The following is a 288,358-nucleotide window of genomic DNA, read 5'->3' on the forward strand; positions in this document are numbered from 1 at the left end:
TTCTACGCTTTTTGTAGCCCTATGCCGCATAACAGGTCATGTGACTTGTTTATAAAACTTTTCATTGGTTCATTTTACTTTTGGTTTCCTTAAGATGGAAGGCTTGGTCATATGACCTAAAAATAACACTTTTCATTGGTTTAGAACATTTTTTTTCCCCAAACGATGAAAGCCTCACCTTGTTTCTGGATCATTCAGACTGAAGCTGGCGTCAGCATGAGAGCACCACCATCTCGTGGCTCCGTCGTGGTCATTCCGCGAGCAATCAGGGCAGCCGCTCCCCACCGGAAGCCTGCGGGAGTCGGGGGCCCCCAAGACTTTTGTAGAATCTTCACGGCTGAGGGGACGCTTTTCGAGAATGGAGCCCAAGCCCTAGCAGGCAAGCGTCCGAGTTCCAAGGTGTCCCAGGGCCATTTCAGTGGACCAGGCCCAAAACCGAGGAGCCATCCGCCATTTTAAGAGCCATGTGGCAGCCGCCTATCGCTGCACTGCAAGAGTGGGAGCAACTCAACAACATGGTGAGCGAGACGCTGTAGCCGCAAGAGCGGGCGCAACTCAGCTAGATGGCCGCCACCTGGGGAGGCCCGTTCATGCCGCCTCCCCCACGCCCCCCCCCCCCCCCGGGGCGCCGCACGCCAATTTTCGGAGCAGCATTGTAGGATACCAAAACCAGTGCGGCAGTTTACTGGACATCACCTGGGTGCCTGTCGTACATGTTGTGTCAGCCATGGGACACTGGACACAGTCCCATCAACATCTCAACGCGTTCTGCTGCCTTGGGACTATTCGCACAACAGACCGCTACTGACGAGGCCTCCCCCCGCACCACCCGGGACGCCCCACGCTGTTTTTCTGTGCTGCATTGTAGGATTCCAAAACCAGTGCGGCACCCAGGCGACATCACCTGGGTGCCGTCCAGAACTCTGCACGTTGTGCTGCCTTGGGACTATTCGCACAAAAGACAGCTTCTAACCATTGTTGCTTTTTGAGTTGAAAAATGTTTAAATGTTTTTAGTTTTTGTTCCGTTCATTATAGTTAAAAGTTAATAAAGTTTTATAATCTTACTTTGTTGGAGTGTTATCTATTTTTTTTAAAAACGGGTGAATAGGGCCTTGAATCGGGTTATTGTCATGTGTGGGCTTTGGAAGTGTGCTGCTGCAGGATCGGACATTTCAAACTCAAATGCACGTTCTTTTTCTTACCTTTCCGAAGCATGGAGCGCAATAGCAGGCAGAGAAAGGGTGATGCACGTGTTGAACACTACCTGACCTGGCAAGTTGCTGGCAGTGCCCCCCCGCCCGCTCCTGAAAGAGGGCACACACACACCGCCGCCCCGAGTACTTCACAAATCTTTAAAAGACCATGCGCTTGTTCATGAGGCTTAAATGGTTTATCACCTCTTCTAGAACCCCTGCATCGACCCTCTGACGTTTCCTGGAAAAATTACCATGTAACACAATACCAAGCCCTGTCAGCTGAAACCCCCAAGGAATCGTGGGGCATATTATCAAGGGGGTTTATCTCCGGTTTTTTGGCTTTAAAAGCCATGAAAGCGGAGATAAAATTATCTCCCTATTACCAAGCTGTCGCTAACACCAGTTAGTGACAGCTAAAAGGAGATAGCGACCATCTTGGGCCCCGCTTTGCATGTCAGTGATACTTATCACTAATAACATGCAAAGTGGCGTGCCAAGATGTTAGCGACTGGAAACAGTCCCTAACTTCGCTTTCTCCTATTACCAACTTTTGGAGATATTCGCGCTAAGCGCGAATATCTCCAAAATCTAACACCTGCCCTGAGCAGTTCTTAGCCATGTTATCCAATGGGAGGTGGATAACATGGCTAAGAGCATTTGCTCGATAATACATGAATATCGCTGACTTTTCTGCGATAATAGCAAGGTTTATCTGCGATAAAAATCGCCGATGTGCGGCGATAATTTTTGTCTCTAAACAAGTTAGAGACAAAAATTATCGCTAGTTGTTCGTAATATGCCCCCGGGTTTTTGCTTGCAGAAATCGGGAGGCGGGAGACTAGCACTGAAATCAGTAGTCACACGCCTGAATCGGGAGGGTTGGCATGTCTGAATTCTCTACAGCTGGGGCCATAAACTACATCCGCAGGGGTAGGTGATAGCCTGGGACCAGCCTGGCATCTAAAATGGCTGCCGTGCACGACAAAATTGTGGCATTGGAAAAAAGGCAAGATGGCGCAGCCGCTGGAAGAGATGTATCAACATATATCAGCCTCCTCAGCCACCCTCAGGAAACATAGGGGATTAGGATACGTCTCCCGCACCCCCTTATACCTAGTAATTTAATTAACGAAGCACAAAATGGCGAATTCCCGTTTCGCTACCAGTTTGCGGCCCAGTTCGCGGACCGTGAAGCGCTTCTACCGTGAAAAATCTTTTTTTTTTTCTTTTCCCCACGGGACCCTTTAATAACCCCAACGACATTCCTAGGGGGTCAAGAGGGGGATACCTTGCCCCCTTTCATTAAATTCCCCCTTCGTTTTTCACCTCTTCTTCTCTCTCGATCCTTCTGAGAGACAAGATGGCGGCCGCTCCGGACTGTTTAGAATGTTGACAAACACCGGAGAGCCAATCAGCTTTCTGCGCGCAAAGTTCCGAAACGCGAAAAGTAAGCGGACCGGATCGCTGCCCGGAGCGCTGTTACAGATATATATCTTGATTTAAACGTTAATTTCTCAAAATCCACTGAAGCACATATATTGAGACCTAGCAAAGGCACATCGGGCTAACAGTCCCTACAATTTTGCCAAGTTTCGTGCAAATCCATTCAGCCGTTCGAGCTAAAAGTGAGTCCAACCGCCCTATGGAAAAATGAATGGGAAAAACGCGTTTTGGGACCCCCCTTTTTTCTCGGCCCCCCCTTGACGAAACCCCACTAAATTTTCGGGGGCTGCTCAGAAACAAAATGTGCCACTTTCCTGGAAATTTCAGCCGATTCCGTCCACAAACGCCAAAGTTATTAGACATAGAATTTTCAAAAATCCCATAGGGAATTAATCCTAACTATATATACCTACTGGCGATAGCCAGTAGGTAATATATATATATATATATATATATGTGTGTGTGTATATATATATATATATATATATATGATACACTCCTCCGTTTTTGGCGAAAGAAATGGGCGCACACTCACTGCCTTCCACAATTGATTTATTCACAGCTTTTGCACAGCTTGGAAACAACAAAGATCAACGCGTTTCAGTGCTCCTGGCACCTTGCTCACGATCCTAATTCCTAGTTTTCTCCATAATATCCTGCCCACCCCAATTTTTATAGAATGCAAGTCAATTGTTATAATAGCAACTAGGGGATAAGGATGTTGAAGAGGCGGATGAGAAAGGAACAAGCGTTAGGAATATTATTGAACACTTGTAAAGGTATGGTGCAACATGCGGAATGCTTTAATTTAATTAAGCTTTATTTGGCTATGAAATTTTGAGTGACAATGCACTTGGTGTAAATAAGCTGGTATGTGAAAGCATAGACTTGCCAATACATGGCTTGATGGACAGATGGAAATCTTGAAAGCGGGGGCTGTAAGGCTTTACGCCCCCTTTGTAGCTCTCCGCAATGTGGTAATGCGGGGAGCTATGCCGATACACGGCGATATACAGAAAATCAAGGTTACATTAGAGTCCAATAGAGCGTGTAAGGAGATGAAAATGTACTTACATGTTCCAAGATGGCGCGACCTAAAATAACAACTGAGTTCGTCAACTATGTCTATGAATGTCTGCATTAATACCCAAGCTAACTCGCACAATGTAACTGACACTGATGAAGGCTTGATGCTGAAACGCGTCTGTTAAACTTTGTGATTAAAAACCTTATGGTGTGAGCACTCACAACTTTGGTTCCACGAGTGCGGTTCTTTGGAAAAACAAGTTCTAAAGCTGGGCGTTGTGTTATTGCGGTCGCCCATTACCGCATACCGCACCCACCCTCGAGTGCCTCGATTCCCAGTGGGACAGGGAGCGTTCATTTACAGACGGGCACCGCTGCAGAACCGGAACGCGCAACAAAAAGAAGATAACGTGAAGTGGAAGAAGCGGACGAGACGCTGGAGATCGGAAGACCGGCCAAGGCAACGCGACCTTCACGGTGAGAGCGCGAGCCCGGACATACACGGGCAGCGGCGCATTAGCAGCAGGGAACAGTGGTTAACCAAACTAGTGCTCACACCAGTTTTCACAAAGCAACGAGTGTAAATCCATGATAGGATATGTACTGCGAGAACACGCGCAGGGATGCAGCGAAAGGAATGTTTAAAAGGCAAGAGACTGTAACAGCAAGTGCAAGTGCAGCGCCACCACAGCCAAAAACGAAACTTAACGAACTTTTGGTAAAACTTGAGAGATTATACGAACGCGAGGTGCGTAAATGGTGGGAGGCCACCAGCCTCCAAAGTTACATAGACGATAAGAGGGTACCAAGAGGTCTACGTGTATACACCATTCCCTCCTACGAGAACCCGGATCCGCAACTCCTAACGGAGTGGGCTGAACATACGGCACAATACTGTGAAGGTACACTGGTGATACTGGTTAAGTACGCCTGGAGCGACTGCGAAAAAACTCTAGCAGAAATACAGACAGTGGAGGAGGAACTGTCGAAGGAGGAAAAACCTGAGAAATTGGCAATTTTGAAAGATCAATTGAAGACCCGCCTGGCAAAATACGAAGAGAAAATCAAAACACGTACGCAGGAAAAATATACACGGGATGAAAACGATTATCTCTGTGGCAGAATACTAACATTTGCCAAGAAATACGACGCACCCAGAAGAGAGGTGGATCGAAGAAGAGCCCAGGGTACGGTATCGCCAGTCAATACATCAGAATCAGAAGTCACCGACAGTGAGGCTGTGAAAGAATAAAGAAAAAGAACGACAGCCGGAAAGCAAAAAGGAGGACAAACTTCTATTCCTCCTCCTTTTCACAACGAGTGTACAGTAATCCGCCAGGCATGGTTGCGAGGCGGCAAGAACAAACCCCCGGAGAATGAAGCAGGAGGAGAACAAGGAGGGCAGGTGGGGGCAGGAAAAGGAAGAGCTCAGACATGGAGGAACAGAAGAAAAACCAACAAATAATGATCGCTGGGCAAACAGTTGACCTTACGGTGGTCAACCTATCCAATAGAACATTGACGGAAGCAGAAGAAAACCTACTTAGTCGAGGCCTCAGCTTCTGCCCTAACAATAAGAGTGAATATACGCAGACGAGGATTGACTTGTACACGTTCGTAAGAAAACTCAAATTACATAAATACCACCAACTCAGAACATCATCCAAAGGACCGAAACCTGCCAACAAAAGACTGACTGCTACCGATATTCTATCCTGTGAAGATCTGAGAGGGATCGAAAACCTAGAAAATCCAAGGATGGAAAGGAACACGCAAAGCTCACAAGGCAACACCATGATCGACAGAGCAACGATCAATGACATCACACAGGAGAGAGAGGAAAGCGGACTTAAATCCATGTCGACATTTTGTCCCGTAATGCCATGGGATGCGATAGACGCCTTCTCTGAGACTGTTCTGAAAGATCTGGTGACCCTAAGAGGCAAATGAACAACGATAAGGGGAAATGATAACATCGATCCTCAAGAAAGAGAAGCTCGGATAAGCCTCCAGAGAGATGAAAATACTATAATCAAGCCCTCAGATAAGGGGGGTAATGTGGTGTTACTCACTCGGGAATACTACCACAAAGAAGCACTAAGACAGCTCTCGGATAAACAATATTATCAACAAACAGACGAGAGAAAATATAAGGATGGCATAAGGAGAAATGATGAACTGGTCAACAAGTGGTACAAGAAACTAACGTTGGGAAGTGATGAAAACATGTATTTACGCAGTAACAACCCCACAATTCCCACCTTTTATCATCTTCCAAAACTACATAAAAATGCAATAGAACCACCTGGACGACCAATAGTTTCATCTATCAACGGATTAACAGAAAATATGTCAAAGTTTATAGATAGCTTCTTGTTTCCCCTTGTGACCCAACTAAAATCCCACATAAAAGACACTAAGGATTTTCTGATGAAAATTGCAGATATAGTATGGGATCCGTCTTATCTCTTATTGGTACTAGACATAACAAGTCTTTATACCAATATTAAGCATGAACTGGGTCTAGTTGCAGTGGAGCATTTCTTAAACAAAAGACCTGCAAGGTTTGCACTACATAACCAGATGTTGCTGGAATTCATAGAATTCTGTCTAACGAGCAACATTTTCCTGTTCGATGACCAATTATACACACAGATATCTGGGACTGCGATGGGCACCTGCTTTGCCCCCAGCTAGGCGAACTTGTTCGTTGGCTGGTGGGAGGAGCGGGTGCCCATGGCACTTCGGATTGAGGGACAGGAAACTGGAAAGGTGGTGAGGTGGTTCAGATATATTGATGACCTCTTCATCGTGTGGCAAGGGATGATGGAGGGGGCGTATCAGTATATAGAAGTTCTAAATGACAACAACTGCAACCTGCACTTTTCGGGAACGGTTAGTTCAACTACAGCTGACTACCTGGACCTGAGGGTGAGTGTGGACAAAGGCGGGTTGCACACCTCACTATACCGGAAACCCACGGCAGGCAACCCCATCCTAAGAGCTGATAGCAATCATCCCCTGAGACTAATACAAAGTATCCCGTATGGTGAACAGCTCAGGATGAAAAGGAACAGCAGCAGGGAGCAGGACTTTGAGTTGGCCGCAGAGAGTTGCATAGAGAGATTTTGTAGAAGAGGATATGATCCTGTCTCCCTATCCAAAACTCTGAAAAAAGTCAGAAAAATCAAAAGAGAGGATGTCTTTAAGCCAAAACCAAAAAACGAACAATCTAGCAACAAAGGTACATTTCGTTTGATTACACCATATACCAGCGAATCTATGAACTTGAGAAGAATATTGCAGCGAAATTGGCATATTCTGAAAACTGATCCCATCCTAAAGGATGATATCCCAGCAAAATCTTTAGTCACCTACCGGAAGGCAAGGTCCTTGAAAGACTCACTGGTGAAAAGCCATTTTGAAAAAGTCACCACCAAGACAGCAAAATTGCAGAGATGGGGGGTTTTTACCCCTGCGGGAAATGTAAAGCCTGCATAGGAAGCAGAAGGGTGCGGAAATATGAAATTCCTGGCGTGGACATGTCCAAAACCATCAACAAGTTTTTGACATGCAGTACTAACTATGCAGTTTACTGTCTGGTCTGCCCGTGCGGCCTAAAATATATTGGGAGGACGATCCATCAACTCAAGATCAGGGTCCTGGAACATCTAAGGGCAATTGACAAGGCAGACCCGGCATATCCCGTCGCAAGACATTTCGATCAAATGCATCAGAGAGATAGAAGTAAGATGCAGTATTTTGGCCTTGATTTTGTGCCCGAATGTGTAAGAGGAGGGGATAGACTGAAGAAACTGAGATGCCTGGAATCCAGGTATATTATTGTCTTCATGACTAAGGCACCACTTGGATTGAACAGCGGAGAAGAACTGGCTGTTCATTTGGGAAAATAATTCAATAGATGAGCTGAGCAAGTAATTGATCCTAGATGACTGGTTTTGCCTATCTCAAGTTTTCAAAATAGGAGAACTTTCTAAATTTGACAATTATGAACTGATGTGATGAGATAATCTGAGTGAAAATAAAGAAAATGACATTTAAGTTTGTTGGTATTATATGTTGCCCTTTAGTAATTCCTAGTTTTCTTCATAATATCCTGCCCACCCCAATTTTATAGAATGCAAGTCAATTGTTATAATAGCAACTAGGGGATAAGGATGTTGAAGAGGCGGATGAGAACGGAACAAGCGTTAGGAATATTATTGAACACTTGTAAAGGTATGGTGCAACATGCGGAATGCTTTAATTTAATTAAGCTTTATTTGGCTATGAAATTTTGAGTGACAATGCACTTGGTGTAAATAAGCTGGTATGTGAAAGCATAGACTTGCCAATACATGGCTTGATGGACAGATGGAAATCTTGAAAGCGGGGGCTGTAAGGCTTTACGCCCCCTTTGTATCTCTCCGCAATGTGGTAATGCGGGGAGCTATGCCGATACACGGTGATATACATAAAATCAAGGTTACATTTAGAGTCCAATAGAGCGCGTAAGGAGATGAAAATGTACTTACATGTTCCAAGATGGCGCGACCTAAAATAACAACTGAGTCCGTCAACTATGTCTATGAATGTCTGCATTAATACCCAAGCTACCTCGCTCAATGTAACTGACACTGATGAAGGCTTGATGCTGAAACGGGTCTGTTAAACTTTGTGATTAAAAACCTTATGGTGTGAGCACTGACAACTTTGGTTCCACAAGTGCGGTTCTTTGGAAAAACAAGGTCTAAAGCTGAGCGTTATGCATTTATATATATGTATGTGTACATATATATATATACATACATATATAAACATATATAATCTGCATATCTATATAAATACAAATATAAATGCATGCATACATATACATATATGCATACATATGCATGTTATTTACATGAAAGTTTGAAAAACACTAATAAAAGCAAAGCTAAAAAGCCACCTCATTACAAACAGAATTGCTTTAACTTAAACGATGGCGAGATCTATTGCATTTTCAATGCTTGTTTACTTTGGTTCCATCAAGAAGGCATTCAGATGTGTCACACATTTGCCATAAATTCTGAATGTTAGCACTCTAGTTGCTCATTAGATCACTGTAGTAAAGCTACTGCTCACCAGGGAAGTCTGCTGCTGGTATTCAAAATGCATGTTTCAGTCTGCATGTCAGAATTGTTTTAATGAAATAGAAGAGGATTTGAGAAGTCACTCAAAATGTGCCCTAATTTTTTTTTCTGAAGCACTAATCATACTTTCTATGGGAAAATGAACCCCCTCATGTTGTTCCTTTTTAATTTAAATGTTTTCAGACTTACCACTTCATTACAATCAAGATGGCTTCTGGTGTGCCATACTTTAGTCATACTTAAGACTGTTAGCGCTCTAGTTGTTCTTTAGAACACTCTGGGACATTCTGTTATTGGGATATACTTGGGCTAAATCTGGGTGATATTTGGGCTACATTTGGGCTCTTTTGTCTCTGGTGCCATCTTGGGACACTGCATGTCAGAATTTTTTAATGAAATAGAAGAGGATTTAAGAAGTCACTCAAAATGTGCCCTAATTTTTCTTTCTGCAGCACTAATCATACTTTCTATGGCAAAATGAAACCCCTTCTTTTGTTCCTTTTCAAATTAAATGTTTTCAGGCTTACCACTTCATTCCAATCAAGATGGCTTCTGGTGTGCCATACTTTTGTCATAAGTAAGACTGTTAGCACTCTAGTTGTTCTTTAGAACACTCTGGGACATTCTGTCATTGGGCTATACTTGGGCTATATCTGGGTGATATTTGGGCTACATTTGAGCTCTTTTGTCTCTGGTGGCCATCTTGGGAGACTGCATGTCAGAATTTGTTAAAGAAATAGAAGAGGATTTGAGAAGTCACTCAAAATGTGCCCTAAGTTTTCTTTCTGTAGTACTAATCATACTTTCTATGGCAAAATATACATCCTCATTTTGTTCCTTTTTAAATTAAATGTTTTAAAAATTACCACTTTACTCCAATCAAGATGGCTTCAGGTGTGCCATACCTGTGTAATAAGTAGGACTGTTAGCGCTCTAGTTGTTCTTTAAAACACTCTAGGAGGCTGCAGTAGAACACAAAGGAATCTACTGACAGTCTCTGTCCTTGTTGGATGTACATGTTTTACTGAGAATGTCAGACTTCATTCTCACATGACTGAGAAAGATAATGTGAATTTACAGAAAATATGTTTTCAGTTTAGCTTATAGATCCCCTTCCAAACCACTGTGGGAAAAGCATGAGATAATAGTTTTCTTTCAAACATGATTCATGATATCCCAGCAGAAGGATTTTCACATGGTAAAATCACCTTGGAACACACCACAATTCCTAAAATGAGTATGGTACCATCAACAAATGATTTATAATGTAACTAAAGGCCTAAAACCTTCTATTAACTGCACTGCTTTTTAATGAGGTGCTATCATGTATATTGGTCCCAAGATGGCTGCCAACACTTCTTGGATGAAGTGCTGACAGCCAATCAGATCTCACGATGAGATGTGTGGTTAGGCTCCGCCCAGATATATGTATTTTTTCTCTTTTGATTTTCTCAGGAACTACTGGAGGGATTTTCACCAAATATTGAAAAGGCACTTCTGCATACCAGTCCCTACCAAGTTTGGTGTAATTCCGTTCAGCCGATCGGGCTGTAGCCGTGTCTAATCGTCCTATGGAAATTAACATGGGGAAAACACGTTTTGGGACCCCCCTTTTTTCTCGGCCCCCGCTTGATGAATCCCCCCAAAACTTTCAGGAAAGGAGCAGAACTGAGCTGGCCAAACTTTTGGATAATTGCACGCAATTTCCTCAATCGACGCCAAAGTTATTCCCAATAGAATGTTGCGGATTTCCTATGGTAACTAGGTCCTAACTAGATATACCTACTGGCTCTTCTTCCATTTGGACACGTTGAGGTAACTTGTGTTACATGAGTGTATTTGTATTTTGCTGTTGTTCTGTATCTTCTGTCATGAATCTTAGAGCACAACCCGAGAGCTGGCACAATTCCCTTTTTATCATTAAATCAATGGGGTATTACCCATAGAATCAAAGGACCTGGGTGTCAAATGGTATGAAGAAAAACAATGGTCCTTGACTATAGATCAAACGTAAATACTTTTCAGTGATTGGTATATAATTAGGGATGCGATTAAATCTGCATACTTTGACTCAAGCAAGTGGGAGACATATATTTAATTTCAAACTGGGTTTTTACGCAAGACAAAAAAGTAGTACCCAAGATTGGAAAAGAAGGGATATTACCACACTTCAATTATAGGTTCTTAACCAAATTTACATATTTATTTACAGTTTGATGAAAAACAATTATAGTTATAAACGGCGCAAGTACAGTGAGGAAAGGAAAGGGTGCTCAAGTGTTTAAAGAGGAAAAGGAAAGCGTATTTGACTGTACAATTTCAATATTTACAACAAACAAAAGCGGGGGACCTTCCGCTTTCAAGATGGCCTGTCCATACAGTTTTAATGGGAAGGAAAAGGGACAATATAGATACAGGCACACAAATTAAAAAACGTCGACGTTTCGACCCTGGTGCTCTAGGGATGTTTGAGGCCTCGGCTGCGGGTCTTCTTCAGGACAGGGGGCATAAAGGGGGTAGAGGGACCTTGGCCGTTATCAGGCACGTATTCTTGCTGGGAACACCTGAAGTTAAAAATGAAGTGGGTATTAGAGTTTGTCTGATACTTAATGTTAACAAGAGTGTGGTTCAAGGGGTACTGGGTACATTACCAATGAAGCTGTTCAGGGATATGGGTTTGTGCCGGCTTCCAAGTGTTAAATCACCTGTAATGTACAAAAAACGGATCAGTGCCCATCTCCCATGGGCATCTGATTACAGCAAATATACTCATAAGTATAGATTTGGGCTCACCTAATGAGTTGCAGGTGGTCTAGAGTGAAATTCACTGGATTAGTCAGTTGGTTTTTTGGAGAACGGTGTCCTGTGGGGAATAGACAATTGGTCAAACCCCAACCTAATTAATGAGCTCATTTCTCTATAGGTAAAGGACAGCTTTACACTTACCACTAGTTAAGATGGAGAGGCAAAGTCCTACCGGCGCCCCCACGGGCGGTCCGGTGGTGATTTGGAAGGAAGTAGTCAATTACCTCTCTTGGGATATATCAGGTTAATGTTTTAAATTCCGGTACCTCCATCACCTAGCATGGGATTAAGAAGTGAAAAGGCCGGTAAGTGACCAATATTATCCCCCATAGGGTGATTTGCTTAAGGACTATGTGAACCTCGTGGTTCATGGGGTATGACTCTCAGCCGGGTAGTCCGTTTTTGAGCTTCATGACGGACTGATAAACAATGAGGCCTCCTTCTATGTCTATCGTCCCCCGATTGGCCGCCAGGAGTACATGTGACCCCGATCGCGGACGCGGAAGTAATTGCCGCTTTTGAAGACTGTCCGCCGTTTGGAATAGATCACGCTGGAATCGGCTGAGGCTTCCAGACGTTTGAATTCAGGTGAGAGTCATACCCCATGAACCACGAGGTTCACATAGTCCTTAAGCAAATGACCCTATGGGGGATAATATCGGTCACTTACCGGCCTTTTCACTTCTTAATCCCATGCTAGGTGACGGAGGTACCGGAATTTAAAACATTAACCTGATATATCCCAAGAGAGGTAATTGACTACTTCCTTCCAAATCACCACCGGACTGCCCGTGGGGGCGCCGGTAGGACTTTGCCTCTCCATCTTAACTAGTGGTAAGTGCAAAGCTGTCCTTTACCTATAGAGAAATGAACTCAATAATTTGGTTGGGGTTTGACCAATTGTCTATTCCCCACAGGACACCGTTCCCCAAAAAAACAACTGACTAATCCAGTGAATTTCACTCTAGACCACCTGCAACTCATTAGGTGAGCCCAAATCTATACTTATGAGTATATTTGCTGTAATCAGATGCCCATGGGAGATGGGCACTGATCCGTTTTTTGTACATTACAGGTGATTTAACCCTTGGAAGCCGGGACGAACCCATATCCCTGAACAGCTTCATTGGTAATGTACCCAGTACCCCTTGAACCACACTCTTGTTAACATTAAGTATCAGACAAACTCTAATACCCACTTCATTTTTAACTTCAGGTGTTCCCAGCAAGAATACGTGCCTGATAACGGCCAAGGTCCCTCTACCCCCTTTATGCCCCCTGTCCTGAAGAAGACCCGCAGCAGAGGCCTCAAACATCCCTAGAGCACCAGGGTCGAAACGTCGACGCCTTTTAATTTGTGTGCCTGTATCTATATTGTCCCTTTTCCTTCCCATTAAAACTGTATGGACAGGCCATCTTGAAAGCGGAAGGTCCCCCGCTTTTGTTTGTTGTAAATATTGAAATTGTACAGTCAAATACGCTTTCCTTTTCCTCTTTAAACACTTGAGCACCCTTTCCTTTCCTCACTGTACTTGCGCCGTTTATAACTATAATTGTTTTTCATCAAACTGTAAATAAATATGTAAATTTGGTTAAGAACCTATAATTGAAGTGTGGTAATATCCCTTCTTTTCCAATCTTGGGTACTACCTTTTTGTCTTGCGTAAAAACCCAGTTTGAAATTAAATATATGTCTCCCACTTGCTTGAGTCAAAGTATGCAGATTTAATCGCATCCCTAATTATATACTAATCACTGAAAAGTATTTACGTTTGATCTATAGTCAAGGACCATTGTTTTTCTTCATACAATTCCCTTTTTAGACAGAAGAGAATTGCATCCCTACACTATCTAATGTTCAAGACACGGAACATTGGTCATACGCGGAACTGCCTCTGGGTGTTTAGCCTTTCACAGATGCATATCACGTGCAGCAATGATTACTCCGATTTAGCACATAATCTACATTGTTTAACAGTGTCTCCATTCCGGCGTCCATACCAGCAGTTTCTTAGTGGTATCAAACCACAACACAGTCTTGTAAGAGTCTAGTTTGTCTGATTTGGAAGCAACAAACTCAAATAATCGGCAGAGTGCCCGGAATGTAGAGATCTGTTGCCCACCTGCATGTGAGCTTCATACTTTAGGTCCTGTAGGTCTTGATCCGCTGATAGTATTTTTGCGCTCTTCATTAACAGTTTTGTTATTACTTTATTTGGTAGATTTGCACTGTTAAGGTCTTCCACCTTCAAACATTTTGATGAAGTAAATTAAAAGCAAACCACATTCAGAGTTTGGCTCCTGTATTTTCTTCCACACGAGTAGGCCTGGGCAAAGCCCTATGCTACCCACGTGTACTTCGCACTACGCGAATTGCACGTAGCACAGTGCAAACAAACGTGGCGTAGCGTAGCGTAGTGCAGCGGTGTCTTTGTTTGCTTGCTCGCGGTCCTCAACGTCAAGTTGGCGACCTCGAGCAAGCAAAATGACATCCCGGCGAGACTTTTTCCTTGTTTGAGATCAGCAACATCAAGTTGCCAATCGCAAGCGTGGAAAATAAACCTCCTGGTGAGATTCTCAACATGGGGAGGTCAGGTTTCTCTTTGCGAGTGGTCGCGAATGCTGGGGGCCGCTCGTGATGAGAAAATACCAGTCTGCTTTGAGAAAGCTACAGCTCGAGTAAAAATCTACTCGAGCCGCAGAAAACTACAGCTGCAAGATTCTGTTTTCAATGATTGCACAGTGCCGGATGCCTGTCCGCACTGTGCAATCATTGAAAACGGCATCTTGCACAGTGCGAACAGGCTACTACACAGATCCCGTAGTGCTACGCGTAGCTCGCATAGTGCGATGTGCACTTTGGGTAGCTACGCGTAGCGCTACTTTACAGGGTTACACATGAGTTGTTTCATTATACTAGCTTTTTCGTGGATCCTACTTTTTGGCAATATGATATGTATTTGGCGCTGAGCACCAGATCCTGTTTAGGGAGATTACATTCTAGCCTAGTTTGTGCTTGGCTGGTGCAGTCCCGGAGAGCAAACATGTGACCATGCTGTGCACATTGCTGTTTGTTCAGCAATTTGAATAATTGGTCTTTAAACATAATAGCTCCATATGAAAAAAGGGCATCACTTTGCACCCCACGACCGTTAATAGTGCTCTAAGTTTTGGACAACTAAATCCTTTTTTCAGCTCCCCATTGTGCACATTATATGCTTTGCTGATGCCTTTAAGGATTCTTCTTGTGTCCCTTTGCTGCCCCTTTTATCCAGGTGTACACCCAGGTTTTTTAAAGCTTTTCACTCTCTCTAGGTAAGATTCTTTAATATGCCAGACCCCTTTATAATCAATTTGCTTCCAAATATATTTGTTTTATCTTTCATTAGGTTGATCATGATAGCATTCTTTGTGCAATAGCGGGCAAGTGCATAGAATGATTTCCAAAGGCCTAATTAGATGCAATCTAAAATAACTATGTAATCTACATTCAAGCATATTTACATTTTTCGCTTTGGTGTTACTTTGGTTGCCCAAAAGCAGCATTTTTGGGCATTGTTGCAAATTGATAGTGATCTTACATGACAATGCTGCGTGGTCACTCGAGAGTTTCAGGGTAATCTTGAAATCCTCATGGTGATGGAAGTGTTCTATAGAGGACCACATAATCTAATGTATGTATGTTTTTATATATAGCGCTCGACTTACCCTAGGGCATCTCGGCGCTTGCCTTGGGAACCCGTCCTGGCTTTTCCCTGTGAGATAACCCGTACTGGGCATCCCCAAGGTGAAAGCCAGGCATCCCGCCGCGGGGGGCCGTTGTGGAGATTAAGCAAGCTAATGCCCAGAGTTGCAGAGTGTGAACCCATGATTAGAGTGGGCACCGAAGCTAGAATTATCGAGTCCGTGGACAATTGGGCTCAAGACCCTGCCGCGTCGGGAATTGAACCCTGGTCCCGGGTCTGACCTCTGCTTCAGGGTATGCCTCCTCTAACCAGTGAGCCACACTCCTCCACTAATGTAGACAGTCTAAAGGGGGAGATGTGTATGAAAGTCACCAGAGTTTCGCTCCTGAACCTGCTGTTCAGTAATCAAATCCCCAGTAATTCCAGTTTGTTTGCCTTATGTTCACAGAATAATTCTTTCTTCTGTGGTTGCGGCAACACCAGGTAATATTCCAATAGATGTTTTCAGTAACTTTCCAGTCCTCGGAAAGGCTAGACCACAATTAAATTCGTATTGAAATATCCTACAATTAATAACAATGCATTAGGGTACTTTAACTTTATGGCCTCCAGTTTCTTCAGCAATTTCCTAATTGATTCAAGCTTCCAGATTGCTGTTGGATATGGATACATATTTTCGATAATTTAAGTTTGGTGCATTTCCCTGCGGTGTCTACGTTTGGGGAAATTTTGTCAAAAATAGTGTCACCATTGCCTGCCTAAAACTTTGCGGCATTAACCGCCCACTCAGATTTTGTTTGTATCGACATCCCACCACTTGGGAAATCTCCAAAAAAGAAGGCAAGACAGGGGTAGCGCATTACAGGACACCAACATTTTGAATTTTACTTGGGGGAGCAGGGCGAGCCCCAGGCCCCCTACAGCCTCAGCCAGCTTCCCTAGCAAAAGCTGGGCTTCTTCTAAACATTTTGGTGGTTGTCCACCCTGGGCACCCACAACTCTGGCTCTGTTGAAGGCTGTGAGGCAATTTTTGTATTTTTGGTGGGTGTCCCGATGAAAACCCGGGTCACCCACATTTTAAATTTGGGGACCCCGGCGGAGCCTCAAGGCCCCCAAGGAACCTCCTGGCTCCCCGACAAGCACAATACTTGGTACTGGTAAGAGCCACTACCTTTCCTTTGCTACCATCTGGGCGGGACCAGCTTTTTTCTCTGCTTCTGCCCGGGTGGGAGTGAAGTTCTGTACGATGCCTGGGCGAGTGCAGGCAGGTTATGTCCGCACTCATCCAGGTAGAGCACTACAGTGGCCAGGTTGGGGGGCTGCCCCAGGAAACTGTTAAGTATTAGGCCCCGGGAGATTGGATTATCGGGGCAAATATCAGCTCAGGGAAGGGGGTGCACTGCCCCATCCCCCTTTTACACAAATTTGGCGCCAGTGATGGTACATCCATGTTGCCATAGGAAAATAATGTTTTTGGTTTGCTTAGAACTTTTGTACTGTTAGAGGATTTTCCTCAAAACCTTCCTAAAAAAAGTCTTCCTGGAATGTTTTGGGGTGATCGGTCAAGTGGAGGCCATGAAAAAGAGTGATCCCAAAACACGTTTCCTATTTCAGGCTTAGATTGCTGCATAAATTAAGCAAAAAACAAGCTGAGAACTCTAGCTTTAGTTATTTTTTAGCTCGGTGTAGATGGCAACGCGCAAATCCTATGCTTAAAGACTGTGTTGTAGAAATGGCAAAAGACTTTGTCCCTTTCTAGCTTGGCGTGGATGACACTGTACTAATCCTTTGCTTAAAACACTGCATTAAAAACAAACATTTGAAATGAGCAGATTCAGAGTGTTGCTAGTGTGGTAGGGTTTTCCATGTAAAGGAGCTGCTCTCCGTCTAAACTTGAGAACTACCCAGAGTTCTTTGCTTCCTGTTCTGCATTATTTACTCAGCACTCTAAGCCCGAGAGGGTCTGGTCTTGACTTATACTGGGTGTTCCCTTGTCTCTGGACAATGGTGCACCTCTCTGATGAACTCTAACTAGAGTAAAATACATGTATCAGGGGTTGCTTTTATTCATTCAAGGTTGGATTGGATGGTATTTTACCAATCAGAAGCTGTAATACTATGCGTATAGTGGTAAAAGGATTTTGTCATTTTCCAGCTCGGCATGGATGGCACTGTGCTAATCCTATGCTTAAAATTTTGCTGTAAAAATATGCTTAAAAACTTTGCTAGAAAAACAGACATTTGAGGTGAGCAGATTCAAAGTCTCGCTGTTGTTGTAAGGTGCTCTATATTGGAGCTGCTCTCCACATAAACTTGGAAACTACCCAGAGATTTCTACATATATATATATATATATATATATATATATATATATATATATATATATATATATTCAATGAAAAAACCATTGGTTATAGAACATATATAGTTAGGGATTTGCATTTACAAAACCTTATTTTACTCGCATAAAACCATTGAAATTCCATATATAGTTAGATGCGCTAACTATATATCGCGCACCCGCAATCCACTGCTGATGATGTCACATATTACATCATTCATGACATGGTCAGTGACATCACTGATGACATCACTGGTGACAACATCCAGTGACTATGTTTCTGTAAAGTTTAAATATGTTTTACATATTGAAGAATGAGTGGATGTATAAGTGTCTGGATGAAGAATTTAGTAGGTGCATGACTGACTGTATGAAAGAGTGATTAAATGTGTCTCACTGAGTGCATGGGTTAGTGACTAAACTGTCTTAATTTGTGCATCAGTATGTCTGTTGTTGTGTAAGCTGCTGCATGTGTTGATCAGTAGCTATAAGAGTGGCTATATAGGTTATTGATTGGTTGCCCAAGTATATGAATGGGAGGCTGAGTGTGTGTGTGGGTGGCTGGGAGGTGTGTGACTCTGTGCATAGATGTGTAAGCAGTTGATTCACTAGGTGTATGAGTTCAAGAGTGCATGTGGAAACAGCTATATGGGCGGTTGACTGTGCATGGGTGTGTTGGTGAGTGAATGGATATCTCAGTGCTACATGTGCAAGTAAATACGTATGTAAAACACAATACATGTGAGAGTTGACAAATATAAATAACTGTGGATAAGAGCCAGTGAATGTGTGAGTGGCTGTATGGATCACTGTGAGCTTGTATCAGGGATTGTATAAGAGAGTAAATATGTGTTAGAATATGTTTGAATAAGTAAGGTGTGTATAACTGTATAGTTGAGGAAATGGAGGTGTGATTGATTCTTTGCATGACTGACTAGGTGTGTGAGTAACTCCATGGATGAGTGACAGTCTGTGAGTGTCTGTTTATACTGAGTGTATGTAAGGTTATATTAGAGTCTGAAGAGGTTCATTGTATTATCACATGAGTGATGTCATCAGTGATGTGATCAGTGATGTCAAATGAGATGTCATCAGTGATGTCATTTCAGTTGTCATCAGTGATGTCATCAGTGATGTCACTGACCATGTCATGAATGATGTAATACGTGACATCATCAGCAGTGGATTGCGGGTGCGCGATATATAGTTAGCGCATCTAACTATATATGGAATTTCAATGGTTTTATGCGAGTAAAATAAGGTTTTGTAAATGCAAATCCCTAACTATATATGTTCGATAACCAATGGTTTTTTCATTGAATTTTCAAGGTTTTGTAAATGCAAATTCCTAACTATATATGGACTATAACCTATGGTTTTTTCTGTGAATTTCATTGGTTTTTTAAAAGCTAACATCTGTAGCTGTAAAATGTATTCTACTTTAAAACCCAAAATATATTTTAGATGTTTATTGATAATTTTAATTGAAATATTTTTTTCTTCGCTTTCGGTAAGCGAACCGGGAAGCTTTCCGTTAGCTCATCTTGATGCCGCGATCTAGTACGCGAACCGGTAAACGTTACGTTAGCGGAACTGTGACGCGTCGCGGAAGCGCGACGTATCATTGTCGCAAATGCGTCTTATGACGCGCCGCTTTAGCGCTCCCGAAAGTGCTCGGGACCGCGAACCGGAAACGATGCGGGACGCGGCGCGCACCGCGTAACGTGAGCGGAACAAGTCATGTGACTTGTTTATCAAAGTTTTCATTGGTTCATTTCACTTTTGGTTTCCAAATGATGTATGACTAGGTCATGTGACCTAAAAATAACACTTTTCATTGGTTCCGAACTTTTGCTTTTCCAAAATCACGTAAACCCCTTCTTCTTTCCTCACTCTGACTTTCATCTTGGTGAGAGAAAGACCATTTTCCATTTTGATTGCAATGGCTTCTATCTTTGCTTCAGCTGGTGGACCCCCACCACCACCTCAACCTCCTCATGACAAGAGAGGACCACCATCTCAATTCATCTCAAACAGAGAGGAGGAAGAAGACGACTTAGAAGAAGAGGACACTGATGAACATGAATGTATTCAGGAGTTGCCCCGTGTTTCCGGAAGGAAAACAAGTTTCATTTGGCAATTTTTCTCAATTCCTCGAGGGGAGAAGAAGGTTAATGCCAAATATGCCACCTGCCTAATTTGCAAAAAAAGATTATCTCGAGGCACAGAGAAAAAGTATAGTATGGGCAACTATACTATGCATCGCCATATGGTCAGGTGGCATCCATTAAATTACAGCCGGGCAGAGTTAAGGGATCTGCAAGATAATCCCCCGACAACTCCTGTGGCCAAATCAACTTCTAATATAAATTTGACTGTAAGAGAGGCACAGGAAACTGTGCCAAACATACAGCCAAACTTCAAGCACATGAAGTTAACGTGCATACATTGTGGTGCTATGCTCTCATGTGGCAACATGAGCGTAAACTTAATAAACTTGGTGTATGAAAACCATAACTGCCCTAACCCACCCAAGCAGTAATTTTTTCTTTGCTCCTGTTGAGCCCTTTTCGATGCCTGTTTTTTTGTTGTTTCCCCTCCATGAAAAACACAAAAAAAACATAAAACTGTTCTAAAAATACAAAAAAAACAAAAAATGTTCAGAAAAAAAAATAAATAAATAAAACAACAAAAACATAAAAAAAAGTTCTTTTCAGAACTACCTCCCCTTTCAAATAAAATTGCTAGAATGTTTAACACTCTAGCAAGCTCTATTTCTTTTGGTTCGCTTCAAGTTCGCTGCCCGGTTCGCGAACTTGAAGCGAACCAAAAAAATATTTTTTAAAAAAAAAGAAGAGTTAGTATAAGGGAAGTAAACAGAGAGTAATGTAAAAAGAAAGACAGCTATAGAGAGTAAATCAGAGATAGTGTTTAATAGATCTATTTATTAATTCAGGATGACGATAAGGTGTGATGTCTCGTGAGGTTTGTTTAAGGTGAGACCTACTCAGGGTTACAGATCAATTTTACACTTGTTGAAGAATACAGAGCAGATAAAGCATGTGAAGGCCTACCGATGAAGTAAATCATGTCCTCTTATTACATCATTCATGACATGGTCAGTGACATCATCAGCAGTGCATTGCGGGTAAAAAGAGTAGAAAACATTTACCTTATAATTCTTGTTACCTTTTTTAAATATTTTTTCATACTTTCAATCTGTAAAAGAGAAAACAAACATTTCCAAAAATATTACTACATGTATTTAAAAATTACAAAAGAAAAGGGAAAAGGTTCAAGAAGAAACACTTTTTCAACAATTTTGACATTTACAGAAGCTGCTTCTCTACGTCCCCTACACAATCCTAAAGATATATATTTTAAATAAACAGTATCTTCATGCTGATGAACTGAGACCTATTTTGGAACATGGTACTTCTTTTGCACTGCTGATGTCTCACAATAGTGATGCAATAGCAGCGCAAAAAAGATGTAAAGCCATCATAATATTGTCTCTAATATTTTAAATGATAGTTTCAGGATGCAAATAAGATGTGTGCTTTGAAGAGCTTTCTTTGAGGTGAGACCTATTCCTTTTTTTAAAAAAAACAGTACCCGGAAATACAGCACTATAAGCATTAAAATTGACACTTACAGAAGACTCAGTTTTTCCATATCTACCTCACATTTCTAAATGTATATCATAAGTACAAACAGAAGAACATTAATTATACATGTTATATGGTTTATTTTTGCTGTTCTCAGAATGTATCAAATTTCACTTAAATCAGTGACTTGAACGTATTCATCATGTAACAGCGGGGAAAAAAAACACAATCAAAATGACTGTGTTTAAAAAACCCATACAACCTAAGAAATCTGATTTCAAAACTTCTTAAAATTAACTTACTTTCAATGACGTCGAAGGATCTCCTATGAACAGCATTCACTCTGTTGTGCTATAAATATTTTCAGCCCGCCACTTTCTGAAAGAAAACCTCCATCGATACGAAAAATATGTTACATAGAAGAAAAGACTTCTCTCATTCTATCACATGTTTCCACTAGGCCAAATCATGTTGCCGCGATTCGCTACTCTTGTAATTCTTCCAATCAAATCCCGACATTTTCTATTTTCGCAACTTTCAAAAAGAATACATTTAAGATTATTTTCACAATCCTGGACTACTAATATCTTACCCTTCTTTGTCACTCATGTTCTCCTTTTCCTATGACACTGATACTGCTTACTATGAAGCAGACTTACTTGCATCAGGTTTATATAGTTGGATTTTTAAATTGACATTATAATTAAAAGTTTTGGACCAATAATCTAGACAGCATTGCAGACTTACATTCCCTCTACTTCATGAACCTTTTGCAATTCTTCACAGGAAATCCCGAGATTCTTTCATTAAAATTTTGGTTTTAAAAACACCAGGTAAGAATTTTTAAGGTCAAACGGCAATTTTTTTTTTAAAGTTACAACGGAATCATTGCAGAATGACCAGCCGTTTCGAGACTTTAAATAAGCTGTATAATGTCCTGATGTTGTTGAAGGACCATCGTGAAAGATAATTGCTACAGTTACAAAAGTCCTTCCTGATATTGAAAGCTGAGAAGCCACAAAATTTTTTATTAAAGTTGACAATTTTGATCCATCAGGCCTACATCGTTGAATCATTAAAATGACATACTGTCCATATCTACGTATAAATAATGTTGACATCATTTCAGATTTACATTGGCTACACTCCATGTTGTGATCCGCTGCATTTACTAGCTTATTAAAGGAGACTGATTTACTGTCTGGCAAAGTTAAATATATAAATCTTTCTGAGTCTACACTAGTAGTACTTGATACCCTACAATTCTCGCAGTCATGCTGCCATTGATGAGAAAGCCCAAACAGGTGATCTACATCTACACCGTCATCTTGCAATACATCAAGCATATACATTAAAAACTCCTGACAATCTTGCTGATTATTTTCAGAGAAGTCTGTTTGCCCTGAACATTCATCTAACAGATAACGAACTTCAGACACACTTTCTACTTTTGTTCGATCACTGCTACATTTCTCGAAAACAGAATTCAATAAACAGCATAAAATTTGTTCTGAATTCAACAGAATCTGTTCTTTTAAACTCTCTAGTGAAAAGAGAACATTAACCACTACATTTGCATAGCAGTTGACACCAGAACTGTTTTCAAATTGAAAACCGACAACATCTTCAACAGAATCCACTTTCTTTCTGCTAACAATTTTTGGTTCATTGACTTTTAGTCTTTTTGCAACAACCTCCCTACTATTACTGATATTTCTACGTTTGCGGCCTACCACACGTTTCTCAAACAAAGGATATTGAGGCAAATGTGGCGCATACTCTCTTCTTAACCTATTGTATTCCTTAACACAATCTAGATCCGCACAAATGTTTGTGACATCACAGTCAATCAAGTACAATCCTGATAAAGTTCTTACTCGTGACAATGCCACATATGCCATACCCTCCTTGAACACAGAACTGCCAATATTCACCAATGCACTGTCTACACTTAAACCTTGCGATTTATGAATTGTTACCGCATATGCCAAGCAAACAGGAAACTGTTTACGGCGAACATATAAGCCTTTAACAAGCAAAAACCTAGCAGAACAACGACCAATTAGCTGTACTTCCTCAATGCCATCAAATTTAATTTTTAAAAATTCTATTCCATCTCTATTTCTGTACTTCTCAAAATCAACAACATTACCCATTGATCCATTTACCAGACCTCTTTCAACATGTAAATTTCTTCTCAAAATGATTCGGCAATTTAAACACACATTCAAAGTCTTTTCAAAACCCGCTGTTTTAGATATAGTCTTCTCTAATGAATCCAATTTTGATTTCAAATTCTCTGACAAAATAATTGTTGATCCCATGTGCTCTATTTTGTCAATAGCTTCAAGTTTCACAATCTCTTGCTTTTCTAAATTCAACATTTTGTTGTTGAAGATGACACATTCTGCAAGAGTTGGCATCAAACATATTCCGGATTTCTTCTCAGTAATTTTCTGAAAAATATTCTCAGCCACAATCTCTTGTTCGGGATATAAATTTGAAAGTAATCGTGCATTCAAAGCTTCTTTTCCATGCTCGGTCACTTTTCCAATTCTAATATCTTGTAGAATATTCTTGTAATCTTCATCTTTTGCCTGACGCATATTTTCATGCAGTTCAGCATAATTGAAGTTTAACCATATATTGACGTTGCCAATGCTCCCTAGGCACTTCCTGGTATCTTCATGCGTGAGTATTTTGAACACAGGTTCTCCTTTTACTGGTGTCAGCTGCAGAAGATCTCCGAAAACAATGATGTGTTTGCCACCAAATAACACATCATATTCAGTTTTAAGTACTTCTTGCATTCTCAAATGCACAAAGGCAAGCATGACATTGGAAACCATGCTTACTTCGTCAATGATAAGTAGTTTCATTTTCCTCAAGACTCTTGAAACTTCACAGCAAGCATCCCCAGATAACTTGTGATATTGTAATTTGTTGTCATGCTCCTCCGGCAGCATCAGTAGACGATGCAAAGTAATACCTTTAATGTTATGTGCTGCAAGTCCAGTAGGAGCGGTGACAACACAAGACAGCGATGACTCAGTCCTTTCCTGCAGATAGCATGAAATTGCTTTAATGAGGAAACTTTTTCCAGTTCCCGCTTCTCCACTCACATACAGTAGGACAGGTTTCAACAATGTACATGAGCACTCTTTCTTCTCATGACTTAATCCATGCTCAATTTGCTTCGTAACTTCATCATATATTTTCCTCTGCTCAACGTTAAGTTGTTTTTCCAAGTCTTCTAAGTTAACTGAATCCTCCTGAGCATGTGCCATGGCTCTTTCCACTTTATTCATAGCAGTGGCAGCTTCATTTTCGATAATAGGTCCTCCAAGTGGATCTTGACTCAATGAAACAGAACTCTGACTGTCCTGAGAACTGTCTCTGGCAATCTCGGCTGCAATCGTTGCTTCCTGCTCAATTTCCAAAGTTAGCATTTCTTGATATTTGGGAAAAGCAGGACATTCTATGGTCTCCTTAGCAGCAGTGAAAGAGTCTTCGTAACAGAGGAAATCTCCAAGCAGTTCCTCTTCTGCACGCCAAGGTTTGAAAAGTTGCAAAAGTGCTAAATAGAAAAACTCCTTTTTTTCTGGAGATTCGCCACTCAATTTTCGATGGTTTACTAATTGGCATTTTCTTTGCTTGACCAGGCATCCCTCACTTCCAATTACAGCATACACTCCTTTCTCAATATCTTCTTTGATGTTCCTCTTGAATATATAATTTTGTAGAACCTCATATAGACAAACATTCTCAAGGTGACTGCTTCGATTTGGATAATATGTATCCAACATGTTGGTCTTCAAAATGTCGGTACTGTTTGGTTCCTTTTCTGCCAAATAGTCAATTTCTCGGACAGGTTTTAGAACCCGATTTCGCGTTGCAGCAAGACCAAGACTCGCCCAAACAATACTCCTGGATTTGGCATAGAGACTTGCTGAAGACAATCGATCTGAACATTCGTAAGCTCCGATTTCTCGATGCGACAACATCTTCAGACTGAAACTGTACAACTTCTTGCTGAGGCTCTTTTCATGGGAAATGTCCTCCCACATATCCTTCAGTTCTGTCTTTTCTTTTTTGGTGATGTAAGATGTCACATACCGAGCCACAGCCATACAGTTGTCACCCACAAACTGTATATCCATGTTAGCATTCCACATGGACAAAATCACTGGGTTGTAGTCGTTGATGTACTTGGACTCTTCGTTCCTTTTCAAATTGTATGTATTTTTGGGTGATTTCCTCGTCACATTATGTCGCAGTGAAGACATCAAACTGTTCACTTTTCCTTTAGAAATCACCGGTCGTGGAAAGTTGAAACGACATTTGGTGTAGAACTTGTCCTTGTTTCTGAATTTACGACGACAGTACTTTCCACAACGATGGCTTTGGAAACGTAGAACTTGTTCTCTTAGGCTTTTCTTCTCCGTTGCGTTTGGAACAGCACACGTAGAATACTGTTCTATGAAATTCATCACTAAGTCATCCGGATCTGTTCCAAATTTAGGTGCATCCTTGATCCACAACAACATATGTATATGAGGAGCACCTCTTGCTTGGTACTCCTTTCTCCAGAAGAAATCCAACACCTCTCCAAGAGGTGGATTCTTCTTATTTGTGATGAAAGACATCATAGCTTCAAATCTATGATTGAAGTACCTGCATACATTCACAGGATCCAAAGAACACAGTTCTCCAGGTGTCTTGAATTCAATGTTTTCAATACTTCCATTTGCCTCTCGTAGAAATTCAAGTAAGTCTTCCCAGCCATACTCGGCACAGCTCAGAGTGAGGAACCATGTCGGAGTTCCTAAGTTCCTCAGCATACATTTTAAATCACCATGACGACGGTACCAGTACTCATTAGTACCACGCTGACACGCCATGAGATTAATTAAGTGAGAATCCAAAATACTGTCTTGGACATTGACTTTATGCATAAAGTCCCTTGCCGAGATATTTCGCATCTGTATACCACTTTTTAAGATGTGGTTCACTGCATATTACAGTCCAGACAGATCGCTTTCAAACAGGAGATGAAACAAATAGGGAATGCATTGACGAAACCTAGGATCGTCTGCATACAATCGTAAAGTCCGGTATTCAGACGCAGGAATTTGATGAGGTCGCTCATCATATCTTCCTCCTCGACCTGTGGGAAATAGCTGTGGGAAACACCGAGCTTCCAAACTTTCCTCCCAAACACTAATGGGACTCCCTTTAGCTTGTTTCATTTGAAACAACTCAATAGCATTCCCCATGACTTCCTTGGAATGCAAAGGATGAACACTATAATGTTCATATATTTCTTCACTTTTAGAGGCTTCTACTTTCTCAATTTGGCCAGCACACAAATCGCTATCCTCTTCATCACTTACTTCCTCTTCTGCAACATATACATTCTTATAGTACTTATTATTTGTCTTCAAATACACTGTTGCCTTTTTGACTTTCCTAACATCCACTAAATCTTGCCATATTTTCTTATTCTTTGTCGGAACCCCATTAACTAAGATAACCAGAGGTTCCTCTTCCACTTTTTCTATTCCAATTGTGTTAATGTTTTTGTTCAAATCTAGAGGCAAATAAACAACTCTTCCCTTTAATCCTCTCTGTAAATCTGCTGGAGGCAACTTCCCTGTCTTTGGCTCCATTCTTACAATAGCCTGAAAGGGATGGATACTTTGAATCAAAATAGATTCATAAGTATTTAAATCCTTCAATTCAGAAGGAATCTCAACCAATTCCAGATTATTATGAACTGCCCTAGCAGGCATCTGGTTTTGGTTTAATTTATTACAACAATAAGTACACACACGTTGATCCGATCCTAAATCAAAATAATTTTCTACCATCAAGTATGTGGCAAAATCCTTCCATTCACTATTATTTTCCCTTTCACTTTTTGCATATACATCCACTACTTTAGTCTGATTCTTATAATAAGTGCGTCGACAACATACACAAGTGAAATTAGGTCTCTCACTTGATTTCATCTGAAAAGTGGCAATTTCCTTCTGAAAATTATCTGTACTGGAAACCTGTACATTATCTTCAACATTACCCTCTACTTCAGGGTCAATTTGAACATTCTCATCTTTACTACTAAAGTAACAAAACTCAATTTCTTCACAAATATTCTTCACATCTATTTCAGAACCATGCAAAAGAGCAGCACATAATTGTTTAAGCATAATGGCTGGACTCTTAGCATAATACAACATTCTCACTAATTTTCCCACTTTATTATGATGCACTGCTAGCATCCTGAAATTATGAAAAACACTCTGGCATACTCTCCTGGAAAGACAAGCCAGTGAATGACCACGCAAACCTGTCATTTGTCTCACTCTGCAAGGATCTAAATTTTGCAACAACTTCATTTTCTGCTTCAAACTTTTCTTATTAAATGTCCGTATAAAATCACAAAGCAAATTGATGGAAACCTGTCGCACACTGCAAATAGAACTACACTTCCAAATGTACACAGAAACCTTAGGACGTCTTCCTAAAACCTCATCACTTAGCACCTCTTCTGTCTCTGTTGTCACAAGTTTTTCCTTTTCAACTGGACAACCATCCTTCACTTCATAAGCTCGACCACTGGTGTCAACTGCAAACATCAAATCATTATCCTGAAAATAACTCTCCACATTAAAAAATGCCTCAGAACTTGAACTATGCATCCATTCTCCGGAAAAAACTTCACAAAAGTTACTACGATTTACTACTCTCTTCCATCTACTGTTTGTTTTGAAATCAGAAATTACCTTGCTTAGTTTCCTAATTCTATTGATTACCAAAATAAACAACTTTCGCTTAATTTCAAAAGCATGATCAATAATTTTCTCTACATTTTTCTTCTTCTTATAAAATGCCGCTTTCTGTTGGCCTTTTTTAATATTTCTTAATAAATTAACTATTATCCTGTTACGGAACATTCGTTTTCGAATGTCCCTAAACTGTTGTTTCCTTCTACTATCATGCACAGAGTTATCTCTTCCTCTACCAATAACATTTTTGATGGGTCTTTCCTTTCCATTTAAATTACTCTTCTTTTTCGAAACTGAAACATTTTGGCGAAAAATACTTTTTTTACTAAAAATATTTTTTAAGAATGATTTTGTGCTCTTACCCGGAGCTTTCTTGGTGTTTTGATAAGTATTTGGGGAAGAGGACTGCTGCAATAAAACATCATCCTGCTGTCTTTGACGTTTTCTAGCCTTTCTAATTCTATTTTTCGTAGGCATTTTTCAAATTTAAAAAAGATCTGCAGTTGAATCTGTGGAAAAATATAGTAAAAAATGTTATTAACCACTATTACCAAACAGTAAATGAATAACAGTCACCAAAAACTTAACGCCCTACTTATTATTTAACATAGAAAATCTTTTGCACCAGCACTGCATCACAAGGACATTTTCAGTCATTTCCTCTTGAATGCAGGTATACAATTGATTTATGTGCTGTGTTTATAAACGATTTTTTTAAATCAATTACATTTCTGGATATGTACTGCTAGAGCTTTATAGGTTGCTTTGGGTCATATTTATAAGGCATATGAGTGTCTATAATGTTATTTTTCCTTTTTAAATGGAAAGCGTTCTTCATGGTGCAAGTTTCTTATAAATACGCTCCCACCTGAGAAACGGAACTTTGCGATGCGAAGCTGATTGCCTCCCCGGTGTCTGTCAACATTCTAAACAGACCGGAGCGGCCGCCATCTTATCTCTCGGTAGGATCGAGAGAGAAGAAGAGGTGAAAAACGAAGGGGGAATTTAATGAAAGGGGGCAAGGTATACCCCTCTTGACCCCCTAGGAATGTTGTTGGGGTTTTTAAAGGGTCCCGAGGGGAAAAAAAATATATATATTTTTCACGGTAGAAGCGCTTTCCGAACACCGAACTGGGCCGCAAACTGCTGGCGAAACGGGAATAGGTATAAGGGGGTGCGGGAGACCATTTTGTGCTTCGTTTTAATTAAATTACTAAGTATAAGGGGGTGCGGGAGACGTATCCTAATCCCTTATATTTTCTGAGGGTGGCTGAGAAGGCTCATATATGTTGATACATGTGTTCCAGCGGCTCTGCGTGAGCTTTTTTTTTTTCTTTGCTGCGGCACGTCTGTTAACGTTCGATTCGAAGGAAATCAGGAAGTGTTGACAACCAATTTGTCAGTGCGATAAAATATTTCGTTATAAATGAATCCTTATTGATAAACATTGTCTGCGCCATCTTGCCTTTTTTACAATGCCACAATTTTGTCGTGCACGGTAGCCATTTTAGATGCCAGGCCGGTCCCAGGCTATCACCTAGCCCCAGCTGTAGAGAATCCACACATACCAACCCTCCCGATTCAGGCGTCAGACTACTGATTTCAGTGCTACTCTCCCGCCTCCCGATTCCTGCAACCAAAAACGCGGGGGTATATTACCAACCACTAGCGATAACTTCTTTAGAGACAAAAATTATCGCCGCACATCGGCGATTTTTATCGCAGATAAACCTTGCTATTAGCAAGGTTTATCGCAAATGCGATAAAAAACGGCCGCAATGCATGAATATCGCTGAAAAGTCAGCGATATTCATGCATTATCCAGCAAATGCTCTTAGCCATGTTATCCACCTCTCATTGGATAACATGGCTAAGAACTGCTCGCAAATGCGATATGAAGCGGCCGCAATGCATCAATATTGCTGAAAAGTCAGCGATATTCATGCATTATCCAGCATATGCTTTTAGACCATGTTATCCACCTCCCATTGGATAACATGGCTAAGAACTGCTCATGGCCCCATGAGGAACGCTTTCCATTTAAAAAGGAAAAAATAACATTATAGAAAAGAATCGTTTTTAAACACAACATATAAATCAATTGTATACCTGCATTCAAGAGGAAATGACTGAAAATATCCTTGAGATACATGAAAGCGTTTTCTGGAATGCCCTAGCACCATTTTTTGGACATTATTAACATGGCTAGGTAACTCCCATAATCAAAATCTAAATTTCCCAAGCGCAGGTGGCAACGTATTTACAAGACACTTGCCCCATGAGGAATGCTTTCCATTTAAAAAGGAAAAAAATAACATCAATTACACTCAAATGCCTTATAAATATGACCCAAAACAACCTATGAAGCTCTAGCAGTACATATCCAGAAATGTAATTGATTTCAAAAATGGTTTTTAAAAACAACATATCTGTTTCAGCTTACATAAGAGACCATAGAATGGGCTTCATATACAACAATAACTTGTGTTACTGCATGCCAGAATGCTACACCGAATATGCAATTACAATTTCTCAAAGTAACAAAATCTATTTCTATATCACTACAGACAAAGCCACAGTTTAAAAACACAGCTTTCTTCATCATTTTCTCCTTAGCAAGGTTTATCGCAAATGCGAAAAAAAACGGCCGCAATGAAAAGTGAACGATATTCATGCATTATCCAGCAAATGCTCTTAGCCATGTTATCCACCTCCCATTGGATAACATGGCGAAGAACTGCTCGCAAATGCAAAAAAAAACGGCCGCAATGCATGAATATCGCTGAAAAGTCAGCGATATTCATGCATTATCCAGCAAATGCTCTTAGCCATGTTATCCACTTCCCATTAAATAACATGGCTAAGAACTGCTCAGGGCCCCATGAGGAACGCTTTCCATTTAAAAAGGAAAAAATAACATCATAGAAAAGAATCGTTTTTAAACACAGCATATAAATCAATTGTATACCTGCATTCAAGAGGAAATGACTGAAAATGTCCTTGAGACACATGAAAGCGTTTTCTGGAATGCCCTAGCACCATTTTTTCGACATTATTAACATGGCTATGTAACTCCCATAATCAAAATCTAAATTTGCCAAGCGCAGGTGGGAGCGTATTTACAAGACACTTGCCCCATGAGGAATGCTTTCCATTTAAAAAGGAAAAATAACATCAAAGACACTCAAATGCCTTATAAATATGACCCAAAACAACCTATGAAGCTCTAGCAGTACATATGCAGAAATGTAATTGATTTCAAAAATTATTTTTATAAACAACATATCTGTTTCAGCTTACATAAGAGACCATGGACTGGGCTTCATATACAACAATAACTTTTATAACTGCATTCCAGAATGCTACACCGAATATGCAATTACAATTTCTCAAAGTAACAAAATCTATTTCTATATCACTACAGACAAAGCCACAGTTTAAAAACACAGCTTTCTTCATCATTTTCTCCTTAATTCATACTATTCTCTATCTAAAATAAATAAATCTTTTCTCACCTTAGCAAATACTTTTTGAGTTTTGAAAACAGTCTCAGAAATACACCAAATTGTCTTCAGCAGAAGAAAAAGGATGCACTCCAGAGTCTGCAGCTATTGAAAGCACAGAAATACAGATATTCCTTTCACATATCTCTCATATTAGCCAATCATAACTCTTCCCTCACTTTTTTCAAATCAAAACCCTTCCCCCCTCTGCCCTCTCTGCCTTTTTTCCATAGCAACGACCTCCTGGAAGACCTCTCATGTTTGCAAATTCACACAACAATGTTTCAATTGAACTCTGAACTCTCAGTGCACCTGCGTATCCAGTGCAATCTTTCATTAAAAGTTTCTTCCTTGACCATTCAAATTACATCTTTCAAAGAACACATCCATGCACCCTAACTTTCTGTTTTCAGAAATGGAAATCCACCAATCACTGCTAATGAATCATTAGCATTGGAAATCCACATTTATTTTTCTTTACAAACTCCTACTGTTTCAACTGCCCTTTCATTACCACACTTCATCTGACTGCAGCACAACCTTCTCCCACCATGTTTAACGTCTGGATTGTTGGACATAGTTACATCCACTGGGCTCAAAGGTATGCTGAGAGCAGAAATTTACACAACCTCAATTTACAAGATGTGGAAATTAAGTGGTTGGGCCAAAGAGGATTAAAATGTCACCAATTGATACCATTGGTGAAAACCTTTATGCATTTGCCAAAACCTCACCTGTTAATTGTGCACTGTGGAGGTAATGATTTGGGCACTTTGACAGGGGTAGGTCTGGAAATGCTTTTAAAGGACACCTTTGAGCAATTAATGGCACTTTTTCCTCAAACTGCCTTGGTATATTCCAATATATGCCAAAGACAGAAATGGAGGTGGTCCAACCAATTTTGTCCACAAATTGAAAAGTCGAGGAAGCATGTAAACAAATCTGTTTCAGCTTTCATGAGAGACCATGGAATGGGCTCCCTGTACAACAATAACTTGCGTTACTACATGCAAGATATCTACAGAGGAGATGGAGTTCACTTCTCAGATGAGGGCAACAGAATTTTCATTCTGAATTTAAGAATGTGCATTGGTACCTACTTATAAGTACATAAATGTACAATAAACCAAAAAGCTCTTCTCAGAGCTACCCTTCATCTAATCACTCACAATTATTATTTTTTTCTAACTTTTTTCACTAATTTTCCACAAAATACGCTCCCCGGTTCGCTAACCGAAAGCTAACCTCGCGGAATTCTTTTAAAAAATGTTTTTTTTCCGCACATTTTAGCCTCCTCAGCCACCCTCAGAAAACCTAGGGGGTCAAGATAAGTCTACCGTGCCCCCTTCTACACATTCTGAACATTATTTGCCCTCCATCTTGTATCTTAATGCGACCGAAACACAAAATGGTGGACTCCCGTGACGCTTAAGGTTCGCTAACCGGGCCGCTTTCCAGAAAGCGGTCCTAAAAAAAGGTGGGAAAGTAATTAGCAGACTAGAGACACTCTCACCAAATTTAGATTAGCTCATACTACATAACAATCCCTTTCATTCTCACAAATTTGATTGAAATTTCATTTAGCCATTTAGCCTGTAGACCTATCTAAATACCCTGAGGTAAATTACTTCACAAAACACATCTAAAATATTGGAATTGACAACCAATGAAAACTTTACTTTCATTTACAATTTTTATTACCTGACATTTGATTGGTTATATACCTGAATATATATAAAGGAAGAGAAGGAAACACAGCCATTTTCACTGCTACTTCCTGAACTACATTTCAAGAGCCTTTTCACCTCCCTGTAAAGTTATTTGATAATTTGTAAGTGGCACTTTAAATTAATTTGTAAAAACGTTTATTGATAATTATTTACTGTCCCCCTGCTATAGTTATAGATACAGATAACCTCCTCTGTTACATTTATTGATTGACTTACACTTCTCTGCTATAATTATGAATTTACTTACTTTAACTTCACTGTTAAAAAAACAGAACTACATGTCTGAACTTAAACCCAACAGTGCCCTAACTCTTCTAATATAATTATTTTTTTTATGCAATTTACAGCAAAAAAATGGAAGGGGAGCAAGAAAAAACTAATTTTTCCTTCGAGATTACATCCGAAGACATTGTAACTGAAGAAAATGTGGATGAAGATTTTATGGATCAATCTTTTGACGAACAATTTATTTAAACCTTACAAGAGACAGAAACATCCATGTTTGACGAGATACCAGATGATATAATGCTGGAAGTTTTAATGAACTATGAAAATAATAAATAATTTTTTTTTAAATCAAAATAAATAAATAAATTAAAAAAAACGAACAAAAACAACAAATAATTAACATACAGTATTAGAAAAGTCTATCATTCTTTTATCCTTAAAGTACGCTGCCCAGAACGCTTTCCGGTTCGCGAACTTGGCGCTTACCCCGCAAAAAAAAAAAATATATATTTTTTTTTTTGGACCCTCCTAGGCCCTTTTAAAAACTCCACATAAAACTAAGGGGGTCAACGAGGATCTACTATGCCCCCTTATGGTAATTTCCCCCTTTGTTTTGGCCTCCTCTTGTCTCTCGATCCTACCGAGAGACAAGATGGCGGCCGCTCCGGACTGTTTAGAATGTTGACAGACACCGAAGAGCCAATCAGCTTAGCTTCGCAAAGTTCCGATACGCGAAAAGTTCGCTAACCGGATCGCTGCCCGGAGCGCTGTTACAGATATATATCTTGATTTAAACGTTAATTTCTCAAAATCCACTGAAGCAGATATATTGAGACCTAGCAAAGGCACATCGGGCTAACAGTCCCTACAATTTTGCCAAGTTTCGTGAAAATCCATTCAGCCGTTCGGGCTAAAAGTGAGTCCAACCGCCCTATGGAAATTAACATGGGAAAAACGCGTTTTGGGACCCCCCTTTTTTCTCGACCCCCCCTTGACGACCCCCCCCCAAATTTCCAGGAGCTGCTCAGAAACAAAATGTGCCATTTTCCTGAAAATTTCAGCCAATTCCGTCCACAAACGCCAAAGTTATTAGACATAGAATTTTCAAAAATGCCATAGGGAAAAAATCCTAACTATATATACCTACTATATATATATATAATCCACCAAATGCCCTGAAGCAATTCGAAAGGGCACACCACGATTCTCTGCCGTCCGGCCTGTCAGCCCTTGCACAGCTCCTCACCCCCTCTCCAAGTGTAAACCTGATCCGACGCGTTTCTGGGCCATCCGCCCATTAATCATGGATTCGTCACACACGAGGCGTCACAGCTCACCTTTGTGTAATCAATGTCTTTTATTGATTTACTCCGCCCTAAGTGGGTGTGGCTAATTGTCCGTCATACAGCATGCTGGTTGACGTAGTCCAAAATACAAATTCTTTGCATGACTGACTAGTGTGAGTAACACCATGGATGAGTGACAGTCTGTGAGTGTCTATTTACTCTGAGTGTATCTAAGATTATATTAAAGTCTGAAGAGGTTCACCGTATTATCACATTAATGATGTCATCAGTGATGTGATCAGTAATGTCAAATGAGATGCCATCAGTGATGTCATCAGTGATGTCATTTGAGATGTCATCAGTGATGTCACTGATCATGTCATGAATGATGTAATATGTGACATGATCAGCAGTGGATTGCGGGTGCGCGAATATATAGTTAGTGCAACTAACTATATATGAAATTTCAATGGTTTTGTGTGAGTAAAATAAGGTTTTGTAAATGCTAATTCCTAACTATATATGGTCTATAACCCATGGTTTTTTCAGTGAATTTTCAAGGTTTTGTAAATGCTAATTCCAAACTATATATGGTCTGTAACCTATGGTTTTTTCAGTGAATTTCAATGGTTTTTTAATAGCAAATATCAAAAGCTGTAAAATGTCAAGTACGTGGTAGGTAAAAACATTTTCGTGTTTATGCACGCTGATGTGCTTTGAACGCTGCCCCCCCCCCTCTTTTCTTTTAGGAGTATTCTCTCTTTGTAGATAGTGAAGGGTAGGTAACACAGGCCTTTGCCCCCGTTGTAATCCGTCGTGCCTGCTTCCCTCTCCATTTGATTGATTGTTATCCTAGCATTTATTGTTTTGGAATTGGTTCTCTTTGGTTCATTCTCTATTTACAAACAAGCACAAAGTCGCAATACTCTGTTTAGTCTTTGCAGATAGTGAAAAATCGTTAAAAAAACAAAAGGAATCAAGCAAAATCAATAGGCCACTAATGGGATCTCTTTTTGACCTCGCTAAAATAGAAACATTATGAACAACCCCTCATGAGAAATACGAAACTAGTGACTCAAAATCAACAAGTAACAGGGTAAAACGTTTTATTAAATATCTATTTACATGGCAGCCTGCTGCAACATCGATCCAAACAAGTCTTTGTATTTGGAGCTCAAAATCAACCATCAATAGTAAGATTTTCATAGGTGAGTGTAGGTTCATGGTTTTCCATGCACAGACTAAAAGCCTGGAGTGGGAGTGAAAGAACAATAACTAGGTAAGAAGGAAGGCAAAGGTTGTGGTAAGGACTCTGGATATAGTATGTTGCTTGGTCCCTGAGATGCTTCGATGTCACAGCCTTGCACAAATGGCATAAGTCCTGGATGTTGGGTGCCATAGTTGAGGGTTCCGAGCAGCGCTTGAAACACTGTCTGAAGCTTATTTGCACCTGCTGCAGCTTCACTATTCTCAAAGTAAGTGGGGGCTGTTTGTGGACCTGACTGCATTGGAAAACAATGTGATGCGGTGCCTCCCTGAACCGCTTGACGGAGGCCCCCGAGATAATTGTGCCTGCTCCACACCTTGTCCCACAATCCGTTTGACCTGAAGACACGTCCTGCGGTGCCCTGGTTCAACCATCACATATACCTGCACCAGGAGACGGCGTGGGGTGCACTAGAAGGGAGAGGCGGCGCGAACGAGCCTCCCCCACCTCCCCAGGTGGAGGTTTCTCAGCTACACCCCAGCGCTTCAATCGACCAGCTGACTTGCGCCCCCTCTTGTGACACAGTGCCTCGCTCGGCCAGCTGAATTGCGCCTGCTCTTGCTATTACAACGTCTCACCCGCCATCCAACGGAATTGCACCCAATCTTGCGGTACAGCGACAGGCGGTTGCTACGGAGCTCACGAAATGGCGGTCGGCTCCACAGACTTGGGCCTGACCTGCAAAGATGGCTCTGGGCAACCGTGGAACTCGGACGCTTGACTGCTAGGGCATGGGCCCCATTCCCAAAAGAGTCCCCTCAGCCTTGAAGATTCTACAACAGTCACCGGGACCCCCGACTCCCGTAGACTTCCGGTGGGGAGCGACTGCCATGATTGCTCGCGCAATGGCCACGACGTAGCCACGAGATGGTGGTGCTCTCATGCTGACGCCAGCGTCAGTCTGAAACATCCAGAAACACTGTAGACTACCAATTCGATCACTTCCGGTGGAGCCCCAACGTGACCCGGTAGAGAAGAAATTGCCCTCCCCTCTTTGACTGATGGTTCTTGTTGCCGGTCCCTTCTGTTGTCATTTAACAGAACTTTTTTGACTACTGAAAGGGGTTGTGTTCCAACCGCTGGTTGGTGGAGACATTTTGACTATATTCTGGACCTGCGTTGTCGCGTAATGCGTCATATGACGCGCCGCGTTAGCGCACCCGGAAGTGCTCCGGTGCGCGAGGCGCAGCTTCCCGGAAGCGATCCAGAGCGCGGCGCGCAGCGCGTAACGTAAGCATAACAGGTCATGTGACTTGTTAATAAAACTTTTCATTGGTTCATTTTACTTTTGTTGTTCTAATGATGGAAGGCTTGGTCATATGACCTAAAAATAACACTTTTCATTGCTTTAAAAAAAAAAATGTTTCCCAAATGATGAAAGCCCCACCTTTTTGTTTTCTCACTCTGACTTGTAAAGCAAAGGATCCAGATGCATTTACAGTTTATCACTAACAATGTTCCAGGCTAATGTATTTTCCCGGGAATTTTACAACTGTCCTGCAAGTAAAATATTCCTATTTCGAGAAAAAGGGCATTTCTTCGTCCCATGAGGGAGCCGTTGAACAAAAGATACTCGGCCTGCTGTCTTAGTCGCTGATAGGCATGAATATCGGATTCTTATCGATCACTTTATGTTGCAGGAGTAGAAAACACAACAGCCCTTGACCATTTATCTTTACTGCGTTCCTGCGTATTATACCTTTTAACCGTCATGTAATCGGGCTGCTTTATTTCACTTGCCTTTTACTGATTCGAAAACAGTGGCTATTATTCAAAACTTTACCAATCTAGGTACTAATACCATGTTTTGTTTTAAAAACCTTTATTGTGAAAATGTCAGTATACAAATACGGGCCTATAACCACGTGGGCCGGCCACGGAGCAAACTGGAATCGTATATGATGAGGGAACATTTACACTGTAGAAGAACGTAACGGGCGGGCCATTAGGTTGCAAGAACTAAGGTGTCTAACAGTTGAGGAATCGGTGGACGTACATTTTATAATTAAAGTACGACAGGGCCAGTTACAATAAAATTATCTAGATATACATTTGCGGGCAAGTACCATAGGTGACGTTAATTTGAACTTTCAATAGTACAGTAATCAATAACACATCAGAACTTAATATCAATAGGGATGTCCAAATGTTCAATCAGTACTCGTCCCCGCCCGCCATGTGCTTCAAAACTGCATACGTATCTCGTGATATCAAGGTTGGGCAACCAGTACACAACTAGGAGTTACGAGTCCCATTTATACCGGCGCCATTTTGGGCGAGGCCGGGCAGGTCCAGGATATAGTCAAAATGTCTCCACCAACCAGCGGTCGGACCAGAACCCCTTTCGGCAGTCCAAAAAGGTTCCGTTAAATGACAACAGAAGAGATAGGCAACAAGAACCATAAGTCAAAAGAGGGGATGCTTTCGTGAATGGGGCCCATGCCCTAGCAGGCAAGCGTCCGAGTTCCAAGGTGTCCCAGGGCCATTTTAGTGGACCAGGCCCAAATCCAAACAGCCGGCCGCCATTTTGAGAGTCCTGTTGCAGCCGCCTATCGCTGCACAGCAAGAGTGGCCGCAATTCAGCTGGATGGTGGGTGATACGCTGTAGCCGCAAGAGCGGGCGCAACTCAGCTGGATGGCGGGTGAGGCACTGTACCGCAAGAGCGGGCAGAACTAAGCTGGATGGGGGGTGAGGCACTGTGCCGCAAGAGCGGGCGGAACTCAGCTGGAAGGCGAGTGAAACGCTAAGAGGCGCCCCACTGCAGATGAGGTGCCTCCACCTGGGGAGGAGGGAGAGGCCCGTTTGCGTCGCCTCCCGCCCCCCCCCCCCGGGCACCCCACACCGTCTTTCAGCGCAGCAATGTAGGATGGCCACACCAGTGAAACTTGCTGGACACCACCTCGGTGCCATCCGGATCTCGGCGCTTTGTGCTGCCTTCGGCGTACTTGTAAAGTGCCATGTCACATTTGAATAAATACACTTACATGTACACTACAGTACTCTAGCAGCAAGTGCGGGCGCAACTCAGCTGGATGGCGAGTGAAACGCTAAGGGGCGCCCCATTGCAGATGAGGTGCCTCCACCTGGGGAGGCGGGAGAGGCCCGTTTGCGCCGCCTCCCCCCTCCCCCCCCCGGGCACCCCACGCCGTCTTTCAGCGCAGCATTGTAGGATGGCCACACCAGTGAAACTTGATGGACACCACCTCGGTGCCATCCGGATCTCGGCACGTTGTGCTACCTTCGGCCTACTGTAGCACGAATTGCGGGCGCAACTCTGCTGGACGGCGAGTGAAACGGTAAGAGGCGCCGCACTGCAGAAGAGGTGCCTCCACCTGGGGAGGCGGGAGAGGCCAGTTCGCACTGCCTCCCCCCCCCCCCCCCGGGCACCCCACGCCGTCTTTCGGCGCAGCATTGTAGGATGGCCACACCAGTGCGGCAACTTGCTGGACACCACCTCGGTGCCATCCGGATCTCGGCGCGTTGTGCTGCCTTCGGCCTATTCGCACATCGGTCCTCTACTGACGCCGCCTCACAGGCCAATGGATTTTGTAGGCTTTTTATAGCCCAAAGCCGCATAACAGGTCATGTTACTTGTTTATAAAACTTTTCATTGGTTCATTTTACTTTTGGTTTCCTAATGATGAAATGCTTGATCATATGACCTAAAAATAACACTTTTCATTGGATTGAAACATTTTTTTTTCCCAAATGATGAAAGCCCCACCTTTTTTTTTCTCACTCAGCAATCCAAAAAGGTTCCGTTAGATGACAACAGAGGGGACAGGCAACAAGAACCATCAGTCAAAAGAGGGGAGGGCAAGTTCTACCCTACCGGGTCACGTTGGAGCTCCACCGGAAGTCATCGAATTGATAGTCTACAGTGTTTCTGGATGTTTCAGACTGAAGCTGGCGTCAGCATGAGAGCACCACCATCTCGTAGCTCCGTCGTGGCCATTCCGCAAGCAATCATGGCAGCCGCTCCCCACCGGAAGCCTGCGGGAGTCGGGGGCCCAATGACTTTTGTAGAATCTTCAAGGCTGACGGGACGCTTTTGAGAATGGGGCCCAAGCCCTAGCAGGCAGATGTCCGAGTTCAAATGTGTCCCAGGGCCATTTTAGTGGACCAGGCCCAAATCCGAAGAGCCGGCCGCCATTTTAAGAGTCCTGAGGCAGCCGCCTATCGCTGCACCGCAAGAGTGGGCGCAATTCAACTGGATGGTGGGCGAGACGCTGTAGCCGCAAGAATGGGCGCAATTCAACTGGATGGCGGGCGAGACGCTGTAGCCGCAAGAGAAGAGCGGGCGCAACTCAGGTGAATTGCGGATGAGGCACAGTGCAGCAAAAGCGGGCGGTAAACAGCTGAATGGCAACTGAAACGGTAAAGGGGCGCCCCACTGCAGCAGAGGAGCCTCCACCTGGGGAGGCGGGGGAGGCCCGTTCGCGCCCCCCCCCCCGGGCGCCCCATGCCGTTTTTCGGCGTAGCATTGTAGGATGCCAAGACCAATGCGGCAACTTACTGGACATCACCTGGGTGCCGTGCGGATCTCGGCGCGTTGTGCTTCCTTCGGCCTATTCGCACAACGGACCGCTACTGACGCCACCTCACAGGCAGACGGATTTTGCCGACTAAAAGACAGACCAATGCAGCCCATTGTTGCTTTGTTTAAATTTTTTGTTTTTAACGTGTTTATTTTGTTGGAGCGTTGTATATATTGATAAGTTATAATCCTGCTACTTTGTTGGAGTGCTATATATTTTTAATGTGACACATAATTGTGAAGACTTTGATGTACAAAAAGGCATCCCTGGAATCTTTCGCTTCAGGCTCGGTCCCACACACCCTCACAGTGAGAATCCCCTCCCCAATCACAATACAGGATCGTTATTAGATAGTAGGAACGCGTGTAGTGTGACGGATCTCATGGGGTGGGGGCCTTGATCTACTGTAACTCCTTTGAAGAGGGGTGATTCTTTACAGTTGGGGCCATAAACTACATCCACAGGGCTAGGTGATAGCCTGGGACCGGCCTGGACAATCAGACACAGAGGAAGAGGAGTGTCAGAGGGTGCGGTAGTGAATAGGGTGAAAGGGATGTGTCGGGCGGGCACAGGGTGTGATTCTCAGGGAAGAGCAGCGCAGATGGGGGGAGGTTTATGGCCCATGCATGAGAGAGAGAGCGGGGGTGACCAGTGCATGGGGGAGATGCTTGCGAGGGTGGGGAGCCATGCTGAGGATCGGCGGCGTGCAGAGAGTGGGTCTGGTCAAGGCATCTAAAATGGCTGCCATGCACGACAAAAGTGTGGCATTGGAAAAAAGGCAAGATGGCGCAGACAATGTTTATCAATACGGATTAATTCATAACAATTATTTTTAACAATATATTTACTCGCAGTGTCAAAATGGCGGTCAACACTTCCTGATTTCCTTCGAATCGAACGTTAACAGACGTCACGCAGCAGCCGCTGGAAGACATGTATCAACATATATGAGCATCCTCAGCCACCCTCAGAAAACATAGGGGGTCAGGATACGTCTCCCGTACCCCCTTATACCCATTTCTCACATTGTTTTTCCTCCATCTTGTAATTTAATTAAAACGAAACACAAAATGGCAAATTCCCGTTTTGCGACCCGGTTCGCGAACCAGAAAGTGCATCTACCGCGAAAAATCTATTTTTTTTCATTTGCCCCACGGGACTCTTTAATAACCCCAACATCATTCCTAGGGGGTCAAGAAGGGTCTACCTTGCCCCCTTTCATTAAATTCCCCCTTCGTTTTTCTCCTCCTCTTGTCTCTCGATCCTACCGAGAGACAAGATGGCGGCTGTTCCGGACTGTTTAGAATGTTGACAGACACCGGAGAGCCAATCAGCTTCGTTTCGCAAAGTTCCGTAACGCGAAAAGTACGCGAACCGGAGCGCTAACCGGGACGCTGTCACAGATATATCTGTTTTTTAAAACGTTAATTTCTCAAAATTCACTGGAGCACATATATTGAGACCTAGCAAAGGCACATCGGGCTAACAGTCCCTACAATTTTGCCAAGTTTCGTGCAAATCCATTCAGCCGTTCGAGCTAAAAGTGAGGCCAAACGCCCTATGGAAAAATGAATGGGAAAAACGCGTTTTGGGACCCCCCTTTTTTCTCAGCCCCCCCTTTACGAAACCCCCCAAAATTTTCAGGGGCTGCTCAGAAACAAAATGTGCCATTTTCCTGAAAATTTCAGCCGATTCCGTCCCCAAACGCCAGTTATTAGACATAGAATTTTCAAAAGTCCCATAGAGAAAAAATCCTAACTATATATACCTACTGGCGACCGCCAGTAGGGAATATATATATATATATATATATATATATATATATATATATATATATATATATATATATATATATATATTCACTGAATAAACCATCGGTTTCAGCCACTTTAAAATTAGGAATTAGCATTCAAAAAACCTTAGAAATTCACTGAAAAAACATAGGTTTCAGCCACGTTATATTTAGGAATTAGCATTTTATAAACCTTAGAAATTTACTGAAAAACACATAGGTTTCACACATGTTATAGTTAGCTGGCCATTTCACTCATACAAAACCATTGAAATTCCCCCGTTATAGTTAGTTCAGCTAACTATAACTCATGCGCCCGCAATGCACTGCTGATGACGTCACATATTACATCACTCATGACATGGTCAGTGACATCACTCATGATATCACTTAAATGAACGTTTATTTCAAGCTTAATAGAGAACACCATCCTCAATGCCCAGGGTACGTTAGTGGCCATCAGCTGTAAACTACACAGGAGCCCCATCAACCTAGTTTCGCTCTATTTGCCTCCTTCCATGTTGGCGGCGACTTTAGCTAAATCTGCAGATCTCCTGACATCCCTACCACTGGGCCCCATTTATCTCAGGGGGACTTTAATGCGGTCTCCTCGCCTGACCTTGACACAACCGGTCCCGATTCCCACAGTAGAATTGCACAGGCAAAGCAAATGCTGACCTGGGCTGAGTCCCTGGGCCTATGTGATGCTTGGCGTACATGGCACCCACATTCTAAGCACTTTACACATACTTCGGCAGCACACCACATGCAATTTTCGTCCCGTCAACATATTGCCTCGCGGTCCAGGATGTTGCCAACCTCCCATGCGGTATCTCAGACCACTCCCCGGTGGTGATCCAAATGGGCCCTCCCCCGCCTTCATGAGGCAGACATGGGGACTTTTTAAAATTTATTTATTTATTTTTTATATTTAGAATTTTTGATACGAGTTACAACCAGTACAGCAAGTCTTCAAGCCCCCCCTGCCAACTCCCCCCCACTGGACAGAAGTACTGCGCAATGTCGAACACTTATCCACAGTATTTGCATGAAGTTACACAGCCATTTAGCCAACAACCCTGTAAGTAGGGCAGGCTGCGTTATAAGAGCACTAAAGTATTTACATGTTCAAAACCGAGAATGCAGGGTGGCAACTTACACCTGTCCCACCTCCCAAACTCCAGAAACTAAAGCGAAGCTCAATCGTCCTTGCACGACGTGCCCTACGCACTTTCCCCTTGGGACTCTTGTAGCCCCGGCTCCAGGTCCGTGTCTGCGCAAGCTGTTAAATATGTTTGGTAAGGCCCCCAGAAATTCTTTGGTCTGCTGGTAGGGGGTAGAAGTTCGCTGTACATTTCAGATTGCGTACAAGAATATAGCATATCATGTGCCCACCTTTTAGTAGTCGGCTTCGGACCCCTCACCCAGCAGCATGCCACAGCGCGCAAGTAGGAGCCATGTCAGCTAATCTACGAATTGCTTTTGGCAATTTCTTGGTGTACCCTATTAAGGCCATCGCAGGGTCCGGGGGTATATTTAACTTTGTGATTGTGCTAAGTTCTGCAAAAATTTTTACCCAAAAGTAGTTTATACTCGGGCAGGTCCATGCTAGGTGGAAAAAATCCGCGTCCGGGACGCGACACCTTTCGCACTCCGCAGTGGTTCTGAGCCCATACCTGTGGAGCCTGGACGGGGTGTAGTATATCCTGTTTAGAAATTTGAAGTGGACCAGTCTGTGTCGTCCGTTCAAAGAGATGCTCCTAGTGTTGGTGCAACTGTATTTCCAAGTGTCATCGTCCAGCGCTATTTGTAAATCTGCTTGCCAGGCTAATCGCGCTTTAGTGTACGTGTTTTCCCTGTGTGAAAGCGACAAGGTGTAGAGGTGAGTAATTAGCTTTTGTGGGGTTGTGGCCTTCGTGATATATGTGAGTTCCTTCACTTCTGGCGGCTCTGCCATGTCTCCCCCCAGGAGTTCCGAGCAAGCATGACGCACTCTAAAGAAGTGGAATCTCGTCAGCAGGGATGAGTCATTCTGGTCCATCTGTGCTTGTTCCCAGGTTTTTACCACCCCATCACTAAATAAATCACCTGCAGTCTCGATCCCTAGTTTCCGCATAGCTTCCAATACCCCCTTTTTGTGCAGTGGGGGCAGCCATCGCACCCAATCAATAGGCATGCTAGGGGTGTATAGCAGCGCACTGTTCTGCCTCTGCAGGAGATTATTCCACACATGCGTCGTAGCCGCAAGTGAGTCAAGGATTCCCGTGAGGCGATCAGCAGGTTCGAATATCATGTGTGGGAGGGAGAGCGGGAATGTCTTTGTGCCCGTGTACCCAGGTGTGAAGGTGCGCCGCTTGCGCCACTCTATAGTATAATTCTGGGTCCGGAGCTCCCAGTCCCCCCATGCCGTATGGCAATGTGAGGAGCGACCACTTCGCTCGTGGTTGTCCGCCCGCCCAAGCCAGCCTAGTCAGCTCCTGATGTAGTCTTTGAAAGAACGTTTTGGGAAGCACTATTGGGATGTTTGTGAATAAGAAGAGGAATCTGGGGAGCACAACCATTTTCATAATAGCTATCCTCCCAATTAGGGAGAGAGGGAGTTTACACCATGCAGTCATGTCATCCTCCAGTCTACTAAAGGCCGTACCATAGTTTGCTCTAAAGAGGGTCTCGAAAACTGTGCGAAGGTGGATCCCAAGATATCTGATCGCGTCAGTAGTCCAGGTGAGCGGGTATTCCATGGTCGTGGGTAAATGTTCAAAGCCAAAAACCTTCTTCAGGATTAAAATAATAGTATCCCACAACTACACAATATCTTATAGATCAGCGAATGGATATTTTCAGCGGTACTGCTAGGGCCAGCTACCTTCAACAAGTACCTCAAAATCCGTATCCAGTGTGCGTATAAAAATATTTGGACAGCGGAGTGAACAGGACACAGAAACCCACGTCGCGGCTAGAAGTCCACACGAGCAGGCTGCGGGCGGTCTGGCTCAGAGGAGAACAGAAGAATTTCTTCTGTCTATAACAACGAAAGACACGACCTAGCCGTCATTGAAGATAAAGTGCAGTATATTTTTATACGCACACTGGATACGGATTTTGAGGTACTTGTTGAAGGTAGCTGACCCTAGCAGTACCGCTGAAATATCCATTCGCCGATCTATAAGATATTGTGTATTTTTGGGACACTATTATTTCAATCCTGAAGAAGGATTTTGGCTTTGAACATTTACATGCCTTAACCGAAACGCATCGATGCAATTGTTTGGGTGGAGAAACACTAAGCCATTGAGAAAAGATACTCCTAAAACTGTGAAATTGAATGTATAATCTGGAGTAGGAATCATCAATCAATTCATACTAGTGATTTCTTACCCCTTTTTAATCGGAATTATTTTCCTAGTGTGTTGTCCCATGTTTTGTATAATGAACTTTTGATGTGTCACAATGTTCTGTTTTTAATTTTTGCTTTTAAATTTACCAAAATAAAATGTACATTTTTGTATGACTGTTTCATGTTGATCATTAGCTGCTCCTAGTCTATATGAGTGTATGTACTTTATGTATGATTAGTGTAAAACTGTGGTTTACTTATAAGTTCACCCAAAGGGGAAAACTTTATTGACAGTTTGTCTTCTGGTACCCTACCCCTTTGGGTTGGTTTGGGTCCCTCTCTTTTGTTAGAGAGAGAACTACAGAAGTGGCAGGCATTGCCCTTGAACTCTTTGGGGAGGGTTGCCCTGTATAAAATTGTGGCGCTCCCCCGTTTCCTCTATGTATTGCAAAATACCCCAATCGGCTAGCAAGTTTATATGGGGGAAAGGCAGGGCCCAATTGGCACTCAACGTATGTAGGATCCCCTCATTCAATGGGGGACTGGGGATGACCAATCTCTACTTGTATTGTTTGACCACATGGTTCTCCCCATACATGATTGGTTCAATTGGGGTTGGCATACAGGCTCAAGGTCGAAGAGCTGGGCTTCACCAAGATCCAGGCAATGCTCTAAGGGGGGGCCTATTTCCTCCCACTTGCCAGAACAGACGTGCTCGGTGTTTCTGGCTTGGCGAGCAGCACTGTGCCATACCAAATGGACACACACGTTGACCCAATGCACACCCTTGTGGCACGGAACCTGGCTCAAAGACATCAACGCACTACAAGGGCTTAGAGCCTGGGACCTGATAGGCATTTCACAGCTTGGTGATGTATCGGTGGGGATCACATGAGGACCTTCGAGGACCCCCAGAGCATGTATTCATTGCACTGGTCACAATTCAATAGGTACTTACAGTTACGCCACGCTCTTCACATCCACCTTGCGACTGGTCCGCGACTTCCTCACCACAGTCCGCCTGAGGCCCAGATAATGTTCTGTGACCTGGGGAGGGGTGGAATCTCCCGCATCTACTGTACATTGATCAACAATGCCCCCACATCCTTGGACCGACTAAGGGCTCAGTCGGGGGCTTGGGTAGGTACCTTGGACGAGGAGAACTGGCATGACGCCTTTATGGCCCCTAGGACGGTCACGGACTCTGCTACACTGTACTATACTATTTACATACTGCATATCTCACCCTGATGCTTCTTCACAAGGCAGGAACTAGTCCAGCCTCTGCTTGTGCCAGGTGTGGTCACGACCCCGCTGATTTCTTCCATATGGTATGGGTATGTCCCCGCTTGGAGCAGTTCTGGGGGGAGATTGAGGAGGAGCTCACCAAGGTTTTGGGGTGAGAGGAGAGAGGTCCCCCATGACCCCAAAAATGTGCTCCTGGGTATCACTGATGGGCTGGATGGATCACAGAACGAAAAACAGTTTTACACTACGGCAATGGTGGTTGCGAAAAGAGACATTGCGTCCTCTTGGAAGCGCTCGGAACCTCCGTGCGCTGGACGCTGGAGGACTGGGGTGGATTGGTGTGCCACGCAGGAGTAGGTTATGTACGAAGCTTGTGGGTGTCCTAGGAAAATACCGTAGGGTTTGGGGAAAATGGTTGTGGGAGGTGGATCAGTAATCAGTAATAACGGGATCGCCCAACTTTACACTTCTATGTGTTTCTCCCTTTTCTTGCTGATGTTTGTAAATCTTATGGTATTGCTTTTCTTTTTTTCTGTCCTGGAATGTTGTGGTGATGGACTGTAAGACTGGTGTATGCTCTTTATTTTGCTACTCAATAAACAAAAATGTGTTTATCAACAAAAAAAATTGAGAACACCATTTGAATGCATCCTTCCTTCTTGAAGTACGATCTACCAACTGTTAGTGGTAATCGTGGTTCCAAGAGTAGTTGGAGAGCACGAGAATACACATGGTTAAATAATAAAATGTTATGCCAACGTTTACATACAAAGGAAAAGCACGCATGTTAGAAGCATAATGTGTGCGTGTTAGAAGTATAATGTGCACGTGTAATGCAGTGGCGCAAGCCTGTGTGCATGTACTCTTAGTAATTAGCTCACTACAGTGTTCCAAAAGCCAAAGCCAAGTGTCTGTAGGTCAGCCATGTCCGCTGTCTCAGGCCTGCAGTGCAGTCCAAAAGGTCCTTAAAATGAGACAAAGAAGTGACTGAATGAGGTCAGAGATCACATTATTACGGACTGCAACATCGCTTGTCTGCACCTGCGCACTCCAACCCTCCGCAGCACCGCGCTCAATTGCAGCTCCTGTGCACCCAGGACCCACTGCTCACTTGCTGTCATTGTTGTGTGTCCAAACACGACGGGCAGCAGTGTTCACAATTCATATGCAGTGTTGATTGCCAGGATGGTGTACACCCCATGGATCCCTTTCCAAACACGACGGCCAGTAGGGTTCACAATTCATATCCAGTATTGATTGCCAGGATGGTGTATACTTGATGGATCCCATTTTTTTATTGTGCATTGTGATATGCGAGGTGGATGCGGCCATATCACCTGAGGCAGTGTGGAAGAACTGGGACATGTGGTGTCTATTTATATGTTCAAAGTGGGCTGGGCTTGCGTACGCCAGGCCAGCGTAGGGGTGTGACTAATTATTAAGCATGCCAAATTGCAAAAAAAATCCACGAATTAGCGAATTTTAACGCGAAATCGCAGACTTTTTTGCGATTTGCCCTGGAGTACTTTCTACTGGCTAATCCAGTAAATGCTCCCTCATTGGGTAAATATATAGTGCTTTTACTACACTGCAGCAGCTACAGTGTAGTAAAAGCACTATGGGGGAGATTTACAAGCCGCTTGCTCCTCTTTTGCGCCGCAGTTGCGTCACTTTTGTGACGCAGCGGCAGCCCAAAAGATGTGCCATGGTGCTGGGTATTAAAACTTGATGCATCTGAGAGATGCGTCACGTTGTAAAGCCCTGTGCCATCAGGTGGCGTTCCGGCGCAGGGGAGGGCGTTCCTGCGCAGGAACGCCTCCTTAAAGTGGCTGAGTGAAATCTACAAGATTTCCCTCAGTCACTTTTAGGCCAATGCTGCGTCAAAACCCTGCGCCTGCTTGAAGCAGGCGCAAGGCTTGACGCAGCATTTTGGAGATAGGGCCCCCAGAGCATTGCTGGAGCTGCGTCGCGCTTGCGACGCAGCTCCAGCAATGCGCTGCTTTTACGGCACAGATGCGTGACGCATCTGTGCCGTTTTTGCCACATGGTGCACCGCATTGTAAATGCGGCGGACCATGGGTGGCGGAGCTGCGGCGTACAATAACTGGCGCATCCCTGGGCATGCGCCAGTTATTGTAAATCTGCCCCTATACATTTAGCCAACGAGGGAGCACTTACTGATTAGACAGTAGAAAGTACTCCAGTTGAGCAGAGGTATTGCACAAAACGATGGCATCTTCGTGGACAAACACGCAGGGCGGGATTCATTCTGCCCCCTGTTAGACTCGTTTTTTGTGCCCTTCTGCCCTCTGTTAGACTCGTTTTTCCCTTGTTTTTCTGCCCTTCTACCCTCTGTTAAACTCGTTTTTCCCTTGTTTTTCTGCCCTTCTGCCCCCTGTTATACTTGTTTTTTGTGCCTTTCTGCCCTCTGTTAGACTCATTTTTCCCTTGTTTTTCTGCCCTTCTGCCCTCTGTTAGACTCGTTTTTGTGCCCTTCTGCCCTCTGTTATTCCCTTGTTTTTCTGCCCTTCTGCCCTCTGTTAGACTCATTTTCGGTGCCCTTCTGCCCTCTGTTAGACTCGTTTTTGTGCCTTTCTGCCCCCTCTTAGACTCGTTTTTTGTGCCCTTCTGCCCTCTGTTAGACTCGCTTTTCCCTTGTTTTTCTGCCCTTCTGTCCTCTGTTAGACTGGGTTTTTGTGCCCTTCTGCCCTCTGTTAGACTCGTTCTTCCCTTGTTGTTCTTCCCTTCTGCCCTTTGTTAGACTGCTTTTTGTGCCTTTCTGCCCTCTACATCACCACACCATCACTCAGCGCTACCCCAGCATCACTCAGCACCACCACATTATCACTCAGCACCACCACATTATCACTCAGCACCACCACAGCACCACTCAGCACCACCACAGCATCACTCAGCACCACCACATTATCACTCAGCACCACCACAGCACCACTCAGCACCGCCACAGCATCACTCAGTACCACCACAGCATCACTCAGCACCACCACAGCACCACTCAGCACCCCCACAGCATCACTCAGCACCACCACAGCACCACCCAGCACCACCACAGCACCACTCAGCGCCACCACAGCATCACTCAGCGCCACCACATTATCACTCAGCACAACCACAGCACCACTCAGCACCACCACAGCATCACTCAGCATCACCACAGCACCGCTCAGCACCACTACAGCACCGCTCAGCGCCACCCCAGCATCAATCTGCGCAACCATTCAACAACAACTGGTTCAAATATGTTCTCTCAATGTTTCAAACTTTATTACAAATGTCACAAAAAGATGTTACTATTTGACTTCTGTTCTTGGATTTTCGTCACAATAAAATACACTGAACATAATCTTCACAAAAGTTATTTACAAAAGTTTAAGCTATTGCCATTATAAATTAAAATCACTTTTATTTAAGTATTAATTATTTTAAAAAATTTAAAGCCATTGTAATTTGTAATATCAATACATCTAAGTCACGTATATACAAAACATGTTGCATTACAAATGCTATAGGTGTCACATTTGCGAAAGTTATAACTATTGGCATTGTAAATGACAAAGCTATTAATTTAGCTATTTTCACATAAATAAAAAATGTTGTCATTTACAAGACCAATAGCTCAAACTTTCCTAATGCGAGACCTATTGCATTGCAAAAGCTTGTTTTTATATCTGTCACTGCTTCCTCTTGAGGTTTAATTTTCGTGACAGGTGCCTCATTGTCTACTTGTAACTATTCTCTTACCCTGCTTCAAGGGTCAGAGCAGGGTCAGAGAATAGTTGCAAGTAGGCAACGAGGTGCCAGCAAGCACTTACAGGCTTACAGCAGCAGGTGCCCAAGATGAAGTTAAATTCTTTGTAACCCTTTTGTACAAGGTTACAAAAAATTAGCTTCAACTTTTGCACCTGCTGCTGTAACCCTGTAAGTGCTTGGCTGAAAATTCGTCCCACTGATTGGCAGATTTTACCACGATTTCGCGAGATTCGCGGATCGCGAAATCGCTGAAAATCCGCAAATTCCGCGGGCGGAACGAATTTTCAGCCCATGCCTACTAATTATTCCGGGGACCTGGGTGTTGTTCAGTTCCTGCCTGGCCAGGAAGTGTACTATTGTGTATTTTTGTTGCAGTTTTGATGTAGCAGAATGTGCAATTTACATTAATGTAGCATGTACCGGGAGGGCGGCAACTATCGCTAATGAGATGCTGTTCGAAAACATTGAATTGCCAACATCACATGTCGCTGTCAAGCTTGTGGATATGCACAGACACGCATGTCAATGATGTGCCATACTATTGAAAGTGTTGCTATCGCGAAGCGCACACATGTGAATGTGCTCGTATGGAGGGAGGATCAGAAGTGAGGCTACGTCATACATAGCGATAACGCTCATTACAGTCAAGCAATGCATGTCAAAAGTGAATCTGAAAGTCTCACATATGGCACACTACTATACTGGTAAAGCCTGAAAACAGAGCATACTGCAACATAAATCTAGACATTACTCTTTACTGTTTGTCACATGTGATCTAGGATGTGCACTCTGCCCGTGGCTGATGATACCCCTTTGATCCACCAATACCCAGGCCGAAAGGCAGCACAATAATGCGCCCCACACACACCAGGGGCATCGTGTAACCCACATTTGTTTTTTGATGTGACGTTTCAGATGCATTGCCATCACACGTGGAAGGCTAATGTAGACCATGATCAAGATGATCATTGCATGCTGTGTGTAGTATAAGATGTCTGTACACAGCAAAAAACTTTTCAAAAAAGCTCTCTAAGCAGAAGGAGTGTGATTCATCAAACGCTGTAGAGAGAATGACTAAAATGGGTGGGGTCCTCCAACTGTTATACTGGGTAATGTTATGAACTAATCAAATGCTTTTTTAAGGTCATATGGCAATCGCGCATCGAGCGCGCAAGGAGGCTGCACCGACGCGATTTTGAGAAAATATATTTATCATAATATAAGTTTATTACAGTTAGAAATATATAAATGTTTAAAATATTTTAGATTATCGATTGCTCTCATATACACTTTAAACTTATTTAGATATAGTTTTGAGACATAAAAGAAAAATTAAGGAATGGCGTATCCAGCATGACACCATATGTCTATGACGTAACACAGGGCCTGGCAGCGTGCACTCGTCGCATCGTTCAAAAACATGGGCAACCAATCAATAACCCATATAGCCACTCATATAGCTACTGATCAACACATGCAGCAGCTTACACAACAACAGACATACTGATGCACACATTCAGACAGTTTAGTCACTAACCCATGCATTTAGTAAGACACATTTAATCACTCATTCACACAGTCAGTCACGCACCTACTAAATCCTTCATCCAGACACTAATACATCCACTCATTCTTCAATATGTAAAACATATTTAAACTTTACAGAAACACACAGTCACTGGATGATGTCATCAGTGATGTGATCAGTGATGTCAAATGAGATGTCATCAGTGATGTCATCAGTGATGTCATTTGAGATGTCATCAGTGATGTCATCAATGATGTCACTGACCATGTCATGAATGATGTAATATGTGACATCACCAGCAGTGGATTGCGGGTGCGCGAAATATAGTTAGTACAACTAACTATATAGGAGCAATTTCAATGGTTTTTTAAATGCTAATTCCTAACTATATAAGGCTTGAAACCTATGGTTTTTTAAGTGAATTTGGAAGGTTTTTTAAATGCTAGTTCCTAACTATAATACTATATAAGGCCTGAAACCTATGGTTTTTTAAGTGAATTTGCAAGGTTTTTTAAATGCGAATTCCTAACTATATAAGGCCTGAAACCTATGGTTTTTTCAGTAAATTTGCAAGGTTTTTAAAATGCTAATTCCTAACTATATCAGGCGTGAAACCTACATTTTTTTTCAATAAATTTCAAAGGTTTTGTAAATGCTAATTCTATTATTGGATAACGTTTATATATGTTATTATACTTCTGGGACCACCTGAGCAGCCATCTTGTTTCTCAGGAGGAGTGAGGCACAAGAGAGCGCAAAACAAGAGTAGAAAACGCAAAAAGGGGGCAGGGTAGAGACCCCTGACCCCTTAGCCCTTCTCAGGGGGTCCCAGAAGGACCACCAGGTGCAAAAAAAAAAATTATTATTTTTTTAAATCGCGGGGTAAGCGAACGGTACGCATTCCGTACGCGTACGGTGTGCGTACCCCTCGATTTTTTCGAATTTTATTTTTATTTTTTTTACTTGGGGGTCCTTCTGGGACCCCCTGAGAAGGGCTAGAGGGTTGGGGGATCTCGACCATGCCCCCTTTTCGTATTTTCCACTCTTGTTTTGGGCTCTCTTGTGCCTCAGTTCTCCTGAAAAACAAGATGGTGGCCAACACTTTCTGGTTTGGACGGTTTGGAATGTTGTCAGTCGACTGCCAGCCAATCAGAAACTCGCTCGCGCACGTAAGGGTACGCACACGTACGTGTACGGTACGCATACGGTGAGCGCATATAGATATATCATTTGCTCAAATTCAATTTTCTCAACAACTACTGGAGGGATTTTCACCAAATATAGAAAAGGGACTACTGCATACCTGTCCCTACCATTTTGCCAAGTTTGGTGTAATTCTGTTCAGCCGTTCGGGCTGTAGCCGTGACCAAAAGGTCCCATAGAAAATGCCATTTGAAAAATTCCAAATTCAATTTTCTCAAGAACTACTGGAGGCATTTTCACCAAACATAGCAAAGGCACATGTGCATACCATGCCCTACCATTTTGCCAAGTGTGGTATAATTCCATTCAGCCATTCAGGCTGTAGCCGTGTCTAATGGTAAGATGGGGAAAACACGTTTTGGGACCCCCCTTTTGGCCCCCGCTTGACGAATCCCCCCGAAACTGTCAGGGAAGGAGCGGAGCGGAGATGGTTACAATTCTGGAAAACTTCTTCAATCGGCGCCAAAGTTATTCCCAATAGAATGTTGAGCGCATATAGATATATAATTTGCTCAAATTCAATTTTCTCAACAACTACTGGAGTGATTTTCACCAAAAAAAGAAAGGGCACTACGGCATACCTGTCCCTACCATTTTGCCAAGTTTGGTGTAATTCCGTTCAGCCGTTCGGGCTGTAGCCGTGTCTAAAGGTCCCATAGAAAATTCTCTTTGAAAAATTTCAAATTCAATTTTCTCAAGAACTACTGGAGGGATTTTCACCAAACATACAAAAGGCACTGCTGCATACCAGTCCCTACCATTTTGACAAATCTGGTATAATTCCGTTCAACCGTTCGAGCTGTAGCCTTGTCAGAATGTCACTATGGAAATTAACATGGGTAAAACACGTTTTGGGACCCCCCTTTTTTCTCGGCCCTCGCTTGACGAATCCCCTCAAAACTTTCAGGGAAGGAGCGGAGCACAGCGAGGCAAATTTGAGGAAAATTACAGGCAAATCTCTCAATCGGCGCCAAAGTTATTCCCAAGAGAATGTTCGGAATTTCCTATGGTAACTAGGTCCTAACTATATATACCTACTGGCGACTGCCAGTAGGTAATATATATATATATATATATATATATATATATATATATATATATATATATATATATATATATATATATATATATATATATATATATATATATATACCTACTGGCGATAGCCAGTAGGTATATATAGTTAGGATTATTTGTCTATGGGACTTTTGAAAATTCTATGTCTAATAACTTTGGCGTTTGTGGACGGAATCGGCTGAAATTTTCAGGAAAATTGCACATTTTGTTTCTGAGCAGCCCCTGAAAATTTGGTGGGGTTTCGTCAAGGGGGGGCTGAGAAAAAAGGGGGGTCCCAAAACGCGTTTTTTACATTGAGTTTTCCATAGGGCGGTTGGACTCACTTTTAGCTCGAACGGCTGAATGGATTTGCACGAAACTTGGCAAAATTGTAGGGACTGTTAGCCCGATGTGCCTTTGCTAGGTCTCAATATATGTGCTTCAGTGGATTTTTAGAAATTAACGTTTAAATCAAGATATATATCTGTAACAGCGCTCCGGGCAGCGATCCGGTCCGCTTACTTTTCGCGTTTCGGAACTTTGCGCGCAGAAAGCTGATTGGCTCTCTGGTGTCTGTCAACATTCTAAACAGTCCGGAGCGGCCGCCATCTTGTCTCTCGGTAGGATCGAGAGAGAAGAAGAGGTGAAAAACGAAGGGGGAATTTAATGAAAGGGGGCAAGGTATCCCCCTCTTGACCCCCTAGGAATGTTGTTGGGGTTATTAAAGGGTCCCGTGGGGAAAAGAAAAAAAAATGATTTTTCACGGTAGAAGCGCTTCACGGGCCGCGAACTGGGCCGCAAACTGGTAGCGAAACGGGAATTCGCCATTTTGTGCTTCGTTAATTAAATTACTAGGTATAAGGGTGTGCGGGAGACGTATCCTAATCCCCTATGTTTCCTGAGGGTGGCTGAGGAGGCTGATATATGTTGATACATCTCTTCCAGCGGCTGTGCGTGAGCTTTTTTTTTTTTTGCTGCGTGACAGTCCGGAGCGGCCGCCATCTTGTCTCTCGGTAGGATCGAGAGAGAAGAAGAGGTGAAAAACGAAGGGGGAATTTAATGAAAGGGGGCCAGGTATCCCCCTCTTGACCCCCTAGGAATGTTGTTGGGGTTATTAAAGGGTCCCGTGGGGAAAATAAAAAAAAAAATGATTTTTCACGGTAGAAGCGCTTCACGGGCCGCGAACTGGGCCGCAAACTGGTAGCGAAACGGGAATTCGCCATTTTGTGGTTCGTTAATTAAATTACTAGGTATAAGGGGGTGCGGGAGACGTATCCTAATCCCCTATGTTTCCTGAGGGTGGCTGAGGAGGCTGATATATGTTGATACATCTCTTCCAGCGGCTGCGCCATCTTGCCTTTTTTCCAATGCCACAATTTTGTCGTGCACGGCAGCCATTTTAGATGCCAGGCTGGTCCCAGGCTATCACCTACCCCTGCGGATGTAGTTTATGGCCCCAGCTGTAGAGAATTCAGACATGCCAACCCTCCCGATTCAGGCGTGTGAGTACTGATTTCAGTGCTAGTCTCCCGCCTCCCGATTTCTGCAAGCAAAAACCCAGGGGCATATTACGAACAACTAGCGATAATTTTTGTCTCTAACTTGTTTAGAGACAAAAATTATCGCCGCACATCGGCGATTTTTATCGCAGATAAACCTTGCTATTATCGCAGAAAAGTCAGCGATATTCATGTATTATCGAGCAAATGCTCTTAGCCATGTTATCCACCTCCCATTGGATAACATGGCTAAGAACTGCTCAGGGCAGGTGTTAGATTTTGGAGATATTCGCGCTTAGCGCAAATATCTCCAAAAGTTGGTAATAGGAGATAGCGATGTTAGGGACTGTTTCCAGTCGCTAACATCTTGGCACGCCACTTTGCATGTCATTAGTGATAAGTATCACTGACATGCAAAGCGGGGCCCAAGATGGTCGCTATCTCCTTTTAGCTGTCACTAACTGGTGTTAGCGACAGCTTGGTAATAGGGAGATAATTTTATCTCCGCTTTCATGGCTTTTAGAGCCAAAAAAGCGGAGATAAACCCCCTTGATAATATGCCCCACGATTCCTTGGGGGTTTCAGCTGACAGGGCTTGGTATTGTGTTACATGGCAATTTTTCCAGGAAACGTCAGAGGGTCGATGCAGGGGTTCTAGAAGAGGTGATAAAACATTTAAGCCTTATGAACAAGCGCATGGTCTTTTAAAGATTTGTGAAGTACTCGGGGCGGCGGTGTGTGTGTGCCCTCTTTCAGGAGCGGGCGGGGGGGCACTGCCAGCAACTTGCCAGGTCAGGTAGTGTTCAACACGTGCATCACCCTTTCTCTGCCTGCTATTGCGCTCCATGCTTCGGAAAGGTAAGAAAAAGAACGTGCATTTGAGTTTGAAATGTCCGATCCTGCAGCAGCACACTTCCAAAGCCCACACATGACAATAACACGATTCAAGGCCCCATTCACCCGTTTTTAAAAATATATAGCACTCCAACAAAGTAGTAGGATTATAAAACTTTATTAACTTATAAATATATAGAACGCAACATAAACTAAAAACATTTAAATATTTTTCAACTCAAAAAGCAACAATGGTTAGAAGCTGTCTTTTGTGCGAATAGTCCCAAGGCAGCACAACGTGCAGAGTTCTGGACGGCACCCAGGTGATGTCGCCTGGGTGCCGCACTGGTTTTGGGATCCTACAATGCAGCACAGAAAAACAGCGTGGGGCGTCCCGGGTGGTGCGGGGGGAGGCCTCGTCAGTAGCGGTCTGTTGTGCGAATAGTCCCAAGGCAGCAGAACGCGTTGAGATGTTGATGGGACTGTGTCCAGTGTCCCATGGCTGACACAACATGTACGACAGGCACCCAGGTGATGTCCAGTAAACTGCCGCACTGGTTTTGGTATCCTACAATGCTGCTCCGAAAATTGGCGTGCGGCGGCCCGGGGGTGGGGGAGGCGGCGTGAACGGGCCTCCCCAGGTGGCGGCCATCTAGCTGAGTTGCGCCCGCTCTTGCGGCTACAGCATCTCGCTCACCATGTTGTTGAGTTGCTCCCACTCTTGCAGTGCAGCGATAGGCGGCTGCCACATGGCTCTTAAAATGGCGGACGGCTCCTCGGTTTTGGGCCTGGTCCACTGAAATGGCCCTGGGACACCTTGGAACTCGGACGCTTGCCTGCTAGGGCTTGGGCTCCATTCTCGAAAAGCGTCCCCTCAGCCGTGAAGATTCTACAAAAGTCTTGGGGGCCCCCGACTCCCGCAGGCTTCCGGTGGGGAGCGGCTGCCATGATTGCTCGCGGAATGACCACGACGGAGCCACGAGATGGTGGTGCTCTCATGCTGACGCCAGCTTCAGTCTGAATGATCCAGAAACAAGGTGGGGCTTTCATCGTTTGGGAAAAAAAAATGTTCTAAACCAATGAAAAGTGTTATTTTTAGGTCATATGACCAAGCCTTCCATCTTTAGGAAACCAAAAGTAAAATGAACCAATGAAAATTTTTATAAACAAGTCACATGACCTGTTATGCGGCATAGGGCTACAAAAAGCGTAGAAAATCCGTTGGCACGTGAGGCGGCGTCAGTAGCGGACCGATGTGCGAATAGGCCGAAGGCAGCACAACGCGCCGAGATCCGGATGGCACCGAGGTGGTGTCCAGCAAATTGCCGCACTGGTGTGGCCATCCTACAATGCTGCGCCGAAAGACAGCGTGTCCATCTGAGTTGCGGTCACTGTTGCGGTACAGTGACTCGAACGCGCCGAGATCCGGATGGCACCGAGGTGGTGTCCAGCAAATTGCCGCACTGGTGTGGCCATCCTACAATGCTGCGCCGAAAGACGGCGTGTCCAGCTGAGTTGCGGTCACTGTTGCGGTACAGTGACTCGAACGCGCCGAGATCCGTATGGCACCGAGGTGGTGTCCAGCAAATTGCCGCACTGGTGTGGCCATCCTACAATGCTGCGCCGAAAGACGGCGTGTCCAGCTGAGTTGCGGTCACTGTTGCGGTACAGTGACTCGAACGCGCCGAGATCCGGATGGCACCGAGGTGGTGTCCAGCAAATTGCCGCACTGGTGTGGCCATCCTACAATGCTGCGCCGAAAGACGGCGTGTCCAGCTGAGTTGCGGTCACTGTTGCGGTACAGTGACTCGAACGCGCCGAGATCCGGATGGCACCGAGGTGGTGTCCAGCAAATTGCCGCACTGGTGTGGCCATCCTACAATGCTGCGCCGAAAGACGGCGTGTCCAGCTGAGTTGCGGTCATTCTTGCGGTACAGTGAGTCGAACGTGCCGAGATCTGAATGGCCCCGATGTTGTGTCCAGCAAGTTGCCGCACTTGTGTGGCCATCCTACAATGCTGCGCCGAAAGTCGGCGTGGGGTGCCCCGTTGGCTTATGAGGTGATGTCAGTAGTGGACCGATGTGTGAATAGGTCGGAACCAGCATAAGGCGCCAAGATCTGAATGGCAAGTCCTGGATGTTGAGTGCCTCAGTTGAGAGTTCTGAGCAGTGCTTGTAAGACTGTCTGAAGCTTATTTGCACCTGCTGCAGCTTCACTAGGTCCGGCGGAACTTTTTTCCTTTTCCTTTCTGCTTCTATTCCTACAATGCGTTTCATCTGAAGACACGACCAGGTCCCTGAATGTGTGCAGGGGGACGCTATTGATTGAATGAAAATGGCGGCTTGACACAAAGCTGACTCAAGCGTTACTGTTGATGCTATACAGACAAAAATTGGTTTTCAGTTTGTACATTCTTCAGGTTTTTTTTTTCCATCCAAGTCTGATTGAGAGTTTGTAGAAAAATGGCTTCAGATTTTCCACATACTACTCTTCAACATTCTTCCTAAATGTAACAATGTGAAACTCACTAGGAGAACGGCTGTTTCTGTTTCCTTTCAAAATGCTGCCAACAATATTTTCTGAATGGAAGACACCATCTTGTAGCATAAAGGGCCGAAAGGGGTTCTGGTCTGGCCGATGGTTGGTGGAGACATTTTGACTATATCTTGGACCTGCCCGGCTTCGCCCAAAATGGCGCCGGTATAAATGGGACTCGTAACTCCTTGCCCGCAAATGTATATCTAGAAAATGTTATTGTAAGTGGCCCTGTCGTATTTTAATTACAAAATGTACGTCCACCGATTCCGCAACTGTTAGACACCTTTGTTCTTGCAACCTAATGGCCCGCTCGTTACGTTCTTCTACAGTGTAAATGTCTCCTCATCATATACGATTTCAGTTTGCTCCGTGGCCGGCCCACGTGGTTATAGGCCGGTATTTGTATACTGACATTTTCACAATAAAGGTTTTTAAAACAAAACACGGTAGTAGTATTTACATTGGTAAAGTTTTTACTTTTAGTCACTGTTTTCGAATCAGTAAAGGCAAGTGAAATAAAGCAGTCCAATTACATGACGGATAAAAGGTATAATATGTAGGAACGCAGTAAAGATAAATGCTTAAGGGCAGTTGTGTTTTTCATATCTGCAATATAAAGTGATCGATAAGAATCTGATAATCAGGCGTATCGGCGACTAAGACAGCAGGCCGAATCTCTTTTACTCAACGGCTCCGTCATGGAAGGAAGAAACGCCCTTTTCTCGAAAAAGGAATATATTTTACTTACAAGACAGTTGTAAATTTTCCGGGAAAGTACATTAGCCTGGAATATTATAACATATGTTTGAAAAAAAAATATTGTTCGAAAACAATAAAAAGCGTAATTTTTAGGTCATATGACCAAGCTTTTCATCATTAAATTAACAAAAGTAAAATGAACCAATGAAAAGTTTTATTAACAAGTCACATGACCTGTTATGCTTACGTTACGCGCTGCGCGCCGCCCCTCGGATCACTTCCGGGTGCGGTAACGCGGCGTGTCATATAACGCATTACGCGACAACGTAGGTCAAGAATATAGTCAAAATGTCTCCACCAACCAGCGTTCGGAACACAACCCCTTTCAGCAGTCCAAAAAGTTCTGTTAAATGACAACAGAGGGGACAGGCAACAAGAACCATCAGTCAAAGAGGGGAGGGCAAGTTCTTCTCTTCCGGGTCATGTTGGGGCGCTACCGGAACTGATCGAATTGGTAGTCTACAGTGTTTCTGGATGTTTCAGACTAAAGCTGGCGTCAGCATGAGACCACTACCATCTCGTAGCTCCGTCATGGCCATTCCACGAGCAATCATGGCAGCCGCTCCCCACCAGAAGCCTGCGGGAGTCGGAGGCCCCCAAGACTTTTGTAGAATCTTCACGGCTGAGGGGACGCTTTTCGAGAATGGGACCCAAGCCCTATCAGGGAAGCGTCCGAGTTCAAAGGTGTCCCAGGGCCATTTTAGTGGACCAGGCCCAAAACCGAAGAGCCGGCCACCATTTTGAGAGTCCTGTGGCAGCCGCCTATCGCTGCACCGCAAGATTGGGCGCAATTCAGCTGGATGGTGGGCAAGACGCTGTAGCCGCAAGAGTGGGCGCAACTCAGCTGGATGGGACAAGGTTCAGAATTGAAGAGTCATCAAAAGGCAAAAAGTTCCGCCGGACCCCGGGAGCCGGCCGCCTATGTCGGGGGCGATCTCAGGCTACACCAGTGCTATAAGACTTGGGGAGGGTGTCGGAGCCAAGCGTCTTCTCCGAGTCCATGGCCATCACACCGCCCCTCAGGGGCCTCCGTCAAGCTGTTTAGGAAGGTAACATATCACATTGTTTTCTAATGCAGTCAGGTCCACAAACGACACTCACTTACTTTGAGACTAGTGAAGCTGCAGTAGGTGGAAATAAGCTTCAGACAGTGTTACAAGCGCTGCTCAGAACTCTTAACTATGGCACCCAACATCCAGAACTTATGCCATTTGAGAATGGCAGTGACATCGAAGCAACTCAGGGACCAAAACCATTAACGTACTTTCACGTATGAAAATCTTACTTGGGGAGGGGGCAGGAGCGAAGCGCCCCCTCCCAGTCAGCGCCACCACACTGTATGTTGAAAATTTGAAGCCATCGTTCTACAAAGTCAACCAAACTTGGATTGAAAAATCTAGAAAAATGTACAAACTGAAAACCAGTTTTGGTCTGCATAGCATCAGTAGCAACGCTTGAGTCAGCTTTGTGTCAAGCCGCCATTTTGATTCAACCAAGCACAGGCATTGAAAAAGGCTCAAAGTCAGAACTCTGAACTATGGCACCCAACATCCAGGAGCTTGCCATCCGGATCTTGGAGCCTTGTGCTGCTTTGGACCTATTCACACATCGGTCCACTACTGACATCATCTTATAAACCAACGTTATGTAAATAGTTTTTTAATAAAATGTTTTACCCTGTTTCTTTGCTGGTGTGTTGTCTATATTTTTAATATTTGCATAGGGTTTGTCGTTATTTTGTGCGGGATGGGTGATGGAGCCGAGCTGTCTTGCAGCCCTCATGGTGTGGAGCTCCGTTCATCTCACTATTTTCGTATTTCTCATGAAGGGTTGTTCCTAATATTTCTATTTTAGCGAGGTCAAAAAGAGATCCAATTAGTGGCCTACTGATTTTGCTCGATTACTTTTATTTTTTTACACGATTTTTCACTATCTGCAAAGACTAAACAGAGTATTGCGACTTTGTGCTTGTTTGTAAATAGAGAATGATCCAAAGAGAACCAATTCTAAAACAGTAAATGCTTGGACAACAATCAATCAAATGGAGAGACAAGCAGGCACGACGGATTACAACGGGGGTAAAGGCCTGCGTTAACTACCCTTCAGTATCTGCAAAGAGAGAGTACTACTAAGACAAAAGAGGGGAGGGGGGGGGGTGCAGCGTTCAAAGCACATCAGCGTGCATAAATACGAAAATGTTTTTATCTATCACGTACTTGACACTTTAAAGCTTTTCATATTTGCTATTAAAAAACCAATGAAATTCATAGAAAAAACCATAGGTTATAGTGGATATATAGTTAGGAATTTGCATTTACAAAACCTTGAAAATTCAATGAAAAAACCATTGGTTTTAGGCCATATATAGTTAGGGATTTGCATTTACAAAACCTTATTTTACTCGCATAAAACCATTGAAATTCCATATATAGTTATAAGCGCTAACTATATATCGCGCACCCGCAATCCACTGCTGATGATATCACATATTACATCATTCATGACATGGTTAGTGACATCACTGATGACATCACTGATGACATCTCAAATGACATCACTGATGACATCACTGAAAACATCTCATTTGACATGACTGATAACATCACTGATGATATCATTCATGTGATAATACGATGAACCTCTTCAGACTCTAATATAACCTTAGATACAATCAGTGTAAACAGACACTCACAGACTGTCACTCATCCATGGAGTTACTCACACACCTAGTCAGTCATGCAAAGAATCAATCACACCTCCATTTCCTCAAATATACAGTTATACAAACTTTACTCATTCAAACATATACTAACACATATTTACTCTCTTATACAATCCCTGATACAAGTTCACAATGATCCATACAGCCACTCACACATTCACTGGCTCTTATGCACAGTTATTTATATATGTCAACTCTCACATGTACTGTGTTTTACATATGTACTTACTTTGACATGTAGCACTGAGATATCCATTCACTCACCAATACACTCATGCACACAGTCAACCGCCCATACAGCTGTTTCCACATGCACTTTTGAAACCATACATCTAGTGAATCAACTGCTCACACATCTATGCACAGAGTCACACACCTCCCAGCCACCCACACACACACTCAGTATCCCATACAAATACTTGGGCAACCAATCAATAACCCATATAGTTACATCAACACATGCAACAGTTTACAGAACAACAGACATAATGATGCACAAATTAAGACTGTTTAGTCACTAACCCATGCACTCAGTGAGACACATTTAATCACTCACCCATACAGTCAGTCATGCACCTACTAAATCCTTCATCCAGACACTTATATATCCACTCATTCTTCAATATGTAAGAGATATTTTAACTTTACAGAAACATACAGTCACTGGGTGTTGTCATCAGTGATGGTTTTTTCATTGAATATATATATATATATATTCAATGAAAAAACCATTGGTTTTAGGCCATATATAGTTAGGGATTTGCATTTACAAAACCTTATTTTACTCGCATAAAACCATTGAAATTCCATATATAGTTATAAGCGCTAACTATATATCGCGCACCCGCAATCCACTGCTGATGATGTCACATATTACATCATTCATGACATGGTTAGTGACATCACTGATGACATCACTGATGACATCTCAAATGACATCACTGATGACATCACTGATGACAACACCCAGTGACTGTATGTTTCTGTAAAGTTAAAATATGTCTTACATATTGAAGAATGAGTGGATGTATAAGTGTCTGGATGAAGGATTTAGTAGGTGCATGACTGACTGTATGAGTGAGTGATTAAATGTGTCTCACTGAGTGCATGGGTTAGTGACTAAACTGTCTTAATTTGTGCATCAGTATGTCTGTTGTTGTGTAAGCTGCTGCATGTGTTGATCAGTAGCTATAAGAGTGGCTATATGGATTATTGATTGGTTGCCCAAGTATTTGAATGGGAGGCTGAGTGTGTGTGTGGGTGGCTGGGAGGTGTGTGACTCTGTGCATAGATGTGTAAGCAGTTGATTCACTAGGTGTATGAGTTCAAGAGTGCATATGGAAACAGCTATATGGGCGGTTGACTGTGCATGGGTGTGTTGGTGAGTGAATGGATATCTCAGTGCTACATGTGCAAGTAAGTCCGTATGTAAAACACAATACATGTGAGAGTTGACATATATAAATAACTGTGGATAAGAGCCAGTGAATGTGTGAGTGGCTGAATGGATCATTGTGAACATGTATCAGAGATTGTATAAGAGAGTAAATATGTGTTACTATATGTTTGAATAAGTAAAGTGTGTATAACTATATAGTTGAGGAAATGGAGTTGTGATTGATTCTTTGCATGACTGACTAGGTGTGTGAGTAACTCCATGGATGAGTGACAGTGTGTGAGTGTCTGTTTACACTGATTGTATCTAAGGTTATATTAGAGTCTGAAGAGGTTCATCGTATTATCACATGAATGATATCATCAGTGATGTTATCAGTCATGTCAAATGAGATGTTTTCAGTGATGTCATCAGTGATGTCATTTGAGATGTCATCAGTGATGTCATCAGTGATGTCACTAACCATGTCATGAATGATGTAATATGTGACATCATCAGCAGTGGATTGCGGGTGCGCGATATATAGTTAGCGCTTAAAACTATATATGGAATTTCAATGGTTTTATGCGAGTAAAATAAGGTTTTGTAAATGCAAATCCCTAACTATATATGGCCTAAAACCAATGGTTTTTTCATTGAATTTTCAAGGTTTTGTAAATGCAAATTCCTAACTATATATCCACTATAACCTATGGTTTTTTCTGTGAATTTCATTGATTTTTTAATAGCAAATATGAAAAGCTTTAAAATGTCAAGTACGTGATAGATAAAAACATTTTCGTATTTATGCACGCTGATGTGCTTTGAACGCTGCACCCCCCCCTCCCCTCTTTTGTCTTAGTAGTACTCTCTCCTTGCAGATAGTGAACGGTAGTTAACGCAAGCCTTTGCCCCCGTTGTAATCCGTCGTGCCTGCTTGTCTCTCCATTTGATTGATTGTTGTCCAAGCATTTACTGTTTTAGAATTGGTTCTCTTTGGATCATTCTCTATTTACAAACAAGCACAAAGTCGCAATACTCTGTTTAGTCTTTGCAGATAGTGAAAAATCGTGTAAAAAAATAAAAGTAATCGAGCAAAATCAGTAGGCCACTAATTGGATCTCTTTTTGACCTCGCTAAAATAGAAATATTAGGAACAACCCTTCATGAGAAATACGAAAATAGTGAGATGAACTGAGCTCCACACCATGAGGGCTGCAAGACAGCTCGGCTCCATCACCCATCCCGCACAAAATAACGACAAACCCTATGCAAATATTAAAAATATAGACAACACACCAGCAAAGAAACAGGGTAAAACATTTTATTAAAAAACTATTTACATAACGTTGGTTTATAAGATGATGTCAGTAGTGGACCGATGTGTGAATAGGTCGAAAGCAGCACAAGGCTCCAAGATCCGGATGGCAAGCTCCTGGATGTTGGGTGCCATAGTTCAGAGTTCTGAGTTTGAGCCTTTTTCAATGCCTGTGCTTTGTTGAATCAAAATGGCGGCTTGACACAAAGCTGACTCAAGCGTTGCTACTGATGCTATGCAGACCAAAACTGGTTTTCAGTTTGTACATTTTTCTAGATTTTTCAATCCAAGTTTGGTTGACTTTGTAGAACGATGGCTTCAAATTTTCAACATACGGTGTGGTGGCGCTGACTGGGAGGGGGCGCTTCGCTCCTGCCCCCTCCCCAAGTAAGATTTTCATACGTGAAAGTACGTTAATGGTTTTGGTCCCTGAGTTGCTTCGATGTCACTGCCATTCTCAAATGGCATAAGTTCTGGATGTTGGGTGCCATAGTTAAGAGTTCTGAACAGTGCTTGTAACACTGTCTGAAGCTTATTTCCACCTACTGCAGCTTCACTATTCTCAAAGTAAGTGAGTGTCGTTTGTGTACCTGACTGCATTAGAAAACAATGTGATATGTTACCTTCCTAAACAGCTTGACGGAGGCCCCTGAGGGGCGGTGTGATGGCCATGGACTCGGAGAAGACGCTTGGCTCCGACACCCTCCCCAAGTCTTATAGCACTGGTGTAGCCTGAGATCGCCCCCGACATAAGCGGCCGGCTCCCGGGGTCCGGCGGAACTTTTTGCCTTTTGATGACTCTTCAATTCTGAACCTTGTCCCACAATCCGTTTGACCTGAAGACACGCTGTAGTGGGGCGCCCCTTTACCGTTTCAGTTGCCATTCCGCCCGCTTTTGCTACACTGTGCCTCTTCCGCCATTCAGCTGTTTACCGCCCGCTCTTGCGACTACAGCGTCTCGCTCATCATGTAGTTGAGTTGCTCCCGCTCTTGCGGTGCAGCGATAGGCGGCTGCCACAGGACTCTCAAAATGGCGGCCGGCTCTTCGGTTTTGGGCCTGGTCTACTAAAATGGCCCTGGGACACCTTTGAACTCGGACGCTTCCCTGATAGTGCTTGGGTCCCATTCTCGAAAAGCGTCCCCTCAGCCGTGAAGATTCTACCAAAGTCTTGGGGGTCTCCGACTCCCGCAGGCTTCTGGTGGGGAGCGGCTGCCATGATTGCTCGTGGAATGGCCACGACGGAGCTACGAGATGGTAGTGGTCTCATGCTGACGCCAGCTTTAGTCTGAAACATCCAGAAACACTGTAGACTACCAATTCGATCAGTTCCGGTAGCGCCCCAATATTACCCGGAAGAGAAGAACTTGCCCTCCCCTCTTTGACTGATGGTTCTTGTTGCCTGTCCCCTCTATTGTCATTTAACAGAACTTTTTGGACTGCTGAAAGGGGTTGTGTTCCGAACGCTGGTTGGTGGAGACATTTTGACTATATTCTTGACCTACGTTGTCGCGTAATGCGTTATATGACACGCTGCGTTAGCGCACCCGGAAGTGATCCGAGGCGCGGCGCGCAGCGCGTAACGTAAGCATAACAGGTCATGTGACTTGTTAATAAAACTTTTCATTGGTTCATTTTACTTTTGTTAATTTAATGATGAAAAGCTTGGTCATATGACCTAAAAATTATGCTTTTTATTGTTTTCGAACAATATTTTTTTTTCAAACATATGTTATAATATTCCAGGCTAATGTACTTTCCCGGAAAATTTACAACTGTCTTGCAAGTAAAATATATTCCTTTTTCGAGAAAAAGGGCGTTTCTTCCTTCCATGACGGAGCCGTTGAGTAAAAGAGATTCCGCCTGCTGTCTTAGTCGCCGATACGCCTGATTATCAGATTCTTATCGATCACTTTATGTTGCAGACATGAAAAACACAACTGCCCTTGACCATTTGTCTTTACTGCGTTCCTACATATTATACCTTTTATCCGTCATGTAATTGGACTGCTTTATTTCACTTGCCTTTTACTGATTCGAAAACAGTGACTAAAAGTAAAAACTTTACCAATATAAATACTACTACCGTGTTTTGTTTTAAAAACCTTTATTGTGAAAATGTCAGTATACAAATACGGGCCTATAACCACGTGGGCCGGCCACGGAGCAAACTGAAATCGTATATGATGAGGAGACATTTACACTGTAGAAGAACGTAACGAGCGGGCCATTAGGTTGCAAGAACAAAGGTGTCTAACAGTTGCGGAATCGGTGGACGTACATTTTGTAATTAAAATAAGACAGGGCCACTTACAATAACATTTTCTAGATATACATTTGCGGGCAAGGAGTTACGAGTCCCATTTATACCGGCGCCATTTTGGGCGAGGCCGGGCAGGTCCAAGATATAGTCAAAATGTCTCCACCAACCATCGGCCAGACCAGAACCCCTTTCGGCCCTTTATGCTACAAGATGGTGTCTTCCATTCAGAAAATATTGTTGGCAGCATTTTGAAAGGAAACAGAAACAGCCGTTCTCCTAGTGAGTTTCACATTGTTACATTTAGGAAGAATGTTGAAGAGTAGTATGTGGAAAATCTGAAGCCATTTTTCTACAAACTCTCAATCAGACTTGGATGGAAAAAAAAAACCTGAATAATGTACAAACTGAAAACCAATTTTTGTCTGTATAGCATTAACAGTAACGCTTGAGTCAGCTTTGTGTCAAGCCGCCAATTTCATTCAATCAATAGCGTCCCCCTGCACACATTCAGGGACCTGGTCGTGTCTTCAGATGAAACGGATTGTAGGAAAAGAAGCAGAAAGGAAAAGGAAAAAAGTTCCGCCGGACCTCGGGAGCCGACCGCCTATGTCATGTGCGACCTTTGGCCACACCAGGGTAATAGTGAAGCTGCAGCAGGTGCAAATAAGCTTCAGACAGTCTTACAAGCACTGCTCAGAACTCTCAACTGAGGCACTCAACATCCAGGACTTGCCATTCGGATCTTGGCGCCTTGTGCTGGTTCCGACCTATTCACACATCGGTCCACTACTGACATCACCTCATAAGCCAACGGGGCACCCCACGCCGACTTTCGGCGCAGCATTGTAGGATGGCCACACCAGTGCGGCAACTTGCTGGACACAACATCGGGGCCATCCAGATCTCGGCGCGTTCGACTCACTGTACCGCAAGAGTGACCGCAACTCAGCTGGACACGCCGTCTTTCGGCGCAGCATTGTAGGATGGCCACACCAGTGCGGCAATTTGCTGGACACCACCTCGGTGCCATCCGGATCTCGGCGCGTTCGAGTCACTGTACCGCAACAGTGACCGCAACTCGGCTGGACACGCCGTCTTTCGGCGCAGCATTGTAGGATGGCCACACCAGTGCGGCAATTTGCTGGACACCACCTCGGTGCCATCCGGATCTCGGCGCGTTCGAGTCACTGTACCGCAACAGTGACCGCAACTCAGCTGGACACGCCGTCTTTCGGCGCAGCATTGTAGGATGGCCACACCAGTGCGGCAATTTGCTGGACACCACCTCGGTGCCATCCGGATCTCGGCGCGTTGTGCTGCCTTCGGCCTATTCGCACATCGGTCCGCTACTGACGCCGCCTCACGTGCCAACGGATTTTCTACGCTTTTTGTAGCCCTATGCCGCATAACAGGTCATGTGACTTGTTTATAAAACTTTTCATTGGTTCATTTTACTTTTGGTTTCCTAAAGATGGAAGGCTTGGTCATATGACCTAAAAATAACACTTTTCATTGGTTTAGAACATTTTTTTTCCCAAACGATGAAAGCCCCACCTTGTTTCTAGATCATTCAGACTGAAGCTGGCGTCAGCATGAGAGCACCACCATCTCGTGGCTCCGTCGTGGTCATTCCGCGAGCAATCATGGCAGCCACTCCCCACCGGAAGCCTGCGGGAGTCGGGGGCCCCCAAGACTTTTGTAGAATCTTCACGGCTGAGGGGACGCTTTTCGAGAATGGAGCCCAAGCCCTAGCAGGCAGCGTCCGAGTTCCAAGGTGTCCCAGGGCCATTTCAGTGGACCAGGCCCAAAACCGAGGAGCCGTCCGCCATTTTAAGAGTCATGTGGCAGCCGCCTATCGCTGCACTGCAAGAGTGTGAGCAACTCAACAACATGGTGAGCGAGACGCTGTAGCCGCAAGAGCGGGCGCAACTCAGCTGGATGGCCGCCACCTGGGGAGGCCCGTTCACGCCGCCTCCCCCACGCCCCCGGCCCCGGGCCGCCGCACGCCAATTTTCGGAGCAGCATTGTAGGATACCAAAACCAGTGCGGCAGTTTACTGGACATCACGTGGGTGCCTGTCGTACATGTTGTGTCAGCCATGGGACACTGGACACAGTGCCATCAACATCTCAACGCGTTCTGCTGCCTTGGGACTATTCGCACAACAGACCGCTACTGACGAGGCCTCCCCCCGCACCACCCGGGACGCCCCACGCTGTTTTTCTGTGCTGCATTGTAGGATCCCAAAACCAGTGCGGCACCCAGGCGACATCACCTGGGTGCCGTCCAGAACTCTGCACGTTGTGCTGCCTTGGGACTATTCGCACAAAAGACAGCTTCTAACCATTGTTGCTTTTTGGGTTGAAAAATGTTTAAATGTTTTTAGTTTTTGTTCCTTTCATTATAGTTAAAAGTTAACAAAGTTTTATAATCTTACTTTGTTGGAGTGTTATCTATTTTTTTTAAAACGGGTGAATGGGGTCTTGAATCGGGTTATTGTCATGTGTGGGCTTTGGAAGTGTGCTGCTGCAGGATCGGAGATTTCAAACTCAAATGCACGTTCTTTTTCTTACCTTTCCGAAGCATGGAGCGCAATAGCAGGCAGAGAAAGGGTGATGCACGTGTTGAACACTACCTGACCTGGCAAGTTGCTGGCAGTGCCCCCCCGCCCGCTCCTGAAAGAGGGCACACACACACCGCCGCCCCGAGTACTTCACAAATCTTTAAAAGACCATGCGCTTGTTCATGAGGCTTAAATGGTTTATCACCTCTTCTAGAACCCCTGCATCGACCCTCTGACGTTTCCTGGAAAAATTACCATGTAACACAATACCAAGCCCTGTCAGCTGAAACCCCCAAGGAATCGTGGGGCATATTATCAAGGGGGTTTATCTCCGCTTTTTTGGCTTTAAAAGCCATGAAAGCAGAGATAAAATTATCTCCCTATTACCAAGCTGTCGCTAACACCAGTTAGTGACAGCTAAAAGGAGATAGCGACCATCTTGGGCCCCGCTTTGCATGTCAGTGATACTTATCACTAATGACATGCAAAGTGGCGTGCCAAGATGTTAGCGACTGGAAACAGTCCCTAACATCGCTATCTCCTATTACCAACTTTTGGAGATATTCGCGCTAAGCGCGAATATCTCCAAAATCTAACACCTGCCCTGAGCAGTTCTTAGCCATGTTATCCAATGGGAGGTGGATAACATGGCTAAGAGCATTTGCTCGATAATACATGAATATCGCTGACTTTTCTGCGATAATAGCAAGGTTTATCTGCGATAAAAATCGCCGATGTGCGGCGATAATTTTTGTCTCTAAACAAGTTAGAGACAAAAATTATCGCTAGTTGTTCGTAATATGCCCCCGGGTTTTTGCTTGCAGAAATCGGGAGGCGGGAGACTAGCACTGAAATCAGTAGTCTCACGCCTGAATCGGGAGGGTTGGCATGTCTGAATTCTCTATAGCTGGGGCCATAAACTACATCCGCAGGGGTAGGTGATAGCCTGGGACCAGCCTGGCATCTAAAATGGCTGCCGTGCACGACAAAATTGTGGCATTGGAAAAAAGGCAAGATGGCGCAGCCGCTGGAAGAGATGTATCAACATATATCAGCCTCCTCAGCCACCCTCAGGAAACATAGGGGATTAGGATACGTCTCCCGCACCCCCTTATACCTAGTAATTTAATTAACGAAGCACAAAATGGCGAATTCCCGTTTCGCTACCAGTTTGCGGCCCAGTTCGCGGCCCGTGAAGCGCTTCTACCGTGAAAAATAATTTTTTTTTCTTTTCCCCACGGGACCCTTTAATAACCCCAACAACATTCCTAGGGGGTCAAGAGGGGGATACCTTGCCCCCTTTCATTAAATTCCCCCTTCGTTTTTCACCTCTTCTTCTCTCTCGATCCTACCGAGAGACAAGATGGCGGCCGCTCCGGACTGTCACGCAGCAAAAAAAAAAAAAGCTCACGCACAGCCGCTGGAAGAGATGTATCAACATATATCAGCCTCCTCAGCCACCCTCAGGAAACATAGGGGATTAGGATACGTCTCCCGCACCCCCTTATACCTAGTAATTTAATTAACGAAGCACAAAATGGCGAATTCCCGTTTCGCTACCAGTTTGCGGCCCAGTTTGCGGCCCGTGAAGCGCTTCTACCGTGAAAAATCATTTTTTTTTTCTTTTCCCCACGGGACCCTTTAATAACCCCAACAACATTCCTAGGGGGTCAAGAGGGGGATACCTTGCCCCCTTTCATTAAATTCCCCCTTCGTTTTTCACCTCTTCTTCTCTCTCGATCCTACCGAGAGACAAGATGGCGGCCGCTCCGGACTGTTTAGAATGTTGACAGACACCGGAGAGCCAATCAGCTTTCTGCGCGCAAAGTTCTGAAACGCGAAAAGTAAGCGGACCGGATCGCTGCCCGGAGCGCTGTTACAGATATATATCTTGATTTAAACGTTAATTTCTCAAAATCCACTGAAGCACATATATTGAGACCTAGCAAAGGCACATCGGGCTAACAGTCCCTACAATTTTGCCAAGTTTCGTGCAAATCCATTCAGCCGTTCGAGCTAAAAGTGAGTCCAACCGCCCTATGGAAAACTCAATGTTAAAAACGCGTTTTGGGACCCCCCTTTTTTCTCAGCCCCCCCTTGACGAAACCCCACCAAATTTTCAGGGGCTGCTCCGAAACAAAATGTGCCATTTTCCTGAAAATTTCAGCCGATTCCGTCCACAAACGCCAAAGTTATTAGACATAGAATTTTCAAAAATCCCATAGGGAATTAATCCTAACTATATATACCTACTGGCGATAGCCAGTAGGTAATATATATATATATATATATATATATATATATATATATATATATATATATATATATATATATATATATTACCTACTGGCGATAGCCAGTAGGTATATATAGTTAGGATTATTTCTCTATGGAACTTTTGAAAATTCTATGTCTAATAACTTTGGCGTTTGTGGACGGAATAGGCTGAAATTTTCAGGAAAATGGCACATTTTGTTTCTGAGCAGACCCTGAATCTGGGGGGGGTTCGTCAAGGGGGGGGCGAGAAAAAAGGGGGGTCCCAAAACGCGTTTTTCCCATGTTAATTTCCATAGGGCGTTTGGCCTCACTTTTAGCTCGAACGGCTGAATGGATTTGCACGAAACTTGGCAAAATTGTAGGGGCTGTTAGCCCGATGTGCCTTTGCTGGGTCTCAATATATGTGCTCCAGTGGATTTTGAGAAATTAACGTTTTAAAAAATGTATATATCTGTGACAGCGTCCCAGATAGCGCTCCAGATCGCGTACTTTTCGCGTCACGGAGCTTTGCGAAGCGATGCTGATTGGCTCTCCGGTGTCTGTCAACATTCTAAACAGTCCGGAGCGGCCGCCATCTTGTCTCTCGGTGGGATCGAGAGACAAGAAGAGGTGAAAAACGAAGGGGGAATTTAATGAAAGGGGGCAAGGCAGACCCCTCTTGACCCCCTAGGAATGATGTTGGGGTTATTAAAGGGTCCCGTGGGGAAAATTAAAAAAATGTGATTTTTCACGGTAGAAGCGCTTCTCGTTCGCAAATTAACGGCTGAATGGATTTGCACGAAACTTGGCAAAATTATAGGGACTGTTAGCCCGATGTGCCTTTGCTGGGTCTCAATATATGTGCTCCAGTGGATTTTGAGAAATTAACGTTTAAAAAACAGGTATAGCTGTGACAGCGTCCCAGATCGCGTACTTTTCGCGTAACGGAGCTTTGCGTAGCGAAGCTGATTGGCTCTCCGGTGTCTGTCAACATTCTAAACAGTCCGGTGCGGCCGCCATCTTGTCTGTCGGTAGGATCGAGAGACAAGAGGAGGAGAAAAACGAAGGGGGAATTTAATGAAAGGGGGCTAGGTAGACCTCTCTTGACCCCCTAGGAATGATGTTGGGGTTATTAAAGGGTTCCGTGGGGCAAATAATAAAAATTTGATTTTTCGAGGTAGAAGCGCTTCTCGGTTCACAAACTGGTAGCGAAAGGTGAATTCGCCATTTTGTGTTTCGATTTCATTAAATTACTAGGTATAAGGGGGTACGGGAGACGTATCCTGACCCCTTTTGTTTTCTGAGGGTGGCTGAGGAGGCTCATATATGTTGATACATGTCTTCCAGCGGCTGTGCGTGAGCGTTTTTTTTTTTGTTGCGTGACGTCTGTTAACGTTCGATTCGATGGAAATCAGGAAGTGTTGACCGCCATTTTGTCACTGCGAGTAAATATTTTGTTTTAAATAATTGTTATAAATTAATACTTATTGATAAACATTGTCTGCGCCATCTTGTCTTTTTTGCAATGCCACACTTTTGTTGAGCACGGCAGCCATTTTAGATGCCTTGACCAGACCCACTCTCTGCACGCCGCCGATCCTCAGCATGGCTCCTCACCCTCGCAAGCATCTCCCCCACGCACTGGTCACCCTCGCTCTCTCTCTCTCATGCATGGGCCAGAAACCTCCTCCCATGTGCGCTGCTCTTCCCTGAGAATCACACCCTGTGCCCGCCCGACACCACCCTTTCACCCTATTCACTACCGCACCCTCTGACACTCTTCTTCCTCTGTGTCCGATTGTTCAGGCCAGTCCCAGGCTATCACCTAGCCCTGCAGATGTAGTTTATGGCCCCAGCTGTAGAGAATCACCCCTCTTCAAAGGAGTTACAGTAGATCTGTCACACCACACGCGTTCCTACTATCTGATAACCATCCTGTATTGTGCTTGGGGAGGGGATTCTCACTGTGAGGGTGTGTGGGACCGAGCCTGAAGCGGAAGATTCCAGGGATGCCTCTTTGTACATCAAAGTTTTTACAATTATGTGTCACATTATAAATATATAGTACTCCAACAAAGTCGGATTATAACACTTTAATAACTTTTAAATATATAGAACGCAACAAAAACAGTAAATACATTTAAAAAAAAATTTGAAAAAAGAAGCAACAATGGTCAGTAGCTGTGTTTTGTGCGAATAGTCCCAAGGCAGCACAACGTGCTGAGTTCTGGAGGGCACCCAGGTGATGTTACCTGGGTGCCGCACTGGTTTTTGGTATCCTACAATGCAGCTCCGAAAAACGGCATGGGGCGTCCCGGGGGGTGCGCGGGAGGCCTCGTCAGTAGCGGTCTGTTGTGCGAATAGTCCCAAGGCAGCAGAACGCGCTGAGATGTGGATGGCACCCAGGTGAAGTCCAGTAAGTTGTCGCACTGGTTTTGGCATCCTACAATGCTGCTCCGAAAAACAGCGTGGGGCGCCCCGGGGGGGGGGGGAGGCGGCGTGAACGGGTCTCCCCAGGTGGAGGCTCGTCGGCTGTACTGGGGCGCCCCTTTACCGTTTCAGTTGCCATTCCGCCCGCTTTTGCTACACTGTGCCTCATCCGCCATTCAGCTGTTTATCGCCCGCTCTTGCGGCTACAGCGTCTCGCTCACCATGTAGTTGAGTTGCGCCCACTCTTGCGGTGCAGCGATAGGCGGCTGCCACAGGACTCTTAAAATGGCGGACGGCTCTTCGGATTTGGGCCTGGTCCACTAACATGGCCCTGGGACACCTTGGAACTCGGACGTCCCCTGAGCCTTGAAGATTTTACAAAAGTCTTGGGGGCTCCCGACTCCTGCAGGCTTCCGGTGGGGAGCGGCTGCCATGATTGCTCGCGGAATGACCACGACGGAGCCACGAGATGGTGGTGCTCTCAGGCTGACGCCAGCTTTAGTCTGAAACATCTAGAAACAAGGTGGGGCTTTCATCGTTTGGGAAAAAAAAATGTTTTAATCCAATGAAAAGTGATATTTTTAGGTCATATGATCAAGCCTTCCATCATTAGGAAACCAAAAGTAAAATGAACCAATGAAAAGTTTTATAAAGAAGTCACATGACCTGTTATGCTTACGTTACGCGCTGCTATAAAAAGCGTAGAAAATCCGTTGGCACGTGAGGCGGCGTCAGTAGCGGACCGATGTGCGAATAGGCAGAAGGCAGCACAACGCGCCGAGATCCGGATGGCACCGAGGTGGTGTCCAGCAAGTTGCACTGGTGTGGCCATCCTACAATGCTGCGCCGAAAGTCGGCGTGGGGTGCCTGGGGGGGGGGAGGTGGCGCAAACTGGCCTCTCTCGCCTCCCCAGGTGGAGGCACCTGATGTGCAGTGCGGCGCCCCTTATCTTTTCACTCGCCGTCCAGCAGAGTTGCGCCCGCACTTGCTGCTACAGTAGGCCGAAGGCAGCACAACGCGCCAAGATCCGGATGGCACCGAGGTGGTGTCCAGCAAATTGCCACACTGGTGTGGCCATCCTACAATGCTGCGCCGAAATTCGGCGTGGGGCGCCCCGTTGGCCTGTGAGGTCGCTTGTCAGTGGGGGCTGTTTGAGAAAGCAATGTGATGCTGTGCGTCGCCCCCAAGATGGAGGCTCCTCGGCAGCAGTGGGGCGCCCCTTGGTGTTTCACTCGCTATCCAGCTGAGTTGCGTCCGCACTTGCGGCTACAGTAGGCCGAAGGAAGCACAACGCGCCAAGATCTGGATGGCACCGAGGTGGTGTCTAGCAAGTTGCCGCACTGGTGTGGCCATCCTACAATGCTGCGCCGAAAGTTCCATGGTCCGGCGGAACTTTTTTCCTTTTCCTTTCTGCATCTTGTCCCACAATCCGTTTAGCCTTTAGACACGACCAGGTCCCTGAATGTGTGCAGGGGAACGCTATTGATTGAATCAAAATGGCGGCTTCACACAAAGCTGACTCAAGCGTTGCTGGTGATGCTATACAGACAAAAAATGGTTTTCAGTTTGTACATTCTTCAGGATTTTTCCATCCAAGTCTGCTTGAGAGTTTGTAGAACAATGTCTTTAGATCTTGCCCTCCCCTCTTTTGACTGTTGGTCTTGTTGCCTATGTCTTCTGTTGTCATTTAACTGAACCTTTTTTGACTGCCGAAAGGGGTTCTGGTCCGACCGCTGGTTGGTGGAGATATTTTGACTATATCCTGGACCTGCCCGGCCTCGCCCAAAATGGCGCCGGTATAAATGTGACTCTTACCTCCTTGTTGTGTACTGGTTGCACAACCTTGATATCACGAGATACGTATGCAGTTTTGAAGCACATGGCGGGCGGGAATGAGAATTGATTGAATATTTTGACATCCCTATTGATATTAAGTTCTGATGTGTTATTGATTACTGTACTATTGAAAGTTTGAATTAACTTCACCCATGGTACTTGCCCGCAAATGTATATCTAGTTAATTTTATTGTAAGTGGCCCTGTCGTATTTTAATTACAAAATGTACGTCCACGGATTCCGCAACTGTTAGACACCTTAGTTCTTGCAACCTAATGGCCCGCTCGTTGCGTTCCTCTACAGTGTAAATGTCTCCTCATCATATACGATTCCAGTTTGCTCCGTGGCCGGCCCACATGGTTATAGGCCCGTATTTGTATACTGACATTTTCACAATAAAGGTTTTCAAAACAAAACATGGTAGTAGTATTTACATTGGTAAAGTTTTTAATTTTAGTTTCTGTTTTCGAATCGGTAAAAGGCAAGTGAAATAAAGCAGTCCAATTACATGACGGATAAAAGGTATAATACGCAGGAACGCAGTAAAGATAAATGGTCAAGGGCTGTGGTGTTTTTTACTCCTGCAACATAAAGTGATCGATAAGAATCTGATATTCGGGCGTTTCGGCGACTAAGACAGCAGGCCGAGCATCTTTTGCTCAACGGCTCCGTCATGGGACGAAGAAACTCCCTTTTGCTAGAAAAAGGAATATACTTTACTTGCAGGACAGTTGTAAATTTTCCGGGAAAATACATTAGCCTGGAACATTATAACATATATGTTTAAGAAAAAATAATGTTCGAAAGCAATAAAAAGCGTAATTTTTAGGTCATATGACCAAGCCTTTCATCATTAGTATAACAAAAGTAAAATGAACCAATGAAAAGTTTTATTAACAAGTCACATGACCTGTTATGCTTACGTTACGCGCTGCGCGCCGCGCCCCGGATCCCTTCCGGGAAGCTGCGCTTCGCGCACTGGAGTACTTCCGGGTGCGCTAACGCGGCGTGTCATATAACGCATTACGCGACAACGTAGGTCCAGAATATAGTCAAAATGTCTCCACCAACCAGCGGTCGGAACACAACCCCTTTCAGCAGTCTAAAAAGTTCTGTTAAATGACAACAGAAGGGACAGGCAACAAGAACCATCAGTCAAAGAGGGGAGGGCAAGTTCTTCCCTACCGGGTCACGTTGGGGCGCTACCGGAACTGATCGAATTGGTAGTCTACAGTGTTTCTGGATGTTTCAGACTGAAGCTGGCGTTAGCATGAGAGCACCACCATCTCGTATCTCAGTCGTGGCCATTCCACGAGCAATCATGGCAGCCGCTCCCCACCAGAAGCCTGCGGGAGTCGGGGGCCCCCAAGACTTTTGTAGAATCTTCAAGGCTCAGTGGACGCTTTCGAGAATGGGGCCCAAGCCCTAGCAGACAAGCGTCCGAGTTCCAAGGTGTCCCATGGCCATTTTAGTGTACCACGCCCAAATCTGAAGAGGCGCCCGCCATTTTGAGAGTCCTGTGGCAGCCGCCTATAGTTGCATCGCAAGAGCGGGAGCAACTCAACTACATGGTGAGCGAGACGCTGTAGTCGCAAGAGCGGGCAGTAAACAGCTGAATGGCGGAAGAGGCACAGTGTAGCAAAAGCGGGTGGAATGGCAACTGAAACGGTAAAGGGGCGCCCCACTACAGCGTGTCTTCAGGTCAAACGGATTGTGGGATAAGGTCCAGAATGGAAGAGTCATCAAAAGGCAAAAAGTTCCGCCAGACCCCGGGAGCCGGCCGCCTATGTCGGGGGCGATCTTAGGCCATGCCAGGGCAACACGACTTGGGGAGGGGGCAGAAGTCAAGCGCACTATCCCAGTCCGCGCCACCACACCGTATGTTGAAAATCTGAAGCCATCGTTCTACAAACTCTCAACCAGCCTTGGATGAAAAATCTTGAAGAATGTACAAACTGAAAATCAGTTTTTGTTTGCATAGCATCAGCAGCAATGCTTGCTATCAGAATGCATGAGTTTCATGCTCGATCGATTGAGCTAGCCGGATCAGGCAACAAAAAGTATAAAATAGTTATGTAAATAGTTATTTAATAAAATGTTTTACCCTGTTACTTTGCTGGTGTGTTGTATATATTTATAATATTTGCATAGAGTTTATCGTTATTTTGGGCGGGGTGGGTGGCGGAGCCGAGCTGTCTTGCAGCCATCATGGTGTGGAGCTCAGTTCATCTCACTAGTTTCGTATTTCTCATGAAGGGTTGTTCCTAATGTTTCTATTTTAGCGAGGTCAAAAAGAGATCCCATTAGTGGCCTACTGATTTTGCTCGATTATTTTTTTTTTTAACACGATTTTTCACTATCTGCAAAGACTAAACACAGTATTGCGGCTTTGTGCTTGTTAGTAAATAGAGAATGAACCAAAGAGAATAAATTCTAAAATAGTAAATGCTTGGATAACAATCAATCAAATGGAGAGACAAGCAGGCACGACGGATTACAACGGGGGCAAAGGCCTGCGTTAACTACCCTTCACTATCTGCAAAGAGAGAGTACTTCTAGGAGAAAAGAGGGGGGGGGGGCAGCGTTTAAAGCACATCAGCGTGCATAAACACGAAAATGTTTTTACCTATCACGTACTTGACATTTGACAGCTTTTGATATTTGTTATTAAAAAACCATTGAAATTCAATGAAAAAACCATAGGTTTTAGCTCATATATAGTTAGGGATTAGCATTTTCAAAACCTTATTTTACTCGCATAAAACCATTGAAATTCGCATATATAGTTAGATGCGCTAACTATATATCGCGCACCCGCAATCCACTGCTGATGATGTCACATATTACATCATTCATGACATGCTCAGTGACATCACTGATGACATCACTGATGACATCTCAAATGACATCACTGATGACATCACTGATGACAACATCCAGTGACTGTATGTTTCTGTAAAGTTAAAATATGTCTTACATATTGAAGAATGAGTGGATGTATAAGTGTCTGGATGAAGGATTTTGTAGGTGCATGACTGACTGTATGAGTGAGTGATTAAATGTGTCTCACTGAGTGAATGGGTTAGTGACTAAACTGTCTTAATTTGTGCATCATTATGTCTGTTGTTCTGTAAACTGCTGCATGTGTTGATCAGTAGCTATATGAGTAACTATATGGGTTATTGATTGGTTGCCCAAGTATTTGTATGGGAGACTGAGTGTGTGTGGGTGGCTGGGAGGTGTATGACTTTGTGCATAGATGTGTGAGCAGTTGATTCACTAGATGTATGGGTTAAAAGTGCATGTGGAAACAGCTGTATGGGCGGTTGACTGTGTGCATGAGTGTATTGGTGAGTGAATGGATATCTCAGTGCTACATGTCAAAGTAAGTACATATGTAAAACACAGTACATGTGAGAGTTGACATTTATAAATAACTGTGCATAAGAGCCAGTGAATGTGTGAGCGGCTGTATGGATCTTTGTGAACTTGTATCAGGGATTGTATAAGAGAGTAAATATGTGTTAGTATATGTTTGAATAAGTAAGGTGTGTATAACTGTATAGTAGAGGAAATGGAGGTGTGATTGATTCTTTGCATGACTGACTAGGTGTGTGAGTAACTCCATGGATGAGTGACAGTCTGTGAGTTTTTGTTTACACTGAGTGTATCTAAGGTTATATTAGAGTCTGAAGAGGTTCATCGTATTATCACATGAATGATGTCATTAGTGATGTGCTCAGTAATGTCAAATGAGATGTCAAATGAGATGTCATCAGTGATGTCATTTGAGATGTCTTCAGTGATGTCATCAGTGATGTCATCAGTGATGTCATCAGTGATGTCATCAGTGATGTCATTTGGGATGTCATCAGTGATGTCATCAGTGATGTCATTTGAGATGTCATCAGTGATGTCATCAGTGATGTCACTGAGCATGTCATGAATGATGTAATATGTGACATCATCAGTAGTGGATTGCGGGTGCGCGATATATAGTTAGCGCATCTAACTATATATGCGAATTTCAATGGTTTTATGCGAGTAAAATAAGGTTTTGAAAATGCTAATCCCTAACTATATATGGGCTAAAACCTATGGTTTTTTCATTGAATATATATATATATATATATATTCACTGAAAAAACCATAGGTTTCACACCAGTTATAGTTAGCTGCAAATTTTACTGATATAAAACCATTGAAATTCCCACGTTATAGTTAGTCGGACTCACTATAACTTGCGCGTGCAATGCACTGCTGATGACATCACATATTACATCACTCATGACATGGTCAGTGACATCACTCATGACATCACTGATGACACCATCCTTGTGACACAGTCACAGACCTCCTCTCAGTGTAAAGTAACCCTTGAGACACATATTCAAAAATAGAAACTGAAATTTTTAAAAAATGGACATACCTATATCAGTTACAACAAGCAAGTCTGTACTTCCACTATCTATATACAAATCCACTCATTCACCAACAGTTCTATATAGTCACTCATACATATACTCACTCATCATATGAAGAGATACACCTATACATCCTGTTACACACCGACATTCATCCAAAAGTTACTCACACACATATTCACACGTGCAAATAAACTATTGAACAACCATTTATTTGAATATAGAGTTATACACACACTTCCACCTTACTTCTACTGAAAATTACACATATTTATTCTCTTAAACAATCACTTATAGAAACACATACTTATTTAAACAGGAAATCTTACAATCTCTTACTCTCACATATACTCACTTATATACATCAATATTCATATATACTAGATTAAAACATATGTAGTTACTGATAAAGACACTAGTGGGACAGTCATTCACTCACTAACAAACACATATAGACACTCATCCACCCATACAGTCCTGTACATATGCTGTCTTCAAAACACATACAAACAAAGAGTCAGTCACTCATGCATCTATGTGCTAAGTAATACCTCCACCAAACCACATAGACACTCATACTGATACTACTAAAAATATCAAATAACCCATATACATACGCATGTAGCTACTTATCAACACATGTAGCCACTTATACACAAAGTGAAACACTAATATATGTATTTAAATATTTAAACATAACTCACTAATATTTATTTTTCAGAAAGACACATATTCACTGGATGGTGTCATCAGTGATGTCATGAGTGATGTCACTGACCATGTCATGAGTGATGTAATATGTGATGTCATCAGCAGTGCATTGCACGCGCAAGTTATAGTGAGTCCGACTAACTATAACGTGGGAATTTCAATGGTTTTATATCAGTAAAATTTGCAGCTAACTATAACTGGTGTGAAACCTATGGTTTTTTCAGTGAATTTAATAGGTTTTTTAAATGCTAATTCGTAACTATAACTGGTGTGAAACCTATGGTTTTTTTCAGTGAATTTCAAAGGTTTTTTTAATGCTAATTCCTTACTATAAGTTTCACTTTATAAATAAGACTGTTAGCACTCTAGTTGTTCTTTTTAACACTCTGGTACATTCTGTCATTGGGCTACAGTTGGGCTACATCTAGTTGAATTTTGGGCTACATTTACAATTTTTGATCTCTGGTGGCCATCTTTGGGCTTCATTGGGCTACTTTGGGCTACATTTGGGCTACATTTTGGCTCTAACATATATTAAGCCCAATGTAGCACAATACATATTTTTATAAAGTTAATTTTTTTACAAACCACTTCAGAATAGGGCTACCTGTCTCTACAATTATCTCATTTTTTTTTTTTTAATTTTTGGGGGGAGCGCTCCCAGAGCGCGCCCCGGAGTGCGCCCCGAAAAGCGTATTTCTGAAAAGCGCCCCCGGGCGCGCTCCGGGGAGCGTCTCGTGAGCGCCAATATCGCAAACGAAACCATGATCGTGACGTATCGCGTAGCCGCGACCGCGTGATACGCACGGCGTAAGCGCACCCGGAAGTACTCGAACGAATACGATCGCAAAACTTAAACTTCCGACGCGCTTACGCTGCGCGCCCCCGTGCGCGTAGCGTAAGCGCGTCGGGTCATGTGAGCAGAAAATAACACTTTTCATTGGTTCATAACAGTTTTAGTTTCATAATGATGAAGCCCCTGGTCTTGTGACCTGAAAATAACACTTCTCATTGGTTCAGGACAGTTTTTTTTTCTAAATGATGAAAGACCCCACCTTTTTTCCTTATTCTGACTTTGTCCTTTGACTGAGGAAGACCTGTTAGTTGCTCTCTCTACTTTTTTGCTCCAATGGCTTCAGTAGTAGCATCAGCTGGTGCTTCTGCCCCCCCACCACCACCACCACCACCAAGAGGACCAGCTCCAAATTATATTGGTGGTCAAGAACAGGAGGAGGAGGAAGAGGAAGAGGAGAAGGGGAGAAGAAGATGGCTGCCAGAAGAAAATACACCTTACAAACCCAAACCACACATTGTTTGGCAGTTTTTTTCAATCCCAGAGGGGCAAAAAAAGGTGAATGCTCCCAAGGTGACTTGCCTCATCTGCAATGATGAACTTTCACGGGGCAACCCAAACAAGAAATATTATTTTGGTAACTATACCATGATTCGGCACATGACAAGAAAACATCCAAACAACTACTCTCGTGCAGAGTTCCGGGAACTGGCCAGTAACCTCCCCCAGTCATCAAGGACCCCCTCCCAAAGAAACCAACCCACTTCCTCGCAACCAGAAACATCTGAGGTGATGCCTTGCATTCAGCCGAGATTTGCTGATTTTAAAATTACTTGTACTGCTTGTGGCAAGCTTATCTCCTATGGGGAACAAAGTATTAAGCTCATCGTCCTTGCAGGTGATAATCACAAGTGCCCCAAAAAGAAATAATTTTTTGGGTTTTTTGTTTTTTTGCTCCAGTTGAGCCAGTTTCAATTCCCTTTTTTTGTTTCTCCCCCTAAAAAATACAAAAAAATATATAAAACTGTTTTGAAAAGCCAAAAAAAGTTCAAAAAGTTCCAAAAACACAAAAAAAATATAAAACAACAAAAAGAAGAAAAAAAAAAGTTCTTTTAAGAACTACCTCCAATTTCTAAATAAAAACTTCATTTTTTTAAAACTCTGTCATCTTTTTCCCTCATTTTACGCTCCCCGGTGCGCTACCTGGTGCGCGCATCGAGCGCTTCCCCCGCGCAAAACGAAAAAAAAAAAATATTTTAAATGCCCCGCGGGGCCCTTTTATAGCCCCCACATCAAACCTAGGGGGTCAAAGGGGTCTATCCCTGACGCCTTATGGTCAGTTCCCACTTTGTTTTAGCCACCTCTTATGTCTCGATTTTACCGAGACACAAGATGGCGACCGCTCTGGACTGTTTGGAATGTTTACAGACACCCGAGAGCCAATCAGCTTTCCATGCGCACCTCGCGTGTCGCGCCTGGAGCGCACTCCGGTGCGCGCACCTGTGCGCTGCTATAGATATATATATTTTTTGGGACCTAAATTACTCAAAATCCACTGGAGCACATATCTTGAGACATAGCAAAGGCACATCGGGCTACCAGTCCCTACAATTTTGCCAAGTTTGGTGTAAATCCATTCAGCCGTTCGGGCTAAAAGTGAAATCGACCGCCCTATGGAAATTAACATGGGGAAAACGCGTTTTGGGACCCCCCTTTTATCTCGGCCCCCGCTTATTGTATCCCCCCCAAACTTTCAGGGAAGGACCGGAGCTCCACGAGGCCATTTTCATGAAATTTTCAGGCAGATTCGTCAACCGGTGCCAAAGTTATTCCAAATAGAATTTTGAGATTTAACATTGAAAAAAATCCTAACTATAACTACCTACTGGCGACCGCCAGTAGGTAATATATATATATATATATATATATATATATATATATATTCAATGAAAAAACCATTGGTTTTAGGCCATATATAGTTAGGGATTTGCATTTACAAAACCTTATTTTACTCGCATAAAACCATTGAAATTCCATATATAGTTATAAGCGCTAACTATATATCGCGCACCCGCAATCCACTGCTGATGATGTCACATATTACATCATTCATGACATGGTTAGTGACATCACTGATGACATCACTGATGACATCTCAAATGACATCACTGATGACATCACTGATTACAACATCCAGTGACTGTATGTTTCTGTAAAGTTAAAATATGTTTTACATATTGAAGAATGAGTGGATATATAAGTGTCTGGATGAAGGATTTACTAGGTGCATGACTGACTGATTGAGTGAGTGATTAAATGTGTCTCACTGAGTGCATGGGTTAGTGACTAAACTGTTTTAATTTGTGCATCATTATATCTGTTGTTCTACAAACTGCTGCATATGTTGATCAGTAGCTATATGAGTAACTGTATGGGTTATTAATTGGTTGTCCAAGTATTTGTATGGGAAACTGAGTGTGTGTGTGTATGGGTGGCTGGGAGGTTTGTGACTCTGTACATAGATGTGTGAGTAGTTGATTCACTACATGTATAGATTCAAAAGTGCATGTGCAAACAGCTGTATGGGCGGTTGACTGTGCATGAGTGTATTAGTGAGTGAATGGATATCTCAGTGCTACATGTCAAATTAAGTACATATGTAAAACACAGTACATGTGAGAGTTGACATCTATAAATAACTGTGCATAAGAGCCAGTGAATGTGTGAGTGGCTGTATGGATCATTGTGAACATGTATCAGAGATTGTATAAGAGAGTAAAGTAAATATGTGTTAGTATATGTTTGAATAAGTAAGGTGTGTATAACTGTATAGTTGAGAAAATGGAGGTGTGATTGATTTTTGGCATAACTGACTAGGTGTGTGAGTAACTCCATGGATGAGTGACAGTCTGTGACTGTCTGTTTACACTGATTGTATCTAAGGTTATATTAGAGTCTGAAGAGGTTCATGGTATTATCACATGAATGATATCATCAGTGATGTTATCAGTCATGTCAAATGAGATGTTTTCAGTGATGTCATCAGTGATGTCATTTGAGATGTCATCAGTGATGTCATCAGTGATGTCACTAACCATGTCATGAATGATGTAATATGTGACATCATCAGCAGTGGATTGCGGGTGCGCGATATATAGTTAGCGCTTATAACTATATATGGAATTTCAATGGTTTTATGCGAGTAAAATAAGGTTTTGTAAATGCAAATCCCTAACTATATATGGCCTAAAACCAATGGTTTTTTCATTGAATTTTCAAGGTTTTGTAAATGCAAATTCCTAACTATATATCCACTATAACCTATGGTTTTTTCTGTGAATTTCATTGGTTTTTTAATAGCAAATATGAAAAGCTTTAAAATGTCAAGTACGTGATAGATAAAAACATTTTCGTATTTATGCACGCTGATGTGCTTTGAACGCTGCCCCCCCCCCTCCCCTCTTTTCTCTTAGTAGTACTCTCTCTTTGCAGATAGTGAACGGTAGTTAACGCAGGCCTTTGCCCCCGTTGTAATCCGTCGTGCCTGCTTGTCTCTCCATTTGATTGATTGTTATCCAAGCATTTACTGTTTTAGAATTGGTTCTCTTTGGATCATTCTCTATTTACAAACAAGCACAAAGTCGCAATACTCTGTTTAGTCTTTGCAGATAGTGAAAAATCGTGCAAAAAAATAAAAGTAATCGAGCAAAATCAGTAGGCTACTAATTGGATCTCTTTTTGACCTCGCTAAAATAGAAATATTAGGAACAACCCTTCATGAGAAATACGAAAATAGTGAGATGAACTGAGCTCCACACCATGAGGGCTGCAAGACAGCTCGACTCCGTCACTCACCCCGCCCAAAATAACGACAAACCCTATGCAAATATTAAAAATATAGACAACACACCAGCAAAGAAACAGGGTAAAACATTTTATTAAATAACTATTTACATAACTATTTTATACTTTTTATTGCCCGATCCGGCTAGCTCAATCGATCGAGCATGAAACTCATGCACTCTGATAGCAAGCGTTGCTACTGATGCTATGCAGACCAAAACTGGTTTTCAGTTTGTACATTTTTCTAGATTTTTCAATCCAAGGTTGGTTCACTTTGTAGAACGATGGCTTCAGATTTTCAACATACGGTGTGGTGGCGCGGACTGGGAGGGGGCGCTTCGCTCCTGCCCCCTCCCCAAGTAAGATTTTCATACGTGAAAGTACGTTAATGGTTTTGGTCCCTGAGTTGCTTCAATGTCACTGCCATTCTCAAATGGCATAAGTTCTGGATGTTGGGTGCCATAGTTAAGAGTTCTGAGCAGTGCTTGTAACACTGTCTGAAGCTTATTTCCACCTACTGCAGCTTCACTATTCTCAAAGTAAGTGAGTGTCGTTTGTGGACCTGACTGCATTAGAAAACAATGTGATATGTTACCTTCCTAAACAGCTTGACGGAGGCCCCTGAGGGGCGGTGTGATGGCCATGGACTCGGAGAAGACGCTTGGCTCCGACACCCTCCCCAAGTCGTATAGCACTGGTGTAGCCTGAGATCGCCCCCGACATAGGCGGCCGGCTCCCGGGGTCCGGCGGAACTTTTTGCCTTTTGATGACTCTTCAATTCTGGACCTTGTCCCACAATCCGTTTGACCTGAAGACACGCTGTAGTGGGGCGCCCCTTTACCGTTTCAGTTGCCATTCCGCCCGCTTTTGCTACACTGTGCCTCTTCCGCCATTCAGCTGTTTACCGCCCGCTCTTGCGACTACAGCGTCTCGCTCATCATGTAGTTGAGTTGCTCCCGCTCTTGCGGTGCATTGATAGGCGGCTGCCACAGGACTCTCAAAATGGCGGCCGGCTCTTCGGTTTTGGGCCTGGTCCACTAAAATGGCCCTGGGACACCTTTGAACTCGGACGCTTCCCTGATAGGGCTTGGGTCTCATTCTCGAAAGCGTCTCCTCAGCCGTGAAGATTCTACAAAAGTCTTGGGGGCCTCCGACTCCCGCAGGCTTCTGGTGGGGAGCGGCTGCCATGATTGCTCGTGGAATGGCCACGACGGAGCTACGAGATGGTAGTGCTCTCATGCTGACGCCAGCTTTAGTCTGAAACATCCAGAAACACTGTAGACTACCAATTCGATCAGTTCCGGTAGCGCCCCAACATGACCCGGAAGAGAAGAACTTGCCCTCCCCTCTTTGACTGATGGTTCTTGTTGCCTGTCCCCTCTGTTGTCATTTAACAGAACTTTTTGGACTGCTGAAAGGGGTTGTGTTCCGAACGCTGGTGGGTGGAGACATTTTGACTATATTCTTGACCTACGTTGTCGCGTAATGCGTTATATGACACGCCGCGTTAGCGCACCCGGAAGTGATCCGAGGCGCGGCGCGCAGCGCGTAACGTAAGCATAACAGGTCATGTGACTTGTTAATAAAACTTTTCATTGGTTCATTTTACTTTTGTTATTTTAATGATGAAAAGCTTGGTCATATGACCTAAAAATTACGCTTTTTATTGTTTTCGAACATTATTTTTTTTTAAACATATGTTATAATATTCCAGGCTAATGTACTTTCCCGGAAAATTTACAACTGTCCTGCAAGTAAAATATATTCCTTTTTCGAGAAAAAGGGCGTTTCTTCCTTCCATGACGGAGCCGTTGAGTAAAAGAGATTCGGCCTGCTGTCTTAGTCGCCGATACGCCTGATTATCAGATTCTTATCGATCACTTTATGTTGCAGAAATGAAAAACACAACTGCCCTTGACCATTTATCTTTACTGCGTTCCTACATATTATACCTTTTATCCGTCATGTAATTGGACTGCTTTATTTCACTTGCCTTTTACTGATTCGAAAACAGTGACTAAAAGTAAAAACTTTACCAATGTAAATACTACTACCATGTTTTGTTTTAAAAACCTTTATTGTGAAAATGTCAGTATACAAATACGGGCCTATAACCACGTGGGCCGGCCACGGAGCAAACTGAAATCGTATATGATGAGGAGACATTTACACTGTAGAGGAACGTAACGAGCGGGCCATTAGGTTGCAAGAACAAAGGTGTCTAACAGTTGCGGAATCGGTGGACGTACATTTTGTAATTAAAATACGACAGGGCCACTTACAATAACATTTTCTAGATATACATTTGCGGGCAAGGAGTTACGAGTCCCATTTATACCGGCGCCATTTTGGGCGAGGCCGGGCAGGTCCAAGATATAGTAAAAATGTCTCCACCAACCATCGGCCAGACCAGAACCCCTTTCGGCCCTTTATGCTACAAGATGGTGTCTTCCATTCAGAAAATATTGTTGGCAGCATTTAGAAAGGAAACAGAAACAGCCGTTCTCCTAGTGAGTTTCACATTGTTACATTTAGGAAGAATGTTGAAGAGTAGTATGTGGAAAATCTGAAGCCATTTTTCTACAAACTCTCAATCAGACTTGGATAGAAAAAAAAATCCTGAAGAATGTACAAACTGAAAACCAATTTTTGTCTGTATAGCATCAACAGCAACGCTTAAGTCAGCTTTGTGTCAAGCCGCCATTTTCATTCAATCAATAGCGTCCCCCTGCACACATTCAGGGACCTGGTCGTGTCTTCAGATGAAACGGATTGTAGGAAAAGAAGCAGAAAGGAAAAGGAAAAAAGTTCCGCCGGACCTCGGGAGCCGGCCGCCTATGTCATGTGCGACCTTTGGCCACACCAGGGCAATAGTGAAGCTGCAGCAGGTGCAAATAAGCTTCAGACAGTCTTACAAGCACTGCTCAGAACTCTCAACTGAGGCACTCAACATCCAGGACTTGCCATTCGGATCTTGGCGCCTTGTGCTGGTTCCGACCTATTCACACATCGGTCCACTACTGACATCACCTCATAAGCCAACGGGGCACCCCACGCCGACTTTCGGCGCAGCATTGTAGGATGGCCACACCAGTGCGGCAACTTGCTGGACACAACCTCGGTGCCATCCGGATCTCGGCGCGTTCGACTCACTGTACCGCAAGAGTGACCGCAACTCAGCTGGACACGCCGTCTTTCGGCGCAGCATTGTAGGATGGCCACACCAGTGCGGCAATTTGCTGGACACCACCTCGGTGCCATCCGGATCTCGGCGCGTTCGAGTCACTGTACCGCAAGAGTGACCGCAACTCAGCTGGACACTCCGTCTTTCGGCGCAGCATTGTAGGATGGCCACACCAGTGCGGCAATTTGCTGGACACCACCTCGGTGCCATCCGGATCTCGGCGTGTTCGAGTCACTGTACCGCAAGAGTGACCGCAACTCAGCTGGACACGCCGTCTTTCGGCGCAGCATTGTAGGATAGCCACACCAGTGCAGCAACTTGCTGGACACTAACTCGGTGCCATCCGGATCTCGGCGCGTTGTGCTGCCTTCGGCCTATTCGCACATCGGTCCGCTACTGACGCCGCCTCACGTGCCAACGGATTTTCTACGCTTTTTGTAGCCCTATGCCGCATAACAGGTCATGTGACTTGTTTATAAAACTTTTCATTGGATCATTTTACTTTTGGTTTCCAAAAGATGGAAGGCTTGGTCATATGACCTAAAAATAACACTTTTCATTGGTTTAGAACATTTTTTTTTCCCAAACGATGAAAGCCCCACCTTGTTTCTGGATCATTCAGACTGAAGCTGGCGTCAGCATGAGAGCACCACCATCTCGTGGCTCCGTCGTGGTCATTCCGCGAGCAATCATGGCAGCCGCTCCCCACCGGAAGCCTGCGGGAGTCGGGGGCCCCCAAGACTTTTGTAGAATCTTCACGGCTGAGGGGACGCTTTTCGAGAATGGTGCCCAAGCCCTAGCAGGCAAGCGTCCGAGTTCCAAGGTGTCCCAGGGCCATTTCAGTGGACCAGGCCCAAAACCGAAGAGCCGTCCGCCATTTTAAGAGTCATGTGGCAGGCGCCTATCGCTGCACTGCAAGAGTGGGAGCAACTCAACAACATGGTGAGCGAGACGCTGTAGCCGCAAGAGCGGGCGCAACTCAGCTGGATGGCCGCCACCTGGGGAGGCCCGTTCACGCCGCCTCCCCCACGCCCCCCCCCCCCCCCCCGGGCCGCCGCACGCAAATTTTTGGAGCAGCATTGTAGGATACCAAAACCAGTGCGGCAGTTTACTGGACATCACCTGGGTGCCATCAACATCTCAGCGCGTTCTGCTGCCTTGGGACTATTCGCACAACAGACCGCTACTGACGAGGCCTCCCCCCGCCCCACCCGGGACGCCCCACGCCAATTTTCGGAGCAGCATTGTAGGATCCCAAAACCAGTGCGGCACCCAGCCGACATCACCTGGGTGCCGTCCAGAACTCTGCACGTTGTGCTGCCTTGGGACTATTCGCACAAAAGACAGCTTCTGACCATTGTTGCTTTTTTGGGTGAAAAATGTTTAAATGTTTTTACAGTTTTTGTTCCGTTCATTATAGTTAAATGTTAATAAAGTTTTAAAATCTAACTTTGTTGGAGTGCTATATATGTTTAAAAAATCGGGTGAATGGGGCCTTGAATCGGGTTATGTGTGGGCTTTGCAAGTGTACTGCTACAAGATCGGACATTTCAAACTCAAATGCACGTTCTTTTTCTTACCTTTCCGAAGCATGGAGCGCAATAGCAGGCAGAGAAAGGGTGATGCACGTGTTGAGCACTGCCTGGCCTGGCAAGTTGCTGGCAGTGCCCCCCCCGCCCGCTCCTGAAAGAGGGCACACACACACCGCCGCCCCGAGTACTTCACAAATCTTTAAAAGACCATGCGCTTGTTCATGAGGCTTAAATGGTTTATCACCCCTTCTAGAACCCCTGCATCGACCCTCTGACGTTTCCTGGAAGAATTAGCACGTAACACAATACCAAGCCCTGTCAGCTGAAACCCCCGAGAAATCATGGGGCATATTATCAAGGGGGTTTATTTCCGCTTTTTGGGCTTTAAAAGCCCAAAAAAAAAGAGATAAAATTATCTCCCTATTACCAAGCTGTCGCTAACACCAGTTAGTGACAGCTAAAAGGAGATAGCGACCATCTTGGGCCCCGCTTTGCATATCAGTGATATTTATCACTAATGACATGCAAAGTGGGCGTGCCAAGATTTTAGCGACTGGAAACAGTCCCTAACCATCGCTATCTCCTATTACCAACTTTTGGAGATATTCGCGCTAAGCGCGAATATCTCCAAAACCTAACACCTGCCCTGAGCAGTTTTAGCCATGTTATCCAATGGGAAGTGGATAACATGGCTAAGAGCATTTGCTGGATAATGCATGAATATCGCTGACTTTTCAACGATATTCATGCATTGCGGCCGTTTTTTATCGCATTTGCGATAAACCTTGCTAATAGCAAGGTTTATGTGCGATAAAATTCGCCGATGTGCGGCGATAATTTTTGTCTCTAAACAAGTTAGAGACAAAAATGATCGCTAGTTGTTGGTAATATGCCCCCGGGTTTTTGCTTGCAGGAATCGGGAGGCGGGAGACTAGCACTGAAATCAGTAGTCTCACGCCTGAATCGGGAGGGTTGGCATGTCTGGATACTCTACAGCTGGGGCCATAAACTACATCCGCAGGGCTAGGTGATAGCCTAGGTCCGGCCTGGACAATGGGACACAGAGGAAGAGGAGTGTCAGAGGGTGCGGTAGTGAATAGGGTGAAAGGGAGGTGTCGGGCGGGCACAGGGTGTGATTCTCAGAGAAGAGCAGCGCAGATGGGGGGAAGTATATGGCCCATGCATGAGAGAAAGAGCGGGGGTGACAAGTGCGTGGGGGAGATGCTTGCGAGGGTGGGGAGCCATGCTGAGGATCGGCGGCGTGCAGAGAGTGGCCCTGGTCAAGGCAGACAATGTTTATCAATAAGGATTCATTTATAACAAAATATTTACTCGCAGTGACAAAATGGTGGTCAACACTTCCTGATTTCCATCGAATCGAACGTTAACAAACGTCACGCAGCAAAAAAAAAAAAAAAAAAAGCTCACGCACAGAACAGTTTTTAGCCATGTTATCCAATGGAAGGTGGATAACATGGCTAAGAGCATTTGCTGGATAATGCATGAATATCGCTGACTTTTCAGCGATATTCATGCATTGTGGCCGATGTGCGGCGATAATTTTTGTCTCTAAACAATTAAAACGAAGCACAAAATGGCGAATTCCCGTTTCGCTACCAGTTTGCGGCCCAGTTCGCGGCCCGTGAAGCGCTTCTACCGTGAAAAATCATTTTTTTTTTATTTTCCCCACGGGACCCTTTAATAACCCCAACAACGTTCCTAGGGGGTCAAGAGGGGTATACCTTGCCCCCTTTCAATAAATTCCCCCTTCGTTTTGCACCTCTTCTTCTCTCTCGATCCTACCGAGAGATAAGATGGCGGCCGCTCCGGACTGTTTAGAATGTTGACAGACACCGGAGAGCCAATCAGCTTTCTGCGCGCAAAGTTCCGTTTCGCGAAAAGTAAGCGGACCGGATCGCTGCCCGGAGCGCTGTTACAGATATATATCTTGTTTTGAACGTTAATTTCTCAAAAACTACTGGAGCACATATATTGAGACCTAGCAAAGGCACATCGGGCTAACAGTCCCTACAATTTTGCCAAGTTTCGTGCAAATCCATTCAGCCGTTCGAGCTAAAAGTGAGTCCAACCGCCCTATGGAAAAATGAATGGGAAAAACGCATTTTAGGACCCCCCTTTTTTCTCGGCCCCCCCTTGACGAAACCCCCCCAAATTTCCAGGGGCTGCTCAGAAACAAAATGTGCCATTTTCCTGAAAATTTCAGCCGATTCCGTCCACAAACGCCAAAGTTATTAGACATAGAATTTTCAAAAATCCCATAGGGAAAAAATCCTAACTATATATACCTACTGGCGATAGCCAGTAGGTAATATATATATATGTGTGCCGCTCCCTTTGTGACATAAACTCTAATTTGGGTCAGGTTCCGACCCATGAGCCGAGCACACGCTGTTGAGCGCATCGACTGTCTGCAGGATCACTTTGTGGCAAAAAAAAATATATATATATATATATATATATTTTCAAAGAAAAAACCATAGGTTTCACACCAGTTATAGTTAGCTGGAAAATTTACTGACATAAAACCATAGAAATTCCAACGTTATAGTTAGTGGACTCACTATAACAAGCGCGCCTGCAATGCACTGCTGATGACGTCACATATTACATCACTCATGACATCGTCAGTGACATCACTCATCACATCACTGATGACACCAGCCAGTGAATGTGTGTCTTTCTTTAAAATTAATATGTTTAATATTTGTATTTGTAAAGGTTGATGGAAGAATAAATGGTTAAATAAATGTGTAAATGGATGTTTTTAAAAAAAAAAATGATTGGTTAACTGCTTTATTTAGTGTATTTTATTGAATATATATATTAGCGAGTAACTTTTAAATATTGAAATATATGTATCAGTATTTGACTTTGTGTATAAGTAGCTGCATGGGTTGGTGACGGACCCACTGTTTGTATGTGTTTTGAAGACAGCATATGCGCAGGACTGTATGGGTGGATGAGTGTGTATATGTGTGTGTTATTGAGTGAACGACTGTCTCACTATTGTGTTTTTTAGTAACGACATATATTTTATTCTAGTGTATGTGAGTTTTGATGTATATAAGTGAGTATATGTGAGAGTAAGAGATTATAAGAGTTCCTGTTTAAATAAGTATATGTTTATATAAATGATTGTTTAAGAGAGTAAGTATGTGTAAGTTTCCTTAGAAGTAAAGAGGTAGTGTGTGTATAGTTTTATATGCAAATAAATGGATGTTCAATAATTTATTTGCATGAGTGAGTATGTGTGTGAGTAACTTTTGGATGACTGTTGGTATATAACAGGATGTATAGATGTATCACTACATATGATGAGTGAGTATATGTATGAGTGACTATATAGAACTGTTGCTAAATGAGTGGATGTGTATATAGATGGTGGAATTACTGAATTGGTTGTTGTAATTGGTATGGGTATCTCCATCTTTTCGAAAATTTTAGTTTCTACTTTTGAATATCTATTTCAAGGATAACATTACACTAAAAGGAGGTCTGTCACTCTGTCACAAGGATGGTGTCATCAGTGATGTCATGAGTGATGTCATTGACGATGTCATGAGTGATGTAATATGTGACGTCATCAGCAGTGCATTGCAGGCGCGCTTGTTATAGTGAGTCCAACTAACTATAACGTTGGAATTTCTATGGTTTTATGTCAGCAAAATTTCCAGCTAACTATAACTGGTGTGAAACCTATGGTTTTTTCATTGAATTTAATAGGTTTTGTAAATGCTAATTCCTAACTATAACTGGTGTGAAACCTATGGTTTTTTCAGTGAATTTATATATAGGGCCTCAAACCTATGAAATGTAATATTTTTTATAATGATTCCTATATTGTATATTTATATAATACTATTTTTTTTGTCCTGGTGCGCTCCCGGTGCGCCCCGGTGTGCGCACTGGAAAGAGCATTTTTTCGGAGCGCCCCGGGTCGCCCACCGGTGAGCGTCCCGTTAGCACTATTGCCCGAACAAAAACATCATGACGTATCGCACCCGGAAATACTCGAGCGAATACGATCGCGCAACCTAATCATCTGACGCGACGCGACGCGCCCCATGGCGCGCCCCGTTGCGCGCCCGGGGGCGCGTCGCGTAAGCGCGTCGGGTCATGTGACCGAAAAATAACACTTTTTAATGGTGCAGAACAGTTTTGGTTTCTAAATGATGAAAGCCCAGGTCATGTGACCTGAAAATAACACTTTTCATTGGTTCAGAACAGTTTTTGTTTCCAAATGATGAAAGAGCCCACCTTTTTTCCTTATTCTGACTTTGTCCTCAGACTGAGGAAGACCTGTTTGGAGATCTAACAGAAATATTTTGTACTTTAAAATGGCTACAGTAGCAGCAGCAGCTGGAGCATCTGCACCACCACCACCAAGAGGACCACCACAACATTACATTGTTGGTCAAGAAGAGGAGGAGGAGGAGGAGGAGGAGGAGGGGAGGAGGTGGCTGACAGAAGACAATACCCCATACAAGCCAAGGCAGCACATTGTATGGGAGTTTTTTTCGATCCCAGAGGGCAAGAAGAAAGTCATTGCGCCCAAGGTGACTTGCCAAATCTGTGGCATGGAACTTTCAAGGGGGAGCCCTAACAAAAAATATTCATTTGGTAATAATACCATGATTAGGCACATGCAGCGCAAGTATCCGAACAACTATGCTGCTGCAGAGGTGAGAGAACTGGCCAGTAACCCTCCCCAATCTTCAACCACCACCTCCAAAAGAAAGCAACCCACTCCATCGGGACCAGAGACAAGGGAGACGATCCCTTGCATACAACCACGGTTTGGGGAATTCAGGATCACATGTATTTTTTGTGGTAGGACCATCTCCTATGGTGAGCAGAGCATAAAGCTCATCCTCCTTTTCGCACGCGGAAAGCTGATTGGCTCTCGGGTGTCTGTCAACATTCCAAACAGTCCGGAGCGGCCGCTATCTTGTATCTCGATAGGATCGAGACCCAAGAGGTGGCAAAAACAAAGGGGGAAATGACCAAAAGGGGGCAGGGTAGACCCCCCTGAACCCCTAGGTTTGATGTGGGGGCCATAAAAGGGCAACAGTTTAATACTTTGCTCTCCATAGCAAATTGTCCTTCCACAACATTTACAAACTATTTTGAAATCTCCAAACTGGGTTTGGATGTTTGGGACCATCTCCCTTGTCTCTGGACCCGATGGAGTGGGTTGTTTACTTTGGGAGGTGCTGGGAGAAGATTGGGGAGGGTTTCTGGTCAGTTCTCTGACCTCTGCCGCAGCATAGTTGTTTGGGTGCCGGCGTTGCATGTGGCGAATCATAGTGTTGTTGCCAAAAGAATACTTTTTGGCAGGGTTCCCCCTGGAAAGTACAGTGCCACAGATCAGACAAGTAACCTTTGGCGCATTAACTTTCTTGAGGCCCCTTGGGATTTTAAAAAACTCCCAGACAATGTGCTCCTTTGGCTTATAGGGGGTAGTATCTTCAGGCAGGAACCGCCTCTCCTCCTCCTCCTCTTCTTCTTCTTCACTACTGTGGTGTTGCGGTGGTCCTTGTGGTGACGGTGGTGGTGGTGGTGGTTGAGATGATCCTGCTGCTGCTGCTACTGTAGCCATTTCTTAGTACAAATAGGTACAAATAGGTCTACATACAGGTCTTCCTCACTCAAAGTACAAGGTGAGAATGAGGAAAAAAGGTGGGGGCTTTCATCATTTGGAAAACAAAACTGTCCTGAACCAATGAAAAGTGTTATTTTCAGGTCACATGACCCGTGCTTTCATCATTTGGAAAACAAAACTGTCCTGAACCAATGAAAAGTGTTATTTTCAGGTCACATGACCCTACGCGCTTACGCTGCGCGCCCGGGGCGCTTACGTAGCGCGATCGTATGCGCTCGGGTGGTTCCGGGTGCGCTCACGCCGTGCGTATCACGCGGACGCAGCTACGCGATACGCCACGATGATGTTTTCGTTTGCGGCAATAGCGCAAACGGGCCGCTCACCAGTACGCGCACCGGGGCGCGCTGCAAGACTGCGCTTTCCGGTGCGCTCACCGGTACACTTAAATATACAATATAGGATTAATTATAAAAAATATTATATTTGATAGCAATAGAAATTTGCTATTAAAAAACCTTTGAAATTCACTGAAAAAACATAGGTTTGAGGCCCTTTATATAGTTAGGAATTAGCATTTAAAAAACCTATAAAATTCACTGAAAAAACCATAGGTTTCACACCAGTTATAGTTAGGAAGTAGCATTTAAAAAACCTATTAAATTCACTGAAAAAACCATAGGTTTCACACCAGTTATAGTTAGCTGGAAATTTTACTGACATAAAACCATTGAAATTCCCACATTATAGTTAGTTGGACTCACTATAACTTGCGCGCCTGCAATGCACTGCTGATGATGTCACATATTACATCACTCATGACATGGTCAGTGACATCACTCATGACATCACTGATGACACCATCCTTGTGACAGAGTGAAAGACTTCCTTTAAGCCTAATGTAACCCTTGAAATACATATTCAAAAATAGAAACTAACATTTAAAAAAAAATGGAGATACCCATTCCAGTTACAACAACCAATTCAGTAATTCCACCATCTATATACACATCCACTCATTCACCAACAGTTCTATGTATTCACTCATACATATACTCACTCATCATATGTAGTGATACACCTATACATCCTGTTACACACCGACAGTCATCCAAATGTTACTCACACACATACTCACACATGGAAATAAACTATTGAACATCCATTTATTTGCATATACAGCTATACACACACTACCACCTTACTTCTAAGGAAACTTACACATACTTACTCTCTTAAACAATCACTTATAGAAACACATACTTATTTAAACAGGAACTCTTACAATTTCTCACTCTCACATATACTCACTTATATACATCAATACTCACATATACTAGATTAAAACATATGTAGTTACTGATAAAGACACTAGTGAGACAGTCATTCACTCACTAACACACACATATACACACTCATCCACCCATACAGTCATGCACATATGCTGTCTTCAAAACACATACAAACAGTGAGTCAGTCATTGATGCATCTATGTGCTAAGTAATACCCCCACCAAACCATACAGACACTCATACTGATACTAAAAAAACATCTAATAACTCATATACACACATGTAGCTACTCACCAACCCATGCAGCCACTTATACACAAAGTGATACATATATTTAAATATTTAAACATTACTCGCTAATATATGTATTCACTAAGATACACTTAATAAGCCAGTTAACCAATCAATTTTTTTTTAAAAACATCCATTTAGACATTTATTTAAATATTTATTCTTCCATCGACCTTTACATATACATATATAAAACATATTTATTTTTCAGAAAGACACACATTCACTGGATGGTGTCATCAGTGATGTCATGAGTGATGTCACTGACCATGTCATGAGTGATGTAATATGTGACATCATCAGCAGTGCATTGCAGGCGAGCAAGTTATAGTGAGTCCAACTAACTATAACGTGGGAATTTCAATGGTTTTATGTCAGTAAAATTTCCAGCTAAGTATAGCTGGTGTCAAACCTATGGTTTTTTCAGGGAATATATATATATATATATATATATATATATATTCACAGAAAAAACCATAGGTTATAGTCGATATATAGTTAGGAATTTGCATTTACAAAACCTTGAAAATTCAATGAAAAAACCATTGGTTTTAGGCCATATATAGTTAGGGATTTGCATTTACAAAACCTTATTTTACTCGCATAAAACCATTGAAATTCCATATATAGTTAGATGCGCTAACTATATATCGCGCACCCGCAATCCACTGCTGATGATGTCACATATTACATCATTCATGACATGGTTAGTGACATCACTGATGACATCACTGATGACAACATCCAGTGACTGTATGTTTCTGTAAAGTTAAAATATGTTTTACATATTGAAGAATGAGTGGATATATAAGTGTCTGGATGAAGGATTTACTAGGTGCATGACTGACTGATTGAGTGAGTGATTAAATGTGTCTCACTGAGTGCATGGGTTAGTGACTAAACTGTTTTAATTTGTGCATCATTATATCTGTTGTTCTACAAACTGCTGCATATGTTGATCAGTAGCTATATGAGTAACTGTATGGGTTATTGATTGGTTGTCCAAGTATTTGTATGGGAAACTGAGTGTGTGTGTATGGGTGGCTGGGAGGTGTGTGACTCTGTACATAGATGTGTGAGTAGTTGATTCACTATATGTATGGATTCAAAAGTGCATGTGGAAACAGCTGTATGGGCGGTTGACTGTGCATGAGTGTATTAGTGAGTGAATGGATATCTCAGTGCTACATGTCAAAGTAAGTACATATGTAAAACACAGTACATGTGAGAGTTGACATCTATAAATAACTGTGCATAAGAGCCAGTGAATGTGTGAGTGGCTGTATGGATCATTGTGAACATGTATCAGAGATTGTATAAGAGAGTAAAGTAAATATGTGTTAGTATATGTTTGAATAAGTAAGGTGTGTATAACTGTATTGTTGAGAAAATGGAGGTGTGATTGATTTTTGGCATAACTGACTAGGTGTGTGAGTAACTCCATGGATGAGTGACAGTCTGTGACTGTCTGTTTACACTGATTGTATCTAAGGTTATATTAGAGTCTGAAGAGGTTCATGGTATTATCACATGAATGATATCATCAGTGATGTGATCAGTCATGTCAAATGAGATGTTATCAGTGATTTTATCAGTGATGTCATTTGAGATGTCATCAGTGATGTCATCAGTGATGTCACTAACCATGTCATGAATGATGTAATATGTGACATCATCAGCAGTGGATTGCGGGTGCGCGATATATAGTTAGCGCATCTAACTATATATGGAATTTCAATGGTTTTATGCGAGTAAAATAAGGTTTTGTAAATGCAAATCCCTAACTATATATGGCCTAAAACCAATGGTTTTTTCATTGAATTTTCAAGGTTTTGTAAATGCAAATTCCTAACTATATATCGACTATAACCTATGGTTTTATCTGTGAAATTCAATGGTTTTTTAATAGCAAATAGCAAAAGCTGTCAAATGTCAAGTACGTGATAGGTAAAAACGTTTTCGTGTTTATGCACGCTGATGTGCTTTGAACGCTGCCCCCCCCCCCACTCCCCTCTTTTCTGTTAGTAGTACTCTCTCTTTGCAGATAGTGAAGGGTAGTTAACGCAGACCTTTACCCCCGTTGTAATCCGTCGTACCTGCTTGTCTCTCCATTTGATTGATTGTTATCCAAGCATTTACTGTTTTAGAATTGGTTCTCTTTGGATCATTCTCTATTTACAAACAAGCACAAAGTCGCAATATTCTGTTTAGTCTTTGCAGATAGTGAAAAATCGTGTAAAAAAATAAAAGTAATCGAGCAAAATCAGTAGACCACTAATTCGATCTCTTTTTGACCTCGGTAAAATACAAACATTAGGAATAACCCTTCATGAGAAATACGAAAATAGTGAAATGAACTGAGCTCCACACCATAAGGGCTGCAAGACAGCTCGACTCCGCCCCCCACCCCGCCCAAAATAACGACAAACCCTATGCAAATATTATAAATATAGACAACACACCAGCAAAGAAACAGGGTAAAACATTTTATTAAATAACTATTTACATAACTATTTTATACTTTTTATTGCCCGATCCGGCTAGCTCAATCGATCGAGCATGAAACTCATGCACTGATAGCAAGCGTTGAGAGTTTGTAGAACGATGGCTTCAGATTTTCCACATACGGTGTAGTGGCGCAAACTGGGAGGGGGCGTTTGGATTCTACCCCTTCCCCAAATAAGATTTTCATACGTGAATGTTCGTTCATGCTTTCTGTCCCTGAGTTGCTTCGATGTCACTGCCTTACACAAATGGCATAAGTCCTGGATGTTGAGTGCCATACTTCAGAGTTCTAAGCAGCGCTTGTAACAATGTTTAAACCTTATTTGCACCTGCTGCAGCTTCACTATTCAAAGTAAGTGGGGTCCGTTTGTGGACCTGACTGCATTGGAAAACAATGTGATACGGTGCCTCCCTAAACCGCTTGACGGAGGCCCCTGAGGGGCGGTGAGATGGCGCGGACTGAGAGGGGGCGCTTGGCTCCTGCCCCCTCCCCAAGTCGTGTTGCCCTGGTGTGGCCTGAGATCGCCCCCGGCATAGGCGGCCGGCTCCCGGGGTCTGGCGGATTTTTTTCCCTTTTGATGACTCTTCCATTCTGGACCTTGTCCCACAATCCGTTTGACCTGAAGACACGCTGTCGTGGGGCGCCCCTTTACCGTTTTAGTTGCCATTCCGCCCGCTTTTGGTACTCTATGCCTCTTCCGCCATTCAACTGTTTACCGCCCGCTATTGCGACTACAGCGTCTCGCTCACCATGTAGTTGAGTTGCTCCCGCTCTTAAGATTTAACCGAACTTTTTGGACTGCTGAAAGCGGTTGTATTCCGACCGCTGGTTGGTGGAGACATTTTGACTATATTCTGGACCTGCATTGTCGCGTAATGCGTCATATGATGCGACGCGTTAGCGCACCCGGAAGTGCTCCGGTGCGCAAGGCGCAGCTTCCCGGAAACGATCCAGAGCGCGCCGCGCAGCGCGTAACGTAAGCATAACAGGTCATGTGACTTGTTAATAAAACTTTTCATTGGTTCATTTTACTTTTGTTTTCCTAATGATGTAAGACTAGGTCATGTGACCTAAAAATAACACTTTTCATTGGATTAAAACATTTTTTTTTCCCAAACGATAAAAGCCCCACCTTGTTTCTGGATGTTTCAGACTGAAGCTGGCGTCACCATGAGAGCACCACCATCTCGTAGCTCCGTCGTGGCCATTCCGCAAGCAATCATGGCAGCCGCTCCCCACCGGAAGCCTGCGGGAGTCGACGGCCCCCAAGACTTTTGTACAATCTTCAAGGCTGAGGGGACGCTTTAGAGAATGGAACCCAAGCCCTGGCAGACAAGCGTCCGAGTTCCAAGGTGTCCCAGGGCCATTTTACTGGACCAGGCCCAAATCCGAAGAGCCGGCCGCCATTTTAAGAGTCCTGTGGCAGCCGCCTATCGCTGCACCGCAAGAGTGGGAGCAACTCAACTACATGGTGAGCGAGACGCTGTAGCCGTAAGAGCGGGCGGTAAACAGCTGAATGGCGGAAAATGCACAGTGTAGCAAAAGCGGGCGGAATGGCGACTGAAACGATAAAGGGGCGCCCCACTACAGCAGACGAGCCTCCGCCATGTGCTTCAAAACTGCATATGTATCTCGTGATATCAAGGTTGGGCAACCAGTACACAACAAGCAGTTACGAGTCCCATTTACACCGGCGCCATTTTGGGCGCGGCCGAGCAGGTCCAGTATCTAGTCAAACATAACAAATGAGGCTGACGTCTCTGAAGCAGTTGACGAACAGCAGGACATAGCAAATAAACATGAAGTCTCTAAAGCTGTTAACTCACTGCAGGACAAAACAAGTAAACCTGAAACCTCTGGAATAATTGTCGCTCAAAAGAACAACACACAAAACTCTGTAGAGCCTGAAGAAAGAAAAACAGAAGGGCACTGTAGTTTCAGACACACTTAACACTAATGACTAAACAAAGATATCGTCTGTTTATGAAGCAGTTATCATGTTCACAGAATTGACAAAGAAGTGTGCAGACACCAATGCTATTAAGAAACACAAGGAAATCCCTAACGCATCAGCATTCTCGGAAGAGGTTGACACAGATAACATCTTAAGGAACAAAGAAAGACAAAATAAGGATGAGGAAGTGATCACTTTAGTTTTTTCATCAGCTAGCGACAGCAAGAAACATATTCTAATGGAGATTAGAGAGGCTACGGATGGATTATCAAAATTATCAAAAGAAATGGCTACTCCCCCCTTTAGCAGATTAGCTAAATGTTTGCGTAATTTAGGCATAAAAGTTATATTATTGTTGTTGTTGTTATCGTTATAGTTCTGGTTAATTTCAAAAATTTTTTAAATATATTTACAGTTTTTGTTGCGTTCGTTATATTTAAAAGTTAATAAAGTTATATTATTGTTGTTGTTATCGTTATAGTAATAGTTTTCTTTGTAGATGTTTTTCCATCACCCGCCCAGGATATCACCACTGTTCCCCATGTCATAAAACCTTAGGATGTTCAATAACTGAAACAGCTAATATGGGTTTACTTACAGGGGACATCTTTTGTTCTATTTTGTAAAGTAAAACTATTGTGAACGCAAGTATTATACATAGTAAGTCTTTAATATAGCATTTGTCAGTCATTGGTTAAGCAGCTAGGACCTGTTCACTCTTGACACCCCAGGTGCTGTGTATGTTGCACTATAGTGCTGCATCGAGAAAACGGACAACCCTATTGATGTTGATTTTTCATTATTGATTATTGTAAAGAAATGGCGACTCCCCCCTTTAGCAGATTAGCTAAATGTTTGCGTAATTTAGGCATAAAAGTTATATTATTGTTGTTGTTGTTGTTATCGTTATAGTTCTGGTTAATTTCAAAAAATGTTTAAATATATTTACAGTTTTTGTTGCGTTCGTTATATTTAAAAGTTAATAAAGTTTTAAAATCTAACTTTGTTGGAGTGCAATATATTTTTAAAAAATCGGGTGAATGGGGCCTTGAATCGGGTTATTGTCATGTGTGGGCTTTGCAAGTGTACTGCTACAGGATCGGACATTTCAAACTCAAATGCACGTTCTTTTTCTTACCTTTCCGAAGCATGGAGCGCAATAGCAGGCAGAGAAAGGGTGATGCACGTGTTGAACACTGCCTGGCCTGGCAAGTTGCTGGCAGTGCCCCCCCGCCCGCTCCTGAAAGAGGGCACACACACACCGCCGTCCCGAGTACTTCACAAATCTTTAAAAGACCATGCGCTTGTTCATGAGGCTTAAATGGTTTATCACCCCTTCTAGAACCCCTGCATCGACCCTCTGACGTTTCCTGGAAGAATTAGCACGTAACACAATACCAAGCCCTGTCAGCTGAAACCCCCGAGAAATCATGGGGCATATTATCAAGGGGGTTTATTTCCGCTTTTTTGGCTTTAAAAGCCAAAAAAAAAGAGATAAAATTATCTCCCTATTACCAAGCTGTCGCTAACACCAGTTAGTGACAGCTAAAAGGAGATAGCGACCATCTTGGGCCCCGCTTTGCATATCAGTGATATTTATCACTAATGACATGCAAAGTGGGCGTGCCAAGATTTTAGCGACTGGAAACAGTCCCTAACCATCGCTATCTCCTATTACCAACTTTTGGAGATATTCGCGCTAAGCGCGAATATCTCCAAAACCTAACACCTGCCCTGAGCAGTTTTTAGCCATGTTATCCAATGGGAAGTGGATAACATGGCTAAGAGCATTTGCTGGATAATGCATGAATATCGCTGACTTTTCAACGATATTCATGCATTGCGGCCGTTTTTTATCGCATTTGCGATAAACCTTGCTAATAGCAAGGTTTATGTGCGATATAATTCGCCAATGTGCGGTGATAATTTTTGTCTCTAAACAAGTTAGAGACAAACATTATCGCTAGTTGTTGGTAATATGCCCCCGGATTTTTCCTTGCAGGAATCGGGAGGCGAAAGACTAGCACTGAAATCAGTAGTCTCACGCCTGAATCGGGAGGGTTGGCATGTCTGGATACTCTACAGCTGGGGCCATAAACTACATCCGCAGGGCTAGGTGATAGCCTAGGTCCGGCCTGGACAATCGGACACAGAGGAAGAGGAGTGTCAGAGGGTGCGTTAATGAATAGGGTGAAAGGGAGGTGTCGGGCGGGCACAGGGTGTGATTCTCAGAGAAGAGCAGCGCAGATGGGGGGAAGTATATGGCCCATGCATGAGAGAGAGAGCGGGGGTGACCAGTGCATGGGGGAGATGCTTGCGAGGGTGGGGAGCCATGCTGAGGATCGGCGGCGTGCAGAGAGTGGGCCTGGTCAAGGCATCTAAAATGGCTGCCGTGCACGACAAAATTGTGGCATTGGACAAAAAGGCAAGATGGCGCAGACAATGTTTATCAATAAGGATTCATTTATAACAAAATATTTACTCGCAGTGACAAAATGGTGGTCAACACTTCCTGATTTCCATTGAATCGAACGTTAACAAACGTCACGCAGCAAAAAAAAAAAAAAAAGCTCACGCACAGAGCAGTTTTTAGCCATGTTATCCAATGGAAGGTGGATAACATGGCTAAGAGCATTTGCTGGATAATGCATGAATATCGCTGACTTTTCAGCGATATTCATGCATTGCGGCCGTCTTTTATCGCATTTGCGATAAACCTTGCTAATAGCAAGGTTTATGTGCGATAAAATTCGCCGATGTGCGGCGATAATTTTTGTCTCTAAACAAGTTAGAGACAAACATTATCGCTAGTTGTTGGTAATATGCCCCCGGATTTTTCCTTGCAGGAATCGGGAGGCGAAAGACTAGCACTGAAATCAGTAGTCTCACGCCTGAATCGGGAGGGTTGGCATGTCTGGATACTCTACAGCTGGGGCCATAAACTACATCCGCAGGGCTAGGTGATAGCCTGGGTCCGGCCTGGACAATCGGACACAGAGGAAGAGGAGTGTCAGAGAGTGCGGTAGTGAATAGGGTGAAAGGGAGGTGTCGGGCGGGCACAGGGTGTGATTCTCAGGGAAGAGCAGCGGAGATTGGGGGAAGTATATGGCCGATGCACGAGAGAGAGAGCGGGGGTGACCAGTGCGTGGGGGAGATGCTTGCGAGGGTGGGGAGCCGTGCTGAGAATCGACGGCGTGCAGAGAGTGGGCCTGGTCAAGGCATCTAAAATGGCTGCCGTGCACGACAAAATTGTGGCATTGTAAAAAAGGCAAGATGGCGCAGACAATGTTTATCAATAAGGATTCATTTATAACAAAATATTTTATCGCAGTGACAAATTGGCGGTCAACACTTCCTGATTTCCATCGAATCGAACATTAACAGACGTCACGCAGCAAAAAAAAAAAAAAAGCTCACGCACAGCCGCTGGAAGAGATGTATCAACATATATGAGCCTCCTCAGCCACCCTCAGGAAACATAGGGGATTAGGATACGTCTCCCGCACCCCCTTATACCTAGTAATTTAATTAAAACGAAGCACAAAATGGCGAATTCCCGTTTCGCTACCAGTTTGCGGCCCAGTTCGCGGCCCGTGAAGCGCTTCTACCGTGAAAAATCATTTTTTTTTTATTTTCCCCACGGGACCCTTTAATAACCCCAACAACATTCCTAGGGGGTCAAGAGGGGTATACCTTGCCCCCTTTCAATAAATTCCCCCTTCGTTTTTCACCTCTTCTTCTCTCTCGATCCTACCGAGAGATAAGATGGCGGCCGCTCCGGACTGTTTAGAATGTTGACAGACACCGGAGAGCCAATCAGCTTTCTGCGCGCAAAGTTCCGTTTCGCGAAAAGTAAGCGAACCGGACCGCAGCCCGGAGCGCTGTTACAGATATATATCTTGTTTTGAACGTTAATTTCTCAAAAACTACTGGAGCACATATCTTGAGACCTAGCAAAGGCACATCGGGCTAACAGTCCCTACAATTTTGCCAAGTTTCGTGCAAATCCATTCAGCCGTTCGAGCTAAAAGTGAGTCCAACCGCCCTATGGAAATTAACATGGGAAAAACGCGTTTTGGGACCCCCCTTTTCTCTCGGCCCCCCCTCGACAAAACCCCCCCAAATTTTCAAGGGCTGCTCAGAAACAAAATGTGCCATTTTCCTGAAAATTTCAGCCAATTCCGTCCACAAACGCCAAAGTTATTAGACATAGAATTTTCAAAAATCCCATAGGGAATAAATCCTAACTATATATACCTACTGGCGAGACGCCAGTAGGTAATATATATATATATATATATATATATATATATATATATATATATATATATATATATATATATATATATATATATATATATATATACATATATATATATATACATATATATACATATATATATATATATATATATATATATATATATATATATATATATATATATATATATATATATATATATATATATATATATATATATATACATATATATATATATATATATATATATATATATATATATATATATATATATATATATATATATATATACCAAGGTGTATTGAGGAATGAGTGGATGTACAAGTGCCTGAATGGATTATTTAGTAGGTGCGTGACTGACTGTATAAGTGAGTAATTGAACATGTTTTACTGAATTCATGGGTTGGTGACTAAACTATGTGAATGTCTGTATTAGTCTCTCAGTTGGTGTGTAAGCAGCTGCATGGGTTAGTGAGGAGCTACATGAGTGTCTATATGGGTTATTGATTTGTTGTCTGTGTATATGTATGGGTGCCTGAATGTCTGTGTGAGTGGGTGGGGGGTGCGACTCTGGGAATAGATGTCTGAGTGGGTGATTCACTGGTTGTATGGATTCAAAAGTGCATCTGAGAAGGGCTGTATGGGTGAGTTAGTGTGTGTATGGTGTGTTGGTGAGTGAATGAATGTGTCAGTGGTATATGTGTGAGTATCTACATATGTTTAAAGGCAGTATATGCGAGTGTTGGAGTATATAAATGAATATACGTGAGAGTAAGTTATTTGAAGAGTGGGTGTATACATGAGTGTCTGCTTGTATCAGGGATTGTATAAGGCAGTAAGTATTTGTTAGTATCTGCATAAATAAGTGATGTGGTGTGTGTATAAATATCTGAGTTAGTGTGTATAACTGTATACATGAGTAAATGGGTATGTGATTCATTCTGTGCATGACTGACTAGGTGTGTGAGTAACTCTATGGATGAGTGGTGGAGTGTGACTGTATGTATAGGTGTATGAGTGCATATTATATTACTCTATTGATGGGTAACTGTTTGTATAAGTGACTGGATGTGTGTAGAGACCTAGGAAATAGTCGGTGGTATGTAGTATCTGGCATTCTTGTATGTATGGTTTTAAAAATAGAAGTCTGTATTTTAGAATGGGTGTATCAAAGTTTATATTTGAGCATCAGTATGTGCATCAGATTATCACGTGGATGATGTCATCAGTGATGTCATCAGTGATGTCATTTGAGATGTCATCAGTGATGCCATCAGTGATGTCACTGACCATGTCATGAGTGATGTAATATGTGACGTCATCAGCGTTGCATTGCGGGCGCAGAAGTTATAGTTAGCTCAACTAACTATAACAGGCAAATTTCTCTGGTTTTATATGAGTCAAATGTTCAACTAACTATAACATCACTGAAACCTATGGTTTTTTAGTGAATTGCAAAGGTTTTTTAAAGGTTAATTCCTAACTATAACGTCTGTAAAACCTATGGTTTTTTCAGTGGATATATATATATATATGTAAACACAACTTCGATTCTCCGCACTTCCATTCAGCGAACAGAGACATGAACCCAGCAATATGAGGCAGGTCTTAATTTATCACAATCCTCAAGACTGACGCGTTTCGAACACACATATAGACATATTTCAGGGATTTCTTTACCAGAGCAGCCCTTCACTCCCAGGGCTCTGAGGAAAACAGCACAGCCAGGTCCTTGCAGGATCAAAGTATGTCCTTTTATTTATTTATAACATGCCACCGACAGTGAAAATAAAGACCTACGCGTTTGGCCTGAGCCTTTCACAAGGTCATAGAGTGTATAGGTATAGACAAGCCATTTAAAAGAAAATTCCCTCCAAAAATTCCTCCACAATTTAAAGAGATACATGCACAATGGTTCATATATATTCACATTCTTTTTTTTGTTGTTATTTTTCACATGTGTTGCACTACATACAGGAGGTCATGAGTTTTATACTTTTATAAAATGTACCCACATGTCCTTCTTTAAATTTTCCATTTTTACACTACAATGGTATTTTATCCTGACACATCATTTGTTATATTGAGAATGGTTCTCCAATTATGGTTCAAGTCCCCATGGCATGTTATTTGTGTCAGCTTAGGTTGTGGTTGCTGTTCAGTTACGATAAAGTACCCATATGTCCACAGTTTAACTAATCACCTAGTCCAGTGGGTCATGTAACATTTAACAACTAACCTCCTGAAAAAATGTCTCTTAAAATCTTTCCCCAAAAAGAACCAGGGGAAGGATTGGTGAGAGGAGAATAAACATTTAGAAATCCATACTTTGTAAAAGAGGAAAATATGTTCTTTTATTCTTTTATGTAGGTCAAGGTTGGAGATGAGATGATGTGCATTTATGAGTGCAAAAAGACATAAAAGGAAAGAGGTGTCTATGTGTAAAAGTAAAATATCCAGACGAATAAAAAAGTGTATAAAAAAGTAATAGTTCAGGAGAGTGTCGATAGAAACAGATTATGTGTAGGGACCAGTAAAAGTTTGTAAAAATTTGTTGTTATCTATTTAGGTTTGTTTCCACATTTCAGAGGGTAAAATCATTCCATCTGTCCATCTCCATATCAGTTGCTTTCAATATATGATAAATGGATAAAACAGATAAAAGCAAGTAAAATTCAATCAAATACATCCAAGTTAATTTCATGGTTCATTCCGTAAAGTGCTATTATATTTATATACAGTCCCTATGATGTTTGAAAGTGCCATTGCTTATTGTAACAGTACCTTGATTTTAAAGTGCCATCATGCTGTAAACAGATAGTAGTACCATCTTATCTTGCTTAAAATCACTCTCCTCTACATTTCTGGATGAAGCAAGTCACATTTTTGTGTTGGGTCCTACATAATCTAGTTGCCCTTAGAGACATCCCAATGTCTTCCCTAAAGTACATGGTGCTGTAAACATCACAACTTGCAACCTGCAACCTTATAAAGTGCTAGGTGCTATACATCTCAAGAATGGTAACAATAATCTGTAATCCAATTGAAAGTAACAACATGCCTTCAAAAAAATTGAAAAGTGCTGCGTGCAAGATAACAGTCTCTTCAGAAAAAGGTCCCTATTTTTATTATGTTCCTTCACTCTTTTGTAATCCTCCACATAATAAAACATATCCACTCTTCCATATCAATTGATAATATCCTAAGACCAATTGGTAAGAAGTTTGTAAGTCATGACCCCATTTAACTAATCTCTCACATAGTTCCAGCTAAGTCTTCATCACATTTCTGGATTTAAAATCCAGAGGACAGTTTGTTGTTGATGTTCATTATCACATTAATACGAGATTCCAAATTGTCTTGCTGTGGGAATTGTCCATCGAGTAAGTCCTTTTCTGTCGGCTGATGATGATGCTGTTGTTTCCCAAAGTTTCTACCTAGATGTGGATGTATAAGTCAGCATCGACATTTAGCCCATTGGGAGCCTCTGTGCCCAGTAGGAGGATCGTCCTTAACTCCTTGCGTCGTAGTTTCAGTTCAGTGTTTTCTCCTCTTGGTTTTAATCTGTATATGTTTGATGCCATAGTATGTCATGTTCTCAGGCTTGCCATCACGTTTTTCCCATATATGCTTTGCCATGGCATATTGGTAATCATTATTTGTGACTGCTCTTGGATGTTGCAATATACGTAGTTTAAGTGTTACTGCCTACGTATTGGATTCCACATTGACATTCCAAAACATATACTACCGATTGTGTTTCACAAGTGATTTTCTCCTTAATTTTGCTGTTTGAGCCATAAATGGTTTTATATTCACCTTTGTTCTTTCCATTCCTGCAGGCTTTGCATTTTGTGCATTTAAGAAAACCCTGTGCGTAGTCGGTATCCATGTTGTTCTATTAACTAGGGCATCCACTGGTCTCATATGGGAATTGGTTAAAATATCCCCCAATGAGGGTGACTTACTGTACGTGATGTTTGGTTTCTGTAACAGTACTTCTTTTAGATCTTCATCCATGAGTAGGATCTTCCAGTTATTCTTGAGTATATTTCTACCTTTGATGTATTGAAGTTAGTTATAAATCTAACTTCTTGGTCACTTTTCAGTCTGGTTTGATTGCACTCTATATTTTGTGTTAACAGAGTTTCTCTGTTCTTTCCCCCAGCTCTCCTCAGGGCATCATTCAGAATTGCATCTGGGTATCCTCTACTTCTGAATCTTGTGTACATTTCCCTTGCTTGATGTTTAAAATCTCCCTCTTCCAAGCAACATCGTCTGACTCTTAGAAACTCCCCATACGGGACACTCCACTTTAGAGGTAGAGGGTGGCATGAAAAATACTGTTTGTGCTGGTAGGCTTTCTGTACATTTTACTGCAGAGTTTATTGGATGTGTTGATATATACCGTGGTGTCCAGATATCTAATCTCCTGATATTGTATATCATAAGTGAATTGAAGATTGAATGCATTCTGATTTAGTGATTTCAAGAATTTTTCCAAATAAGCTCTTTCCCCTTTCCATATTAGGAAGAGGTCATCAATAAATCGGACCCACAGTACTATCTGTTTCATCTTCTCCTTGTTAGATTTTTTCCACACTTCCTCCGCTTCCCAGAGGCCCATGAATAAATTTGCGTACGTTGGGGCAAATGAGGTCCCCATGGCGTTCCTTGGGTTTGGACGTGAAAACATTGTGGTGTAGACAGAATTCTATCATCTGTTTTAACATATACGTGTGTTCCAACAAGGAGACTGAGCGTGTCTTTAAGAAATATCTGCAGACTTCCATACCATCTTGGTGTTGGATTGAGGAGTACAAGGACACTACATCCGCAGTAGCCATTAGATAGTTTGATTTTCAGGGGAGGTCGTTGATTCTGTTGAGGAAGTCTTGTGAATCGCGTAGATAAGATGGTAGGTTTTTCACATAAGGAAAAAGAAAGATATCTATGAACCTAGATGTATTTTCTAATAGTGCTCCAATCAAGCTTACTATTGGTCTGCTTAGTGGGTTGGTGAGGTCCTTGTACACCATTGGCAGATAGTAGATGGTAGGGGTTATGCGGTAAAAGGTGTTCAAATACTTATATTATTCTATAATCAGAAGCCCTCTTTCATGCCAATCCTTTAACTTTGAGGCAAACTGGGCCATGTGTACTTGGATGGGTTTATCTGGGAGTATTCTGTGGTGTCTTTTGTTTTTCAATTGTTGGTTCACTTCTGGTAGATATTGTTGTAGACTCATAATTACAATATTACCCCCTTTATCACTTGGTTTTATAATGATATTTTTGTCATTCTGTAAATGTTTCAAAGCTTCCCACTCCTTTTTCGTTACACTCTGTTTGGTCTATTTTTCCTTTTTTCTGACCTCGTCGTCTCTACTGATACCAAGTTTTTTAATTCACCAGTTACTATTTCATAGATAGGTCAATTTTATTACCCACTGGTAGTTGGAGGACAAAATTTGGATTTTGGTTTACAACCACTACTAGATGTCATCTCTGTAGGGATTCCATGGTATTCACAGAGACCCGTCTCTGATAGCCCCTCAATAGAGGTGCTTTGTAATCCTGATGCTTCTCTCTCCAGGCATGTTAACGACTGTAGTGTATTCAAGTCACTGATTGTAATAATGGACGGTGTTGTGCAAAATTGGGCTGTCTTCACATGCCATTCTTGGTTCTTCTGTAGGAAATGTTTCTTTAATTGCACCTTCCTCATGAATTTCTAAAAGATTATTCTTGTATTTACAAAATCAAAGCCCATGTTGGGAAAAAATTTCAATCCCTTGTTTAGTAAAATCCTGTGGTTGTCATCGATTATTTTTTCAGAAATGTTGATGACTAGGTTATTGTCTTGTGCTTTCAGTTTCATTAGAGCCTCTTGTTTTGTATTCCTCTTCCTCTTTTTGTACCTTCCTTTTGATCTTTGGGTTTTGCGGGGTTTTCCAGGGTCACGTTTGCTCTTTCTCTTCCCCTCTGTGTTGTTATCATCTGGAAGAGTCTCATTTCCCCTGAAAAATCCAACCTGGGGGAGGGCATTGTGGGCTCGTCATCCCCCGAGCTTGCTTTAGAACTCTCCACGCTTGACGTGGTTGGTATATTGTCAATGATGTTTATCCCAGCAGTTTGTTTAGCATACATATAATCACATTTTCGTGCAAACGTATATATTCGTCCTACAGCATAGTCTCTTTTGTCCCTATTAAACTTCTTTGCTTTTTTCTGTTCCACCTCTCCTCATGTTTTTCTAGCTTTTTTTCCTTTTTCCCTAGTGCGATTTTCACATCTCTGTCCTGTAGAGTTTCCAGGACCTCCTTGAGTTCTTTTAATTTAGCTACTGCTGTTGCTAATTTTCTGTCTGCATGTATAATCAATTTCCGCATTAGTTTATTGGAGCACTCCGTGGTGACTTCCTGCCATTGTTTTGATAAGTCACTTAGAGTTGGTAATACAAAGATTCTTTGCCCTCTCGGGATCCTCTTGCACTCTAAGTAATTCCCTAATGTGGTCATTTCCCACCATTTATTTATCTCTGTGATCCATGTTTGTTCTAATATCCTAACCAGTTTCAAGGGAGATGTGTCCATTTTCTGTTGATCTTCACCACTTGCTGTCTGATCTTTATGAAACAACTCTTTGGCCTTTAGTTCCCTCTTAGAACGTTGATCCGTCATAATTTAGACACAGTCTGTGATCTCTTTGACAATAATTCACTGGTTATCAGGGTTTTGCTCTCCTAATTCCTTGGTTCCTCAATTATTGTAGTTCAAACTTATTCCACACTTGATTTGTGATGTTCCTTTATACTATTTCTGTGATGCCACTATTTATTCTCAAGGTTAAATTGTATTCCCAGGCTGTTCGTTCCCGTTTAATGTTCACAAATGCTACTTGATTCTTATTGTTATTTATGCTTTTTTTTTGTAATGCCACTGTTTTTGTTCGTGATTCAAACATGTTTCCAGAATGTTTGTTCCAGTTTCAAAATTCACAGATGCCTCTTTTTTGCAATCAATATTCCTCCTCTCTCAGTAAAAGATGTTCTTCCGGTTCTCCCCTCTGTGCAATATGTGTCTTTTTAACTATTCAATTTGCATTTGTCAAAATGTGGCAGTTGTTTGTTAATAAAGAATTTTTCGGACAAGAAACCATTAGCTTTCATTCAAAACCTGGCCTGGATTATGCTTCTGTGTGTGTGCCCACTGGAGTCGGTATAACACTTGCCGAAAGAAACAGTGTATCGGCATAACTAAAGGGGGGACCCAGAGGGAGCTGTGCGCGAGCCGGTCTCCTCCTGGGTTGTTTGTGCAAGGGAGCGGCCACCAGGTGCGGTGGGGATAAGCTCTTTGATGGGCGCGCGGGGGGGAAGTTATTTATAGGGGCTAGAAGGGTGGGAAGGACACTGTGCCCGTGGGAGGCAGAGGCCGTGTTTTTTTTTCAGAGGTCAGCTTTCCTGCGCACCATACCTTATTTATTGGGCTGTCCTGATGGAGGCGTCTAATGAAGTGCGGGAGGCCATCTGGGTGCTTTGTACTGCCGGTAAAGAAGACCTACTGCAGCCTGGTGTCACGGGAGAGGCGTGGGTGGGGTTTGCACGCTCTACCCGGAAGGCGGCCAGTGGCGTGGCAAAGGTGGTGGCGGCCTGTTTGTTAAGCATAGCCGAATTTTGCAAATTTGCGATTCGCGAATTTGCAGATTTGCGAATTCGCGATCCGCAAAATTCGCGAATTTGTGCGAATTTGCAGATTTTTTTATTTATGCGTGTTCGCGGGGCGCTTTGTGTGTTCGCAGGGCGTTTTGGCATGTTCGCGGGGCGGTTTGCGTGTTAGCAGGTTTTTTTTTGTGGTGAGACCGTGATGCGCCCTCTGGTTCATCACTGCCACCCTCTCGTTTTTTATGCCCTTCTGCCCTCTGTACCACTCGTTTTTGTGCCTTTCTGCCCTCTGCCCCACTCATGTTTGTGCTCTTTTGCCCTCTGCCCCACTCGTTTTTGTGCTCTTCTGCCCTCTGCCCAACTCATTTTGTGGTCTTCTGCCCTCTGCCCCACTCGCTTCTGCCCTCTGCCCCACTCATTTCTGTGCCCTTCTGCCCTCTCCCCCACTCGTGTTTGTCCCCTTCTGCCCTCTGTCCCACTTTGTGCCCTTCTGCCCTCAGCCCCTCTTAGAATGGCGCCGGCAAGCTGCCAGCGCCATTCTAAAATAGCTACAAAGTCAGCTTCAACAGGAACCACTAATAGATAAAGTAAAGCAGGTGCTCGAGTTGAAGGTCAAATTAAGTTACACAATCATTAATCACCCCAAGTTTGGGGTGATTAATGATTGTGTAACTGAATTTGAGCTTCAACTCGAGCACCTGCTTTACTTTATCTATTAGTGCTTCCTGTTGAAACTGACTTTTGTAACTATTTTAGAATGGCTCTGGCAGCTTGCTGGCAGCTTGCCGGCGCCAATCTAAAATAGTAACAAAAGTCAGCTTCAACTTTTGACCTAATCCGTTCCGCTCGCGGATTTTGCGGGAAATTGGCAAATCTCGCGGATTGCAAATTTTCCGAAAATCCGAGAGCGAAACGGATTTTCCGCCCATGCTTACTGTTTGTCCCCGTTTCTGGAGGAAGAGGATGACTGCTCCGCCGCCATGCCGGTGGGCGCTGAGCAAGGAGAGGCGGCACAAGCAACTGAGCTTGAGGACCTCCCACTGTGGTCTCTGGTGCCGCAAAGGTACGTGGGGCCCCGCCTTTGGTGGCAGGTAGGAGTGTGTCAGTGGGTGGGAGACGGGCCGGTCCTGGGGGTGGGCTGCGAAGTTGCGGGGTGGAGCTATGGGCCGGGCTGCTTTCCGCGGGTCGCTTGGAATGCGAGGGAGGCAGGGGAAGAGCGCTGAGGGGCTGGTCGGTGATAGCATCAGGCTGCATGAGCTAGTTAATACACCGTGTGCCCCACAGACAAGATTTAAGTGGCCTGGGGGTGTCCAATATTTGTCAGTGGATGTGCAGCATTATTTATTGAGCCCTGCTTCTCTTCTGCCTACTTCTCCTAATGCGACTGTGCCCCTGAAGGCCCCTGTGGTTGGGACAGTGGGCCATTTGACACATGTGGGTGGGACTTTGCCCTCAGTTGGGGTCACGCCCGGGCAGGCTCACAGCAGTGGACAGGTGGTTTGGCAGGCTGGCGTGGGAGTACTAGGGGAAGCTTTGCAGCTGCCAGTATGGCCCCAGACCGCGAATGAGTCAGGGCCCACGGGTCCCATTGGCGGTGCAGCATGCCTGATGCCTATGCAGTCAGACAGTCCAGTCTTGTTGTCTAGTCCTCCGGGTGGGAGTCTTGGTGTTCCTCCACAGAAGGTTGTCCAGGAGCCCTGCGGCGGTCAGTGGGTGTGGATAGGCTCAGGTGGAGAGTCGGCGGTGATTGCTCAGGGCACAGTGGGGGTCTTTGAGGGGATTTCAGGAGTGGAGCAGTCGGGTCGGAGCAGCCTGAAAGGCGAGGTTTCCACTTTGACATCGAGAAAGGCGGCTGGCAAATTGAAATTGCGGGTTGAGCACGCTGCGGCTCAGTCTGGGGGTTTTTTCAAAGGAGGGAGATCTGGAGCGGATTTCCTTTCCACTACAGGCAACACGTTGGGGCAAACAGATATACATTGGCACTGTTATGATGGTGGGGTTGGTGATGGGGAAATGCCTGGTGATAGTGGGGAATATGTTGACTGTGGGGAATCATTGGGTTTTGTTGTTGGCAGCGATGACTTGGAAGAGGGTGAATTAAGAGATAGGGACTGTGGGGGTAATGGTACAAATGTTATGGATCAAAATTCAAAGGAGAAGAGGGGTGTTTCGGAGACAACCAGTGTTTTTAGTCTTTTGCAGACGTCACTAGCGGACCGAGCAAATGTACGGGAATCCTCAGCTAGCAATACTCAACAGGATGACTCTATGGCCTTTCAGCGGAGAGACTCACAACTGCCAAAAGGTAAGGCAGGATGGTGGTCTGTTTGGCAACAGGGGGATATGGCTAAAAAGTCTACCAGCTCTATTGGTATTGGGGAGGAGATGGTTTTGGATACAGTTGGGGATGCATCACTGCCTACTGGGTTCCAAAGGAAGGGACAAAGACGGGTGGGGACACAGGAAACAGTTGGTCAGGGTCACAAGGAGGGGGAACCAGACAAAAAGGAGGCAGCAGAGGAGGATAAAAACATACATAAAAATTGCCTTACCTGGGGATTGGTATACCAAGAGCAGGATTTGGCGCCATGAATTTGTGGAGGTTTTTAAACTGTTACATTGTGACAATCAGGCCAAGGAAGTGTCGAAGGAGGAGGAGTGGGAGTTAGCTCGGCGTCCTCGGGTCCCCAAAACGATAGAAAACTGGACGTCTGCCTTTCTGATATACCCTAGTGTTTATTGTGAGCAACACCAGGATAGAGCGGTAGCCATGTTTAAGTATATGGATATTATCCGAAAAGCTCAGAGTTACTTTGGGGGTTATGTGTGGCTCTCATATGATGAGATGGGGGTTATGGCTGCAATGAATGGCGTCTTCTCACCCGCCTGCTACTGGCACACTGCGAGTGGGTTACCAGTATCTTACCGGCCCTTTCAATATCGGCCTGCACAGTCTGGGGCGGGGGTTGGTGGCAGGGGTCAAACTGCAGTTTTTGGGGCATGTTGGAATTACAACAGGGGCTTTTGCAGTAGACAGTTTGGTAGATACAAGCATGAGTGCTCCCAATGTGGCGGCAGACATCCCCTCACTCAATGTTTCCCGGGACAGAGATTTGGAGATCAGGGACAGGGGCAGAGGGGAAGAGGCCAGATGTTTCAGTTTGTCCCAAAGGGCTTTTAAACCTATTAGGGTGGAGGTTTTGGAGCGTCGGTTGGCAGACTATCCAGACACTGAGGCGGCAAATACATTGTTTTGGGGTTTCAAGCTGGGATTTAGGATCTGTTATCACGGTCCCAGCCAGAGCCAGTGGTCGGACAACTTGAAGTCTGCTAAAGAATTGTCTCAGGTTGTGCAGCTGACGTTGTGGGCCGAAGTTGATGCAGGCAGAGTTGCTGGTCCGTTTGTTCATTGTCCAATGCCTGACTTGGTTGTTTCTCCCCTGGGGCTGGTGCCTAAAATGACAGCTGGGGAGTTCCGTTTGATACATCCCCTGTCCTGACCCGAGGGTGCATCTATTAATGACTTTATATCGCCTGAAGATTTTAGTGTGGCTTACGCCTCGGTGGACGATGCATTGTGGTTGGCGAGATCAGGGGGAAGGGCGGCACAGTTGGCAAAAAGTGATGTCCAGTCGGCATTCAGGCTTTTACCCATTATTCCTTCTGACTTTGGTCTGCTGGGAATGCAATTCCAGGGACATTTCTATGTGGATAAAGTTCTGCCCATTGGGTGTTCGGTATCCTGTGCGCTATTTGAAACCTTCAGTACTTTTTTACAGTGGCAGTTTACTTACCTCAGTGGCCATGAGTTTGTCACTATTTGGATGATTTTTTTGTTCATTGATGTTTAGAATACAGGGCAGTGTCAAAGGGCGTTACAAATTTTTTACGACATGACTCAGGAACTTGGTGTACCGTTGGCGCATGACAAAACTGAAGGGCCTAGTACAACACTGACATTTTTGGGAATAGAAATAGAAACTTTGGACATGGTAGCGAGATTGCCAGCAGTGAAAGTGCAGGAGATTTCAACCTTTTTGTCATCAGTGGCGGAGGAGTGTAAGCTGGAGCACAGAAAGGTACAGAAATTGTTGGGTTAGGAGGCTGGGGATGTCTTTGTCCGAGGCCTATCTCCCACACCATAGAGTGTGCATTTCAGCAACCATCAGAGCGGATCTGTATATATGGCTAACATTTGTCAAGGATTTCAATGGAGTATCTTTGTTTTTTGCAGACGAAGATATGATTTGGCAAGTGCAGGTGTACACCGATGCTTCCAGTGCTAAAGGATTTGGCATATTCTGGGCGGGGAGGTGGTGTCCTCGATTTTTTGGAATTGTTTCCGCTCCTGGTTTCATTATACGTCTGCGGCGAGGAATTTCCGAACTGTTTTGTTCAATTGCTGATAACTTAACGGGGGTTGAGTTGATTAACAAGCAAAAGGCCAGGGACTTGAGGGTTTTGAGGTTGCTACGTGCATTCATGCTCAGGTGTTTGCAGCTGAATAATATTTTCAAAGTGAGACATATTCCAGGAGTCAACAATTGTATAGCAGACGCACTGTCTTGATTTCAGTGGGAGGAATTCCGCAGACTGGCTCCTAGGGCAGAGATCAACAATACTCAGATCCCACAGTGCGTCTGGGCATGAGGGGACTGAGAAATGTCTAGTTGGTAGAGAAATCAGTGGCGGACTCTACAAGAAGAAGTTACCTACGAGCCTGGAACAAGTTCTTGGATTATGGGAACAGGTTTCCTACACATGAATGGATGTTTGAGGAACAGTTTTTGTTGAGTTTTGTTATGCACCTGATAGATAAAGGTCTTCTCACACCACCATTTTGGGCAAATTGGCTGGCATTTCCTTTTATGGGCAGTTAAGGTGGGGAAGGGATCCAGTGGGGGGGGGGGGGTTCGTGAAAAAGGTTCTTAAAGGGTTAGGTAGGGAAGGTAGGGAACAGGCTGGTTGTAAACAGCTGTGGCAGTCGGTGACTTTTGGTTTGCTGTAAAGGATGTTACTTCAGTTGTCCTCTTCTGCTATGATGAGTTTGAGTTTGGGAAGTTTAGGTTATATTTTTTGTAGGGGTGGGCGTAGTTCGCGAAGTAGCGCTACGCGAAGCTACCCGAAGTGCACTTCGCACTACGCGAACTTCACGTAGCACTAAGCGAGCTGCGTAGTAGCATGTTCGCACTGTGCAAGATGCGTTTTCAATGATTGCACAGTGCGGACAAGCATCCGGCACTGTGCAATCATTGAAAACGGCATCTTGCACGGTGCGAGCTGTAGTTTTCTGCTGCTCGAGTAGATTATTACTCGAGCTGCAGCTTTCTCAACGCGAACTGGTAGTTTCTCATTGATAGCGGTCGCGAGCATGCGCAACCACTCACAATGAGAAACCTTACCTCCCCGCGTTGAGAATCTCGCCGGGATGCCATTTTGCTTGCTCGCGGTCGCGAACATGACGTTCAGGACTGCGAACAAGCAAAAAATGAGCGCTGCACTACGCTACGCTGCACTATGCGCGTTCGCACTGTGCTACGTGCAGCTCGCGTAGTGCGAAGTTGCGCAAACTTTGCAAACTCCGCGAGCGCAGCGTAGTGCTTCGCCCAGGGTTAGTTTTTTGTGGCAGTTTATTGGGCATTCAGGGCTTCTGAGTTACTAGGGTTAGGAAACAGGGCTGGCATACACAGTAATGAGCTTTTTGTTGAAGGCAACAGGCTTCGACTTTGGTTGAGGGCTTCTATGACCGACCAAATGGGTAGGGGAAAGTCGGTTTTCTTTGGTAGGGTGGATTGGATTTTTGTTGTCCGGTTAGGGAATGGGAAGTTTTCCAGGCCTCTTTTTTTTTGTCACCTGGGGTCATATTTTGTCAAGCACAAGGGAGTCCGATTTCAATTGCTCAGCTGGTGGCTGTTTTGAGGAAGGTGTTGCTTAGTTTGGGGGAAAATCCACTGCGTTTTGGAACGCACTATTTCTGAATTGGAGCAGCAACGGAAGCCGCAAGATTGGGGTGGTCTTGGTCAGACATGCGCAGGATTGGGAGATGGAAGTCCAAATGCTGCACAAAGTATGTTAGGAAGTCATTTCACTGCTTTATTTTTTCCTTGTTAATATCTGTTTCTCTATCTAGGTCCGTTTCAAAGCCTTGTACAAGGTAAAAGGACAACTTGGATAGTAGGACACTCCTTCGTTAAATGGGCTGCCGTTTATGCGGAGCAACAAATTTGTGGGAGATCGCTTGGACTCACAAGTGTTAAACATGAGGTGATATGGAATGGAAAAGAGGGAATGCATTGGGGGGTTTGTTTCCCTTGTTGTCTGTGTTGTGTTCACTGGGGGCCTCCGAATTTGCAGATCATTCACCTTGGTTAGAACGATTTTGTAGACTTATCAGACCTGACGCTGATTGAATTAATGAAATGGGACCTGTCTGTCATCAAAGAAGTGTGGGTGAGCACCACGGAGGTTTGGACAGAATTCATACCGCGGCTGCATTGGAGAGGATCAAGAAAGCATGCAGCCCTGGAAAAGGCGAGAAGAAAACTTAATAGAGCAATACAGATTTTCTGTGGGGGCATGGGGGTCAGGGTTTTATCTCACCATAATATACAAAGTACTGAGGGGCACCTTTTCAGAGCGGATGGGGTCCACCTGTCGCAGATGGGGCAAGCATTTTATTTACTGGAAAAATCTTATTAGAAATATATCAGGCTAAGTGCATTAGCATAGCTATATATGGAGCAGGCCTCTGGGGGGTTCATGATGTATCGCCCATTAAAACGGTAGAGAATGCTTTTTTAAGATTCATTTTAGCCACTCCTCAAAGTGCATCTGTTTTTAATTGTCACAGCGAATTAGGGATTCGCTATATTAGTGATATTATCAATATGCAACCCTTGTTGTTGTGGCACAGAGCTTGGACCTCACCAGATTTAGGTGTAAATCGAGAAATAATTAAAGACTCTATGGGTCTAGACCAGGTTATAAAGATTCCATGGTTGAACTCTGTTCGGTTTTCCTGGTTGGCGGATTTTTCTGGGGGTGGGCAGCCTGGAGCAGGTTTTTGCATCCTCAAAGTGGGGAGGTGAGGTACTCAGTAAAAGGAAATGAGGGGTTATCAACAGGAGTGAGTTCCTTTCTTGCTAATAAAGAAGTTGTGGGCAGTGAGTTATTGCGCGAGGTGGGACCCAGGGGGAGCTGTGCACGAGTCGGTCTCCCCCTGGGTTGTTCATTCAAGGGAGTGGCCACCAGGTGCGGGGGAGATTAGTTGATTGATGGACGCGCGGGGGAAAGTTATTTATAGGGGTTAGAAGGGCGGGAAGGACACTGTGCCCGTGGGAGGTGGGAGGCGGAGGTCGTGTTTTTGTCCCACCAACCCTTCCCTCTCTTTTTTCTAAGGCCCTGTTTAGGTATGGTTTTGTCTGCTTTGGTTATTGCCAGAGCTGTCTTTCATTATTCACCACTCTAAGACAGGTCTAGCTTCAATGTTTTTGTGTATGTGGATATCTATCTACTGGAATTACGTGATTTGATTGCCCAGATATGGAGGGAAAATGTGTGCCAGATGGGCCTAAAGTTTCTACTTATAGGGGGGGGCAGAAAAACTCTGTTCGGTTTTCCTGGTAGGTGGATTTTTCTGGGGGGTGAGCAGCCTGGAGCAGGTTTGTCCATCCTCAAAGGGAGGAGGGAGAGGTACTCAGTAAAAGGAAATGAGGGAGTATCAACAGGAGTCAGTTCCTTCTGGGTTTGGTTGGGTTAACCTTGTTGGGGTTCATCTTTCATAGGGATGCTAAGCTAAGTTGGGGATTGGGTTTATTAAAATGAATGACAAGATGTTTTTGGATAAAAATTTTAGTTTGCACCTGTCTTAATAAAGTGGCCTTTCTTGCTAATAAAAAAGTTGTTGGCAGGGAGTTATTGCGCGATGTTTCCTTTACTTTCCACTGAAACACTCTCCATTAGGCTATCAGGCTCCCTTGCTGCCACTTTAACACCTTGGCTGCTAGGGGTTTCCCCTCCTGTGCTGAAAATCCTTGATCATTATAGTTTCATGACGAGCTCAGCTCGTCATCAGCACAGCTCAACTGTGCCTCATGATGAGCTGAGCTCGTCATGAGCATCAAAAGGGTTAATCATTTAAGCACAGTGTCAGAGAGGTTTCGGAGAGGTTTCCCATGGCCCGAGGAGAGGCTTTGATTCCTCATTACGCCACCTCCGAAGCGCACACCATGCAATCTCCACCCTGCTCCCGAGACACAGTGAATCTCCCCCTCCTCTCCACTACCCCAATATGTCTTTTCTCCTCAGCCATTTTCAGCTTGATGTGGCAGAGACAGGTCTCACAATAAAAACTCCTTCAAGTCCATTCGTAGCTGGTCAGCAGGTCCCGTCTCATGCAGCAAGTGCTTGTTTGTGTGTGTTTCGGCAACACACCATAAGTTCAGGGATTTCTTCACCAGAGCAGCCCCCCACTCTCAGGGCTCGGAAGAAAACAGCAAAGCCAGGTCCTTGCAGGATCAAAGTATATCCTTTTATTTATTTATTATATGCCACCGGCAGTGCAAATAAAGACCTACGCATTTCGGCCAGAGCCTTTGACAGGGTCATAGAGTGTATAGGTATAGACAAGCCATTTAAAGGGAAAATTCCCTTAAAAACTTCTCCACAGTTTAAAGAGATACATGCACAATTTGTCATATATTTTCACATCCTTTTTCATTTTTTTGTTATTTTTCACATTTGTTGCACTACATACATCAGGTAATGATTTTTATACTTTTATAAAATGTACCCACATGTCCTTGTTCAAATTTTCCATTTTTACACTACAGTGGTATTTTATCCTGACATATCATTTGTTACACTAACAATGGTTCTCCAATTATGGTTCAAGTACCTTTGACATGTCATTTGTGTCAGCTTAGGTTGTGGTTGCTGTTCAGTTATGGTAAAGTACCCGCATGCCCATAGTTTAGCTAATCACCTAGTCCAGTGAGTCATGTAACATTTTAGTTGTGACTACAGCCCGAACTGCTGGACAGAATTACACCAAATTGGACAAAAAGGTAGCTCTTGGTCCAGAAAGAACCCTTTTTGTTATCTGGTGTAAATCCATCCAGTAGTTTTTAAGATATTAAAAAAACAAATTTGTATATGACAGTGGTGTCACTGACCGTGCCATGAGTGATGTAATATGTGAGGTCATAAGCAGTGCATTGCAGGGTCATAAGTTATAGTTAGTTCAGCTAACAATAACTGCTGAATTGCACTGGTTTTGTATGACTGAAATCTGAGCCTAACTATAACGTCTCTGTAACCTTAGTTTTGTCAGTGAATATATATACGTATATATATAACTGTGCTTCTGAATTTAAGGTTGGTATCTCACTCAATCCTTAGGAAATACTGTTTTGGTACCCTCAATAATGTTAGCCCCCACGCAAATCTGTGCCAATCCTTGAGAAAAATGTTTTAGGAAAGGATAGGCACGATTCTAAGATATTGTTAAATTTGATATAGATCAAAGAAATAGTTCATACATTAAAAAAAGGGGTCCCAAAATCACCTTTCACTTGTCAATATCATGGAATTTCCTTTGGATGGGGTTTGGCATAACTTAAAAAACTGATGAACATATAGGCACCAACGTTTTAAGGCACATTTTGTCATTCAAAACATTTTCATGTTTTTCTAAAAATCAGCACCGTTGTTTTCACAATATGAGGCAAACTGTGGACTTCCCAAATCTATATCAAAGCATATATATTTATACAACTGATTACAAAAACTGAACCACACTCAAACAGAATATTGTGCCTGGGGAACACATAAGTCTATACGTTCAAAAACTCAAGTAACATTTAATTTGTACTTGTGCAATTTAAGAGACAGCAGCATATATATGTGAACCTTAAATGAAAAGCAAAAAAATAAATGAACTTAATTGGGGTTTGAATTTGTGATCTGTGGGCTCTGCAGTTGGTGTGTGGGAAAGCAATATATTGGCAGATTGTAATGTACGTCAGACAAGGAACATAGTACTTTGCATTATTTTTACTCTTCGTGAACAGTAGTGAAAGTACACCCAAAGGAAAGATAGCACCCTTACCTTGGTTGGTGTGGCCAAATGCCACACCATGGCATATTATGAATAGACACAATGGCAAAGTTGAACAAATGCAGTTTCAGTTCCCAACAAAGTACTTTTCATAATTAGTTTTGTTAATGAGCACTTCACTAAACAGCAACACACACAGACACATATATACACACAAACTAGGGGTAACGGACTCCATAGCATGGTGTGGCTGAAGGCTATTGCATGTCAGATTATCAATACTGTACTGTAATGCATTGTGAATTTGTATAGTGCTTACTACTCCTGACAAGGCAGTGAAATACTTGGCAGATCAATAGCACAGTACTTCTGGGAGCCCAAAGTTAGAATCTAGTGTTAGGTTCAAGTGTTTCGGTTAGTCATATAATAAGCCAAAATATTAGATAATTGTTGCATGCTGCATACGGTCCATAGGAAGTTAGTTCTTTATTGTTGTTATTGATGCAGATGTTTAAGAAACGGTGGAAAATATGGAATTTCAATTTCCAAAAAAGAATTTCAGTGTTTCCAATCACATAAGTAAACAGACACACACATATACTGTACACCAACAATTGTGTACCTTTTCATTTGTTCACAAACAATGAATACACAGCCTAGACACAACAGACACAAAATACAAGCCCTTAGTTTCACTAGCTCAAAAACAAGCAGATGTTTACGAACACTAACAGACATCCAAAATATATCACTGAAAAATAAATAACTCATCTACTCTTAAACTAATTATATGGTTCACAAGGACGTTGGTGTGCTAGAGGATCAGGAAGACACCATACTGTAAAGAGAGGATTTGAAAATGTCTTCTTCACTCACTGTCACGAAACAAGGGTTGAAGATATTTTCCCACTCATCATCTTCTTTATCACTCAAAACATAGTGTAACTGTCATATCTATTTGGAGCAGAAGAATACCTTCCTATGAGGTCTATCATCTGTGCAGATGCACCAATGGTAACTGTAACATACGTTTAAGGGCCACCAAAATCTTCGTCCTTAACAGTTTGATTTGGCTGAACAAAACCAAACTGACCACCACCACAACTATGCATTCTTCCTTAGACAAGTGTGCAAATGCTGATGCACACTGTTTGGAAAATGCTCCCAAATCTATGAGTGTATGTGTTGCAGGAAGTTGTCTTACCTAAATGCTATTGAGATACCTGACTGTGCTTTAAGAAACCATTTCTCACTCTGCTAGCAAGGTGTTCTACCAGCCATCATTCAAATGTTTTGCATGGCACAAAATGTAACCATATCCAGTAAACACGAGGTACTGTTTTTCCAGCTAGGTTGATACCAAAATAAGCTGCTGCAGGTCTCATACCTTTGTCTGCAGACCCAGAAGTGATGCCCCTATCTTTGCCGCCACTCCTATTTCCAGCAGTCGCTTGTTATTCAAGGTCCTTCATTGTGCAAGTCACACAGAAAGCAATGTAAAGGTCCCACAGTGCACTGAAAGCTATGTATTGCTATGACAAGCCAATGTTGAGTCCAACAGTGAAAGATCAGAATTCCTTCTACTCTAGGTAGCATGATGTTAAAGTGACAACACTTTTACTTCTCCATAAGTGAATATATAATGCATCTATAAGGTATTGTTACTTTCATTTGCAGCTTTCAAAGTGTAAACCAAAAATGTTATAAACAATTTAAATCACGTTAATGTATTTTATTGTCTATTGTTTGCAAACATTATTGAAAACAAAAAAATAATGTCTTTAAATTACTTAGAATACAAACATGTACATTAATAATTACCTAAGCATATTCAACAAACAAAAAACTCTAAAAATAAACTATTGCAATTTATGTTTATTTCCAAAGCACTGTGTCACTCTTTAAAAAAGTGACATGCATAGTACATTTCTCCCAGATCAGCTCTTTGTAGAATGTCCCTTATAAAGTGAGATTTAAAGGGTATGCACAATTTGTTCAATTTTGTCCACGTTGTCTTTAACTAGGTTTGAAACCCATTCCATTGCTTATAATTTTGCCACCCTTGGATCTCTTAGAAGAATGTTCCACCTCATTCCGGTGGACTTCTGAAAAATAGTTGTCCACGCTGTGTTTACGGCAAAACTGTACTATGCCAATAGGCTTTACTTAGGCCTATCGACCTTTGTTATTCAATGGTTCATATACATCCAGAATTCTGCCGCCCACCTCATCTTGAAGATCCCATCTCGTTCATCCATCTATCCTCACTTGTGGCATCTCCATTGGTTTCCTGTTATTAAGAGAATCCAATTTAAGGCACTTACTTTCGTTTTTAGTGCCTACACCCACAAGGGCCATCTATATCTTAGGAAGAGACTTAGGCCTTACTCGCAGTCCAGAGCCTTAACGTCCAACAACCTTAAGCTTCTGTATGTTCTCCGCATACATAAAGCTAGACGGGGCGGACGCTCCTTTACACACCTGTCCACCATGCACAAAGGTGGCTTCCATGTATGGGCTATAGTGAGACATGCAGCCTCAAGTGAGTATGACAATAGCCTACCTAACAGCGTTGAAAGAGGTCAACAGTGATCACCTGAATCACCAAGAAGGATAGCAGTGGGTTTCCATCAGGAGATCCATGCTGGTGATTAGTCTAAGTACTCTTGATTTTGAGTGCATGAATACCACATGTGTATGTATGACCCCTCATCCCTACAACACTTCCAGCACAGCCCTGAGCACCCACACGTCTCCTTCAATCTCACTGGGGTGAAGTATCATCTTTCAATAACTTTTAAGGCAGTCCCCTTGTGCCTGGAGCAAAGCAAAATTTTAGCTGCCCTCGATCCACTTCTCTTCCAGTGTCAGCCACCAAGCCCCTCTCCAAATATTTCAGATAAGAGTGTTTCTTAGCAAGACATAAATTAGAGATTAATGTATATAGCAACTAAATTCCCCATTTTGTACCGATTTGTGGGAATGTTTCCAGCTGCATTCTATCTCTTGTGGCATGTCCCTCTTATCCACCAAATGCTAAAGCTGGATGAGTCGATTATCTGTCATTCTGAGACAGCACCAACACTTTCATACAGCCCTGAATACTTAATTTCTCTCCACCATAGAATAGTTCTCCAGCCTGGGTGTATCACTGAGCCTGGATCACATTTAGGCAGCAAAGCCCAGATTTTGGATTATTGATGGCATGGGGAGAGAAATAATGTGGTTACCTTTTTTTCTCATAAGTACTTCCCTGCATTCAGATAGTATAGACATGGACGATATCAGCCTACTGCGATTAAATAATTTTTTACTAGGTCATCCCAATGTATCCTTTTACAACTTTATTCATAGATTTCTGGGGTCGATTTCAACCCAATCCACTTCATGTCATTGATTTGCAGTGTTAATATAATATTCTCTATTAGGGAATCCTAGGCCACTTTCAAAGTACCTAGAAACCCTTAAGGGTTACGCCCCTATAAAAAATCCAGTAATTTTTCTTTGTGGTTTATATCATGGCTTTGAGAAATCTAAGTAGCAGTGTTTGGACCACACAGAGGAAAATGGAATGAAATTCATCTTTATACTTATGATATTGCCAAGTGACAACATTTTAATCCTACCCAATTTATACAAAGAACAGCCTTATATAAGGTGTCCAGGAAGGTTGAACTATTGCAACAATACAAATCTTTGATCCAGGCAGTAAGGTTGATCCCTAAATATTTTATAGCAACACAAGACCAGCTAAAGCCATTGTTAATTAAAAGTGTTTTATAGCAACCTTGGGGGTCTCCAATGACCAGGTCTTGTGATCTGGAATAATTCACTTTAATGCTGATACTGGTGCGCAGGTTTGCAGTTTGCCAGTCAGTGCCAGGAGTGAACATTCCGGGTCAGTCAGAAGACATAGGACTTGGTCTGTGAGTAATATTACTTTGTTATGATCGCTTATCGCCTGAACTCCAACATGTCAATCCGTTCTAGGTGCTGGTTTGTGGTGGCCAACTGAACTGGGTGCTGCCCAAGCTCCCACTTTGATGGCCAGAAACCTTCGGGTAAAATTTGATTTACATCTTAACTTTGAACCTCAAATTAGATCCCTCTCTGCCTCTTGTTTTGCCACCCTCAGATCTCTCAGAAGAATGTTCCACCTCATTCCGGTGGACTCCCGAAAAACGATTGTCCACATTCTGGTTACGGCAAATCTGGACTATGAAAATAGTCTTTACTTAGGTCTTCCAATCTTCCTTATTTAATGACTCCAATACATCCAAAATTCTGCCGCCGGCCTCATCTATCTCGCCTCACTTGCAGCATCTCCACTGGCTTTCCGCTATTAATAGAATCCAATTTCAGGCACTTACTTTAGTTTTTAGTGCCTACACCCACAAGGGCCCTCTATATCTTTGAAGGAGACTTAGGCCTTACTCCCATTTAAGAGCCTTGAGGTCCAACAACCTTAAGCTTCTGTATGTTCCCCACATACATAAAGCTAGGTGGAGCAGACACTCCTTTACACACCTGGCTTCCGAATTGTGGAATCACCTGCTGCTCAGTCTATGCTGCAGTCCTTCGAGACCAGTTTTAAGACTCAATCTTAAAACTTTCTTGTTCAATACCTCTATTATGGCTGTGTAATTGTCTTTTTCACCCTTCTCACTTATGTGCTTTCTGTTAGCACCAGCACACCTTGTTTCACGTAGGTAGCTGCGCGCTTTACAAATGCAATTAATTTAATTCAATGTCAGCATTTGTAGTGATTTATTTTATTTTATTTATTTTAAAAGTTTTATATAGCGCTGGGTAGACCCGGAGGTATCAGAGTGCTTTACATGAGCATCAGATCATAGTTACAGGTTACATCGTTACAAAGATTACACAGTTCTTAGAGCATGGTAACATAGTTAGTTGTACGGTCGAGATAAACAATAAGCACAAATACGTAAGGGGAAAAGAAGGCAAGGTGAGAGATTCAGGGGGGGTTGGAGTAGGGGAAGTAGACAGATAATGAAGGTGGGAAAGAGGAGGGGAGGGGAGGGAGGGAGGGAGAAAGAAGACAGTCCTGCCTCATAGCTGTAGTCAGGGGTAATCTGTTCTGAAAGCTCAGTTTACTTTTGTCCTGCCAAGGGGGATTTATATTTACCCTAGATATATGTCATATCATATTTGGGATAAGGTCAGTTTTGTTTAGGACCATGAATAAAAGTCTGCTCGACCCTATTGAACGCCTTCTCTGTGTCCAGCAATAGAAGGGTTATCAGAGGTTTTTCTGTTCATTGATGTTTAGAATACAGGGCAGTGTCAAAGGGCGTTACAAATTTTTTACGACATGACTCAGGAACTTGGTGTACTGTTGGGGCATGACAAAACTGAAGGGCCTAGTACAACACTGACATTTTTGGGAATAGAAATAGAAACTTTGGACATGGTAGCGAGATTGCCAGCAGTGAAAGTGCAGGAGATTTCAACCTTTTTGTCATCAGTGGCGGAGGAGTGTAAGCTGGAGCACAGAAAGGTACAGAAATTGTTGGGTTAGGAGGCTGGGGATGTCTTTGTCCGAGGCCTATCTCCCACAACATAGAGTGTGCATTTCAGCAACCATCAGAGCGGATCTGTATATATGGCTAACATTTGTCAAGGATTTCAATGGAGTATCTTTGTTTTTTGCAGACGAAGATATGATTTGGCAAGTGCAGGTGTACACCGATGCTTCCAGTGCTAAAGGATTTGGCATATTCTGGGCGGGGAGGTGGTGTCCTCGATTTTTTGGAATTGTTTCCGCTCCTGGTTTCATTATACGTCTGCGGCGAGGAATTTCCGAACTGTTTTGTTCAATTGCTGATAACTTAACGGGGGTTGAGTTGATTAACAAGCAAAAGGCCAGGGACTTGAGGGTTTTGAGGTTGCTACGTGCATTCATGCTCAGGTGTTTGCAGCTGAATAATATTTTCAAAGTGAGACATATTCCAGGAGTCAACAATTGTATAGGCGACGCACTGTCTTGATTTCAGTGGGAGGAATTCCGCAGACTGGCTCCTAGGGCAGAGATCAACAATACTCAGATCCCACAGTGCGTCTGGGCATGAGGGGACTGAGAAATGTCTAGTTGGTAGAGAAATCAGTGGCGGACTCTACAAGAAGAAGTTACCTACGAGCCTGGAACAAGTTCTTGGATTATGGGAACAGGTTTCCTACACATGGGTGGATGTTTGAGGAACAGTTTTTGTTGAGTTTTGTTATGCACCTGATAGATAAAGGTCTTCTCACACCACCATTTTGGGCAAATTGGCTGGCATTTCCTTTTATGGGCAGTTAAGGTGGGGAAGGGATCCAGTGGGGGGGGGGGGTTTCGTGAAAAAGGTTCTTAAAGGGTTAGGTAGGGAAGGTAGGGAACAGGCTGGTTGTAAACAGCTGTGGCAGTCGGTGACTTTTGGTTTGCTGTAAAGGATGTTACTTCAGTTGTCCTCTTCTGCTATGATGAGTTTGAGTTTGGGAAGTTTAGGTTATATTTTTTGTAGGGGTGGGCGTAGTTCGCGAAGTAGCGCTACGCGAAGCTACCCGAAGTGCACTTCGCACTACGCGAACTTCACGTAGCACTAAGCGAGCTGCGTAGTAGCATGTTCGCACTGTGCAAGATGCGTTTTCAATGATTGCACAGTGCGGACAAGCATCCGGCACTGTGCAATCATTGAAAGTTATTTATTTTTCACTTGTCAATATCATGGAATTTCCTTTGGATGGGGTTTGGCATAACTTAAAAAACTGATGAACATATAGGCACCAACGTTTTAAGGCACATTTTGTCATTCAAAACATTTTCATATTTTTCTAAAAATCAGCACCGTTGTTTTCACAATATGAGGCAAACTGTGGACTTCCCAAATCTATATCAAAGCATATATATTTATACAACTGATTACAAAAACTGAACCACACTCAAACAGAATATTGTGCCTGGGGAACACATAAGTCTATACGTTCAAAAACTCAAGTAACATTTAATTTGTACTTGTGCAATTTAAGAGACAGCAGCATATATATGTGAACCTTAAATGAAAAGCAAAAAAATAAATGAACTTAATTGGGGTTTGATTTGTGATCTGTGGGCTCTGCAGTTGGTGTGTGGGAAAGCAATATATTGGCAGATTGTAATGTACGTCAGACAAGGAACATAGTACTTTGCATTATTTTTACTCTTCGTGAACAGTAGTGAAAGTACACCCAAAGGAAAGATAGCACCCTTACCTTGGTTGGTGTGGCCAAATGCCACACCATGGCATATTATGAATAGACACAATGGCAAAGTTGAACAAATGCAGTTTCAGTTCCCAACAAAGTACTTTTCATAATTAGTTTTGTTAATGAGCACTTCACTAAACAGCAACACACACAGACACATATATACACACAAACTAGGGGTAACGGACTCCATAGCATGGTGTGGCTGAAGGCTATTGCATGTCAGATTATCAATACTGTACTGTAATGCATTGTGAATTTGTATAGTGCTTACTACTCCTGACAAGGCAGTGAAATACTTGGCAGATCAATAGCACAGTACTTCTGGGAGCCCAAAGTTAGAATCTAGTGTTAGGTTCAAGTGTTTCGGTTAGTCATATAATAAGCCAAAATATTAGATAATTGTTGCATGCTGCATACGGTCCATAGGAAGTTAGTTCTTAATTGTTGTTATTGATGCAGATGTTTAAGAAACGGTGGAAAATATGGAATTTCAATTTCCAAAAAAGAATTTCAGTGTTTCCAATCACATAAGTAAACAGACACACACATATACTGTACACCAACAATTGTGTACCTTTTCATTTGTTCACAAACAATGAATACACAGCCTAGACACAACAGACACAAAATACAAGCCCTTAGTTTCACTAGCTCAAAAACAAGCAGATGTTTACGAACACTAACAGACATCCAAAATATATCACTGAAAAATAAATAACTCATCTACTCTTAAACTAATTATATGGTTCACAAGGACGTTGGTGTGCTAGAGGATCAGGAAGACACCATACTGTAAAGAGAGGATTTGAAAATGTCTTCTTCACTCACTGTCACGAAACAAGGGTTGAAGATATTTTCCCACTCATCATCTTCTTTATCACTCAAAACATAGTGTAACTGTCATATCTATTTGGAGCAGAAGAATACCTTCCTATGAGGTCTATCATCTGTGCAGATGCACCAATGGTAACTGTAACATACGTTTAAGGGCCACCAAAATCTTCGTCCTTAACAGTTTGATTTGGCTGAACAAAACCAAACTGACCACCACCACAACTATGCATTCTTCCTTAGACAAGTGTGCAAATGCTGATGCACACTGTTTGGAAAATGCTCCCAAATCTATGAGTGTATGTGTTGCAGGAAGTTGTCTTACCTAAATGCTATTGAGATACCTGACTGTGCTTTAAGAAACCATTTCTCACTCTGCTAGCAAGGTGTTCTACCAGCCATCATTCAAATGTTTTGCATGGCACAAAATGTAACCATATCCAGTAAACACGAGGTACTGTTTTTCCAGCTAGGTTGATACCAAAATAAGCTGCTGCAGGTCTCATACCTTTGTCTGCAGACCCAGAAGTGATGCCCCTATCTTTGCCGGCACTCCTATTTCCAGCAGTCGCTTGTTATTCAAGGTCCTTCATTGTGCAAGTCACACAGAAAGCAATGTAAAGGTCCCACAGTGCACTGAAAGCTATGTATTGCTATGACAAGCCAATGTTGAGTCCAACAGTGAAAGATCAGAATTCCTTCTACTCTAGGTAGCATGATGTTAAAGTGACAACACTTTTACTTCTCCATAAGTGAATATATAATGCATCTATAAGGTATTGTTACTTTCATTTGCAGCTTTCAAAGTGTAAACCAAAAATGTTATAAACAATTTAAATCACGTTAATGTATTTTATTGTCTATTGTTTGCAAACATTATTGAAAACAAAAAAATAATGTCTTTAAATTACTTAGAATACAAACATGTACATTAATAATTACCTAAGCATATTCAACAAACAAAAAACTCTAAAAATAAACTATTGCAATTTATGTTTATTTCCAAAGCACTGTGTCACTCTTTAAAAAAGTGACATGCATAGTACATTTCTCCCAGATCAGCTCTTTGTAGAATGTCCCTTATAAAGTGAGATTTAAAGGGTATGCACAATTTTTTCAATTTTGTCCACGTTGTCTTTAACTAGGTTTGAAACCCATTCCATTGCTTATAATTTTGCCACCCTTGGATCTCTTAGAAGAATGTTCCACCTCATTCCGGTGGACTTCTGAAAAATAGTTGTCCACGCTGTGTTTACGGCAAAACTGTACTATGCCAATAGTCTTTACTTAGGCCTATCGACCTTTGTTATTCAATGGTTCATATACATCCAGAATTCTGCCGCCCACCTCATCTTGAAGATCCCATCTCGTTCATCCATCTATCCTCACTTGTGGCATCTCCATTGGTTTCCTGTTATTAAGAGAATCCAATTTAAGGCACTTACTTTCGTTTTTAGTGCCTACACCCACAAGGGCCATCTATATCTTAGGAAGAGACTTAGGCCTTACTCGCAGTCCAGAGCCTTAACGTCCAACAACCTTAAGCTTCTGTATGTTCTCCGCATACATAAAGCTAGACGGGGCGGACGCTCCTTTACACACCTGTCCACCATGCACAAAGGTGGCTTCCATGTATGGGCTATAGTGAGACATGCAGCCTCAAGTGAGTATGACAATAGCCTACCTAACAGCGTTGAAAGAGGTCAACAGTGATCACCTGAATCACCAAGAAGGATAGCAGTGGGTTTCCATCAGGAGATCCATGCTGGTGATTAGTCTAAGTACTCTTGATTTTGAGTGCATGAATACCACATGTGTATGTATGACCCCTCATCTCTACAACACTTCCAGCACAGCCCTGAGCACCCACACGTCTCCTTCAATCTCACTGGGGTGAAGTATCATCTTTCAATAACTTTTAAGGCAGTCCCCTTGTGCCTGGAGCAAAGCAAAATTTTAGCTGCCCTCGATCCACTTCTCTTCCAGTGTCAGCCACCAAGCCCCTCTCCAAATATTTCAGATAAGAGTGTTTCTTAGCAAGACATAAATTAGAGATTAATGTATATAGCAACTAAATTCCCCATTTTGTACCGATTTGTGGGAATGTTTCCAGCTGCATTCTATCTCTTGTGGCATGTCCCTCTTATCCACCAAATGCTAAAGCTGGATGAGTCGATTATCTGTCATTCTGAGACAGCACCAACACTTTCATACAGCCCTGAATACTTAATTTCTCTCCACCATAGAATAGTTCTCCAGCCTGGGTGTATCACTGAGCCTGGATCACATTTAGGCAGCAAAGCCCAGATTTTGGATTATTGATGGCATGGGGAGAGAAATAATGTGGTTACCTTTTTTTCTCATAAGTACTTCCCTGCATTCAGATAGTATAGACATGGACGATATCAGCCTACTGCGATTAAATCATTTTTTACTAGGTCATCCCAATGTATCCTTTTACAACTTTATTCATAGATTTCTGGGGTCGATTTCAACCCAATCCACTTCATGTCATTGATTTGCAGTGTTAATATAATATTCTCTATTAGGGAATCCTAGGCCACTTTCAAAGTACCTAGAAACCCTTAAGGGTTACGCCCCTATAAAAAATCCAGTAATTTTTCTTTGTGGTTTATATCATGGCTTTGAGAAATCTAAGTAGCAGTGTTTGGACCACACAGAGGAAAATGGAATGAAATTCATCTTTATACTTATGATATTGCCAAGTGACAACATTTTAATCCTACCCAATTTATACAAAGAACAGCCTTATATAAGGTGTCCAGGAAGGTTGAACTATTGCAACAATACAAATCTTTGATCCAGGCAGTAAGGTTGATCCCTAAATATTTTATAGCAACACAAGACCAGCTAAAGCCATTGTTAATTAAAAGTGTTTTATAGCAACCTTGGGGGTCTCCAATGACCAGGTCTTGTGATCTGGAATAATTCACTTTAATGCTGATACTGGTGCGCAGGTTTGCAGTTTGCCAGTCAGTGCCAGGAGTGAACATTCCGGGTCAGTCAGAAGACATAGGACTTGGTCTGTGAGTAATATTACTTTGTTATGATCGCTTATCGCCTGAACTCCAACATGTCAATCCGTTCTAGGTGCTGGTTTGTGGTGGCCAACTGAACTGGGTGCTGCCCAAGCTCCCACTTTGATGGCCAGAAACCTTCGGGTAAAATTTGATTTACATCTTAACTTTGAACCTCAAATTAGATCCCTCTCTGCCTCTTGTTTTGCCACCCTCAGATCTCTCAGAAGAATGTTCCACCTCATTCCGGTGGACTCCCGAAAAACGATTGTCCACATTCTGGTTACGGCAAATCTGGACTATGAAAATAGTCTTTACTTAGGTCTTCCAATCTTCCTTATTTAATGACTCCAATACATCCAAAATTCTGCCGCCGGCCTCATCTATCTCGCCTCACTTGCAGCATCTCCACTGGCTTTCCGCTATTAATAGAATCCAATTTCAGGCACTTACTTTAGTTTTTAGTGCCTACACCCACAAGGGCCCTCTATATCTTTGAAGGAGACTTAGGCCTTACTCCCATTTAAGAGCCTTGAGGTCCAACAACCTTAAGCTTCTGTATGTTCCCCACATACATAAAGCTAGGTGGAGCAGACACTCCTTTACACACCTGGCTTCCGAATTGTGGAATCACCTGCTGCTCAGTCTATGCTGCAGTCCTTCGAGACCAGTTTTAAGACTCAATCTTAAAACTTTCTTGTTCAATACCTCTATTATGGCTGTGTAATTGTCTTTTTCACCCTTCTCACTTATGTGCTTTCTGTTAGCACCAGCACACCTTGTTTCACGTAGGTAGCTGCGCGCTTTACAAATGCAATTAATTTAATTCAATGTCAGCATTTGTAGTGATTTATTTTATTTTATTTATTTTAAAAGTTTTATATAGCGCTGGGTAGACCCGGAGGTATCAGAGTGCTTTACATGAGCATCAGATCATAGTTACAGGTTACATCGTTACAAAGATTACACAGTTCTTAGAGCATGGTAACATAGTTAGTTGTACGGTCGAGATAAACAATAAGCACAAATACGTAAGGGGAAAAGAAGGCAAGGTGAGAGATTCAGGGGGGGTTGGAGTAGGGGAAGTAGACAGATAATGAAGGTGGGAAAGAGGAGGGGAGGGGAGGGAGGGAGGGAGAAAGAAGACAGTCCTGCCTCATAGCTGTAGTCAGGGGTAATCTGTTCTGAAAGCTCAGTTTACTTTTGTCCTGCCAAGGGGGATTTATATTTACCCTAGATATATGTCATATCATATTTGGGATAAGGTCAGTTTTGTTTAGGACCATGAATAAAAGTCTGCTCGACCCTATTGAACGCCTTCTCTGTGTCCAGCAATAGAAGGGTTATCAGAGGTTTTTCTGTTCATTGATGTTTAGAATACAGGGCAGTGTCAAAGGGCGTTACAAATTTTTTACGACATGACTCAGGAACTTGGTGTACTGTTGGGGCATGACAAAACTGAAGGGCCTAGTACAACACTGACATTTTTGGGAATAGAAATAGAAACTTTGGACATGGTAGCGAGATTGCCAGCAGTGAAAGTGCAGGAGATTTCAACCTTTTTGTCATCAGTGGCGGAGGAGTGTAAGCTGGAGCACAGAAAGGTACAGAAATTGTTGGGTTAGGAGGCTGGGGATGTCTTTGTCCGAGGCCTATCTCCCACACCATAGAGTGTGCATTTCAGCAACCATCAGAGCGGATCTGTATATATGGCTAACATTTGTCAAGGATTTCAATGGAGTATCTTTGTTTTTTGCAGACGAAGATATGATTTGGCAAGTGCAGGTGTACACCGATGCTTCCAGTGCTAAAGGATTTGGCATATTCTGGGCGGGGAGGTGGTGTCCTCGATTTTTTGGAATTGTTTCCGCTCCTGGTTTCATTATACGTCTGCGGCGAGGAATTTCCGAACTGTTTTGTTCAATTGCTGATAACTTAACGGGGGTTGAGTTGATTAACAAGCAAAAGGCCAGGGACTTGAGGGTTTTGAGGTTGCTACGTGCATTCATGCTCAGGTGTTTGCAGCTGAATAATATTTTCAAAGTGAGACATATTCCAGGAGTCAACAATTGTATAGCAGACGCACTGTCTTGATTTCAGTGGGAGGAATTCCGCAGACTGGCTCCTAGGGCAGAGATCAACAATACTCAGATCCCACAGTGCGTCTGGGCATGAGGGGACTGAGAAATGTCTAGTTGGTAGAGAAATCAGTGGCGGACTCTACAAGAAGAAGTTACCTACGAGCCTGGAACAAGTTCTTGGATTATGGGAACAGGTTTCCTACACATGGGTGGATGTTTGAGGAACAGTTTTTGTTGAGTTTTGTTATGCACCTGATAGATAAAGGTCTTCTCACACCACCATTTTGGGCAAATTGGCTGGCATTTCCTTTTATGGGCAGTTAAGGTGGGGAAGGGATCCAGTGGGGGGGGGGTTTCGTGAAAAAGGTTCTTAAAGGGTTAGGTAGGGAAGGTAGGGAACAGGCTGGTTGTAAACAGCTGTGGCAGTCGGTGACTTTTGGTTTGCTGTAAAGGATGTTACTTCAGTTGTCCTCTTCTGCTATGATGAGTTTGAGTTTGGGAAGTTTAGGTTATATTTTTTGTAGGGGTGGGCGTAGTTCGCGAAGTAGCGCTACGCGAAGCTACCCGAAGTGCACTTCGCACTACGCGAACTTCACGTAGCACTAAGCGAGCTGCGTAGTAGCATGTTCGCACTGTGCAAGATGCGTTTTCAATGATTGCACAGTGCGGACAAGCATCCGGCACTGTGCAATCATTGAAAGTTATTTATTTTTCACTTGTCAATATCATGGAATTTCCTTTGGATGGGGTTTGGCATAACTTAAAAAACTGATGAACATATAGGCACCAACGTTTTAAGGCACATTTTGTCATTCAAAACATTTTCATGTTTTTCTAAAAATCAGCACCGTTGTTTTCACAATATGAGGCAAACTGTGGACTTCCCAAATCTATATCAAAGCATATATATTTATACAACTGATTACAAAAACTGAACCACACTCAAACAGAATATTGTGCCTGGGGAACACATAAGTCTATACGTTCAAAAACTCAAGTAACATTTAATTTGTACTTGTGCAATTTAAGAGACAGCAGCATATATATGTGAACCTTAAATGAAAAGCAAAAAAATAAATGAACTTAATTGGGGTTTGAATTTGTGATCTGTGGGCTCTGCAGTTGGTGTGTGGGAAAGCAATATATTGGCAGATTGTAATGTACGTCAGACAAGGAACATAGTACTTTGCATTATTTTTACTCTTCGTGAACAGTAGTGAAAGTACACCCAAAGGAAAGATAGCACCCTTACCTTGGTTGGTGTGGCCAAATGCCACACCATGGCATATTATGAATAGACACAATGGCAAAGTTGAACGAATGCAGTTTCAGTTCCCAACAAAGTACTTTTCATAATTAGTTTTGTTAATGAGCACTTCACTAAACAGCAACACACACAGACACATATATACACACAAACTAGGGGTAACGGACTCCATAGCATGGTGTGGCTGAAGGCTATTGCATGTCAGATTATCAATACTGTACTGTAATGCATTGTGAATTTGTATAGTGCTTACTACTCCTGACAAGGCAGTGAAATACTTGGCAGATCAATAGCACAGTACTTCTGGGAGCCCAAAGTTAGAATCTAGTGTTAGGTTCAAGTGTTTCGGTTAGTCATATAATAAGCCAAAATATTAGATAATTGTTGCATGCTGCATACGGTCCATAGGAAGTTAGTTCTTAATTGTTGTTATTGATGCAGATGTTTAAGAAACGGTGGAAAATATGGAATTTCAATTTCCAAAAAAGAATTTCAGTGTTTCCAATCACATAAGTAAACAGACACACACATATACTGTACACCAACAATTGTGTACCTTTTCATTTGTTCACAAACAATGAATACACAGCCTAGACACAACAGACACAAAATACAAGCCCTTAGTTTCACTAGCTCAAAAACAAGCAGATGTTTACGAACACTAACAGACATCCAAAATATATCACTGAAAAATAAATAACTCATCTACTCTTAAACTAATTATATGGTTCACAAGGACGTTGGTGTGCTAGAGGATCAGGAAGACACCATACTGTAAAGAGAGGATTTGAAAATGTCTTCTTCACTCACTGTCACGAAACAAGGGTTGAAGATATTTTCCCACTCATCATCTTCTTTATCACTCAAAACATAGTGTAACTGTCATATCTATTTGGAGCAGAAGAATACCTTCCTATGAGGTCTATCATCTGTGCAGATGCACCAATGGTAACTGTAACATACGTTTAAGGGCCACCAAAATCTTCGTCCTTAACAGTTTGATTTGGCTGAACAAAACCAAACTGACCACCACCACAACTATGCATTCTTCCTTAGACAAGTGTGCAAATGCTGATGCACACTGTTTGGAAAATGCTCCCAAATCTATGAGTGTATGTGTTGCAGGAAGTTGTCTTACCTAAATGCTATTGAGATACCTGACTGTGCTTTAAGAAACCATTTCTCACTCTGCTAGCAAGGTGTTCTACCAGCCATCATTCAAATGTTTTGCATGGCACAAAATGTAACCATATCCAGTAAACACGAGGTACTGTTTTTCCAGCTAGGTTGATACCAAAATAAGCTGCTGCAGGTCTCATACCTTTGTCTGCAGACCCAGAAGTGATGCCCCTATCTTTGCCGCCACTCCTATTTCCAGCAGTCGCTTGTTATTCAAGGTCCTTCATTGTGCAAGTCACACAGAAAGCAATGTAAAGGTCCCACAGTGCACTGAAAGCTATGTATTGCTATGACAAGCCAATGTTGAGTCCAACAGTGAAAGATCAGAATTCCTTCTACTCTAGGTAGCATGATGTTAAAGTGACAACACTTTTACTTCTCCATAAGTGAATATATAATGCATCTATAAGGTATTGTTACTTTCATTTGCAGCTTTCAAAGTGTAAACCAAAAATGTTATAAACAATTTAAATCACGTTAATGTATTTTATTGTCTATTGTTTGCAAACATTATTGAAAACAAAAAAATAATGTCTTTAAATTACTTAGAATACAAACATGTACATTAATAATTACCTAAGCATATTCAACAAACAAAAAACTCTAAAAATAAACTATTGCAATTTATGTTTATTTCCAAAGCACTGTGTCACTCTTTAAAAAAGTGACATGCATAGTACATTTCTCCCAGATCAGCTCTTTGTAGAATGTCCCTTATAAAGTGAGATTTAAAGGGTATGCACAATTTTTTCAATTTTGTCCACGTTGTCTTTAACTAGGTTTGAAACCCATTCCATTGCTTATAATTTTGCCACCCTTGGATCTCTTAGAAGAATGTTCCACCTCATTCCGGTGGACTTCTGAAAAATAGTTGTCCACGCTGTGTTTACGGCAAAACTGTACTATGCCAATAGTCTTTACTTAGGCCTATCGACCTTTGTTATTCAATGGTTCATATACATCCAGAATTCTGCCGCCCACCTCATCTTGAAGATCCCATCTCGTTCATCCATCTATCCTCACTTGTGGCATCTCCATTGGTTTCCTGTTATTAAGAGAATCCAATTTAAGGCACTTACTTTCGTTTTTAGTGCCTACACCCACAAGGGCCATCTATATCTTAGGAAGAGACTTAGGCCTTACTCGCAGTCCAGAGCCTTAACGTCCAACAACCTTAAGCTTCTGTATGTTCTCCGCATACATAAAGCTAGACGGGGCGGACGCTCCTTTACACACCTGTCCACCATGCACAAAGGTGGCTTCCATGTATGGGCTATAGTGAGACATGCAGCCTCAAGTGAGTATGACAATAGCCTACCTAACAGCGTTGAAAGAGGTCAACAGTGATCACCTGAATCACCAAGAAGGATAGCAGTGGGTTTCCATCAGGAGATCCATGCTGGTGATTAGTCTAAGTACTCTTGATTTTGAGTGCATGAATACCACATGTGTATGTATGACCCCTCATCCCTACAACACTTCCAGCACAGCCCTGAGCACCCACACGTCTCCTTCAATCTCACTGGGGTGAAGTATCATCTTTCAATAACTTTTAAGGCAGTCCCCTTGTGCCTGGAGCAAAGCAAAATTTTAGCTGCCCTCGATCCACTTCTCTTCCAGTGTCAGCCACCAAGCCCCTCTCCAAATATTTCAGATAAGAGTGTTTCTTAGCAAGACATAAATTAGAGATTAATGTATATAGCAACTAAATTCCCCATTTTGTACCGATTTGTGGGAATGTTTCCAGCTGCATTCTATCTCTTGTGGCATGTCCCTCTTATCCACCAAATGCTAAAGCTGGATGAGTCGATTATCTGTCATTCTGAGACAGCACCAACACTTTCATACAGCCCTGAATACTTAATTTCTCTCCACCATAGAATAGTTCTCCAGCCTGGGTGTATCACTGAGCCTGGATCACATTTAGGCAGCAAAGCCCAGATTTTGGATTATTGATGGCATGGGGAGAGAAATAATGTGGTTACCTTTTTTTCTCATAAGTACTTCCCTGCATTCAGATAGTATAGACATGGACGATATCAGCCTACTGCGATTAAATCATTTTTTACTAGGTCATCCCAATGTATCCTTTTACAACTTTATTCATAGATTTCTGGGGTCCATTTCAACCCAATCCACTTCATGTCATTGATTTGCAGTGTTAATATAATATTCTCTATTAGGGAATCCTAGGCCACTTTCAAAGTACCTAGAAACCCTTAAGGGTTACGCCCCTATAAAAAATCCAGTAATTTTTCTTTGTGGTTTATATCATGGCTTTGAGAAATCTAAGTAGCAGTGTTTGGACCACACAGAGGAAAATGGAATGAAATTCATCTTTATACTTATGATATTGCCAAGTGACAACATTTTAATCCTACCCAATTTATACAAAGAACAGCCTTATATAAGGTGTCCAGGAAGGTTGAACTATTGCAACAATACAAATCTTTGATCCAGGCAGTAAGGTTGATCCCTAAATATTTTATAGCAACACAAGACCAGCTAAAGCCATTGTTAATTAAAAGTGTTTTATAGCAACCTTGGGGGTCTCCAATGACCAGGTCTTGTGATCTGGAATAATTCACTTTAATGCTGATACTGGTGCGCAGGTTTGCAGTTTGCCAGTCAGTGCCAGGAGTGAACATTCCGGGTCAGTCAGAAGACATAGGACTTGGTCTGTGAGTAATATTACTTTGTTATGATCGCTTATCGCCTGAACTCCAACATGTCAATCCGTTCTAGGTGCTGGTTTGTGGTGGCCAACTGAACTGGGTGCTGCCCAAGCTCCCACTTTGATGGCCAGAAACCTTCGGGTAAAATTTGATTTACATCTTAACTTTGAACCTCAAATTAGATCCCTCTCTGCCTCTTGTTTTGCCACCCTCAGATCTCTCAGAAGAATGTTCCACCTCATTCCGGTGGACTCCCGAAAAACGATTGTCCACATTCTGGTTACGGCAAATCTGGACTATGAAAATAGTCTTTACTTAGGTCTTCCAATCTTCCTTATTTAATGACTCCAATACATCCAAAATTCTGCCGCCGGCCTCATCTATCTCGCCTCACTTGCAGCATCTCCACTGGCTTTCCGCTATTAATAGAATCCAATTTCAGGCACTTACTTTAGTTTTTAGTGCCTACACCCACAAGGGCCCTCTATATCTTTGAAGGAGACTTAGGCCTTACTCCCATTTAAGAGCCTTGAGGTCCAACAACCTTAAGCTTCTGTATGTTCCCCACATACATAAAGCTAGGTGGAGCAGACACTCCTTTACACACCTGGCTTCCGAATTGTGGAATCACCTGCTGCTCAGTCTATGCTGCAGTCCTTCGAGACCAGTTTTAAGACTCAATCTTAAAACTTTCTTGTTCAATACCTCTATTATGGCTGTGTAATTGTCTTTTTCACCCTTCTCACTTATGTGCTTTCTGTTAGCACCAGCACACCTTGTTTCACGTAGGTAGCTGCGCGCTTTACAAATGCAATTAATTTAATTCAATGTCAGCATTTGTAGTGATTTATTTTATTTTATTTATTTTAAAAGTTTTATATAGCGCTGGGTAGACCCGGAGGTATCAGAGTGCTTTACATGAGCATCAGATCATAGTTACAGGTTACATCGTTACAAAGATTACACAGTTCTTAGAGCATGGTAACATAGTTAGTTGTACGGTCGAGATAAACAATAAGCACAAATACGTAAGGGGAAAAGAAGGCAAGGTGAGAGATTCAGGGGGGGTTGGAGTAGGGGAAGTAGACAGATAATGAAGGTGGGAAAGAGGAGGGGAGGGGAGGGAGGGAGGGAGAAAGAAGACAGTCCTGCCTCATAGCTGTAGTCAGTGGTAATCTGTTCTGAAAGCTCAGTTTACTTTTGTCCTGCCAAGGGGGATTTATATTTACCCTAGATATATGTCATATCATATTTGGGATAAGGTCAGTTTTGTTTAGGACCATGAATAAAAGTCTGCTCGACCCTATTGAACGCCTTCTCTGTGTCCAGCAATAGAAGGGTTATCAGAGGTTTTTCTGTGTTCAACAATTTGGATGAGGTCTACAGAAACTTGTATTATCATCTATCTGGCAGTTTACCTGAAAGCCTGATTGGTAGATGGAGAACAGTTAGGGACAAATCTTGTAATGGTGAACTACTAGTATAGAGGTGAATATTGTAACATCGAAATTTAGCAGAGCTATCAATTTATAGGAACCACAGTTCATGAAATCATTATCAGGCTTTAGCATTTATGTTGTTATAGAGTTCATCACTGAGTTTGGACCAGACTGTGAAGATTGAATGTGGTTGTAGACTTTAGAAAGTTGTCCTACCAGCAATTCTTAGTAGGATTTATAAAGTGATACTGGGAACAAGTTCAAACCAGGAAGGGTCTTAATTTTATTATTTATTTATTTATAAAGATTTATATAGCGCGAACATGATCCCGAAGGATATCAGAGCGCTTTACAATTTGAGGGAGAGGAAGGTAAAAGTTGCAATACAATCATCAAAGGGAGAACAACCCAAACAAATCAAATATGCACATTTATTTTCCCGGATGTACTGCTACCAGCTCACTGGGGTGTATGTGGAATCTTATTAGTTGAAGTTAATTCTGTTAGAGTTGTGAAACTGAGCGTTTCTGGACAAGAAACAGCAAAGTCTGCCTGCTATATCTAACTCAGTAGCTAAGTTTTGGGACCGATATAGAGAAGAGTTTTAAAAAGGGTGTGTGGACAAAATATCAAAAACACAAATATCGTGGGACAGAATATTGTGTCAAAAATATCGAGGACAAGAATATTGTGAAGGTCATTTCTTATGGGTAAGTAAAGTTTTACAATATATAACTCCACATACATGTACTTTGATGATATATATATATTCAAGGTACGTAGATCTGGTGTAAAGAATAGTAAATTTATACCTGTCTATTTGCACTTAACTACTCGATATTCTTGTCCTCGATATTTTTGACACGATATTCTTTCCACGTGATATTTGTTTGTTCAATATTCTATCAGTGAACCTTAAAAAGAAAATGCTTTGAGTAAGTCAAAAGTTGCTGTACAAGTCTTGCCTATCTCTGTAGTAATAACCCTGGGCGTAGTTCGCAAAGTAGCACTACGCGTAGCTACGCGAAGTGCACTTTGCGAGCTACGCGTAGCACCACGTGAACTGCGTAGTAGCCTGTTCGCAAGATGCCGTTTTCAATGATAACACAGTGCAGACAAGCATCTGGCACTGTGCAATCATTGAAAACGGCATTTTGCACAGTGCGAGCTGTAGTTTTCTGCAGTTCGAGTAGATTTTTACTCGAGTGGCAGCTTTCTCAACGCAGACCATATGCGACCACTCGCAATGAGAAACCTGACCTCCCCCCGTTGAGAATCTCACCGGGAGGTTCATTTTCCACACTTGCGATCTGCAATTTGATGTTGCTGATCGCGAACGAGGAAAAAGTATTGCCGGGATGTGATTATGCTTGTTCGCGGGCACCAACTTGACGTTGAGTAACGCGAGCAAGCAAAAAATGACCGCTGCACTATGCTACGCTATGCGTTTGCACTGTGCTATGTGCAATTCGCGAAGTGGCCAAATTTCACAAACTACGCGAGCATAGCGTAGTGCTTCGCCCAGGCCTAGTAGTAATGCTGGCATTGTGGGTTGTTCTCTAGCGCATTTCCAATTTGAAAGCCAGGCGGCAGACTCTGCCTTATAGCCTTTTTCATTGTACTTCTAGATTACATAGAGCAGTTTTCGAGCTGAGTATATCATGAAAAGCTGCTCTAATTCCCCCTGCTTTACTCAATTTTCTATATGTTCTCTTAGATCTGTCACATTTGTGTTACACGTCCCAGTGTGCCAACTGAACTTCCAAATGTTCCTCTTTGGCTAATCTCGAGAAAATGGCAGTGTAAGCTATTAAAACCCTCTCTCATCAAATCTTCTGCAGCTTGCCATCACACCGTAGTACTCTACTCCATTATCATTTTCAACAAAAAAGAATTCTAAGGCTTGAGACAGCAGCAATGTTTAGTCAGAGCAATCATGAGATGCTCATGCTGTTTTGCTTGATAAACTTGATGTGTAAAAAGTGTCTTGGATGTAGTTCCAGCTTGATTTCAAAGGCTTAGGTTTAGACTTAGGTTGATGGTGTGAAAACCTAAATCCTGCTTGTATAATGCACAAATACCCCATGCATTACAGTATTAAAACTTACCTATGTGATTAAGTTTAAATCAATGTTTTAGGATCACCTAGGGTTTGGAACTTCCAGTGCCTTTGAAACTGCTCATTTTTTTCCATGGGTCAAGTAAGCCTGATAGCTATGTAAATTGTGGTTATTACTTTTCCCATTTCCCAGAAGCACAGCTTCACTTTCGATCCTTGCAAGTGGAAGCAGGATTTTATGAGACTAATGAGCCTAGTGAACTTGTGAATGATATCTTCTCATCAAGGACATTCTGCGTTTCCTCAGGAGAATTTCCTGTAACCTGATCATTAGATATGTTTTTTCAAGTCAACCTTATTGTTGCAGCTTACAGGTGTAAGTCATACAATATACAACACAAACACGGATCCTATGAAAACATATAAATAAAAAGACATATATAGAATTAACATCATACCAAAACACACATTGAGAAAAAAGAGAATCATCTTGAGCTTAGAGCTCAGTGCCACCATTATAGTGCAATGCCGTGAAACACATTTTTTCCAGTTTTATTTACAAAGCCAGCAATACAATTCCCAAATATATGTAACTATTCTCTTGCATTATTGTGCAAAATGAACATAGTAATAATGGTTCCCTATTATAAGTAACTATTCCCTTGCATCATTGTTTGAAATGAACATAGTAATAAGGTGCAATTACTTCCCATTGCTCACAACAGTACAAATAATCTGATAAAATGCTTACAGCATGAACTGCTAAGTAAAAGGACACTAGCCTTTGCCTAAAAATAATTAAATATGTATTTTCTTGAAAGTAGCACATTTCTGTCATGTGGTTTAACCCCATTGATTTGTATTGAGAAAAAGTTTATATACACTAGTCTGCTTTTCTGCTCCAACTGACCTTTTGTAGTAAGAGCCCTGGTCAGTTTAAATGACAAGTGCTGATAAATCTTTTGCTGTGCTGCCTGCTATTTTGCATTAAATGCTAGTTGAGTTTAAGCTTCCATATGCGCTGTGCTCCATTTTTAATAATGGGTCAAAGTTTTCACTCATCTCAGTCGTCCTATGGAATCAATTAGTCCTTATGTTCTTCACCTACCTCACAGGCAACTGCTTGGATCTTGGAAAATCAATTCTCTGTTTCTCCATGTCTCCGCTGAAGTAAACAATTGCTAATTACATGTATGTAGTATTTCTATAGGCATACCTATCCAAAGGGCAGCAGAGAGCAGTACCAGGTCAAAGACGAGCAGAAAGTCAATGAGTGATAGGTAAATAACTGGTTTGTTAATGATTACTGCATTATGATGTTCCGTTCTTTAAAGAGGTGAGGCTTCAACTTTTCTAAATGGGAATAGCATTGGGGCAGTTCTTGTGTATATGGGTATGTTGTTCCAAATACTGGGTAAATAGATGCGAAACTCCTGGTTCTTTTTTTCCCTTTTTTACACTTTGAAGTCTGCCATCTAGAATCATGGTTGCAGGTGTGCCAGGAACCACCAGAGATGGTGAGCTTGTCTGCAGATTAAGCAGGGGGTGATGTTTCTTATGAATTTCAAAATGACGCTTCTGGTTTTAAAGCTGGTTTGGCCCAGCAAGGGGAGCCAATGAAGGTCTGTCAAGATGGCTTTGGTGAGATTGTATTTCTTCAAGCCTTGGATGCCCTTGGAAGATGCCCTTATGTGGTGGAAGTGTGGAGTCTGGGAGGCCATAGACCAAGGCAATACCACCATCCAGATGTGAGAGCATGAGGGCTTGAACAACAATTCTGAAGTCATTTTCTGGAAGAAGTTAGAAGAGAGAGCTCGTACCAGGCTGTCTTTGTTTTTTGGGCAATGTGTTTCGAGTAAATCCAAGTGACTTGGCATAGGGTGATGGATGTGATTCAAAGATGTCAACAATCATGTCCTTGTGCAAGGTTTGTATTGTTTCTTATTTGTTATTCTTGGCATATAGTAAGAATACTGTCTTGGTGGGGTTGAGCTTCAGATGGGCGCTAAACATCCAGGTCTGGATAATGTGCAGTAAGTGTTTCAGGTATTGGATGTCTAAAGCAGAGGAGACTTCCATGAAGAGTTGTGTATCATCACCATATGTAAAGCTTGATGCTGTAATAACCAGTTTGAAATGTTTTTATTAAATATGTGGTCTTCCATTTTCTTTCTTTGTTCGTCTCTGTCACTCTGCTCTCTTTTCAAATGAAATACATCCCAAGGAGTCTTTTAAAACATATACAAACCCATCAGCTTGTCTGTATAATTTATTTACTGAAATAAAAATAATGATGTAACACAATCATGGTAGTTTGCTGCACTAACAGTCTTGTTTGCAATAGCCAGTCTGTGTTCCATTATTATACATATAATTTCACCTTTTTGTGAATTTATTTAAATCAATATAATACATATTAGTATTATTACACAGTTAATGGAATAAAAGAAAGTCATTATTGCTTTGAAATTGATACTGCGAACAAAATTCAATAATGTCTCTAAAGAAGTGTTCCTGGAAAGGAAAAGTAACTTCAGTGTAACCTTCAGGTCATGCTGATGTTTATCCTTTCTCTTAAGTGACCTCCAACGATTTTCCCACATAATGACATTACATGCTAGGATTGAGGTAAAAGAGTGTTAATTACTAAAAGTTGCAGAAAAAACTAAGAGACCTAGTTAACCTAACTGGTGAAACCTTTCCATCCAGGTCCAGCCCTCATTTAGACTTTTGTGGAAGGAGACAAAGGCTGCACTTCATTAAAGTGGTAGGTCTTCTAGTGTTGGTCATTCAACAGTGAAACTCCTTGTGGAAATACTGCCACAGGCAGGATTGCAGGGCAGCCTTGACAGTACAGATATTAAATATCTGCCACCAGGGATTTGAATCCAGCTTCTCACCATAGGCACGTGAACAACATGGTGGGGAGTGAATCTTGAGCTGTAGGGAAGAGTTTTAAATGGTCTGTCAACAGACTCACAGTATTTGCAGCAGAAGGGGGACTACAGCCTTTATTGAGGGGTAAGAAAGGTAGTCACCCTATCACTAAGTGCCTCACCATCCTTTGTAATAGATTTGACTGCCCCTAAAGTGTTTGGTGGGCTTGAACGACTCTGAGATGGAGAGCAGATTTACTGAAGCTTCAAAGATTATTTTTTCGAATTAGAAGAACAGAATCAAGTTTAGTGGCCCTATTATATGACTATGTTTTGGAGAAGTGTGGCTCAAGTGGTTGGAGCGGCAGACCCTGATGCAGAGGTCTGGCCCGGACCAGGGTTCAATTCCCCGCCTCGGCGGGTCTTGGGCTCAAATTTCCCCGGACCTGACAATTCTCGCCTCGGTGCCTATTACAATCATGGAGTCCCACTCTGTAACTCTGGGCAATAGCTTGCTTAATCTCCACAACGGCCCCTCGCAGCGGGATGCCTGGCTTTCACCTTGGGGATGCCCAGTAATGGGTTATCCCGCAGGGGAATACCAGGACGGGTTCCCTAAGCAAGCGCTGGGACGCTTACGGGCAGCCATGCGCTCTACAAATCAAATTTCATTTCATTTAATTTCATTTCATTTTGCCATGCAACCGTATACCATTTTTTTGCATTAAATGGTTACTGAGTTCTACAAAGTGTTGATGCTTTCCTGTTGCTAGAATCATGTGAACATCTTCCCATGATGTTCACATGGATCTGTTCATACAAAGTCACTTTATTCATGCACTGTTGGCAAATGTATTTATGAAACTATTGTTCATTCTTCCTATCATGCTCACAAGCAGTCCTTTGTTCATATGAAATCACTTTATTTATGTACCATTGTCAGATTAATTTATCAAAATATTGTTACTTTTAATGCTAATTCTGCTACCAGCTGAAACGCCTTCACCCTGCTACCAGCTGAAATGCCTTTACCAAGATAACTATGTACAAATAAGATATGGCAAAAATTGTGAACTTTCTGCCCCCTTCACTGCGGAGAAAGGGGTGTGACAGGGATACATTCTGGCCTGGCACACTTTTCCCTTTTTATAAATGGTCTTATTGAATCACTGTTGGAGAGGAAAGATATTGACGCACCCAGGCTAGCAAACCGAAAAATTCCAGCTCTTATGTTTGTGGATGATACGCTTTTACTCTCCAAATCTCCCATGGGGATGCAGAGGGTGCTCGATGCATTGAACACTTACTGCAATAATCAGGGATTGGAGATTAATCTTCATAAAATCTAGTATCTAATCTTTAATGCCAACACTACGAACTGCCCAAATCCCCGATTAGATGGAAGGGCCCTAGAGAGGGTGTCCATTTTTGACCATTTAGGAATCACTCTAACTGTAAAAATGGAATGCAGATACAAACAAAGAAAGCAAGCCTAAAACTATCCCAATCCGCAGAAGGCATTAAAAAAGTCTACAAGAGCTGCACACACAAAGTAATAGGTCCCATAGCAGAAATTTGTAAGACACAGGCTAGGAGTGCGGCACTGTATGGGGCTGAACTATGGGGCATCATCCAGTTGCCTCCCTTTCAATTTCAGAGAACCAATTTTTTAGACAATTGCTGGGTATTCCTATTAGCTCTCCATTAACACCGCTTAGGATGGACCTAGGGATTAGCACTATTGCAGATGTAGTCTCTTCTAGACCCCTCCTATATTGGCGACACCTCTGGAGCACACCCAAATTAGTTGACTATAAAGAGGAGTTGAAGGACGTAATGACGCTCCAGGGTGCAGGAAAACTCCCCTGGTTAGCTTATATATGAAACACCTGCCAGGCTATAGGGAGGGAAAACATGTGGACATCCCCAGAAGAGATCTGTTCTATGACCTCTAGCAAGGCACTGCTCGAGTCCTATAGAGAATTCAAACTGGCCCAACTATGGCGGGGGACCAAGCCAGGCTGTCTAACTTCTAGGTTCCTGGAGATAGAGCAGCAATACAGGCTCGAACCATCCTAGATGACATACAACCGCTTTTAGCAAAGAACTTCTTTCTTCAATTGAGAAATGGGGCACTCTCGCTTCGATCATTTACTAACAAGTGACAGGGCTCCCACACATTGGAGTGTCCAGGATGTGACCAAGCTAAGGAAACCGAAATACACGTACTTTTCTTCTGCCCTGCATATGGAAAGTCTAGGTCGTGGTGGTTACTACAACTGTGAAGGAACTTGGGGAGTAGACATCGAACAGAGGCGTTTAGGTTCCTTAAATATGAAACCGACACATCTATTGTGTTCTCCATCGCGCGGTTTTTATTCTTCATGTGGTGTACTCTTAGAGCCACCATTTTAAAGAAAACCCTCACAGGAAATTCTTAGTTTAGCAGTAACTCCTATTTACGCTAAATTATGCACCAACCAGAACAATGTGGTATGCACCTATTGCAATGCATGTTTATCCTCACCATACTCAACTAATCATCGAGGAGCTTTTAACCCTACATTTTTTGTTGTTTTTATCTAGTTCTTTTAACACTCCTTTTTAGATTTATTAGATAAAGATAAAGCTTTTAGGGCCAGATGTAGGTCAGCAAATACCGGTTGGTAACAGCCAATTTCGGCCGTTACTGACCGGTATTTGCTAATGGAGATGTAGGGGCCTTAAAATATACAGAATCGGTATATTTACCGATTCAGTAAATTTACAGATTCTGTAAAATACCGAATCGGTAAATTTACCAAATCGGTAAATACAGATGTAGGTGGCACTGGAAACAGTGCCACAGGCCATTACCGATTCGTTATTTACCATGTAATACTATTACATGGTAAATAACGAATTCCAGTGTACATGCACATTTGTGCAGTAACACCTGTGCCATGTGGCACACAGACATGCCCTAAGGGCATGTGAAATGAAAATGAAATGAAAATTAGATTTGTAGAGCGCTGCAGTTGCCCTGAGGCGTCCAGGCGCTGGAGATAAACATAAACTACCCTCTGAAGGTTACTATTTGTTGAACAGGAGGGTTTTAAGCTGTTTCCTGAATCTGGTGAGGTTGACATTGTTTCGCATGTGCAGAGGGAGGGTGTTCCAAAGTTTGGATACATTGTATGAAAACGAACGTCCTCCTGCTCTGGTTCTGAATATTCTAGTGATTTTGGCTAGTGTAGCAGTTGAGGAACGAAGAGTCTTATTGGGCAGTTATGGATAAATCAAGGAGCAGTTGATTTCTGGGCCCGTTTTCCAGAAAGTCTGGTGGGCGATGCAGAGAGCCTTGAACTTCACTCTGTCCCTAACAGGCAGCCAGTGTAAAGTTTTTAGGCCAGTGTTTATTGAGGTCCTCCGAGGGACTCCCAGAAGCGCCCGGGCAGCACAGTTTTGAGTGCGCTGAAGCTTTTGTAGGGTGTAGCCCGGGGCTCCAAGATAAAGGGCATTATTAAAATCCTGACGTGATTGGATCAGGCCCTGAATGACAATTTGTCTGGCCTCGAACGGGAGGAGGGGAAGGATTTTTTTGATCACCCTGAGGAGGCCGAAACAGGTGGCTGACACCTTTTTGGCCTGTGTGTTAAGGCTCAGCGATTTATCGAGCCATACTCCCAGGCTTTTGATGTTGTCCCTGGGGAGTGGGGGCGTACCCATGCTTGAGGGCCATATCAGCTCCAGTGTGGAGGGGGCCGCCGGGCCGAGGAGCATGAGCTCAGTTTTGTCATCGTTGAGCTTCAAACATGAGCTCATCATCCAGCTCTTTACATTCTCCAGGCAAGCCGCTAGGTCTGGTGGAGACTGGAGACCGCTCTTCTGTGCAAGGGAGACCTTGCACATGTATGTGTGTCACATGGCACACAAGCCAGTAACAGGGGTGCAACAGGGTGTCAAAGTTACACCCTGCCCCCCTTGTAAAATCGGTAATTTTACTGATTCGGTAATTACCGAATCGGTATTTGCTATTGAATCCAATGGGCTTCAAGGCCCATAGGAATCAATGGCAAATACCGATTTGGTAATTACCGAATCGGTAATTACCGAATCTTACTGATTCGGTATATTTACCGAATTTTTTACCTAAATAGCAATTACCGAATAGTAAATACCGAATCAGTAAAATTCCGTATTTACCATTCGGTAATTTGCTATTACCTACATCTAGGCCTTAGTACCTAATAGGTGTTTTAAACTTTAAATGTAATAGTTATTTGCTACAATATGTGCCACTTGCGCCCCCTTATCTTATCTCACCCAATTCAGAAGTTATATATTTTCTCATTGTACACTGCATTTTATCCTGCCATAATATCCCTCAGCATCTAATCTTGAAATGACATATTTTATTCTGCATTGCACTATATCCTGGTAAAGAACCACGAGCAGGCATGGGGAGCTAATTCGAGAATGCAGTCAAAGCTCGTTCCCTTGATATGTTGCAATTATAAAATACAGAAACAATGTATATAGTTTTTATGATGATATACTGCATTATATTTTGCTAAAATGCTTTGTACTTTTTTTATGCTTTTATGGCCTACGGCTGAAATAAAACTTTCTTTGACTGATTGACTGGCTAATTCTAGTGCTGCATGATGTATCACATTGGTCTATGGATTAGTCTTTCCTCTATTTTTATCCAATAGCCTAATTTTTCTAACCCTTTCTTCTTCTTTCTTTTTTGAAAACCAGCACATTTATTTATCCATCGTTACATTTGTGACTCAGTGATTGGGTTATATTTTTGACTGCTTACATTGTAATGAAATGTGCTAGCATGGACATCTCTCAAAAAGTGCTCCAAAGGTGTCACTTTAAAACTTAATTAGTGAGGCTAAAGGTTCCAAACATTTTTTATTACAACTTTTCGGTGAACCTTTGCCACCGTTTTCGAATGGAGCTTTACATATCAAAATACATTTAATAATCACATTTGATGTTAAGTTAATAAAGATAGAGTTGGTGAAGTTTCAAAAGTTTATTCTCTCATTTTGTTGTTTAGTCGTTATTTTAGTTTTTTTATTCAAATGAGTGGCAAATAGATTACAGATATAATAAGAAATAGATTAGTTAGAACAAGCATAGAGAAATAGAAACAGCTTGTTTTCCATTCAGAGTATTGACCTTATTCTAAACTAAAGAACCTCCTAACAAGAACTCATAAAGAGTTCTTCCTGGAAAAGAGCAAGTAGATTTTGAGTAAATTCAGGTAACCAAGTGGAAGAACGAACTCCCTCATAAAAGGTTGTTCTGGAGACTCAGCTAAGTTCTCCTGACAATTACAATAGCAACCGTTTATAAAGAGACAGAAGGGCGGAATCACAGCAGTAGCTATGATCAACATAAAATAAGAAATCTCCTGACAAAGTGTAAGGAAAAACAATGAAATCACTGTAAGAAGTAGCTGCTGGCAAGTTGGACTAGCACAGCAAAGTGCCAATGGGCATGGCAGGGGCGTAGGGATTTATGGAAAGAGTCCTGAGTCTCTCTAGCTAGGAACACTACACAGAAAGCAACTACATATGTTGCAAAAACCGGTAAATGTCATCATTATCATCCAATGGTGAGAGGTCTTCCGATGGTCTGTCGCCGATTCCCACAGTAAATGTCCACACCTGCATGAAGTCAGTTAGAAATGGCTACAACGTATTACAAAAAGATACATCTACGAAGGTTCTCATGAGAACCTTTTGCAAGCCTACTCTGTTAACTGTCTGGTTTCTCACCGTATAACAAGTTGTTTGTTATAATGAAGGATGGATAGTCGTAGGTTATAAAAGATGTAGGTTTATTAGCTTTAGTTCAGGTTACAGGTAGGCCTCACCAGGAGCAGCATCCTTTCTGCTCAGCCCATTCCTTCAACTAATGCTCCTTCAACTCTAAACACTTTCAACATTCTGATGACCTCCCATACAGTCTGAGCAGCAGGGAACATAGGGACAATGGGAAGAATGCTAGACCACAACAATGCTGTATGAAATGAAACATTCAAATTCTGGTATGTCCTAGTTAGATCAAGCATTTATTTTTCATTAATACACTTTTTCATTATGCATTTGTGGCAAAGAGGACAATCTAAGTTCAGTGGAGTCATATGGTGTGAGGAGTGAAGAAAAACATTTTCCAAGACACAGCACATTTCACAAAAATTCACGTCCTAGAGTTCAATTTTAAAGTGAATTCACAATTTTATGAAAAGTATTTACTTTTTTAAAGAGATAGAGCGCAATAAATGAATAGTGTGAATAGGATCTATACATCCTCGCATCGCCCGATCCCCCAACATCCTTTTCAGACGTTGCTGCTTTCTGTGCGGCTTTCTCAGGCCATTGATGATAGCACTGGCTACCAGACTTATGGATTAGCACATCACACACTTGACAGTGACAACACAATGATTTGTTGATTTAGATATGAGTGAGCGCTTTTGTAATTCCTGCACTATAGTGATTGATTGCCTCAGATGAGTCCCTCTTTTCAAATCTTTTTCCATACATTTTGTTACACTTCGCCCAGTTAATTCAGTCCTCATTCTTAATTGTTTTTTGAGCAAATTAAAATACAGTTTTCCACTTTCCTCCGAATATGACACTCATTCTTCATTATTTCTGTTTTTAGGGATGCAACCTTGTTGATGTCCTTGAATCCATCATAATGATGACCCCTGGCTTAAGCATAATTTGGCGGTCGAAATCATAATAACTATTACACTTTTTGGCTGTCTTCTCACTCTTTTAACTGAAGTATTTAGGAGAAAACGTTTGAAAGTTACCCTGTTCCCCATCCTCTTGCTTAGCGTAAGACCCACCTAAATCTTCATGTATTATATTTTATCACCATCATCACACGATTTATTCACCTGCCCACTGCTTGTCACCTTGATCACTTATATAGTACCCTTTTGTTAATATTCTTGTTATGAAAAATAATTTATGGACATGATGCTTGTCGGTTTTTATTTCTACAATGCATGTGTTTACATAAATGGACTTGATTAAGTCTGCAGGCACCACTAAGTTAGCCTCATTAGTATATTCATCATAAATAAAGCACCCCGTTTTTTGCTTTGCTGATTTGTATAGATCAAGCTAGCCATCTGTTTCTCTGACTGTATTTAAAAATATGGAAAATAGACCTTCTTTTGCGTGATCTTTGATGGTGTCAATCATGACTGCTAGGTCAATAGCTGTGTAGTCTGACATGCATGCAAAAAAAGAGACGTTTTCCAAATGAAGCTTTTAATATCTGAAGATGTGCATCGTGTTAAAATGTCAAAGTCATATGACCCTATTGGATATGTTGATGTATTTTACATAGTTTTTATATCACTAAACTCCATTAGGAATTCAATTGCAAGTGATCAAATAAAGACAATTGAAAACATGCCATTTACAGGTTCATCGTGTGAAAAAACACTCAATAAATACTGGTAAAATATAGATTAAAAGAGCAAAACATAAATATGGATAATTGCTGACATAAATGTCTGCAAAATAAGTACCATAAAACCGGGAGCCCCAATCATAAATGACCCCAAAGGTACTACTTTTCCTCTCCTTATGTGCAGTATACCCAAGTTCCTAGCGAATTTGGGGCATATTACAGAGACAAAAATTTACTAGCTGACCTGCGGCGATTTTTATCGCAGATAAACCTTGGTATTACCAAGGTTTATCGCAAATGCGACAAAAATCGTTCGCAATGCATGAATATCGCTGAAAAGTCAGCGATATTCATGCATTACCGAGCTAATGCTCTTAGCCATGTTATCCACCTCCCATTGAATAACATGGCTAAGAACTGCTCAGGGCAGGTGTTAGCTTTTGGAGATATTCGCGCTTAGCGCGAATATCTCCAAAAGTTGGTAATAGGAGATAGCGATGTTAGCGACTGTTTCCAGTCGCTAACATCTTGGCACACGCACTTTGCTTGTCATTAGTGATAGTTTTCTCTGACATGCAAAGTGGGGGCCCAAGATGGTCGCTATCTCCTACTAGCTGTCGCTAACTGTTGTTAGCGACAGATAGGTAATAGGGAGAAAATTATTATATCTTTGCTTTCTTGTCTTTTAAAGCCACAAAAGCGGAGATAAACCCCCTTGATAATATGCCCCTTAGGTTTCCAAATATTCTTGACCTCAGACAGTGCTGTTCCCTCACCTCAAAATGATATGATGTGCGTCTGGCTGCGGTATTCACCACCCCCTCTAGCAACCTCAAAATAATGGCTTTTAGGTGTGTCAAAAAGGACATGTGCTATCCGTCCAAATAATTATTCAATTAATCTGCCAAATGCTGCGAGTGATATTTATTTCAGTAAAAGTACTAAATAATAATAATTTTAAAAAACAATTAACAAAAGGGATTAAAGACTATCTCAATGATGTGTGCGCATCTGCCCACCGTTAACAAAATCGCTAAATCCTGTCTAAATTGTGTTAAATGCGCCTTTCTGAAATAAACTGATTGTCGTATCTCTAGCCTCTTTAAAGAAACTCCAATTTTAACTAATTATTTTCTGAGTAGTAAAAAAATATATATATTTTTGAATGAGGACGACTATCTAAAATTGCGATTAATTTAGACTATATAGGAATTATAGGCCACACTTCTAAAGATTTGCTAATGTAGATTTACGTCGACATAAATGGGTCTGGTTTCATTAGTGTCCAGTAAAAATCCAATGCAAGACAATTCCCAACGCACAGTCTTCAAATAACCTATTAACTAACCATAGGCATTTGAGAGTATTCCGAGGTTTTAAACAGTATGGCTATGTTGAGATGTCTGGCAGCCAATGACGTCCATTGGTGCGCCCATTTGGAGGAAGAAATGTAAAGAAAACTTGTTTCATTCATTTAGACTGGGAAATACATATCCTCCAAAAATATTTGCTCTGTGATGTAACTCTGGTTTCCATAATTACCAGCGACCAGGTATTTCTGTTTGAAAGGGTGATTGACTTGCTCCAGCGTTGCAGTGCAAAGCACGAATTAGTATTTGATCAAAAAATATCCTTTTTTTAAAGCTATTTATCTGCTTTATTTCATTGAACTCGATATGTTGTGGAAAACGGCATGGGAGCACTGGAATGGTGCACTGAAATAAATACACCGATTTCTAGTGAAATAAAATGAGCTGTAGAATTAATGCAACCTGGTTTAGTACACAGAGAGCCCAAGGCCAGTTATAAAACATTGACTGCCTGTTATGAATGTAGGTGTTTTAGTTTGCCCAGACATAATTACACTTCTTTCCAAGTCTGAGCAAATTTGGCGAGCAATTATTGAAATACGTAGAATGTTTAATTCTTTCTTTTTTAACCCAGACATGGACCTCAGTTTCGAAACTACAGAGGCCAACACCAGGAGAGCTTTACTGAATGTGATGCCCTGGTTCTTCTTGGCTGACGGAGGTACATCTACTAGCAATGTGTTCTTGCATAGTGTAGTGGGCTTGAACTTCTTAAGTACGCTTTTTCTTACTTTCTCTTGACACATAAGTTTCTTAAGTACGTTTTTTCTTCCTTTTGCTTGAGTCTTGAGTGTAGATTTTCATCATAGGTAGGCGCTTTAAGTCCGACGTCGCCAAAATGTAGTGGGCTTGTCCCACAGGTCCAGGTGTAAGTAGAGAGACACAGCAGACCAGACCAGGTACATTTAGTTGGTAGTTTATTAGCAGATAGAGATGGTACAAGTTACAGGATGAGAGCCCCACCAGGAGCAGACCTAATCGCCGCTCAGCCCATCCTCAACTGTGAGTATCAAGCATCCAACATTCCAGATACCAAGATTCTAGAAGGAACTCACACACAGGGCTGATCAGCTAGATGCAGGTACATAGAAATAACATAAGGATACTACACATAGCCATAGTATTTCCTTTTGTATAGTGAAAAGGTTTTTGCAAGCTTCACTAACACGCACAGGACAGGTACAACATAGGTAACACTGGTGCAAGCTTCACTCACACACACAGACCAGGCACAGCATAGGAAGCAGTGGTGCTAACTTCCTACCATAGGGAGCCGAATGGCACAAGGAACAATACAACCTTTTCTGACACAAAGAGAGCAAGTACTGTATATTTAGTAGCGGAACACGTTTTCTTCAAATACACAGAGTGGAAAAGCGTAGGAACTGTCATGCTCACACACACAGAGATTATGGGTCATGCTGAAAACATCAGTACATGCTTTTCTCACTAACAATATTTACAACTTGGACAGTTATATGTTCAGGGGCCACATTAGATCCAATTTAGATGCACCTAACATCAAGCTACTGATGGCAGCCTCATAAATGACTCCCATTGTCCCTAGTTTCGTGGATCTCTGCAGATTCTGGTTGTTTCAGTCACAGAATTACAAGGAAGAGGCATGATTTGGGGGCAAAGAATGAGGTTTGCAGATCTTTGTGGGTAAGAAATCACCATGGGTTCCATGCGAGGCGCACTACCCTGGACTCCCCCATTTGTCTAGTTTACATAAATGTCCAGGTTTGGCAGGTTTACCTTGGTTGCAACTGATCCTGGGCCTGAATATTGCAGCCATTCAACCCGGCAGGTGGAATGCTATTGGGAGTTAGCCTGACTCTGCTGCCCAATTTGTAAAAACAGTGCTGTGAAGAATCCAAGTTTCCTCTTGCATGTCATAGGGATGTGATATTGCAGTCCCCAGGGGAGTAGAAAGACTGTTGAAGCTTTAGGAGTGGGGCCGGGCCAGATAACAGGATGGACCCAGAACCAATAATTTTATTAACAATATTTCTGCCATCCAGCTGGCTCTCTGCTGCCCTGTTGGGCATATCAGAAACCCCCTCGCTGGGACAAAGAGACGTGCTGCTTTTGGGGTGAGGGCATGGTCCAATGCCAGGGTGGGAAACCCACACCCTTTTGTTTCCCCCAAATTAAAATCACTGGTGTCTAGTGGGCTTCTGACTCCCCCCCCCCCCCCGCCCCATGGTTGCTGGGATGGGGGAAGAAAGCTATAATGCCCAGTTTTGAAGTGGAGGAATGACTCAATGCCAGGTGGGCTGCCCGCACCCATTTGTTTTTTAGGGGGAATTCCCCTGGTATCAAGTGGGCTTTCTGCCTCCTCCTACATGGGGCAGATTGGAGGCAAACCCCTAATCTGCCTTGGGGAGGCAGAAAAACTGTATTGCCCTTTTTTGAGGTGGGTGCATCGCCCTATACCAAGATGACCAGCCCCCACCACGTTGCTTATTTTTCACTGAGTACTATGCCTGTTGTCTTATAAGCGTTCTACCCCTGTGATGGGTAAGATTGGAAATTGGTCAGATTTTGGATGAGGAAGATGCAGTTATGAGAGGTGTTGAACATCCATTAATTCCATCAGGAGCCTACACGATGGTTTAATTGAAAGTGACTATTGGCCTTTGATAATGTTTTTTAAGTGCAAGTTAAACAAATCAATTCTTTGATTGTAAGCCACATATGAAAATATCCATACCAGATACTTCAAAGCCCTTTACAATGTAGTTGAGGATTGAATAATGTTAAAATGTAAAGAAATACATTGCGTAATGCTTTTCATGATGTTTATAACACTCAAGAACTGGACATAAAGCGGGTGCCTCGACGAGATGGTATTCGAATATCTGGGTATATCAAGTCTCTGAAGATTTCCATATCCTTATAAGGGGAGGCGGCTAAAGGCTAAGTTTTATAATAATTTTACAGACCACTTAAGATACTGTCCATTATCCTTTATATATATGATAGAAGGTAGTATACCCCTGATAATGCCAGGCTATGGTATAAACCATCACACAATTTTCATTTAAATACCCTGTGTCTTGCTCCTTGTGATGAAAAGAATATTCTCACTGAAGATATGTAGACTCCATTATACAGAAATAAACACATCAATAGGAAATATCTAATTGGACTTAATTGCATATTTTAAGTTTAATAACATCAATGAGTTGATTTTATGGTTTAGAATGTGAAGGAACATGAACATAGATTACTACTCTGCTACATAAAGCTACATAAATATCCTACCAAAACTTCACTATGATAAACTGTTATATTATGAGAGTGATGTGATTACAAGCGAATCCATACTAATATAATAAAGAGAGAGCCCAAACCTTTAAGGCGGGTAATCTCAGGAACCACAGCACCAATCACAACACCCAATACAGCGTTGGAAAGGGCAGTTGCAGCAGAAGGACATAGGCTATGCAGACGCCCACCATATACATTTAAAAGGTAAAAGAACCGTGCCAGCAAAGTAGTCCCTTGTGGGTGTGTCTGCGTTGTGCTGTGGGCGTGTGCTGTGGGCGTGACAAACTCTGGGGGCGTGTGGTACGTTCCGCCCTTAATGCCATGTCTCATATTGTGTGCTAATCCCACCCTGCTCCCTTTAAATACCCCAGCACCCCATAATCATAACCCACCCTTACTCCTTAAAATACCCCAACACCCATAAACACTAACCCATCTTAACCCTATAAATATACCCTGTACCCCAAAACCCAAACCTATCCTTAAACCCTACCAAACTGTTTGTCCTGCCGGGAAAAGAGCTGAATAGCGGATTGTGTCTTGACTGACGATTGTGGCCAACATCTCGCCGCACCCGCTCTGCGGGTGCCGCTTCGTCGCCTGGTGTTTGCGGGGACTCACCTTATCCAGGATTCAGGAGAGCGGACATGTGGGGAACTTTGAACCATCGAGCGGGCTCTGGTAGGCGCAAGCAGGGACTCACTCTCCCAGGAGTCCCTGCCAGACCGAGTACACCTGGTCATGCCTCCCTTGTCAGCCTCTCCCATAGGACGCCGTATGACCTACATTTAGCATCCGGGTCACCGCTGCGCAGGAGCGTCCCGGGAGAAGCCCGGGACAAGGGCGGGACCGTCCAAGGCCGTCATAAGCCGGATAAGGCTGGGCTGGGCCACCCCCCTTATTTCTTGTCCTTTTTGGATTCCTGCTTCGTTTTGCAAACCCAGCCTCATTCACCTAGCTTCCTGCTACTGTGGGGGGACGTTTATTCAACTCAGGTGTTTCATTGCCCATGCCCATGACTACTAGATCGGGAAAGGGTAGAAAGGCGGGCGGGGTGGGAGCATAAATGGGACTTTGGACAATTTTATAACTTGTGCTTTCTCAGTGCTAGAAAAGGAAATTGCAGCCACTGAACGTAAATTGTCTCTTGAACCTCTCTCTCATAAGCGCTCCTCTCTAGGGGCCATAGCACAAATAACATCTCCTGCTAATAATAACATGCGTGATGTTGAAGTGCTGCAGGCCCCTGAACGCGATAGCATAGGCGCTATCAGGGCTAGCCTGGATAGGCTGAATGGGGTAGTTGTTTCAAGGTTAGAGTCTCCTGCTTCCTCTGAGCCCCCAGAGTCCACTCTGCCATTGACTCCGCCTTTAGTCCCCATGGCCGACAAAATTAATCCCCCTGTGTCCAGTGTTGCTTGCACCCCTCTCTGAAAAGTGAACTCTGTGGGTGGCAGGGGCCGTAGATTTTGTGCCCTCAAGAGGAAAAGATTTGCCACCAATCCAAGGGGTGGGCTGTCTAAACTCTCCAAAAAGTTTAAAGCCAAACATTCTAGTGGTGGTGAGTGATTTGCGACGCCGAGGAGGGTACACCCTTTGTTTCCATCTGTAGTAGTTAGTATGACCCCTGTGCAGCCCAACCTAGCCCCTCATCCGGAGAGTTTAGCCGAGCGCTCTCCTACATCCGATCTGCCCCTTCCCTCTTCCCCTACAGAGCAGATCGAGAAGCTAGTAAGGTCCATGATTCTCCCCGTACTACAAAGGGTTAAGGATATCGCAGACCGTTTAGACAGATTTGAGCAGTCATCTCTAGATAATTTTTTCTCTCTCAAATCCTTGATAAAATTGCAGGCTAAAACAACCTGAGTGAGAGAGACCAGGTTAGATCGCATGGAGATCTTTTAGCTCCCGAGGTCGCATCGCCTCAATTCACCCAAAAAACGGCCTGTCCTCAGGGGTCTGCGCACCAGGGTGCTGTACAGGATGTACCAGTTTCTACTCCACCTACCATATTCCCTTCCTATACTAGTGCCCCGACGGTTCAGGGTCAACATTTTGTCAGGTCTGTTCCCTCAGTCACAAACCTGAAAGGACCCACTACAACGAAGGCGAAAGCACTGCACTCAAGTAAAGACCCCAAAGCCCCCCCAGAACAACCTAGCACAAATAGCCTTAAGTCCGCACCTGCCTCTCAGCAGCCTGCCCAGTCTTTCACTGAGGCTGCTAGATCCCTCCCTGTAAACCTCCCACCTGACTGTCAGCCCTATGTTGCTGTCCTTACTAATGTTCCACCACTGAAGGCTGACCAGCATGAATCTTACCAGGCGCTTAAAAATAAAGCCATGCACTGGTTAAGAGCAAACTGACCATTGCCTAACGAGCTGGATGGCCAGATTCTAAAAGTTAGAAGGGTAGGGTGGGTAGGATACGGACACAAGCATCTCCAGGGGGATTGCGTGGTGGTGAATTTCAAGGATGCCAGGTTTGCCCCATTCATCTGCAACCAGCAGCAAGGCTATGGAGGAGAGTGTATTGGTTTAGTAGATTTGAGCTATTTTTATGCTAGGCCGCCAAGCTTTTCGAATGTCAGTTATCAAGGGTGGGGTGGGGGGCATGGTTCTATCCCCCCTGAGTACCACCATTACTCTCTTCCTTACCTACCTCACCCTTGGTCAACGAACCACTCGAGGGCTTTTGGGTACTGAAATTATACTTGCTCCCGGGACACACCTTTTCGTCTGAGTACGTTCTATGTCCCGGAATCATCTACTGACAATCTCCAGTCACATCCTGCTCCAGGCAGTCCCTCTGACTCTATTCCCCCACGCCTTAGACGGCCTTTAGCCTTTAGACTCGTCACCTGGTCTTGCTACTACCTACATTGCGAGGCCCATGAGAGAGGGCTTACCACCAACTATTTTGGGGCGGGCGGCCATACTTGGGTCTGAGTCCCGCACGGAGCCGGCTGTGGCAGATCCATTTCTCAGGATTCTCAGCTGGAACGTTGCAGGCATCTACAGGAAGCTGGACCTTCCCGACTGGAATACCCTCGTCGAGGCCCATTCAATTTGTATCTTCCAAGAAACATTGAGCAGTGGACCCTGTCATAAGGTGGGGTACTCATCGTTCTTCATACCCGCTGTTCCCTCCCCCACAGGGAAGGGTCGCCCCTCAGGCGGCCTTCTCATATGGGTTGACGTTTCATTGGGATGCAAAGTTATGCAGCATGCATCCAAATCCCCTGATCTACTCAGAATTTCACTCAATGGGCTACAGAGAGGGCTTATCCTGCACATTATTAACATCTATGCCAGGGGGCCGAAAGGAGGCTTACAGTCACCCACTGTTACAGGCCTGGAGGACGTTCTTAGACAGTGCCCGGCTAGATCTCATGTCCTGGTTGCGGGGGACTTTAACTGCACTTTTGAGCCCCTTGCTACAGAGGACATTTTGGGCCTTACCAAAGAAGATGCTAAGAGAGGAATTCCCACTCTAACTATTCCACCTATCAGGAGGTGGTCCCCAAGGGCCATACAACTTAATTCCTTGACCCTGGAATATGGCCTGAGGGCCGTGAGCGGGAGGACGCTCTCGGATCCTCTGGGAGCCCACACCTACAACAGGGCGCATAACACAACGAGGATAGATTATATTCTCCTCGACGTTAACTTGTGGAGTTTTGTGCGGGATATGGTGGTCTCACCCACAGCCGATAGTGACCACAACCCCCTCTCCTTGACTCTTCGCCCTTTGTGGCCTGGGGAACTTAGCGTGCACACGCCCTCTAAACCAGCCTTCACCTCAGCAGTACGACCCACTAATTGTGGGAGGCGCCTGAAGTGGTGCAATGTCGCTATGGACGAGGGCAACCTGCTAGCTATAGAGGTGCTCCTACAGTCCAAATTGGACTTGTGCACAGAGATACCCAGTAAAGTGACAGCTCTTTTCTGTAATTTAATCAACGCTATGGGTAATTTCTTCCGTCTCCCAGTTAGAGATCCTCCAGCCGGGAATAACAAGAGACCTAAGAACCAACCAGGCTGGTTTACTAAAAAATGTAGGGAGGATAAATCCGCCTTATTCACTGCTGTTAAAACTAAATCCCCGGCAAAGATCAGGTTTGCTAGGAAAAAGTATACCCAGAGTACGAAAGCAGCAAAGAAAGAGTGGGAGGATAGGTACTGGTCTGATCTCATGGAAGCGAGTGCTGGCAGAGATTCTAGAGGGTTCTGGAATTTAATCAGACTCAGGAACAGACCAGATAGCACCCTTATCACATGCAACATGCCAGCACTAACTTGGTACAACCACTTTCTCTCCCTTTACACCTCTAATGAGACGAACCCTCAGCTAATCAATAATAGTAGTCTCTATACAGATGAACCTCAGGGGGACACAATAGGAGATTCATTCACCCCTAAAGAAGTGGAGAGTGTAATAAAATCTCTGGTGCCCCTCAAAGCCCCTGGAACTGATGGGCTACCAGGCGATCTGTTGCGCGCCAACTACAAAGAGTGGGGGAAGGTGGTTTCTTCCTTGCTTAACGCTATCAATAATGGCGCTCCTGTCCCAGAATCGTGGAAAGGGGCGGAGGTCGTCCCGATATTCAAAAAGGGGTGTTGGGACAACCCCGCAAACTATAGGCCTATAAGCCTTATTGATTCAACCCAAAAGGTGGCGGGCAAAGTGATTTTGGGGAGGGTGCCTTAGTGGGTAGACGACAATAACATTCTGTCGGACTACCAAGCTGGCTTTTGCTCCGGAACAGGGACCATAGAACAAGCTTTTAGATTGGTTCTTCTCTACTGGAAGGTAGTGGTGCTGGGCAAGGGCAGTCTTTACTTGGCCTTTATAGACCTGAAGACTGCCTTTGACCTAGTACCAAGGGAGAGGTTATGGAGGGTTTTGTCGGAGATGGGGCTGCCACCGTATATCCTGTCTTTATTGGTGAGGCTCCACGCTGACAATTTTGCTCAGGTGCGGTGGGGCACGCACGGTGAAAAAACAGACAGGATCCCTGTGGGGAGAGGTGTCCGTCAGGGATGTGTGCTCGCTCCCACTCTGTTCTCTCTTTATGTGAGCGGAGTGGTCGAGTATCTGCTTAGGACTCCTGCAGATGCACCGTCTCTGGCGGGCAAGTGTATCCCCACACTACTCTTTGCTGACGACACCCTCCTTATCTCAAAGACTCCTATGGGCCTGCAGAGCCTCCTTAACAGCTTCCAGGAGTTCTGCTCACTTAGGGGCTTGATTATCAACACCAATAAAACTAAATATTTGGTTTTGAACCCCCCCCCCCAAAAAAAATCGGTCGCCCCCCGGTGCTGAATTCCATGCCTTTGGAGAGGGTGGCCGAATTCGACTACCTACGAATCCGCTTAACTGAATCAATGCACTGGAATTCGCACATCCAAAAAATGATACTTGGCCATAAAAGGGTGGGTGGTGCACTCCTAAAGGAGCAACGCTCCTCCTCAACCAAGCCGATCACCCCAGTAGTGGAGATCTACAAAGCAAGAGGGGTTAGCGCTGCTTTGTATGGGGCAGAGCTGTGGGGTGCGTGCAACCTTGAAGCCCTAGCTAGATCAGAGTGCAAATTTTTTAAGGAACTGATGGCCCTTCCCCAGAGCACCCCTTCTGTACCCGTTTTTATGGATCTGGGTTGTAGATCGATTAAGGACCAAGCCCAACTATGTCCCTTGCTACTCTGGGCTCGCCTGTGGCGTGTGCCCGAGTTGGCCTCATATGCAGAAGCTCTGTTAGAGGTGATGCAAATGGAGGGCTGGTCCAAGATCAAGTGGCTGAGGGACGTGAAACGCTTACTTGGGGTCATCGGTCTCGGCAAGGCATGGGGGTCAAGGACTGCCCCCCCCCCCCCCAAGCCGTCCTAAAGAAACTGGACTGGACTTGGATCTCTTGTAAAAACTCTACAGACTCTAATCATTGCAAATCGACTTTAGATGTTATGAATATTAAGGTTGTGGTGGTTTATGAACTGTATCTAGATATTCTATCCAACCCCCTAGATCGAGCCCTGTATTTTAAATTCAGAATAGGGATGCTTCCTGTAAACGAATTGTTAGCACGGTGGAAAACTCCCTACCAGCGATCTCCTTTTTGTGCGTCATGTCCAACGCGTGTCGAGTCCGTTGCCCATCTTTTTTTTTAATGTCCGGCCTAATGTCAGGCGGTGGCTCAAACCACTATGTAGCCATTTGGGCACTCGGCAACACAAAGTGGCCCTACGTATTTTAATGTCCGACACACGCACTTTGTTTGTTTGCAGTGTATCCAAGTTCCTGAAATGGTCTTGGATAATTCTCTCAAAAAGGCTTGCCCTGTCAATTTAATACTTGTCTTAACTGCTTATACAATGTTTTTATTGTGTAAATTGAATGTGCATGTAAATATTGATTTTAACCCATTGTATTATGCTTGTATGATATTCTTTTATATCGAAATAAAGCCTTTAATCAATGATTAAACCCAAAAAATACCCCTGTACCCCAAAACCCAAACCTAGCCCTGAACCCTATAAATACCCCTGTACCCCAAAACCCAAATCTAGCCCTGAACCCTAAAAATAACCCTGTACCCCAAAACCCAAACCTACCCCTGAACCCTAAAATACCCCTGTACCCCAAAACCCAAACCTAGCCCTGAACCCTAAAAATACCCCTGTACCCCAAAACCCAAACCTAGCCCTGAACCCTTAAAATACCCCTGTACCCCAAAACCCAAACCTAGCCCTGAACCCTAAAAATACCCCTGTACCCCAAAACCCATACCTATCCCTCAACCCTAAAACTACCCCTGTACTCCATAACCCAAAACTATATCTGAACCCTTAAAATACCCAAACACCCCAAAACATGTACCTCAGTACCCCAAAACATATACCCCTATACCCATATTTACCTTATCCAAGCATAAAAAAACATGCTTTTACCATTCATGCATTTACAACGAATTTCGTTGTAAATGTATGCGTGGTAAAAGCATATAAAATGTAATGCCATGCGTTATAATGGCATTGCGGAGTCATGGTACTTTCGTAATAAAAGTAAGCGGAGTGATGGTATGCGGAAAAAAAGTTGCGGAATAATGGGTGTTTACCCTCTCCCGGTAAGTACATTGGTGGCACGGCGGCCCACATCTCCAGCAACATACTCATATTTTTTCACCACCCATTTGAAAAATGCACAGGTCTCTCTCATTGATGGCCAGCACCGACATACACTTTTAGACACACCTCCCGCCACAAGTTCTAGAATTGCGGACTTTAGAGCTGGGGAGCTACGTTCGATTCTCGGCATCAGCTCAACATCCTGTGATTCCGGGCAAATCGCTTTGTCTCCCAGTGCCTACCACAAATGAATGTGTTCTTCTGTAATGTAAATTGTGCTCATGCCATGTTGTCGAGTTCGCGCTATATAATATTGCAAGGAAAAATAAAGTAGGGAAACTCGAGTTCACACACTACTGAACGTACACTCTTAAGTGCATCAGCAGTGCACTGTGAATCGGAGCGTTTCACAGGCCTGTCACAGATAAGAAATGCTATCAAAAGGAATTCCTCCAAAACAATATACTACTGGCCGGCAGCAATTCATACCCGGACAACGTCGGGACGGGCTGCTAGTAGTAATATAATGTAATTATAAGTATAGACTATTGTATTGTAATTGCATTTATATAGCGCTTACTACCCCTGATAAGGCGTCAAAGTGCTTTTTCGGCGAGTAGCAAGCTTCTCCGGGACCCATAGAGGATTGGTGTTGAATTAGTATAGTGAAAAATGCAACTAAATTTTAAGTGGTGGATAGGTTAGTCAGATATTTGGATTCGGAAGGATAGAAGAGGAGATTAAGGACCAAGCCCAACTACGTCCCTTGCTACTCTGGGCTCGCCTGTGGCGTGTGCCCGAGTTGGCCTCATATGCAGAAGCTCTGTTAGAGGTGATGCAAATGGAGGGCTGGTCCAAGATCAAGTGGCTGAGGGAAGTGAAACGCTTACTTGGGGTCATCGGTCTCGGCAAGGCATGGGGGTCGAGGACTGCCCCCCCCCAAAGGCGTCCTAAAGAAACTGGACTGGACTTGGATCTCTTGTAAAAACTCTACAGACTCTAATCATTGCAAATCGACTTTAGATGTTATGAATATTAAGGTTGTGGTGGTTTATGAACTGTATCTAGATATTCTATCCAACCCCCTAGATCGAGCCCTGTATTTTAAATTCAGAATAGGGACGCTTCCTGTAAACGAATTGTTAGCACGGTGGAAAACTCCCTACCAGCGATCTCCTTTTTGTGCGTCATGTCCAACGCGTGTCGAGTCCGTTGCCCATCTTTTTTTTTAATGTCCGGCCTATCTAGCCTCCTAGGCGGCGGTGGCTCAAACCACTATGTAGCCATTTGGGCACTCGGCAACACAAAGTGGCCCTACGTATTTTAATGTCCGACACACGCACTTTGTTTGTTTGCAGTGTATCCAAGTTCCTGAAATGGTCTTGGATAATTCTCTCAAAAAGGCTTGCCCTGTCAATTTAATACTTGTCTTAACTGCTTATACAATGTTTTTATTGTGTAAATTGAATGTGCATGTAAATATTGATTTTAACCCATTGTATTATGCTTTTATGATATTCTTTTATATCAAAATAAAGCCTTCAATCAATCATTAAACTTAAAAATACCCCTGTACCCCAAAACCCAAACCTAGCCCTGAACCCTATAAATACCCCTGTACCCCAAAACCCAAATCTAGCCCTGAACCCTAAAAATAACCCTGTACCCCAAAACCCAAACCTACCCCTGAACCCTAAAATACCCCTGTACCCCAAAACCCAAACCTAGCCCTGAACCCTAAAAATACCCCTGTACCCCAAAACCCAAACCTAGCCCTGAACCCTTAAAATACCCCTGTACCCCAAAACCCAAACCTAGCCCTCAACCCTAAAAATACCCCTGTACCCCAAAACCCATACCTATCCCTCAACCCTAAAACTACCCCTGTACTCCATAACCCAAAACTATATCTGAACCCTTAAAATACCCAAACACCCCAAAACATATACCTCAGTACCCCAAAACATATACCCCTATACCCATATTTACCTTATCCAAGCATACAAAAAAAACATGCTTTTACCATTCATGCATTTACAACGAATTTCGTTGTAAATGTATGCGTGGTAAAAGCATATAAAATGTAATGCCATGCGTTATAATGGCATTGCGGAGTCATGGTACTTTCGTAATAAAAGTATGCGGAGTGATGGTATGCGGAAAAAAAGTTGCGGAATAATGGGTGTTTACCCTCTCCCGGTAAGTACATTGGTGGCACGGCGGCCCACATCTCCAGCAACATACTCATATTTTTTCACCACCCATTTGAAAAATGCACAGGTCTCTCTCATTGATGGCCAGCACCGACATACACTTTTAGACACACCTCCCGCCACAAGTTCTAGAATTGCGGACTTTAGAGCTGGGGAGCTACGTTCGATTCTCGGCATCAGCTCAACATCCTGTGATTCCGGGCAAATCGCTTTGTCTCCCCGTGCCTACCACAAATGAATGTGTTCTTCTGTAATGTAAATTGTGCTCATGCCATGTTGTCGAGTTCGCGCTATATAATATTGCAAGGAAAAATAAAGTAGGGAAACTCGAGTTCACACACTACTGAACGTACACTCTTAAGTGCATCAGCAGTGCACTGTGAATCGGAGCGTTTCACAGGCCTGTCACAGATAAGAAATGCTATCAAAAGGAATTCCTCCAAAACAATATACTACTGGCCAGCAGCAATTCATACCCGGACAACGTCGGGACGGGCTGCTAGTAGTAATATAATGTAATTATAATTATAGACTATTGTATTGTAATTGCATTTATATAGCGCTTACTACCCCTGATAAGGCGTCAAAGTGCTTTTTCGGCGAGTAGCAAGCTTCTCCGGGACCCATAGAGGATTGGTGTTGAATTAGTATAGTGAAAAATGCAACTAAATTTTAAGTGGTGGATAGGTTAGTCAGATATTTGGATTCGGAAGGATAGAAGAGGAGAAAAAAGGTTTGGATTTATATAGCGCTTGTTACCCCTGAATGGGTGTTGAAGCACTCTACTCCGGAAACCCATAAAGGATTAGTGCTGAATTAGTATGGTGAACAATGAAGGTAGTTTGAGTGGTGGAAATTAGTCAGTTATTTGGAGTGAGAAGGATAGCAGAGGGATACAAGGGAAGAAAGGTTTGCCCTCATGTAGCACCTGTTACCCCTGATGGGTGTTGAAACGCTTTTCTGGCGAGTAGGAGGCTACTCCGGAACCCATAAAGGATTAGTGTTGAAAATTAGTATAGTGAAGTATGAAGTAATTTGACTGGTGGATATGTTATTCAGGTATTTGGATAGAGAAAGGTAGGTTGTAGGATAGAAGAGGGAACAAGGTTTATATTTATATAGTGCTTGCTACCGCTTAATGGGGTTTTGAAGCCCTTTATTGTGGAGTAGCACGCTACTCTGAAACCCATAAGGATTACTGTTGAATTAGTATCGCGAAACATGAAAGTAATTTGAGTGGTGGATATGTTAGTTAACTATTTGGATTGAGAAGGTGTGGAAAAAGGGTAGGGCTATGACCTTTTTCAAGATTGCCCGGCGCTAACCGCCTTTGTACCATTCAAATTACCAAGCAATGAGGCAGGCGCCGGAGACCAGAAGGCAGGAAACAGAAGTTTTATTCCGACGGAGCAGAACACATCAGATCAGACAACAAGGTATCGTCTCGAGGTGCTCTAACAGCCTCTCGGAGGCCTGGCCTCTTATACACTGGTTTATGGCATGTGACCTTTCTTTATTACAAACAGAACATTGTGGAGTAAGGAAAAAAAGACATCCCCGTAATCCTCGTGTCAATCCCACCCCCATGTACCTCCACAATAGAGGTCCTCAACCTGCTGATAAGAGGAGGGGGTCATCACGCAGCTGAGTATTCCGTCGAGTCTTAGGATGTGTGCGCCTGATCATGTCCTAGGGGGTGGGGAGGTCTTGATCAATAGAGGGTCCTTTGAAGAAGGTCGACTTCGTACAATAAGGGGCAGTAAATGGTATCTCCCGGCTTAGGCGATGGCCTCGGACCTGTGTGGACAGCTGGACACGGGGGAAGGGGTCATCAAAGGAGTGGTATTCATGTCGCATGGACAATCGGGCGCGGAGGGAAGGTTTACCAACAGAGGGGCATTCATGGGAGGAGAGGAGATGCTGGTCAGGCGCAGGCGTGACTCCCAAGGACAGGGTCATGCAGAAGGGTCATGCTCATGAGGGGGAGGGAGGGGGAGCCAGGGTGCGCGGAGGATGCTTGCTGGGTGAGAGGGGCACGCTGGCGACTGATTGTGGACAGGGAGACCATGATACCTAAAATGGCGATCGTGCATGTTGTACGTGGGTGACAAGCTGGCGCAGATGATGTTCAGTTCGTAAACTAAAATTCCACAGTCCTCCCTTTTAACATGTCTCGCCAACTTGTCAGTTCGGATTTATCCCCATAAGGCCACGTATTTCTACTTCATAGAGGGGACTCATGTGCTCATTTCGGAAGTCCAAAGTCTTTGGGCACATACAGTTAGAAACGAGGCCACACAAAGATGGCAGACATTGGATACCTAAACAACACCCACATAATATCACAACAGGTAATAGCACGAAGGAAAACAACCTCCAACCCCAGTTCCTCAAAGTGTCCCAAAACCAGCTCCCAAGCGACCATCCTTCCTGCTCTTGGTGAACCTCCGAGGAAAGTCTGTGGAGGTGTTCAATGGCTTTGTAGACTGAAGGCGAGTTATCTGGCACGTATGTGCAGCAGCTGGATCCGATGATGCGGCATGCTCCTCCTCGGTCGGCTAGGACCACGTCTAAGACAAGGCGGTTTTGAAGAGTCACAAGGCGGACCGCCTGAAGCTCCGCCGTGTTGTTGGCGAGGATGCCAGCCGTGATGTTGATCGTTGTTTCTACTGCCTGGGTCAGGTGTCGGATAGCGCGGCTGTTTGCCATTGGGCCCCACAGGGGAACAAGTCCCTTTGCTGCATCTAGGAACTGTGCTCCGGTGGAGTCGGCTTGTCCAATGTCATCTGCACGGCTCTGCCGGTGATGGTTGGCAGGGGCTACATATGTGGGTGGAAGAACGAAGGCAATGTAACAGGCGCCCTTCCAACTTCTCGGGAGCCAGGTGTAAGCTTTGGTGCCACACACAAAGTACATATTCGGAGAAGCAACAAAGGAAGGGGGGTCAACTGAGTCCAATGTTCTGGTGATTCGGCAGGCGCTGTGACCCACCGGCTGCGTTCCATGGCCTTCGAGACACACAAGACCTGTGACATTGATAACAGACAGGGCCACAGTCAGAGTAGCGGTAGTTTGTTTTTGCAGATGAGAGAAGGTGGTCCTGGCTGGATTGTGGAGCACCTGTACTTCGACTCGTTCTTTGGCTGGAATGTCTTTAAGGAAGGTGGCGCCCGTGAGCGCAGGACACAGGGCAGCAGAGGTCTTTTCGGTTTTGTTCAGCCAGAACCCAGAGTAGAAGTGCAACACTGTCTGGCTGGAGGTGGCGTTGTCCCTGTGGCTCTCCTGCATGAGGATCAACCAGGCGAGGCAAGAGCCGTGAACTGAGAAGGGAGAAGGGATGAAGGGGATGGAGTGTCCAGTGGCATGCGGGAGCAACCCGCAGATCCAACAGTTCGTAGCATTTGCAGCGAGGTTGTGTTGGTGCAACAGTTGCACGAAGGAATTGTTCCAAAATTCCCTGCGCCTTTCTCGGAGCTGAGGCGACAGAGAGATTAGGTGATGCTCTTTCAGGGGTGTCGGTTGTGCAGTAGGTAGCAGTGCCTCATGGGCCGGTGTGCTTTCCTCCAGAATCCAGAAGGAGGTCATGAGGAGGAGGCAGAAGAGGAAGACAATGAAGAGTGCGATTGTCTTTAATTTGTGCAAGTTGTTAGTCTTTGGATTTCTATAGTGGGTATTTCCTGTTGCTTCCATCAATTTCTTATCTGGCGCTTCCATCATCTTCTTATCTGGCGCTTCCATCACCTTCAAGGGGCTCGGTAGCGGGCAGAACCACAGACTTCGTTTAGCTTCTCTCCCGGCAACCCTTTGTTGTGCTTAGGTCACCGTTCTGAGATTCAACTTAGTCCGTGGCCTACTTAGCCGAAGCTCCCTCCTTTCGACGCAGGAAATACCCTTCTCTGGATGGCACAGTGGGATCAGAGAATTTTGCAAGTTCGAGTGCCTCAGTATCGGGATAACAGTCCAATATCGGTCGGTCTTTGCTCAGGAGCTCTTCTTGGGTGCTGACGTTTTCTGTCGTGGCCAGGTTCGCAGAGACCTTCCGGCAATGATGTGCGTGCAGCCAGTGCTTCTTCCCCTCCACTCGAAGCGCCGTTCGTGTAGTAATCAGCACTTGCCAGGGGCCCGTCCACCGAGGTTCCAGACTCTTGGTCCGCTGGAAATTTCGTATTAGGACGAAATCTCCCGGTTGGATGTCATGGCCGGGGCCCCTGGAAGCATCGGGGATGGCCTGCTGCACCTGTTGATGAATGACAGACAACGTTTTAGTTAACTTGCACAAATAATCAGATAGTAGGACGTCCGGGACGTCATGAATGGAGGTCGGTTTGGGAGCAGTCCAGAGATTCATCGGTCGCCCGAATACGACCTCGTAGGGGGTCAAATGGTGCTTGGTGGGAGTGGAGCGCATCGATAGCAGGGCCAGTGGGAGGGCATCCGGCCAGTTAAGTCCAGTGGTGGCCACTATTTTTGACAATTTTAACTTCAGTGTGGCATTATGGCGTTCCACCAGACCGGCGGATTGGGGGTGGAAGACTGCGTGGAATCTCTGTTTCACCCCCAATCCCTTTAGGATTAGTTGGATAACCTCAGCTATGAAGTGGGGGCCATTGTCGCTCCATAAAATTCGACAAAGGCCATAGCGAGGGAAGAATTCTTTCAGTAGTACTTTGGCAGTTGTCATGGCAGTGTTGTCACGGGTTGGATAGGCCTCTACCCATTTGCTGAAGGCACATACGATGACTAGTACATACTTCAAGCTTTGGCATCTCTCTAGTTGGATGTAGTCCATCTGAAGGACCTCAAAGGGGTGATTGGGGGTCCCAAACCCTCCCCGGGGTACCACAGTTCCTTTCCCGGGGTTGTGTTGCAAACAGATAAGGCACTGTTGGACTAGACGTCTGGCTGAGTCGGGGATTTTGTCGTTGTGCCAGACTTTGGAAATGAGTTCGATCATGGGTGCAGATCCTATGTGTGCGGGGGAGTGTGCCATCGTCAGTATGGGGATCAGATATGAGTCGGGCAGCAACCACTTGTTTGCATCCTTCGTTCGCCAGCAGCCCTCTTCGTCCTTCAAACCCACCCTTGCCCACTTAGTCAGTTCGTGAGGGGTGCTGGCCGACTGAATATCTCTGATCATTACCCTTGTGTCACTCCATTTCTCTGCTTGTGACCTGGTCACATACATGGGTGTCACCGTCCTATTCTCAGCTGTGGTTCGTGCAGTGATGTCGGCCAGTGCATTCCCTTGTCCAACTAAGTCTGTCACCCTTTTGTGTGCCTGACGTTTGATCACCGCTAATCGTTTGGGGAGGAGAACTGCTTCAATCAGGGCGGAGACTAGATCTCCGTGGAGGATTGGGGTGCCGTGGGACGTCAGGAATCCCCTCTCCCTCCACAGGAGTCCAAAATGGTGGACCACCCCGAAGGCATACTGGCTGTCTGTGTATATGTTCGCGGTGGTCCCCGTGGCTATGATGCAGGCTCGTGTGAGGGCTATCAGCTCTGCTGCCTGGGCAGATCGTTGTGTGATGCGGCTGTCTCAACTACTGTTCGGGCTGTCGTTACTGCATAGGCAGCTGAAGTGGTGCCATCTGGGAGTTTGATGCATGAGCCGTCTACCCATAGCTCTCCATCGGGGTCAGTGAAAGCAGTGTCTCGGAGGTCAACTCTACTCCTAGTTTGTTCGTCCGTGAGGGTCACACAGTCGTGTATGGGAGGAACGTCGGGGTCATTTTCAGGCAGGGGCAACAATGTGGCAGGATTCAAAGTCGTGCATCTCTTTAGTGTGATGTGGGGTGCAAGTAGCGTCAGTTCGTACCCTGTCAGTCGTGCGCTAGTCAGGTGTTGAGTCTTGGTTTGGTTCAGGAGGGTGTCGACAGCATGGGGTACTAGCACAGTGAGGGAGTTGGAAAGTACGATTCCCTCGCTCTGACGGATAGAGACAGCAGCGGCAGCTACTGCTCGAAGGCAGGCAGGTAAAGCTCTGGCTACAGGATCAAGAGTGGCGGAGAAGTAGGCACAAGGGCGCTGCTTAGGACCAATTGATTGAGTTAGGACAGACAATGCACACCCCTCCCTTTCGTGGGTGAAGAGGGAGAAGGGTTTGGAGTAATCCGGGGTTCCTAGGACAGGCGCTGAACAGAGGGCATCTCGCAATTCCTTAAAGGATGCTTGACACTCAGGGGTCCAAGGGAGCGGGAAGGAGGCATCTTTGGTTAATAGGGCAAGCAGAGGTTTTACAATGAGGCTGAAGTTAGGTAACCACTGTCTGCAGAAAGAGGTTAGGCCAACCAAAGAGCGGACTTGCTTTTGTGTTTTTGGGATGGGGGTGTCTAGGATGGCTTGGATTCGGTCGGGTGTAAGTTTCCTCCCTTCTTTGGACAGGAGATGGCCTAGGTAAGTCACTTGTGGCTGGCAGAATTGTAACTTCTTTTTGGAGACTTTATGGCCATTTTCTGCAAGAAAGTGTAGGAGTTGGACGGTGGCTGTCGTTGCAAGCGGGGTGGTGTCGGCCGCCAAAAGGATATCATCGACATATTGGATCAACACTACTCCATCTGGTAGCTGGAAGGCATCCAGCTGCCTTTTGAGGGCCTGGCTGTAAATGCTGGGACTTTCAGTGTACCCCTGGGGAGCTCTACAAAATCGGTACGAGCGGGATTTTAAAGTGAAGCCGAAGAGATAACGGCTGTCTGGATGGATGGGGATAGAGAAAAACGCATTCTTAAGGTCGATAACAGTGAAGGTGGTGGCAGTGGACGGGACGAGGGTCAGAATGGTGGTGATATCGGAGACTACAGGGTATTGGGGTACAACCACTTTGTTAATTTCTTGCAGGTCGATGATGAAGCGGTATGCTTTCTCATCTCCTTCACCTTGTTTCTTAACAATAGGTAGGATTGGGCTGTTGCAGACGTTGCTGACCACTTCTTCAACCACTCCTGCATCTACCAGAGACTGAATGATCGCTACCAGTGCCTTCTCACCCTCTGGGGATATCCGATATTGTGGGAGTTTAGGGAGCATAGCGTCCTGTCTTACAGTTATGTGAATAGGATCAATCATCATTCGCCCCACATCAGAGTCATTTTTGGCCCACAGGTACGGAGGCAGGGTGTCAAGCAAGGACAGGTCAGCGTCAGTTATGGAGCACATGCGTCGTGGGGGGCAGGATCTGGGCATGTCTGGGTTGTCGTACAGGATGACTCGTATTCCATCCGGGGAACACCTAATGGTAGCTCGAAAATGTTTCAGTAAGTCAATGCCCATAATGGCGTCAGGGGAGTTGGAGGAGAGCAGAAATGTCGCGTCAATGGTGTTGTTTTCTAGGTCAAAGGTAATAGGTACGGACAGGGGGTTAGTGGAGGGCGTTCCATCGAAACCAATCGACGTTATGTGTGAGCCAGACAAGGGTGCCCTTGGAATCAGTCGTTTTGATAACACACTACGTGTCGCCCCAGTGTCTACCAAGAATGGAGACTCTGTACCCAGGACCTTAGCGGTGACATAAGGACCTTGCTGGTCAACACAGAGCTCGACTGGATCCCTCCCTTGCCCCTGGCAGTCCTATGCAAAGTCGGGGGCATTTTCACCTTCGGACAGCTGATATTGGTTCTGTCGGGGACGGTCAAATGTGTTCAGTCTCCCTGATCTGTCATTGTTGGTGTCGTTGGTGTGCCCTCGTCCTTGTACTCTATTTCTCGGACCACCTGCCACATCCCTGGAGTCCCTATTTCTATTCATCTCTAGCAGAACCGGACACTGGGATTTCCAATGGCCGAACCCTTTGCAGAAGGCGCATTGGTCATTGCTAATGTCTCTACGTCCAGTGTGGGGTGTTGGAGTGTGATCTTTAGGAGGTAGATCTCTGGAGGTGGTTGATTGGTAGTTCCCCCTTTGGTGTTCCCGTCCTACCGTTATACCTTGTATCTGGGCTATCATTACCCTTTCTTTTAAATCTTTCTTCTTTTTCTCGGACGCCCTATCATTCTCATTCTTTTGGTGCTCGTAATACTGAGCCATCTGGAGGATAGCTGCGGGTTTGGAGGCCCCCCAACTACTCTCACTCGTCTGCAGCTTTTGGGAGACCTCTTGTGTTAGGCCTTTTACGTAATTTTGTACAAACAGGTGCTGTCCGGTTGCGGTGGTCATGTCTTGGCCACTGTAGTCGGAGAACACTGTCTCGAATCGGGAGAAGTATTCTGACACATCTTCCTGCGGTTTCTGTCGACAGGCCGTGACTATCGACCAATCTACCTTTCTTTCTGGGATCAGTGTCTTTAATTTCTGGACTAGTTTGTCTGGGAGTTCCAGTATGTCCTTTACTGGTTTCCTTCCTGGCTCTCGCTGTCTATCTAGTTTACCGAGTTGGTCCCAGGTATGTCCAAACAGATCCGTGTGGTCAGCCTTCCGGATTTGCTTCCACACGTCAGCTGGCAGGCATAACCCAAAGAACAAGTCAATGTCCGCTAAAGTCATTATTGTCGAACCCAAGGCTGTGCCTAATTCGGTATAAAATGCTGTCAGGTTCTTTCTTAAATCGGGCAGAGTTTGCTTAAAGGTTAGGATATCTTGTCGGTCCCATGGTTGGTAAACCCAATTGTACACAACCCTCCCTTTTGCATCTGCATGATTAATATCATCGCTTGTTCCCTGGCCACGTGGCGGGATCCAGTAAGGAGCCGCCTCTCTGATGGGCATCATAGTATTGGCTACTTCTACTGAGGTCGTTTCAGGGACTGTAACCTTGGCTTCTGGTTTTTGTTCCGTGAGGTGGCGGAGGACCTCAAGCATCTGCATGAAGAGCTCCGTCGCCTCACATTCAGTCCCATCTCCAACATCAATCTTCCTATACAGTGTTGTTAGTTTAGCGGGGCCCTTACTTCGATACCTATCTTCATATGCGTTCAGGGTGTGGTAGCTGAATCGCAAAATGAAATGCCGTCTGTGGCTGTCGGCATGTGAATTATATATGTTCATTGTGTATTCTTCGCTCTCCCGTCGTTCTACTAATGTCTTTGCTATTTTGTCGATCCCATCCCGCTCATCTTTGCTCAACCTATTTGGTCTGGCTGGTGGTTGTTTGCTAGCCTCGGGGTCGTCTGACGAGGTTGTTAATGTGGCTGGTGCGGAGGCCGTGAGGGCCGGTGCACTAGCGTTAAGGTCGCTCTCGTTTGCACTTAGGGCCTGCGGGTGTTGTTGGCAGGGGGCATACGGAGGGGGCATGTAGATGATTGGGGGACCTAGTAGTAACTCATCGTTCGCCCGCTGTTTGGAGGGCAATTCAGGGTAGAGCGCAGAGGGGGTCCTAACAGGACATTGGCCTGTCGACCCTGATTCTTGGTTTTGCGTAGTTTCCTTTCTTTCTTTTATTTCTTCTTCTAGTTGCTTTGCGGCTAGGTGGGCTGCCTTTCGTAATTCTTTCCCTATTTTTGCCTCTTCTCTTTTCTTTCGTTGTTCCGTTTCTTTGCGCCACATGCCGATACTGTCGAGCATAGTGGGCGTAGTCTTATTTTTCTGGAGCGCTATTTCTAATGCTTTTATTTTATGATCGTCAAAGGAACCTATCAGTGGCCACTGACTTTCAGGGTTCTTCTTTGTATATTTATGCCATAACTTAGTATAAGCTATAGCGACTAGTCCATGCTTAGTGAACATGTCCTTATTAGGGGTGCCCTCCAGTGGAGCTGGATGATTCATCTCTAATAAGCGGTCCGGGCTGTACAGGCTACCAACCAGTGGGGAGAAGATAGGCATGACGGGTTACAACGGGGACAAAGGTCTGCACTACCTATCTTATCACGGCGGACAAAGACTAGACAGAATATTTCTATTCTACGTTGTTTGGAGGCCGTGAATACCTCAAAAGAACCAATACCGAACACTTAATGTACGGTCAACCAAACAATCAGTGGGGAGAATAAGTGGGTACGAAAAAGTTTGCGTTACCCACTCTTTCTCTACCTGCAAAGAGAGACCTTGTCCTTCCCTGTTTGCAGACAAAGAATCTCCAGACAATAATCCACGAACGATAGTTCGGGAAACAGTGGGGGAGGAAGATAGGCACGACGGATTACAATGGGGACAAAAGTCTGCATTACCTATCCTTCACTGCTTGCAAAGAGAGAGCCTGTTGTTTTCTCCGTTTGCAGACGGTGAATCTCCAGAGGGTTCAACAAAGCGTAATACTAGTATTATCCAAACCAAACAATTATTTTCTCAGTTTGTCGTGTCTACACGACCTTACCCGGACCGCATGGACGGTTTCCTGTCTTCTGAATCCAGCGCCCGATCGTCCTCTCTTCTTCGTGATGTTCGTGGCACTCCTGATGGTTCCCAGTCAGGACCGTAGATCACTCGAGAGAGGTCTGTTCGGAACTAGTGAAGGTCGGATGATCGGCTGTCAGACGAGGGTCTATCGGACACGAGCTCTCCCGATCGTTGCAGTCGTTCACTCTGTCGTCGGGACCTCTCCCACTGGATCCACGTGTCGCTGATGGGCCCCACGCTTTGGGACGCCAATTGTGGAACAAGGGTAGGGCTATGACCTTTTTCAAGATTGCCCGGCGCTAACCGCCTTTGTACCATTCAAATTACCAAGCAATGAGGCAGGCGCCGGAGACCAGAAGGCAGGAAACAGAAGTTTTATTCCGACGGAGCAGAACACATCAGATCAGACAACAAGGTATCGTCTCGAGGTGCTCTAACAGCCTCTCGGAGGCCTGGCCTCTTATACACTGGTTTATGGCATGTGACCTTTCTTTATTACAAACAGAACATTGTGGAGTAAGGAAAAAAAGACATCCCCGTAATCCTCGTGTCAATCCCACCCCCATGTACCTCCACAATAGAGGTCCTCAACCTGCTGATAAGAGGAGGGGGTCATCACGCAGCTGAGTATTCCGTCGAGTCTTAGGATGTGTGCGCCTGATCATGTCCTAGGGGGTGGGGAGGTCTTGATCAATAGAGGGTCCTTTGAAGAAGGTCAACTTCGTACAATAAGGGGCAGTAAATGGTATCTCCCAGCTTAGGCGATGGCCTCGGACCTGTGTGGACAGCTGGACACGGGGGAAGGGGTCATCAAAGGAGTGGTATTCATGTCGCATGGACAATCGGGCGCGGAGGGAAGGTTTACCAACAGAGGGGCATTCATGGGAGGAGAGGAGATGCTGGTCAGGCGCAGGCGTGACTCCCAAGGACAGGGTCATGCAGAAGGGTCATGCTCATGAGGGGGAGGGAGGGGGAGCCAGGGTGCGCGGAGGATGCTTGCTGGGTGAGAGGGGCGCGCTGGCGACTGATTGTGGACAGGGAGACCATGATACCTAAAATGGCGATCGTGCATGTTGTACGTGGGTGACAAGCTGGCGCAGATGATGTTCAGTTCGTAAACTAAAATTCCACAAAGGTTTGGGGAGGGGTAGAAAAGGGAAAACGGTTTGCATTTATATAGCGCTGGTAACCCTGATGGGGTGTTGAAATGCTTTATCGGCGAGCAGCACGCTACTCTGGAACTCAAAAAGGATTAGTGGTGAATTAGTATAGTGGAATATGGAATTTGAGAAATGAACATGCTAGTCTGTTATTTTGATTTAAAAGGATAGTGGAGGGACAGAAGAGTGAGATTTTCAATTTTTTTTGTTTTTGAGGTCTTAGCAGTAGGAGGAGGAGGCTTTTGGATGAGTAAGAAACGTTTTTTGATGGGTAACGTCAGAGGGAAGAGTTTAGAAAGGTTTGTTTTGGTCAGAATACCAAAAGAGTAGGAGAGAGTCTGGAAGGGGTTATTTTGGGGATCGTAGTAGTGGTATGCGGTTTGGGATAAATGAGAGAGTGTATGTAGAGGATATATTGATAGATGTATAGGGTGAGAGATAGGGTAGTGCATTGAAAAGAGTATTCAAAAAAAGTTTGAGATGAGTCCGAAGGTTTGTCTAGAGGATATATTGAGAGAAGTATAGGCTGAGAATAGGGTAGTGCATTTGAAATACTAAATTAGAAGAAAGTGATAAATATATAGATCCATAAGTACATTGAAAGTATATAGATGCATAAAGGAGGTAAGTATATATAGATTAAAGATATTGATAGAGGTACAGGATGAGAAATAGGGTAGTGCATTGGATATGCTTTTTCTGGAGAAAAGTAACAGAAACACAGATCCAAGTACATGGAAGGGACATAGATGCACAATGGAAGTAAGTACATGTAGACCGAAGATGATTTTTATTTATTTATTTATTTTCAACAGTATAATTATTCTACATGTTTATACAAAGCAATACACAAAGTTAACTACATATCTATAGTAAAAAATAAATGCTTATATACAGAGGAATATGCTGTAAATTTCGGTTTACGTATGGTGCTTATGTGGGGAAGGGCCAATTCATGAGTAGTTTTCGCAAGATAAGGTGGTTGTCGTGGATCCTATGTTGGGGGTAAAGAGTTCCATAGTTTGGCTGCTTGAACAGAGAAGGATGTGCCATCCATGTTTTTTTTCTTGTATCTCGGGATTTTGAGGCGAGATGCCCCTTTATAGCGTAGGTTCCTTTGTTGAATATGTTTGGTGATTTTATTCCTGGAGAAGAGCAGTCCCATTCCATGTATTACTTTGTGGGTGATGCAAATTAACTTGAACATAGACCTTCTAGCAACCGATAATCAATGCAGGGCTTTCAAGGCAAGTGAGATGTGGTCTCATGGGTTGATATGCAAGAGTAGTCTGGAAGCCGAGTTCTGAATCCATTGTAGTTTTTTTCATGGTCGTTAAAGGTGATCCGTGGTAGAGGCTATTGGCGTAACCGAGTTTGTACAGAACATGGGAGATGGTATCTTGGACCTTGTGTGGAAATCCCAAATGAGGGAAAATTGGTTGCAGCGTTTTTATAGTGACAAAGCTTGATCTTGCTAGTTTGTCCACTTGGGCATTCATCAACAGCTTGTAGTCCATGGTCATTCCGAGGTTTTCTACGTCCTTCGATACTTATGTGGTGATCCCAGATCATCAGCCAGGCAGAAAGCGGGTCGTAATGTTTCCATTCGCCACGCATGAGTATTCTGTTTTTGAAGCATTTAATTTGAGATGGCTCTAAGTCATCCACTGATCCACGGCTCTCAGACAACTGAAAATTTGTTTTTTTTCATTGTCTTTGGGGCATTCCAGTTGAAGGAGTATTTGCGTGTCATCTGCATAGTTATAGCACGTGAGGGGAAATTGATTGATCAGTACCGGTAATGACTTCATGTAGGTGTTGAAAAGCATAGGTGAGATGATAGAAACTTGAGGGACCCCTGCTTTTGTGGAGTATGGTTTGAACGAGAAAGGTTGGGTATGAATGACATTAGTTCTGTTTCGAATGTAGGACGCGATCCAGTGTAGAGCAGTTCCCTCTATGCCGACTTCATAGAGTGTCATGGTTAACCATGTCAAAGGGAGTCGAGAGGTCCAAGAGGAGTAGCGCAGCAACCCCGCTGCGGTCAACTGTATTCTTCAGGTCATCCCAGATGGCAAGGAGGGCAGATTCAGTGCCTCATCCTGGACGGAATCCTGTTTCGAAGTCTGAGAGTATGTCATTCTCTTCAATGAATTGTGACATCTGGGCGAACGCTGCTCTTTCTATCAGTTTGCCCAGGAAAGGCCCATTTGTAATGGGTCTGTAGTTGTCAGTGTTCAGCGGGTCCAACTTTGTTTTCTTGAGTAAAGGGCGTATGTGTGATTTTTTTAGTTCATCTGGAAATATTCTGGTAGTTAAGGAATCGTTGATGATTCTTCTTAATGAAGTGGCAGCAGAGGTTGTTAAAATAATTGTCTTGAAAGTTTGTGGTTGACAGGGGTCAGAAGGGCTGCCGGCAGGCCTGCTTGCTTTGACCAGGTACATAAATTCATTGTGTGAGATGTGTTGGAAGGAACGGAAAGGCTGGGTTTGAGTATTCTTGGATTGTTGCTTTGTACAGGGGTTAGTGCTGGTGCTTTGTTTCCTTTTTAATTATGAGTCCAATGTGTCTGGTTTGTCTGTGTAATGATTTGCCAGTTTGTTTGTGAAATCTTGAGTAACAGGATTAGTTCCTTGTAGGCAATTTGGTTTGGGAAATTCATTGAGTATTTTATAGAATTCTTTATTTGCACATTTAGCGTTTTGAACTCTGTCTGAATAGTACTTTTCTTAGCTTTTTGTAGGTGCAGTTTGTCTTGTTTGGCGTTTGTTTTGAGCCAGGTATGTTGCAGCTTTCTAATTTGTTATTTCATATCTTTTATTTCTGTGTTTCTCCAAGGTGCCTTTTTAGGTCGAAGGCCTAAACGGCTGCGCTTGCGCAGTCTTAGGCATGAGATTTAAAGATTCTTAGTAGCGCAGAAGGTCCCGCCTCCCTGCCCTCTCTCTCCTTCATTGGCTGGCTTCCTAAACGGAGGCCAGCCATTGGAGGAGAGATGCGTCACTTCAAACAAGCCCCGTCTTTTTCGGATTTGGGGGCGTGATTTTTTGCATTCTTTAGCCCTGTGACGTCGTCCGTCACTCAGGACAGCAAACCACGCCCCCAATTCCGAAAAATTCTGAGCTGAGCGGCCGCCATTTTTTTGTTTGTGGTTGTTCTCTTCGGTTGGCAATGCAAGGCGCGGTGTTGGAGAGCAAGCAGAGGACAGGCCTGTAATCTATTTTCAATAATTTATTTTGCAAGTAACTTCTTTTGAAAGTGTAGTCTGGTTGTTGCTGCTGCGTGGAGTGCCCGGAGCGGGGGAGATGACGAGGGCTTCAGAGCGCGGCGGAATGTGGGGCCTCGCGGAACTGCAGAAGGAATTTCTCCGTAGTCTGGTTGTTGCTGCTGCGTGGAGTGCCCGGAGCGGGGAAGATGACGAGGGCTTCAGAGCGCGGCGGAATGTGGGGCCTCGCGGAACTGCCGAAGGAATTTCTCCCCTACCCCGTCCAATGCAGTTCTCATTAGAGGTGTACAACACACGGGGGCAGCCTTGTTTCTTGTTTCTAACGAAAAGAGAATGGTTTTTATTATTTTCCGCCTGCCACCCACATTCCCGCTCCCATTCTTGGGGGGCATCGGGACCTCGGGGAAATGCTGCTGCATGCCCGCCAGGCACGGCGAAACCTGGTCTGTGGTTTCTGCGTGGCTGACAACGGAGAAAGGAGGCGGAAGGAATGCCGTGGATTGAGGCAGATGTCGGGAGCAAAAAGCTACGTGTGGGTCTAAAGAAGACATGGGCCCGCTGCGGGAATGCATTGCGAGGTGTCTCACAAGCGACGCACAACCTCGGTGGCCATGAGGTACAGAAGGAGGGGAAGGTGAGTGTTAGGAAACGTACACTCGCATGCGGTTGCGTGGGTAACATTGGTGATTTTCAAATCACCCGGCCGTCCAGACTCTGCTCCCGGCATCAGCAGCTCGGCCCGCTCGAGCAGACCGAGCCACCGTGGGAGATGATCAGACGGGCGGAAGGAGAGCAGTGCGCTGTGCAGCTCTTGCATGTTTAGACATGGGGGTGCCTGCGGGGTTTCAATGTGCTATTCACCCTCCCAGTCCTTGGCCCAGGGCAGCGCGTGCTCACCAACGCATGTGTCCCCTCCGCGTGTGAGTCCTGATTTTAACATGCTCTCCTCTTCTTCTCCTCCCGCCCCCCAAGCCAACCCTTGCCACCCGCTCCCCCCCCCCCCCAGCCACCCGCTCTTCTCCCCCGTTCTCACCCTGGTCTTGTGAGCTGGCCACCTGCAACTCCCCCCCCCCCAGCCCGGCGTGGCCGGGGCCCGCTCTTCCCCCTTCTCGCCCTGGTCTTTGAGAAGTGCGAGCTGGCCACCTACACCCCCCCCCCCCCGAGCCCGGCAAGGCCGGGGGCGATGTCTGCTCCTCCGACTCTTTCAACGAGGACATCGCAGTGTTCGCCAAACAGGTCTCCGCATTTTATCCACCTTTGCCCCTTCACCCACCCGAAATACCACCACACTGGCCCGGCAGGGCACACTGGCTGGCTGCAAACAGCCGCTTCATGGTCACTTCATGCGTGTTGTGCTCAGTCCTCGTGCACGTGGCTGTAGCGCCTGGCAGGCGGCTTCAGTGCGCTTGTGTGTATGGGTTGTGTGGGTAACATTGGTGATTTTCAAATCACCCGGCCGTCCAGACTCTGCTCCCGGCATCAGCAGCTCGGCCCGCTCGAGCAGACCTAGCCACCGTTTCTAAAGCGGCCCCGCTTTAGAAAAGCGGGGCCGCCTGAACCGAAGCTCCGTGTCGAACCCGTATTCCCCGACCTCAAAAAGCATGCAAATGCGGCTTAAATTCCACAATGTTGCCAAATTCTGGAATCGGAACATTTATACAATCCGAGGACTTACAGAAAGCGTCTATAAACTGTCAATTGTGCCTGAATTAAATCCTAACTTTATCGGAGCTTCCACCTGCAAGATGGCAACCACCAGCTCCGAGCAGCAGAACAAAGGAAACACCCCGGGCATCCCTAAGCACTCCTGAAGTGAAGCGGACCCAGCGCGATAGCCGGCCAATGTTTATACAGCCGCTGGCAAGAGGGGTCGGGCACAGCGCCCCCCTCACAGGTATTAGACACAAGACTGTGTTCGGTGCTGGGCGAGGCGGCGGAACTCTGATTCTCTGTGGCTTTTAAAGATGGTGAGAGACCGGCGGGCTGCTTCATCTGGTGGGGGTTGCTGAGTGAGCAACACAGCTGTGGCGAACGAGCTGCAGCTTCTCTGTGACTGCCCTACGCCTGTGTATCCTCCCAGCTGTAAGATCCAGGCACACTTTGAGTGATTACGATTGGGCCCTCCCACCAGGACCGATCGTGGGTTTGAAAACAGCGTTTCAGCGGGGCTATTCTGGGCATGCTGATGCAAGCTCTTCTTTTCCGGGAGAGTCCCCTGACAAAGGAGGTTTACCGCGACTCCAGGACTAAGAGGATCTTGATTTGGGCTTAAGCCCCGCTGCGGAAAGTATAACTTTTTGGGGTTTGCGCAGGGATTTATTGAAATGTCTGTTTTAATTAAGACAGTCTGCATAATTGTACTGTGTTGGTCATTTGGCACATCGTTACAGCATTTTCATTGTTCTGACTTTTTGTTCAACTTCTCAAGTTCTAAGCAATCCTCTTCCCTGCCCCCTGGCTGTGCTTGCTCCCCTGCCCCCTGGCTGTGCTTGCTCCTCTGCCCCCTGGCTGTGCTTGCTCCCCTGCCCCCTGGCTGTGCTTGCTCCCCTGCACCCTGGCTGTGTTTGCTTCCCTGCACCCTGGCTGTGCTTGCTTCCCTGCACCCTCGCTGTGCTTGCTCCCCTCGCTGTGCTTGCTTCCCTGCCCCCTTGCTGTGCTGCTTCCCTGCCCCCTCGCTGTGCTTGCTTCCCTGCCCCCTCGCTGTGCTTGCTTCCCTGCCCCCTCGCTGTGCTTGCTTCCCTGCCCCCTCGCTGTGCTTGCTTCCCTGCCCCCTCGCTGTGCTTGCTTCCCTGCCCCCTCGCTATGCTTGCTTCCCTGCCCCTCACTGTGCTTGCTCTCCTGGGTGTGTGTGTGGCTCTGGGTGTGTGTGTGTGGGGGGCTCTGGGTGTGTGTGTGGGGGGCTCTGGGTGTGTGGGGCTCTGGGTGTGTGTGTGTGTGTGTGTGGGGCTCTGGGTGTGTGTGGGGCTCTGGGTGTGTGTGGGGCTCTGGGTGTGTGTGTGTGTGTGTGTGGGGCTCTGGGTGTGTGTGTGGGGGGGGCTCTGGGTGTGTGTGTGGGGGGGGCTCTGGGTGTGTGTGGGGGGGGCTCTGGGTGTGTGTGTGTGGGGCTCTGGGTGTGTGTGGGGGGCTCTGGGTGTGTGTGTGGGGGGCTCTGGGTGTGTGTGTGTGGGGGGGGCTCTAGGTGTGTGTGTGGGGGGCTCTGGGTGTGTGGGGCTTTGGGTGTGGCTCTGTGTGGGTGGCTCTCTGTATGTGTGTGTGGGTGGCTTTGTGTGTGTGTGGGTGGCTTTGTGTGTGTGTGTGTGGGTGGCTTTGTGTGTGTGGCTCTGTGTGGGTGTAAATGCAATAGGTCATGCATTTGCGAGCTATTACGCTATTGGCAATGTAAATGACAGTGCTATTTATTTATGATAAAAAAGTCATGAGCAATGCCAATAGCTCTACCTTTAATAATGCCGAGACCATTGCATTGTAAATGCTTGTTTTCTTTTGTGCTGTTGTGTGGTTTTGAGTGGTATCAGGATTTCAAACGCTTCCTGTAGCCACTCATATAGATTTTGATCAGAAGTTATTGTTTCTAAATTTACTCTTGATGTTAGTTGTGTTTCTAAGTGTTCCAAATTGTTTTCCAAACTATAATAGAGTCTGGTAGAAATCCATCTCGCAAAGAAAACAGAAAGGGACATTCTTGAATTCAGGTTCATAAAAGTAAAGGTATGGTTCATAAAATAAGGTAAATATTCTGAAGTCTACAAAAATGAAACAAATAGCACACAATAATTGATTCATATATCAAGAATTACAGGCTGTGATAGTTTGTCTGATGAACCTAATAACTACATTTGGAAAAATAGCCAGTTGAGAGAGCCACACCTCAGACTCAGAGGTGACAATACTTAGGATACAGGGAAAATGAGGCATCATTTACAGGATGTAGCAAAATAATGGGATAATACTTTGTGAAATGCACAAATAAGTGGCTAAGCTTCCAATCTGAATAAGAACACTTTTTTAAATCCATCGTACCATTGGATTCCTTGGCTGTAAAAAATAAGTATTTGTTTTTTAAATCTACAGAAGGTGTCTTGCATACAGCATGCACAAAGCAGACAGCAGCTATAGGTACTTGAGCTGCACTCACATGAGCACATACTGGAATATAATGTATGCAAGTATCGTAACAAATACATGGCAAAGATTAATCAAAATCCATTTCTAATTTCATTTGAAATCACAAAACTAAAAATCTATTTTATCGATGATGACAGGGCGTGGGCTTGTTGGTTCAAACATGACTGATGCTTAAAAAAGCACCTCAGCTGCCCAGTGTTACTTAAAAATAATCTACATACATGCAATGTTTGGCCGGTGAATATGTGCTTGTCAAGAAGGGCAGGCAATGTCGTGATGTGCTTTGCCAAGGGGTGACTGAGATTTAGTCCAGCAACTTTTGTTTGAAGAGAAGTATCCTCCTTTCCCTGGAAGCATCAACCAGTGCTGCAGAGATGTTGCTGCGTCTGGCTATATGCGGAGCTGTTTGCTGCTTACCCAGGTCTTGGGCCCTGGGATTGCGCTGGGGCTAGGTGTAGCTACTGCACACCAGAGGCGTATGTTGTTAAAACCTGTCACAGGTGTTGCCAATTAAAGGTGTTGCCAATTAAAGGTGTTGACATGATACCGGCGGGATACTATATTGACTGCTTCGGAGTCTTTTCCGGTTGGCTTTGGAGATTGGCATTGATGTCTACTTGTTAAATTTAGAGGGAGTCGGGATCTGGCACCACTGCTCCATGCTCAGGGGCTGCAGAGGTTTAGGCTGCCAGATTCAGAGCCATGGGATTCTTTCCCTGCCCCTCTCCTATACCTCTAGTTTCTCACCTACTCTTCAATAACAGGGGGATTGCTGGGAAGTATTTCTAGAGATTGATGTGATTCGAGGTGGTGGGTAGCAGTCAGTGCTTAATTTCAGCTGGTGGTTTCCTGTGCTTGGCACAAGCACTTTATTGTCAACACCAGCACTTATGACAGTCTGCCACAAAGTGGAGCTGTTCATCAAATTTAGAGGGGAGCATAACAGTTGGTTATTAATTAAATTTACTTTTACAATAATATTTAGGAGTCTGATGGTTTAATAGTTGTGTTGGTACTGTCATTGGTTAGCAATGGCAGGGGCAATGGGTGGGGAAACCTGCGGTGGCCTCTTGGGGAGGGCCCTGGCACTTATTTATTTTTACAAACTAAGCACTGGTAGCAGTATTTTTGAATGGGTGCCTGGCGACTAGCAGTGTGGAGTGAGTCGCCCTCCCCTCGAACAAGGAGTTACTGAGAAGAGGCAGAAGGCACCCCCGTTGTCCTGATAGGACTAGTAAATGTGCATTGTCCTGCATGTGTGGAGACAAAGTACATTGTTTGGCAGTATACGTATGTTTAAAGGCTAGAGGAGAACCCCGAGGACAGCATGTGGAGGAGCCACCAACTGGGTGAAGAGGCGGTGGTCTGCTCATGGCAGTGGGCCCCTCATATGTACTTGGTGGATTTACTGTTTGAATATGTATCAGAAGACACAGTTGTATCCCCTTCCAACTATCTCCTCCTGTAGAAAGAAAGGTGTTCTTGTTGGTGGCTTCATTTCCGATACAAAAAACTTGTGGTATTGCCACCTGTTAGTGTGACACATTGATCATCCTCACTAGTGACCCCTGGAGAGATTTTAGTAAAGTGCTGATCCACAGCCTAAGTGTGTCATCATCGAAGGGGACAGAGGCACAAAGTAAAAGCAAAATAATAGATTTATAAAAGGGCATTTGTAAAATTACCACTGTGCATTGGGGACTCTGGGTCTTCTGGTGGTGCTGGTTGTGAATCGTTGCTGCCTATGGTAACTAAGTCTTCTTTGATAATAAAAACCACTGACTTAAGAAGTGTGCTGGAGAAAAACAATGTAATATGTTAACATAGAAGAAAACTCTTTGTGAACCGACATCAGCAAGATATCAGATAGGGTAGGGATTGGATATCTGGTATTATGGACGTGAGCTAATGATGTGACACAACAGAATACCGGTGAGAAGAAACTCACCAGGACACAAGTTTCCTTAGCCAGAGTGTGTAGTATGCTAAAGGGCGAACATGCTCCAAAAATGTCCACGTTATAGGTACTCCCAAGAAGGCTGAGGGGCTGAACTTGGAATTGACTGAAGAGAACTTGTTTAAGGGACAGAGCTGTTCAGTTTGCAGCCCATTCACTAACTTGGAACTTTTTAGGGTTAAGTGTACATACTTTTAACAGTACAATGTCTTAAAAAGAGAAACACAGCTCTACCACCTCATGGATTCATGATGCAGCACCAGCAGAGTATAATGTGATATGTCAGTCAATCTACTCCTACAGGCAGGGAGTGAGCTTTCCAGGACAGGGATGTGCTGCATAGTAGAAGATCACACACAACTCTCCAAGTTTTTGGCTATTCACTAACTCTTCCATGGCAGCCTGCCACTTTGAAAAAGATCAGAGACTGATTTACACTTTGTCAAAGGCAAGAGTACATTTGCAACCAGGGTGGGAATGGGATTGAAACTCCAAATTTGGTGATGTGCAGGGAAGAGTGTTTCTCATTGGGAAAAAATGTAATTATAGTGAATAAAGAAATGCCTCAAAGTGAAAATACAAACTTGCAAGGTAGTGACGTATGAATCATACATTTACACCAGCTACATTAATGCTGGTGAGAATGCTTTAACATTTGAGTAACTAGGAATTCACAATAGGATTTGGAAAACTGCCACTTTCGCAGCTTTCTAAAAATAATCTTAAAATGTTTTATAAAATTCCAAACAATCAGAAATGTACTCTAAGAATAAACAAATGGAAATATATGTACAAATGTCTTTGTGAATTTAGCTCATAGTTTTGCATTTCATCAGTAACTGGTGATAATTAGTTATCGCAATTACTCTTTTGAGGTGGGTGAATTGAGTACCATAAATTTGATAACCGTAATATCGATAACTTAACCCATTAACCGTGGCGCGAATTCTGCCGTGGTGCGGGCGATTTAATCAGTGGGCGGGGTTCGGACGGCCCCCGGCCGTCCTCCACACACGCCCACCATCAAGTGGGATGGCCTCACTGAACGGGTTAAAGTGATTAGAAATAGCAGATGTGCATTATTTAGACCTTTAGAACGTAATGCAACTGTATTGTGCAAATTACTATAACTATCCATGGTCTAAATTTAGTTTTATTGAGTTCTTTATTTGCAATCCAATAAGTCCTTTGGCACAGAGTTTGGCTGAGAACGTCCTGGTCTGCCCTTTTCGATGTCAGAGGTGTTTAATACCAAGGTTGTGAAGTCCTGGTTTCACCTCATACCTCTTTCATCCGCCATCAGACTCTTCCTGCCCTTTTACCTCACTCTTTCAGGTTCTTTTTCATTCCTGATTTCTTTCTTTGCCACTGATTTTCCATCTTTCTTTTTCCCACCTTGAGTATTTTTTCTCTCTCTTCCTCGGGGTCAAAGGCTGATTTTGTAAAATAAGTTCCAGTCAACAAAAATTTGTACCTCACCATCTCAAATTAAGCACTGGTTTTATTTCATGATTACACTGATATCCCTTGAATGAATAATTGAATTACAGCATTTGTAAAGCGCCCAAAACCGTCAGGGCTACCTTGGCACCTTTCTCAAATATCTACGATGGACTGCCATGAACTTTATAAATGTGCAAATACACACAGCAAAGAAATCTATAATTGTAATGTTGTTATTAGTAATGTAAGTAAAACTTTATATCATGTTCATAATAACGTATTCTTTCCAGAGTATTTTTGTTTTTCTTCTGTAAACATTGCTCATTCACTACCGAGTGACAGACAGCAGGTATGCTGGCTCTGCCATTTTATTTCTGAAGCACGAGGCGCAGTTATCTCCATTCCAGAGCATTACACGGGCATGGGTTTATGTACATTTGCACTGCAGGCATATCATATCCCCACATCAAGGATATGAAAAAGGATCCTGCCCATCAAAGACTTGCAGTGTAAACACTTCTGAGGAAGCATATCACGAAAAAATGCTGTTAGTGCCCTTTCTAAAGGAAATATGTCACGCAATGAAGGGAGATAATCATGGCAGTCAGGGCCGGCATCTCAAGGCACAGGTGATATCCATTCCACAAAGCCCTAGAGGTTTCGATGATATTGCAGTTTTCCTCTAGAATAGCAGATAAGATGCACTCCTGTCTGCCGCGCGCCCTCTCTGAAAGTACTCCCACAGCATTAGTTCGGTAAAAACATATTGCAGGTGATAGCGCTAAAATAAAAAAAATAAAACACTTTACATGACACTTTCACTGATTTAGACACAAAAAACCTGAATGTGCACATTGCACAAAATGAACACAGTGATACAGCAATAGAGACAAGTGAAGTAACAGCACCATAAAAGCCTGCTTGAAAGGGTTATAAAAAGAGAAAATACATTGCTAACTAGTTATAACGCTTATTAATAGATTTTCAGAACAAGATTACTCATGAAATGATGCTTTACTATTCACATAGTGATGAAAACTAACAAATTCAATAATGAGGCCTAACAGTTCTATTGCCTTTCATTGCAAATGCATTATAAATAGATAGAGCTGCAATTATGCAATAACATTAGTTAGGAAATTGCAGCTTACAGGTGTGATAGTAGAGACCATAATGATTATAACAATTCGAAAACGATTGTGGTAAAATGGATTTTAAGAATAATTTACATGCATGGATATTGATAACTTTGGTAGTAGGCCATAGCTAACATTAGTCAATTTTGTGTAATAATACATTGGTGAAACAATTATTATTATTCTATTATTATGAAATGATGATTCAATGCATTATATTTGATTATGATTAAGTTTAATTCCTTTAAAGCTGATATGGGCATTTTATGCTTTTAGATGTGTTCTTTCTTGAGCTGCCCATTTTCCCTTAGTAAGCATAATGACTAATTGTCATTTCTGCAAATGTTGGAGTGTTTGTCTTGTGCATGTTTCATCATCAATACAAAGGACATTCTTTCAAAGTTCAACGTGATATAGCTCGATGGGCAAGTCAACTGTAACCTGATGAAATAGTCTGTTACATTGTATATTTCTTACCATTGATAAACTTGTGAGGCCTGGAAAGCCAAGTCATTCGCATGAAGTGCATGGGAAAAAATGCAGGAGTAATTTAAACGTATTTCGTGACTGCATACGTACATTAATCATCCGATGGACTGGCTAGTGCAGTTACACTACATCATTAAGGTATCAGAAGAACTATATATGAAGAAACCCTATAGGAGCGGCAGCACCATACCCTTTTTCCTCTTTGATGCAACGCAGATGCTTTACTTTTCATTCCTCTCCGAAAGAGTGGAACTCTTTCCTATGAATTTTTAATCATCCTTTAAATCTTCATCTCGGACTGCCTTTTTGCTGATGCAACTGTTTTTCTGCAGTTGACCTGGAATACTTCTTTGCTGAACTGATAGATTTTTTATGTATTTCCCCTATTTACCCATGCTCATGGATTCGCCCCGAGAGGACTTAACATTTGATTCCTTTACTTCTTTGCTTTAAATCGGCAGATACTGTTAAAGAGAATTGAACAATCCTTCTGCCTTTAAGGGTGGTAAGAATGTGTAACCTTGTATCTGATGTTTGTTTTAAACCATCCTCTTTGGGTTTGAACCTCTGAGTAAATGTGTAGTCTTGTACTACATGCTTTAACATTCTTGACTGAGATGCTAAAGAAATTGTTTATCTGTATTGATTTCGGAACTTTAATACAGTAACTAAACTATCTAAATTGCCCGAGTCTATTACTGTGTCCTGATGTTCTTTACTTGAAATTTAGCTAAATTATTGTCTGAATCCTAATGCATTGTAGAGAGAATCAGCTATTCTTTTCAGAATATCAAGTTCTGCTCCCTTTATTTTGTGTTGCAGTAGTAGAGCTTCTAGTATGTATCATTCTAGTTAGTCTCAATTTCTTTAGGAGGCTGGTTTCCCCATTGCAATACTTTATTTTTACAGTATGGTCCCAAGTGTAGTGTATTTGACCCTCATTTCAAACTTGTGAGTTAGTCACCGATGAATGGTCCTCGTTGGGTGGATACCGTGTTTTTGGGCATCCTAATTCCCACCCCTCCTATTGGCAGAGAAAGATCTATCCGAGGACCATTTGCCTTTGTGGTAAGGGTAATGCTGTGATTCATCTGGCTGTAGGGGGCCCACTACAGTTAGTCGACAAATGAGTACATAATGATTTGAAAGCTAAACCTATATTTATTTTTAACACTTATGCTAAATCACAGGTATGGAGGCAAGACAAAATGCAGATTTTGCAAAAGGAACAACTGCAAACATGCACAAGATGTAATAATGTGTGTAACTCACACTTGCACCATTAGGCCATTGCTCAAACTCCCTAAGCAAATATTTCAGAAAATGGCACAAATAAATTGGAACAACATTTCCTACAAACTAAATAGAGCAAAGATTTACCAGGGAACAATAATATGCCCCTCTGTATTGCATGCATTATTTCCATGACAATTATATTGTACTCACTAGTAGACCTAACATCTAAATGGCAAGATATGTATATGTAAGTCTAATAGGTGAGCGTAATAGTTAAGTGTTAATCAATGTAAAGTTAAAAATATTAATATCCTTATCATATGATGTAGTGGAAAGCACTGTAAAGCGCTCTGATATCCTTCGGGATCAAGTGTGGGCTGTGTGAAACTTTATTAATAAATAATAATACTGGACACAATATTGTTGATATCATTGACCTTGATGTAGTTTTACTCTACCGTGCACAAGAGATTTATTTTCATCCAAAAGGGTGTAAGAATATTTCACCAGACCACAGGATATCTCCTTCTAACTTGCATGAACACAGCCATTGTAGCACCCTTTGTAATCATAGCAGGCCAGCATTATATTCTCACATCTAGTTCTGGTGGAATTGCCTTTGTTGCTCTATCCATATATCACCTCATTTAGACAAAGTCTGAGGCACTCTCTTTGCCCAGACCTACCTCAACTACATAGGTGGCTGTACCATGGCACGAAGATGGTAAAACAGTGGCTGATATCACCAGGGCAGTGTCCTGTTGGGCCTAGTGGTCTCGTAGGGAAGGCCACAAGGCAGTTCCAATTTCTTCAAGTCAGGAGTCCCAAGAGCCATGGATATGACCTGACTGGAAACTGGGACACAATGGCATTTTATCCATGTCATCGGTAAGGTAGAGGACTACTTTAGGGCTGAATGACCTGCCATAAAGGGACTACTTTAAGGTTTGATGGCCTGCCATGATTCTACTGATCCAGCGGGTCTAAGGAAATTTAGTCTCACATATAAAACTCTACACCAGGATACTCACCATTATTTATTAACTAATTACTAGGCCCATTCTTAGCTGATTTCTGTATTATGACCTGCTGAATCATATGACCTAATTATTTAAATCTAACACATTCATTAATTAAGTCATATATAACGGCAATGGATTAACTAATGGTAACGCAAAGAAACGATCAAGACCAGCTTGTCATTTCAAAATCTATTTTATTAATTTTATTTCATAAAGAAAGCTCAAACTTTTATTAGCAATTTTATTTTTCAAATCATAAATCATTAGTGGCACAGAAGGTCATGTAAATTCAATGAACCATCATCAGCATGATAATAGCTCAAACAGTTATTTATTTATTTCTGCATAGCCTATCTCCCTAACTTAGCTAAAAAAAAACTGAAAAATAAGCAAAGTTATAGAGTCTTACATGAAAGGAAAATCGGGCAGCATCTCTGGAGCACAGGATCGATCGAACAGTGCTCTTAGCAAAGGGGCAATTCTTATAGTATTTTCCTATCTAAAACTAACTAAAAGAATACAAATATTCGAGCAGAACTGAATTTCATTGGTTGTTAGATGTCGCACGATGTGGTCATCATCCGTCTCTCACATAGCCAGAGTCACTTTCAAAAGTTCTGTTGTTCATGAGTATGACACCGGCAGCTTCCGAGGAAAGTAACATTTAACCAAACAAAACTTCCTTCGTCCGCTCATGCTTTTCCGACTTTCCGCTGCCGAACGACAAGTACGGCCATGACCAAGGAACAAATTGAACCAAATGTCCTACTTCCACACAGCCTTTGTTTGCAAGCCTTTCTCCAAGAATCAATGTAGAAAGATATAATTCTTTTTTCATTCCTGCATAGCTGTGCAAAGCTCACTCTGGTCAGGCTTTACTGTCATCCATTTTAGAAGTAGGCCTCAAGCCTTTTGCATGCAATGCAATGAGGGTGTCTAGTATGCAAAGAAACACAAGACAATAATTAATTCAAGAAATGATAATTATTCTGTTACCCACCCTCACCACTAAGATTAACCCATTAGCTATGTTACCTAGTTCTGCATACAAACAAATAAACAAACACATACACATGAGACGACAATGCATACACAAAAGCACATTTAAAGAATGCACATGCTATTATTTCCAAAACGGGTGCAATTAGTAAATGACAAACAAAAGACAAAGTAAATGTATTATTCAAAGCAAAGTGACAAACATAACAAGAGCACAAATGATTAAACAAACCCACATGTTCATGATGGTGCATATTAATCTAGGTTGAGTCAGTAATCATATAAATCATGCAACACACATTAGAAAGAAAATAAAAATCACGAGAGTTTCATTTGTCACGAACTTTAAAAAAAAAAAAATCTGAAAGTCCGCTCCATCAACTCCCTCCTCTGGTGATTTTAAAAATCACCAAACACAACCCACAAAATGTATTATAAATGTTTACTTTTATAAATGTCATATAATGAGTTCTCTCAGTATTAGTAAATCTAAACTCCTGTCTCATCAGTCTGTCTCTGTCTAGGTCTATCATTTTGAGTCCTACGGAACTCATCCATTTCCATCTCCTTATTTTGAGCCTTTTTAAGCTTGTAAATTCTCCTCTTTTACCTCATGTGCTTCTTTCTTTTGTGAATCATGCAACTGATTTTCAACAGAAGTGTCACTATAACAATAACTATCACAGGGTAAAGTACTTTGCCCATAATTGAACTGCCAATGTCAGCAAACCATTCCTTAATTGCCTTAAATCTTTTTGCCAAAAGTTCAGAACCATAGGTTCTATTTCAGTGTGAAATTCTGTAATATTCTTAATTAAAGATTCAATATTCTGGCTTTTATCTGGGATATATGTGCAGCAGTGCTGAACATGCTAAATCCCACAGACTCCTCCCTCTTTTGCTAATAGGATATCAAGGGCAATCCGGTTTTGCATAACCATGCTTCTGGTAGCAATTAGCTCTGTGTTGACCAACTGGAAACCACTTGCTGTGTCAGCGGACAATCTGTCAACAATCGTGGAAACTTTTCTGATCTTTATTGCATTTAGAGTAATCCCCACCATAGGAATTATTGCACCAAATATATCTCCCATGATTTCTGAAAAACTTTCCCTTCTCATTCTACTCAGGTGTTTGCCCATTTCAAATGATCCTTCATTATTTCTGTCAACATGGAAAATCTTTGGGAAAACAAGACCTCTGTAACATGTGCCATACCAATGATCTGGAAGACTGAAATATGCCTTATTTCCACAGACAAAATAAATTCCAGGAAAAATTGGGTCTTTGCCACCTTTAAATCCCCAACCCCCAATAGTTCGATAGGTATCTTCACATTGACTTGCACCAACAAAATAATTATCATATAGCGTATTATCTCTTCTGATACAAAGTTTTCCGCTAACTGGTTCATCAATATGGATGGCAGCAAATCTGTTTTCTCCATTGAGTTTTTCGTCTTCTATCTGCCAAAACTTCGACTTAGTTTGTTTCAGCATTTCATTCCTCTTATAAATTGCCCTCCTCTCCTCAACCTGATCAAGAAATGATTTTTCTTTATCTCTCATTTTGCAAGTTAAATTATTTTTAAATGCGTACTCATAGGTTAATTCATTAGAAACCAGAAAGAATTCTCTCATTTGTTTAGCAGGCTTAACTTTGTTCAGACTGTTCACAACCTTCAGATTTGCGAAAATCTCGTCATAGTCTGAATAATAATATTCCAGACGACCAGTTTGATAAAAACAAGCTTGATATGACACTACAGGTAATCCCATATGTTAGGGGAAGCATATTATACTTAACCCCTTCAGAAACTGAAGTAGGAAGCTTAACACACACATAGCAATCTTTAACATCCATGACTCTAACATATTCTGAAAGAAGTCTGGAAAACGAGTTAGTAGAAAAATCCCCAACTGATCTGTCCTGATGGACATCTGGTTTAAGCTTGATGATTCTATTAGTTTTACCTACTACATCATGATTAACTTGTTTTGATTCAGCTTTACTTGTTATATTTACTCTATAATGCTCTTTATCAATTCCAAAAGGGAAAATGACTGCTAAAATTAGCCAAACTAAAATAATCATAATAACACAAATAGAAGACATTTTACAGCATCTTCTAAAAATAGCACGTCTAGAGTTATCAGCATTAGGCATTTTACTCAATGAAACAAAATTTTTTAAAATATGTAAAAATGTAAAAAAATACTACCCTCCTCTTAAAATTTTTTTTAAAAAAGAGAACCTTCTAACAGCTTTTCTTCGACCTTGCGTCCGTAAAAAGTATTCAGCTAACACAATTTTTTTTGACCTTGTGTCACCTAACACAATTTCTTCAACCTTATGCCAGAAATGGAATTAACCTATTCTTAACTGTAATCTAAACTTCAATCATTGTCACTGTTTTCTTCCAAGTCTTCCTGACTACTGCTGCTTATCTCAACTATTGGTGGAATGATTTTGTAGGCCCACTCTGGAGATTTATACTTTTGATTAGGTTTCAATGGCCTTTTACTTTTCCTGTTTACCACTTCGATCATCTTTCCAACTTGATCTTGATCGTCTTTTTCACCTTTTTGACTCGAAATCTCATTTACTTGATCTTTCGACTTTTTAATCAATTTGAATTTTAAATCTTCTTTAGGCCGAACATCACCTTTTCTCAGTAGTTTCTTTTTCGGCTCTACTTCATTATTCTCAGCTTTCCAAGCCCTTTTTCTGAATCTTCTTACTTCTGATTCTTCATCACTGTGTTCTGAGTCAGTTCAGAGATTTCAATACTGTATCTAGGAACTTCTTTACTCAGCAGTTTCACTCCGTTAGGAACAATGTCTCTGTAGCTGGTACTTGGTAATTCGTCTTCTTCTTCGGGAATTACTTCTAGCTTCCCAGTATCAGAATATCCGTTCCTGCTTTCAGAGTTTTCAATCTGCTTTTCAATACTCTCCTGATCTCGAATCTCTTCTGACACAGTTTCTTCTTCAGTTCTTTTCTCTAGAACATCTTCATCATTATCCGAATCAACGACAACGATGTCTAGATCTTTCTCATTAGATGCTTGTTTTGCTTCTGATTTCTCCAGATGTCGACTTCTGTGTCGATCTTCAGAATCTGGATTTTCAGGATTTTCTTCTTCTTCAGAATCTGAATCTGATGTAGTCTCGTCACTGTCTTCAGGATTTTCTGGTGCAGGTACACAAATGGTATGACTAGGATGCAGCCATCTTTTCAAGCCCTTGCATTTCACAGCATTAGTTGTTACCAGAATTACTTGCCTTGCTTTCCGCCACCTGGGTACCAAACAGTTTCTTCTTCAATGAACTTTTGTTCTCACCCAGTCTCCCGGCAAAAGATCATGAGCTTGTTCCTTTTCCTTTGTAATTACATCTGTTCCCACCTGATGGAATACAGAGGTTACCACATCAGAAAGTTGCCTACAATAGTCTAAAATTGCATTTATTGCTAGCAACTTTCCAACTGGAACATGAGCTTGTCTCATTACTCTTCCCATAAGTATATCATGGGGACTAAGACCTGTTTTCTTATCTGGAGTGCTCCTCAATGACATCAAAACAAGTGGAAGAGCATCTGTCCATTTAATTCCTGTAGCTAGACAAATTTTTGAAATTCTGTTTTTGATTGTTCTATTAATCTGCTCAACAACACCTGATGCTTCTGGTCTGTATGCACAGTGCCGTTTCTGCTTGATGCCAAATACTTTACAAATCAGTTCAATTAGTCTGTTTTCAAAATGTCTTCCGCGATCACTTTCAATGGTCACTGGAAAACCGTATCTAGGTATGATTTCCCCTCAAAAGCAATTTTGCCACAGTGATTGAATCATTGTGACGAGTTGGGAAAGCTTCAACCCGTCTTGAAAACAAACAGACAATTACCAACACATATCTGAGCTTATTATGTTGAGACATGTCAATGAAATCCATCTGCAATCTGGTCAATGGACCTCTGGTTCCCATGTTCACCACAGTCTTCCTGTTTGGATTGATTTGCTGACAGATCAAACAACGTTGGCAAAGTGACTCTGCAATGACCCTGAATTTTGGATTATACCAAGTCTCTCTGAATTGTCTAATCATTGTATCTCTACCTAAGTGACCTGGTCTATGGTACATCCGTGCCATATCAGCAATCATACAATTAGGCATAACAAGTCTTCCATCTTTGTAAACCCAAATTCCATCTTCCTCTCGCTGTCTGCAATCTTCCTTGAGCCAAGTATTTTTCTCTTCATCTTCAGCCTCATCTTGTAAATCTTTTACTCCCTGCCATGTTTCTACCACAGATATTAGCATGAGAGAATTCATTACATGCTCATTGTTCTTTTCCCGATTAAGTGAAAGATTGTTCTTTGCACAGTAACGTGCAGTCTCGTCTGCAAAGGTGTTTCCTTTAGTGATGTAATCTTGACCCTTTTTATGAGCACCACATTTGACTACAGCTATTTTTTCTGCCAACTGAATTCCATCAATTAATCTTTTTATTAATTTTCCATTCCTGATTGGAGTCCCTGCAGATGTTAAATAACCTCTTTGAGACCAGAGCTGTCCATAATCATGGACCACTCCATATCCATACTGACTATCAGTCACTATGGTAACCTTTTTCCCTTCAGCTCTTTCACAGGCACAAATTAAAGCAACCAATTCTGCTATTTGTGCAGAACGAATTCCTTCAAGAGTTGAACCTTCAATTATTTCAGACACTGTACAAATTGCATACGCTGCTCTCAGGATGCCTTCATCTGTTCTTAAACAAGAGCCATCCACAAAATACACAATGTCTGATTCTGGTAAAGGTACATCTTTAATGTCCTTCCTGGGTTTAGTGCAATATTCTATAACATCCAGACATTGATGTTCAACATCATCATCATCATCAGGAGTTACATCTGGCAAAAGTGTGGCTGGATTGAGATTCAAACATCTCACAATAGATACATTATCTGATCCCAGAATAACTTTTTCATATTTCGTTAATCTATTGCTAGACAGATGCTGTGTTTTACTTCTTGTAAGAAGTGTTTCAACAGAATGAGGTACATATACCTTCACAGGAAATCCCATTATGATTCCTTCACTTTGCTCAAGACTTACATTTGTTGCAGCCACTGCTTTTAAGCAACCTGGCAAAGCCTTTGCAACAGGATCCAGGACAGCTGAAAAATCAGCTATGGGTTTTCTCATGTTTCCATGCTTCTGTATGAGAACTGATAAAGCACAACCTTCTCTTTCACTGCAATACAGCTGAAATTCCTTGTCATAATCTGGCATGCCTAGTGCAGGTGCTTCACAAAGGCTTTTCTTTAACTTTTCAAAAGCCTCTAGTTCTGTTTTTGTCAAAACAAATGGATCCTTAATGTCTGCCTTTGTTAATCTTTGTAATGGTTTTGCAATAACTGAAAACCCTCAAATCCATTGGGGACAATAACCAACCATTCCTAGAAACATTCTGATCTGTCTCTGTGTTGTTGGTGGCTGGATTGCTCGAATCATTTTTATTCTCTCAATTGTCACTTGTCTGATGCCTTTTGCAATCCTGTGACCTAGGTATTTAACCTCTTGCTTGCAAAACTGAAGTTTTGCAGGCGACACTTTATGCCCTTCATCTGCCAAACGATTCAGAAGTGTAATAGTGTCTGTCACACAGTTTTCTCTGGTTTTTCCTGCAACAAGTAGGTCATCAATATATTGAACTAATGTTGATTCTCCAGGCAATTTTAGATCTTCCAGGATACTTTTTACCAACTGATTTAAAATAGAAGGACTCTCTGTATACCCCTGAGGAATACGACACCATGCCACTATTCGATCCTGGAACCGAAATGCAAAAATTTGCTGGCTGTCTGGATGTAATGGAACTGTAAAGAATGCATTGCACAGATCAATGACCGTGTACCATTCAGCATCATGTGGAATCTGATATAGAATTACTGCTGGATTTGGTATAATTGGACAACAAGGAACAACTATTTTATTAATTCTTCTCAGATCCTGAACTATTCTATTTGTTCCATTTGGCTTTTTAATACCCATAATCGGTGAATTACATGGGCTGCTCTCAATTTCTTTTAAAACTCCTTGCTTAATGAACTTTTCAATAACAGGAATTACACCTTCAATTGTTTCAGGTTTCATTTTGTACTGAAGAACATTTGGAAAATCTATTCCCTGCCTCACAGTGATTTTGACTGGGTCAACATGTTTCATTAAACCCATTTCATCACCTGTCAAGTCCCAAATTTTCGGATTCACTGTTTCTTTCAGCTCTTCTGGTAAATTTTTTTGATCAAAAGCCGGAACCATTTTATTTTCTTCATTAACCATTAATAATGTCAATTTATACAGCCCATCTTCTTCTAGAGTCTGTAGCTCAATACCTTCTGGCAAACAGTATATTTTGCAATTCATCTTACACAGCAGATCCCTACCTAATAGATTAACAGGACTGCTGTCACAGACAATAAATCTGTGTTTGTCTTTGTAGTTTCCTATTTCTACATTTACAGGATTTGTCAAAGTAGTTTTAATATGCTGATTAGCTACACCAACAACTTGAATTGTATCACCAGAGAGAGGAAGATTTTCAATTTCCACTGATCTAACAGTAGAACGGGTAGCATCAGTGCCCACAAGAAAAGTGATATCTTTATCATTCACTTTACCACTTACAAATGGACCTGACTGATTTACCTCAAGAGTGGCTCCAATTACACACTCTTCTTCCCCTCTCGGGCACCGTCATGAAAAATCTTCTGAATCACTGCTCTCATTTTCTTTAAACCAGAATTGTTGAGAAACATTCGACACATTTTGTGATCTTTTTACCTGTCCATCTCCGCAGAAACCTGTTTCCGAATTGTATCTTTGTGAATTGCTGCAATTTGGCAAAGGTGGGTGTGGAATTTGGCTTTGCTGAATGAATTGATTCTGTTGCTGATTCACTAACTGTCGCTGTAGCTGTTGCTGCTGACTTATTTCATTTAACTGTCGCTGAAGCTGTTGCTGTTGCTGCTGATTTATATCATTCTGCATCTGTGGATTTAATGATGAATTCTTTAAATTTCTGGGTGGATTTTTACACTCTCGCTTCCAGTGTCCAATTTCCCCGCAATTAAAACAGGGTAGCTTTTGTTTCAATTCCTCAATGTTTATATTACATTTTGGTTTATTCATAAAGTTACCCTTAAACTTGCCAGGATTCTGATTCTGCTGAAAATTTGTATTCTCCAAGGCTGCTATCTGTTGCTCAGCTACCTTCACTTGTGCCCACATTGCCTTTTCCTTGAGTTTCTTCTGTTTAGCATCTAATTCGTCACTTCAATATTTTGCCTTTCTCAGAATGTCATCAACTGAAAGAGCTTGCCAGCCTACAATTCCTGTCCTAATCATGTCCCCTATTTCAGGTCTCAGGCCAAAAACAAATCTATAAATAAAGTGGCTCATGTCACTTTCACTTAATTTTTCATAGCCACTGTATTGTTTAAATACCAGAAACAATCTTTCATAAAAAGAATGAACTGATTCTTTTGGCTCCTGATTAGTTCTGTCAATTTTAACCCAATCCACTTCTTTCGCAGGAATTTTGTCTTTTAACCAAACAATTACTTCATCATAATAATCCATGACAGTGTCAGAAGGAGCGCCTGTTACTCTATGCCTTTGTGGTTCTTCTTTCGGCCAACCCACAGAAATTTTGCATTCTGTCCAGAGATCTGACGGGACAACAATGTCAAAGAAACCATCGAGATCAATCCACAGAACTTTGGAAACCTTAATAAACCTGTCTACCTGACAATACCATTCCACGGATTCACTGTTTCTTTCAGCTCTTCTGGTAAATTATTTTGATCAAAAGCCGGAACCATTTTATTTTCTTCATTAACCATTAATAATGTCAATTTATACAGCCCATCTTCTTCTAGAGTCTGTAGCTCAATACCTTCTGGCAAACAGTATATTTTGCAATTCATCTTACACAGCAGATCCCTACCTAATAGATTAACAGGACTGCTGTCACAGACAATAAATCTGTGTTTGTCTTTGTAGTTTCCTATTTCTACATTTACAGGATTTGTCAAAGTAGTTTTAATATGCTGATTAGCTACACCAACAACTTGAATTGTATCACCAGAGAGAGGAAGATTTTCAATTTCCACTGATCTAACAGTAGAACGGGTAGCATCAGTGCCCACAAGAAAAGTGATATCTTTATCATTCACTTTACCACTTACAAATGGACCTGACTGATTTACCTCAAGAGTGGCTCCAATTACACACTTTTCTTCCCCTCTCAGGCACCGTCATGAAAAATCTTCTGAATCACTGCTCTCATTTTCTTTAAACCAGAATTGTTGAGAAACATTCGACACATTTTGTGATCTTTTTACCTGTCCATCTCCGCAGAAACCTGTTTCCGAATTGTATCTTTGTGAATTGCTGCAATTTGGCAAAGGTGGGTGTGGAATTTGGCTTTGCTGAATGAATTGATTCTGTTGCTGATTCACTAACTGTCGCTGTAGCTGTTGCTGCTGACTTATTTCATTTAACTGTCGCTGAAGCTGTTGCTGTTGCTGCTGATTTATATCATTCTGCATCTGTGGATTTAATGATGAATTCTTTAAATTTCTGGGTGGATTTTTACACTCTCGCTTCCAGTGTCCAATTTCCCCGCAATTAAAACAGGGTAGCTTTTGTTTCAATTCCTCAATGTTTATATTACATTTTGGTTTATTCATAAAGTTACCCTTAAACTTGCCAGGATTCTGATTCTGCTGAAAATTTTTATTCTCCAAGGCTGCTATCTGTTGCTCAGCTACCTTCACTTGTGTCCACATTGCCTTTTCCTTGAGTTTCTTCTGTTTAGCATCTAATTCGTCACTTCAATATTTTGCCTTTCTCAGAATGTCATCAACTGAAAGAGCTTGCCAGCCTACAATTCCTGTCCTAATCATGTCCCCTATTTCAGGTCTCAGGCCAAAAACAAATCTATAAATAAAGTGGCTCATGTCACTTTCACTTAATTTTTCATAGCCACTGTATTGTTTAAATACCAGAAACAATCTTTCATAAAAAGAATGAACTGATTCTTTTGGCTCCTGATTAGTTCTGTCAATTTTAACCCAATCCACTTCTTTCGCAGGAATTTTGTCTTTTAACCAAACAATTACTTCATCATAATAATCCATGACAGTGTCAGAAGGAGCGCCTGTTACTCTATGCCTTTGTGGTTCTTCTTTCGGCCAACCCACAGAAATTTTGCATTCTGTCCAGAGATCTGACGGGACAACAATGTCAAAGAAACCATCGAGATCAATCCACAGAACTTTGGAAACCTTAATAAACCTGTCTACCTGACAATACCATTCCACTGGCTTTTCTCTGAGTCTGAGAAAATCATTCGTAAATAATAATATATCCTGTCTTGTCCAGGGAACATGAACATAACCTCCACCTGCTATTTCTCTCATTGGAAATTCACCAAAAACTTCCCCCCTGTCCTTCTTTTCTTCTTCTCTTTTCTTCGTCCATTTAAATCTCCATTTACTTAAGTCACCTAATCTTTTCAGGAACACAATTAATTCTTTAATGTGAGTTATTCTTCCTGTAGTATTAAGATTTTCTATGTCCCTTTCAGAAAAATCCACTCTGTAATGCTTTTGTAATTGTTTCTGACAAGTCAGATCTACTTCCAATTCAGCAGCCACCTCTTCAAACGGATCATATTTATTTTTTGTTTTCCACTGAATACTTTTACATATAAAAAACAATTCATCATCCTGATATTGTTTCAAACAATCAGTACCAATTGTGCCAATAATTAATTCTTCTAAGTCTGCTTTTAATTTAGCAATATCAAGTTGTCTTGATTCAGGAATTTGTGTTAACTCTGTTCTATTTACAGAGCCGGAATCTGATTCTGCAACCGATGGTGTGACATTTGACAAATTTTGATTTAAAGTTAAATTTGGCATTGTTTTATCTTTATGGATTTCTGTTAATTCAGAATAAAATTTTTCAGCCACTTTCTGAATTTCCACATTCAAAGGATTTGCTATTAGCGACTGCTTTGTTTTATTTTCATCAAAAACTGGCATAACAGGACCAATTGTAACTGGTACTGTCACTGCTTCCATGCCTTTTGTCAATTGTTGAATTAATTCTCCCTTTGCCTTCAAGTAATCCGTTATATTTGGAATATCAGACAGAGTCTTTTTATCATTTTTCTGAACATTATTTCTAGAATTTGAATTTTCTCTTGGGGACCTTGTTTTGCTTCTTGACCTTTCTCTATCAGGTAATCTCATGAACCTGGGTGACTCTTCAACTCCCTCCCTAGGTGCAGTAGGAGAAACGCCTGAAAAATTTCTTGGAGTTGAATGTGAACAACCTGGTTGTTGATACGGTGGAGGACTGTTTAACATGTCTTCCAAAACTGCATCAAATTCTTGATCTAATTCACCTTTCTCTTGAGAATTCTTTTGGTCGGATTCAAAAACCATTTCTAATACAGGATATAATCCTTCCTGCATATCTCCTTTCCTCCAACGACGTACTTTTTCCTGATGAGTTTCTTTATATAAACTCCTAGGTGTTCCCCAATTTTCTCGCTCAAGCTCCATCATTTCAATTTCCCATTCAACTAATGCTTCAAATTGAGTGGGTCTGGGTCTTGGTGAAAGAGCCATCATTTTATCCCTCAAATTTCTTAAAACTTTGACATTAAATGACCCATCCTCCGGCCAGGCTAAAACTCCATCATCCCTTGTATATTGCATCCAATTTTCAAACTAGAGAACAGTATGATAACCGTATTCTCCTTCCATATATGCCGCGGGTGTTTTATACATATGAAGCAATTTTCCACCACGCGTTTTAATTTTCTTGTCGGGAGTAAATACATTTTTAATTTTCTGAACCAATGAAGGCTTCTTCTCTTCCTTATACCAATAACTCATGATTTAAAATGAGTTTGTAAGCTTCAAAAATGATCGTAAATAATTTCTTTGTTACTCCGCTACTCTAACCAATCCGTGCGAGAAACTCACCAACAAGCCAATGAGGTTAAGCTACGTCACCACCTTGCTCAACCAATGAGAACCCAGTTTTCAGAAACAACCAATCAGCTAACAGCTCTACTTGATCACGTGAGCCAATCAGTGCGCTCGCTATAACGTATGTCAGCCAATCACAGCGCGAACCCTGTGACGTATACTGCCGCTGCAGAGAAGCTGCACTTGTCAGTGTCACTCCGTAAACCTACCCCTCCCTTACAAAATATTTTCACAGCGCCATTTTAAACAATCCCTTTCAGAAAGATTCAGTTAATAACTACATAAAACAAACCATTTGTCCGATTCGCTAAAAAGTAATAGTTTTACCAAGAATTCAGAAATTTCCCTCGCATGAAATAGACAACGCTATTTTCATTTAAAAACGATTTTTCAGCATTCAGACAAAAAGAAACCTAACCTCATACATGAATTCTCCAGTCGGACTTTAACCAACCAAATAAATCCCTACTCACGTCAGTAAGGAAAAAAACTATCTTACCCTTCACACAAGTTTGGAAAATCCTACTACTCTTTTACATTAAAGTTTTTAAAACGGGCTCCAAGTCCCTATACTTCAATGCTACAATTTCATAGTTAATCCTCACTATTCACGCAATCTATCATACCTAAATCCCTAAACTTGTGTTGTACGACCACAACACTTAGTGATAATTCTGTATCACTATTTTGAAACGGAACAAATGAACTGTGTAACTTCACCTGTCACACTACTCTGCCGGCCGCCTCTTAGGTTTTTCACACTGCTGGAAAAACCTGATAACAAACATATAACATCTAGACAAAACTTAACATGTGTTACACGTGCATCCTATGTATTTACCATGTAACATGTATGTTACCATAGTAACCATCCTCTGCTACCAGATAATTGATCCAGCGGGTCTAAGGAAATTTAGTCTCACCTATAAAACTCTACGCCAGGATACTCACCATTATTTATTAACTAATTACTAGGCCCATTCTTAGCTGATTTCTGTATATGACCTAATTATTTAAATCTAACACATTCATTAATTAAGTCATATATAAAGGCAATGGATTAACTAATGGTAACGCAAAGAAACGATCAAGACCAGCTTGTCATTTCAAAATCTATTTTATTAATTTTATTTCATAAAGAAAGTTCAAACTTTTATTAGCAATTTTATTTTTCAAATCATAAATCATTAGTGGCACAGAAGGTCATGTAAATTCAATGAACCATCATCAGCATGAAAATAGCTCAAACAGTTATTTATTTATTTCTGCATAGCCTATCTCCCTAACTTAGCTAAAAAAAAAACTGAAAAATAAGCAAAGTTATAGAGTCTTACGTGAAAGGGAAATCGGGCAGCGTCTCTAAAGCACAGGATCGATCGAACAGTGCTCTTAGCAAAGGGGCAATTCTTATAGTATTTTCCTATCTAAAACTAACTAAAAGAATACAAATATTCGAGCAGAACTGAATTTCATTGGTTGTTAGATGTCGTACGATGTGGTCATCATCCGTCTCTCACATAGCCAGAGTCACTTTCAAAAGTACTATTGTTCAGGAGTATGACACCGGCAGCTTCCGAGGAAAGTAACATTTAACCAAACAAAACTTCCTTCGTCCGCTCATGCTTTTCCGACTTTCCGCTGCCGAACGACAAGTCCGGCCTTGACCAAGGAACAAATTGAACCAAATGTCCTACTTCCACACAGCCTTTGTTTGCAAGCCTTTCTCCAAGAATCAATGTAGAAAGAAATAATTCTTTTTTCATTCCTGCATAGCTGTGCAAAGCTCACTCTGGTCAGGCTGTTCTGTCATCCATTTTAGAAGTAGGCCTCAAGCCTTTTGCATGCAATGCAATGAGGGTGTCTAGTATGCAAAGAAACACAAGACAATAATTAATTCAAGAAATGATAATTATTCTGTTACCCACCCTCACCACTAAGATTAACCCATTAGCTTTGTTACCTAGTTCTGCATACAAACAAATAAACAAACACATACACATGAGACGACAATACATAAACAAAAGCACATTTAAAGAATGCACATGCTATTATTTCCAAAACGTCTGCAATTAGTAAATGACAAACAAAAGACAAAATAAATGTATTATTCAAAGCAAAGTGACAAACATAACAAGAGCACAAATGATTAAACAAACCCACATGTCCATGATGGTGCATATTAATCTAGGTTGAGTCAGTAATCATATAAATCATGCAACACACATTAGTAAGAAAATAAAAACCACGAGAGTTTCATTTGTCACAAACATTTTTTCAAAAATAAATCTGAAAGTCCGCTCCATCACTACCATAAATGATTGGACATTTTTTCCTCAAATTTGTTTGACGGAGAACACACACAACTCACAGATACTAAACACAACTGTACTTTCTCACAAAAAGCGATGTGTGACTCATTTGAACATATTTGTGAGGGCCCATTATTTTCCCTGATTGGGCTGACAATAGGGAATCCCTTTGAACCCAGCCCACACAGCACTGCATAAACAACAGTCTAGAGGGAGGTGAAGCATCTGAGGGGTTCCATGGCTCCATTGCCTGACAAAAGGGGTACCCTGGGATAGAATTGCAGCTAGATTTACTGTGCATGTGCATAGCACCAGGCAGGCAGCCCCCAAGCTTGATGGTTTGTTGAGGGATAACCTTGGAATGTTAGTAGTAGATTGGATTTGTGCTTGACAAAAGCTGTCCCTCCCTCTCTGAGCCACAAGGAATCCAATGGAAGTCCCTGAACCCTACTCAGCGGGAGCTAGGGGCAACCACCAGTTCTGATGTGAGAGCTTTCCCATTACCCACTTGGAAGTTTCCTGGTGGCTAGGCTGCAGCGAGACGGAGTCCAAAGCAGGAGGTCCTGTTGTCAGGTAAGTTAAAAAAATATATATACTTTAAGTTTATATTTTACGTCAAGTCAAGTCAAGTCAAGTCAAACTTTATATAGCGCACTACATACCCAGAGGGTCTCAATGCGCTTGAGGAAGGGGGGGGAGGTTTACTTATCGAATATCCAGGTTTTAAGCTGTTTTCTGAAGGCTAGGTGGTTTTGAGTAAGGCGGAGGTAGATGGGAAGGGAGTTCCAGGTTTTGGCCGCTAAGTAGGAGAAGGATCTTCCCCCCATGGTGGCTTTGTGGATGCGCGGACATACGTGTGCATGTCTGTTTATTTTGATATGTTTTTATTATATTTGAAGGCTCGCACACCCACCCTCCATCCCCATTGATGCCAGCCACCACTGATCTTACCCTGCTGAGAGCAGGACTACCAATATTCATTTACCCTGCTATTGTTCAACAGTAAAATACTGAATGGCCCCGAATGAACAGGAAAAAAACTCCTGTGCATTAGGTCATTTACTTCTGTTTGCTGAGCGGGAGATTTGCACATGATGCCCACTCAACAGTCCTTTACTGCTGGGAAGGGAGCCGCCATGGTGGCAGCTCTCTTCACAGCATACAGATCTCTGTTAGGCAGGTGGATGGTCCTCCACCAGGGTGTCAAAGGGCATGACTTCCATGCCACTGGCAGACTGGAGGTGCATCCTTTAAGGTCTAAATATACTGCAGTTGTCTCATTATTTTAAAATACATTTTATAGCTACAGGAATGTGTAAGAATAAAAATTGGGAAGGGAAAAAGTGTTGCCATAATGAGAAATGTCTCTGAGCTAACATAATGAAAAGTCTTCCTATGGCTCCTGCTCTCTCACCAGTAATCTTCCAACTGGCAAGACTTTCAGTCATACCGCTCTCATTACAGGGTGCTGCAAGTGTGACATCACAAGCTACTATCAGAATAATAGTCTCAAGTCACAAATCCCATCATATACAAACACCCAGAGAAAACGTTATGCCATAAATAGGCCAAATCAGTGAAAATGGCTAAAATGTAATTGTAAACAATGCAAAACACTAAGAACGTTAGCTCAAAGTCTCACACCAACATGTCTGCAAATGCTTTCAAGTGCAGAGAATGTATGAAAATATTTGTAGAGTTCTATATAGAGGCGTGCCAACGAGGTGGATGAGAGCGGACGCGTGAGCACAGAGCTCCGCACCCCCCTTCGTCTGTAATCCTGTATTAGAGACGAGATATGGAGCCCCCACACCCCTGGGGTGAAAAGTGGCGAGCGCCTAGGGGGCTGGGCAGCCCGGAAGACGAGCATTGCAGTGGTGCAGACCTGGGATAGCCGACCAGAGAGGGAGCCAAGTCGCGGTCCCCAAGATGGCGGCGTGAAGGATTGATAACACTGCTCTAAGCAGTGGGGGCCGAAGCAGAAAGGTCTGGAGGGGACCGTCAGTTGAGCAGGACTGCATCCGCGTGGGCTCCGTACGGATTGACGGAGGAAGGCAGGGGATCTCTGCATCGCGAGCACTTGGTGCGCTTAAGACCAAGGCGGGCGATAATGTGCAGAATGGCGGCGAGCGGAGACCCCCAGGAGTAGTGGCGGCAGAGAACCAGAGCCGCGGGCGGATAAGTGGGGTTTCCACCACTACTGCTACGTGGCTGTTGCATTGAGCGCAGCTGTTTGAGGAAGGACTGTGCTATAGAGCGGTACAGAGTGGGGCACAGCTGTCGGCGGCCGCCCCCCTCCCCCCCTGCCCGGGAGAGAAAGCTGCAGCTTTGAGGAAGCACACAGGGACGAGAGAGCGCTGTGGGGGGGTGGGTGGCTCCTGCTGCTGACTGGATCGTGGTGCTGGAAGTGCTGAGGCTGCTCTGGCTGGCCTGAGGCGACCCCTGAGGAGGGGGAGAATGCTGGACTTGGAAGCCTGTTGGGCGCTGTGGGCTGAAGCTGGCAGTGAGCTGTGTTGCTGGATCGGCTCACTGAGGGGGCTGACTCAATGTGCAGAGGAGCAGCCCTGACACTGATAGCTAAGAGGAGAGGCTGTTGCTGAAGCACACGGCAGGGCACAGCGGAGCTGGAAGGGTCTTGGAGCATGGGGGCTGGTAGCACTACGGGAAGTGATGAAGGATAGCAGCTGAGGAGAGCTCGAGTAGAGCTATGGACCAGGAAGGGAGCTACGGGGGAACTGCTGGTATTCCAGTGCGGAGATAGAGATAGCCGGTCTGCTTGATCCTACTAATTGGTGGTGGAGCAGAGGACCACTGGAGAACAGTACGTCATCAGTGAGAGGTGCCGGCATGGCCCCAGGGAGCTGACAACCGAGTGGAGCTAGATGGACGTGTTGGGTGACTCCCACCACTGGCAGAGCTAGCGGGTGGTGCGATTGAGCTTGGAGGACTGCGAGAGAGGCAACACCTGTTCAGCTGGTGAGCCTGGGAGGACGAAGTTAACGCGGAGAGCTGAAGGTGGAGACGACTGGGGACACTGGAGGGCAGCTTCAGTAAGAGGCGCCCGGGACAGTTGTGCTGTGAGGTGGTGGGGCTGGTAGAACAGGCAGGAGGAGCAGTCACGTAGTTGGCATTCATTAGGGACTTGGCTGCAAGCTTGGTAGGAAGGAGCCCTGAAATGGGGCGATGTTCTAGGAGGATGGGGAGGGCGAGGTAGCTGAAGACTGCTGGCTTGGACTGGTCCCCTTGGCTGGAGGAGAGCCTTTGATATCCTGCCAAAGAGTGGTCCTCCAGTAGGGATGAAACCGTAGCGGGGGAAGGCCAGACTGGACCGGGCCTGGAAGACGACCCTGATGGGGTGTGTGCGCCAGTAGGAAGGTGGAGAATGGCGCAGTGGGGGTTATTAGACTGTCTGAGGCACAGAAATATGGTGGGCAACGGAAGAGAGGAGGTGAATCCTAGAGAAAATCCGATGATATAGAGGCTCTTGGGACCTGTAGGACCATGGGGAACACAAGAGGGAAGCAGGTGGGAGCACCAACGGAACAGGAGGATGGCACAACCACCACGGAGGCGCGAGAGGGATCGCAACAGCTCCCGGAAGGGATGCTCCAGCAACAAGTCAATCAAATAATGCAATCCATAACAGACACTAGGGAAGCCCTGCAAAAGGACATCGGGCATGTGACGCAAGGTCTAGGATTGCTCCGGGCAGATCACGGCAAATTGGCCGACAGGGTGAAACAAACGGAAGGAGCCATAGAGGTCCTGGAGCCGACTCAAAAGTCGATGGCAGCGCAGATGGCCAATTTTCAAAGTAGGTTGCAGACCCTGGAGCAACGGGCGGAGGATGCAGAAGGGAGGAACCGAAGTAACAACATCCAGGTGGTGGGACTACCTGAGGGGGTGGAAGGACCCAACATGGTGGAGTACTTGGAGGAATGGCTAAAGGGGACCGTTGCGCCAGCAGGACTGACATCCTTCTTCACCTTGGAGAGAGTCCACAGAGTCCCTGCCAGGCCGCTGGCCCCTGGGAGGCCGCCGAGGCCAGTAATGGCCATTCTGCTTCGCTACAAGGATAGAGATCTCCTGCTGAACCAGGCTAGGACAGCAGGCCCCTACACAGTGGACAACAGTAAGGTGACACTATTCCTGGGCTACACGCTTGAGGTCCAGTGCCGAAGAGTGTCGTTATGGCAGTCAAACAGGCACTTCGAGAAGAGGGCATTCAATACTCTCTGATGTTCCCGGCACGCCTGAAGATAACACTGGATGGCAAGACGTTGTTCCACAACAGCTCTGAGGAGGCCTGGGATTGGTTGGAGATGTATAAAGTGGGAAGTGGAGAAGTGGGCAGTGGTGTGCATACAGGCACGATGGGACCCCAGCCGTGCAGACTGAGGCGCAATCGGCGTCGTCATCCAGCAGCCCAGAGGCCGAAGGAGCCACAAACTGAGAAGGAGCGAGCGTCCGCCTTCAAGGCCGTCATGGCTCTCTCGCAGGATGGAGGAGGCTCACATCCAGAAGGGACGGAATCAGAAGGAGGGTCCTTTGAAGAAGATAATGCACAATCAGATGCTGGAAGCCAGAAGCTAACGCATGCGACAGCAGGGACGGCGGACGAGATTGTGGATGGGTGACGTACACTCTGGCTGGATACAAATAGAGTATTAAGTGAAGGGGGGCTAACAATGGACTTGACTGACCGATCGCTGGCTATTCGGGGATAAGGAGCAGGTGATGGCTGCGGAACATGTGTAGAAGAGGTCTCGCAGATACACAGCCCCAAAAGGGGCTGGATCAGTAATAAGGGGGGTGGGTGCAGTAAACCGGGCAACTAGGTGTCCGACTCTCTGAAGCTTAGGGCTTACCTCCTGTACGTTTGTGTGGGTGTAGCTCCTTAAGAGCATTGCAGGGTTATTTGAGCAATAGTTTGGATGGGTACTAATGTTGTAGTGCCTGTTCTGGGGGGAAGGAGTTGGGGAGGGGGTGGGAGAAGGTCTTGGGAAGTTAATAATACCAGTGTGCTCTTAGGTATGGGGTGGGTGTGAAAGGGGAACGGATGGACCAAATGGGACGTTACATGATCTGAAATGTATAACATGGAATGTTCGGGGGCTTCATACAATGCAAAGACGGTACAAGGTACATGCATACCTGGTACAACGCGGGGCGCATATAGCTCTCCTTCAAGAAACGCATCTTAACCGAGCTGAGGGAGTGGCTCTGAAAAAGAGATGGTGGGGGCACGTATTTTACACGACCTACTCAGCATTTACCAGGGGAGCTTTGGTGTGGGTTAGAGCGGCGGTCCCATTTCAACCAATGTAGCACTTTGTTGACCCAGAGGGGAGATTCCTAGCGGTAATGGGGTGGCTCAATGGAGTGGACGTAACATTATGCTGCATGTATGCCCCCAATGTAGACCAACCTTCCTTTTTTGAGAGGTTATCGGGGAACCTGGCGTCCTTTTGAACTACTGCAACAATAGTGGGGGGGGACTTTAACTCAATAACGGATTTGGAGCGAGACAGGTCCCACCCCCCATTATCTGGTGCCTCCGTGCATAGTATCTCCAAGGCGAGAAGCGCCTGGCAGGCTAACTGGGGGTTGATTGATACGTGGTATGCCAGCATCTAGAAGAGAGGATTATTCTCATTACTCTGGCCTCTATGACCTGCATGTGCGGTTAGATGCAATATTGTGCGCACCTGAGGTTCATTCTAAGGTGACGGGTAGCGAGTATCTGACGAGAACGATATCAGATCAAAACCCGCTGCTAGTGCGGATACGATGGAGTCGAGAGAGGGCGGTCATACCAACCTTGCAGCTCAGACTGGAAGCACTAGATGATCCAGTCTTTAGTGAGGAACTGGGGACAGGTATTGCACAATACTTTGAGGAAAACGAGGGGACGGCGACATCAGCAGCCATTGAGTGGGATGCATTTAAGGTTGTGACCAGGGGTATTTTTATTAGCAAGATTACGGGGGTACGGAAAACGATTGTGACTGACCTAGAGAAAGCGGATGGCCGGTTGTGGGTTGCGGAGAAGGACAGACCCAGGAATCCGGGGGCGCAGACTGAGGTTTTGGAGGCCAGGGAGGCAGTAGCAGCCCAGGTGGAGAGACTGCGCTCCTTAGACTATAAGAGTTAAAGAGCAAGGATGCACGCTGAGGGGGACAAACTGATTGCACCGCTGGTGTGGTTGGCTAATCCAATCCCCCGGGGAGAGCCAATCTTGGGCCTGGTGGCTCCCTCAGGGGAGAGGGTGTACACACTGTCGGGAATAAACAGCATGTTCCTAGAGTATTATACTGGACTCTATAATAGCCAACTGACGCAGGGCCCCGATGCCATGACGGACCTTTTGGAGGAGGTGACTTTAACGAGTTTGAGCAAGGAACAGGGGGAGCTGTTCGCAAGCGAGATCACGGTGGGAGAGATTAGAAGTGTGATAAAGCATATGGCCCGTAACAAGACACCTAGGGTGGATGGCCTCCCTATAGAATTTTATTCCAGATATGCAGTCTGCCTAGCTCCAAGGCTGCAAATGATGTACCGGGAGGTGCATAAAGCAGGTAGGTTGCCTAAGACCACCAGGGAGGCTATTATTATTTCCCTCCTGAAGCCTGGAAGGGAAGCCACAGATGTGAAGGCATATCGCCCGCTATCAATGTTGACAACCGATTACAAAATCCTGAGCAAGATATTAGCGTACAAGAAACAACTAAGGAGTGACTTATTTGAGCTGTGGACAAGAAATGAAAGTCAGACAACCCACAGGGCAAGAAATTCTTCCACCTCCTAGTGACAAAACGCTATTGGAACCAGACAAAGGAAAAACAAGTGAATACACATACAGAAGAAACAATTAGTGATTAATTAAGAAGAACCCTCACTGGAACCGAATGTCCCTCCACTGTGCTTCAATGCCTGATTTACAGCGGAGCAGGTTCTTGTAAATTGGATTTAGTGTATGTGATTAGGTGCAGGTGGTAGTGAATTAAAAAATATTAGTTGTACCCAAAATTGCTTTATTTGGTGGTCAACTAATATTATTAAAAACAGTGTGTGGGATATTATGAGTGGTAATATTATTGACCACTAATATCCCTTCAAAGGTAGGTCGACATGTTTCAGCTATCTCTTTTAATTCATGCAGCTTTCTTCAGGACCAATGACGTGAATATCCCTGGTGGTCCGTGCTCGCTAAGGCGCGTCCAACCAGTGGATGTATGTGAAAAATAAGTATTTATAAAAATTACCATAAAATACGGTTGCAGCACCCTAGTATTTCCAGGGGCCCAAAAAGACTGTAATGGAAAACACAACATTAATGCATATTCCCAAAAAAAAATTCTTATTATGCACACAATTTTCACTTATATCTATATTCCATTTGGTTCTAGCACAATAAGTCGCTACTTAGTGACATACCATTAACCGCCCAAATTTATTTCAATAAGGGAGGTGTAGACTCGAGAAGGTAACTACCCCGTCTTTGTAAGTAGTGCGTGGAAGCTTATTTGATTGAACAAGCATTCAAAGCGAGCGTGCTATTGCTTCATATTTATTTTGTCAGTAGTAAATGTAAATTCAGATTAGACTGACTATGATGAGTTTTTATAGAAAGTCTCTTGAAATTATAAAAAGGTGCATGTTTAAATGACCCCGTTTTAATTGGTTTTGAAGCGAGTGAGGACCGTTACGGCCATGTGAACACGGACATGAAGGTCGAGACCCACATACGTAAACATCAACACTTTAGAAATTACGGTTTCTAATACTCACAGCACGGAATTAAAGTGCTGTCATCTGTGGGCTTAAGCGGGGGAGGCTATCTTCACGCTACTGCCACTGCGTGAAAAAAGGGAGAGTAGAAGTTTGGTCAATAGCCTCGGCGTTAAAACCGAGTCCCTGCCGAGTCTTACAAATTGCCCCTCACTTACTTTGCTCGTAACGACTCGCCTCCTGTGACCTAATAAGTCCACTACCGCCGCCCGGAAGGTGAAGCTACACACACGTAGCGTCCATTAAAGAGCCAGGACAGGGGTTGGTCACGTGATAGGCGTGAGCTGCGTCTTAAAGGGGCATTCTGTTTATGTTATCGGTATGCTTGCATTTCGCGAAGTTTGTGTATATTGTTTGTCACAACCATGAGAAGGAGTTTCTGAAGAAATGTACAGAGAAACCCTCTTCATCAAAGTATAACGCAATACTGGAAAGCAATTTATCCAATATAGTTAGAAACCTACACAAAGCCCCTGTCTTCCCATGCTCTATCTTATTTTCTTTTTGTAGAGCCAAAACTTTATTGATAATGTCTATGTGCCGACATAATTCACTACCACCTGCACCTAATCACATACACTAAATCCAATTTACAAGAACCTGCTCCGCTGTAAATCAGGCGTTGAAGCACACTGGAGGGACATTCGGTTCCTCCAGTGGGAAGCCCGTGATGAAGCATGTCACCACTAGGGTGAGTGAGGGTTCTTCTTAATTAATCACTAATTGTTTCTTCTGTATGTGTATTCACTTGTTTTTCCTTTGTCTGGTTCCAATAGGGTTTTGTCACTAGGAGGTGGAAGAATTTCTTGCCCTGTGGGTTGTCTGACTTTAATTTCTTGTCCACAGCTCAAATAAGTCACTCCTTAGTTGTTTCTTGTATTTATGATTAGGGATATAGGAGTGATCCTTTTCTAATCCTCCCTTTCTTGTTGTTAATCAATATTTTGCAGCGTACAGCTGCAAAAGTTGTTCTATTATTTATCCGTCTCTTTGGTGCGGACCCTTTTCATAACATGGAGAACTTAGGTTTGTCATACACGAGGGAAGAGTTTGAGGCTATCATGAATGACGACTCTCTGTTTTCGGATCCCTTAATATCCTAAACAATTGCCCAAACTACTGAATGGGATAAGCTTGGAGAACAGAAACATAGTCGCATAAGAGCCATCCTGCATGGGACCATGCTAAAAGAATACCTGAATAACAACCTAGCCCCGAAGGGGCTTTTAGTCACTAATGCCCCCAGAATCTTTCTGGATGATGCAGTGTTTAGGAAGGAATGGGCCCAAATTTCCTGGCACTGCACACAGGACTGGGCAATTTTAATCATAAAGACGGCCCTACGTTTGTCTGAAGCCTTGATGGTTGAGATACAGCAGACAGAGAGTCCTTTCAAAGCTACCCTAACTGGGTTCAAAAAACGTCTAGATGATCTCAACAAAGAAGTTAATGAGTACAAAGAAAACTTGTCCCAATCAAAAGCCCAAAAATTTAAAAAAGATTTGAAAAGATGGTCCTATGTGAAAGCTTACCCCTATTCTAGTCCTGATTATACACCCCAAAAGACGAATGATGATAACTCTGATACATCAGACGATTCCAACACGAGTGGGTCCTCTACAGGGAGTACAGGGTCCAGAAGGGGAGGATGAGGCAGGGGAAGAGGTCGAGGTTTTCAACCTCCTATGTGGCAGCCTTACCCACAAGGGCCAAACTTTCATCCAAACATGTTCCACCAACCACAACAATTTCCACCTATGATGGGCTGGAATATGCCGTTTGGGCCACCAACACCGCCCCATCAACAATACTATACAAACGCTTTTCCCCAACAACGTTTTTTAGGGAGGGGCCGGGGCAGAGGGGGCAAACGAAAAGGTACCAACCAGGTCCATTGGGACCATGCAGAAACTGTGGGAGACAACACCCACAGAAAAAAACACAAGACCAGAGAGCGAGGACAAGCAACCAGAGACTCTAGTGACCAACCTATCTTCTATAACTCTGACTCCTACAGAAATGAACACTCTGGAAAAGGGACACGGTTTCATACCGACCCCTAGACTAGATCGGTTCAGATTACGCTGTGAGCTAACTGAGTTTTTTAGGAAGATAAGGTTAAAAAGCTTTTTTGAGCAAAAACAATCAGAAGATCCATCTCTAGACATACAGAGTGATACTACATTTCGACTGAAATCCAATTTCACACCCCCTCCTCACATGATACCTCCAGAAATACTGGCATTCGAAAAAGCGGTTATCACTGAAGTAGAACAACTGAATGAGCCCATTCCTTTTAAAAATGTGACACGAGCAGAATTTCAAGCAATTTAATCCCTACAGCACAATAATACCATCGTGATTAAGAGTGCAGATAAGGGGGGAGGAATCGTGATTCAGGACCGAGCAGATTATGACGCCGAGTGCTGCCGTCTTTTGAATAACCGGACGAATTACGTTCCCCTACATGAAGACCCTTCTGAGAGTTTAAAAATTGAAATTCTGGAATTAGTGACAACTGCTGAACATGATGGCATTATCAGCAAGCATGAGGCTGACTTTTTAACCACCACAGAGGGGAAAATTCCTTTTTTCTATACCCTCCCGAAAACTCACAATGGGGTCCTACCTCCACCAGGCCGACCTATTGTGTTGGGTATTGGTTCTATACTCGAACCGCTTTCAAAATACTGCGATTTCTTTTTAAGACCGATTATAGAAGCCACTAGTACCTACATTAAGGACACGAAAAGCCTCCTAGCCATGCTGCAAACAATAACCTTACCAGACGATCCATGCCTACTTGTCACGCTTGAAAAAATTGATCAAACTATTCAGGATTTTGAAGCTTTCGAAATCCACAAAAAAACAACCAAAGTGACTAACGATATTAAGAACTACAGTAAAGAAAAAACCTATCCCTACCTCCAGGAAGATTTCTTCTCTGAAGGCCATCAGGAACAGCAGAAATTTCCAACAGGCACCTGGGGACGTTTTCGAAACAGAGCCCCCGGGACTTTCTCAGTCTCCTCAGCCGAATCTGACGGCTCAGAGATACCAGAGGGCCCAAGTACTTCATCCCATGGTAATCCACCCCCCCCCCCCATTTTTTAGGCAGGGGTCAACAGAGGAATATAGATCCCCCCAGAGGGAGAGGGAGAGGGAGAGGCAGAACCAAACCAAGATACAACTTTCCCCCGGGAGAGCGCCAAACCAGGAACCGCTTCTACCAATGGGGTTACCAATATTGAATACAGAAATACCTCTGCAATCCAATATGGAAACTATACCCATATTCAACCTCTCAAGTCCCCAACTAAACTCTACAGACATCTCCCTTCTAAGCAGAGGACTATCCTTTGTCCCTTCAGAAAAGCCTAACTGGTTCAATATTCAGTCAGAAATTTTTCAGTTCTTCAGAAAGATAAGACTACAAGCTTTTATCAAAGACAGAGAAGTTGCCTCAAAATATGACACCACAGGGCTACGCCCTAATTCCTCTTTCAAACCAGCAAGCAGCATTATGCCCCCCGAGGTGATTACTTTTGAACATCTAATCCTTCGTGAGCTAGACAACATGAAAAAAGGGATATATGATGTTACAACTCGTCCTTTTACAACGCATACCATGACCACGGATCTATTACAACGCAGGTCATGTTACAACGGATCCCTTTACAACGCAATTCACTACAACGCAGGTACTATTACAACGCAATACCATTACATCGTAAGTATAATTACAGGTAAGTAAATAAAATTAATATTTAAAGTAAATAATCATTAATGTATTATTAATTTAAATTATTTATTATTAAAAAAATAAAACATATATTAATACAATTAATTTAAATTTTTTAAATTGTAAATATATATTAAAAATAACCCTATACCCCAAAACCCAACCCCAGCCCTAAAACCTAAAAATACCCCTGTACCCCAAAACCCAAACCCAGCCCTAAAACCTAAAAATACCCCTGTACCCCAAAACCCAAACCCAGCCCTAAAACCTAAAAATACCCCTGTACCCCAAAACCCAAACCCAACCCTAAAACCTAAAAATACCCCTGTACCCCAAAACCCAAACCCAGCCCTAAAACCTAAAAATACCCCTGTACCCCCAAACCCAAACCCAGCCCTAAAACCTAAAAATACCCCTGTACCCCAAAACCCAAACCCAGCCCTAAAACCTAAAAATACCCCTGTACCTCAAAACCCAAAACCAAGCCCTAAAACCTAAAAATACCCCTGTACCCAAAAACCCAAACCCAGCCCTAAAACCTAAAAATACCCCTGTACCCCAAAACCCAAACCCAGCCCTAAAACCTAAAAATACCCCTGTACCCCAAAACCCAAACCCAGCCCTTAAACCTAAAAATACCCCTGTACCCCAAAACCCAAACCCAGCCCTAAAACCTAAAAATACCCCCGTACCCCAAAACCCAAACCCAGCCCTTAAACCTAAAAATACCACTGTACCCAAAAACCCAAACCCAGCCCTTAAACCTAAAAATACCCCTGTACCCAAAAACCCCAAAAAAGATAAACTTACCTATAATTATACTTACGATGTAATGGTATTGCGTTGTAATAGTACCTGCGTTGTAGTGAATAGCGTTGTAAAAGGATCCGTTGTAACATGAACTGCGTTGTAAAAAATCCGTGGTCATGGAATCCGTTGTAAAAAATCCGTGGTGACAGTTGTACACCGAAAAAAGACTATAGATATACACCATATAATATCAGTAGAGAAGAAAGAAATAGTCTCACTGAACTCAAACTGAATGAGAATATTGTGATAAAACCTTGTGACAAGGGCGGTGGGATTGCAATTCAAGATCGCACCTCTTATGAAGCTGAAATTGAGCCTCAAATTAATAATACAACACACTATGAGAAATTGAGACAGAATCCCACAAAAGATATTAGTGAAAAGATCCAGCAGATCACTAAGAATGCCTTAGAGGAGGGTTATATCAGTAAAAATGAATACCTGTTCCTTAACAATAAGGAACCCCGTACCCAGTACTGTATACTCTTCCCAAACTACACAAAGACCTGAGAACACCACCAGGGAGACCTATCCTTTCAGGATGTGGTTCTATTTTAGAACCTCTAGGGAAGTATATTGACTTCTTCATAAAGGATTTGGTAAAAGACACAGCCACGTATATCAAAGATACTACACACCTAATAAATCTTATTGAATCTCATCCATATCATCCTGAGTCAGAACTCCTTGTCACCCTTGACAGAGAGTCATTATATACGAATATTCCGCAACAGAAAGATATGGATGTAATTCGTAACCATCAAGTTCCCACAGATTTTCTAATGAATCTGCTTGAGATTGCCCTTACCAGAAATTACTTCATCTTTAAAGATACATACTATAGACAATGCAAAGGGACTTCTATGGGGGCTATTTTTGCCCCCAACTTTGCCATACTTTTTGTAGATGACCTAGAATCTAATATCATTCTAAACGCTGGCAATCCATACCGTGACAACATCCTTAGCTGGCGCAGATACATAGATGATGTGCTTATGATCTGGAAAGGGGACGAAGATACTCTAAGAAACTACTGTGAGTGGCTGAACAGCAGTCAAATAGATCTGAGATTCACCTTCAATTTTGATAGACATCAGATTTATTATCTAGATGTCACCATCAAGTGTCATGATGAGGAATTGTATACCACACTCTTTAGGAAGCCCACAGAGCGTAATACGCTCCTAGAATACCATAGTTCACACCCAAGGGCACTTCGGGATGGCCTCCCCTATGGCCAATTCCTCAGAATTAGGCGTAATTGTAAATTTAAACAAGATTTCTTTCTAGAGGCTGAAACCCTATGTCAAAAACTGATGAACAGAGGCTACCCAAAAAAACTGGTGAGAAGAGCTATGAAACGAGCTTGGTACGTCCATAGAGAACATCTCTTACAACCTAAAAAGAGGGAAGCCCTTAAGAGAATAACCTGTGTGACAACATTCAGCACAGTTAGCAATAAACTGTGTAAAGTTATTAAAAAACATTGGCCGGTACTGTCTCCCTTGGAACTTGACACAGGGACGCCCTTATTTTCCTTCAAAAGAGGTCGTAACTTAAAAGACCATTTAGTGCGAGCTGCCACTATAACTAAAAAGAATACAACCATAGAGACATGTCTGAATCTTCCACCTATTGTAGGACACTACAAATGTAACAATTGCACTGCATGCGAGTTCGCGACCAATACTAAGGTGTTTGAATATGAGAATTGTAAACACATGTTGAAATCTTTTACTAATTGTAATTCTAAAAATGTTATATACTGTATTCAATGCCCATGCCAACAATTGTACATTGGCCAAACTACACAGCAGATAAAGACCCGGATATCGCAACACAGGAGCAGAATTCGTTGTAAGGTGTTATCTGCACCCCTAGTGGAACACTATGTGGAAAAAGGACATTCAGAAAATGATTTACAATGGCAGGTTGTCGATCAGCTCTTGCTCAATACCAGTGGAGGCAATCAACAGACAATTTTGAATCGCCTTGAGTGCAAATGGATTTTCCTATGCAAAAGCATTGAGAAAGGACTCAACACTCTTGATGAGTGGAACAGCTGTGGCTAAATCTAGATCTATTGTTTTCTTTGATGAATATGCAGTACAATGTTTTATAATCCAAAACGGTACATCTCCTGCAACCTTTAATGTCACGTGAATTGTATAGCATTGTTTTCTACATGCCACTGCAGTTGCTCACTCGAACTATGCCTTCGCTTCTCCACTGGGCAGGAGCAGTACAATATTTTACATCTCCTCCTACCTTTAATGTTACGTGAATTGTATAGCGTTTGTTCTACAGGCAACAGCAATAACTCTCTTGCGCAATGCTCGCATTTCTCCATTGAGCAGGCGCATTGCCACAAGACATTTCACCCCCAGGCATGCGCAGTTTGATAATCCAATCCGGAGTTGCGTAAGCGATACTTTGTAGGCGCATGCGTTAAAAATTAAAACCAGGATGTAATTGCTGTAGCGCTACCAGACGCCGTAGCAGCGAGGCAGAGGGAGTTGAGCCGCGGACCGCGGAGATTTAGTAAGTAAATGCGCCGATTCAAACCGTGCCCCCTGTCCGTACACTGTTCTGTAATGGGACGGTAGTATTTAATTCTTAAATTACCTCCCTTTGTCCCCCGCAGCTCCCGCCGGAACGTTGCACATTAACTATTACCGGGTAATGCGTATCTTTGGTGTGAACATAGGGAAGTATAAGCATGTACCAAACTACAATTGATTCTTAATTTTCACCCCCTTCATTTTTTTCAATTTTTCAGAAAAATAAACCTGCTCTTATTCAGTATACCTACCTCTGCAAAACCAGTAAACCAGTAAATGGACTATCATTGGTAACAGTTTTTCCTTTAATTGCCTTACATCTCAGTAATCCGTTTTCTCCAAAATAATCCTAACCTTGGTTTCATCTTGCCTTCAGACTATGATGAACCTTTTGAGCTAGAGCTATATTTCAAGAAAAAATAATTAACCTCTTGACAAGAATACGTTGAGTAAGTCACTATCTGTACCGCATTATACCCTAATTCTGAAGGTTTAGTATATGCCTAACTGAATCTTCCTTGAACCCTTTGCTCTTGACAGGTGGACCAAGCCACCACAGTTTAAGCATTTCTGAACGCCGAGTCGGAAAATGATTCTACCACCTCGTGCCCTCACCTTTTGAGCTAGAGCTACCTTTCAAGAATAAATAATTAAATTCTTGACAAGAATTAAGCTGAGTAAGTCACCATCTGTACAGCAGTATACTCTAAATCCGAAGGTTTAATATATGCCTAACTGAATCCCCCTTGAACCCTTTGTTCTAGACAGTTGGATCAAGCCACCACAGTTTAAGCAATTTGCGCGTCAAGTCAGAAAATAATTCTACCACCTCGTGCAAAGTAAGCAAGCACGCATGCTATATATATATATATATATATATATATATATATAAAAAGCGCGTAAAATAACTTCAATCCAAAAGTTCCCCTCCAAATTTAAATAAAGCGCGTTACACTCACGGTTCGCCTTATATCTATATTTATAGAAATGTGCATGAATTATATGCCACTGGGAGCACCACATCACTCTGCTTCAAGAAGTTATGATTTTATAAGGTCTCAGTATTAAAACTTAAATTCAATTTTTTCAGGAAAGCTCACGTCCTGATGATGATCTAAAATCATTTAGATCGAAACGCCGTCGACCCATGCAAGGAAACTCCCCTAACCTACTGTATATATTTTTTGGGGAATACCCTTGTTTGTGACACCTTGTATATAGTTTTTTAACAATATTTCACTTAGTCACTATAAGCACCTTGTCACATGTGTGAGCACCTGAAAAACGAAAAACATAATTGTGAAAGCATAAATAAAGTTTTTTATATGTTTGTTACCTTACCTTACAATATTGTCTCCCAAGATTAATTCATTTACTAAAATTATATCTTACTCCACTAGGACCTTCTTAAGCCACCCAAAACCATTGTTTTTCCTTAACAATACTTGTCACGCTAGACATCGAAAGTTTGTATACCTGTATACCACAGAACGCGACTATCGATGTGCTGGCAGAGATGTTACAACAGACTACCTGGGAATATAACACCACCAGAGCATTTGTCGTGGAGATTGCCACTCTAGCCCTAAAACGTAACTTCTTCGAATACAATGGCAAACTGTATTTACAAGCAACGGGGACTTCCATGGGAAGCACGTTCGCGCCTAGTGTGGCGGGACTGTATGTGTACCATTTTGAGTGTGAGCACATACTGAATGAGTCAAACCCTTTCTCGTCAAACATGTTACTATGGCAAAGGTACATAGATGACGTTTTAATGATCTGGAGAGGGGATAGTACGTCCCTAACATCTTTTTTTGATTGGCTCAACGGTCAAAATCGTCATCTCAAGTTCACTCATGATTATGCTGAGGACAAGATTGTGTTCCTAGACGTGACAATTTCACGTACTGGTAATGAGCTGCGTACAAAAACTTACTATAAACCCACGTCAAGGATTAATTTACTACACTACTCCAGCTTCCATCCTCAACCACTCAGGGAGAATCTCCCTTTTGGACAATATTTGCGAATACGACGCAATTGTAGTGAGTTGAGTGACTTCAAGCAACAAGCTCAAGACCTGACAGGTAAATTACAACGCCGGGGCTATCCAAAACATCTATTGGATAAGAGTTGTAAACGGGCACGCAATCAACATAGAGATGCACTTCTGGAGAACCAACCATGGGGAACTTCTTCTGAGGTCCCTCTTACATGTGTGACAACATTTAACCCGTTATCGAACGCAGTCACTCGCAGCATAAACAAACATTGGCGAGTACTCACTAGTACGGATCACAAGTGGGAAAAGCCCCTCATGTCATTTAAACGTGCTAGAAGTCTCAAAGATGCCCTTGTCCATACCCGCCCCAGACAACATGAACATACCAACACTGAGGGTGTTTTGAGTGCATGGGGTTTACCCCCGGTAATTGGTCATTACCCATGTGGTGGTTGTGCCGTGTGCCCACTGACTAGCGCCTCGAAATTTCTTATTTTAGAGGAAGGAAAGGTGTGGCAACAAAGAAACCACACAAATTGCAACTCATGCTCCGTCATCTACCTAATCACCTGCCCCTGTGGGCTAAAAAACATCGGAATGACAACGAGACAAGTAAAACTGAGAATCGGTGAACACCGAAGCAATATCCGGTCATAAGACCAACACAAAATTAACATCTCACTATTTCCAGCAGAAACACACTCCAGAAGAGTTGAATTGGACAGTGATCGAACAACTGGCTCAGGGCTCTGAGGCCAGTTTGTTCGAAAAGGAACAAAGATGGACATATCGTCTGGCTAGTCATCTAACGGGTCTCAATGATGATATTCCTTGGGGAACAGTGATGAAAAGATAACAACTTTCTCAATGGATTGTTCATAACTGAATTGCCACAATAATTGACCACATAGTAAAGAAAAAAGAAAAAAATGTGTTAGTCGTGAGTTGGCTCCTGATTAGTTTTATATGCATTTATTTTTGAGGATCCTTCTTTTCTGCATCATGAGGCAATTTTGTTTATCCCAAATAATTGTCATTGTCAATTCACAGCATTGCTGCTCCTCCAAACAAGCCGATGTTTACACCAGGATTGTTATGTCGGCACATAGACATTATCAATAAAGTTTTGGCATTGGTATTTATGATTTGGGATATAGGAGTGATCCTTTTCTAATCCTCCCTCTCTTGTTCTTAATCAAGATATTAGCGTCCCAACTAATACCGTATATGTCGCACTTAGTACACCGAGATCAATTGGGTTTCATACCTAAGAGAAACACGGCTATTAATTTGAGACGGCTACTGCGCATTCTGGAGAATTGCCAAGACCTGGCGCCGTCTGCCTTGGTTCTCTTGGTGGACATGGAGAAGGCATTTGATAGTTTGGAATGGCCGTTTCTCTTTCAGGTTATGCATAGGATGGGACTGGGGGAGGAGTTCGTGAGATGGACTCAAATATTTTATAACTCAGCGACGGCCCGAGTGCGAACGGGGGGGGGACGGTATCGGTGCCCTGCTCGGTGGGACGAGGGACACAACAGGGTTGCTCGCTTTCTCCGCTGCTATTCGCGCTGGTGATTGAGCCCCTGGCGGTGCAAGCTAGATCGGGGAGGCAATATACCGGAATCGAGATGCAAGGAGACATGCATTATATATCGCTCTACGCGGATGACCTGCTGATGTTTATAGTAGCCTCTGGCAAAGATTTAGCAGGAGTGACAGAGCTGCTACAGGAGTTTGGGGCGGCATCGGGGCTGTGCATGAAATGGGAGAAGACTAGCCTGTTCCCAGCGCGCCGAGCATTGGGAACTCCTGACTGACTAAACGGAATAGGATGGGGGCCCTGCTGTCTGCCATATCTGGATACTAACATTTATCACGAGCAGGCGGACCTTTTAGAGGGAAATGTGAATAGGGCAGTGAGAGGGATCAAAGGGAGCATGGTAATCTGGAGCACTTTGCCATTCTCAGTGGCGGGAAGGGTGGCGCTTTTGAAAATGGTGGCACTACCTCGATTATTATATTACTTCCGGATGCTGCCGATCTGGATCCCAGGCCAAGTGTTCAGGAAGCTCAGTACCATGGTAGGGGGATTTCTGTGGGGGAGCGGCAGAAGGCGGGTGGCTTTGACCACGATGATGAGGCCTAGAGCAGAAGGGGGATGGGCGGTCCTGGACATCAAACTTTACTATTTGGCAGCCCAACTGCAATGGCTCACGCAGGGGGTTGCCCGAGAGTTTAGGGGGCCAGATGGCCCAGAGGACCGATGGTTTCCAATGTGGCATGTTTTGTCCTTTTTGATCTTGAACCAGCGGTTGCGGGTCAACTCATTGACATATGAGGAGAAAGAGCAGAGGGCATGTTGGAATAGAAGCAGGCATGAGGTAGGTGGCAATCGCCCATACGCACCGGAGATACTTCTTGGAATGTGCACGGCATTCCCGCACGGAGGGTACTGGTCGGCACTGGCAGAGTGGGAAGTACTGGGGTTGCAGATGGTTGGCGACTTGTATGAGGAGGGAGCTCTCATTCCCTATCAGACACTACAGAACAGATACGGCTTGCCCAGGGGTGACTTCTTGCTGCATGCCGCACTGGTGACAGCAATCCAGAAACACTGGGGGAGGGGCTGATGGAACCACAAACGTCCCGACATGCCAATGTGTAGTAATGGCAGCGGGGACAATAAAGGCATTAATGTGCCTGTATAGGTGAATGGTAGAGGAGGGACTTCAACCGATGACTCAGCTGCGAGGAAAATGGGAGGTGGACCTTGGAAAAGATATACCTAACTCGACTTGGCCTAAATTAGTGGAAAGGGCGTGAAAGGGTACGCGGAATGCTAGATTCCAACTTATTCATTTCTACATCATACACAGAGCGTACTTAACCCCAGAGCAGATAAATAGATACTTTACTGTGGATTCAACATGCTGCCCTAGATGTCAACTGAATGCGGCGGACTCCCAGCATATGCTGTGGAGTTGTCCGCAGCTAGGAACGTACTGGGAGGAAGTGGTTGAGGTCCTATGCGGGGTGACGGATAGGCAGATAGAACCCAACATGGGGGCTTGCATACTGCACTGGTTCCCTCACACAGCCCAAACTAAGGTAATGAGAAAAGTCATTGATCTGGTGTTGCTGTTGGCCAAAAGGGAGCTAACGAGAAAGTGGAAATCCAAGCAGGGCCCTAGCGTGGAGTGATGGAAGGCGGAATTCATGGGCTGGGTGGCTAGCGAGATTGTGGTCAGGTTTCAGCAGGCCAGAAGAGCGAACAATGAAAAGGCGCTGGAAACTGCACAGGCTTGGGAGGACCTGGTGGTGCTTCTGAACTCACCAGAATCGGAATCTGACTTCTCCTAGGCTTCTTAGGAAAATGTTGGAGCATGCAGAATATAGATAGGCTTGGGGTGACTGTTGGCGAAAGGAAGCAAGGTCATACTGGGCAGGAATAGGAAGCAACCAGAACGCAATAGGACACTGACACACCCTGATATGATGCTGATGATTGGAAATCCTGTTTTAGAATACTTAGAGTGCACCAGTAGAAGGGGTTAGGTAGGGAGTGGGAGGGAGAGATAATTAACCTAGAGAGCACCAAATTGGGCTTCCACTGTATTGCGGGGCATGTGGGATACATGTAATGGTATTGATACTGATAACAGGAATGAAGGCTGAGAATCTTACTGAGATACTGATTCTGAAATGACTGCAAACTCGACTGTGGAAAATGACTTTATGCAATGTGTCCAGTGCAATGACCCTGCTGATGATAAACCGGGTTATGTTTGGGTTGAAAATCAATAAAATACTTTTTTTTAAAAAGAGAGGCACACACATACACAATAGTGATAGACAAAAGAGAAACACAGAGTAGACATTCCATAACAATATGACGATTCTGCATTGAAATTCTCAAAAAAGCACAGTAAAATACTTCAACAAATGCACATTGTTAGATTTGGGGCTCTCTAATTGGCAGAGGTAGGTACCTTTGACCAAATAGGGACCCTTGCGTCTAGTTAGGGTAAGGGGCTACACTCCTAAAATAACCCCTGCTCACCCCCTTGGCAGCTTTGCATGAGCAGGCAGGCTTATCTCAGAGGCAGTGTGTGAAGCATTTGTGAACACATACAGTAACACAGTGACAAGACTACAGATGGACACCAAACAGGTTGTATTATAAAAATAAGTATTTTATATAGAATTAACACAAGACCAAACAACAAAAATCCAAAATACTGTACTCAAAAATAGACTTAAAAATAGGTTGTTCACTTAAAATCAGTCTCCAGCAACAGATAACTTTAACGTGAGTTATCACAACGTCGTGAGAGGAGAAATCCCTAAGTACGGCGCCGACCGCGAGGTGCGCGGCATTGGGCCCGGAGTCAAACAGACCCCCAAGGAGCAGTAACTTGGAAAAGCGATGAAAAACAAAGACAGCTCTCGGCGTCTGGGAGGTGCCGCTCCGTTGGCGCTGCGTGGCATCGGCTCCTTACAACTCCAGGGTAGGTGTAGACTCGGTTCCTTACTGAAGCGCAGGGGAGGTGAGATGACGGTTCCTTACTGCGTCGGGAGGTGATGTCACGATGGCGCCGAAACCACGGTTCCTCACGATGTCGTGCTGTCGATGGATTCTCGGTCACCCGCGTCGAGGATCGGACTCCCGATGTCGATGTAAGCTTCGGAGTCGATGCGGCCCAGCAGCAGGCATCAGGAACACAGCACAAGTCAGAGCGGCGCTCACGGCTTCGGGCAGGTTACGGCGTCGCTCGCTGGCATCCATGTTGCACTGCGGCTGGTGGCGGGTCAACGGTGCAAGTCGGAGCAGCGCTCACGGCTTCGGTGCAGAAGACGGCATCGCTTGCCGGTGTCGATGTTGCAATTTCCTTCTGCAGCAGCTAAAACCGCAGTTCTAGATGCAGGCAAGCAGAAGGGGTGAAGTCTTGTATCCGTGAGACTTCAGGCCGGAGGCAAGCTCAGGTTCAAGCCCTTGGAGATCTTCCTCAAGATGATGAAAGCACACTCAGTCCTTTTCTCCTTTCTTTGGCAATGAAGCAACCACTGCAGGCCAACCCCAACAACACGCAACTTAGGGGCAGTCTCCTACTTCAGTTCCACGATTCTTCTCCTCAGCAAAGGGTTGTCTTGATTCCCAGAAGTTCTGGGGTCTGAGTCCCCTCTTTTATACTCCAAAATCCTTTGTCTCTGAAGGCAGAGAGTATTTGTGCCTAGTCCAAACCAGTTCTGTGCAGTCCTGGAGCACTTTGTTTACAGGACTCCTTCTCTTCCTTTGACAGTGTAGGCCAGGGACATCAGACGCACCGCAGGAGGTGGAGCCAGCATTGTGGAAAGCAGGTACAGCCCCATTCAGGTCCCATGTGCTCCCCTCTCACCACTCTATATGCAGATGGGTCTATCCAGCCCTATGCAGACTTGCCTTGTCTCCTGGAATCCCCCAGCCCCTGTCACTCCCAAACCAGAGAAGGTATACACAACCTAGCAGAGGAAGGCTTGGAAAGTTAGGTAGGAAAATACCTACTTTCTAAAAGTGGTATTTTCAAACACAGAATGTTAAAACCAACTTCACTAAAAGTTGCATTTTATCATTCTGTGTTCAGGCATACTAAACTCAAATTTCTATCTAATTCCCTGAGTCAGTTAGGATTATAAGATGTTACATTAAAACTGCCCATTCTGGCCTATGGGGAACGGGTAGCCTTGCAATAGTGAAAAAACAAAATGGCTGTAATTCACTATCAGGACATGCCACACATATCAGGGCATGTCCTACCTTTTACTTATAATGCACCCTGCCCTTGGGCCTACCTTAGGGGTGACTAATATGTAGAAAAGGGAAGGTTTAGGGACTGGCAAGTGGGTGCATTTGCCAAGTCAACATGGCAGAAGCAGACTGCACACAGGCTCTGCAATGGCAGGCCTGAGACACACTTTTCAAGCTGCTCCAGTGGGTGGCACAATCAGTGCTGCAAGCCCACCAGCAGCATTTGATTTACAAGCCCTGGGCACATGTAGTGCACTGTACTAGGGTCTGACAAGTAAACCAAACAATCCAATCATGAAATCACTAATCCATACATCAATTTACCATAGGGAGCACTTGCACTGTGGCACTGAATAGCAGTGCCCAAAGCATCCAAAACCAGCAAAAACATAAGAGGCAACGGCAGAAAAAAAGGAAGGGAGACCCAGGCCAATGGTGCCCTGTCTAACACATGTTTCCTCCAACTGAAATGTGAGGAGAACTACCCTACTTCTTGGGAGTTCTCATCGCCAAGGCTGAAAAATCTGGACAAACCATCAGCATTGGTGTGTTCTGTACTAGGGCAGTGTTCCATCATGAAGTCCATCCCCTGTAGGGAAATGGACCACCACAACAACTTTGAATTCTCCCCCCTCATCTGCATCAAATATCTGTGGGGCATCTGGTCTGTCTGAACTCAGAAGTGAGTCCCAAACAAGTATGGTCTCAACTTCTTCAGTGCCCAGACCACATCAAATGCCTCATGCTCAATCGCACTCCACCTCTGTTCCCGTGAAAGTAACCTCCTACTGATGAAGGCTACCGGTTGTTCTAGGCTCTCCTCATTAATCTGTGACAGAACAACCCCCCACCATGCTCTGGAGAGTCTGTTTGAACAATGAACACTTTTGAGAATTTGGGTGCCAGGATCAAGGGCGCCGTGAACATAGCAGTCTTCAGGGCCTCAAAAGCTCTCTGACAGGTGTCAGTCCAAACCACTCTCTTGGGCAGCTTCCTGGAAGTCAGCTCTGTCAAGGGGGCAACAATGCTGCCATACCCCTTGACAAACCTCCTGTAATACCCGGTGAGTCCTAAAAAGGCTCTCACCTCTGTCTAGGTCCTGGGGGGTTCCCAAGCCAGGATGGACTCAATCATGGGCTGTAGGGGTGCCACCTAGTGTCCCAAGTAAACCACGGAACCCTGCCCGATCTGGCATTTACTTGCCTTGATTGATTGTGAGGCCTGCTCTCTTCAGCTCCTCACACTTCCCAGATGTGGCGCAGATGTTTTTCCCAACTGGTGCTGAACACTGCAGTGTCATCCAGGTAGACGGCACTGAACTCTTCCAGTCCAGCCAACACCTGGTTGACCAACCTCTGAAAGGTGGCAGGGGCATTCTTCATCCCAAAGAGCCGGGCTCGGAATTGGTGACCTCTGGTGTGGAGAATGGTGACCTCTGTCTTTCCCCATTAGTCAAGGCGATCTGCCAGTACCCAGACGTTAAGTCAAACATGCTGAGGTACCGGGCAGTCCCTAACCGATCAATGAGCTCATCAGCTCTGGGGATGGGGTGCGCATCAGTCCTGGTGACTGAATTGAGCCCTCAGTAGTCCACACAGAACAGCAGTTCTGGCGTGACGCCCGGTGCGGCAGCCTTTGGGACCAAGACCACTGGGCTGGCCCAAGGACTGTTAGAGGACTCAATCACCCCCAAAGCAAGCATCTTGGAGACCTCCTCCTTGATGCAAGCTCTCACCCTCTCAGTCGCTCTGTAGGTTTTGTACTTAGTAGGACTGTCCCCGGTGTCCACATCATGGACCCACCAATCAGTGACACTGGGAATCAAGGAGAACAGGTCAGAAAACTGTCCCAGCAATTGGTGACAGTCATTCTGTTGCTCAGGGGTCAGGGTGGAAGAGAGGTTCACACCATCCACTGACCCATCTTGCTCTGTTGCAGACAGGAGGTCAGGAAGAGGCTCAGTCTCCTCCTCCATTCCAGCATCTGTTGCTAGCAGCATGCTAACTTCGGACCTCTCTAAGTGGGGCTTCAGGCGGTTGCTGGGAGACCGCAAGTCCACCAAGTAGTTAACAGGACTTTAGCGCTCCACCACCTCAAATGGTCCGGTCCACTAATCCTGGAGTACAGAGAGCTCCAAGGGGGACCATAACCCACACCTTCTGACCAGGCTGAAGTTCAACCACAGTGGCATTCTGGTCGTACCACCGCTTCATCTCCTCCTGGCTGGGTTCCGGATTCGCCTCAGCGAGTTGTCTGAATCGTCTAGTCTGGTTCCTGAAGGCCAGCTTGTAGCTATATACATCCTCGGGAGGTTTCCTGGGAGATTGCTCCCAGCGTTCCTTGACTGAACTCAAAGGTTCTCTCACTGGGTGACCATAGAGAAGTTCAAAGGGGCTGAACCCTAGGGACGTCTGTGGTACCTCACGGTAAGCAGAGAGAAACCCAACATCTCTAAATGATCTCTACTCTCCACCTTAGCTCAAAGGGAGCTTTCCAAATCGTTACCCAGCAGACAATCAACAGGCATGGCTGACCTCATAGCTACTTGAAGAGTCCCTGAGACCCCCCCCCCCCACTCAAAGGGAACCTGTGCCACCTTGCAGTGGCTCTCTGTGTTGTCAGCTGCAACAACTGGGCCAGACACCAGCCGATAACTGACAGTTGTCACACTGGCTCCGGTGTCTCTAAGAGCTCCCACCCTCTTGCCATTGATGGTCACCCACTCCCTGTACTTCTTAGTGTTATCAGACAGCTGTGTCCTGGAGACCACCTTACAGTCTCCTAAAGAGACAAGGGACATCTCTGTGGGACCCCACCCACCTTGGGCACCAGTGCACCAGTGGGTGCTGTCTTCCCATACAAGGGACATCTAGCATCATAAGAACAGTGGCCTACTAGACCACACTTAAAACAGGTCTTAGGCGCCTTGTGAACAGGCTTATCTGTTGGGGCCACTGCATTCTTCTCAGGGGAGGCTGGGAACCTTTTCCTTGGGGATTACTTTAGGGACCTTTCTGGAACTCCCTCTGTTTACTCTTGTCCCCCCGCTCTTCTGCTGGGGACCCTGCCCACCTTTGGCGAACACTCCCACATGACCTTTCTGGACCCAGGTGCTCACCCAGCGGTCTGCCTCCTCAGCAAGCTTCCTAGGGCTAGTCAGCTTTCTATCAATAAGGTGCTGGCGTAGCTCTGGAAAACAGTTATTTGACAAGTGCTCCCATGCAAACAAATCATAGAGCGCCTCAAAATTATCCACTTTGCTACCCTTCACCCAACCATTCAATGTTCTGCAAATGAAAGACACATATTCCACCCATGTGGTAGACACCAGTTTTCTGCAATTCCTAAACCTTTTTCTCTGTATAACTCTGGGGTCAAACCAAATCTGGACATTAGGGCTCCCTTCATGGGGGCATAGGACATCTGCTCTTCTGTAGGCAAATCTAACAAAGTGTCCTGCCCCTCACTAACAAAGCAGCCCCAAAACCCCTCAGGGACCCGGTGGGCCAACATTGCAGCTTCATAAGTCCTAAACTATTGACCAATATCCTCATCTTGTGGAAATCTTGAACTACTTATTTAGGGATGTAGGCTATTGCTTCTACAGACACTGGCAGTGTGCTGCCACCAGAGGGATGAACCTCTAAACATTTGGCCTTGAGTTCCAATTCCCTCAATCCTCTCTCATGCTCAAAATGCATTCTCTTTTCCTCTTAGGCTAACTTCACCCCAAGCTCTATTTTCTTGCTCTCTATGTCTTTCTGACCATCCATTTTGAGCTTAGCTAGCTCTAACTTGTGCATCCTATCCCCTGCTCTGTCCTCCAGATCTCCTGGGGACAGACCAATGAAAGAAACACTGCTGCCCGCTCTGGAAGGTGCATTCTCCCCGGTTAGGCCCACTGGCCCCTCAAGCTGCCCATCTAAATTCTCTGCCACCATCACTGGCTCCTCAGGATGCTCACTGGCATTCCTAGATTCTACCCAGGCCCCCAGCGCCTTTTGGTATTCCTCTTTCCTGGTGAGGCCTTTCACAGAGATTTTAAATTTCCTGCACAAAGCTTTGAGATGAGGCGCAGTGTAAGTATCAATTCTCTCTTATTCCAATACGATGTCTACAGATGCTATGGATGCTGACTTGCTTATGGTAGAAAAGACAGGCAGTTCCCAGAAATCAAAAATAGAAAAGAAGTTCCAAGGAAAGAATTCTACCAAATTGTATGTGGTTGCTTTATGGTCTGCACTCACTAGTAGTGTACACCAATCACTGTATGTGAGTCACAAATGCAAATCCAAATCTTCACCGGTGACCACCAATGTTAGATTTGGGGGTTTCTAGTTGGGAGAGGTAGGTACCTTTGACCAAATAGGGACCCTTGCACCTAGTCAGGGTAATGGGCTACACTCCTAAAATAAACCTCGCTCACACCCTTAGTAACTTGCCACGAGCAGGCAGGCTGTCCACTTAAAATCAGTCTCTAGCAACGGATAACCCCAACCTGAGTTATTACAACGTCGTAAAAGGAGAAATCCCAAAGTACGACACCGACCGCAAGGTGTGCAGTGTCGGGCCTGGAGTCAAACAGACCCCCGAAGAACAGTACCTTGGAAAAGCGAGGAAAAACAAAGACAGCTCACGGCATCCGGGAGGTGCAGCTTCGTTGGCGCTGCGTGGTGTCGGTTACTTACGACCCCAGGGGAGGTGTAGACTCGGTTCCTTACTGCAGCGCAGGGGACATGAGACGACCGTTCCTTACTGCGTCGGGGAGGAGACGTCACTATGGCGCCGAAACCACGGTTCCTTATGACGTTTTGCTGTCGATGGATTCTCCGTCACCCACGTTGAGGATCGGCTCTGCGATATCGATGTCGATGTCAGCTTCGAAGTCGATGCGGCCCAGCAGCAAGCGTCGGGACAACGGCACAAGTTGGAGCGGCGCTCAAGGCTTCAGGCAGGTTACGGCATTGCTGGCTGGCGTCGATGTGGCACGGCGGCCGGCGTCGGGTCTACGTTGCAAGTCAAAGCAGCGCTCATAGCTTCAGTGCAGAAGACGGCGTCGTTCACCAGCGTCGGTGTTGCAATTTCCTTCTGCAGCAGCTAAAACCACAGTTGTAGATGCAGCAAGCAGAAGGGGTGAAGTCTTGTATCCCTGAGACTTCAGGCAGGAGGCAAGCTCATGTTCAAGCCCTTGGAGATCTTCCTCAAGATGATGAAAGCACACTCAGTCCTTTTCTCCGTTCTTTTGAAATGAAGCAACTACTGCAGGCCAACAACACGCAGCTTAGGGGCAGTATCCTCCTTCAGTTCCATGGCTCTTCTCAGCAAAGAGTTGTCCTGATTCAGGACCAAGGGGTGGGGCAGGTAACCTAATGAGAGTGAGTATGATGAACTAGAATTAGAGGGGTACAATTCCAGCCTCCTAAGTTATCACAGCGGTAGTTAGGCAACAATGAACACACAATGTACTTAGTCATTAGTTAAGGGTGATAGTAAGATTATTAAAGTTGTATATGTCTCTGGGCATGGGAATATAGAGCAATGCAATTTACGAAATAAAAGTACCGTGGTATGGACCACGTCTATCCATAAGGGACAGTAGTACAAGATATCACATGTATTGGGAGAGGGACCCGAGCGTACGGATCAGAGAACTGGCACGTTTAGTGGCGGCAACACTGGGTCCTGATGAAGACCCCGCAGCAAGGATACTAACATTCCCTGCACTGATAAGAGGGTCGAAACGTCGACTGTTGTTCTTCCTGAGGCAACTCCACGCCAACATTGTGTAGATTAATTGTACTTTGTGGAATATGCCTTTCTAAGTGATGGTTGCGATCATTATTATGGCCGTTTTTGCTATATAATTTATAGCCAAATTTGTTTCCAAATGTTTGATTTTACTGTCACACAATCCTACCACTCCCTTATCCTCAGTTTTATCACTTCCTTCCTCCCTTCCCGGGGCACTGTATGACCTTGAATACAGTTGACTGTTTGCTATGTGTATTCATTACATTTGATCCCTCAGTGAATAAAACTCTGTGGATCTAATGATTGGTCCTTGATTAATTCTTTGAATTGTGTAAATTGTTCCTTGTCCACACTGGGACCCCTTCCTCCTAGTACTTACTGAACCCAGGTCCCAGTGACTATGTTTGGGTAACCCACTTATATATAAATTAATTTACAGGGCAGCGTTAAGCCACGTTAAGTGGCATATCAATGCCTTGTAAATAAGGCAAAGCCCCTATCGACATCACAACGTTGCTGAATGTGACATTGTGGTGGTGAGAAGGGCTTGTAAATATGCCCCCGGGTTCCTAGCAGAGATGGGAGAATGTTTCAGATGATGGAGTCTTGTAAGTACAGTGAACTTCCTCTAAGGCGTTTCAGTTTTGGCAGTAGTTGGGCAAAATATCAAGGAAATAATATCATGTGGACAAAATGTTGTGTCAAGAAGATCGAAGACAAAAATATTGTAAAGGTAAGTTTCTATGGAAAAGAAAAGTTTTTCTATACTTTGCTTCACATATATGTATCTTGATGATATATATATCTTCAAGGTACGTAGGTGTGGCTTTAAGAATAGTAAATATATACTTACCTATTTGCACTCGCCTTCTTGTTATTTAAACCCTTTGTATTTTTGACACAATATTCTAACAATATTTTTGTCATGGATGCTCCATCAGGCATACATTTTGGCGTGGTTGCTGAAAGATGATGTTGGAAGGCTAAAGTAAGACTTCTGGGGGATAAAACATTTACTAAGATAGATAAAGTTTGACCCGTGCAGGGCTTTGTGAACCAAGTAAAGGTTTTTAACTTAATCCTGTGCTTAACGGGCAGCAACAAGAGGGAGTTTACAGTTGGAGTGGTGTGTTCAGGCTCTTGTAGTTTTAGATGAGGCAAGTAATGTAGTTTTAAACTACTTTTAATTTGATCAAAGTTTTGGCTGGGCGGCTGATGTTTAGTCCATTATAATAGCTGATAAGACAGAGAGAGCAACAGCTAAACTGAGGGAAATTGGCTCAAAAATTCACAGTAATGACAGTATCTGATGTAGGTGACAGAGGTAGAGCAAGACAACTCTTTTTTTTTCAGAACAACATTTTTATTGAGAGATTGCAAGAAAAACGCAGCACTCCGAACACCGGAGGAGCTGCGAGCAGATGAGCAACATTCACTGAAAGGCAATCTACACAATAGTTTAAAGGAACACAATTACCCCAGCCCTCCCAAATCCCTTCCCCCCGCCAACTTCCCCCACCCGGATCCCACCCTAACCCCCTGCACCATGTCCACACATTCCTAAAAAGAAAAAAATAAGTTATGAATCATTCAATGTATACTCTCCCTCACCCAGGGTCTAAGCGCATCTGTCCTGCATCCATATCCTGTTGCACTGGTGGCTCCAGCCACAGTCCTCTGTAATCTGCCCATCTCCTCCATATTTTATAGTGCTTCCTGGGGCAGCCTTGGGCCTCAAACACTGGACGCTCCAGCCCCATGCAGTAATCTAAACCCTTTTTCCATACTCCCACCGGGGGGGGGGGGCTGGGGTCCTTCCAGGCTCGAGCCACATCCCACTTGGCTACTGTAAGGCCTAGAAGCAGTAAATGCCATTTATAGATGTTACCACCCACTTGTTCCATAACATGGAGAAGGCCCAACTGCGGTGTATGGGGAAACTCTCAACCCAACACTTCGGACAAACAGTCCCAAACACCTGTCCAGAACCCTTCCAGTGCACCACATGACCATACCGTATGCTTAAAGGTGCCCACCTCCCGACCACACCTCAAGCATTCAGGGGATGCAATCAGGCCAGCCCACCACAGCCTCTTTCTAGTATAGTAAGCTCCATGTAAATATTTGAATTGAATAAATCGTAGGCGTACGGCAATGGCCACTCCTCTAGGGGCTGCAAGGGCTTCTCTCCAATCCTCCTCTTCCAGCTCACCCACGTCCCCATCCCATGCGGTCCGCAGCTTGTCTAGCGAAGGGGAGCAATGTGTAACTAACGTCTGGTAGATGCGGGATATCTTCTTATCTTCCAATTCTCCCATGAATACCTTAGGCTCCAGGGGGCTGAATTCGGGCAAGGAGTCCAGGCCCTCCAAGGCGGGGGAGATGGCATGACGGAACTGTAAATATTTAAAGAACTGGGTTCGGGGCATGTCATAGTCTTCCCTCAGCTCATGGAACGATTTAAGGGTCGCGCCTTTCATAACATGGCCCAACGCCGATATTCCTAACACGTCCCAGCCGCGGAACCCCTGTAGGGACGCCAGAGCCGGCAACCGACCATTCTGCCACAATGGGGTTTCCTCCGTCAGTCTGTTCCACCATCCCATGCGGCGTAGCGCCTGTCGCCAAATCCAGAGAACCACCTGAGTAACAACTGGGAGCCTCTTCCTCTTCCCAGCCGAATACAATATAGTATGTAGGGTGTCCGGTTCCATTAGACACCTCTCAAGGGCGTACGCTGGGTCTCCCCAGTCCCCATACCACCATTCGTTCAATATCAATAGGTGAGACGCCTGATAATAGGACAAAACATCTGATGACGCCAATCCACCGCAATATGTGGAGAGGGAACAGGTACAGAGCGCCACTCTCACCCCACCCCCGGCCCAGAGGAACTGGCCCAAAGCCGAATTGACCTGTCGAAACCACTGTGGCGAGATAGGGTAGGGCTGGTTCTGCAGTTGGTATAGCAGACGCGGGAGGGCCACCATCTTGAAAATGGCCGAGCGGCCATAAATATTCAGGGGCATACGGGACCATGTTTTCAAATCCAACCGGACCCGGTCCCAGACAGGAACGACATTACGCTCCCAAGAGACCCCAGGTAGGTCTGTCAGGAACACTCCAAGATATTTAAGGCCTCCCACTGCCTCCTGCAGCACCGATGCCCAAGACCCCAGTGCCGTGCTATCTCCCAGTGCCCACAGCGTGGATTTCCGCAAATTTAGATGGAGCCCGACACTTCCCCGAACACCCGCATTATTTCCAGGACCCTCGGCCCTGACCTATTTAGTTCTGTGAGGAAGAAGAGAACATCGTCAGCATATAGAGCGATTCTGTCCGACGGTCCCGCTGCCCATTCAGAGCCTCGCATTTGTGCGTCTATTCGTACCCACGCCGCTAATGGCTCCATGGCAAGGGCAAACAGATAGGGCGAGAGGGGGCACCCCTGCCGAGTGCCTCGTCCGATAGGAAAGGCATTGGATACAGCCCCAGCCACTCTCACAGAGGCCGTCAGGTCGGTATACAGCAGCTTCAAGTATGATAGAAATTGGGGTCCAAGATTCAGGCGAGGCAGGAGCGCATGTAGGTAGACCCAACTCAACGAGTCAAAGGCCCTATCTATGTCGGCCAACAAGAGTGCCGCCTGGGATCCTGTGGCCCGCATCGCCTCTACCGCCACCTGTGCACGCCGAATATTGTGCCTCGTCGCTCTATGAGGCATAAATCCCGCTTGGTCCAGGTGGACAATGTCAGGGATATATGGAAGGAGGCGATTGGCGACTGCTTTGGCCAATATCTTCGCCTCAATATTCAGAAGTGATATGGGCCTATATGATTTGTGGTTTTCGGGTGGCCTCCCAGGCTTACAGAAGACCACGATTTCAGCATGTCTCCAGTCCGCCGGTAAGCGGCCACAGTCCCTGGCCGCCTCCAGCGCCCTCTTATAGTACATCCCCAACTGAAGATGATATTTCCTAAAGAATTCGCACGGGAACCCATTGGGCCCGGGGGGGCTTACCAGCATTCAATTCACCAAGGGCCGTTCCCAGCTCCTCAGCCGACAGAGGGAGTTCGAGACGATCCCGTCCCTCCTCCGAGATTGCCCGTGGCGGAAGGTCTGCAAGAAATTTGTCAATGGCCTCTGCTGGGAGGGATTCCCGAGGGGCATACTGGGCCACATAGTATCGCGCAAAACTGTCTGCTAGCTCCTCAGGGGCCGACAAGGAATCCCCGGCCTCATTTCGAAGACCAGGCAGGGCCTGCGCCAGGAAAGTGCCCTGGCAGAGCCTATACAGCATCGTGCTGGACTTATCGCTCCATTGGTATATTCTGCTCTGCGTAGCCAGCCACACATGCAGTGACTCCTCAAGGAGTAAGTAGTAGTTGTCCTACGTCACTTTCATCCCCGTCGTATTGCATCGCTCCTTTAAGTCACGGACCCGACCTGACCGCCGAATGGCGGGCGTCACCAACCCGGGCAAACCAGGTGTGAAGGGTGTCCCATCACGGCGTCCCCCCCGAGCTGCCGTGTCGCACGTGAGTTCAAGAAGGGGGGGTCCCCGGCAGTGGCCAACGAATTCGGGGCACTCAGTCAGGCGCGGAGTAGGGGGGGAGAAGATCGCACTCACTCACCCCACAGCACCAACGCGGTCCGATGCAACTGCCGAGGAGAAGGTGCCCCCCCCCGCACTGACCACCGCCCCGCAGGGTCTCTCGCCTCCCTCTCCAGGCCCGCTCACCACATGGAAGGATCCAGTCGGCCGAGGCCACGCCGGATGGAAGGCGCGCCAGCCGCCAAATCAAGTCCCCGGCTGCGCCTCACCTTCCAGGCCGCACCGCCTCTTTGCCCCCGGACCGCCTGCCCACAGTCTCTGGAGTCCGTCGCCTGTTGGCGGCAGCTAGGATCGCCTGCTCTTCGCCAGGATTTAATGCGGCGGCGCTGCGCCTTCGTCAGGGCGTGCGGCACCCAAGGTCCCGGCCTCTCGTGGCGAGGTAGGCCTCACCGACCCAGGCTCCACTCTGCCGTGTCCGGTGCCTCAATCACCCCCAAACTGCTCCCAGGGTTCGCCTACCGACAGGGACTGCAGGGCACCTCGTCTGGATGCTTCTGGGTAGGGTAGAAGCAGGATAGATGGTCGGATACTGCAGCGGCAGGACGGAGCTCTCTCAGGCTGCGTCCGCCATGTTAGCTACCTTGGCCATGCCCCCAAGATGACTCTTTTGACCACAGCATTGACCCGAAATGTCATCATCAAAGGTGAATCCCAAGTGTCTGACAGATTTAGAAGGAATAGGGACATGTAGGGGTTAGAATCTTTACTTTCTCAGGACCATGAAGGAGGATCTTGGTTTTATCACTATTAACACAATACCAATTGTTTGTCATCCACTGTTGCACTTTCTTGATGCAGTCAATGACTTCTCTATGATTTTGCTGATGCTTAGGGATTTGGAGATGAATCTAGATGTCATAGTCATACATATGATAACCAACGTTGCAAATGCTGAAGATCTCTGAATATTTGACACTCTACAAAGCGATTTGAAAACACGCCTCGATATTTGGAACGGAGAGCTTTGTAGGTACTTTACATCCCAGAGATCATTGCACCCGGAACACCAAATAAAATATGACGAAGCGTACACATCGTGCAACCCCTCTATTTGCAGTCTTTCCAATAAGAGTTAAGTATAGTTTATTGCAAATCTCAAGTGGTTGATCAATGGACTATTCTATATATCACAGAGTGACTCGACAACACACAGCGGTAACTGCAGCCGCGAATGTGAGAGGTACTACATATCCCAAAGTTCCCTGTGCCAGGACGGCAACACAAGTAATTCACGTAGCACGTCTGCACTCAGTGATTGCGACAATGGAGTGCGCCGACACAGGCTGCCGGGACTAACTAAAGCGCTCAAAGGTAACTTCTGGACTTATGACCGACCGCCACTGCCTATTATTCAGTATGTCTTGAGGTAGAATTATCAGCTGAAACAAGCCGTTTTTTCCAGCACAGGTTCCTTCCGAGTGCTCAACCGTTTTAACATAATACAATAAAATAATAGGACCTGCGAAGAACGCACTGAAAGGCAATGAGTAAGTCAAGACCCTCCCTTTCAACACACATTTATCCTGAGACTAGCGAAAATGCTCATGAGTGTTGGTTTGTCCTTTAGGTTCCGCAGGTGAAGGTGTTGAGTCTGAATAAGACGTGGGTCTAAAAGATTGATGTAAGTGCTGTTTGTTTTCACTTTGGATGAGAAAGTAGCAAATTAAAAAAACTTTCCCAACTGGTGATTGCTGTTGTTTATTTTTGGTACAGTTCGCTACATCGGTTTGATCAAAAGGCTTGTGTAAGAGAAGGTAAGAGTCGATTAAGAGGTAAAAAGGTGGAGAGTATCTAGATTTTAAGACCAAGTGTTAGAGTTTTAAAAAAAAAACTTTCATTTTTCTTGCTGCTATTGGGTCCTGAAGAGAACTCTACAGCCATCAAGAGTTCGTAACGCGTAGACCATTCTTTTTTAGCCATAAGAATGCTTAACAAAGCTCTAATTATGCATACAAAGATGAAGTGTTGAAATTTGTTTCTATGGCATAGTTCAAAATCAAAAAAGATTGAACATAACTGAATTGTAAATAGATATTGAGAGCTGTGAATGTAATGGATGTGTGTTTGAGTGTCTGAAAAGGTTGAGTGAGAGATTGAATGGGGGAACTAGAAATATGTACAGTTGAAAGTTTTATTGTGATATTTGTGTTGCAATCATGATGTTAAAAATGTAAATGTTTTGCAAAATTGAAATAAATACTTTTTTTTACATAAAAAATAATCAAAAGAAAAGATTGATTCAGACAGAATTGGAAGTCTTTAGCATATGTTGTTTGGCCTTTCAATATGGTTGCACTAATTTAGGCGATAAATAAAATAACAGTATTGGCGTGAGTTTAGTTAAAATTACTAGGGACCTAGCATTAAGTAATCCACAATTCAAACCGGCGGGCATTCTAACCTCTGGAGAGTTAGCATAAGGCAACCATAAGGCATCAACTTACACTAAGATTTTGCCCTTGTGACAGGTTGGGGTAACGAGGACTGCTTACCAAATGATAAGAGTTGCTCTCTTGAATACCTTATCATGTTATCTTCTGGAAATGCATCATCCCCCTGGGCCTCTAGAAGGCAACAGCCAGCATGGCCAGGGCTGTGCGCATTCTGTTTATGCAGCCTCTACCCAGTATCAACTACACAGGCAACAACTGGACCAGATAAGTGGCAAAAATGGCGATCCAGTTCTAACGGGCTGGAGCTGCCAGAAGAGCAAAGGTGCAACATACACAAGGGAAAAGTAAACGTTTTGACAATAGAGTTTCTTTAAAAAACAGCACCCAGCACAATATATGCTTGCTGTTTTTCTCACCCACACACAGTCGTGGTGTGCGGTCATGCCAGCCTTCTGTTCTTTTTTTAGTTTTTTTTTTATTTCAAATATTTTTATTGAAAATAAATTTTACATATACAAAAATTATACAGTTGTCTTGTAGCCTCCTCCCAGCATCAACTAGAATGCCAACAATTGGGCCAGACTAGTGGTAAAAAGGCGGGTCCCGTTCTAACAGGCAGAGACTGCCAGAAGTGCAAATGTGCAAAATACACAAGTGAAAAGTAAATATTTTGAAAATAAAAAAGAGGTTCTTTAAAAACTAGCCCCCAACACTCTATATGATCGTTATAATTCTCACCAACATGCACACGAAGAAGTTGCTTTTTTCCAGGAGCCAAGAGAAGAGGAACATGTTAGAGGTGGGCTAGATGAGCCACAGCTAGACAGATAAAGGGAGGCTGAGAAACTTACTAAAATGTTTCATAAGTTTAATGATTTGATTCGAACATTAAATGCTAACATCTCCTTTGAAAACGAAAATATGACAGTAGGCAAATAATGCCCTAACATTCCATTGGATGTTTCTTCCAATTTAGATTATACAATTCTGCTGCCAATTGGTTGAATGCTATAGTAGCACTATCACCCTTCTGCTGAGGGGTATACTGGTCATTATATGAACCCTGTCTCTTTATAGACTCTTGCCTTCGGTGTGGGTATATACCTTGGGGAGAAAGTATTTAATGAGGTGTGAGACCCTTGGGAATGGGCTATATAAAGATAAAGGCTGAATCCTCACCTCTGTTTGGGCCTAGCTTCATAATAGAATATCAAAGAAAGCAGGTAAACGTGTCATGTAAGGCCACCCAAACATCTTCCGAGATGTCACGTTGGTCTGTCCTCAGGATCGGTTTGATGCTAAGTATGGTCCACCTCTAGATCTATCCAAGCCTGAACAGCCGTTATGGCACAGGTCATTGGAATGATAAAGCGGGGGAAGGAAAGGAAGGAGACAGCAGGGATGGAGATCTGTAAAACAAAATAACATATACTTAAGACACACTCCAACACTGCTCTATGGAATCCAGGAATACATGTCGACCATTATGGACTCTGTAGGAATCAGTAACCTCTAAATACCTGTAAAGTAAAATAAGGAACCTTGGGAGTGGTTGTTGGTGGGTAGACAGTGGTGTCTTCTGTGTAGAAGTATTGTTCTGGTTATAACTGCATGAATACAAAAGAATACAGAACCATGTACGCTGTACTCCCACTTTTTTGACACAATCGGAACAATGTAGTTTAACCACTGTGCATGATACGTAGCATGGAACATACCCTTATCTAGACTCCATTGCGTATCACAGGGGTAGAGCGTAGTCCTCTACCACTCATGGGAACTCCTGTTAAAATAGAGCCAGAGACATTCTTGTTAATATACCATGGACACGCACCCACTTCTCTCACAACCACTTCATAGGATAAAAAAACAATAATTTGGAGATTATGCCCAGCTGCTGATGGCAGCGAGCACGTTGTATTATATCATCTAAACACTGTCAGTATAATGCCTCTAATACCGTTTTGATTGATGCCCAAAATGAGAAGAAATAACTGAAACCACTTTTCCAGAAATACGAATGTCTCCTTTGTTGCAGGTTCAGAGGCCTGAATAAGCTGAGAGTTAATTATCGCGAAAGGAAATTGTTTGCCCTGATTTCATACAATACATTTACATGGGAGCAGTATTTTCCTGGTTCCAGCCCCGCCGGCCGACAATACCTGGCAGAAACAAATCCCCAAACGAAATTGCGATGGCACTGTGTGAGCGAAACGCTCAGACAGTCAAAATCACATAGCGTGAACAAAGACTTCCATACTTCAAGATTACAGCAAGGACTGGTGCCGAGCACCCTTACCGCCACCTCAGTATTGAGAGAACCAGCCTGGAGTCCGGGGGAACGAAGAGAGAATCTCCGACGCTGGTCCCGGTAACCGCTTCCACCTTTATGCGGTCTTCTCGCAATGTCGCATGTGACTCGCGGAGGACCCTGGGAATTCAGTTGTACAAAGTAAAACTAAATATGATATGGTCATTAGATCATGTAGATTGAAGACTACGAGACTGTGCAGCTGTCTGTTTGAATTGACATATTGGGAAAATGCTGCATGCTTACTAGAATAACATTGAGTTCATTGCATGCTGTTGGCTTTATGTGTTGTGACTCACATTTGCTTGCTTTCTATTCACTGACTTTATTTGGTTTGGCCTGCCCAGCATGTCTTTGTCCCTCCCGTGGAGCATAGCTGGTTTACCATCTCTCTGATTGGTTCCTTCTATTACTCCATGAGTGCTCGCTCTTTTTCTTTTTCTTGAAGTGCTTCATGGAGTGCATGTGTTTTCTAGCTGGCTCCCTTGTATGCTTCCCTCCTCCCACGCTCTGTGCACTCTTAAGCACTGTATGCTTCCATGCTTCCTCGCTCTCACCCCCATGCTCCACGTTACTGCCTTGCCGGGGGGCTTTCACCCCAAATTCTTTCTCTCTCACCAGTGTACTTCTTTGTCATCAATGCTCTCTGTGTTCTCCTGTCTCATTCTGTACTGTAAGAAAACGCTAGCCCTAATCTACTGACCCATCTCAGATCAGTAAAAGAAATAGGCTTAATTTTGTAGGCGAGCATTCGTTGTTAGTATTAGCAAAGTCAATAGGAACTCAAGCTGAGACATGTTGCCTTTACCAGTTCTTTTTTAACAAGAGGATTTCTGTTGATCAGCACCACCCACTTTCTGACATAACCAGGAAAGATTATGCTTTACCATCAGATGACGTATAAACTCTCAGAACTGAAGCGGTAAGGAAAAAACTATTCACTGCAGAGCAGTGTGTTTCAAATGCACATTCATTTGACACAGGCCTGCATGCTGCTCAGTTTGTCTAGGCTAGGGCTAAGCCTGATACCATGATGAGGTTCAGCTGCCTTGCTCTGCTGCTGCGACAACCTTGCCTGCATTGATTCACTCAAAGAGCACCAAGAAGCCCTCTCTACCTTTTACAAAAGCAGTACTTAATTTGAGCCAGTGGTTGCCGGTGGGGGACACTGACACTCATTTTTGGAGGCTGGCACTTATTTGTCATCATTAGATATTTTCAGAGAGCAAGAGAGGGAAAAACATACAAAGCAGAATGGCGGAGGAAGAGAAAGACAGAAAAAATGTCACAAAGGGAAAAAGCAGGAACCTGCTAGAGTGAAAAAAGTGTCCGGTAGAGGATTAAAGAGGCATGAGGGGGATTTAAGACTACACCGTGTTGGTATTTGGTGGCCTAACATTTAATTGCACCTGCTCCAGGCTTCTGGGCAGATCTTTGGACATCGGCATTCATTCTTTTTCAAATTAAGCACTGCAGTGACTGAGAATGACTGCACAGGATTTGTAAGTGAAAGTAAGATGAGTGATAAGTTAGTCTGACAAACACACCTCCCACTGTCCAACATTCGCTTTGTTTTCTCACATTTGGCAGGACCATCCCCCACTTATGTGCCCCTTTACCACTCGCCTCTATGACCATGAGGTGATCAAACGTCCATCACCACCCTTAGTTACCTATGCACTGGAAAAAGTATACTTTAACCACGCCAAGGGATCTCTGACCCTTCCTACCTGAGCAGTGATCCAGCTCTTGGCTGTCTAGTGCACTAAGTGACTGTAGAACCTCTAAGAGCGATTACAAGGCCCTTGTGAGCTCACTTTCTACCTTTAGGCTCACAGTCCAATCGTCTGACAGATCCTCTGCCTGCCCACTTCCGTTTAAGCTCGTCCGTTTAAGATTTCTCCTTTTCTACTTTTGGCCTTGCTGGTTTGAAGTTTTCTCCATGAAAAACATTAAAAGATCAACTTTCTGCAGGTTTCACTGAGTTAGAGGCTTGAAATGTTTACCTCTGTGCTGGGGGATATAACTGGAGGGAATAAAGATGGGAGCCCGAGGTAGGTCGACCTCTGTAAGTGAAGTATAGTCTGTCTTTCCTTATTGTGGTGTACTAGGACCGCACTGCACACTGCAGTGCCACTAGTGTTGCTGCAGAACATAATAGAACGGTCACAGGCCACGTTGTAAAATAATGCTGTTAACGTTTGATTAAATGCCAGACTAGTGCATACAATGGCTAAATGGGCAAAGATATAGAAAGCACTGCCACACAGCCCCAATATAAAACGGAACATGCAACACTGTAGATACAAGTTCTAGCTATAAGGTATGGTAGTCAGAACTAGAACGACCAATCAAATGAATCTACAAATATCACACGTTTTGATTTAATGCCATGCCATATGCATTTGTAGTGTGTGCGATAAATTAAGTGATACACAAGTAATAAACTCAACGCCTATCATAAATACAAACCCTGCAATTGTCAATGATTATACATTTATCCCTAGATAATAATAAATCAAGCGCACTCTGTCCATACATATGTATATAAATACCCGTATAGCAAAGCAAGGATACACTCTTTAATTTCTGACCAAATCATTTGCTTGCAGCAAAAAGATTAGCGAACATGTGAAACTATATTTGATAGAATAAGTAAAAAATATATGTGAACATGCGTCATTATGTAAATGGAAGAGAGTGACATCACATCCACAATTCCTCTTCCCTTGACAGTGTGAGGACAATCCCCTACACTTCGACAGGTACTGAACACAGAACAAGCTAATTTAAAAGGCTTTCAGCACAACGACTTGCCAGTTAATGAACACTGGGTAAGTGGTAGCGGTATGAAATGTTTTGTGAACCATTAGGAATCACTCCTTTGAAAATTACATGGTAAAAGATGCCTTTTTATTTGCAGCCAATTAACAAACCAATATCGGTGGCTCCTACTACCAGAGCGTGAGCACGCCCATATACAGCAGAAGGTATACTAACTGTGTAAAATTTCTCTTCCTAAAACTGTAAGAATTAAATTAATAGACATGTTTATCCATGCTTCATTGTTATTCATCCGCAGACATCAGAACTTTTTTCATTACATTGAGATCCGTGAAAATATGCAGTTCTCCCTAAACCCGGATCAAGCAATCAGGCTCTTGTTCTTCTACAATTTATCTTGAAGAAACAATTATTTTCAGGTAATAATGCCTTTGCTACATATCGCATATTAAGCGATAACATAGCATAAATAGTTCATTGCAACTAAAATTTGGTACCATTCAATTTTGCCCCCAACAAAAGTTTGTGTTTTGACAATACCAATAGAACAAAAACCTACCAACAATCTAGTTTTGATTAGAGCCAATGTTGAAATAGCCAACACATGTTTCCTAGTTGTAGCTTACAGGAAATGTTTTTTGAAATGCGTTTTTTTAAGATAACTTTATGACAAACCAGTAATTGTGTGTTTCTCCCTAGAACTGGTCCTGAAGAAGGTTTTGTATTGTTACTTCTGAACCGAAACGGCGCGTCGACCCCTGTTCTTGTGAACATTTTAACCTTATATTGTATAAAACTTTTTTCTTGTGTATGCTCTTGAGTTCATATGTTTTTTTAATTGACTGTATAATTAATTGTTTTTAACTTTGAATCTATTTGTGACACTTTTGCCACATTTTTACTATTTTGAATAAATGCATAAATAAATTCTCTTAACATCTTTCCTGTTTTCTTGAAATTTGATTATAATTGAACACTATGTGATATATAAATGTGGAAGAAGCTCTTTTACAGCCTCACTATATTGTTGGCCTATGTCTAGTGAAATTTTGAGGTTTTTGATACATTGTGTGATTGGTATTGCCAAAAAATAGGATTTTTGGGCACTCTCAGAATAACCACAACCACCGTCGTGGCTAACTTGTTTCTCAATACTATTCCCCTGTCCCAGACTGAAAAGATAAGGGGACCTCCTTGACTTTTTATGCTGCAGACCAACAGCCAAGTTTGCCACAACAGCAGTAGTATTGTGTGCATTCGTTTAATTTGTCTCTATTTTTGGTGTAGCAGATCCTGTGACTGCAAAGAGGAGGCCTTAACATCCTGTGACCTTCTGTGTAGTTGGTTCAATTATTTCTAGATTACATTGAAGTAAATGCTTGAAATATCAATACAATTAAGTATGCTATTCTTGCACTGAAGTGTATAGTTTCATTATGGGGTTTGCAGAGATGAAGGGCTGGGCACAGGGAGCAATCAACACTAGCGGATTGCATTTCTGTGACAACCGGTTCGAAATGCTTTCTGCATTGCTTGGCTAAGCTACTGAAATAAATACGGAGAGCTACAAATTCTAACTTTATAAAGTAGCTTTGCACCCTCGGATTCGATCCCCTGGCAGGCATTATGTACTCTATATGACCTCATGTGTTATTACAGTGACTTTATCCTGGACTGTGAGTACAGGGGGTGCTGAAGAGCACTGTTCCAAAAAAACAAAATACAGCATTAAAGTACTTAATTGGCATGAACAATTAGACTAGTATTTCCAAAGAAAATACAAGATAAAATACATTTTCATATAAATGACAACTGTGCAGTTTGCTGTGCAGGCTGTACCCTGTAAAGTGTTGTGCTTTCCTACCTGCCTGTTATCTTCTGGTTTGTATGCAAATGAAGGTATTGGATCCTACAGCTGACCAGCCCGGATCTCAACAATTGTTAAACAGAACAAGATGGCTGATCAGGATTATTTCAAGAAAAATCAGGACCCACGCAGCCCGTATGTACTGTGTGGCCAACAGTTTTATATTACATAAGAATTTATTTTCATTTCAGTCATGCTTTGCTCTCCTCACTGCTGTTTTGCTTCATCTGTTTTTTTTCTCTGAAAGTCTTCATTCGCCATGTAGTGTATGGAGAAAAAGATGCCCCACTTTTCTATGTGTGTGTCCGTGCAGAGGAAAGTCTCTCTGCGTCTTTATACTTCTCCAAGTTAAGATTTGGTATTCTGTAGGATTCTGCCTGATTATATGTCAACATTTTGTGTGAAGAAGGTTTCATTCCGCCTGCAGAATTGGTGGCATTTGGCGAGTCTGCGTTAATCGTGTAATGCAGAGGGTTTAGAAATGCAAGCTGGTGAGTGCAAGCGAGATTTTGGCATCCACGAGCACATCATAAACGGTTGTGCTCAGAGGGCCGCTTCTCGAGTAGATTTGCTGCTGCTCTAGTAGATTTTTTCTCAAGCAGCAGTGAAATCAACTCGAATGTCCAAGTGCTCTTATGCAGCACATGGTGATTTAGCGCTGATTTTGGAGAGCTGCTCACACTACCTGTGCTAAATTACAGCACGAGCAGCACAACCTGCATATTTTCCGCCCATTGGTGGAACTCCACAGAATATCGCAGAGTTTTTAAGAATTCCTCTGAGTCAAAGTCTGTGAGTTCCACCCACTCCTCGTCAAAATATAGATGAAAGATATTACAAGGCCAAAATATTGAGACTCAACATATAAAGAATGTAGGACTTGGCCCTTTTTGGCTAAAGTTCCCTAAACTTTTTGCTTTCCCCCTAGACCTTTTTTCTGACATGTGTTGCCAACTTAGATGCTTTGGACACTTTGCCACTGCTAAACAGTGTCAAGGTGCAAGTGCTCCCTGTATAAAATGTAATGGTAATTGGTTGTCCATGATTAGTATGTTTGCCTTACTAGTAAAGTCCCTAGTAAAGTACACTATATGTGCCAGGGCTGGTAATGCAAATGCTACTAGTGGGCCTGCAGCACTAATTGTGCCACCCACACAAGTAGCAGTTAAACTGCCATGTTGATCTGACAAGTGCACCCACTTGCCTGACCTTACCCTTCCCTTTCTATGCACATCAGACACCCCTATGGTACGTCCAAGGTACCCCGTGGGCAGGGTGCAGTGCAAGTGAAAGGTAGGACATGTACTAAGGTGTGTACCATGTCCTGACAGTGAAATAATGTCCATTTAGTTTTTCACTGTTGAAAGGCCATCTTGCCCATTGGATAGAATGGGAAGGCTGTATAATATGTTTTCCAGCCTATCTTCCCAAAGGCTTAAGATGGAGAGGTGAAATTTAGTGTGCCTAACTCACAATGTAATAACACATTTTTTTATGAAGGTGGTTTTTGCATTGTGTGCGTGTGCTTTTTGACGCCTGAACCCTTTGTGAGGATTGTCCAGTTATCGTGTGCACTGGAATCCAAGTGAGTCTCATCAACGCTGTGGGCATGTGCTTTGTGCAGTGTGAGACCTTCGTGAGGATTGCCTTTTTATCATGCTCACCCGGAATCCAAGTGAGTCTCATCGACGCTGTGTGCTCTGTGCAGCGTGAGACCTTGTGCGGATTGCCTTGTTATTGTGCACACCCGAAATCCAAGTGAGCCTAATCTATGCTGTGTGCGTGTGCTTGTGCAGTGTGAGAACTTAGTGAGGATTACCTTGTTAACGTGCACCCGGAGTTAAAGTGAGACTCAGGGTATGTAACTGTTACTACGGATTTTTTACAACGCATACCATTACCACGCATACTATTACAAAGCATGTCATTTTACAACGATTACCTTTACATCGCATTACACTACAACGCACATACTATTACAACGCATACCATTACAACGTAAGTATAATTCTAGGTAAGTTTATCTTACATTTTATTTTAGGGTTGGGTTTGGGTTTTGGGGTACAGGGGTATTTTTAGGTTTTAGGGTTGGGTTTGGGTTTTGGGGTACAGGGGTATTTTTAGTTTTTAGGGCTGGGTTTGGGTTTTGGGGTACAGGGGTATTTTTAGGTTTTAGGGTTGGGTTTGGGTTTTGGGGTACAGGGGTATTTTTAGGTTTTAGGGCTGGGTTTGGGTTTTGGGGTACAGGGGTATTTTTAGGTTTTAGGGTTGGGTTTGGGTTTTGGGGTACATGGGTATTTTTAGGTTTTAGGGTTGGGTTTGGGTTTTGGGGTACAGGGGTATTTTTAGGTTTTAGGGCTGGGTTTGGGTTTTGGGGTACAGGGGTATTTTTAGGTTTAAGGGTTGGGTTTGGGTTTTGGGATACAGGGGTATTTTTAGGTTTTAGGGCTGGGTTTGGGTTTTGGGGTACAGGGGTATTTTTAGGTTTAAGGGTTGGGTTTGGGTTTTGGGGTACAGGGGTATTTTTAGGTTTTAGGGCTGGGTTTGGGTTTTGGGGGTACAGGGGTATTTTTAATATATATTTACAAATAATAAAATTAAAATTAATTTTATTAATAAAGTTATTTAATAATTAAATAATAAATAATTAAATTAAATAATACAAAAATAATTATTTACATTATATATTAATATTATATACTTAGCTATACTTACGTTGTAATGGCATGCGTTGTAATAGTATCTGCGTTGTAGTGTATTGCGTTGTAAAGGTTTCCGTTGTAAAATGATCTGCGTTGTAAAAAATCTGTGGTAATGGTATGCGTGCTAAAAGTATGCGTTGTAACATCATATATCCGAGACTCAGTGAGTTGTGTTCGTGTTCTTTGTGCAGCCTGAGATCTTCGTGAGGAGTGCTCGGTGATAGTGCACCCAAAGCTTATGGGAGTCTCAGCGACGCTGTGTGCGTGTGCCTGTGGCAGCATGAGATCTTCGTAACAGTAGCGGCCTGGACCGGCAGCCCCGAAGGAGCTAAGCCACCAGCCTAGCCCACCGTTGCCCATTCACAAAGATTGCATCGAAGGCCCACGTCGCTGGAAGAGGAGAGGAGAGTTAGGTCGCACCCCCCGGGTAACGTGTGTCGACGCCTGGGGCGGGGTGCGGGCTCAGAGGGAGATGCTCTCAGCCTCTCTCTCATTCTGGCAGCACCAGCCTCTGCTTCAGCTTGTATCGCGGCCCGTACTTGCCAGGGGAGTGGCAGTACTGGGGCCAGAGTGGGGAGCTGCACTTTTTGTTATACCATACCTGTGTTGGGGAAACTGTTGACAGAGGCTGACTGCGAGTCAGTTTGAGTGGCAGAGAGACCGCCTAAGGCACCCTGATCGGTGCTGGAGTGTATTACGCACTACCTTATTTCTGCATAATGGAGTACCTGGCTGTCGTCTGACGCATTGCATTCTTTCTGTATAACGAACAACCTGATTAGCTTATTACGCATTGCCTTATTTCTGCATAACGACATACCTGGTGGTTGTATTATGCATTGCACTATTTTTACCTTGCTAAGTGCCTGATTCTAGCATTACAAACTTTGTAACATGGTATTAGGACTACAGTGGAATGTTTAGAAGTGCTTATTAGTATCGCCAGAACATACAAGGGCTTGCTGGCCTAACAACCAGCCAGGAGAAATATTACACATACTCATATGTTGGATTCATATTGTGTGGTCTTATCCTATATCTTTTTATATAAAATGTATACTCGTTTTTATAAAACACGTGTGGAGTCTATCTGTGGTGTCATCATCGGGTTGCTGTGAGCATGGTCGCAAATACTTTCCACATTTGTCTTGAAGATAAGCCTGGCTGCTCATGCCGAGCTATCAAGGGAGTGAGCTGGGACTATCTCAGAAGGTGTCCTTCCTTTCCCTGATGTGTAAAGGCGGGTCCCTATTTGGCCCAAGATACCTACCTCAGTTAACCAGGGACCCCGGGTCTAACAGAGAAAGAAAGGGAATGTAGTTAAGTATAGGTTTTCTATTCTTTTTTCCAATTACCTCTTCATTAATTTTCCTTTTATCTTTACATAGCAGCCCCTAAATTGTTATTTTTTTATTGAACGTTTTAAAGGATAACCAACCTATGAACAATAAGTAGCTTTTGTACTCCGTCATCCAGGTTATAATAGCCCACTGCAGTTCCACCTAAAAAAAGGAAAAGAAAGCCTCAAGAATGGCACCCGAAAGAATACACACTATTATCGTGTATCACCTGGTCATATTCACATTTGGGCATCACCCCTTTCATCCATAAGAACCAGCTGCTTCCCCAAGGTAGTCTCTTACTGTCTTTACAGCATCACTAGATGTTTTTCATGTCGCGCCAATTCCTATATTCCAAAACAGGAAGCAAGGAACTCCGGGTAGTTCCCAAGTTTAGGTGGAGAGGAGCTCCTTAATTCAAAGCATCCTACAACACCAGCAACACTCTGAATCTGCTTACCTCAAATGTCTGTTTTTCTAGCAGAGGTTTAAGAATAGCATTAGCACAGTGCCATCTATGCCAAACTAGAAAGAGACAAAGTCTTTTGCAATTTTTACAGCAAACTTTTAAGCAAAGGATTAGCACAGTGCCATCCATGCCAAGATGAAAATTACAAAAGCCTGTTACCCCCAAGGCACAGTATTACAGCTTTGGATTGGTGAAATACCATCCAATCCAACCTGGTGTACCAGAGATGTACAGCTTTGTCCAGACACAAGGGAGCACCCAGTATAAGTCCACACAATACTCTCTCAGGCTTACAGGGCTGAATACATTAAACAAAACAGGAAGCAAGGAGCTCTGGCCAGTTTCCAATTTTATGCAGAGAACAGCTACTTTATATAGCCACTCCAACATCAGCAACACTCTGAATCTGCTCACTTCAAATGTCTGTTCTTATAGCAGGGATTTAAGCATAGGATTAGCACAATGCCATCCGTGTCAAGCTAGAAAGGAACAAAGCCTTCTGAAAATTTTTACAGCAAATTATTTAAGCATAGGATTAGCACATACATATTACACAGTGGTGGTCAAAACTTTGTAGTTATAGTTAAGACCTAGTTACCATAGGAAATTGATATTTAATTTGCGACTAACTTTTACGCCGTTTCACAAATCATCACAAAGCTTTCCAAAAAAAAGTTAACCAATCTGAGCCCCTTTCTAGAAAGTTTTATGGTGATCCATCAAGCGGGGGCCAAGAAAAAGGTTGGTTCCAATACGCAATTCCCAATGCAATTTTCATGGGGCATTTTAGACAGCGCTACCGCCAAAAAGGCTGGATGTAATTACACCAAATTTGGTAGAAAGCTAGCTCTTGGTCCACAAAGCGTGTTTTTTGCAATTTTTGTAAATCCGGTTAGTAGTTCTAGAGAAATATGAGCCCAAAATGTATGTAAATTTTATGCAGCGGAGGATCTGCCAAACTAACAGATCTTTAGATAAGATATGATTGTCTGCCGCTACATCAACCATCATTTTAGGAATCAGGAACTCAATCCTCTGTCTTGAATAAAAAACAAAAGAAAAAAAGGGGGGCAAGGTTGGCTACCCCACTACCCTGGCCCATAAAAACCCAAATTTATTTTCCCAGCACCACGTATCCATGGAGATGAGAAAAATATAACTTGTTTTCAAAATTCGTCCCCAGGCCAAGGCCCTGGGGGTTCGGTGGATCCATATTATATAAGGGTGGATGCGGCCCCACTCCAAGAGCCTTTTTCAGGGCCTGGGGACCCATCCCTGGGACAGCATTTTATTAAAATGTGGGGGGTTTGCAGACCCCTCTCCAAGCCTGGTATAGGTATCTCAAGTAGCTAGCACTTTTCACCTAAAGTACCATGTTGGGATACAGGGAATGTAAATGAGAAAGACTTGCCTGCTGCCCCCCCCACCCCGGGCCATGTTGTCGAAGAACTCAACTTGCCGCCTTGATTCTGCTGTTTTGTTTCAGGCATTCACTGCTCGTATCAACCAGGAAGTGGATCAACATCAGGCTACAAAGGTGGTAAATAAGGAAGAGGGACTTACGAGAAAAAGAAGATAAAAGGGAGCGAAGCCACCAGACAGCTGGGAATGCTCTGGGAGTTTTTGAGGACAGAAGGAAAGAGACACAGTGCCAGCAAAGCTTTCAGGAGGCGAGATGACTTTCAGCGGATGGCGAAATTTGGTGTGTTCTTCACTGGAGAATGACCAGAAGCTGGCGGTCCTACGTGAAGCGCGGAGGGTCGCTGATCTGATGCATCATCCAGCCACGCTCCAGGAGGTGTGTGGCTTACACACGTGTGTAAACGCTTCTTTGGACGTTTTGGAAACTGGGAGACAAGGAAGGAGTGGGAAGAAGGGAGGTGGGCTCAAACCAGGGATGTAACCAGCCTTCACCTTACTTTCCAATTTAATTTTTTGTGATGGCTTGTATTTCCTTTTCTTTTCTGGGTGTTGGTTTTCACTTCTGGAGTGCGTTGCTAACCCTACTGAGAAGCAAGGTGGATGGAGACCTAACTGGTGATCGACCCTTAAACCTTTCTCTCCCACTCCTTATATGAAGTTCCTACCATCTCATAAATCTAAATAGCAGTTACCTGTATCTCTTCTTTCCGAGGAAACCGATGACCCACACATCTGGGGGATACCTACAGGAGAGAGAAAAGAAGAAGACAGTTAAAACTTGAGGTTTTCTAAACCCACACCACAATATTATGCACTAGTTAAATAAAAGATAGTTTCTTTCATCCACAGTTGCCCTTGAGGTTCCTACGCTAATTGACATAAAGAGAACAGGAACCACAGCCATGAATTGCTTGTTATATGTTCTTTGACACCACTGATAACATCACTGCAATATCTTAAATGACATTGTTAATGACAGCACTATGCTTTCTTTAGGGGATGAGTTATATTTTCTTGAGATAATTATAATTGGTAAATCTTGGTGGTTTTGCTCAATTAAAGTGGTTTGTTTTAACTGATATTTACACTGACCTTTGAGATGTCATTAGTGATGTTACTGACCATGTAATGAGTGATGTAAAATGTGAGGTCAGAAGCAGTGCATTGCAGGGGCGTAAGTTATAGTTAGCTCAGGTAACTATAACTGATGAAATTTTATCGTTTTGTGCATTGTGAAATCTGAGCCTAACTATAACGTACCTGTAACCTTTGTTTTTTCAGTGAATTTCTAAGGTTCTTTTAAATTTTATTTCCTGACTATAGCATCCCTGTAACCTTTGTTTTTTGTTGTTAAGTTCTATGTTTTTTAATTCATTTCTAACTATAACGTCCCTTTTTCTAATTAAATGTCACTTTTTTATTAGAAATGTTACTTCAATTTCACCTATAAGTTTAATTTAGTAATACTATTTTTTACAACTATAGTAATACATTTTATTTTCACAAAGTGCGTACGTCAGTGACTGTATGGGGTGTAAGTAGGTGTTTGTGTGATTTGGTGTGTAGGTGGAAGTGTGAGTTGCTATGTGGGTCTGCGAGTGGGTGTGTGAGTGAAAGTGGGGGGGTGAATGTGTGTGTAAGGCATTGCCTGGGTGGGTGAGTGGGTGTGTGAGTGGTTGTGTAGGTGTGTGAGTGGGTGTGTGAGTGGTTGTGTGGGTATATGGTAGTGGGTTTGTGAGTGGTTGTATGGGTGAGCGAGTGCGTGTGGGAGGGGTTGTATGGGTGTGTTATGTTAGTGGGTATATGAGTGAGCTGGCTCCTTTGAACAAGGCCCTGGTCCTCATAGGGGTGACTTCATGTACTCTACTTCTACGATTAGGCCTACTTTGTGCTCCTGTTGGTCCTCATTGGAATGCATTGCAAGTACCCTATTTCTGCTCTTAAGCCTGCTGTCCACTCCTGCTGGTCCCCATTGGAGTACCCTGCTTCTGCTCCTAGGCCTGCTCTGTGCTCCTACTGGCTCCCACTTTGGGGTGCCTTTCAAGTACCCTGCTTCTTTTCTTAAGCCTGCTGTTTGCTCCTGCTGGTCCCTATTGGGGTGTCATGAAAGCACCATGCTTCTATTCATTGCCTGCTGTGCACTCCTGCTGGCCCACATTGGGGTACCCTGTTTCAGCTCTTAGGCCAGCTGTGTGCTCCTGCAGGTCCCCATTTGAATACATTGCAAGTACCCTACTTCTGCTCTTAGGCCTGCTGTATGCCCCTGTTGGTTCTCATCCTCAGAACCCAAGCATTGCCAAACAAAGGCCCTCTCAGGAAGCCTTACTTTTGGTGACTGTTGATGCTACCATGAGAGAAGAGATTTGGCATTCTTTCCACCAGATGCCCCTTTAGCCCAGTGAACAAGTGGATAGCAGATCTCAAATTGTAAACCATTCCTCCTGAGGCGGAAAGTCGGGAGTAGACTGCACTGCGCTCTCTATTTTACTTGTATGGTATCTTTTTAAAAACTCACCTGATTGCAATTATCTGGGCACCGAGCAGCAGAGCTAGCGCTGTCTAGGGACAGGGTACATCCAAATCTTCCCGCCCCCATCACCAGCGAGGCCGCTGGCCACGCCCACCTTGAGGCCACGCCCCACGCCCCACGGTATTTCAAAGCACTGACTACGAGCGCTCACTGTAAACCATTCCTCCTGAGGCGGAAACCAGGGAGTAGACTGCACTGCGCTCTCTATTTTACTTGTATTGTATCTTTTTAAAAACTCACCTGATTGCAATTATCTGGGCACCGAGCAGCGGAGCTAGCGCTGTCTAGGGACCTGGGTACATCCAAATCTTCCCGCTGCCATCACCAGCGAGGCCGCTGGCCACGCCCACCTTGAGGCCACGCCACCCCCATCAACCCTCCGGCACATATATTAATGTGTAACTTTAGGAAGCGCAGCGGACGAGTGCAGTGGGCGTGCCTAAGGCAAGCCCGTCTGCGCCCGTCCGCGACGGGCCGGGACTAGGGGCTACGACCCCTGGCCCTCCACCCTTTGGTCCACTCCATACCTATTCCAGGGAAATTCTCCTCAGACTCAGGCCACCACAATGTGCACACTGCACCATCATGAATCCTCACCATGTCCCTTTCACCTGCCCAGCTTGCTATCTCCCCCTTACTTCCCTCCCCTCTATAACCAACATAGCTTCATCTGACTTTCCTCTTGCACGTCCTAAACCTACAACTATGGACCTGTCTCAGACTCGGACGCTGATTAGCTTAAACTGCAGATCTCTTGTCAAACATAAGAGGGAAATCTTTGATCTACTCGTCTCTGAGGAACCAGCAGCCCTATTCCTCACTGAGACATGGCTAAAAGATCACTCTGGCCCGGATATAGCTGCTGCTCTCTCTGATAATTACACCTATGTTGGAAAAAACAGAGTAATGAAAGATGGTGGAGGGATAGCTATAGTTTACAACAGACGGTACTCTTGCAAATGGGAAGATTTTGTATTACCCAACAGCGAGGCAGGTCTTTTTAAGCTTTCACTGTCCCCCAATTTTACTGTTTCCGGGATACTCATTTATCGCCCCCCCGGCCCAGCGAGTTCATGGGCAGCTACTTTTCCTGAGTACATAGCACCACTAATCCAGAATTCCACTAACTTCTCAATTATTGGTGACCTCAATCTGCACCTGAATGATCCCTGTTGCCCCACCAACAGCAATCTTTTACAGGACCTGGCTGCCTTAAACATTACTCTACATAATTTTGGTCCTACGCATAAAGCAGGGAACCTTCTGGACCCCATTCTTTCTAATTTAGAAATCATCGACTGCAAGGCTCCCTCACCTATTGTATGGTCTGACCATTTTATGGTGACTTTCATTATTACCATTGGTCGTCAACCAAACATCCCTTCTAACCCTACTGAATCTAGACCATCCAGAAATTGGAATAAATTAGACATCAAGAAACTCAACTCCCATCTTGAAAACACTAGACCCCTCACTGAAGTCCCTAGTACTGAAGCAGCTGAGGCCATAAATGTCTGGTTAACACAGGCGGCGATGCATGCTTACCCCAACGCATGCAAAAGCATAATTTTCACCACCCGCCCGCACCCTGGTTTACTGCTGCCTTAAAAAAAGAAAAAACCATTTGCAAAAATCTTGAGCGCAAATGGTGCATAAAATACGACCTAGGCTCCAAGCAAATTTACAAAGCTGCTTTAACTAAATATCATTCCTAATGTAAAACTGCTAAAATTGAACATGTCAACACAACTATTCTTGGAGCACAAAACCGACCTAAAGCACTTTTTAAGGTAGTACAGAAGCTGTTGGGCGCACTGTGTCAGCCTAAACCACCATGTCTAGATACTGCACAATGTAATTCACTGGCTGAATTTTTCATCGCCAAAATTGATACCATCTACTCCAATTTTGAGAAACCTGCCTCCCCCCTTCTCTGCCATACTCACCTGCCCCAATTCCATCTTCTGACCGTTTGACCCCAGGGGATAAGTCCCTCACTCCTGCGCAGCAGACCCCACCCACACCACTCAAACCTACGACCTTCTGTGATTCTAGGTTTCCACGGGAAACCTGTCCCCCTGCCTTACAGTTTATCGACACTTGGGATCCACTTAACATCACAACCCTTTCTGATATTATCGGAAAAATTAAATCCGGATCCCCACTAGATCCTCTTCCCCCCAAATACTTACAAGGTTGGACAACTCTTCCCTTGCACTCATTATGGATCTTCTAAATGCTTCCCTTAGAGAAGCTACAGTACCCTCCGCATGGAAACATGCAATGATAGTGCCTTTGCTAAAAAAGGCTAATGCTGATCCGAGCATCCCCTCTAATTTCCGCCCAATTTCACTTCTTCCGATTTTTTCTAAAATCATGGAAAAACACATCAACTCCCAACTGACAACCCATGTTGAAGCAAGGGGAATCTTACATCCATCTCAATCAGGTTTTAGATCTGGTTTCTCGACAGAATCCACTCTGTTAGGGGTCTCTGAAAACATCCGATGCAGAGTAGATAGGGGGGAACCGTGGCACTCATTCTGCTTGATTTGAGTGCCGCATTTGACACGGTTTCCCACCCCATTCTTATCAATGCCCTTAGTTCATCTGGCATCACCGGCATAGCTCTCAACTGGTTTGTTAGCTTTCTCTCAGATCGCACTTTCCAGGTCTTTTCTTCCTCATCCGCTTCTCAAACCTTCACATCGGCGTACGGTGTTCCACAGGGTTCCATCCTGAGCCCCTTGCTCTTCAACTTGTATGTCAGACCTTTGGCTACTATTGCGGTCAAGCAGGGCTCACTATTTACTCGTACGCCGATGATACCCAGGTCATTTACTCTCTTTCCTCTGATCCTCACTCCCCTTCATCCTCCCTCTGTACAGGACTGAGCAACATCGCAGCCTGGATGTTTGACAACAAAGTGCAACTGAACGGGGGGAAAACAGAACTTCTTCTGTTTGTTCATAACACCACCCTATGGGGACCCCAACACTGGCCCTCTCAAATGGGCACTTTACCCACCCCGTCCAAAACAGCACGCAACCTCGGCGTCATTTTTGACGACCAGCTATCCATGAAGAACCACGTGGTCAAAACTTCTTCCACCTGCATCACTGTTATTAAGTGGTTGCGTAAGATCATATGGATGCTTCCCCTGGACACCCAGAAAACCGTGCTCCAGGCCTTAATCACCTCTAGACTGGACTACGGGAACATCCTTCTCCTGGGAGCCTGTAAAGAGATAATTAATAAATTGCAGACAGTCCAGAACATGGCAGCTCGACTACTCTGCAAATTACCCAATACATCCCCTACCTCCAACTCCCTACGCATTTTGCACTGGCTTCGTATTGAAAACCGGACAAAATTTAAGGCCCTCTGCATCATGCACAGAATAAATACTGGCCTAGCTCCACCTTACCTTAATTCCTTGGTACAACAATACTGTCCTCCTCGCAATCTGTGGTCATCTAGCCAACACTTATTTTCAGTTCCCAGAATAAAAAAAGCCAGAATGGGGGGCCGCTCTTTTGCCTGGCTTGCCCCCTCACTCAGGAATTCTCTTCCCCTCCAGTTACGAACTGAACCCAACTATCTTAGGTTTCGCAGACAGGTTAAAACTTGGTTATTCAACATCTAACAGTTTTTCTTCAGACTCTCCCCTCTCATGTTGTGGTTTTAGCGCCGGGAAACCTACGGGTAGCTGAGCGCTTTACAAATTTAAATATAATAAAATATAATAATAATAACCCAATATCATCAAAGGAACATGTCGAATATGCCTGTTGGTGAATACTGATGACATAAGACAGGTGGAAGAGAAATCAATTCCTTTTGACTATATGGTGCCTTCATTTCTCTCAATGATGTAATAACAAACTCAAATTCAACTTGACACCATCAAAGAAAGGAACATTGTGAATCTTTCTGTTGGTGAATGTGGATGATACAAGAGGGGTCCAAATGGCCCCTTCATTCTGGAGAATCACAGAATGATAGATGTCAAACCTCATGCGCTTTGTTAGTCTTTCTTGATGATGCAGGTTGTGGAAAGGAAGCTGACTTTCTGTTGACTAGATTTTCCCAGTGAATGATGTACCCATGCATTCTGGAGATAAACAATACATTGTCCCACAAAGGGACATTCTGGAATCTCTATTTGTGACGTAGGGTGGGCAAAGATAACTGCATTTCTTTTGAGTAGGTGGCCCCCAATTGTAATGAATGGTGTTGCAGTAGGTCTCAAAACCAAACTAAACATCTTCAAAGAAAAGAACAGTATGTACTTCTTATTGTCAGTGATTATCAGTGGTGATATAGTGGGTAGAGAAAGTGGTTTATGTTTTTTACCGAGCGGCCTGTCGACAGGGGCCATCTACTGAATTACATCAGGTCTCAGATCAAATCAGACGTTGCCAGGTGAATGGGCTTAGTGGTTTCCTTATAGTTGGTGATGCAGAGGTCGGTAAAATTATTCTTGTTTTTATCAATAGACAACCTATATAATTGGTAACGCCCAGTAAGTGATGCCAAACGAGTATTTACAAACCCTCTAATGGATGATGTCACAATAGGTTTCAGAACCCAACCAAGCGCCATGAAACATAGTGCCATTCTGTAACCCTTATTGCTTGTGATGTGAGTGGAAGTAGCTAGGGTTCCCTTCACTAGGAGGGGCTTACCTAGTGATACATTTCAAAAAGCATATCTAGGGTTAAAAAAAGAGACACTTTTGTGAGTTGCATTGCTGCTGATGATATGGGATTGAGAAAAAAGGCCCAGATTTGTATTTCACTGGATGTCCCCTTAAAGGAGCACCCAGGTGATTTTTTTGTATTTTTACGTGGCACAAACCTGACAGGCATTTGTGCCCCATACCTGAGCAGCGGTCACATTACACTAATTAACATTAATTTTTTGAGCATGGGGAGATTAAGGGATTTAGCAGGATGTTGAGCCAACCCTGAGACTCTGACCTTGTTACCTAGTTTAAAAGTTGCCAGCTCTGGCCATAATGCCACATCCTCTCCAGGTAAGCTGAGGCATCATCAAAGAAAGAGACATTAAAAGGTCCTTATTTCTTGCTGATGATGCGGGAAAGGACAAGGGGGTCCCCTGGTACCCCCTACAGTGGTAATCTAGTGGGTGATGTAACCAAGGGACAAAAGGACATTCTGGCATCTCACTGCATGAATGGGCAACGAAGGCCGGTGTACACTGGGCATGGCTCCCAGTGTGTGGGACATCAACTCTCTCTCTTAATACCCGAGGGTGTCAAACAGGCTAGCAGGCGCCGGGGCTGAAGCACTGCCAAGCAGCCCTGGCTCTGAAAATTAATGGATGCTTGAATCAAATGTGTTTGTTGCCAAAGTAAGTAGCACTCCTTTTATCCGATAGGAAGGCTTAAATTCTGAGCTTAGTCTACCAGGACTCGAAGCTATGGCCTGGGTGCACCTGGACAGATCAGCTTCATGTGTTTTCTTTTGTAACTTTAAACATCGCACTAAGACGTTAACCCCAACTACATTTAGAAGTCCCAGGCAGTGAGCTCCATGTCTGCAAGAAGCGGAGTGACTTTAGCATCATGATAGAGAGAGGGGAGAAACGCTGGTGTGATAGAACGTCATTAATGTTTCCACCCTCAGGAAGGAGCCTGTGTGGACCCAGGAGGAAATAAGCACTATGATCTGTTTTCCTATAGAGGTGATTGGTCTTTGAAACGTGTGCTGTGTTTACACTTCATTTCACAAGCAGGGGCAGTGCTGGTTCACTTGTTTCAGTAAAGCTTGAAGGAATGATGTGTAACCCCCGCTAGAAAAGAGCAGTGGCAAACACTTCATTTAATGAGTGGGGACAGTGCTTGTTTACTTGTTGCAGTAAAGTAGGTGGCACTTGAACTTAGTGCCAAACAAAAAAGTTACTACACCGCTATTGTTGCCGCCAAAAGCCTCTACTATGCCGCACGGATTGCCTTGGCTAATAATAATTCGAAGGAAATCTTTGCCATTGTTCAAAATGTTATGGCCCCTAGAGCACTGGTGCGAGCAATGCCAGTATCAGACTCCTGGTGCAACACCCATTCTAAGTTTTTTTTCGACAAAATATGTAGCATTCAAGCTACTTTCTCCGCCCCGGCGGGAGGGTTTATAGCTTCCTCATCTGTCCATCTGACGACTGGTACGGCTAATAGGCTGTCAACCTTTGCGCCTGTTGAGCTAGCTGATACGTTACTAATTCGTAAAACCTTGAAGTCTGGCTCTCCTAATGACGCTTGTGCCGCCAGACTCCTGGCCGCTGCTGTGGACAGTATCAATCCTGAAGTCAACCAAATAATTAATATGTCCCTCAGAGAGGCCATGGTTCCTACTTCTTCCAAGCAGGCACTGATTCTCCCTCTTCTTAAAAAGCCTTCTCTTGACCCTTCAATACCCGGGAATTACAGGCGAATCTCGCTCCTACCAAGCTTAGCTAAGGTCTGCAAGAAAGTAGTCACCAATCAGCTTACTAACTTTGTTAAGGCATCCAGCCTGCTGCATACAGCTCAATCTGGTTTCAGTGTGGCCTACAGTACGGAATCAGCCTTGGTAGAGGTGGCAGAGGCAATCCGAGAGTGTTTGTATGCCGGCCGGTGGACAGCTTTGGTTATGCTGGACCTCTCGGTGGCATTTGACACAGTGCCTCATTCTCTGCTTCTTAACCGCCTCTCAGAAATTGGCGTCACTGGTTCCGTCTGGGGCTGGATTGGGTCCTTCCTCGATGCCCAAACACAGCAGGTCTGGCTTCCCTCCTTTTATGGGAGCATCATCAGATGGCTTCTTGTGTTCCGGAGGGGTCATCTCTTCATCCCCTTTTATTAAACATCTATGTTACTCCGCTGGTTTTTCTAGCGGAATCATTGGGGGCTAAGGTGATGGCCTTTGCTGACGACACCCTACTTTTGTTTTCTTACGGAAGAGGTGATGAATCTGCCCAGTCTGCGCAACACTGTCTTGCCTCCATTTTCCACTGGCTGGCCCATGCGCAGCTGAAGTGCAACGAAGGGAAGTCAGAGGTTCTCTTGTATGGCACCTTTCTGGTCGATTTTAGAGCAAAGCTGTGGCCCCCTGGCTTCTCCCTGCCTAGTGCAGGGAACAATGTTGCTAAAAATCTAGGGATCTAGGGCCAGATGTAGGTGAAATAGATTTACCGATTTTTAAATACCGAATTTTACTGATTCGGTAATTAAAAATCGGTAAATCTATGGGGTGGACATGTAGGTATTCCAGATGTGCTGGAATACCGAATCGGATGATTTCGGTATTTACCGATTCGGTAAATACCGAATCGGTAATGCCCATTCATTCATATGGGCTTTGAAGCCCATAGGAATGAATGGGCATTACCGATTCGGTATTTACCGAATCTGTAAATACTGATTTTCACAAGGGTGCAGGGGGTGTCACTTTGACACCCTCTGGCACCCCCAAAACAGGCTCGGGTGCCATGTGGCAGGCATACATGCCCTAAGGGCAGGTCTGCCTGTCACATGGCATAGGTGTGCATGCACACATGTGCATGCACACCGGAATCGGTATTTTACCATCAAATTGGATTTGATGGTAAAATACCGATTTGGTAAGGCCTCTGGGACTCTGAAGAGTCCCACCTACATCTGGGATGCTCACATTCGGTAAATTTACCGATTTTTTTATTTTACCGAATCGGTAAAATTACCGATTCGGTAATTTTACCGATTTGCTAAAATAATGCCCCCTACATACCTATCACCTATTTACCGATCGGTAAAGGCCGAAAATACTGATTTTCGGCCGTTACCGACCAACCTACATCTGGTCCTTGGTTCTCCCAGAATCTGAATTTCTCCACACAAGTTAAGAAGCTTGGCGGGACATGCTTTGGCAACTAGAAAGCCCATGAAAGTTTCTTCCCTGTCTTCCAGGACCTGATAAAGAGACATTGGTCCGCGCTTTGATTTTATCTCGCCTGGATTACGCCAATGCCCTGTATGTGGGCATTCCTGGCTAGCTCTTGGGTAAATTGCAGGTTGTTCAAAACTCTGCTGCCAGATTCCTGTTAGGCTTGACCAAAAGGTGCAGGGTGCATGCTCATTTGTGCTCCCTGCACTGGCTTCCTGTTGATGCTCGAATTAAATTCAAAATGCTTTCCATCCCCCATAGGACCCTCTATGGCAGGGCCCCTAGCTATCTTCAGAAGCGATTTGTCTTTTACACTCCAGCTAGACATTTGCGCTCCTCTTCTCAACTTCTGCTGCACACCCCCAGATTCAATCGTCAAAGGCTGGGTGGTTGCTTACTTGTCAGGAAAGCTAGCCTGGCCTGGAATGCTTTGCCCTTGGCATTGTGGAGCATTCAGGATCATGCAATTTTTAAGAAAAAGCTTAAAACGTTCCTCCTTTAGCTGTCCCTCTGGTACATTCTGCCTTTACCATTGCCCGCGCCGGGACACTCTTTCGAGTAGCTGAACGCTATACAAATTCATTTAACATAACATAACATAACACAAAAAATGCAAGCGAGGCAGACTGCGCTTGTTTTTTTTATATTTTTACCACGGATTTGTAGATCCATGGCAAAAATGAAAAACAAATGTTTTTGGTCCCCTGCGGGGTCCCTATGGAGCCCCAGCACCAGGCCTAGGGGGTTAAGGTATTTCTACTCTGCCCCCCCTCTGTTTTCTTCCCAATTTTCCTGGGACTCATCTGAGTCGTAAGATGGCTGCCAACACTTCCTGGTTGAAGTACTGGCAGCCAATCAGATATCACCATGAGATTCTTGCAGAGGCTCTGCCCAGATATCTATATTTCTTTTTTTTTTTTTTATAAATAACTCCGAAGCTACTGAATGGGCTCTTTCTGGGCCTAGAGATAACTTTCTGCCAAATTTGGTGTAATTCTATTCAGCGGTTCCAGCTGTAGTTGTGTCTAAAAACTGCAAAATCCCCATTTACATTGCATGGGGGAAAAGCATTTGGGACAACCTTTTTACTGGACCCCCTTAAAAAATCACCCCAAAACTTTCCAGACAGAAGCTGAAGTGATTAGCGTACTACTTTTGGAAAGTTTGTGAAGATTCATCAAACGAAGCCAAGATTGTTAGCAAAACAAAAAATGCTTCATATATGGGAAAAGTTGGTTCTAACTATAACTGCCTACTGGCGACTTCCAGTACATAATATATCATCATTGAAGTTAAGTATTTTAAACTTATACTTCCCTATGATTGAATGTGATTTTATACAAAATAAAATCATGGAATATAATTTCTAAGAACCTCTTTCACCTCAACTGGTTATTGAAAATGTTCAGGATGAAAGCCATTTTATAAAATGTGTCTTTCTTAATTGGGTTTTGCATGCTTATTTTTTCATGTATAAATGCTATGGTTACAGGGTTAACTTTTAGAAACACTTTTGTCAGTGGCATTAATTTCAGTGCTTTACTTTAGGGGACGTTATTTCAAATCTATTTTTTTTCAATTGTAAAACGATTACTTTGGATGATTTTAATTTGCTGACCCCTGACCATCCCTAAACCCCATCCATCCCTGAACTCTTCACAACCCCTAAACACCATGCATCACTAATCCATAACAAACCCTTACCACACCCGTACACCCATCTCTGACCCTTAAACTCCACCCACCCCTGAACCCAGGAATAAGCATGAGCGGAAAATCCGTTCCGCTCGCGGATTTCGCGGATTTTCGGTAAATTCGCAATCCGCGAGATTCGCGAATTTCCCACAGAATCCCCAAACGAAAATCCGTGAACGGAACGGATTGGGTCAAAAGTTCAAGCTGACTTTTGTAACTCTTTTAGAATGGCGCCGACAAGCTGCCAGAGCCATTCTAAAATAGTTACAAAAGTCAGCTTCAACAGGAAGCTCTAATAGATAAAGTAAAGCAGGTGCTGCTCAAATTCAGTTACACAATCATTAATCACCCCAAACTTGGGGTTATTAATGGTTTTGTAACTTAATTTGACCTTCAACTGGAGCACCTGCTTTACTTTATCTATTAGAGCTTCCTGTTAAAGCTGACTTTTGTAACTATTTTAGAATGGCTCTGGCAGCTTGCCGGCGCCATTCTAAGTGGGGCCGAGGGCAGAAGGGCACAAAAGTGGGACAGAGGTCAGAAGGGGACAAAAAATGAGTGGGGCAGAGGGCAGAAGGGCACAGAAACAAGTGGTACAGAGGGCAGATGGGCATAAAAAACGAAAGGGTGGCAGTGATTAAGCAGGCAAAAAAAAACCCCCGCGAAATTGCAAAGCGCCTCGCGAACACCCGCGAACACACAAAGTGCCTCGCAAACACCCACGAACACGCAAAAATAAAAAAATTCGCGCGAATTTGCGAATTTTGCAGATTGCCAATTCGCAAATTCGCGAATTGCCAATTCACAAAAATCGCCCTTGCTTACCCAGGAACTCCTTGCTGCCCCTAAACTACACCTATTCCTTAACCCTAAAAATCCCATTCTATGCCTAAATTCCACCAATTCCTGAACCATGAAAACCCCTCACCACCCACAAACTCCACCCATTCCTGACACCTAAGAATCTCTCATCAACCGTGAACCTTAAAAACCCTTTCTACATCTAAACTTCACCCACAACTGAACCCTTAAACAACCACCCGCCCTTAACTCATCCATTCCTGAACCCTAAAACTTGTTCTGCATTTGAACTCCAATCATCACTCACTTGTAAAATCCCTCTCCATCTCTAAACTCCAAATATTCCTGAACCTTAAAATCCATTTACCACTCCTAAACGTTGCCCATCACTTAACCTTAGAAACCCTCACCAGCTCTAACATTTGCTCATCTGTGAACCCTAAAATCCCTCAATATCTTAGACTCTATCCATCTTTAAACCCTAAAAAAAACCTCACCCCCCTAAACCCAACCTATCCCTGACCTCTAAAAAAAACCCTAAGCATCACTTATCCTTGAATCCAAAAAACCCACACTACCCTTAGACTCCACCCTGGTTCACTGTCATTTTTTTTTTATTTCCTGAAAATATCTTTCCTTTAAAATGTCTTATTTATTTATTTATTTATATTTAATTCAAATAGTCTTTCCTTAACATTGATCTTACATGATTTGGTTTACTCCCATGTGGTTTCTCAGTTTTCATTCTTTTATTAATTCACATATGTGCAGTTAAGTATAGTAAAGTATTTGCATTCTTTAATAAATATTTTTACCTTGTCGATGTATTTGATCCTCAATATTTTGGCAACAATATTTTGGCCCCAAAATATGTTTTTCTCGATATGCTTGTGGAAAACCTTCTGGTCTGATCTGTCCCAGTTGATCCCTCTTTCCGTTCTAGGATTCCTCAGTCTGCAAGGTGAAAATATTTACCTGTGGTTTGTGTTGACCTTGAAATCCTGTTCAGGTGTTCTGAACCATTTTGGATTATTTTATTGCTCCAGATGTGTACCCATCAGTATTCGGTAAAACACATTTCTGGTTTTACATGTTCCTCAAAGAAGCCACTTCCTATATTTGGAATCCTAGAGTGTAATCCTAGCAGGCGGAACTGCCATTGAGAGAACAATTTAATCTTTAATAGGATTGTTTAATTGGTTGGGCAGTGCCTGGTGACACAGGGCATTTGGGTCTGTCTTTGTTATATGATATTAGAATTTAATGATAATCTTCTGACTATTGAGTAGCAGATTGAATGAGCCTGACTCAATGTACATTTGGAAAGTGTCCATGAGTGTTGTACCTGAGATGCAGCTTTTCTTTTGGTGTTTCTCTATATGATATTTTCTGACTAGTATTTCATGAATCCTATTTTCTACAGTGATGTTAGAAAGCAGTCTCCGAGTGGCAAGAAGATGCATACAGCTTCACCACTCTGATACAGTAATAATACATTTCTTTAAAAATATAGCATTTCATACTGAACTTTGCCTTTTTCTGAGTGCTGTAATCAACAGGAGTTCCAAATTCATGGTATTCCATTTGCTCTCTAAATGACTGGAATTACTATTATCCAATTTCACGACATGGGAAGTCTGGAAGTCGAGATCCAAACTTGTGACCTTTATAACAATATAACTTTCAGGGGGAGTATTAACTCACTGGTCTATCTTGTCTGGATGTTGCTTGTTATGTCACAGTGATTTTAGTAGCACACATTCTGCAATTAGGATGACCTCACAGAGCTCTTGGAGTCTGGGTAGGTCCACACCATGGTTTTGAGGATTTATCGCAGACTGTAGACTAACTACGAGGATGAAGGGTTTGATAGAAAGCTAGTCTGTTTATCGTGTATTTTCTGCATGGCCCATTGTTGTTTGCCCATATTAGCCTAATTGTGCAAGTTGTAGGCTGCATTTTCATTTGCACACGTTACTATATAAACATACCTGCTTTGTGCCACACAGTACTTTCACAAAGAACCTGAATATGTTTTCTTGTTCTGTTCTTTTCCTGGGATTTTGTCTGAACACCATAGACATGGTCAAACAACAAGCCGCTTGTTATTCTATCTGGTCAGACACTAGCACCTGGACATAACATGAGAATGCAGCTGTTTTGTATGAGCACACATGTCTTGCCATATAACTGAGTATAACAAAGTAGGAAAACATATGGAGTGTAGCATGTTAATCTGTTTATGCGAAGTACCGGGGTCGCTACTAATCCCAGAGAACTTCAATATATAATCATTTAGCTTCAGTAGAAAGGGGGTGGGGGGTTAAGCTAATCTGTCTTATACCATGACATGACTTTTTATATAATATGCTTCAGTAGTCATGCGAACAATATTTTTGATGTGCATTTGTCTTCTGATTGTGGCACAAATTCTGCATTTTAGGACACAATAGTTTGAATAAATATTCAAAACTTCCTTCGTGTCTTTTGTTTATTTTATTATAATCGAGTAAGAGTGAGAGAGCAAAAGGGTGTGTCCTGTTACTGCAATCCCTTTTGGGTCGAGAGAGTTGTGTTCTGGGGTGCCAATTTACTTGTTTCTCTGGTGAGGTTAGGATTGCAAATGAGGCACTATAGCTAGTAGGACTTGGGCTTATGAGTACTGAGGTGGTAAGGTGACTGAGTCCCTACCTGCCGATATTCTATGGTCCCAAGCATACTTCTGTTCCTGAGTAGAATCCCTGCAACATGTTCAGTCATCTGAGTAACAGAAGCCCTAGAACAAGTCTAACTTTGACAATGATGAAAGATACTTTGCACTATGCCTTTTGGTTAATACAGCAACTAATGTAAATGCAGCAAATGAACAGACCTTGGTATTTACTCCTATGAAAAAAGGGGAATTGGTCATACTAATGTAAAAAAATTGTTCATGCTGAAAGCCCTCCAAAATGCTGTAATAGCTGAAACATGTTGACCTGACTGCAGAGGATATTTTGTTTAGGAAATTTGTTTTGTTCTTGTGATAGACCACATTTTCACTAAAGTTACACAAAATCAGAGGCATTACACATTTTAATATAGTCAGAAATATGACCCACAGAACACATATTTTGTTGAGGGTAGTATAAGACAGCAACTGATGGCATTTTCGCAAGGCCTAGAGGACCTGGCTTTTTGCTTTGTAAATAGGCCATTATTGAGGTCCTTTGCTCCTGTCAGAAAGTCGATCTGCTTCAGTGCCTTGAAGACTTTGGGTATTTGTTCAGGCTATATAGGTTGGTCATTCAGTCATTCATTAATTGACTTGAAAGTGGTCGCAGTGCTAGAATGAGGGAAAATGTCTCCATGTGTGCATTTTCATTTGTTATGAGGTGTTTCAGTGGAGTCTGACTGATGACATTCTGGCTGACCCCTACATGGACTATGGATACGATTGATCCACAACGGCTCTTGAGGTACCTTCTCCCATTTTAATTTTCTGTGTCGCTCTAAGATTAAGCACTGAGTCATGTAGATTAATATTGTTGTGGAGATATAGAAGGATCTCCTCACGACTAAGGAGGACATACGATCTTACGATCAAAAAGTGACACATGGTGATACAGGGTCCATTTGTTATGTTTTGTACAGGTATTTTTACCTCTTCTCTTTTTACACCTAGCATCATGATACATTTGTCACATAACATTATTATGTATCCAAGGCAGAGCTAAGGCAGGGCCCACTCCTCAGAACTGTATGGTATTCGAAAGTATTTAATCATATGCAGGGACATTTTAAGGATTTGGGGGCCCCAACCACACCTATTGTGGGGCCCCTGTTCCTAACCTGTTTGCATTTATGATCCATTTTCAGCTAAATCACTCCCATTGATAATTTCTTAAAAGTTAATCAATTGTAAAAGAAAGAAGAAAAATGATAGGCAATTACTCATTTAAAATCAGCTCCCAAACCTTTTAACATCCCTCCTTTTCTTGAGTTGCCCTTGGACTGCCTTGATTCATATACAGCAAACAGATTGGCATGGGAGTGGACCAAGGGGCAGCCCTGTATGAGGCTGTGGTATACTTGCCAACATTATATTACCAAAAGGGGTAGAGGTAGTTATTACAGCTTGACTATTTGGCTAAATGAATGACAAGTCCTATCCTGACCAAAAAACAAGGGGGCACTTCGAATTTGTGGAGCCCTGGGCCAGAGCCCAATTTGCCCACGCCTTAAAACTTCTCTGATGATATGCGACTAGTCAAGTTATGTAGAATTCTTCTCAGATGAATGAAAAAATGTGTGCGTTGACTCTTGCATACCGATGGCATATCTTTTGCCTCTACTTTTGACATTCAGGTGATTTTCTTTTTTGTTTGTGCTTAACTCTTACATTATCTGTTTTGCCTCGCCTCCTCCCTCTTACCTTTTTCCAGTACTTGAAATGGAAATACAGAATTGCAGGTACTCTCTCGCTTTGAGCACTGCGTCAGTTTCGAGAGGTGATGGTAGTCTCCCTTGAAAACAAAAGAAATGGGGGTTCTCAGCATTGAATAACACCTGCCCATTTAAAGCCATTCTTTTTCGTGTTAAGATTATTTTAGAGGATCATTGAGTACAAGTATTTGCCTCAGCCTAATGATATTTTACTGTTTTATGGACTAATATAAAATATATTTTACATTAATTAATTAGAACTTGTTCATTTACTCTCCAGTGCCCATATGAGTTGTTCTGCTTTTAATAACATTTGAATTAATTGTTCTCTGATTTGCATATAAAATCCATTAATGAATAAAAATTAAATAATAATATTCAGTTTCCTTTATTTGCCGTTTAATATCTCGAAGCGCACGAGACACTGTTTAGTTGGTTAAATGTGTGAATCGAGTGAAATCATTTAAAGCGCATGGGCTCACTTCTGGACTCTGACCCTCAAGCAGACCCAGAGACACAGGCATAGTGTTTCATAGGAAGTGTCCTCGTGTCTCCTTCTCACGTGCTCTGAAGAGAGGGTGTGCAGGAATGCAGCCCACGCTTCCCAGAGATAGCTCATTGTGCTAACGAATGCCTTTTGTCCCAAGGGACCACCTGTAGACAGAATGACACCCGAACCTAGCAGCTCTTAGTGGAGTCGATGCAACGAAACCAGATAGCAATTATTGTGTTTCTGCTAGCTGGGTCAATATGGATTAACCAGTCTGTGGCTTAGAGAAAGGGCCTTAAATTTCACTCTGGGGGAATCCGAAACGTGTGCACTCAATGCAAAGCAGACCAGATGTGGGGTGTCACTACTCTGTGTTTTTGCTAAAGCCAAGGCCTGTTTGCAGTGAGCTCAACATTCCTACATCTGTGTATGTGTTAGGGCTCACCCAGCAGAGATCCCGGTTCGCTCTTTCTTTGCTCTCAGGGATGTCCGTCTTGTTGTTCAGGCTCCTTGTTATGTGGAGCCAGTGATACCTTATATTAGAATACTAAAGTAAGCACAGAGATATGTAGTTCCTTCGGGAACATACACTTCCTGGGAGCTGTGTGGTCTTGCACCATAAAATATCTCTGCTTATTTCCATGGTCATGTGTCACCAACTAAAATATTTGTTTAAAGTCTCATACATGGAAATCACAAGCCTTCTTGGTAGAAAGACTGATGGTGACACTCCTAAGCCAGTTAGTTAGAGCCATATCTGTAGTAACAGAACCAAGCTCATACTTTTTTAGTTTGACCATCACATTTCAGAGTTATTCACTCGTTGTTAAAATGTAAATGTAAATGTAAATGTAGAGGGACTTGTATAGCGCGCAACTACCCGGAGGCATCTCGGCGCTTGTACGAATACCGCTGAGGAACCCTTCCTGGCTTTTCCCTGTGAAGTGCCCACTCCTGGGCACCCCAAGGTGAAGCCAGGCATTCTAGTGTTGTTGGGGCCATTATAGACAAGTGATTGGTATAATATATGGACTGGTCCATCCAGTCGTGGCTGGTGCAGGTAAGGGCGGTACAGGGCGGCGGTGGGGGAAGTGACAGATAACGGAATAGGCAAAGGAAAATACATGAATAAAACCACGTATCTTGCGCTCGCTGCATCGCCGAGTGGTGATGTGGCGAGCGCAAGGTAAGTGGTTTAATTTATTTATTTTGCTTAGTGGAGAGCTGAGCGCCAGATATTTTGGGGCTTATTTACAAGCCCCTTGCGCCACCCATATGTCACTTTTCCCATGTTAAAAATTACACACAAGTGGCACAAGGGGCTTGTAAATAAGCCCCTTTGTGCCTGAGGTGTGTAAAGTTCATACATACAACTCGGAACATCTCCAAATTCTGCAAGCACGTTAGGCACAACAAGGTGGAAACAGACAGAAGTTATTTCGGATCACCGTTTCCGAGCTCTAATGTCTGCAGATGTCAGATATTTTTCGAGTTAATGTATGCGCTGAAGGCGTGAAAAAGAAATGCACAGACCCCTTCTGTAGCAGCCACAAGCCGGCGAGCGGGTCCGATAATATTCGGATAGGGTACACCCAGGAAACAAGAGAGTGTGCCTTAATGTCCCGCCCACTGAGGTGCCCACGCCCAACATAATTTGGATGGAGCCTGGCATTTCAAAGTAGTATAATTACACGAACACGAGGAGAAGCTACTCTTCCCTCGCCACATTAATAGAGTAGGGCATTCCCCTCTCTAGTATCCCCACACATAAGGGGGTCCTTGAATCTTGCCCTGAAGAAAGTCCGGGACCTTTATGGCCTCATAAGGACTGAAACATGTCGGCACTTCACTAGGGTCATAGGACCATAAAAATCCTAACAAACCCTACTTTTATTCTATTTTTAATAACCCAATCAGACCCATGAATAAAGGGACACCGGGGATCTGATTGAGGTATTTTTTGATACCCCTTTTTCCTTCATTATCTTAAGAGCTTCCCAATACTGTGGTTGAGCCCACCCTGGCCTATAGGAGCCGGGGTGACCCGATGATGAAGCATGACCCCACTAGGGTGTGTGAGGGTAACTAAAAACAACTAGTGTTGCCCCCCCCATCCATACACATAGATATGGTTAGCATATCAAACACATCCCTAGTGGCATAGTGTTTAATCCCTCCTCATACATAGGTTTTTCTTCTTCCTATAAGCGTAACCTACCTTAATTTTTATTTCTCTAGTAGGTTGCTTTTGGAGTATCTCTTTGACATAGAGTATCCATTCGGAGGACATACTCGATATACCCTCTCAAATCCCCCCCGAGGCCCCTGATTTAATTACAGAGGTCTCTTGTCTTACAGACCCCTTCTGGACCAGCGCAGGGTAGAAAATGAGATCATGATATGGCGCCAAAATGTATCACAAGCGCAGTCATCCCAATCTTACAACAACCCTGCAATCAGCATTCCCTGTTGATTTGAAGTGCCTTGATGTCTGTATCTGTAAGGTCACCATTTGTTCACTGGCATACAACAATTTACCACCCCTCTATCCAGGGTTGCCCATGCAACAGAACAAATGCAGTGAAGCAGCCTTACGTTCTATTATGTTCTGCTTTACAAAGCACAAATACTGCATATAAACAAATATATAAACAGTGATGGACTGTTGGAGCTCATTTAATTTAGCTGAGCCTTTCAACTATGATTAGCTTCTTAGAATCATTTCTCAATCAGGATCTAGTTTGCCAGAATACTGCATAATGTTTGGACAGTTTGGAAAGTTCTTCAAAATCAGCTGCATCATTTACAAAGTCATGATAACCTCTCGGTCTGATTAACAAGCTTAGCTCATCATCTCTGGAGGCTCTTGGCATCCCCACAGCAAGGAAACCATCACACTGGAGTCAAAGAAGTGTTAAAAATAATATCAAGGGGGGCGTGGCCGGGCAAGATGGCTGAGCAGACAAGACCTGCTTCTGCTCCCGGTCCGCGCGGCGCCCAGCGGGCCCTTTCCAGCGGTAGCACGGAACAGAACTCACCGTTCTGTAGCTCTTCGGGCTGCGGAATGCCCAGGGAGTGGTAAGCGGCACTGGACTTGACAGCGGAGGCCCCGCAGACCCGCTTTTCACGCACCGTCCCGGCGCGGACCTCTGCAGACAAAATGGCGGCCAGAGAGTGAACCGGGAGGATCGCCGGGAGCCCCGGCCTCTGTCCTCTTTGCTCAAGGGGACAGACTGCGGACTTTCGGAACTGCCAGGTACCGGGGGGACCCCAATGCTGTCTGTCTGCCGCCGGGCTGGCCCAGAGACACAAAGAGAAGGCACCCCTGATGCCAGACCCTAAGATGGCGGCCGCCGGGACGAGCTGGATAACTCTGGATCACGAGGGGCTCTGTGGGATCCCTGCACCCTAGCGCTTGACTCCTCTATATGCGCAGCCCCCACCAGCCATGCTCTGTCGTGTGATGTATGCCAGCCGCCTAGAATAGCGACGATTCTTGGATGGAAGACGGGATTGCGGGACCTGTGCTGGGAAACCTCGGGGGGTCGCGGAGTCGCGCTGACAACCCTGTCGGACCACGAAGCTTGTGGAGGAGGGAGACGCGCCAACTGAGCCGAGTTCATCGGACCCGCCAGAGCCACCGAAGCCCACCAGAGACTGCCACCTAATCTCTTACTCAACTAGTGCCCAAAGTACCAAAGTTGCTGTCTGGGGGTCGCAAGAGTCGGGGCGGGTGTTAGTGGCTGCATCAGAGGGAGCGACCCTACTCCTTATGCCGCCGAAGAGGGGCACGACTAAAGGATCTGGCAGGGTCTCGGACTTCTTCAATTCCTGTTTAAGGAATTCAAGTCGGAACTGAGAAAGGAGCTGAGCCAAGACATGAAGTCCTCTATCGACCAACTTCGCTCGGATATCATGGAACGCATGACCTCCCTGCAACAAGACGTATACTCCGTAGGTACGAGAGTGCTCGACCTGGAGGCTGGCCACCAAACGCACAGTCAGGCCCTAGGGGAACGCCAGGACGACATCAGATCCTTGAAGGAGCAGCTCCTACAGGCGCAGCTGAAGTCCGAAGACTTGGAAAATCGCGCAAGGCGGGAAAATGTCCACATCAAAGACCTGGAGGAAGGTGCGGAGGGCCCCGACCTGGAAGCATTCGTGGAGGGCCTCTTTGCAGAGATCCTCCACCCTACGGTGCTTAAAATAAAGCTTGACAGGGTGCACAGAGTGGGCCCCCCCAAAGGGTGATCGGCGGCGTCCGCGAGATATCCTGGCGAAATTTCACTCGTTTAAGGTGAAGGAGAAAGTTCTGCAGGCTGCAAGGGCTAAGGACTCCATTTCCTTCCAGAACTTTACATGCTCCGTGTTTCAGGATATCGCCCCGTCCACGCTGGCAAGGCGACAGGCCCTCCGTCCCCTCACTTCCAAGCTCCACCACGACAGTGTCAAATATAGGTGGACATACCCCTTTTGTCTGAGCTTCGAGCTCCACAACAAACGACATCACCTCACCTCCCTGGGAGAGGGTTTGCGCCTCCTGGGACTGCCGACAGAGGAGGGCGACCCTGCGCCGGACACATCCAAGTCCCCGCCGAGGAATGCAGCTTCCACCTCGACTTGGTCACAAGCCTTGACTAAAAAAAATGGCTGATGGCCTGCTTGGTGGCCATTATCATCTTCTTCATCTCAGGGAACGACTGCAGCAACTATGGCGGGCCACCTCTGACTGTCAAGGTTGCATCCGGGCCGAATGGGCCGCCGAGAACAGCCTTACTCCCTCGGGTGGCGACCGATGTGCTGCATGGATCGAACTGTAAGTGACTCTCTGTTCCAATGTCTCTAATTTCCTACCGCTGTGTTGCCGCGCGGCCCGGGCCCCAAGGCCCGTAGTTCCCACCTGCCTATGAGTGGAGAGGGCCGCCCCGCGGGGTGGCCGCGCAAGGTTCTACAGCTTTGTTTATGGTTGACCAGTTTGTTTTTTGTTATGGGGAAGGGAGGGGGAGGGAGGGAAATCTGGTGGTGGCTGCTTACTCTCTTCTGGGTTGGCAGTTGGCAGGATCTGGAGTGTGAGGGGGCTGAGGGAACCGGGTCTGGTGGGGACGCGACGGAGCTTTTTAATATATCATAAGTCGAGTGGCGAGCATGATAGCGATCGGGAGGTTGACTGGCCTATCGGAGGAGGGGGGAGAGCAACGACTGGTGGTACCCATCCGGGAACCCGGGTGGGCTTGCTAAGATGGTTACCTAGGCGCACATACTGTCATGCCATTCACAATAGGTACCTGGAATGTGAAGGGACTTAACTCCCCTCAGAAGAGGCAGAAGGTGTGGAAATACATCTTAGATCACCACATAGACATACTTGCACTACAAGAAACCCACTTAATGAAAGCTGAGGACTTCCGCCTGAAACACAAGGCATATCTGCTCATTTATAGATCCTCTGCTCCTACCAAGCACAGGGGGTTGGCACTCCTTTTTCGTCCCTCTGCTCACTTTCAGCTCCTGGACATGCTAACTGATGAGGATGGCCGCTGGCTGATGATTAAAGGCCGGCTGAAGGGGAAGGTATGCACCTTTGTCACGCTGTATGCCCCCAATAGCGGACAGAGAGCCTTCATGACTACTCTCCTGGGTAAAATAACGGGCTTCAACGAAGGCCCCCTGTTCGTACTGGGCGACTTCAATTTAGTATGGCACCCCGCACTTGACAGCACACATGCTAACCGCTCGGGTCTGGGCTCTTTTCATCCAGATACTCAAGGGCTCATCACTGACATGGGATTAGTGGATACCTGGCGCGCCCTTTACCCGCACACCCAAGACTACACCTTCTACTCCCACGTCCATCACTCCTACTCTAGGCTGGACTACATCTTCGCTAGCCAGTCCCTACGGGGCAACCTCAGAGAGGCTAAGATATTCCCCATATCAGTCTCTGATCACGGTTTATACTCTATTTGCTTGTCCTGGTTAGGTAATGGCCCTTCACCGGCACGCTGGCATTTCCCAGCATCTCTTACTAGAGATAAGGACTCATGCACCCTTCTGCGGGAGACTATCAGGGACTTTTACGAGCATAACCACCCGGAAGACACCTCTGAATACAACACGTGGGATGCCCTTAAGGCGGTGATTCGGGGTAAGTGCATTGCCCTTAATTCCGCTTTGAATAAACGTAGAGCAAAAGAGAGAGAGGATCTGGAGGAAGAATTAACATCCATTGAAAAGGCCCACAAACTCGCACCCACCAGACAAACGCTCCGCAATCTCACGGCCATCCGGGACAAACTCAAGGCCATTTATAATAATCGGGCCGAGTTCACTCTTCTGAAACTGCGTAAGGGAGCGGGAGTACATTGGGGGTGTTCAGGAATCCTCAGGAACGATCACACATAGAGACGAGGACAAGGCAAATCTTTTCGGGGACTTCTACAGAGCATTGTACTCTTCAGACGCCCTGGACCCTGGTGCAAAACGGGCCTTCCTCCAGATTCTGCCTATCCCGCAAGTCTCCCCAGCCTGGAATGACAAGCTGACTGCACCAATCATGCTGGACGAAGTACTTTCTGCTATAAAAGCTTTGAAACCCCATAAGGCGCCGGGTACGGATGGGTACACTGCACTTTTTTATAAAACCTTTGCCCCCGACTTAGGCCATCACCTGGTTAGACTATTCAACCAAATGGCTTCAGATGAGGACACATCAGCTTCTATGGCTAAGGCGGTGATCTCTGTGATTCCTAAGGCGGGAAAGGACCCTACACATTGCGCCTCCTACCGACCCATTGCACTCTTTAATATAGACGCCAAACTCTACTCCTCTATCCTAGCTAAACGACTCAACAGCCTTATTCCGCTCATCATCCACCCTGACCAATCTGGCTTTATTGCGGGTCGCCAAACGCACGATAACACGACGCATTATTCACCTCATCGAAAAGGCAAACAAATTTAAAATCCCGGCTGTCTTGGTTGGCCTCGACGCCGAAAAAGCCTTCGATCGCGTCAATTGGAACTTTCTCATGACAACACTCATGGCGTTTGGCTTCTCCCCCAAATTCATTCAAATGCTCCAAACCAATTATAGGTTACCGAGATCCAGAGTTGCGGTGAATGGCGTCCAATCTGCTCCCTTCGTCCACTCCAGAGGCACTAGGCAGGGATTCCCCCTGTCCCCTTTATTGTTTGCCCTTGGTATTGAACCCTTGGCCATAGCCGTCAGAGAACACCCGGGCATTGAAGGTCTCCCATTCACGGGTGAGGCCCATAAAATCACCCTCTTTGCGGACGATGTCCTCCTGTCCCTCTCCAACCCGGCATCATCCCTCCCGCACCTGCAGGCAGTTCTGAGCCGCTTTGAGAAGGCAGCGGGATTCAAAGTCAACCTGACCAAATCTTACATACTTAACATCACTCTCTCCTCGGCTGAGGTCTGTCACCTCAAGACGTTGATACCCCTGTCTTGGGCCTCTTCCTCACTTCAGTACTTGGGGGTACAGCTCACATCGAGGGTGGAGGACCTTTACAGCGCTAACTTCCCGTCTATCCTGATGCGCATTCAAACGGAGCTCACGAGGTGGAAGCCGCTATTCCTCTCTTGGCTGGGGCGGATTCACGCCGTTAAAATGACTCTCCTTCCCAAACTGCTGTATTTATTCCAAGCACTTCCCATAGAGATGGATAAGGACTTCTTTGGAAGAGTGAGGGCCATGATCTTGAGATTTGTTTGGCAGGGAGGGTGGGCCCGTTTCTCCTTTCATTTGCTTCGAAGCCCCCAGAGGGAGGGAGGGGCTGGCCTACAGGACATGCACCTTTACTGTAAAGCAGCCCAACTTAGGATACTAACCGAATGGTTAAAGGAAGAATCAGAGAAACACTGGCTCCATATGGACCGTAGTGTAGCGGGCAGAACGATCTGGGATCTCATTTGGCGAGCGAAACAGGATAGGCCCAAGAACACCTACCTTAGCACTCCCACGCGTACCACTCTAAAGGTCTGGGACTCGGTATCCCTGTTGGATGGCTGGACCTCCTTTCCTTCGCCCTTTACCCATATCCATTTCAACCCGGCTTTTCCCCAGCGCTTCACGAGGGACCATTTGATGCTTGGAGGGAGGGGGGCTGTCTGGCTCTGACCCATCTGTTCCACAACTATGATCCCCTCACATTCGAGAACTGTAAGAGAGACTATGGGGTAGGGGACTCTGAGCGCTTCCGCCACACACAGATGCTACACTGGGCCCTGGGTCCCCAGACACAGGAGGGGGCAACCAGATCCCTCACCAAATTTGAAGCCTACCTGGCTACGTCTACCACCGTGAAAGGGGCCATTTCATTCCTATACAAACACCTGCTGTCTTCGACACCGGCTCCTAGACCCCGTTACATGTCAATGTGGGAGGGAATGGCCCAGCGGGACATCACTGACGCAGAGTGGTCGCACCTATGGTCCGATATCTTCAAATGTAACCAATCGGCGAACCTACGAGAGGCGCACTCAAAGAGAATGATGGATTGGTACCTGTACCCTTCCAAATTAGCCCAAATCTTCCCAGGCACATCAGATAGGTGTTGGCAAGGGTGTGGTCTCCTGGGAGACTTTCAGCACATATGGTGGGACTGTCCTGTCATCAGGCCCTTTTGGGAGGAAATACTAGCGCAGATGAAGGATCTGTTGTGGTACCCTATACCGACCTCCATGATTGGAATTCTTTTGGGGGTTTGCGACCCTATGCTAGAGCACCAGACGAGGGCGGACAAAAGAATTATGTGGCTCTGTATGGGGCGGCCAAAACCACCATTGCAGCAGCCTGGAAGAAGCGAGAGGCACCGGCGATGTCCTTGTGGCATTCCTGTCTGTGGAGGCTCCTCAGTATGGAACGTATGACGGATATCTTCCGAGAGGACTTCAAAAACTTTGAATTCAGGTGGGGGCCGTTGGTCACCTTTCTGTCCCGGGGGCTACCCTCAGCAGTGTGTCCACCCACTGTGCGGGCCCTGCATCTCTTCCAGCTCTAGGTCAGCCCACTTCTAGGACTCCAATATACACTGCAGCCACCACCAGGGGGGAGGGGAGAGGGGGTTAGTTCAGTGGGGAGGGGGGGGTTCATTTTACTGTTACCTCATGGCTGCAACTACTGCCTTGCTTCTGCTTGTATTCTTGTCTTCTTTTTGCTGCTTTCTGAACCCCAGGGGGGAGCTCCGGTTTACTATCGAGCATGGACTTTGCCCTTAGGCGGACCCATCGGACACTTTAGCTCCTCCTTGGAGAGTTGGACGCTAGAGGATGTACTACTACGCTACGCCTGAGGAGGACTACTCTGAGCACCCGTTTTTTTTTCTCCAGAATCTGTAACTCATATCTAGCTGTGCACATTGAGACCGTTGTGTGAATCTCTAAACCGTTGGGTATCCTCTTCGTTTGTCTTACTGTCTAATCATTGAGCTGTTGCCCCTGCGTGGGTACTTGGGCGGATTGTGCCATGACTTGTTTACAAAAGTTAATAAGCACATCTTTGACAAAAAAATAAAATAATATCAAGCATTTGCAATGCAATAGGTCTCCATTACTGAAGGTTTGAGCTATTAGCATTGCTAATAATAATGCAACGCCAATAGCTCAAACTTTCAGTAATGAGAGAGCTGTTGCAATGCAAATCAATTCCGACACCCGCACTTTAGCTTTAAACATCTTAAGGTAAAGCGCGGTTGTCGCAATTGCTTCAAAAGTTAAGAAAGAGGTGCTAAAAATATTTTTCTCTTTATATCCTTTTGAAACAATCGTGGCACGTGCGTTTTAGCTTAAGATCTTTAAAGCTAAAGCGTGGGTGCCACAATTGTAACAAAAGTAAAGAAATAGAAAAAAAGTTGTGCAGCTGCATATTTTTTCTATTTATTGACTTTTGAAGCAATCGCTGCACTCCCGCTTTAGCCTTAGACATCTTAAGTTTATGGGCGGGTGCCGCGATTGCTAAAAAAGTAAAGAAATAGGCACAAATATTTTCTTTCTAATTATTTCCGTTTGAAACAATCGTGGCACGTGCGCTTTATCTTAAGATATTTAAAGCGCGGGTGCCACAATTGTAACAAAAGTAAAGAAACAGAAAAAAAAGTCCTGCAGCTGCATTATTTTCTATTTATTGAGATTTGAGGCAATTACGACACTTGCGCTTCAGCCTTAAACATCTTCACCTTAAGGGTGGGAGCTGCGATTGCTTCAAAAGTTAAAGAATTACAAAAAAAACTTAATATGTTTAAAGCTAAAGCACTGGTGCCTCATTGCTACAGTAGTAAACAAATAGAAAACAAATGGTGGCTGCATGCTTTTTTTTTCTATTTAGTTACATTTGTTACAATGGCGACACCCATGCTTTAGCTTTAAACATCTTAATCTAAAGTGTGATTGCCGCGATTGCTTCTAAAGTAAAGAAACAGAAAAAAAGAAATAGGGACGCATTTCTTTTTCTATTTATTTACATTTGAAGCAATCGTGGCACCCCCGCTTTAGCTTAAGATGTTTAAAGCTGAAGCGGGGCGTGCC

The sequence above is a fragment of the Lissotriton vulgaris genome, chromosome 8 (genome assembly GCF_964263255.1).
Source record: "Lissotriton vulgaris chromosome 8, aLisVul1.2, whole genome shotgun sequence".
In the NCBI taxonomy this organism is placed as follows: Eukaryota; Metazoa; Chordata; class Amphibia; order Caudata; family Salamandridae; genus Lissotriton; species Lissotriton vulgaris.